This window comes from Anabrus simplex, chromosome 6 (assembly GCF_040414725.1).
Source record: "Anabrus simplex isolate iqAnaSimp1 chromosome 6, ASM4041472v1, whole genome shotgun sequence".
NCBI classification, from domain to species: domain Eukaryota; kingdom Metazoa; phylum Arthropoda; class Insecta; order Orthoptera; family Tettigoniidae; genus Anabrus; species Anabrus simplex.
Genome location: NC_090270.1, coordinates 346,577,501 through 346,865,858, shown reverse-complemented (window position 1 = coordinate 346,865,858; position 288,358 = coordinate 346,577,501). Strand labels below are relative to the sequence as shown.

The 288,358-nt window shown below is 40.5% G+C and overlaps 1 protein-coding gene across 2 annotated transcripts; it reads right to left on the bottom strand.

Annotated features, from left to right (window-relative positions):
• Positions 1-101,865: 101,865 nt before the first annotated feature.
• Positions 101,866-255,783, bottom strand: LOC136875372 (adenosine deaminase). Of its 2 annotated transcripts, none has more exons than XM_068228471.1 (9): positions 255,503-255,764; positions 222,571-222,632; positions 214,309-214,434; positions 212,133-212,269; positions 184,790-184,993; positions 173,615-173,727; positions 147,939-148,108; positions 137,123-137,249; positions 101,866-102,083 (listed from the first exon to the last, which is right to left on the bottom strand). In XM_068228471.1, exons 1-9 carry the CDS (start codon positions 255,545-255,547, stop codon positions 101,991-101,993), a joined length of 1,077 nt encoding a protein of 358 aa, XP_068084572.1. In that variant the 5' UTR covers positions 255,548-255,764; the 3' UTR covers positions 101,866-101,990. The 2 variants fall into 2 exon arrangements, with proteins under 2 accessions (XP_068084572.1, XP_067005028.1); XM_067148927.2 differs by lacking the exon at positions 101,866-102,083 and adding an exon at positions 147,663-147,701 and having other exon boundaries at positions 255,503-255,783.
• Positions 255,784-288,358: the final 32,575 nt, after the last annotated feature.

Genomic DNA, 288,358 nt, shown 5'->3' with positions numbered 1-288,358 from the left:
TCTTGCCTCCAGAGCACCGCGCAAACGGTGAATAGGACGTTTTCAAAGAAGATAAGGTCAGGGTTGCAGTGACAAGATCGTGTTAAGTTGCGAGTCATGCGCAGTACAATGGAGCCTGAGGTGTGGGACAAATGCTACAAAGAAGGGGGATGTTAAACACATCATCATCATCATATTGAGCCCAATTGGCTCATAGCATTCTCTTAAAATATTATAAATTACAGAAAATTAGAAGGGAATGGACTACAGTTTCATTAGAGGCCGGATGTGTGGCGAAATTTCGCTTGTCCAAGATTGGAGCTAAGTTCCACGTGTCAGGGTCATTTGATGACGCAATAGGAAGTACTGGAATATTCCGTGAGGTGTGTGATCAAGGTACTCAGTTTAAGTTGGCAGCATTTTCGAGTAGCGAATAGCAGCATAGCAGGTTTGAAGTGATCGGGGAAAATTAAATATGGATGCCGTACGAATGACCTCCAAAATTAATTAAATCCACCAAGGGACAATGTGAAATCAATGTTAAACTCTCCCGTGGACGAGAATTAAAGACGGCATATTTCTAATGATTTATTCTAATACATAAATGCAGGCATACATGACGGGATATTACACCACTGTTGATGGGGTTCCCTGAGCTCCGTACCCGGAAGCTCGTGTGCAGGAAGAAGACGCGTGCCGCTCTAAAGGCTCACTCTGCTACGTGAATTTGAACGGCTCGGAGGGGAAGCGCATGGTGATCAACGCGGACTAACAATCTTGAGCATTTCTCAGTCCATTAACTATAATTGTCGATAGGTTACAACGGGATCCGATAGACTATATTTTTCAACTGAATAATGACGGAAAATCTGGTAGAATTTGGAAAGGCGATTTTACAATATTAACTGTGACAAAGTAGAAAGACTGGAACGAGATCGATGCAAGGACGCTTTGCAGTGCCGCGTGTTAAACTCGTGAAAAGAGCAGAGACAAAGTATTCATTATTGGTGTAAATAAGTGTTTAATGTGCTATTATAAGTTACTTATATATGTGTTTGTGTGTATTCTAGTGTGTTAATGCGTGAAGCCGTGTGAATTCATTAAAGTCTGCAAGAATGAAGAACATGGTCATGGAGAAAGGCATTGGTTCACGTGTTAAGGCCGCCTATATGATGGCTTAAGTTCATCATGGGGCCGACCTGAAACCATGAGGCCGTGGAGCTGAGTATGGAGCGTCGCCGAATCGATAAGTACCCTGATTCATTATATCTGGCCTCTGCATGATTAGCTGTTAACTTGTAAATAATTTAATGCATGACAATTCATTTTATATTTCTTTTATTTTACTGTAGCAAGGATTGTTAGAGTTTTAGGGCGTAAATTTGTATACTGATGCCTGGGGGGAGTGATTATGTAAATAAGAGGCGTGTGTTGAATATAGTCTTCATAAATGATGAAATAATATGTGTGTATAAATAATGATCTTCTATAGTGATAATACGTGTGTGAAATATGATTTTCCTTAGTGCGCGATCATCTGATAAATAGCAGCTTGTGTGTGAATATTTAAAGTGATATAGGAGGCAATCAGTGTAAGTTTTAGTCAAGGGAATAGATAGATTTGCCTAGCATGTTGCATGACAGCAAGATCGTCGAGAGGAATTTCATTGACCGAAAGATTCGAACCTTGGTTATTCCGGCACATTACAGTAAAATTTGAGAGTGTATGTCATCAGTAAGTAATATGTGTTGTTAACCAATGGACGAAAAATGTGCTGTAGGGAATAGGTTTCATCATATAATTTATCTGAGCTGTAGCTAGTCCAGTTTCGAAGTAGAGCCTCTAAGACACAAAATGCCAGCAACAGGGGTCGAACTAATGAGATTGTGTAGCGCAATATATGAATAAATACCGGCATAGTGATATACGTGTTTCTTAATAATGTTGAGCGAGGAATGTAGAATTAAACACGTGAGATATGGAACAAATAATGTGCATTGAGAGTGTTATATATAATGGTTACTGTTCGCCCAGAAAGCAAGGATACGAAAGATGATTTTGAGGAAACATATGAGTTCATTAGAGCGGAGAGAGAGAAATATTAATTGGGTGCGGACGAGTTCAAATGCCGTGTTAGTGAAATGAGCGAGGCGCTTGAGATAATGCAGTCGCCCGTGTCGGCATGCTGTGCACTAGAGGAAGTCAGACAGCTTTGGCAGGGTCTTACAAGTAAAAGAATTAAAGTCATTCATAATATAGTTCTATTTGAGGAATTTAGGACAGCACATTCAAATCAAAAGTAATAGATATACTTCGTGACAGTTCATTGTGGCGAGTGGAATGATAGGTCACTGTAATGATGCTATGCTGAGGGTCGGAGTTCGATGCCCGGCCAAGGTCAATGAATGATGATTTTCCCTGTGATTATTTGGTTGATTGATGTTGTGTTTGTCTCAATGTTATATGTTCTACTGTGTGTTGAGCAATGCAAATTCTGGTTTGCAGTTGTATTATTTCTTGTTAATGTGTGAATTCAGTTCACGTATGGTTGATTTTATTTGCGACAATCAGGTTCTGTCCCATTGTTTTTTAGAATCAGTGTAGATTAAGTTGTGTATTACCATAGTAGTGCAGGTTTCTTGCTACAGAGTAGGCATATGTTATACGTATTATGAAAACAATTAATTATGTATGTGCGGGATATTTATAATTTAAATGAATCAGTGTAGTAAATTAATTTATTTATGTCAGGGTTACTTTCGATTCGCGTGCGCGTTCCATATTATCAGCATTTATAGGAGTGAAGGATGTTATGAGAAAGAATAAGTCAGATAAATTTCGGACTCAAGTAATATTAGGAATTATTTTACAAATTATTGAGACAAATAATTTAATAATTTAACAAGTTTTGGACTTAAGGATTATCGGATTTTACAAAATGTAATTGAATAATTTAATGATTTGAGAGGTAACGATTATAATGACATGATAACCTCGGAGTTAGTGAATAATAATAATTTAATGATTTCAGAGGTAACGATTATAATAACATGATAACCTCGAATTTAGTGGATGACAATAATTTAATGAATTTCATTAATTGAAATGTGGAGTTCACGAATTATACGGCGAATGTTGGATTTAATGACTTCATATAGCTTCATAAATTCCAGAATGGAAGATTATAATAAAGGAAATAATTTAATAATTATAATTACAAGGTTCATAACATAGTGATGGAATAATTTGGAAGTATGGAAAGTAAATACGGATTAATTGATTCAAAGAATAAATGGATGAAGTTTTGGTTTTATATTAACGAGTTCAAAGGTCACTCTGACGAGCTAATGAATGTGATGATGGTAAATTATAACAACATTTTTTATTATTAATAATTTTGAAATATGGTGTTAACCAGATATGATTGAAATTGATTTGAATTAAAATTGGAGTTATCGGAGTAGAGTAACGGTGGAAAATAAAATGAGACGTAATCGGAATCAAATTAAGTAATGTGTTTGGAGGAAATTTGAATTTATGAGTCATGTTGTTGATACCTCATAGCCGCAGTTGACAAAGAAAATCAGAAACATAATTTTGGTAATTTACATTGATGAATTCGTAACAAGTGATGGCGTGAGGAGTGTCTCATAACAAATATAATGAAATTTGAACAGAATTCAGATGAATCGAATGATGTAGAGTGTGATGTACAAATATTTGGTCCGAAATTTTGTTGATTTGTATAGGGATATTGCTTTGCCAAAGTTTAGAATTTCTTTTCAATAAATCTGTATTTGTAAAAGGTTCTCATTCAGATCTCTTTATTTTAATTATTTTTCTTCTCTTTTATCCTTCCTGCCTAATAATTTTTAAGGTTAGTTTATAACATTCGATTATGTCTCTGTGGGTAGTACCCAGTCAGCGACCCTGTGATAGTCTTATGCCGGTGCCACATTTCAAAGGCTGGAAGGGTGAAGGTTTGTATATTATACATATATTATTTCAGTAGTATAGATCCTTTTTGCGGCGCTCACAATTGCACTCTTCTTTCATAAATATCGACAATTTCTTTAAGAAATGAGTTCAAAGAAATTGTACGATGTGTGCGATTTGCAAATACTTTTGCTGTAGGAAAATACGCGCCATCGTTGCTGTCCACTTGACATTTTGGCCGCTGTGACGCCTGTTTTATGTCATTATAAGATGCTGTAATTATCAACAAAAGAATAATAGTAAAACCAGAAATTACCCCCGGAACTTTCATCAGTGTAATAATGCACTTACATTAGCTTCCCTTCAAGTGGAGAGTGTCCGTCGTTTCACCATATTCCACACATTTCCGATCGGCGACAAGTGCTGTGATCAGGAAGATCAGGGCAGAAGTCTGACATCCTGTGGCAACAAGAACGCATGTGTTCGTCGGGCAACATGTGGTCGAGCATTGTCCTGCTGAAATATGGCGTCGGGGGTGTTGTGCAGAAAGGGTATGGCTACGGGTCGCAGGATGTCACTCACGTAGGTCAAACTGGTCACAGTACCTTGGACACACACCAAGTGGGATTTGTGGTTGTACCCAATAGCACCCCACACCATTAGGCCTTGAGTTGGCGCTGTATGTCTTGTGCGAACGCAGTCAACGTGATGACTCTCCCCCTGTCTGCGGCGAACATCAATGCGGCCATCATTTTCAAACAAATAAAACCTGGCTTCGTCCGAAAACATAATCTGCTGCCATTCTTGTCCCCAGTGACGTCGTTCCATACACCATTGCAGTCTAGCATACTCATGCACATTAGTCAATGGTAGGCGGACAAGTGGACGACGCGCCGGTAACCCAGACCACAATAAACGGCGACGGACTGTCACTCCTGATAGTGTACGATGTGTTACACTGTTCTACTGTTGCGCCAGAGCCGAGGAGGACGTAGATCTGTCCTGCAATGCCATTTGGATGAGGTGTCGATCTTCTCGCGGGGGGGGTCTGGGTGGTGCGACTAGACCCATCTTGTCGTGTTCTACGGCCTTCTGTGAACCATTCTGTACTGCCGACACACTTCGTCCCACATGAGCAGCAGTTTCCCGGATGGATGCATCGCGTTCTCTCATGCCAATATTGTGCCCTCTTTAAAACTCAGTCATTTGATGGTACGGTTCTGGCATACGTCTGCGTGGCCTCCTGCACGTCTGCTCAAGTCACACTCATCCATTACCTTCGCTTTATAGCGACAACGAGAACCGCAGTAAATTTAACCAGTCGGTGGAGGTGCGCCGAGATATCGATCTGGACCTTGAACTTGAGAGTCGACATGGTTCAAACGCTAAACATATCTTCATAACATACTAACGCACATCTCCTGTGAGTATGAACTACCTATCTCTAGTCTTTCAAGGTGTCCTGGTTTTTATGAATATGAGTGTAGATTTATGATTTCACATTTGTTTACAGCGTTCCAGGGATGCCCATGGCACAGATTGTGAATGGAAAATATACTTTTTTTGTGTATGTTATTTACATGATAACATATTTTAAGCCATTCTGCTATGGTGATCTTTATTTTCAGAGACAAACTAATGAAATGTCAGGCCCTAATTAAAACAACTGAAGGCAGAGGAGGACTAGTTCCGACCTAAAGATATCGGACAAACAAAATGAAGGACCAAGCAGGTGATAGAGAAAATTAAAATAATGAACCACGGGAGGAAGAATGTCACGTGCTACTGGAGGTAAAGACGTTTTGATCAATCAATCAATCAATCAATCAATCAATCAATCAATCAATCAATCAATCAATCAATCAATCAATCAATCAATCAATCAATCAATCAATCAATCAACCAACCAATCAATCAATCAATCACTACTGATCTGCACTTAGGACAGTCGCCCAGGTGGCAGATTCGCTATCTGTTTTTTTTCCTGGTCTTATCTTACATGATTGCAAAGAAATTGGAATTTTATTGAACATCTCCCTTGGTAAGTTATTGCAATCCCTAACTCCACTTCCTATAAACAAATATCTGCCCCAATTTGTCTTCTTGATTTCCATCTCTATCTTCATATTGTGACCTTTCCTACTTTTAAAGGTACTGCTCAAATGTATTCGTCTACTGATGTCCTCCCACGCCATTTCTCCACTGAGAGCTCGGAACACACCACTTAATCGAGCAGCTCGTCTCCTTTTTCCCAAGTATTCCCAGCCCAAACTTTGCAACATTTTTGTAACGCTACTCTTTTGTCGGAAATCACCCAGAACAAATCGAGCTGCTTTTCTTTGGATTTTTTTCAGTTCTTGAATCAGATAATCCTGGTGAGGGCCCCATACACTGGAACCATACTCTAGTTGGGGTCTTACCAGAGACATATGCCCTCTCCTTTACATCCTTACTAAACCCCGTAAATACCCTCATAACCATGTGCAGAGATCTGTACCCTTTATTAACAATCATATTTATGTGATCACCCCAACACCTAGGTACTTACAATGAACACTTACAAGAAATTTCCACGCCATCAACGCAGTACTTAAAAGTGAGAGGACTTTAAACTGTGGAGAGGCTTTTGGCACGCAGCCAACATTCTGATGGTCAAAACTTCTGCCACCACCGGGACTTGAACCAGCTATGCACGGTGTCAGACTCCATAGCGATAATGGCCACCAGGCGGATAGATGTCACCTCCTCAGGTCTAGAGACACCACAACAGTTCTGTCACTACAGCCTCTGGCGAAGACTTGAGTTTCGGTGGTAATGAGAGACAAGTTCTCACCAGAACGTGACAAGTTCCATGAACTATGACAAACGACAGATCAACGTCCTTCAAGTTCAACTTGCAATAGAGGTCAATTAGCAAAGACGAGAGCTGCTGTAACCTAGAATCATGCATCACGCTAAGGACATGGAGGAATTGGCGTGTCTTTCTCTGCACAGTCGTCGATGAAATGTAGTTCCCTGGCTTGAAATTAACCTATAAGGGTACTGTGGTCACAGTGCTCCCAATACAAGTTTCCCAGTGTTACGCAACTCATCCAATCGTGATTCTTCCTAAAATGGTTTATATTCAGAGACGACATGAAACCAGTCGAGAATTTTAGAACTTCGCAATGCCGTGCCTAAGCGGCGAAGTTATTCATATTACAAAAAGTTTATCATAACTTTATCAGTTAATTTGCGGACTTTCTTAGATTGGCAATACTTACACTAGTAAACCTGCTCTGTCTATAGGACCACACTGTGCTAACAGGTTGGTACGAGTGGGGTGGCTTCGAACACGCGGTACAGCTATGAAACCAAGCTCTGCATTCCGGAGTTGAGTGGGTTCGAGCCCCACCGTCGGCGGTCCTCGGAATGATTTTCTGTGGTTTCCCATTTGTCACTTCCAGGTAAATACCGGGACTTTCCCTATTCATAGGCTACAGTCCATTTCATTCACTGTCGTCCATTAATCTCCATTAGCTCCTCAGCTAAGGCTGGCGTCAAAAATGGCAATTCCTCCGTAAACAAGCCATAAAATGCCAACTCCCCGCATCAGGAAATAGGGCATGGCTCTGGCCTTGGCTTAGCCGATATCTTAAACTGTTTACAAGGATTATTATATATGTAAGTATTTTATTGTTAATGAAATGTCTAAAACGAACGCACTAATGTACGAGGGCAAGTCAGTAAGTATCTGCAACCAATTTTTAAATGTATTACAAAAAGAGTACACACTTTTTATTGATATCATCTTCAACATAGTCACCCTCTGCAGAAAAGGTGTTTGGTTGCGCAGCAAGCCACGCATGCGCTGCTAATGTGCACATGGTCTGCCACGTCATCAACTGTCGCTCGTCTGTTATCACGCACTTGTTCAGTTACGGCTGCAGATGATCGCCCGGATCTTTCCTCATCCTCCACGCTCGTGCGATCTCTTTTGAACTGTTCAATCCACTGGTAAACACTTAGCTGTGGCAAAACATTGTCCCCGTATTGTGCTGAAAGTCTTGTATGAATTTCCGCTCCTGGTGCACCCTCAGAGCACAACAAACGGATCACGGAACGCTGTTCTATCTTGGTGCAAACAGAGAGTGTCACGGCCACATTTACGTCACTGTACTCATCTGATAACGCTGAAACCTACCACAGACGTAGATAACGGTGCCATCTAGCTGCTGGTGAGCACACATCGCCATAGAGCCAACCTAAAGACAATTAGAGCAAAATTACAGGTACTTATGGACTTGCCTACGTATACGTAAAATAGGTATAATGATGTAAATGTTATATCTAGCCTACAAAACTCTTCGAATGTTTATTGATCTCAGATGTAAAATATATTGCACAGTTCGAGCACGCTGATGAGATATTTGTACTACTCCACAGCACGGACATCAACCAGTCGCTGACTAACACTGACGATGGTAAAAACCACAGGCCAGGGAAATAGAGCGAAAATGCTGTATGTACCATGTCACGGTGGGTGACAGGCAACATAACGCTCACCCAAAATAGAAGACAACGTACTGGCGAGCAAAAGTCCCAAAGGTCTACGTGAGGAAAGTGGTGGTGGTGATTATTATTTTAAGAGGAAGTACAACTAGGTATGCTTGGGAAGAAACACGAAGGCGTGAGTTGACGAGTTCTAAGAGTGATCCTTGTTTGGTGTGGACAGGTTGCCAAACCGAGTGCAGTAGACAAGCCGCTAATAGACCCGGGCAGCTACTGGAGACTAGAGCCCGTCATGTTTTTATAACAATCCTCTATATAATATCAATCGCAGAGAAAAGATGGAAGGCGTATGACACTTCAAAAAAATTAAGATATCGGCCAAAGAAAGACAAGGGCCACGAAGGGCGTGAAAATGAAAGACTTCCTAGGTTTCGAGTACTCTAATACCGCCGGAGTCGGAAAATAACAAGAATGGACTAAGTGAGGTCGGATAGGATAGATGAAAGTGAGGAGCCTGGCACAAATAAGTGGAAGCAATGGCAGGACTCAGATAAGGACCCCGTGGTAGCCAACCCACTCTGCCTAGTTCAGAGCCCCTGCGGCCAGTTTTAATTGCCTCTTCCGACAGACAGGGGATCTCCCCCACCCTCACCCACAGGGGGATACGTGGGGAAAGCCGGCACTGTTGCTATACCTGTTTCCACCGAGCTACAGTACTGATAAGAAAAGGCACTTTAAGCTTTCTCGTTAAAGAAAATACACCTGTTCATAAAAAAACACAATGCCTTGTAAGACTAGATATAGGAAGTTCATATTCACAGGACATGTTCATTAGTATGTTCTGCAGAAACGATTACCATTTCAGTCACCTAGGTTCAGCATGTGTCCTGTTGCCTAGTAGACACTGGGTCCTCCATGGGCATCGATAACTTGCTCCATGCGTGATGGCATCGACGCGTATAAGGCGCGAATGGCATCCTGGGGTATAGCCATCCATGCTGCATTCACCTGGTCTCATTCATCTTTGGTCGTTAGCATCGGGTCACAGGGCCGCACCTGTCGTTTCACCATATCCCACACATTTTCGATTGGCGACATGTCCGGGGATCAGGCGGGCAGGGTAACAGTCTGACATCCTACAACAACACGCGGTCGTGCATTGTCGTGCTGAAATATGGCGTCTGGGGTGTCTTACGGGTCACAGGGTGTCATTCACAGTGTCCTGGACACGCACCAACCGTAATTTGTGGTTGTACCCAATAGCACTCCGCACCATAAGACCCTGAGTTGGCGCTGTATGTCTTGTGCGAATGCAGTCCATCTGATGCCTCTCCCCTGTCCGCGGCGAAACAAAATGTGGCCAACATTTTCAAACAAACAGAACCTGGATTCGTCCGAAAACACTACCTGCTGCCATTTCTGTCCCCAGCGACGTCGTTACATACACCATTGCAGTCTAACATGTTTATGCTCATCAGTCAAAGGTAGGCGGAGAAGTGGACGGTAACCCAGAACCATAATAATCGGCGACGGACTGTTACTCCTGATAGCCTACGATGTGTTACACTGTTCCACTGTTGCGCCAGAGCCGAGGAGGACGCAGATCTGCCCTGCAATGCCATTCGGATGAGGTGTCGATCTTCTCGGGGAGTGGTCTGGGTAGTGGGACCGGATCCATCTCGCCGTGTTCTACGGCCTTCTGTGAACACCCGTTGCACTGACGACACATTTCGTCCCACACGAGCAGCAATTTCCTGGATGGATAGATCCCTTCTCTGGTGCCAATAATGCACCCTCTTTCAAACTCATTCGACGGTACGGTTCTCGCAGACGTCTGCGAGGCCTCCTGCACGTCTGTTCAAGTCACACTGATCCATTACCTTCGGTTTATAGCGACAATGAGAGCCGCATGCACATTTTACCAGTCGGTGGTGTTGCGCAGGTATATCGATGTGGAACTTGAACCTGAGGGCCGACATGGTTCAAATGCTAACCACTTCTTCAGAACATACTAATGCACATGTCCTGTGAATATGAACTTCCTATCTCTAGTCCTTCAAGGTGTTCTGGTTTTTATAAACTTAAGTGTAAATACTCAGGAGAGATTATCGAATAGCTGGATGACGGTTTACCAGCTGTTCTTGTATAAGCATCCGAATGTAAAATGCAGTTACGAGTCCTTTGTTGGTTTCTTCAAGAATAACTTCAGTGACAGATATGGTCGGTCGCAGATAGATTGATGTAGTACTTGTGACGAGCTGATGATCCATAGACGAGCGCAAACATTTTACACCAAACTAAAAGCAGAAATCGATCCAGACAGTTGACAGTAATTTGTTTGTGGATACACGGCTTGAACATGTGCATACACCCAGCATGGGGAAAATGCCATCAAAGAATAGTTCCCAGCGTTATTTAGAGCTTTAGAAAGCTTTGCCCCAGGTACAGTACCTATATGCGTGACGATATTTTGTCGCCGGGTTTGAACATTTCTGGGACAACTAACTTTACGCCATTTAGAAACTCCATTTCGATCAGGAAAAAATCACTGTCATTTCCCCTGCTTCTTCACCACTGTCTGCGTCTTGTTCAGTGTATGACTTTCGCTTCTGGTTTCTAGGACACCTTCCTCCTCAACACTTCATCATCGTCATCATCTTCCTCAAGCAAACTCTGCACAATCCCTCTGTCGTCAAGGCGATCAACGTCAGGTTGTGAGTTTCACAAATAAGAAAAGTCCTCTCAGTTTTAATTACTGCGTGGATGGGGTGAAAGTTCTCTTTGGAGAACATTGTAAATACCTAGGTATAAATATAAGGAAAGATCTTCATTGGGGTAATCACATAAATGGGATTGTAAATAAAGGGTACAGATCTCTGCACATGGTTATGAGGATGTTTAGGGGTTGTAGTAAGGATGTAAAGGAGAGTGCATATAAGTCTCTGGTAAGACCCCAACTAGAGTATGGTTCCAGTGTATGGGACCCTCACCAGGATTACCTGATTCAAGAACTGGAAAAAATCCAAAGAAAAGCAGCTCGGTTTGTTCTGGGTGATTTCCGACAAAAGAGTAGTGTTACAAAAATGTTGCAAAGTTTGGGCTGGGAAGAATTGGGAGAAAGAAGACGAGTTGCTCGACTAAGTGGTATGTTGCGAGCTGTCACCGGATAGATGGTGTGGAATGACAATAGTAGACGAATAAATTTGAGTGGCGTCTTTAAAAGTAGGAAAAATCACAATATGAAGGTAAAGTTGGAAAACAAGAGGACAAATTGGGGCAAATATTCATTTATAGGAAGGATAGTTAGTGATTGGAATAACTTACCAAGGGAGATGATCAATAAATTTACAATGTCCTTGAAATCATTTAAGAAAAGGCTAGGAAAATAACAGATAGGGAATCTGCCACCTGGGCGACTGCCCTAAATGATTGATTGTTCTATCTCCTCTCCTTTCCACTCATTTGCAGCCCGAAAACTATGAGAAATTTACGTTTCTTATTAGCAATACTGGACACTTCCTATTCTCCCATACTAAACTAAGAGACATGTTGACAGTGGCGCACCTGGCAGCCCGACCTTAAACATCTGGCGGCAAGATTGAAACTACGAAAGTTGCAGGTTTAAATAATGAAACTCAATAATGATTTCGTTTTGTCTGAATTTTGCCTGAAAGGTCGGCGTTGAGGCCTTCAATTCAGAAGGTCCCGGATTCGATTTCCGACTGGATCGAGGATTCTAATCGCATCTAATTCTTCTGGATCGGAGACTGGGTGTTTGTGTTTGTTCCAACACATTTCTCTTCACATTCAGATAACTCACTACACTTCCAAAAACCACATACCTCGGATTTTTAGCTGACTGAAATACATTCTCAAATAGGTTCTAGAATACATTTAGGCAGCTTCAATGTTACCTGTTTTAACATGTATGAATTAAACAGCATGTTTGTTTTACTAAATTAATAGTAACTCGTTAGGGGGAAATACAAAACAAGTTCCATTCACCTCTTTGCTGCAAACGTCTCAGAATATAATTTTACCATCCGATGTGAAATGGGGAAACTCCTGTTACCACGTCTTCGAAGCTGACACTTGCGGCGTAATTCATATTATACAGTGCACTACTACATTCAGTGTGAAGGCCGTTCCGCTAGGTGCACTGGCAATGTGTGCCTATCACTTATTCTCTATAGTGTTAGCAAGACTCTCGATCGTTCAAAGATGGCGAATCGAGAAGCTGGATATGTTGAAAATGTGGGCTTGTTTTGGTTTGTTGTTATCGTATATAGTCGGTGTCATTTCATGATAGTTGACGATAAATGTTAGCTTCTTTGTAGAATATAAGTGTGCGAGTGTATTTCTATGAGTCAGTCGACACTTAGGATCTGTAATCACACGCAGTAATGTGAGAATGTGTCTGTTTCGATCGTGTTGTGAACCAGGTTTAACTATGGCAATGCCTCCTAAGTTTTCTACGAAATAAAACATTAAGAGAGAAATGGGTCCGCCTCTGTGGTGTAGTGGTTAGCGTGATTAGCTGCCACCCCCCCCCCCCTCCGGAGATCCGGGTTCGATTCCCGGCTCTGCCAAGAAATTTGAAAAGTGGTACGAGGGCTGGAACGGGGTCCACTCAGCCTCGGGAGGTCAACTGAGTACAAGTGGGTTCGATTCCCACCTCAGCCATCCTGGAAATGGTTTTCCGTGGTTTCCCACTTCTCCTCCAGGCAAATGCCGGGATGGTACCTAACTTAAGGCCACGGCCGCTTCCTTCCCTCTTCCTTGCCTGTCCCATCCAATCTTCCCATCCCTCCACGCGAAATCGGGGGGTTGTGGGTTCGAATCCCACTGGTGTCTGATTGGCCATTTTTGTTCTGTACTTAACATTTCTTCAGCACGTGGTAAATGTACTTAACACGACCTAATAGGTTGAAAGTCGGTTTCGATTACAACGCGGTCGTGAAAATTCAATATTCATTAAATTACGAGCATTGTAAGTGATATTTTCGCGTTAGCCAATCCCAGCAATCCGGCTACTTCGGCCGCCATGCTTTTTTTATATTTCGGTCTGCGGATTGGGGTCGGTCTTGGTGTTAGTCTAACTCGTGTGGTGGTGAGTAATTGTTGCACGAGTGTGGAGGACAGAACGAGAAAGGAAGTGCCGTTTTGAAGTATTATCGTCTATATTATTCCAACAATTACTCTTCAGATTTTGTCAGATTGCATGGTTTCTACTATAGCAAACGGGAAGATTAAAGAGGTTTAAACGAACTACAGCTCGATCTAACGACATATGTGAAGGTTCAGTATCGTCAAGGAATTCCCGCTGTGCTGTGGGTCAGTATTTCTGTATTCCTTGACGATACCTGTCTATGTCGGTGTGACGTAAAAACAGATCGTAAAAGAAAAGAAAAAAGAAGACATGTAAAATAAAGGCCCTAATTGGCATACTGCACTTAATACGTGCTGTGAGGAAAGATAACGACACAAATAGCAAGGACATTTGGGGTAGCGATAAGACGAGAGCCTAACTAGCTGATGTACCCGTGCTTCGCTACGGAATTCTACAATGTATACAGAATTCTAGGTTAGGTAGTGAACACGTTGTGAGCAACATTGTATGAACTTGCATAGCTCTTAACGTTACCCTAGAAACGCGACGGGGAAGTCACCAAACGTCTTTTCTCATATGAAGACTGAATATGGGAATTTTCACTGTAATGGTAGACCCGCTTGCATACCATCAGTCACAATCAGGTTGGGGAGCTTTCATTATAATGGTAGACACTCACTCTCCACCTACCTTTTTACATCCTCAGAAAGACTGCCTTAGTGGTTTTCCCACCTGAAATGAACGTACATTACAATGACGTCAGTAGTAATGGCGCGATTAAAAGGAATGCTTTCATATGAAATATTCGATCAAATGAAAAACCAGACATTTTCTCACTTTTAACGAACAGGACTAAGCTGCCGATCTAACAGTCCACAGTTCCAGAGCTGGAGTGACCAAGCCGCAGACTGCGGTGAGCCGTGAACACTCTTCGTCCATTTTCGGCGGGGAGGGGTTCGAATAGTGGCGACTCCCAGGCTAAAAACTATGCCCTTTTACTGATCTGTTTCCTAGGAGTACGCGATGAGTCGGAAAGTATCAATTCACTACACTGGCGGCGGAAAAGTCTATCTGACTTGGAGGCAAATTTTTCCTCCAAGCCAGAGGAGAAACCTCTTCACTGCTAATTTGGAATGAAATGAATGTAGAATTCAATAAACGTGAAGAGGAAGAAGCTTTTCTTAAGAAACGGCTTTTTTTCAGGGTTGAATTTTTAGTTATTTAGTGAATTGTGTTGCTATAATTTGGAATAGCCCTAATTGTTATTCTAGACCAGCCCATACTACAGCTACTACTCTACTAAGTGAGCCTCTGCCTTAAGTAAGCCGACTGCTCATTCAAAACAGCGCGTCAGAGTAGGGATCGAATATCTGGAATAGTATGATGAACCGGTGTGTTACGTACCAGCTGTATCAGAAAATGTATGAACCAGAGGAATGGCATGCTAAAGAAGAAAGTTTTCTAACTGCCCGTCTATTTCCCGCCAGTATTCAGTCAGGCTATTATACTCGGTACGCAGCAGTAATCCCATCTATCGGAGTTGAGTGGCAGCATAAGAGACAAAGAACATCACAATAAACAACGGTCAATGTAATGTTATTGTTGATCAATGTTATGCACTTTCGATATTGTAGGCCTTCACATTTAGTTTTCTTCCGACTCTGAAATACCACTCTTATCATAGTCGGTACAGTAAAACTGAATAAAACATGAATGATGGGAAATTGTATTCCCTATAACTTTTGTTATGTAGTATTTTTCGGTAGGACCAATAACATAGGTATTTAAAAATTACATTTTAGGCGCCTTCCCGTAGACTACAATTTCATCCAGGGTGAACAAAATTGTTTATAGCTTAAACTGTAGTTTCTTATTCCCCGACTCTATGTACCGATTTTCATTAATCCATTTTCTCGTGGCTCGGCGTTGATATGGACTTAACAACAAAAATACAACTTCATGAACATCTCGGTACGTGAAAAATGTATAACACATAAATGGTCCGAAATTTAATTCTATATATCTTTGGTGATGTAGTAGCTATCGATACGACCACTTATAATATCAATATTTGAGATTTACATTTTAGGCCTTCCACTGAACTACCATTTCACTCAGCGTGAATTAAATGATTGATAGCCTAGACTGTATTGGCTCATTCTCCGACTTTGCGTACCAATTTTCATTAAATTCTCTTTAGCCGTTTTCTAGTGATGCGTGTACATACATACATACAGACAGACAGACAGACAGACAGACAGACAGACAGACAGACAGACAGACAGACAGACAGACAGACAGACAGACAGAAATTACCGAAAAGTAAAAATTGCACTTCCTTGTTACTGTGGACATGGCCGATACAGAAATACCATTCTTTTCGAATTCTGAGCAATGTACAGACAAAACTCTTATTATATATATATATTGTAACCTTTCCAAGGCATCAGTACATGAACCAGTTACCATTGTTCACAAATATGACGTTAGAATAGAGCACCATCGGTGAGCTTCGAACTCAGCCCGGTTTGTCGAAGCCTCACCCTCCCCTACTAGAATAATTCGCTAGCCGAGTCGGTATCGCATTTTCGGGTCTGTGGACTGTCCGATGGGGCGGTAAGTCCTTTAGTAATAATCTCTATAGTAGGGGGAAAAGTTAATTATGAGAGGAATACCATTTCATTACTAATGAGAAGAGAGACAATATCTTGTATAATAAATTTTTACTTATACTAGTGAAACACATTATTTACATGGGTATGCCGTAGAAACACTTTACATATATTAACTTGGGTGATCTTAACGTTTAAATGTTCGGTAGTCTTTTCTACACTTCATTATACGTTTAAATATTCAAAATTAAGAAGGCGCTCCCTCTCGAACTATTACACTACCGGTACCTCAGACTTAGAGAGGCGTTTTCTCTCTAATTATTTCACTTTACACTTACACTAATCACTTTACACACACATCTATTCAACATAGGCATACCCAGCTGTAATTCTGTTTGTTTGTCGAAAATTAATATATTCAACTTGCATCAAATTATGATATAAGTTTGCTAGTATCGTATGAACTGAAATAGGCAATTTACACTCCCAATCCCTTGAAAGTCGCGTTACAACAGTACTTTAAGTTATACGTTGCCAAATATGCAGTATGACAAACACGCCCATTTCATTAGGATTTTTATCAACACATATATCAGGACATTATTTACACAACGATGTTACCTATGGACAAGCATTTAGCGACTTCAATACCAGACATCATAAACAAAGTATTATAGCACTACCTGCAACCAATGGACAAGAATATATACATTTCACATACACACGATGGGCCGCAGGTGGTCTTATTTCACCTGCCGCTTGTGACAGGAGGCCTTACTGTCTCCTGCGATGAACTCAGGACCTTCTGAGACGGGGTATATCTGACCTGGAATTCCCTATACGCTGTGGATAATTAAAGAGATAAATTGGAGGGGTCCTTCATTTAATGCTCATTTGGAATCTCTGCGACGTTGGCTCTTTTTAAATTAACACGCGTAATCTTTGTACCGAAAAGGAAAGAAACTCACTACTTGTCTCTGTTCTATTTCACTGAAGAAAAACGCCTTCACTCCCCCGTTTAAAGGGGCTCATAAAACTCCAGCTGGGAGCTATCCGTGACACCCTTCCAACGAGCGGTCTACTAGCCTTCTCGGGCAATGGCTCCACGGCAAATAATCTATTCACTTCTTTCAATACTAGCCACAAATGGCATCACATAAATCACGGCCCTATATCAGGCCTAATCAACATGTTCACATCACGAGATCCACTTCGTGTACATTACTAAAGAGTTCCGAGGGAACTTAACATTCTCATTTCACACTATATCTTATGGCTACCGCCTGTTCACCCATTTCATTTCTCCTCTCGGTACATTGACTACGATGCAGATTTATTGATGATCTCCTGCCATCAGAGTTCAAGTTAACTTGCGTATTCGCGAACTAATTAGCGATGTAAGATATATACCCCAATCTCATGCTCCATTCGTTGTTCCAGCAGTTTTAATTTCTAGTAAGGAGGATTTCCTAAGAGCTTGTGAAGTACAAAAAAAAATCAGTTACTGAGATATCTTTGAGGACTCCTATTGGCTGTAGAAAGATGATAACTGGAGTCGTTTACGTAGAATTATTTAAGCCCCTTTACTTGACAGTACTTCACACATAATTAATCTGAGGTCCTTAAACTTACGTCATGCATTATCAAACCCTTGTAAAAAAAAATGGTAGTGAAATATGGTCGTTCCCGAACCATGAAGAAAGTATTCTATAAAAACCCAGATAAAAATGAAATTATAATTATTATCCCTCTGAAATGGCGTGCTTGCAATCTACGTTACATCTAAGTGAAAAATTTACATATTTACAATGGGACACGACCTTCAAAGATATAAATAATTGGAAATGTACTCAGCCTTCAGGATACCACGTTCACAGCTTTACAGCGAGGCACTCCATGGATTTTAGACTGCTTGCATCACGTCATCGGTGATGTGAAGACCCATGATGACTTCCTGGCAGGTCACGAACATGACGGCTTGATCTGGTATGACGTTCTCGACGTTCTCTGCTACACCAGGCGAAGACAGCTAGGCGTCTGGTTCTCTCTAATATGCAGGCAAAATTCTGGCATTCAGATGGGCGTCGGCGTTCACTCCGGCGTTCACGTAGACATGTAAATGAGGGGAAATTATCTCAAGTGAATACGTTAGTTTATCACACACCACAATTTGAACATATGGTTGGATTTGCTCAATAGCACGAGCATTCCAACCTAATGTCGGTAATGTCCCAGAAGCCCGACATTAATCCCTTCTCATTTATCTATTATTCTTGTAGGCAGCGATTATAGGCCCAGAAATTTCACTAGTTTCCCTAGAAACGACAGTGGTTAGGCCACTAATGTATTAGCATTCTCGTATTCATGACACTTGTTCAGGCCTGTTCTAATGCACTTAGCCGTAAGTCGAGCTCTCACTGTACTGCGGGTTATTTTAACGTGGCGCTGCCCTCAATTAGGTCTAACTGAGCTGTTCACTGACTTTCTTGGTAATTCATATTGATATCAAGCACGTACGCTCCACCCACTTCGCTAACTACGTCACTATATATGTTGGCTGAGCCGTATTAAATTAGACACATAGGAGGCTTGATGTACGACCTTTTTTTACACATGGGCATCAGTTATTACGGTTTCGTACCGTTCCTATTTATTAATTTGCGGCACACTGTACACGCTAACATCTCACTCAGAGGGTGATTATTTCCACATACTCACAGAATTTAATGAATCACTGTATTACACTACTCAAATTACAAGATTATTTCTTCACAAACGACTCACTCACAAGCCACGACGGAATACTACCGTACTGGCCTTACAATAAGAACGCACTGGTTGGTGTCTCCTTCTCAGCTCATGAATATATAGGCGCGCTACGCTAGAGACCCGAATGCTGAGGGTGGGGGGAAAAATGCAATCCTTTCTCACACATTGGTCCGTTAGTACGCAACGTACAGTAACGAACAGGATATCAAAATGTAGCTCTTGTATTCCCATCTCCACTGAGTGACTGTTATTAAAATAACTTCGTAGGTTCTGAAGCAATCTTAAAAGCGTCCTTTAGCTTTTGGCGGTGAATGATGACGAGCACAGGGGATTCCTTGTGTTCCCTGGCACGGCTAGAGTCCAACATCTGTTAGTCATTAAGACGCGCCCTTGTTTACAGCGCAGTTATCTCTCTGTCAGTTAAGTAGAGCACTTCTCGGTCTCATAATTATGCGTAAAATTCCCTGATTCAAATGAATGTTTGCGCTTAATTATCCAGTGGGTATTTTGTGATTTATAAAAATTAACAGAAATAAAACAGCTGAACGCGATAAGTTGGTAGTGGTGGATGAGCGAGGAAAACATGGTATAATGTTAGTTTTCACGTTGGACCTACTCTCTGGGCTCAGTTAGTGACCTAGATTCTTCGTCACGTGATAACGCGTATGGTTTCATCTCGCTCGCGGTGGGAGCGAGAGAGTTTCGAGTACAAGCGCTTTTGCACCGCCTTGCTGCTAATTACCAGCAACTAGAGCTGGGTCGCGCGACTCTGGATATTGCAACTCGAGTCCTGGAGCGGGCAGAAAAATTCTGACTTGGGCAGTTTTTATCGTAGAATGACGCGGAAAACGGCATATTTCATCTCCTGGATATCATGACATACTATAGGTGACGTTGTGAACGGTCACAATATATATATATATATATATATATATATATATATAGATATCTAATGTCAGCAGGGGCGGTGCGTCATTAAGGGCTAAAGGGGCTTAGCCCCACCAGAGTTTTGGACATAAAGACTTTAGAAATGTTATATTATTTATATTTTAGTTAATGAATTTAATGAGACCAAATTAATATCTGAGTACTGTATCGCGATTGACCTGTCTAAAGCATTTGATAGGGTGGATCGAGGGAGACTACTGGCAAAAATGAGCGCAATTGGACTACACAAAAGATTGACTGAATGGGTTGCTATATTTCTAGAAAATAGATCTCAGAGAATTAGAGTAGGTGAAGCTTTATCTGACCCTGTAATAATTAAGAGGGGAATTCCTCAAGGCAGTGTTATCGGACCTTTATGTTTTCTTATATATATAAATGATATGAGTAAAGGAGTGGAATCGAAGGTAAGGCTTTTTGCGGATGATGTTATTCTCTATAGAGTGATTTTTAAGTTACAAGATTGTGAGCAACTGCAACGTGACCTCGAAAATGTTGTGAGATGGACAGCAGGCAAAGGTATGTTTATAAACGGGGTTAAAAGTCAGGTTGTGAGTTTCACAAATAGGAAAAGTCCTCTCAGTTTTAATTACTGCGTTGATGGGGTGAAAGTTCCTTTTGGGGATCATTGTAAGTAGCTAGGTGTTAATATAAGGAAAGATCTTCACTGGGGTAATCACATAAATGGGATTGTAAATAAAGGGTAAAGATCTCTGCACATGGTTATGAGGGTGTTTAAGGGTTGTAGTAAGGATGTAAAGGAGAGTGCATATAAGTCTCTGGTAAGACCCCAACTAGAGTATAGTTCCAGTGTATGGGACCCTCACCAGGATTACCTGATTCAAGAACTGGAAAAAATCCAAAGAAAAGCAGCTCGATTTGTTCTGGGTGATTTCCGACAAAAGAGTAGCGTTACAAAAATGTTGCAATGTTTGGGTTGAGAAGACTTGGGAGAAAAAATACAAGCTGCTCGACTAAGTGGTATGTTTCGAGCTGTCAGCAGAGAGATGGCGTGGAATGACATTAGTAGACGAATAAGTTTGAATGGCGTTTATAAAAGTAGGAAGGATCACAATATGAAGATAAAGTTGGAATTCAAGAGGACAAACTGGGGCAAATATTAATTTATAGGAAGGGGAGTTAGGGACTGGAAAAACTTACTAAGGGAGACGTTCAATAAATTTCCAATTTCTTTGAAATCATTTAGGAAAAGGCTAGGAAAACAACAGATAGGGAATCTGCCACCTGGGCGACTGGCCTAAATGCAGATCAGTATTGATTGATTGATTGATTGATTGATTGATTGATTGATTGATTGATTGATTGATTGATTGATTGATTGATTGATTGATTGATTGATTGATTGATTGATTGATTGATTGATTGATTGATTGATTGATTGATTGATTGATTGATTGATTGATTGATTGATTGATTGATACCGTACGAATGTTCTGAAGTAATTAATGATATGAGAAAATGAAAGTACTGTATGGTTGTATTACGTGTTTTCTACGTTTATCCTCACAGTGACTATTGAGGGCCAGTGAACCTTTGAGCGAGTGGAAGTTACAAGCTAGGGGCTACCTTTAACATGCTCGCAATAAGAAATGACAGCATGTGTTATGGCGATGTTACTGCAAACCTCTAACCTCATGTAACGTGTTCACAGAGTGAAGCTTTCGAAACGTTTCGAATTTTAGTTTACAGTTCGCTTTTAGCACTTGCGGAGTGGAGAGCATAAGCTTTTGTTCAACAACGAGTGTTATGTAGCGCTTAAAATAGTGAATTATTTGCACCGCGGAAGAATCGACGAGCGCGGTTCCTTTCTGAATGAGGCACGCTTAACGGTACTGATAATGACAAGCTTTAATATGGGCGTATATACAACATCAGGAGAAACAAAAACTACATTAATAATAATAAAAAATGACATGTAACAGTGTAATAATAATAATTTCGTTTAGCTATTTCTAGCTGGGTGAACGGCGTCTGCAATGTGTAGATGAGTGCTTGTGTTGTGGTGGAGGATAGTGTTATGTGTGGATAGCCCGACCTGCAATTTGAGCTACTACTGATTGTCAGTTGCTTTTATATCAACAAAATAAGATTCATTATATTTGTCGTTTAAAAATGTCCTGAAATGAATATAAATCCTTATTCAAAACTTGGAATAGCCTAACTGCCTCAGACACCACATAGCAGCGCTGTGCGTGCAAGCGGCTGCGGTCTGTGAAACTGGAAACCTGTAAAGTCTGACAATGAAGTTATGTTTTAAATACCACTGCTGTCTTCCCGTCTAGAGCTGTGTGCTTCACGTAAGGACAGTAGAGGACAAAACAGTGACGTGAAACAACTCGCATTCACTTTCCAGAATGCCGAGATAGAGGCTGGGTGGCGCTCTTCTCGCCTGCAGCTCAGTCGGGCCGCGCACCATGACGTGTTACTCTTGCCTCATCAAGAATGTGGACACCACTTTTTCCTCTTCCGACATTCGACATGAACTTCGCCGATCTGGAGTCCAGGTTCAAGCGGTTCTCCGCCTCCAAGACGATTCATCTGGTCAACCCTCCCCAGACGTTGTGGCCTTCTTTCGTTTTCCGGAGCCGCCGGCATCGTTCATCAAATACGGGGTCTTACTCTATGGTGCTGTCCGTGAAGCGGTCCCTACTCCTGAGCATCTTTTACAGCAAATGGTTTCCTTTCCTGACTCAATGTTCAGCCCAGACCACCTTGCACACCACAGCTGTCCCCACCTCCTCCTGCCCACCCTTGTTACTCTTACTACCACGACCATCCACTCCTTCCCCATCATGTCAACGACCGCCACCTCCCTCCCCTGTTCACAACCTTCCCCAGCACCACAGCTCACCCGGCCTCTGAAGGCCAAGCAACCGTAGCTACCACAGTCTGTCATCAATTTCCTATGCCGAGTTGTGTTGACCCTGCTATTACGGAAGAGGACATCCTGAACGAACTCCACACGGCAGGCATCTTTCATGGTCGGTCTCCAACTTCCCTGCGATGAAGACGTCCATCAACTGGTTACCTGCGTCGTCGGCACCACCGTGAAGAACACTCTCGATTCCCGCCCCATACTGTCCGCTCCTCTCCTCTCACTTCGCCTACTCGCAATATCACAACCACTCTCTACTATTTTATATTGCAACACTTCCCTTGCCCTCAACTTCCCACCGAACCCGCAACCTGCCCCGGCGCAATGTCTGTAAAACTCTAACTCGTAATCCTATGTAACTCTTGTACCACTCAATATCTATGCATTATTCTGTCACTCTCTGTAATACTTTTCTTTTCCGAGATGCGCGTCCGGGATGCCTTGCTATGTAAATACATTTTTCGTCCCTCTTTCCCATGGCATTTGCGGGAGCTTTGCGGCTCCTCCCTGGGTCCCGGCTTGTTGTCACGATCTCCCTGCGCCAATTCAATTACTATCCTCCCTATCTGGTACGACACATACCTCCCACATATTTAACTTTTTCTATGATTCTTCTCTTAACATACGGCCGAAGAGCTCCTTAGTTGAGCTGATGGCCCGCCCCTCCTCATGTGAGGGGAATCAAATAACTTACTTTGCTTTGCTTTTACGATTCGACGGTCGACGGATGCAGAGTGGGCGCGGCTGGTCGTTGGTTTGATGGCTCTGCATTCAGGAGACGGAGATGGTTAGTCCCCACCGTCGCCTGTCGTGAGAAGGGTTTTCGATTCTCCTGCACTAAGGCGAATGCCGCGGTCAAGGCTCCACACCGCCAGCTGCGCCGTAGCGTGTGACTGGGGAAGAGATGTCCATGCACGTACCGCCATGTTGAAGGCACTCCTGAGCTCGCCGAGGAGATCGTAGCACGGACTATATGCCTTAACGTACATTAACACACGCAAGAAAACACCTGTCGATGTTATTATTATTTCTATGGCACGAGATAGCACGGTAACAACGAGTGTTAATGAGGTACTGTACATAGAAAATATTTTGAAAGGGGCAATAATAGGAAACTGAAGATCGTCAGTTCGCAAACCAAAAACACGTATTGCTAATTTTAAATCGCATGCCAGGGAAAAGTTGTATACAGGTAAGTAAGCAAGGCCTGAAGTGGTAAAAGTGGGACGTGAAGTGTGAAATTCTGTGTGTTCTTTCACATTGATTCTCGACAAATGTCCGATATTTAACCCGGTGGTGTAGGGGCAGCGTGCCTGCCTCTTGCCCGGAGACCCAGGGTTCGGTTTCCGGCCAGGTCAGGGATTTTTACCTGTATCTGAGGGCTGGTTCGAGGTCCACTCAGCCTACGTGATTACAATTGAGGAGCCATCTGACGGTGAGATGGCGGTCCCCGTCTAAAAAGCCAAGAATAACGGCCGAGAGGACTCGTCGTACTGACCACACGACACCTCATAACCTGAGCTGAGCAGCGGTCGCTTGATAGGCCATGGCCCTTCGGTCCTGTTGCGCCATGGGGTTTGGTTTGGTTTGGTTTTACTATAAAACAGGCGTAAAACAGGAGTAAGACTTACGGTGCTTATGAAGATGTTTTTACACCAGACGAATGCTGGGAGTGCGCGCCCATATGACAGTTTCTAGAGGGGGGCCCAGACCTGGGGGTACGTAGTAATTTTAATATTTTGGAAGATAAATGGCGACTAGTGGTAGAATAACCCACGGTATCTCCTGCCTGTTGGTGGGGGATGGTACTACCGCTTCTACGTAATACTGACTTTTAAATCATTTTGTTGGAAGGAAAATACGTGACTACACTAGATTTTTGCCTTTCTCTGAGAGCTAGAGGGGGGCCGCGGCCCCACCTTGCCCCCGAGTATGGGCGCCCTTGATTAAAGCCACGGCCGCTTCCTTCCCACTCCTAGGCCTTTCCTATCTCATCGTCGCCGCAAGACCTATCTGTGTCCGTGCGTCGTAAAAACATGGTAAAAATTATTTTTCAGATAATGTTTAATAATTTACAATCACAAACTGTGGGTATCGTCCAGACCTTCACAGAGGTCATCCTCAGCTGGTCATAAGATCTAAAGTTAACTTAACATATAATTTTAAAACGTTACTAAATCTAATGAAGAATGTCACATGATGTGAGTGATAATATTAAAATATACAATGATATGATGTCTCTTCTGGTTTAAGAACAAGCGTCATTATTCTATGACATGTATATGTTACATAGCACACGACGTGCTCCCGAACTGTACACATTCGACCAGCCAACACGATTATATTACTGAATGTCCAACAACAAAACTACAAAGAGGGATCATCTGCACCTACTCAATATCTTTTAACAGGATTAGTACCAAGAAAACTAATGACACACCATAATATTCTGATATTTATCATCCAACATTCTTAATCATATGAACTTAAAAGAAAAACAATATACTGTACATAGTTGAATATTCTAGATGCTTGGTACAAACATACCTGTGAACGTACACAATTAATATAATTCCAAAGCGTACCGCAAGAATACTGTGAACATTTTATCCTATTTTAATGTATTATTTGATAAATTCTATTACATCCATATCATAGAATGTTCCAGAATGTTTAGTATAAACATACCAATGAATGTATCCAACGATTCACCAATATGAACTGAACTTCAAAATGTACCTCAAGAATGCCATAAACATTTTACATGTTGAAATTGTATTTCACCAAATTATCAACTACTCACGAACAGTACACTAGAATTTTATGTAACATATACATGTCATAGAATATTGACGCTTGTTCTTAAACCAGAAGAGACATTATATCATTGCCTATTTTAATATTATCACTCACATCATGTGACATTTTTCATTAGATTTAGTAATGTTTTAAAATTATATGTTAAGTTAACTTTAGATCTTATGAAGGTCGAAACCGGTACTGCTTAGTAACAAGATATAATAAAGTATTGATTAGGTGGACAGTACCTATACTTTGTGATTGTAAATACCAAGTATCAATACGGACATGAAACTGATAGATTACAATAATGTTCAATAATTTGAAGCAATACATTGCTCTAAAACTAGATGTTTTTATCAACCTTTACCAACCACATTTCCCGGATTCTGGGCCCATGTTTTACCGATTATTATTACCCATACAGAGTATGTACGAACAATATACATGTTGCTGTTTATTTCTTAAAAATTATTCTTCGACAAATTGAATAAAGGCCAAGAATAAGAAGCTACACATTCAAAATTCCATGTCCACACGTTCTCTTAATTCACCGTCCTATAGTCCGCTTAATTCACGATTATGGCAACTGAAAATAATTTCATAACAGTTCAATTTCCACTCACCGTCCTCGGACACTCCCGGCACTAAAAGCAATTTCATTTAATTTTTCCACTCACTTATGTGAAGACATACCAGATCCCTTCTGACAGCGATCTGGACAGTTATTATAAGCTGCATAAGGGTTCACCATCCTTGAATAGTTCCACTCCACACGTAAGACCTAACTTAATTCTCCTTCAGTATTTCCTATCAATGTAACTACTGCAAGAGCTCTTATTCACTGAAAACATTTGGCTATATATTATCAGTCCTTCACATATAACACTACAATACACCCATTAACAGACACGATTCAGTTTGAAAGGCATCATCATCGCATCTCTGAAGCGGACCTCACTGATCTCCATTGAAGAAACTTCTGTTATTTTTGATCGGCCGTGTGGTTATCCATCTTTACTGCAAGCTCCCGCCGACCCGAACAAAGCACACTGACCGACTCCTCGTTGGATTTTAGCCTTCCCACTACCTTTATACACCATGACTACCACCACCTCCATCATAACCACCACGAACTCTGCCCTCACCCTTTCCTACTATCCTATGACGACTCTAACGTCTCCCATTCCGTCACCGCATTATGTCCGCCTTTCTTTCTATATCATTACCTCTTCGTTCAATCAGTATTCCATCTCCCCCCCCCCGTCCCCCAGCAATCTACGCCGACCACCAACTGATGCTACACCAGCACCACCGTCGACTTCGTTACCACCATCTCCAACTGCACCAGCAGCAGCCTCCAGCCAACTGTCATCACCGCCGTCAACCTCATCCACCACTGCTGTCTACAGCTGTGTCGTTCGCGGCGTCGACCCCCTCCTTCCAGCAACAGAAGTTCAACATCACCTCCGTCTTCACGCCATTCCAGTCCGGAAGGCTTTCCGAATTTTCAACAGTACTTAGTGGGTCTTCAACTATCTACTGCAGCAGCCGTCGCCAACGGTGCAACCCTCTATTGCCGTCTTCTTGTTCTCCTCCCCGCTCTAGACATCCCTTCTCTACACCACGTCGTCACACCCGGCTAGATCATCCGTCCTTTCAACCAACACACTACGTCCGCACCGCCGACACTTGAACATGTACGATACTTCATAACCGTCCTCTAGCACATCGTTTCAACACTTCACCCCCTCACCCTTCTCGCCACTCTTGTGTAAGACTTCACTTTCCCCAACCCCTTAAAAACTTCAGGCCTAATACACATTAACAGCACCGTAGCCATTTCTCCTTCAGTCTGTCAAATCGCTTACCCACCTTCTTCATTTATCGCATCTCTCAGTTATCTTCACCTCTCTTGGCCCGAGAGATCGCGTTACGATCTAGGGCACCCGCCCCGCCCTTTGGGTGGGGAATGGAAACTTAAAAATAAATTCAAAGCATGCAAGGAATTGTAAACATTATTACATGCTAACCATGCATTCAAAGCCGAAGTTCCCACAATATAGCGATGCGCGAATGTGTTCAATGCTCCTCATAGCATCGGCGCGCTCTGGCCGCGACAGTTCCTAGTACAGGCCACGGCCGCCAATCCCTTCACCTTCTCCGAACATCTCCCTGGCCTGATAGACGGCGTTACCGTCTAAGAGACCCGCCGACCTCTTCAGGGACAGGATTAAAACGTTTTAGTAGTAATTATGATTCAGGGAGGGCGAGAGAGAATTTCAGAAGAGACATCAAAATTGATGTATAACCACCTACGCCAACCCAAAAAAAGTCTCGTCCATCGACGTGTCCTTTTTTTCTAGCGAAAAATAGACATTTCTGTGGATGCCATCTTGAAGATAATTCAGCTTATTATGCGCATATGTTTCTAGAACCAAAGCAATTAGCAAATTGCAGGGCCTACAGATAGAAGTTGAAGAATAACCTATGCTAAAATAACGCAAAAAAAGATAAGACTTGAATGTTGCTGGCCAGACTGATCTGTCATTTGAGAGAAGCATATCAAAATAATGAAAAGAAGAGAATGGGGACAGGAAAGCTGCAATTCTCTTTTCTTTCACTCGTGAAATTTCCTAAACTGTGTCTATGTGCATCATTTGTGTACGTCGTGTTTCAAAGGCCAGGTGTTAGTCTTTGCGGTATGACACGAGGTTAGCTTGTTTGAGTCCCGTTTGTGGAAAAATATTCACCATCAGTATTTTGGCCGATAAGAAAGGAGAGACGGTGATTTATTTTACGGACAAGTATCTTGAAATTACAGACACATTAAGTGCTAAATGCCTGGGTGTACATTCAAACTTCTTCGCGGTGTTCATATCGAGTGATGGAGAAGTTAAACACTGAGCAAACCCCTTCGTATTATTCGACAGGTGTAGACTACAGGCCCCATAGCCGCAGGTCGTAGGCCAGGCCTCTCCAGGGGCCACGTAGCACCACCAATGAAGGAAAAATAAATACTTATCCTTGAGAAGAATAATGCATGGGGTATTATTTTTACATGTCGTCTAATCTCGGGCGCGCACTTTGCTAGTTCTGTTCTGAAGCTTTCAGTCAATTCACATTGACACTCATATGATACTATACAATATAAGACAAAGGTGTCTGTTTTTTTACATGATTCTCATAGTGGTGGTGATTATTGTTTTACGAGGAAGTACAACTAGACAACCATCCTCTATATAACACTAACCAGAGAGAAGGGATAGGACACTTCGAAATATGAAAGACTCCTTACGCCTCGAGTGCTCTAATAACGTCGGAGTCGAAAAAGAACAAGAGTTGACCAAGGGGGGTCGGATAGGGTGGACGAAAGGGAGTAACCAGGCACAAGTTAGTGCCAGGACTCAGCCAAGGACCCCGTCGCCGCCAACCCACGCTCCCAAGTTGAGAGCCGCAGGGGCCGATTCCCATGGTCGAAGTAGAATATTCTGACTCCCTAATCTAAGCGCTACCAGGCGAATTGGCCGTGCGGTTAGAGGCACGCGGCTGTGAGCTTGTATCCGGGAGATAGTGGGTCCGAACCCCATTGTCGGCAGCCCTGAAGATGGTTTTCCGTGGTTTCCCATTTTCACACCAGGCAAATGCTGGGGCTGTACTTTAATTAAGGCCACGGTCGGTTCCTTCCAACTTCTACGCCTTTCCTATCTCATCGTCGCCATAAGATGTATCTGTGTCGGTGCGACGTACAGCCACTAGGAAAAAATCTAAGCGCTAGAGCGCATTAATGGACAGATGTGAACAGCAAAGATACCGATTATAATCCCGCGTAATTAAAGAAAGCGTCCAACAAATATGGCTGTTAGCTGGGAGAAATCAACATGTTTACAGGGTCGCTCACACTATAACTATGTGATCGTGGTATTTCAGAGGTGAGGGAATGCAATAACTAACAATGGAGATGTTCAATAAATTTCCAGTTTCTCTGTAATCATTTAAGAGAAGTTAGGAAAACAACAGATGGGGAATCTGCCGCCAGGGCCACTGCCCTAAATGCAGATCAGTAGAGACACGCCGTCATATTACCATCCTCATCCGCCTCCGATTCGCTCACGCACTCACGCCTGATTGTATATTCCGATTTCACTTAACGGCTACTCCAATGTGTACTTACCACCAGTCGTTAGGGGACGCTAATCATCTGTTCTTTAAATGCAAAACTTCTGAGAAACAAAGCAAGCATTTTTACAGCAGTTGATGATGCATCGTATAGCATTTTCATCAAGTCTCTTGCCTCAAGTCCAACCCTAAAAAATAATGATCAAAATAAGAATGGGCTTCCTCGATTCTTGTGACCTACAGTTATAATATACAAGTGAATAACCTCAATCAATCAATCAATCAATCAATCAATCAATCAATCAATCAATCAATCAATCAATCAATCAATCAATCAATCAATCAATCAATCAATCAATCAATCAATCTATCAATCAATCAATCAATCAATCAATCCAATCAATCAGTCAGTCACTACTGATCTACATTTAGGGCACTCGCCCAGGTGGCAGATTCCCAGTCTGTTGTTTTCCTAGCCTTTTCTTAAATGATTGCAAAGAAATTGGAAATTTATTGAACATCTCCCTTGATAAGTTATTCCAATTCCTAACTCCACTTCCTATAAACAAATATCTGCCCCAATTTGTCTTCTTGAATTCCAACTTTATCTTCATATTGTGATCTTTCCTACTTTTAAAGACACCACTCAAACTTATTCGTCTACTGATGTCCTCCCACGCCATCTCTCTACTGACAGCTCGGAACATACTACTTAGTCGAGCAGCTCGTCTCCTTTCTCCCAAGTCTTCCCAGCCCAAAGTTTGCAACATTTTTGAACGTGTGAATCTTGAAAGTTTGCGGGATGATATGCAACACTTCGATCAGCTCGTTTATTACATTTTATTCTTGTAATTTCGATCAATGAACACATCAAGGTATAAGCGGTCAATTCAAAACCGAGAGCATGAAGAAAAGTTGACGCGAGATAACACGGTTTGGTGAAATGCTATGGAAAGCGCAATAAATCATACTGAAGATTAATAGGAAGAAGGAGAAGAAGGGCTTCCATTCAGAACATAAAAGTAATTTTCCGCACCAACTTTTAATGCAATGTTATCATTCTACGACTTAAGACATATAACAATCTTCCTCGACAAATATCTTGAAATTACGGGCATATTCATGTTGAAAAAAGATAGCTGAAGGAAGAGCTAGGCCTGAGCTGAGAGCAGTTTCCGGTGAAGTAGCTACTTAGTGATACTGTCGGGGAGACGAGTTAGTTTTGAAATTGCTCTGTAACACGATATCCGAAACTGAGTAGTATTGCGGTGTGTTTTAATGCTCAAAAGAATCAAATTTTTCCCTAGAAACACCACAAAAGAAAAAAGGAGGTGAAATCTTTCCTTAGAAGTACCATAAAGAAGTAATAGTGAGGGTCTTAGGGCGCTATCATCAATGGCGTATACTGAGGGTTACCGAGGCTATCGGTGAAGCCCAAACCTCAATTGAAAACGATGGAAATCTAAAATACATTAAAATGTGAGCATCTGACACGTTGTTCTATTTACAAAACTTAAAAGCAATGAGAAAAAATGTCGCTCGCATTTCTGAGTACAAGGCACCGGAGCGCAAGCACTGCGTCCGTCTCCCCTCGATTCACCCCGCGCGGCTTGCTGCTGAATGTCCGGTAGGTGAGGGGACCGGGGGGTTAGGTGTGCAAGTCTTCGCTCCGTCAGTTCGCCATGAGAGAGACAGTTCAAAGACTCGGAACTTCTCCGGAAGCGTTCGAACGGACACGATTGACAGCGACGTGTTTCTTATCATTTAGACTTCCTGACCCCATACCTCTGACTTAATTACAGAGATAACAGAGTGCTGGTATTTATTTATTTATTTATTTATTTATTTATTTATTTATTTATTTATTTATTTATTTATTTATTTATTTATTTATTTATTATAGAATGTTCCAGTGAGCTAGTGGCTCAAGGAGGGATTGCCCTTTACTATCACAGCTTGGCAGCTTTCAGTTTCTGTTAACACATAAGATATATACCAAGGAATGTTTTACAAATATTCATTTACATCATAATATCATTATTTTACATGGAAAAAAGAAGATATTCAAAATAAACTAAACTTAGGTGGAAACATAGGTACACAGTGGTTATCGATTGATTCTCCAACACACTGTTTAAGGAAGTACCTGCGTACTGTACAACTTATTGATTTGTTTCAATTTGGGAGGTAGATTGTTAAAGGCTGTGCTTGCTGAATAAGGAATGCTTTTAACACCATATTTGGTGGTGTTAGTGGAATCTTTGTAAAACTGGTTTGCTGATCTTGCGTTATGGGTGTGAATGTCTTTGCTGAATCGTAGTTCTGTATTAACAGAAATCACATTATTTTTATACCTGAACATAAATAAAACTTGAGAGTATTTAATCTGGCATCGTACTAGTAATATGTTTGTTTCCTGAAAAACTTCCACAGGTGGTTTTAGAAAATCATATTCATACATAATTTTTAAAGCTCTCTTTTGGAGTATTTCTAGTTCCTTCATAGCTTACATAAGGTGTGAATGAATGAGGGAGGTATATATGTTTCTTAAGTGTTCGTTGTTTATTCCATAGTCGTTCAATCCTTTAAGTACTCCAATTACAATAATAATTATTTCCTTTACACTTGATATATGCTCATATAGTCTAAAGCCAGGCCTAAATATGAAAAAGGCTTTACTCTTTCAATGGGCTTATTGCCAATTTTTACTACATTACAGGTATTCATAATTTGTGTTGGTTTATGGAATATCATATATTTTGCTTCTGAGGTGCTTATTAGTAGATTATTTTTGTTCAGCCATTATGTTAGTCCGTCCATAAAGTTTTGCATATAATCCATAATAATTTGTTCACAGCTGCTGTCATAAAATATAAAGATATCATCTGCAAACAGAAATATATTTCCAGTAAACTCAAGATAACCTATATCATTAATAAATATAAGAAACAGTTCCGTCTACTTCTGCAACCTTGTAGGAAGAATCTCCAGGGCTGCTGTTATAGGAGAAATATAATCTTCTTTTCATAGGTAGATCTGCTAAAATGAAATGCGATCTTTCGTTTGTTGTTTGGAATCGAACCTGTGATCATCGGTCGGACACCACCACCGATCTTCCGAGAACGACGGGTACGCCAGCTGGTAATGCTGTGGAATTCTACATTTTAATTTAATAATAATGATAATTGTACCGGGAGGTACAACTCAACGCCGCGCATTCAAAATAAGCGCCTTAATGAACTCCTCTATCGGTCAAAACGTGAAATTGATACTGTACCGGGCGGTACACCTCCACGCCGCTAATTCAAACTTTGCGCCAGTTGAAAACCCTCTGCTGAAGGAAGTCCGAACTTTATCTAATGTATTAATTTATAAGTTACCCAGAAGATGTCACTACTTGCAAATTTTGAAGTTTCTGAACCGGGTCGTTTTCGACGTATTTTTGTTTTGCTTGTAGTAAGAAGTGTGAACTTTCTCTTCTAGAGGACACTACTGAAGAACTACAATAGTGCACCCTAGTGCAAGGTGAAAGAACTGTTTTTGGAGAAATTTTTATTTCAAAAGTTTGTTTCTTGTTAAATTTCTTTCTGGTATTGTTTAAGTTGGCTGTATTCCCCTTTCTTTCCCCTTGTTTTGAATTTAGCCAATCCCGAATTCCTTTAATTAATTTACGACCAATAAGGTGTTTCTTCTTCAAATTGGATATGCTGCTTAACCCTAACCAATAAATGATTGTGGGCGGGTGTTTTCTTTCCTGAAACGCATCGAACTTTCCGCGAGAGTATATAAACTGCTGATTTTAGGGTCTCTGCGCCACTTCTCTACCATCTTTCAGTGTGTAAAGTACATAGAAGGGGGCGGGAAGCGCCTCCTTTTTCGGACAGCAGTTCAACAACCAGGTAATGGCCGTATAATAACTTCTTTTCTTGCTAGCTCAGCAGTTTAACTCTCGGGGCGGGTCCGAAGCTTTTTCACCATGTAACCTTTCCCTAAAATGTAAAGACTCTTAGTATCTATTCTCTTTTAAGCTACGTATTGGGATAGAGAGTGCTTAACCCTCTCGAGCTCCCACTCATATTGTTTTGAGGTGAACTTATTTCTCACAACGATTCTTCCTTAATGTAATGTAAATTGTTCTTTTCTAAAGTCACCTCCGTAGTATGGGATTAGCCCTTGCATTAGCGGCCTAGAGCCAGATTGGGTTTTAAACAAAATGTATTAGGAGTGCAGATCGCCTCCTCTCAAATTGTTATTTTAGAGGTCATGTAATTAACCTTTTTCTCACTTAATAGACCTCAGTAGGTTGGGTATTTTACCCCTGTGTATATGTCCTTAGAGGACAGCTTGAAGGTGGAATTAGGTGTGGCCTTTTGATAGACTTAAAACTTTGAGAGCGGATCGCTCTTTTGAAATTTGTTTCTGCGTGCCTCTAGGAGGTCTTTCTGTGTAATTTGGAGCAAGTGCTTCTGGGCATGATTGGGATTTTCTGCCCCTTTGTTTAAACCTTATGTACATGTAAGCTTGGGCTAACTGCTCAAGAATTGTGAGTTCGGGGCTCGAAGCTCAAAGCCTGTAAATACTGTTGTTGCTCTTTTGTTGCCTTGCTACTCTGTACCTGCCATTCATATTATTTCTGAATTTTGGAAAGAAAATATAACCTTGTTAAATTTTAAATTAACTTTAATTTCGTAGTTTGAGACCCGTTCACCCCCGCACCTTCTTTCACCTCTACCTACCACAAAAATACGGTAACAAGTGGTAGCAGAGCGTGGTTGAATGGGTCTCAATTTAGCCCCTTTTGACGGCTAAACATTGCTTTGATCCAAACTCTAACAATTTTCTCAGTTGCTGGAATTTTTGATTTGTCCTGTTTCAAAATTTTTCTGTCATCATGCCCGGCCCTCGCGATGTTCTCCATTTTAACTATTTGCGCAAGGAGGAGTTGATCTATGAGTTAACTATCAGAAATGTGCAATCTGGAGGCACGGTTGCAGTAGACACAAACAAGCTTAGAGAGTCCCTTGATTTGCCCATTTCCATCCCCACTTTGGGAGAGAAAGAAATTGACGACTCTCTTTCCGCGATCATCGAGAATATTACTGGGCTAGCATCTGTAGTTAGTTTTTTGACGAAAATGATCCTTCTCCTAATCAAATTAAGCGTGTGCAAGTCAGGCTATTTCATTTTTCAAATAGAGTTAACGATCTGTTGTCTCTAAAGTTGAATGACGTTCAGAGGAAGGAAGCTAGTACGGTGCTTGAAAATATTTCTGAATTATCTAGTAAGGTCACCCAATTGTTAACTGGGGAAGTTCCTCCCAAAACTGATCAACCCGCTACGGTGAATGTAGGTAGCGAGGAAGAGCCTCCTAAGGGAGAAGTCAATAGGAAAACCGTTGGAGCTCAAACTATCTCTGCCCCATTGGACAACGAGTCTGAACGCCGTATGTCGTTGAATAATGTACGTTCGGAACTAACTTCTTTGCCACTGAAACCTTTACCTATTATGTCACCTGGGTTCAGCAGCTTGCCTCATCCATTAGCAATGTTGCTCAGAGGTATCTCTAAGTTTTCTGTTAATACCACCAGTGAAGTTATTTCATTCTTAAGGTTTTTAGTTGAATTTCAAGATCATGCCCTTGTTTTTTCTCTTTCTCCGTGTCAAATTTTACAGATAATTTATCCTTATCCAGTTGGTATTCTCTCAGATAAAATAGTAAGAGCCATTGCCGAACAGTCATCTATTGAAGATTTTCATGCACATCTGCTTGCAAATTTTATTCCTGCTCACGCGAGGTCATCTCTGATTCAGAAGTACTATTATCGAGTACAGAGATTGGATGAAAATCTGGCTGATTTCATACAAGACATTAAGTTCTATACTAGGGTGTTTGCTCTTCACTTCCCTGAGGATCAGATTGTACAAGCTATTGTGGAAGGCATTTCACCATCTTATAGGTCATATTTGTGTTTCGCGGCGTGCCCGCAAACCTTCTCTGAACTTGAAGCATTGGCCGTCTCAGCGCAAGGAGTTAGATACGCAGATTCCTTGCGTGTCGCGAAAGAACCCCCCCCCCCTTCGTTTAGTAATACTCGGCCTCCACCTCGCCGACCAGTCACACCCCGTAAATGTTATGCTTGTGGGTCGCCTGACCATCTTCGCAATAAATGTCCATTGGTCAAAACTAGTAGGGCAAATAATGGAGCTGGTTCATCACAAGGCTGTTTTAAATGTGGGGATTTCTCACATATCGCCAAGAATTGCCCAAATTCAAATAGCACCCACTCCTGCTCAACCTCTGGTGCAAATTCCACCAATGCCAATAATAAAAAGTGACTAGTGGCTTCGGCTGAGTCGACTAATCCATCTTTCCGAGGCTCAGCCCCTGGTAAACAGATCGAAAATTCAGGGAACGTTCAATCTGCAAATCCATCTTTTGAATGCTCCAAAGAGTGTCTTAGGATTACGGCGGATACCCCCACACCGGTCCCCTTTCTCAAAATTGAGTTAAATAATGAGCCTATTACAGCTCTATTAGATTCAGGCAGTGTTTGTTCTATTATTTCGGCTGAATGGTATGCAAAATTGAAATCTGTTTGTAAACTTCCTGACTATTGTTCCTCTTCGATCCAATATGTTTCGGCTAATTCATCTCCATTAGAAATTCTAGGTTCCTTACAGGTCAAAATTCGTATTTTTAAATTTACATGGAAAATCAAACTGTTTGTGGCTAAGCACTTGTCTTGCCCCATCATATTGGGAGCGGACTTCATTTCTCACACTGGTCTTGTGCTCGATCTTCAGAGTAAGTCGTGCACATTCAAATTTGCTTCCAATTGTAAAATCCCCTTGTTAAAATGTAATTCTGCATCATGTTCATCTATTTCGCCTACCCAGGATGAGATGTTGTTAGACCTTAGACATCTACCTGAGGAGCAGGCTGATAGTATTCGTAAGTTGTGTCAGTCGTTTCCAGAGGTGTTTTCTGATACTCTTGGTGTTACTGACCTTATTGAATACAAAATTGAGGTCACGCATTCGATTCCTGTCCGTTTTCCGCCATATAGGCTATCTCCACCTAAAATGAAGGCTCTGAAAGAAATCATCGATCAGATGTTGAAGGATGGTATTATTAGGCCCTCTAAGTCGGCGTATTCTTCACCTATTTTTCTAGTCCCGAAACCCCAAGGGGGCTTCAGGCCTGTCAATGATTATAGGGCTCTCAATCGGAAGGTGGTGTTACAATCTGTGCCCCTTCCTGACCTTCATTCTTGTTTTTCATGGTTTCGTAAGGCCAAGTTCTTTACTATCTTGGACTTGAATCAGGCCTATAATCAAATTCCCCTTGCCGAAGAGTCTAAACATCTTACAGCGTTTGCCACGGATTGGAATTTGTATGAATACAACCGCGTGCCTTTCGGGCTCCCCACGGGAGCAGCGGTACTCACTAGGCTGCTAGATAGGGTCTTCTCCGACATCAAATTTGAGTACTTGTATCACTACTTGGATGATGTCGTCGTATTTTCGGAGACTTTCGAAGAACATCTAGATCATCTGCGAGAAGTTCTCAATCGCCTTCGTAAGGCTGGGTTAACTGTGAAGTTATCCAAGGTTGCCTTTGCTAAGCCCTCTATGTCATTCCTAGGGCATATTGTGTCACCTGATGGTGTTGCCGTCGATCATTCTAGAACACAGGCCATCCGTGATTTTAAACCTCCCAAGGACATTAAAGGTATCGCCAGGTTCATTGGTATGGTGAATTTCTTCAGGAAGTTTATTCCTAACTTCGCTAATAGAGCGGCGCCCTTGAACCTTCTTCGTAGGAAAGGCATCAAATTCGAGTGGGGACCTTCTCAACAGGCCGCTTTTGAAGATCTTAAATTAGCTCTCTGTAATGCCCCTGTCCTTGCTATGCCTGATTTCTCAAAGAAATTCATCGTCCAAACGGACGCGTCGTCGTCAGCAGTAGCTGCAGTCCTTCTTCAAGAGACTGAATTAGGCAGGCGACCCATCGCCTATGCATCTAGGACTCTATCGGCTCAAGAAGCCAAGTATTCCATCTATGAGCTCGAAAGTTTGGCAGTCTTATTTGCCTTAGAAAAGTTCCGTCTCTATCTGGAACATGTCAAATTCGACCTGGAGACAGATAATCAAGCCTTAATTGGGTCTTAGGTAGGCCGCGTCGTATTGGTCGTATAGCCCGTTGGGCCATCCGTATTTCTGCCTTCCAATTCGATGTCAGGCATATCAGAGGGACCGAAAATGCTGTTGCCGATGGACTCAGCCGCATGTTTTCCAACGACGTCGAGACCCATGAACCGGTCGACAGTTCATCAATTCCCGAGGCCATACTATCTGATGTTAATGCCATCTTAACAGATGCTCCCATGCTCTTTAGGGACATCGAGAAATACCAACGTGAAGATCCGACGCTGGCTCCAATAATGGAAACCCTTTCTTCTGGGGAACATGTTGTCCCTTATGTACTGAGGAATTGTGTTCTATGTTGCCCTTCGAGGCATGATAAGATGATGAAGGTTGTCGTTCCAGCTGTTCTTGTGCCTATGATCTTCAAGTACTATCATGAGACCCCATTAGGGGGGCATCTTGGAATCTTTAAAACTCGTGAAAAGATTCATGAAAGGTTCATCTGGAAGGGTATGGACGGTGAAATCCGTAAACTAGTAAAAGCTTGTAAATCTTGTTTGCTTAGTAAACCCACCATGTCCACCAAGGTAGGCCTTTTGTCTTCGCATCAGGCTTCGCGCCCCATGGAACGCCTGTATATTGATTATGTAGGACCCTTCCCTCAGTCAAAGGGAAATGCCAACAAGTTCATCTTTGTATGTGTAGATGGTTTTACAAGATTTTCCTGGTTATTTCCGACTAAGCTGGCTACCGCTCAGTCCACCATTACTTGCTTAAATTCTATTTTTGCTTCTTTTGGTCCGTGCCAATATATTGTGTCTGATAATGCTAAGGCGTTCACATCAAATCATTTTCGTAAATTCTGTTTTGACTTGTCCATCTCTCATGTAACTACTTCTGCTTATTACCCTCAACCATCTCTGGCTGAACGGGTTAATCGTAATCTCAGGTCCGCGCTTATTGCCTATCATCATGAAGTTCATTCCAGGTGGGACACGTCCCTGCATTGGTTAGCTTTTGCTTTGAATTCGGCGGTTCATGAATCATATAAATTTACTCCAGCGTCTTTGATGTTCAAGTTTGTTCCCAACACGCCGCTCTCTAACCTCTGGTCTCTGAGTGACATTCTACCGGAGACAATAGCCCCGGACAACATTAAAGATATTTGGAAGAAGGCTAAAGCCAATCTTAAGGTGTCTCATGAAAAGGTTAGGGAAAGATATGATCGTGGACGGAGACCCACCAATTTGAAGGTAGGCGACCAAGTGATGGTCAAGAATTTTGTTCCCGCGGGCAAGCTTGCCCCCAGATTTCATGGGCCGTGTGTCATTCTCGATTTCCTTACGCCGGTTACGTTGTTATTAAGTAATCCAGCCACCGAGAAGATATTTAGGGTTCACCTGTCGCAGGTGAAACCTGTATAATTTCTGTGCTAACTTGCTTCATATAATCTTGAAAGGAATATGAAGGTTATATTTTTTTTTTGAGGTTTTCACTTTTAAGGCCTTCTGCCCCTTCTATAATATTTTGTTTTATATGTAAGCATTTTTTTAAAACCTTCCCCGAACCGTTAAACTGCCGTCCTGTCGTTGCCACGGCCATTACCACGCGCCCGTCTCCTGCTCCACTACACACAGTGGGTTGTACATGAAATGAATTTCTCCACGCCGCTGGCCCCTCAACCTCACCACAATGAATGTACCCTACTATCATTCTGGTCCAACAAAAATTCTGCCGTCGAGCTTTAATGTTTCAGTGCCCCCGCAGCCGCGCGGCGCCGTGCCGTGACTGGGATAGAAGAAGGGCCCCCTCTACTCCAGCGAGGTCGACATGTGCACGGCGAGCCGGAGCCCTCCTCCCGGCCAAGGCTGATGTGCGGCGCACAACCTGCTACTTGCCCGCAGCCTGTATATGTTCACCGCGTGCGCGGCGTGCTTCAACACCACTACTCCTCTCATAGTGCGGGCGAGCGGTATCTCAGTGTACTTGAGGGGTCCGAGCGGCCTCATCTGGACACAAGCTGCAGCGGCCGGTCTGGCCATCCAACTTAATCAACCTTGAAAATATTTAATCAGCTACATGGACATTCCAGTTCAACATTACTACCTTTTTTTGGATTTCCTGCAATATCTGGTGGACTTAGTAAATTTTTCATCAACCTTAAAAAACTAAAATGTTCCTTCTGAATTCAACTCCTACAAACATAAAGACATTACTTCAACAGTTACTACAAGAATTTTGAAACTGGATCAAACCAAATATAGTAAATTTTATAAATGCTTCTGCAATTAATGTCTATATCAAGATCATAACGTGGAACTTATTTTGAAACAAAGTTTATGTTCCTCTGTGTTACCCCTTGGAGGAACTTTTGGGTGGGGAGGTCTGTACCGGGTGGTACACCTCCACGCCGCTAATTCAAACTTTGCGCCAGTTGAAAACTCTCTGCTGAAGGAAGTCCGAACTTTATATAATGTATTAATTTTCAAGTTACCCAGAAGATGTCACTACTTGCAAATTTTGAAGTTTCTGAACCGGGTCGTTTTCGACGTATTTTTGTTTTGCTTGTAGTAAGAAGTGTGAACTTTCTCTTCTAGAGGACACTACTGAAGAACTGCAATAGTGCACGCTAGTGCAAGGTGAAAGAACTGTTTTTTGGAGAAATTTTTATTTCAAAAGTTTGTTTCTTGTTAAATTTCTTTCTGGTATTGTTTAAGTTGGCTGTATTCCCCTTTCTTTCCCCTTGTTTTGAATTTAGCCAATCCCGAATTCCTTTAATTAATTTACGACCAATAAGGTGTTTCTTCTTCAAATTGGATATGCTGCTTAACCCTAACCAATAAATGATTGTGGGCGGGTGTTTTCTTTCCTGAAACGCCTCGAACTTTCCGCGAGAGTATATAAACTGCTGATTTTAGGGTCTCTGCGCCACTTCTCTACCATCTTTCAGTGTGTAAAGTACATAGCAGGGGGCGGGAAGCACCTCTTTTTTCGGACAGCAGTTCAACAACCAGGTAATGGCCGTATAATAACTTCTTTTCTTGCTAGCTCAGCAGTTTAACTCTCGGGGCGGGTCCGAAGCTTTTTCACCATGTAACCTTTCCCTAAAATGTAAAGACTCTTAGTATCTATTCTCTTTTAAGCTACGTATTGGGAAAAAGAGTGCTTAACCCTCTCGAGCTCCCGCTCATATTGTTTTGAGGTGAACTTATTTCTCACAACCGATTCTTCCTTAATGTAATGTAAATTGTTCTTTTCTAAAGTCACCTCCGTAGTATGGGATTAGCCCTTGCATTAGCGGCCTAGAGCCAGATTGGGTTTTAAACAAAATGTATTAGGAGTGCAGATCGCCTCCTCTCAAATTGTTATTTTAGAGGTCATGTAATTAACCTTTTTCTCACTTCATAGACCTCAGTAGGTTGGGTATTTTACCCCTGTGTATATGTCCTTAGAGGACAGCTTGAAGGTGGAATTAGGTGTGGCCTTTTGATAGACTTAAAACTTTGAGAGCGGATCGCTCTTTTGAAATTTGTTTCTGCGTGCCTCTAGGAGGTCTTTCTGTGTAATTTGGAGCAAGTGCTCCTGGGCGTGATTGGGGTTTTCTGCCCCTTTGTTAAACCTTATGTACATGTAAGCTTGGGCTAACTGCTCAAGAATTGTGAGTTCGGGGCTCGAAGCCCAAAGCCTGTAAATACTGTTGTTGCTCTTTGTTGCCTTGCTACTCTGTACCTTCCATGCTTGTTATTTCTTGATTTTGAAAAGAGAATATAACCTTGTTAAATTTTAAATTAACTTTAATTTCGTAGTTTGAGACCCGTTCACCCCCGCACCTTCTTTCACCTCTACCTACCACAAAAATACGGTAACAGATACCACATGAAGTTGGAACTTTAATCAGAAGATGTCACTACTAAAATATTGAGTAATTTTGTTATTGTGAAATTTCCTAAACTGACTGAACTTCTCCTTGTTTTGTTTTGCTATACATCAAGAAGTTTGAACATTTTTCTACAGATGACACTTCCAAAAACTATGATCATGCACTCTGGTTCAAGGTGGAAGATCATTTAACTTAAAGAAGTTTCATATTCCTAGGTTTTCCATAACTGATCCATGTTCGTTTATTTTTGGGTTGGCAATACTTCCTCTTCTTTCCGTCAGTTTTGAATCTAGCCAATCACGAATTTTTGTAATTAATTTTTAACCAACCCCGCATTTCTTGTTCACTTTGAATCTGCCAATAACAATTAAGAGGGTGTGTCCTGATTAGTCTTGAATGCTCTCGAACCTTCCCTGAGGGTATACAAACTGTGGCTTTTCATGTTTCCTGGTCAACTGATCATCGTCTTTCTGTGTGTGTGTGTTAAGGCAGGAGGCGGGGGCGCCTCTTTCTTCGGTCAGCAGATCATCTATAAGGTAATGGCCACATGAATTCATTCTTTCTTGCTACCTCCGCGGCTTTATTCGAGGGGAAGGCCTGAATCTTTAATTATGTAACAATACTTTTCTAAAATGTAACATTCTTACGGCTAATGTAAAAACTTCATTAAATCTTTAACTGTAAATCGGGGCTCCCGTTCATTTTGCTTTGAGGTGACTACGTTTTGCAACCTTTCTGTAATATGTTAAAGATATTTCCATGCGAGCCACCTCAGTAGTTTGGGAATAGCCCCTGTTTCATCGGCCGAGAGCCCTATAGGTTTTAATATTTCATTATCTGGAGCGCAGTGTTCACCTCCATTCATTTTGTGTTCGGGCCGTTTTATTTAACCTGTTCTGTTTTCGCAAAGGCCATGTAGGTCGGGTAGTAGATACCCCTGCATTAAGCAATTTCCATTTGTAATTCGTGCCTTGGGAGCCAGAGATTGTAATAGTTTGATGTAATATTGCCTTGAGCGGGCTGTAAGAAACTGTGAGCCTGTTAGCTCTTTTCAAGTTTTTGTAATAGTAACGAGTGCCTCTGGAAGGGTAGATATTGTATTTTGGGAGCAAGTGCTCTTGAATGAGGGGATTTCTGCCCTTGAGTAAATGATTCCTTGTTTGAATTAAAGTTCTAAACTGGATCCGGTATCTCTGGAATTGTAACCTAGGGGCTTGTAGCCCAGAATTATCAAGGTCTGAATCTTGAATTTTCCAATTTCTGAAATTGTCATTGTACCTGATGTTTCATTGTTATGATTATTGTTAAGTTTGAAATTCTAAGACAAATATAACCTTCAGTTCAAGTATTAATTTTGATATGGTAGATAGAGCCATTCATCCCGGCACCTTCGTTAACCTCTTTCTGCTCCACGGGCACTCCGTAACAATAATAATAGTGCATAGCCTCCGGAAAGATTTGGTGGTGATCTAAAGAGTATGAAAGGAATGGCTACGACGTCATAAACACCCAGTCCCCAAGCCAGGGGAATTAAGAGTAGGTCTACAAGGTGGTTGATTCCAAGAAATGAACCGGGGCCATCGGACCAAATGCAAGCATTCTATCCATTCAGCCACAAAAATGGGCAATAATTTGCTAAGCTCTAGGCCACAATTTCCACTGATCAAGCGTTGAATATAAGCAGTGGCAGAGGCTAGGGCAGTAGCTTGTGAAACAGCAGGCTACTCCGGTGACTCAAAACGCTTAAGCCTTACCGTACACCAATTATTGAAAAGGGGACCTAAGTCAACTGATAGCCCACGCCTTGATCCCAGCATACGCCACTGGCTATCATGTTGAAAGTTATTCGTGTGCGAAATCAACAATTACATTGAATTTGCTTGACGTAGCAGCAACAGAGATAGGTCGTATCGCGACGATGGGATAAGAAAGGACTAGGAGTGGGAAGGAAGCGGCCGCGGCCTTAATAGGGACCGTGCTAGTGGAGCTGTTTCGACTGCAGGTGCGGGAGGGTTTACTGCATGCTATTCCGCATCGAATTCACAATTAGTAACACGTACATGCACAATGTTGAGATATGGCTTCGCAAACTAATTTACGATTAGTTAATTGTTAATGTACAGTGTATAGACGCAATTCAGTGGTTAAGCTGTCTAATTTGACATTTCGCGTATCACCGACCATTTTCGTAATTATGCAGTCTGAGGTTGAGCAGCAATTTTATATTGCCAATGTAAAAGTGACAGCAAGCCAGAAACGTGATACAAGAGAGACAAGGGAGTTACCGAGCTCGATAGTGCGGCCAGTATCCAGTATTCGGCAGATAGTGGGTTCGAGCTCCATTGTCGGCAGCCCGGAATATGGTTTTCCGTGGTTTCCCATTTTCACACCAGGCAAATGCTGTGGCTGTACGGCCGCTTCTTTCCTACTCCTACATTGTCGCCGTAAGACCTGTCTGTGTCGGTGCGACGTAAAGCAAGTTGTAAAAAGAGACAAGGAAACAGCCAGGGCGCCCAGGAAGAAACGAATATCTGTCAGTCAGTAACATTGGGAGATGGTGATCAGGACTCTATAGTAATAAACACATCAGTTCTGCTATTAAGTATGGCGGTACTAACGAGCACGATACGGTCAGTATAGCTTACCGGGGCCGCAGCCCAGATGGGATACTTTTATCTGCTAATGACTGTGTTCTGCTAGAAGTAAAATGTTCCCTTATGGAGATAAGCCAGTAACATAAGAAAACAATATCAACGGCCTTCATCGTTATTTAACTTGTGATGGTGATTGTTACGATGTTTTGTGGATGTGCAGAGGTGAAAGAAGGTGCTGGGGTGAATAGGTCTCAACTACGAAATTAAAGTTAATTTAAAACTTTAACAAAGGTTATATTTTCTTTTCAAGATCTAGAGTAACAAGAATAACAGGAACACAGTTGAATATCAACAAGTTAAGAATACACAATTACAGGTTATTAATGGATTTTGGGCTTCGGGCCCCAGATTTACAATCCCCGAGCAATGAGCCCCACATTACTTATGTATAAGGTTCAACAAAGGGGCAGAAAACCCCAATCATAACAAGGAGCACTACCTCCCAATTACCCAGTAAAGCCTCCTCGAGGCACACAGAACCCAAATTTAAGAAAGAGCAACCCGCTCTCAAAGTTCAAGCCCATCAACGCCCACACCAAACTCCACCTTCAAGCTGTCCTCCGGGCACATAAAAACAGGGGTAAAAATACCCAACCTACTGAGGCCTATTCAGTAAAGAAATAGGACACTGACATGGCCCCAAAATACCAACTTGAGTGGAGGCGTACTCAGCACTCCTAATACACTTTATTAAAACCTAATTTGGCCCTAGGCCGCTTATGCAAGGGCTAATCCCATACTACAGAGGTGACACGAAATAAAACTTTATTACATTACGAAGAGATGGGAAACTGTTGTAAAAATGTAGTCACCTCAAAACAATATGAGTGGGAGCTCGAGAGGGTTAGGCACTCTCTATCCCAATTTTGTAGTTAAAGTTACAGAATTTATACCAAGTGTCGTTTACATTAGAAAGGAAAGTTACATGATAAAAGTTTCGAACCTGCCCCGAGGGTTAAACTGCTGAGCTAGCAAACAAAGAAGTTATTAAAAGGCCATTACCTGATGGATGAACTGCCGCCTGAAGAAAGGGGCGCTTCCCGCCCCCTGCTATATAATCACACTAGGAAAGATGTTACTGAAGTGGCACCGAGACCAGAAAAACAGCAGTTTATATACCCTCGCGGAAAAATTCGAGACGTTTCATGATTGAGAACCCACACCCCCTCAACTTCATTGGCTAGGATCACGCAACATATCCATATCGGAGAAGACACACATTATTGGTTAAAAATTAATTAAAGAAATTCGGGATTGGCTAAATTCAAAACAAGCGGAAAGAGAAGGGTTATACTGCCAACCCAAAAAATGACTGAAAGAAATTTAACAAAGAACAAACTTATGAACACAAAATTTCTCAAAAAGAAAAACAGTTCCTTCACTTCGCACCTGGGTGCACAATTGTAGTTGTTCAGTAGTGCCATCTAGAAGAGAATGTTCACACTTCTCACTACAGAGATAACAAATATAAATCGAGAAAGACACAGTTCAGAACTCTTCAAAATTTACAATAGCGACATCTTCTGAGAAACTTTAGAATTAACATGGTTGTTAAAGTTCAGGCTTCCTCCAGTAGAGGAGTTTCAACTGGCGCAACGTTCGAATTAGCGGCGCGGAGGTGTACCGCCCGGTACAGCCCTCCCCCCCCCCAAAAGTCCTTCCAAGGGGTAACACAGAAGAACACAAATTTTGTTTTAAAATTAGGACCAAGTTATGATGTTGAAATAGAAATTAATTGCAGAAGGATTTACAAACAAGTTTGTTAAATTGATGGGATCCAGTTTCAGAATTCTTTGTAGTAACTTTTGATGTAATGTCTTTATGCTGGTAGTAGTTGAATTCAGAAGGAAAAACTTTTAATTCTTGAAAGGGAAGCAAAATTTTCTAAGTCCACCAAATATTGCAGTAGAATAAAAAAATGTAGTAATTGTTGATATGAAATGTCCATGTAGCTGATAAAGTACATTCAATGTTGATTAAGTTTGACGGCCAGACCGGCCGCCGCTGCTTGTGTTCAGAGGAGGCCGCTCGGACCCCTCAAGTACCCTGAGATACAGCTCGCCCGCACCATGAGAGGGGTAGTGGTGCTGAAGCACGCCGCACCCGCGGCGAATGTTTTCAGACCGCGGGCCAGTTGCAGGAGGTGCGCCGCACATCTGCCTTGGCCGGGAGGAGGGCTCCGTCTCGCCGTACACTGGTTGACCTCACTGAAGTAGATCGGGCCCGTGCTCTACTCCAGTAGCGGCACGGCGCCGCGCGGCTGCGGGGGCACTGAAACATTAAGATCTCGGCGGCAGAATTTGTTGGAGCATAATGATTTTCAGGTAGAGTACTTGTGGTGGAGCCGAGGGGCCAGCGGCGTGAAAATGTTTATTTCATTTAAATAGCCACTGTGTGTAGTTGAGCAGGAGACGGGAGTGTGGTAATGGCCATGGCAAGGACAGGATAGCAGTTTAGCTGGTCGGGGCAAGTTGTACAATGAACATTAGGAAACAAAGAACATAATTCCAAGGGCAGAAGGCCTCAAACTGAAACCCAAATATAACCTTCGGATTTCTTTCCAAATGCAACAAAAATAAAAACCAGCTAAGTTAGTGCGACAATTACACAGGTTTCACCTGGGACAGGTGAACCCTAAATATCCTCTCGGTGACTGGATTGCTTAATAACAACGTAACCGGCGTAAGAAAATCTAGGATTATGCACGGCCCATGAAATCTGGGGGCAAGCTTGCCCGCGGGAACAAAATTTTTGACCATCACCTGGTCACCTACCTTCACATTGGTGGGTCTCCGTCCACGATCATATCTTTCCCTAACCTTTTCGTGAGACACTTTAAGGTTGGATTTTGCCTTCTTCCAAAGATCTTTAATATTATCCGGATCTATTATCTCAGGTAGAATGTCACTCAGAGACCAAAGGTTAGAGAGCGGCGTGTTAGGAACAAACTTGAATATCAACGAAGCTGGAGTAAACTTATGAGATTCATGAACCGCCGAATTCAACGCAAAAGCTAACCAATGCAGGGATGTGTCCCACCTAGAATGATCGTCGTGATGATAGGCAATAAGGGCCGATCTTAGATTACGATTGACCCGTTCCGCTAGAGATGGTTGAGGATAGTAAGCAGATGTTGTTACATGAGATATGGACAGATCAAAACAGAATTTACGAAATAGATTAGATGTGAACGCCTTAGCATTGTCAGACACAATATATTACACGGACCAAAAGAAGCAAAAATGGAATTTAAGCAAATAATGGTGGACTGAGCGGTAGCCAGCTTAGTCGGGAATAACCAAGAAAATCTAGTAAAACCATCTACACATACAAGGATGAACTTGTTGGCATTCCCCTTTGACTGGGGGAAGGGTCCTACGTAATCGATGTAGAGACGTTCCATGGGGCGCGACGCTTGATGAGAAGACAAAAGCCCTTGCTTAGTTGACATGGTGGGTTTACTAAGCCAACATGATTTACAAGATTTTACCAATGCACGGATTTCTCCGTCCATACCGTTCCAGATGAACATTTCACGAATCTTTTCTCGGGTTTTGAAGATGCCTAAATGCCCCCCCCCAATGGGGTCTCATGGTAGTACTTGAAGATCATTGGTACAAGAACAGCTGGAACTACCACTTCATTTTTTGATCATGCCTCGACGGGCAACATAAAACGCCATTCCTCAATACATAAGGGACGACATGTTCCCCAGAAGAAAGGGTTTCCATAATGGGAGCCAGCACTGGATCTTCACGCTGATATTTTTCAATATCCCTGAACAACATGGGAGCATCAGTCAGAATGACATTAAGCTCAGATAGTATGGACTCGGGAGGTGAAGAACCATCATCCAGATCCGGGGTCTCTACATCATTAGAAAACATACGACTTAGTCCGTCAGCAACCACGTTTTCAGTACCTCTGATATGCCTAACGCCAAATTGGAAGGCAGAAATTCGGATGGCCCACCGGGCTATACGACCAGTACGACGCGGCCTAACTAAGACCCAACTTAAGCCTTGGTTATCGGTCTCCAAGTCAAATTTGACATGTTCCAGATAGAGACGGAACTTTTCTAAAGCAAATAAGACTGCCAAACCTTCGAGCTCATAGATGGAATATTTGGCTTCTTGAGCCGATAGAGTCCTATATGCATAGGCGATGGGTCGCCTCCCTAGTTCAGTCTCTTGAAGAAGGACTGCAGCCGACGACGACGCGTCGGTTTGGACGATGAATTTCTTGGAGAAATCGGGCATAGCCAGAACAGAGGCATTACACAGAGCTAATTTGAGATCTTCAAAAGCGGCTTGTTGAGAAGGTCCCCACTCAAATTTGACGCCTTTCCTACGAAGTAAGTTCAAGGGCGCCGCTCTATTGGCGAAATTTGGAATAAATTTCCTGAAGAAGTTCACCATACCAATGAACCTAGCAATACCTTTGATGTCCTTGGGAGGCTTGAAGTCACGGATGGCCTGAGTTCTAGAGTGATCGACTGCAACACCCTCAGGCGACATAATATGCCCTAGGAATGACATGGAGAGCTTAGCGTAGGCAACCTTGGACAACTTCACAGTTAACCCAGCCTTACGAAGGCGATTGAGAACTTCTCGCAGATGATCTAGGTGTTCTTCGAAGGTCTCCGAAAATACGACGACATCATCAAGATAGTGGTACAAGTACTCAAACTTAATGTCGGAGAAGACCCTATCTAGCAGTCTCGTAAGTACAGCTGCTCCCGTGGGGAGCCGGAAAGCCACGCGGTTGTATACATACAAATTGCAATCCGTGGCAAACGCTGTCAGATGTTTAGATTCTTCAGCCAGAGGAATTTGATTATAGGTCTGGTTAAGATCTAAGATGGTGAAGAACTTAGCTTTACGAAACCAAGGAAAACAAGAGTGAAGGTCTGGAAGGGGCACAGATTGTAACACCACCTTCCGACTGAGAGCCCTATAGTCAATCACAGGCCTGACGCCACCTTGGGCTTTCGGGACTAGAAAAATAGGCGAAGAATACGCCGACTTAGAGGGCCGAATAATACCGTCCTTCAGCATCTGATCACTGATTTCTTTCAATGCCTTCATTTTAGGTGGAGATAGCCTATAAGGTGGAAAACGGACAGGAATCGAATCCGTAACCTCGATCTTGTATTCAATAAGGTCAGTAACACCAAGAGTATCCGAGAACACCTCTGGAAACGACTGACACAACTTACGAATACTATCAGCCTACTCCTCAGGTAGATGTCTAAGATCTAACAACATCTCATCCTGGGTAGGCGAAACAGATGAACATGTTGCAGAGCTACATTTTAACAAAGGGATTTTGGAATTACTATCAAATTTGAAAGAGCACGACTTGCTCTGAAGGTCGGGCACTAGACCGGTGTGGGACATGAAATCTGCTCCCAATATAATGGGGCAGGGCAAGTGCTTTTCCACCAACAATTTGAATTTCCAAGTAAATTTAGAAATCCGAATTTTGGCATATAAAAAAACCTAAAATTTCTAATGGAGAAGAATTAGCCGAAACATATTGAACTGAAGATGAGCAATAGTCAGGAATTTTACAAACAGTTTTCAATTTGGAGTACCATTCAGCCGAAATAATAGAACACACACTACCTGAATCTAATAAAGCTGTTACCGGTTCATTATTTAATTCAATTTTGAGAAAAGGAACAGGTGCGGGGGTATCCGCCGCAATCGTAAGACATTCTTTGGGACCTTCAAAAGGTAAATTTGAAGACAGAGTTTTCCCTGAAATTTCGGTATGATTACTTGGGGCTGAGCCTCGAGGAGAAGGGTTCGCCGACTCAGCCGAAGCCCCTAGTCACTTATTATTATTGGCTTTGGTGGAAGTTGCACCAGAAGTTGAGCAAGAGGGAGTGCTGTTAGCATTAGGGCAATTCTTGGCAATATGTGAAAACGCGCCGCATTTGAAACAAACTTGGGATGAACTTGCTCCATTATTAGTCCTACTAGATTTGAACAATGGACATTTATTGCGAAGATGGTCGGGCGACCCGCAAGGGTAACATTTACGGGGTGTGATGGGTCGGCGAGGTGGAGGCCGAAAGCTACTAGAGGATGGAGGGGGTTCTTTCGCGACACGCAAGGTATCGGCGTATCTGACTCCTTCGGCTGACACAGCCAATGCTTCTAGCTCGGCAAAAGTTTGAGGACGCGACGCAAAACACAAGTATGACCTGTAGGATGGTGAAATCCCTTCCACAATCGCCTGAACAATCTGCTCTTCAGGGAAGTGAAGAGCAAACACCCTGGTATAGAATTTGATGTCTTGTATGAAGTCTGCCAGGTTTTCATCAAGTCGCTGCACTCTATAGTAGTGCTTCTGAATTAGAGATGACCTAGCTCGAGCGGGAATGAAATTAGCTAACAGATGGGCGTGGAAGTCTTCTATGGGTGACTGTTCAGCAATTGCCCTATCTATCTTGTCTGAGAGGACCCCTATGGCATATGGATATATAATCTGAAGGATTTGCGAAGCAGAGAGGGAAAACACTAGAGCATGATCCTGGAATTCGAAGAATCTCAAAAAAGAAATTACATCACTGGTAGAGTTGACCGAAAACTTAGAAATACCCCTAAGTAACATGGCTAATGGATGAGGCAAACTACTGTACCCAGGTGACATAGTAAGTACTTGCCTAGGGGGTGACGGAGGCTCAGAGGGAGCATTATTCAGAAAGAAAGGCGGAACAGAGGGCCGACGATCAGGGCTGGATTCTAACTGGGCAGGAGTCTTTTGAGCAACTGCAGATGTGCCATTTTCTTCCCCTTTGGAAGAAGTTTCCTCACTGACAGTGTTTACCGCCATGGGCGGGTCGGCCTTGGGAGTCGTTACCCCCGATAACAATTGACCGACAGTACTGGACAATTTAGAAATATTTTCAATGAGGGCACTAGCCTCCTTTCCCTGAATGTCATTCAACTTTAAAGACAATAAATCATTGAGCCTATTGTAAAAATAGAATAGTCGAGCTTGTACCCGTTTAAGTTGGTTAGGGGATGGATTCCCTTCTTCAAAAAAACTAACTACAGATGCTAGCTCAGTAGTATTGTCATTGATCGTGGAGAGAGCATCGTCAATTTCTTTCTCTCCCAACGTTGGGGTGGTAATAGGCAAATCAAGGGAATCTTTAAGTTTATTGGCATCCACCGCAACCGTGCCTCCAGATTGAACGTTTCTACGAGATAGTTCATAAACTAATTCCTCTATACGCAAATAGAAAGGATGAAGAACCTCGCGAGGGCCGGACATGATGACAGAAAAATTTTGAAAAAAGAACACACGCTTAATTTGATTAGGAGACGGATCATTTTCATCAAAAAAAACTAACTACAGAAGCTAGCCCAGTAATATTCTCGACGATCGTGGAAAGAGAGTCATCAATTTCTTTCTCTCCCAAATTGGGGATGGAAATGGGCAAATCAAGGGACTCTCTAAGCTTGTTAGTGTCTACTGCAACCGTGCCTCCAGATTGCACATTTCTGATAGTTAATTCATAGATCAACTCCTCCTTGCGCAAATAGTTAAGACGGAGAACATCGCGAGGGCCAGGCATGGTGACAGAACAATTTTGAAAAACTCAAAAAATTCCAGCAACTGGGAAAATAGTTAGAGTTCGGAACAAAACAATGTTTAGCCGTCAAAAGGGGCTAAAATGAGAACCATTCAACCACGCTCTGCTACCACTTGTTACCGTGTTTTAGCGGTAGGTAGAGGTGAAAGAAGGTGCGGGTGTGAATGGATCTCAAGCTACGAAATTATAGTGCCCGTAAAGTAAATTTAAAATTTAATACGGTTATATTTTCTTTTCAAAATAAATAAGTAACAAGTATGGCAGGTACAGAATAGCAAGTCAAAATAAGGTAGTTACAATATTTACAGAATTTGGGCTTCGCGCCCCGAGTTCACAATGCTTGGACAATCAGCTCAGTTTTACCCCAAACACAAGTTTTAACAGAGGGGCAGAAAACCCCATTCATACCTAGGAGCTCTTGCTCCAAATTACACTGAAAAGCCTCCTCGAGGCATACAACATACAATTTTCAAAAGAGCCACTCGCTCTCAAATTTAACCCTCTCCCAGGCCACACCAAACTCCACCTTCAAGCTGTCCTCAACGGACATAAACACAGGGGTAAAATACCCAATCTACTGAGGTCTTTTAAACGAAAAGAATGTTAATTAAATGACCTCTAAAATAACAATTTGATAGGAGGCGAACTTGCACTCCTAATACACTAGATTAAGACCTACTTGGCGCTAGGCCGTTAATACAAGGGCTAATCCCATACTAAAGAGGTGACTTAAGAAGAGAACAATTTGTTTTACATTAACGAAGAATAGGTTGAGAAAAATAAGTTCACCTCAAAACAATATGAGTGGGAGCTCGAGAGGGTTAGCACTCTCTATCCCAGAATGTAGCTTTCCAAGAGAATAGATGAAAAGAGTAGTTACATTTACATTTTAGGAAAAGGTTACATGGTGGAACGCTTCGCACCCGCCCCGAGAGTTAAACTGCTGAGCAAGCAAAGAAAGAATATATTAATCGGCCATTACCTTATAGTTGACCGCTGCCGGAGAAAGAGGCGCTTCCCGCCTCCTGCTATGTACTTAATACACTGAAAGATGGAACAGAAGTGGCCCGGAGACCCAAAAATCAGCAGTTTATATCCTCTCGCGGAAGGTTCTAGGTGTTAGGGGAAAGAAAACACCCTCCCACAAACTTTTTATTGGCTAGGGTATAGAAACATATTCAAGTTGGGGGAAGATACCAATGATTGGTCAGAAATTAATAACAGAAATTCGGGATTGGTCAAATGCAAAACAAGGGGAAAGAGAGGGGTATACAGCCAACTTAAACAATAACAGAAAGAAATTTAACAAAGAACATTCTTTTGAAATAAAATTTTCTCCGAAGAACAGTTATTTTTCTTCCCACTAGGGTGCACTATTGTAGTTTTTCAGTGGTGTCCTCTAGAAGAGAAAGTTCACACTTCTTACTTCAAGCAAAACAAAAGTACGTCGAAAATGACACAGTTCACAAACTCAAAAATTTCCAGGTGGTGACATCTTCTGAGAAACTAGAAAATTAATAGGGTAAATAAAGTTCAGACTTCCTCCAGCAGAGGAGTTTCCACAGGCGCACATTTTAAATTAGCGGAGTGGAGGTGTACCGCCCGGTACATTTTGTATCGATTTATACCCATCATATGAATTAGAATCTGTCAACTTAAACTGAACATCGCAATCACTATTTAAACAGTAGTCTATCATACTCTTTGTGCCCTCTCGGTGTAATTGCAGATTCGTCCAATGGCGGCTCATGGATATCAGCGCGCCTTAGTTTCATAATTCCACAAATATCTCAAGTTCTTCAAACCATTGTATCAAGATACACACTTCGAACACTATACGGTGCGATGTATATACAATTATTTTGATTATGATGATGATGGTAATTAGTATTAATAAAACTTATACAAGATAGTACATACCTTCATCCTCTGATCACGTTTTGGTCCATCGGTTACCGTTCTTTGTTGCTCTACAGGAGGTCCCGGGTTTGATGCCCAACTCAGCCAGAGAAATATGAAGCATTGATAACGTTTGGTTCGTGCTACCCCGTCCTCGACATAAGAAGTGCTGTGGGTGGAAGAGCGTACACCCTGCCGCAAGTGAAGTCCTGCACAGGATGCCTGTTTTCTGCACGTCTCGTGTTCCGATTCCTGGCGCGCAGTATGAAGATACTTGCTGAGAAATTTCCAACGTCTCGCGAAGAGGTTATTTCTATTTCACAATAAAATTACGACACTTTTCCCTAACATAATTAACGCGAACAGATGGTTTGATACTTAATTCAATTATTTACACAGACCTAATTCACCAACCCTAATTTCTATAGGCTAAATCCATTTGCCGCTCTTTCAATTTCACAAATTTGTCCAACACTTTCTTGTCAAAGTCTGGAGTTGATTGTAGCATATCTTTGCTTATAGACATCATTGGCAAAGCGTTCAACCTCTCGTTCCCAAGAAACGATTCTATGCGTTTCAAAGTGGTGAAACATCTTTCTGATTCAGCCGTTGTCATGGCTCTGGTAATGATAATTTTGAGAAGTTTATGAACTTCACTAAAAACAATTGACAATCAGAAATTCAAACAAATTAATTGCTCTTCTAACACTCCGGAAATCTTCTCATCGATACATAACTTGAAGTTCTGCTTTGAGATTTTCTCTTTCAAGCATGGGATAAAATGAACAGACATGGTTAAAAGATTCCTGTGGGGACTTGGTAGAATGTGCCTCAAAGTGAACATCATTCAATAAAACAGAAACTTCCAAATGGCCAGTAAACGAAAATCTCTCTCTTACTTGCATTGAAACCACGTCGCATATTTCTTTGGCCGACACTATTCGTCTACTACAGTATGTGGAGAAATATCATCCTTTTTCCTCTTTCGATCCGGTTCTGGAAAGTTTTGTTCAATTTCCCTGTGAATTACATCAACTTGTGCTCTTTCTCTCGTTACGTGTTTACCGAAAAATCAATGTAATTTCTTATTTGAACACTGTCTTTGTTTCGGGACTGAATTTGATTATATAGAAGAACAACGTGAGGAAATAGACTATGGAACACATATAGCCAGAAAACAAATCCAGGATCGCAAGGAATGCGCCTTAAGCCACTTGCTTCATTTAATGTGATCTTGTTTGTACATTTCTCTTCAATTTCTTCAAGGCGATCTATTAGATTTTCTCTGTTTCCGTACACCACGTTCACAGTTCTTACAGCGCGTGGGTACAACTTTCGGCATTTTCTTCTTAACGATGTTTTTGAGGAAATCCGACCTCTGAGATGAATTCGAAAAGATAAATTTGAAAAGAAAATCCTCACTTTAGGAATGTGATCTGTTGATTGTTCCATGATGAGATTAAGCTTATGGGCATAGCAATGTATGTAATATGCGTACGGATAGTGCTCACGAACCTTTGCCTGAACTCCACCATGAGAGCCGCTAAAAACATGGGCTCTGTGCATTCAACTCATCGCGAGAATGGCCTAACAGGGAATTAATCTGTTCCAGTAAGGTTTCTGTTATTCCACTCACCGATTTGTCAGATGGATAAAAGAATCCCCAGAAACTTCCATGAACCGAGTCGTCGTGAAGGTATCTTAAAACAATGACCAACTGACAATAGTTCGAGATGTCGGTTGTTTCATCACACTGTATACCAAGAAATTCAGCCTCCTTAAATCTTTTGAGATATTTCCTCCCTACACACTGCCAGCATGCAACTTAACATGCAATTTTGAGTCATCTTTGACGTTTCTTTATATACACTAGCTGCTTTTAAGTGTTGCTTCATTACGCTATCCAGATCAGCCATGAACTTAACTAATCCCTTAAACACGTCTGGATTTAAAGAATTATCTTCTTCGTTGTGGTATTGGAGCGGCAATTCTAATTCCGCACAAGTGATGAGTCTCTTTAATATTTGCCTGTTCTTGTCCACCATCGAATTATGTTTACGAATAGTTTCACTGTAGTGATCACTTACAAGACACGACACTGACTTTACCAAGCATTTCAAAGTCCATGGTACTAGTGATATGTTCTTGGGATATTTCATGTTTTTTATTTTTTTCATTAATATGCTTGATATCACTTACCCCTGTGGTGATCCGTTTATCTCCTTTCATACAACAGGAGAATAGCAGGCAAGGAAAAGTAAAAGGTTTCTAGATATCACTTCCACATATCCACGGGTTCTTGTTATGTACGTCAGGAAAATTAATTTGTCTTTGGGAAGCCCTATTTTCATTTTTCTTGGTCTCCGATTTTTCAACGAGAAGTCTCGTGTCGGCCTACTATACTCCTTCGGTTCCACTTTCTTCTCGATAGAAAGAAAAGAAAACATTCGTTCTTTAATATGTTCGACGGTAATCATACTGTACGAAGTGCAAACATAACACTACGCTTACATATGGGTAAATCACAACCTTTCTCCTAATTTCACATTGTCACAGTCACACAACGCAAAGCTCAACATCGCGCTCTCCAGTGAGTATGGCCAACATGAGCCAAGTGCGAGGAGACAGTAGTTACAGTCGTTACTCGTTTCGTTACTTAATAATCCTAAAAATTACAAGACTATTTTAAATATACACCGGCACATTTAACTCAGGTAAGTGCCTCAGTAAAATAGTTCCTAGTTAGGAGAGAAATTGCACAAACTGACCCCTGTTAAATAGAAATCAAATCACCAATGTTTCAGGTAGGTTGGCTGCAATGATAGGCCGCGGCAGAAACGCGCCAGAATCTCCGTTAGAACAGCCGTTGCCTACGAGATATACAAGGCCGGGACATAGCTACTAATTTGTCGCTGAAAAAGCGGACCGACCGTGTTGACGGTTTGGCCGCTAGATGTCAGGTTTCCGTTCTGTTCTTGGCGGGCTTTAACATTGTGATATGCGGAGTAATTGTGATGCTGTGTTGATTTTGTGCAATTTATTGTGAATATTGTTTCTGTCGGTGAGTGTCTGTGAGGTTGAGAAGAAGGTGCACTGTTGTGTACCTCTCTGTATTTCGGATAACACTAAAAAAGCATGAAAATTGATGTTCCATAGTTCCCCTTCCGAGTGCGGTTTAAGGGAGAAATGGAGGCAAACTATTTCTAGGCAAGGTGATATAGTAGGATCTCTTTAGGTACCTAGCAATTCTTCTCACAAAACAGATTTCAGTGTAAGCACATCAATCAAAATTCCTTCTGTTTTCATTGTGTATCCTGTTCACAAACAGGAAAATATCAAACGCAGGAAGCGTCCAGCTCCCAAAAATGATGTATTGCCACCAATTTTCTTTTTGCTAGTGGCTTTACGTCGCACCGACACAGATAGGTCTTATGGCGACGTTGGGATCGGAAAAGCCTAGGAGTGGGAAGGAAGCGGCCGTGACCTTAATTAAGGTACAGCCCCAGCATTTGCCTGGTGTGAAAATGGGAAACCACGGAAAACCACTTCCAGGATGGCTGAGCTGGGAATCGAACTCACCTCTACTCAGTTGACCTCCCGAGGCTGAGTGGACCCCGTTCCAGCCCTCATGCCACTTTTCAAATTTTGTGGCAGGGCCGGGAATCGAACCCGGACCTCCAGGAGTGACAGGTAATCACACTAACCAATACACCACAGAGGCGGACACAAATTTAATTTTACGGGAAGACAAAAGAGAAATACGGTGAATCGTCGCTAAATATTTGCGTAACGGGCACAACATCGCTCACCAAACAGCGGCTTTAATACGAGTGTCAAAATATCAGATGTGCGGAGGAAAAGATTGGATCGCTGATAATTGGTGAAAGGGCGATTAAACCCAAAGTTATTTATGACCGCAATCTCGATCCGCTTATCGGATACTCTGAGGCACAATTAAAGGAATCGGTAAGAAGTGACAAACTCGCTATCAGATTTCTCTGCTTCTTTCGTGAATTACGTATTTCGTTTAAGCACATTGTAAGAAATACGTTGTAGAAAATAAGTCAAACAATTGCTCTTGATCTATCTTTGATCTCATACCTGTTTGCTGCCTTCAGGAATTACTAGTGTTAATGAATTTTTATAGTTTTTCATATTCGAACGTGTTGCAATGAGCGGGCGAGACAGAACAGTAAAGAGAACTCTAGCGGCACTTGCGGGAAGTCTCTCAAGGACGAGTCTAGTGTGCTGTATTTCCCGGCCTTGTGTATCTCGTAGGCAACGGAACAGCACATCTCTACTGTGCCTCTGATTGGCTCTCTCAAGGCCAGTGAGGCAAAACTCGGTGTTTTTGGTCCACTATGAGAGCGTCCTCCTGCGCAGTACAGTACAACTCGCGCCCTTGATAATAATCTTATAGTAAAATATTTCCCCTGTTAACATTTAAGATTAAAGTTCCCGAATTTAATGGAACACCGTGGGGGGCGCGCGCCTTAGCACCTCCCACAAGAACCGCCACTGGATTTGTCTGAACTTCTGCGTTACAGTTAATTTTCAAAATACAAAACAATATGTTCATTTTACCCCAACAATTGAAACACGTAAATTCAGCCTGTGTATTTGCATCTTGTGATCGAGCAAGAAGAAAATTCCACACTGTTGACGTTATCTTGTGTCTGACCATTCTTCTCTTGTATGACCTACCTCATTATGTATTGCATCCTGCAACTTGTGTGATTCTGGTATATACCACAGAATTTCGTTCTAGGAGAACATACTTTGTACGCTACTTTTCGTTCGGAAACGAAAAGAATTTCACCACTGATGCTTTCACGGCACGTACTTATAGACATGATATAGGCTTTTTGGGCTTAGGCCATGTCAAGAAAGTAAGGCTAAGTTCTTTACGTTTCACAGAGAACTTTGCTCTGCGTCTTCAGAAGAAAATCTCGGCTGTTCACGAGGAAGAGTGAAAGTTTGAATTTAGACATTACTAATAGAAGTGTAAGTCACCAGATGGCTCACCGTACGCGGTACAGCACTAGCATTCGAAGCGAAAGCTGACGGTACCATCAGAATCAGTCTGAGCGGGGGTCATATAGAAGGTGTACACACATTCGCACGTTCTTGTGTTAGCGTCATATTTTCATATGTTACTCTTACTAGAATCATTGAATACCAGTATGTGTTGTAAGAGATTTAATACTAATAACTAAAAGGGTGTGGGGTAATAAGCTTACTTTTGACAACATACCATATAAGTTCTGGGAAAAGGAGATTGGCGTTCGGGTTCCCCATTAATTTTGAGGTTAAGATATTTTACTGTCAATGAAATAAAACTATGAATTCGTTTGATAGAACAAAATATATTCTTTAAATAATATATAAAAATAGTGAATCTTGTTGCGATAAAACAGATGAGAACATGAAATTATGACATTGCAACTGAAAGAAACTAGGCATGAATTTGAATTCTTCCTGACCGGACATTTAACAATGTATACGAAATATTTCCCTCACTGATTCACTTGACTGTACCTTCAACACTTTGAGTGTAATTACGACGTAATCCTTTGATCTGGTGTTTACTGTAGATGTGTCACGCCTAACTTGATGATACATCCTTGTGACTGCTTCTTCTCCATATCATCTGACTTCTTTGTAAGTCAATATGGTATTACCTCATACCAGGTGGTATCCCTCTCTGACTCCATGGTAAGCCCTTGCGTCCGTGTCTTCAACTAAGTGGCCGACCAACCTTTGGCCTCATTCTCTCAATGACCAATAATTAATGGCTCACTAAGTCTCCTCCATCTCTCGTTCACACTCGTTGACTGACCGACTGAGACCTCTTCATCTAGTACACTTCTTCACTGTTCAGCTTCCGTTTAAATAATGACTGTTCACTTATCCATTTTGACTTCTTCACTGTACTGCTTCCGTTTAACTAAAGACTGACGCTACAATATACATCCAACTTTTATAGACGTTGGTTGACACAGCTACGTAATCTCCAGAAATAACAATGGCATACTCCCACAACGCCTCAAACTGTTGCATGTAATGGTGAAATCCCCCGGGCTTCCTAAGAAACTCAAAGGAACAGAGCTCAGTGCTAAGTGAGCACGATGACGTAGCCATGACGTGGCGATGACTTGGCAGAATCGCCAGTAGTGCAAAATATAACGTCACATCCACCATATCTGAAGTACTTATTTGATTATTGTTTGATCGGAGGAGCTATACCAGATGAATGGAGAGTTGCTATTGTAGCCCCTGTGTATAAAGGAAAGGGTGATAGACATAAAGTTGAAAATTACAGGCCAGTAAGTTTGACATGCATTGTATGTAAGCTTTGGGAAGGCATTCTTTCTGATTATATTAGACATGTTTGTGAAATTAATAACTGGTTCGATAGAAGGCAATTCGGTTTTAGGAAGGGTTATTCCACTGAAGCTCAACTTGTAGGATTCCAGCAAGATATAGCAGATATCTTGGATTCTGGAGGTCAAATTGGACTGTATCGCGATTGACCTGTCTAAAGCATTTGATAGGGTGGATCATGGGAGACTACTGGCAAAAATGAGTGCAATTGGACTAGACAAAATAGTGACTGAATGGATTGCTATATTTCTGGAAAATAGATCTCAGAGAATTAGAGTAGGTGAAGCTTTATCTGACCCTGTAATAATTAAGAGGGGAATTCCTCAAGGCAGTATTATTGGACCTTTATGTTTTCTTATATATATAAATGATGTGAGTAAAGGAATGAAATCGGAGGTAGGCTTTTTGCGGATGATGTTATTCTCTATAGAGTGATAAATAAGTTACAAGATTGTGAGCAACTGCAACGTGACCTCGAAAATGTTGTGAGATGGACAGCAGGCAATGGTATGATGATAAACGGGGTTAAAAGTCAGGTTGTGAGTTTCACAAATAAGAAAAGTCCTCTCAGTTTTAATTACTGCGTTGATGGGGTGAAAGTTCCTTTTGGGGATCATTGTAAGTATCTAGGTGTTAATATAAGGAAAGATCTTCATTGGGATAATCACATAAATGAGATTGTAAATAAAGGGTACAGATCTCTGCACATGGTTATGAGGGTGTTTAGGGGTTGTAGTAAGGATGTAAAGGAGAGTGCATATAAGTCTCTGGTAAGACCCCAACTAGAGTATGGTTCCAGTGTATGGGACCCTCACCAGGATTACCTGATTCAAGAACTGGAAAAAATCCAAAGAAAAGCAGTTCGATTTTTTCTGGGTGATTTCCGACAAAATAGTAGCGTTACAAAAATGTTGCAATGTTTGGGTTGGGAAGAATTGAGAGAAAGAAGAAGAGCTGCTGGACTAAGTGGTATGTTCCGAGCTGTCAGCGGAGAGATGGCGTGGAATGACATTAGTAGACGAATAAGTTTGAATGGCGTTTATAAAAGTAGGAAAGATCACAATATGAAGATAAAGTTGGAATTCAAGAGGACAAACTGGGGCAAGTATTCATTTATAGGAAGGGGAGTTAGGGATTGGAATAACTTACCAAGGGAGATGTTCAATAAATTTCCAATTTCTTTGAAATCCTTTAGGAAAAGGCTAGGAAAGCAACAGATAGGGAATCTGCCACCTGGGCGACTGCCCTAAATGCAGATCAGTATTGATTGATTGATTGATTGATTGTAAGCGAGAGTCAACTACGGGCTTATCCAGGTATATTGGAAGACTTCCTGTCATCAACAGCGGAAGAACGACAGTGGATTCTAAAGCTGAACATAACGAGCTAGATAGCTGCAGTCACTTAAGTGCGGCCATTATCCGGTATTCGGGAGACAGTGGGTTCAAACCCTACTGTCGGTAGCCCTGAGGATGGTTTTCCATGGTTTCCCATTTTCACACCAGGCAAATGCTGGGGCTCTACCTTAATTGAGGCCACGGCAACTTCCTTTCCATTCCTATCCTTTCCCTGTCCCATCGTCGCCATAAGACCTATCCGTGTCGGTGCGACGTAAAGCAAGATAACGCTAATGCCTCAAGTGAATCCTTGCCATATGCTAATAATAATAACCAACAGAAACAAACACTAGGTATTTTGTGTAGGTCCATACGAAAAACAGAATGACTCTCCGCTCACAATGCCATTTGAATACTAATACGAATTGTACACAACAGTTTATAGGTAATGTAGCGGAGTCCAGTTAGTAGAGAGGGCAGTGCATGATCCAGGAAGACAAGCAACAAGAGAGTAGCAGTCATACAAATACTGACCAGTTGGAGAACATCGAGTGGAATAATAGGTCAATCTAGTGAAGACAGAATTAAAGGAAGAAAGCCCCACCAAAATTTATTTTAAATCCATTTTATAACACCAGAGTGGCGGTTACAGCTGTTGGGCCGAACTGAGGTCACGATGGGTCAATGACGAGTCAATGTTAGGCGGGACTTCCCTGGCCTTATTCTCCAAGTCCGACCAATGTGCAAATCAATAAATCTATATCATAGAATTCTATGATAGGATCTTGGGCATATGGATATTAAAAAAATATGATTGAGCGCAAGGAATAATCTGAGCCATACCAATGAATTTTACAAATGCTCTAATTAGAAGGTAAAAGATGATCTGCACAAACTTTTAATTACCAGTTTTAGAAGACTTTCCCACTCCTGAACTGCAAAGGCTCAAGTCACGTCACCCACTCTTACGTGATGGTGCCATAAGGGTTGCTACGAGCTTTGACCCTTTGGAGGGGGCCGATGACCTAGATGTTAGGCCCCTTTAAACTACAAACATTATCACCATCCTTTGAAGGAACGGAGAATGCTGGACAGCCACCACAAACGTTTTACCGCACAACAGCTTTTATGGTCAGCACCTTCCATCATCTACCCTGTAAGATATGGACCTCGCTGAATAGAGTGAGAACAAAACATGGAATTAGACTTCAATGGCAGAATGTGACGGTGGCACTCCACGGCAAACAGTTCTCCATATTGTGAGTGCAAGTTGCAGTGCTGTCCAGGTAGTCTGAGTGTCTCTCCGGACCAACATCTAAAGCTCTACAGTACAGTGGATCAAGGAATTGGACATTCAAATTTGATATGATGCAATAAAATTCATGTTTCTTGTTTACACATGTGTATATATTTGCAGATATGTGTTACTTATTGCATTATAATAATAATAATAATTGTTACGGAGATATCCGTGGTAGTTAGAGGTGAAAGAAGGTGTGGGCTGGAATAGGTCTCAACTACAAAATTAAAGTTAATTTAAAACTTTAACAAAGGTTATATTTTCTTTTCAAAATCAATCAATAACAAAGTATAACAGGTACCAAGTAGCAGATCAACAAATAAAGAAATTACAAATTACAAATTACAGTTCGTTACAAGATTTGCGCTTCGAGCCCCACACTCACAATCCTTGAGCTATGAGCCCAACTTTACCAATGTACCAAGTTCAAACAAAGGAGCAGAAAACCCCAATCATGCCAAGGAGCACTTGCTCCCAATTACCATGTTAATCCTCCTAGAGGCACACAGAAATCAAATTTAGGAAAGAGCAGACCCGCTCTCAAAGTTCAAGCCTATCAAAGGCCACAACGAATTTCACTTCTAATAGCCCTCAAGGCACACATATAATGGTACAGGGGTACCTCGTACCCAATTGCATTGCATTGTTGGATGCGCTTGAGAACTGTTGGCTGTTGAGAGAGCTCTTGCATTATTGTAGTGATAAAGTAGTGAAAACCTATTGAAATAGCTAAATTTTGTGTATATCTGATTCATTTAGTGCTGTTTATATAGTGGTGTTTAGTGCTTGTTGGTAGAAATTGGGAGTAGTGACATTTATTTAAATTTTGTAACAAGTAATTCAGTTGGTCTTCAGTAAATTACGTCTTTCTAGGTTAAGTAGGCTAGCTAGGTGTACCTTGTTTCGATTTTAGGTTTAGGAAATACTTTAGGTAATAATATTAACTTTAAAAATATTTGTAAATATCTGTAGGTTCGTTGGTTATACTTACAAAGGTAGGTTATCATAAGGAATAGTACCGTAACTTCTGCAGCAACTTATCCGGTATTTCGTATAGATATCCGTTCGAACTATCGCGAAGGTAATAATTTACTATATAAAAAAACCACGATACGCCTGTAAACCTCCATTTAAAAAGAAGTTAAAGAGATTACACGGTAATAGTTAACAGTCGTTGTATTGTTATTGATTATTGTCGGTCCTCATATTCAAATATTGCATTGTTGGCTAAGTTGTGAACAAAGGGTGTAGTGTAGTCAAGTAAATATAAATAAAAATCAGCTGATCTTGTATTCCATTCATTGGTACTTCTAAGTAGGTAGTTAAAGTATCCGTAATTTATTTTTCGCTCCCTCGATCTTTCAGTATTTATGAGCGGTTAGGTAATAATAATAAAGTTCATATATCCCAGTAATTGCAGTTCAAGTCCCTGGAGTAGTAGTAGTTTTGACAGAAATATTTGAGAAATTATTGTAGACAACCTCGTATTTTTCAGTAGGCCTAATTAAGGACACTTTTATTCTCCGCCCCGTGGAGTAGGGAAAATAATAGTAATCCACCAGCTGTAATAATCACATAACCACATTTCAGTAGAATTGTAGTGAAGATAAGGTATAATATATTAGATAGTATCTTGCCAGTTATATTCGTGTTTTTCTTCGTGTACGGCAATCTTTTCAATACTTTAGCATTTAACCAAACGCATGGTAGTGTAGTGTAGATACATTGTAGTATAGATACAGTACATTTAGATAGTGCCGTATCTTGCCTGCTATATTCGTGTGTTATTTTTCGTGGGTATCTATTAGACCGTAATACTAATAATAATTTGTCTAAGCATTTAGCTTCGTTGGTAATCTTTGAGTACATTAGTTCTTGCTCATTTCATTTGTGTTGTGCTTAGTTTAGTGACATACGGTACGGTTCCGTAATTAGGATACGTCTGAAAGTAGTTTAACATTACTGTAGTGTACTGTACAGTAGTATACGAGTAATATCCTATTAGAATTTAGTGTGATTATTTTATTATTGTAAAATATTTGTGTAGTACTGGTGTAGTAGAGGTATCCGTAGAAACTCGTACTAAAATACTGTTGTTGTAATTAGAATAGGCTTAATTGCAGTTTGGGATTGTGTAGTTCTTGTGTAGGCTATTACTTTCGATATTCAGTAATTAACAGCAGTTTTTATCCTGTCAGGGGTTGTAGGATAAAAAAATAGAGCACGACTAAATAGTATTGTAGTGTAGTCGTATATTAATTACCTTATTGTTGTGTACTATCCCAGACAATATATCCCCCCGTTCATTTATTTTTTGCAAATAAGTTATTTTATTTTTAATTTCATTTTCCCCCCCGTAAAGAATGGCTAAGGAGCGCGAGTGTAGTTTCTGTAGGTGTGGCGAGGCATTGAGGGGTATGAGGGAGGAGTTGGAAAGTTTGAGGGAGATAATTAGGATTCTCACAGAAGACAGGAAGGAAGATAGGACTCCCTCAAACAACGTACAGGTTACAGTAGGTGTACAAGAGGGAGGGGAAGGAAAGGGAGGAGTTGTAGAAGACAGGTGGTCTAATGTTCTAAGGGGAAGGAGGTTGCAGGCTAAGAGCTCTATTCAGGATCAGAATTCAGGACAGGTGTCTGTGCAAAATCGGTACGAGTCACTCCAGGTAGAACAACAGAGGGAAGATGAGGGACAGGGAACTGTTGCTGAGATGTGTGGGAGTAGGAGGAAGGGAAAAGGTAGGAAAGGAAAATGTAGAGTAGATGATAGGAAAAGACAGGTGGAACAGGGTCATGGGAAGGAGAAAAGGGAGGAGGAAGTAGCTTCTGCAGTTATCAGGAAAGATAGGGCTGACCAGGAGGGGAGGGGATCAAACGAGGTGGGTAGGGTTGAGGCTCTGGTCATGGGAGATTCCATCGTTAGACACGTGGGGAAAGTGTGTGGAGGAAAGGGTACCAGGGTAGAGTGTTATCCAGGAATTAGGTTGAGGCAGATGTTGAGGAAAGTAGAAAAGAGGGAGGAGGGGAAGGAGAAGGTGGTAGTGTTTCACGTTGGTACCAACAAAGTAAGGCAAGCTGATATAAGTACCAACATAGTTGGAGATGTGTGGGATCTGGTAAATGCAGCACGGGTGAAGTTTAAAAAAGCGGAGATTGTTATTAGTGGAATACTGTATAGAAGGGATACTGACTGGAGGGTGATTGGGGATTTAAATGAGACTATGGAGTGGGTATGTGGGAAACTGGGAGTGAAATTTCTAGATCCAAATGGGTGGGTAGGAGATAGGGATCTGCGCTCAGATGGCCTTCATTTAAACCGCAGTGGTACGTATAAGTTAGGAAATTTGTTTGGAACGGTAATAGGGAGGTACATTCAGGGAAACGGGATGGCCTAGGGAGCGGTGATAAGGGAACAGGGAACTGGAAATCAAGTAGGGATGACATAAAATTGTTAGTGTTGAATTGTAGACGTATTGTAAGGAAAGGAATAGAATTAAGTAATTTAATAGATATATATTCACCAGATATTGTAATAGGAGTTGAATCATGGCTGAGAAATGATATAATGGATGCAGAAATTTTCTCACGGCACTGGAGTGTGTATCGTAGAGATAGGATAGGAAGGGTGGGAGGCGGAGTGTTCATTCTGGTGAAAGAAGAATTTGTAAGCTACGAAAAACTTAAAGATGAGACACATGAAATTCTAGGTGTAAGGCTCATTTCTAAAGATAATAGGCAACTTGATATATTTGGAGTGTACAGATCGGGAAAGGGTAGCACTGACGCGGATTCAGAATTATTTGATAGGATAGTCAGCTATGTGGGAAACGACATGGAAAGAAATGTGATTGTAACGGGAGATCTGAATTTGCCAGATGTCAATTGGGAAGGAAATGCGAACGACAGAAAGCATGACCAACAAATGCCAAATAAGTTAATATGGGAAGGACAGCTGATTCAGAAAGTGATGGAACCAACCAGAGGGAAAAATATCCTGGATGTCGTGCTGATAAAACCAGATGAGCTCTATAGGGAAACTGAAGTAATAGATGGTATTAGTGATCATGAAGCTGTTTTCGTGGTAGTTAAAAATAAATGTGATAGAAAGGAAGGTCTTAAAAGTAGGACTGTTAGGCAGTACCACATGGCTGATAAAGCAGGCATGAGGCAGTTTCTAAAAAGTAGCTATGATCGGTGGAAAACGGTAAATATAAATGTAAACAGACTCTGGGATGGGTTTAAAGAAATTGTTGAGGAATGCGAAAACAGGTTTGTACCATTAAGGGTGGTAAGGAATCGTAAAGACCCACCTTATTATAATAGAGAAATAAAGAGGTGCAGACTGGAAAGAAATAGAGTTAGAAATGGCTGTGGAAGTAAGGAGAAATTGAAGGAACTTACTAGAAAATTGAATCTAGCAAAGAAGGCAGCTAAGGATAATATGATGGCAAGCATAATTGGCAGTCATACGAATTTTAGTGAAAAATGGAAGGGTATGTATAGGTATTTTAAGGCAGAAACAGGTTCCAAGAAGGACATTCCAGGAATAATTAATGAACAAGGGGAGTATGTATGTGAGGATCTTCAAAAGGCAGAAGTATTCAGTCAGCAGTATGTAAAGATTGTTGGTTACAAGGATAATGTCCAGATAGAGGAGGAGACTAAGGCCAAAGAAGTAATAACATTTACATATGATAACAATGACATTTACAATAAGATACAAAAGTTAAAAACTAGAAAAGCGACTGTAATTGATCAGATTTCTGGGGATATACTAAAGACAATGGGTTGGGATATAGTACCATATCTGAAGTACTTATTTGATTATTGTTTGGTCGGAGGAGCTATACCAGATGAATGGAGAGTTGCTATAGTTGCCCCTGTTTATAAAGGAAAGGGTGATAGACATAAAGCTGAAAATTACAGGCCAGTAAGTTTGACATGCATTGTATGTAAGCTTTGGGAAGGCATTCTTTCTGATTATATTAGACATGTTTGTGAAATTAATAACTGGTTCGATAGAAGGCAATTCGGTTTTAGGAAAGGTTATTCCACTGAAGCTCAACTTGTAGGATTCCAGCAAGATATAACAGATATCATGGATTCTGGAGGTCAAATGGACTGTATCGCGATTGACCTGTCTAAAGCATTTGATAGGGTGGATCATGGGAGACTACTGGTAAAAATGAGTGCAATTGGACTAGACAAAAGAGTGACTGAATGGGTTGCTATATTTCTAGAAAATAGATCTCAGAGAATTAGAGTAGGTGAAGCTTTATCTGACCCTGTAATAATTAAGAGGGGAATTCCTCAAGGCAGTATTATCGGACCTTTATGTTTTCTTATATATATAAATGATATGAGTAAAGGAGTGGAATCGGAGGTAAGGCTTTTTGCGGATGATGTTATTCTCTATAGAGTGATAAATAAGTTACAAGATTGTGAGCAACTGCAACGTGACCTCGAAAATGTTGTGAGATGGACAGCAGGCAATGGTATGTTGATAAACGGGGTTAAAAGTCAGGTTGTGAGTTTTACAAGTAGGAAAAGTCCTCTCAGTTTTAATTACTGCGTTGATGGGGTGTAAGTTCCTTTTGGGGATCATTGTAAGTATCTAGGTGTTAATATAAGGAAAGAGCTTCATTGGGGTAATCACATAAATGGGATTGTAAATAAAGGGTAACAGATCTCTGTACATGGTTATGAGGGTGTTTAGGGGTTGTAGTAAGGATGGAAAGGAGAGGGCATATAAGTCTCTGGTAAGACCCCAACTAGAGTATGGTTCCAGTGTATGGGACCCTCACCAGGATTACCTGATTCAAGAAAAATCCAAAGAAAAGCAGCTCGATTTGTTCTGGGTGATTTCCGACAAAAGAGTAGCGTTAAAAAAATGTTGCAATGTTTGAGTTGGGAGGAATTGAGAGAAAGAAGAAGAGCTGCTCGACTAAGTGGTATGTTCCGAGCTGTCAGCGGAGAGATGGCGTGGAATGACATCAGTAGACGAATAAGTTTCAGTGGCGTTTATAAAAGTAGGAAAGATCACAATATGAAGATAAAGTTGGAATTCAAGAAGACAAACTGGGGCAAATATTCATTTATAGGAAGGGGAGTTAGGGATTGGAATAACTTACCAAGGGAGACGTTCTATAAATTTCCAATTTCTTTGAAATCATTTAGGAAAAGGCTAGGAAAACAACAGATAGAGAATCTGCCACCTGGGCGACTTCCCTAAATGCAGATCAGTATTGATTGATTGATTGATTGATTGATTGATTGATACTGGGCCTTCGCAGGAAGGAAAACAAAACGGGTTAAGTAAATGGCCCAAAATAAAAAGTTGAATGGAGGCGATAACTTGCACTCCTACACAAAGTTCTTGTCTTAAAACCTATGTGGCGCTAGGCCGATAATACAGGGGCTAATCCCAAGCTAGGGAGGTGACCCGTATGAGAAAACTTTACTACATTAAAGAAGAGAAGAACGGTTATGAAAACGTAGTCACCTCTATTTCAAAATGAAGGGGAGTTCGAGAGGGTAAAGCACTCTCTATCCCCGCTTTACAGTAAAAGATATTTGTAGATTTTACATAGACAGAAAAGGAATTTACATTTTAAAAAGATGGGTTACATATTATAGGATTCGAAACTTCTCCGAGAGTTAAACTGCTGAGCTAGCAAGAAATAAAGATTTTAACAGGCCGTTACCTTGTTGACGAACTGCTGCTTGAAGAAAGAGGCGCTTCCCGCCCCCTGCTACATATTCACACACTGAGTTAGATGTTATACTAGTGGCACGGAGACAAGAAATTCAGCAGTTTTTATACCGTCGTGGAAAATTCGAGACCTTTCAGGAATGAGTAGACACACCCCCTCAATTTTATTGGATAGCTAAAAGTTACACATCAACATCGAAAAAGAAAGACACTATTGTCAGAAATTAATTACAAACATTAGTGATTGGTTAAATTCAAAACAGGCGGAATGAAAGGATAACTGTTGCCAACCCACAAACCACAGAACAAAATTTAGTAAAAACAAAACTTAGGAATACAATATTTCTTCAGGAGAGTACATTCCGTTACACCAGGGTGCGTTATCATACTTTTTGGTAGAGACATCTGTTAGAGATTGTCCACACTCCTTAATCGTTCAAAAACACTCAGTGACATCTTCTGAATAACCGTGGAATTAGTTCAGTAGTTAAAGTTACAAGTTTCTCCAGTAGAGAAGTTTCAATTGGCGCAAGATTTGAACTTGCGTCGTGGAGGTGTACCGCCCGGTACAATAATAATAATAATAATAATAATAATAATAATAATAATAATAATAATAATAATAATAATAATAATAATAATAATAATTGTACCGGGCGGTACACCTCCACTCCGCTAATTTAAAATGTGCGCCTGTGGAAACTCCTCTGCTGGAGGAAGTCTGAACTTTATTTACCCTATTAATTTTCTGGTTTCTCAGAAGATGTCACCACCTGGAAATTTTTGAGTTTGTGAACTGTGTCATTTTCGACGTACTTTTGTTTTGCTTGAAGTAAGAAGTGTGAACTTTCTCTTCTAGAGGACACCACTGAAAAACTACAATAGTGCACCCTAGTGGGAAGAAAAATAACTGTTCTTTGGAGAAAATTTTATTTCAAAAGATTGTTCTTTGTTAAATTTCTTTCTGTTATTGTTTAAGTTGGCTGTATACCCCTCTCTTTCCCCTTGTTTTGTATTTGACCAATCCCGAATTTCTGTTATTAATTTCTGACCAATCATTGGTATCTTCCCCCAACTTGAATATGTTTCTATACCCTAGCCAATAAAAAGTTTGTGGGAGGGTGTTTTCTTTCCCCTAACACCTAGAACCTTCCGCGAGAGGATATAAACTGCTGATTTTTGGGTCTCCGGGCCACTTCTGTTCCATCTTTCTGTGTATAAAGTACATTGCAGGAGGCGGGAAGCGCCTCTTCCCTCGGCAGCGGTCAACTATAAGGTAATGGCCGATTAATATATTCTTTCTTTGCTTGCTCAGCAGTTTAACTCTCGGGGCGGGTGCGAAGCGTTCCACCATGTAACCTTTTCCTAAAATGTAAATGTAACTACTCTTTTCATCTATTCTCTTGGAAAGCTACATTCTGGGATAGAGAGTGCTAACCCTCTCGAACTCCCACTCATATTGTTTTGAGGTGAACTTATTTTTCTCAACCTATTCCTCGTTAATGTAAAACAAATTGTTCTCTTCTTAAGTCACCTCTTTAGTATGGGATTAGCCCTTGTATTAACGGCCTAGCGCCAAGTAGGTCTTAATCTAGTGTATTAGGAGTGCAAGTTCGCCTCCTCTCAAATTGTTATTTTAGAGGTCATTTAATTAACATTCTTTTCGTTTAATAGACCTCAGTAGATTGGGTATTTTACCCCTGTGTTTATGTCCGTTGAGGACAGCTTGAAGGTGGAGTTTGGTGTGGCCTGGGAGAGGCTTAAATTTGAGAGCGAGTGGCTCTTTTGAAAATTGTATGTTGTATGCCTCGAGGAGGCTTTTCAGTGTAATTTGGAGCAAGGGCTCCTAGGTATGAATGGGGTTTTCTGCCCCTCTGTTAAAACTTGTGTTTGGGGTAAAATTGAGCTGATTGTCCAAGCATTGTGCACTCGGGGCGCGAAGCCCAAATTCTGTAAATATTGTAACTACCTTATTTTGACTTGCTATTCTGTACCTGCCATGCTTGTTACTTATTTATTTTGAAAAGAAAATATAACCGTATTAAATTTTAAATTTACTTTACAGGCACTATAATTTCGTAGCTTGAGATCCATTCACACCCGCACCTTCTTTCACCTCTACCTACCGCTAAAACACGGTAACAAGTGGTAGCAGAGCGTGGTTGAATGGGTCTCATTTTAGCCCCTTTTGACGGCTAAACATTGTTTTGTTCCGAACTCTAACTATTTTCCCAGTTGCTGGAATTGTTTGAGTTTTTCAAAATTGTTCTGTCACCATGCCCGGCCCTCGCGATGTTCTCCATCTTAACTATTTGCGCAAGGAGGAGTTGATCTATGAATTAACTATCAGAAATGTGCAATCTGGAGGCACGGTTGCAGTAGACACTAACAAGCTTAGAGAGTCCCTTGATTTGCCCATTTCCATCCCCAATTTGGGAGAGAAAGAAATTGATGACTCTCTTTCCACGATCGTCGAGAATATTACTGGGCTAGCTTCTGTAGTTAGTTTTTTTGATGAAAATGATCCTTCTCCTAATCAAATTAAGCGTGTGCAAGCTAGGCTATATCATTTTTCGAATAGGGTTAACGATCTGTTGTCTCTAAAGTTGAATGACGTTCAGAAGAAGGAAGCTAGTACGCTGCTTGAAAATATGTCTGAATTATCTAGCAAGGTCACTCAATTGTTAACAGGGGAGGTTCCTCCCAAAAGCGATCTACCCACCACAGTGAATGCAAGTAGTGAGGAAGCGCCTCCCAAGGGAGAAGTTAATAGGATAACCGTTGCTGCTCAAACTATCCCTGCCCCATTGGACAACGAATCTGAACGTCGTGCATCTTTGAGTAACATCCGTTCTGAATTAACTTCCTTGCCATTGAAACCTTTACCTACTATGTCACCCGGGTTTAGCAGCTTGCCTCATCCATTGGCAATGTTGCTCAGAGGTATGTCTAAGTTTTCCGTTAATACCACTAGTGATGTAATTTCTTTTTGAAGATTTCTAGTTGAATTTCAGGATCATGCCCTTGTGTTTTCTCTTTCTCCATGTCAAATTTTGCAAATTATCTATCCGTATGCGATTGGTATTCTCTCAGATAAAATCGTAAGAGCCATTGCCGAGCAATCATCTATTGAGAATTTCCATGCCCATTTGCTAGCTAAATTCATCCCGGCTAGGGCCAGGTCCTCCCTTATTCAGAAGTACTATTACCGTGTACAACGCTTGGATGAAAACTTGGCTGATTTCATACAGGACATTAAGTTTTATACTAGGGTGTTTGCTCTTCATTTCCCTGAGGATCAGATTGTACAAGCTATTGTGGAAGGGATTTCACCACCCTACAGGTCATATTTGTGTTTCGCGGCGTGCCCACAAACTTTCTCTGAACTTGAAGCATTGGCCGTCTCAGCGGAAGGAGTTAGATACGCCGATTCTTTGCGTGTCGCGAAAGAACCCCCGCCTTCCTTTAGTAATACTCGGCCTCCACCTCGCCGACCAGTCAATCCCCGTAAATGTTATGCTTGCGGGTCGCCTGACCATCTGCGCAACAAGTGTCCACTGATCAAGTCAAGTGGGACAAGGAATGGAGCCGGGTCATCACAAGGCTGTTTTAAGTGTGGGGCCTTCTCACATATCGCCAAGAATTGCCCAAAATCAAATAGCACCCCCTCCTGCTCAACTTCTGGTGCAAATTCCACCTATGCCAATACTAAAAAGTGACTAGTGGCCTCGGCTGAGTCGACTAATCCATCTTCCCGAGACTCAGCCCCTAGTAAACAGGTTGTAAATGCAGAGAACGATCAGCCTTCAAATTCATCTTTTGAATGCCCTAAAGAATGTCTTAGGATTGCGGCGGATACCCCCGCACCTGTTCCTTTTCTTAAGATTGAGTTAAATAACGAGCCTATAACAGCTCTCTTAGATTCAGGCAGTGTTTGTTCGATTATTTCGGCTGAATGGTATTCTAAATTGAAAACGGTTTGTAAACTTCCTGACTATGTCTCTTCTCCTGTTCAATACGTATCGGCTAATTCATCTCCATTAGAAATTCTAGGTTCCTTACTGGTCAAAATTCGTATTTTTAAGTTTACATGGAAAGTTAAATTGTTTGTGGCCAAGCAATTGTCTTGCCCCATTATATTGGGAGCTGACTTTATTTCTCACACTGGTCTTGTGCTCGATCTCCAGTCTAGGTCGTGCACATTCAAATTTGCTTCTAATTGTAAAATCCCACTATTAAAGTGTAATTCTGTGTCATGTTCTTCTATTTCGCCTACCCAGGATGAGACGTTGTTAGACCTTAGACATCTACCTGAGGAGCAGGCTGATAGTATTCGCAAACTGTGTCTGTCGTTTCCCGAGGTGTTCTCTGATACTCTTGGTGTTACTGACCTTATTGAATACAAAATTGAGGTCACGGATTCGATTCCTGTCCGTTTTCCACCTTATAGGCTATCTCCACCTAAAATGAAGGCTCTGAAAGAAATTATCGATCAGATGTTGAAGGATGGTATTATTAGGCCCTCTAAGTCGGCGTATTCATCGCCTATTTTTCTAGTCCCGAAACCCCAAGGAGGCTTCAGGCCTGTCATTGATTACAGGGCTCTCAATCGGAAGGTGGTGTTGCAATCTGTGCCCCTTCCTGACCTACATTCTTGTTTTTCATGGTTTCGTAAGGCCAAGTTCTTCACCATCTTGGACTTGAATCAGGCCTATAATCAAATTCCCCTTGCCGAAGAGTCTAAACATCTTACAGCGTTCGCCACGGACTGGAATTTATATGAATACAACCGCGTGCCTTTCGGGCTCCCCACGGGAGCAGCTGTGCTCACTAGGCTACTAGATAGGGTCTTCTCCGACATCAAATTCGAGTACTTATATCACTACTTAGATGATGTCGTCGTATTTTCAGAGACTTTTGAAGAACATCCAGATCATCTGCGAGAAGTTCTCGATCGCCTTCGTAAGGCTGGGTTAACTGTTAAGTTGTCCAAGGTTGCCTTTGCTAAGCCCTCTATGTCATTCCTAGGGCATATTGTGTCACCCGATGGTGTAGCAGTCGATCATTCTAGAACACAGCTCATCCGTTATTTTAAACCTCCCAAGGACATTAAAGGTATCGCCAGGTTCATTGGTATGGTGAATTTCTTCAGGAAGTTTATTCCTAACTTCGCTAATAGAGCGGCGCCCTTAAACCTTCTTCGTAGGAAAGGCATCAAATTCGAGTGGGGACCTTCTCAACAAGCCGCTTTTGAAGACCTTAAATTAGCACTTTGTAATGCCCCTGTACTTGCTATGCCTGATTTCTCGAAGAAATTCATTGTTCAAACCGACGCATCGTCGTCGGCGGTAGCTGCAGTCCTTCTCCAAGAGACTGAACTAGGGAGGCGCCCCATCGCCTATGCATCTAGGACTCTGTCGGCTCAAGAAGCAAAGTACTCCATATATGAGCTTGAAGGTTTGGCAGTCTTATTCGCCTTAGAAAAGTTCCGTCTCTATCTGGAACACGTCAAATTCGACCTGGAGACAGATAATCAAGCCTTAAGCTGGGTCTTAGGTAGACCGCGTCGTACTGGTCGTATAGCCCGTTGGGCCATCCGTATTTCTGCCTTCCAATTTGATGTTAGACATATCAGAGGTATCGAAAATGTTGTTGCTGATGGACTCAGCCGTATGTTTTCTAACGACGTCGAGACCCACGAACCGATCGCCAGTTCATCACCTTCCGAGTCCATACTATCTGAGGTTAATGCCATCCTAACAGATGCTCCCATGCTTTTTAGGGATATCGAGAAATATCAACGTGAAGATCCGACGCTGGCTCCGATAATGGAAACCCTTTCTTCTGGGGAACATGTTGTCCCTTATGTTCTGAGGAATGGGGTTCTATGTTGCCCTTCGAGGCATGATAAGATGATGAAAGTTGTTGTTCCAGCTGTTCTTGTACCTATGATCTTCAAGTATTATCATGAGACCCCATTAGGAGGGCATCTTGGTATCTTTAAAACTCGTGAAAAAATTCGTGATATGTTCATCTGGAAAGGTATGGACGGTGAAATCCGTGAACTAGTAAAGGCTTGTAAATCCTGTTTGCTTAGTAAACCGACCATGTCCACCAAGGTAGGCCTCTTGTCTTCTCAGTAAGCGTCGCGCCCCATGGAACGCCTGTATATTGATTATGTTGGACCATTCCCCCAGTCAAAGGGTAATGCCAACAAGTTCATCTTTGTGTGTGTAGATGGTTTTACCAGATTTTCTTGGTTATTTCCGACTAAGCTGGCTACCGCTCAGTCCACCATTACTTGCTTAAATTCTATTTTTGCTTCTTTTGGTCCGTGCCAATATGTTGTATCTGATAATGCTAAGGCTTTTACATCTAATTTATTTCGTAAATTCTGTTTTGACTTGTCCATCTCTCATGTAACTACTTCGGCTTATTACCCTCAACCATCTCTGGCTGAACGGGTTAACCGTAATCTCAGGTCCGCACTTATTGCCTATCATCATGAAGATCCTTCCAGGTGGGACACGTCCCTGCATTGGATAGCTTTTGCTTTGAATTCGGCGGTTCATGAATTTCACAAGTTTACTCCAGCTTCTTTGATGTTCAAGTTTGTTCCCAACACGCCGCTCTCTAACCTCTGGTCTCTGAGTGACATTCTAACCGAGACAATAGATCCGGACGACATTAAAGATCTTTGGAAGAAGGCTAAAGCCAATCTGAAAGTGTCTCATGAAAAGGTTAGGGAAAAGTATGATCGTGGACGGAGACCCACCACTTTGAAGGTAGGTGACCAGGTGATGGTCAAGAATTTTGTTCCCGCGGGCAAGCTTGCCCCCAGATTTCATGGGCCATGCATCATTCTCGATTTTCTTACGCCGGTTACATTGTTAGTAAGCAATCCAGCCACCGAGAGGATATTTAGGGTTCACCTGTCCCAGGTGAAACCGGTGTAAATTTGTTTCAACTTGCTTCATATAATTTGATAGGAATATGATGGTTATATATTTTTTTTTTTTTTTTGAGTTCCACTCTTAAGGCATTCTGCTCCTTCTACTGTATTTTATTTTATATGTAAGCATTTCTTGTAAACCTCCCCCGATTGTTAAACTGCCATCCTGTCCTTGTCACGGCCATTACCACGCTCCCGTCTCCTGCTCCACTACACGCAGTGGCTGTCTTAGATGAAATGCCATGGATATCTGCACGCCGCTGGCCCCTCAATCTCTCTACATGCCTGTGCCCTCAAAAGAAAAATGATGGTCCAACACAATTCTGCCGCCTAGCTTTAATGTTTCAGTGCCCCCGCAGCCGCGCGGCGCTGTGCCGCGGCTGTGTTCGAGGACGGGCCCCCTCGGCCCCAGCGAGGACGACATGTGCACGGCGAGCCGGAGCTCTCCTCCCGGCCAAGGCTGATGTGCGGCGCACGACCTGCTCCTTGCCCGCAGCCTGTATATGTTCACCGCGGGTGCGGCGTGCTTCAACACCTCTGCTCCCCTCATAGTGCGGGCGAGCGGTATCTCAGGGTACTTGAGGGGTTCGAGCGGCCTCCTTTGGACGCAAGCTGCAATGGCCGGTCTGGCCATCCAACTTCATCAACCTCAACTACATGGACAGTTACGAAAAGCAATGACTACACTTGGGAATTCAACAGCAATATTTGGTGGACATTACAACATTTTTCATCACTTTTAAGTATTAAAGTCTATCTTCAGAATTCTACTTCTACAAACTTAAAAACTATTCTTCATCTGCAACAACAAAATTTTGAAACTGAAACAAACCAAATTAAGAAAATCTCATAAATGCTTCTGCAATCTATCTTCATATTTACATCATAACTTGGAACTTGTTTCAAACTGACTTCATGTGTCATCCCTCGTGGAACTTTTGGGGGGGGGGGGGAGGTCTGTACCGGGCGGTACACCTCCACTCCGCTAATTTAAAATGTGCGCCTGTGGAAACTCCTCTGCTGGAGGAAGTCTGAACTTTATTTACCCTATTAATTTTCTGGTTTCTCAGAAGATGTCACCACCTGGAAATTTTTGAGTTTGTGAACTGTGTCATTTTCGACGTACTTTTGTTTTGCTTGAAGTAAGAAGTGTGAACTTTCTCTTCTAGAGGACACCACTGAAAAACTACAATAGTGCACCCTAGTGGGAAGAAAAATAACTGTTCTTTGGAGAAAATTTTATTTCAAAAGTTTGTTCTTTGTTAAATTTCTTTCTGTTATTGTTTAAGTTGGCTGTATAACCCTCTCTTTCCCCTTGTTTTGTATTTGACCAATCCCGAATTTCTGTTATTAATTTCTGACCAATCATTGGTATCTTCCCCCAACTTGAATATGTTTCTATACCCTAGCCAATAAAAAGTTTGTGGGAGGGTGTTTTCTTTCCCCTAACACCTAGAACCTTCCGCGAGAGGATATAAACTGCTGATTTTTGGGTCTCCGGGCCACTTCTGTTCCATCTTTCTGTGTATAAAGTACATTGCAGGAGGCGGGAAGCGCCTCTTTCCTCGGCAGCGGTCAACTATAAGGTAATGGCCGATTAATATATTCTTTCTTTGCTAGCCCAGCAGTTTAACTCTCGGGGCGGGTGCGAAGCGTTCCACCATGTAACCTTTTCCTAAAATGTAAATGTAACTACTCTTTTCATCTATTCTCTTGGAAAGCTACATTCTGGGATAGAGAGTGCTAACCCTCTCGAGCTCCCACTCATATTGTTTTGAGGTGAACTTATTTTTCTCAACCTATTCCTCGTTAATGTAAAACAAATTGTTCTCTTCTTAAGTCACCTCTTTAGTATGGGATTAGCCCTTGTATTAACGGCCTAGCGCCAAGTAGGTCTTAATCTAGCGTATTAGGAGTGCAAGTTCGCCTCCTCTCAAATTGTTATTTTAGAGGTCATTTAATTAACATTCTTTTCGTTTAATAGACCTCAGTAGATTGGGTATTTTACCCCTGTGTTTATGTCCGTTGAGGACAGCTTGAAGGTGGAGTTTGGTGTGGCCTGGGAGAGGCTTAAATTTGAGAGCGAGTGGCTCTTTTGAAAATTGTATGTTGTATGCCTCGAGGAGGCTTTTCAGTGTAATTTGGAGCAAGGGCTCCTAGGTATGAATGGGGTTTTCTGCCCCTCTGTTAAAACTTGTGTTTGGGGTAAAACTGAGCTGATTGTCCAAGCATTGTGAACTCGGGGCGCGAAGCCCAAATTCTGTAAATATTGTAACTACCTTATTTTGACTTGCTATTCTGTACCTGCCATGCTTGTTACTTATTTATTTTGAAAAGAAAATATAACCGTATTAAATTTTAAATTTACTTTACAGGCACTATAATTTCGTAGCTTGAGATCCATTCACACCCGCACCTTCTTTCACCTCTACCTACCGCTAAAACACGGTAACAATAATAATAATAATAACAGACCTGCAAACTTTCAAAAGTAAAAATTCAGGAGAAATTTGGCAGCGAATCGCGACGTATTACGACACATCACTGATGGCAGAACCTGTACTAATTCATTATAATTCAATACATTAACAATTCTATTTGGCCTATATATATTTCATCATTTATATGTGAATACTAAATACTGGACATACCTGAACTGTAGGAACATGTGACTTCTGATCCTTCAACATGGTGATCACATTACGACTAATTGTTGTTCAACACACCTGTAGCTGACTTAGCCCTCTTCAGAAACTCGGAACTAAATTTTTGCTCAAAGCACTTGCCTTACTGAACTGATTTCAAGGTTAAAAGTTTCTCCAAAGTTTGTTCAGACAGAAAGGATCTGAACTGTGTTTTTTGTCTTTGTGACTCTGCTAAAAATCCTTTCACATTCTGCATTGCTATGTGGAATTGATAAATTAGCAAGCATCACTTTAGAGTATCTGCCATATTTAAGTACACCATCAGCTGATATCATCTGACCTACCAATGCCCATTGAACAGCAATTCTTTCTTTTGCCACGTCTGTTTCGAGCTGAAAGTTATAGAACTGGGAGTGCAGAATATCAGTTTCTTTATCTAAATGTTCCGTTTCACTAGTCAGAATGTTCGGAAACTTGTTAATGAATAATCTAAGGCTAAAAATTATGCCTTACTTATAGCAGAAATATTTGCAACTTCTGCATTAATTAAAACATCTTTGAACACAAATTTGTGTACCATGTAGTCACATGATGAAGAGAAACACTTTATAACAGACTTAAAGAATATGCACTTTTCATCAGACTTCAAAATGTTTACTAAAACAAACGCAGAGTTCCCTATCATCAGATCACAGTCATCCTTTTGATTTGCTGGAGTATGATAATCTACATCAAGGAGAGAGGAGGAGCTTTTAATAATGAGTGGTTTCACAAACCTTGCCATCACATTCTTCAATAGTTCCTCTAAAACTGACTTCAATAAGTGGATGTGCGGCATACTTGACTGAAGAGCTACGTTTGGATTCTTAAAGATATCCATAAAACTTGAGAGGAAAAAGGCAAAAAAATCTATGTAAATCTGATTAAAGGAACATGAACAGTCGTTCTTCGCGTGACAATGCATGGCCCTTACTGTCATCAGTAGTTTCATATCTTTTTTGTGAAACTGATGACTGGGTTTTCCTTTTACCAGAGGAGTGTGGTGAAATGTTATGACAATCCTTCACCTTTTCAAACAAGACACATCTGCACTTAAACTGTGCTTAGGAATTTTGTAAGTCTTCAACATCTGAGAATCCTTACTTACAATTTCGCTCCTGGATAAAGTAACCAAAGGGTCCCACTGCAGCAAAATCCTACCTAAACACCTTCTTAGTGATAACCATCGAGTAGGCACATGCTTCAGAACTTTCCTGATGTCTGTGTTGAGTAAAGTCTGAAATTCTCTGAACTTTTCTTTCCTCTTTGCACTCCTTTCCAGACTGAGCCATGTGTTTGATTCCCCCCGCCCCCTTATACTACTTTTTTCTACTCATTTTTATGCACTACTGTGTTATTTCTCCCCTTTGAGTTATGCACTCGGGCAAATTGTAATAAGTATTCCTAAATTATGGCCTCAGGGTAAAGGAGGTTTTCCGCCCTGTCCTGTACTTGTCTCCCTTTGCTTTTCCCTCCCTTGCTCCTGCGGATGCGTTACGTGCCCTTGCGTCATCGCTACTCTTGGCGAGGCCGTGCGGGCTCGCTGGGAGTAGGCATTCTTCTCTTGCTCTGTCACCTGAGCACTTCACGGACCTGTATTAGAACCAAGGACCGCTAGGGGTATGGGAGGTAAGCATCTAAGACTTGATTAAACTCACGGATGATGGGAGGACATTTCTTCGCTTGTAAGCCACTGGATGGGCGCTAAATGTTTTAAGGCATTATACATGCCAAGCTGATTGAAACCTAACATGTTTAAATATGAATTTATAAAGTTATGAGTGAACCATTGGGTCTGTTTACTGCAGCTTAAAGGAAGTTATTGGGAGTTTCTGCCCTTGGTAGATGTAAATATAGATGTTGAGCAATGTATTCAACTTCCCTAGAAGTCTTAGGTGCCTAGAGGAGTATTTTAATGAAAGTTAAACGGTACCATTGTATGTTATGTTAGGGGCATGAGCGCTCCCCTTGAGTCATTTGAAGTGGCGTACGTCACACTGAGCAGCTTATAGCGAGTATTAGGTTCACTGCGGTCACAATATCAATTTTGTGTTCTGCCGACGTGTCAGGTTCTTGTGATCTAGAAGGCACACACGTGTCTTCCAGTATTTAATACGAGTATAACGTTACGGCGTCCTATCATGTGAGGCGGTAAATGCCAAGATATCCGGTTGTGTTGTCTGAGCATACCGGCAGGGCAGACGTTTTCAGGATAGGATGAATATTGTGGGTTGCATAAAACTACTTTGGAAGGGGCGGCTGAATCACGCTGTATAACTGGTACTAGGTTTAATCCCACATACTGTGACCGTAATGTTATACTCATATTAAACACTGGAAGACATGCGTGTGTCTTCTAGATCACAAGAACCTGACACGCCGGCAAAACACAACATTGATACTGTGACCGCGGTAAACCTAATACTTGCTATAAGCTGTTCAGTGTGCCGTACGGAACCGTAGTGTGGTTAGTAAAGATTTGAAATTGAGACATACCAGATTGTTTTCTTTGTTACTGGTTCTATGTGAGCATATGTTTTCCAATTGGATCGTGGCTGAAGATAACCCAAAGTATCTGGGGTCGAAACTACTACCAGTTATATAGGACACTGTACAAGCTAATGGTATTGAATAGGTGGACACTTCTCTACCCTTTGATAGTGATCAATTGTTAATATGCACCATAATGAAATTCATAACTTATAACAACCGGGTATTTTAAGTCGTAAAAATCTGTTTGACAGCTGGGTGCTTTTCTTGACGCAACAACTAAGATTTTAAATCGCAGTATCTAGCGTCTTACATCATACACCATTGTTTTACGGCCGGTTACCCTTCCTAAAGTCAAAGAACTGGGATTTTAAGTCGTAAAAATCTGTTTTACAACCAGATGCACTTTTTAACACGAGAATCGGGGTTTTACAGCTGGATGCTTTTTTGACGCAAGAACTAAGATTTTAAATCGCAGTATCTAGTGTTTTATATCGTAAACTATTGTTTTACAGCCTGTTACCTTTCCTGACGTTAAAGGACCGGGATTTTAAGTCTCAAGAATCTGTTTTACAACCAGATGCCCTTCTTAACGCGAGAATCGGGGTTTTACAGCTGGATGCTCTTTTTGACGCAAGAATTAAGATTTTAAATCGCAGGAATTTGTTTTACAGCCGGGTGCTCTTTTTGATGCGAGAAATAAGATTTTAAATTGCAGTATCTTGTATCTCACATCACGAACAACTGTTTTACGGCTTAATGCCCTTCTTGACGTATAAATTATGATTTTAAGTCGCAAAAATCTGTTTTACAGCTAGATGCTTTTCTTGACGCAAGAACTAAGATTTTAAATCGCAGTATCTAGCGTCTTACATCATACACCATTGTTTTACGGCCGGTTACCCTTCCTAAAGTCAAAGAACTGGGATTTTAAGTCGTAAAAATCTGTTTTACAACCAGATGCACTTTTTAACACGAGAATCGGGGTTTTACAGCTGGATGCTTTTTTGACGCAAGAACTAAGATTTTAAATCGCAGTATCTAGTGTTTTATATCGTAAACTATTGTTTTACAGCCTGTTACCTTTCCTGACGTTAAAGGACCGGGATTTTAAGTCTCAAGAATCTGTTTTACAACCAGATGCCCTTCTTAACGCGAGAATCGGGGTTTTACAGCTGGATGCTCTTTTTGACGCAAGAATTAAGATTTTAAATCGCAGGAATTTGTTTTACAGCCGGGTGCTCTTTTTGATGCGAGAAATAAGATTTTAAATTGCAGTATCTTGTATCTCACATCACGAACAACTGTTTTACGGCTTAATGCCCTTCTTGACGTATAAATTATGATTTTAAGTCGCAAAAATCTGTTTTACAGCTAGATGCTTTTCTTGACGCAAGAACTAAGATTTTAAATCGCTGTATCTAGCGTCTTACATCATAAAGCATAGTTTTACGGCCGGTTGCCCTTCTTAACGTTAAACGACTAGGATTTTAAATCGCAGTATACGCGACATGAAGTAAGACAAATCTGATGTAGCGGGTTTTATAACTAGATGTCCTAGTAAAACCCGGTGCCGGCACATAGCCTACTCCTGTCGAAGAAGCCTGCACAAGGCTTAACACCCCCATCCGACAGATGAATCACCATCAACATCTTGTATCCGCAATCATTCTCACTACTTCTGTTACTTTACAGGAGATAGCGGGCTCGAAACCCTACTGTCGGCAGCTCTGAAGATAGAAATTCTAGGGGGTGGCTAGCTGCTGCTAGCCCTTTCCTGCGCGATCGTCAGTCTTCCTGGCAACGTGTAATTACATGAAACATAAGGATCTGGCCGGATGCCCTTCCTGACGGCATAAGTTGCCAGGATTTGAATCGCGGTATCCATCATTGTGTCTGACTTGCGTGTATGCAGGGACAAGGTCATGCGTATTTTTTTTGCTGAGATAGCATGCTACTTCCGTTCACGTTCTAAGCAAGTAGAAACAGTACTGCTTCCATTTGCTCTTACAGCTTGGAGGAGACAACATGCGTACAAATAATTTATGATTTTTTGCCCACCCATTTTTTTAAACATGTAAGTATGTAGTATCTCGCAACATTCTTGTCCGTGTGTGTTTTGAAAAAAGAGTAACGTATATTCGAATATCAGTGTTCTAGTCGTGTTGTGATGTATTTGCAGCGTGACCGAGCGAGTTGGCTACGCAGTATGGTTTTTAGTTTTACATAACGTATATTAGTGTTCTAGTGTATTTGCAATTACTAAGCGTCTTAGCAATGCGGTGAGCGAGTTAGCTACGCAGTATAGTTTTTTATTTTCGCACAAGACAAGGCAAATCATTTGAAGTGTTGCGTTATCGTTTACTAAGCGAGTTAGCTACGCAGTATGGTTATTTGATTTTCGCACAAGACAAGGTAAATCATTTGAAGTGTTGCTATATCGTTTACTGAGCAAGTGAGCTACGCAGTAATTTTTTTCTTTTTTTGATTTTCGCACAAGACAATTCAAATCATTTGAAGTGTTGCTATATCGTTTACTAAGCTAGTTAGCTTCCCGATATGTGCACACTGTATTTTTTTATTTTCGTACTAGGTAAATCATTTGAAGTGTTGCTATATCGTTTACTGAACGAGTTAGCTACGCAGTATGGTTTTCTTGATTTTCGCACAAGACAACGCAAATCATTTGAAGTGTTGCTATATCGTTTACTAAGCGAGTTAGCTACGCGATATGCGCATAGTGTGTTTTTGATTTTCGTACTAGCCAAATCATTGAAGTGTTGCTATATCGTTTACTGAACGAGTTAGCTACGCAGTATGTGCACAGTGTGTTTTTGATTTTCGCACTAGGCAAATCATTGAAGTTATATATCGTTTACTGAGCGAGTTAGCTACGTGATATGCATAAGATCGCGTTGCATGTTCGATAAAGCTATGCCTTGACAGAGCAGGAAGAGGAAAAGGAGGTTATAACTGTTACGGTTTTTTTGTGGTAGTTAGAGGTGAAAGAAGGTGCGGGAGTGAACAGGTCTCAGGCTACGAAATTAAAGTTAATTTAAAATTTAACAAGGTTATATTTTCTTTGTAAAATCAAGAAATAACAAGCATGGAAGGTACAGAGTAGCAAAGCCGCTATTCGAGAATGTACAATTACAGAGTTACAGGATGGGCTCCGAGAGCCAAACCCCCAAATACTTGAACAATTAGCCCAATTTTACAATATACAGAAATTCCACAAAGGGGCAGAAGACCCCAATCATGCCCAGGAGCACTTGCTCCCAATTACACAGTAAAGCCTCCTCGAGGCACGCAGAAAACACAATTTTGTTTTGGAAAGAGCAATTAGCTCTCAAAGTTCCGGCCTATAAAAGACCACACCCAACTCGACTTTCAAGCTGTCCTCTAAGGACATAAACACAGGGGTAAGATACCCAACCTACTGAGGCCTATTAAGTGAGCAAAGGTAAATTACATGGCCTCTAAAATACCAATTTGAGAGGAGGCGATCTGCACTCCTAATACATTTTGTTTAAAACCTACTTGGCACTAGGCCGCTAAGCAAGGGCTAATCCCATACTAAAGAGGTGACTTATATAAGAAGACAATTTACATTACATTAAGGAAGAATCGGTTATGAAAAATAAGTTCACCTCAAAACAATGAGTGGGAGCTCGAGAGGGTTAAGCACTCTCTATCCCAATACGTAGCTTTAAAAGAGAATAGATGCTAAGAGTCTTTACACTTTAGGGAAAGTTACATGGTGGAAACGCTTCGGACCCGCCCCGAGAGTTAAACTACTGAGCTAGCAAGAAAAGAAGTTATTAAACGGCCATTACCTTGTTGTTGAGCTGCTGCCCGAAGAAAGAGGCGCTTCCCGCCCCCTGCTACGTACTTTACACTTTGAAGGTTGGTACTGAAGTGGCCCAGAGACCCGAAAATCAGCAGTTTATATACTCTCGTGGAAAGTTCGAGGCGTTTCGGAAATGAGAACACCCGCCCACAAAAACTTTATTGGCTAGGGTTAAGCAGGATATTCAAGTTGGAGAAGATACATCTGATTGGTTATAAATTAATTAAAGAAATTCGGGATTGGCTAAATTCAAAACAAGGGGAAAGAAAGGGTTATACAGCCAACTTAAACAATAACAGAAATAAATTTAACAAGAAACAAACTTATGAATTCAAAATTTCTCCAAGAACATAGTTCTTTCACTTCGCACTAGGGTGCACCATTGTTGATCTTCAGTAGTGTCCTCTAGAAGAGAAGGTTCACACTTCTTACTACAGGAAAAAACAAAAATACGTCGAAAACGACCCAGTTCAGAAACTTCAAAATTTCCAAGTAGTGACATCTTCTGAGAAACGTGAAAATTAATACATTAGATAAAGTTCAGACTTCCTCCAGCAGAGGAGTTTCAACAAGCGCAAAGTTTGAATTAGCGGCGTGGAGGTGTACCGCCCGGTACAGACCTCCCCCCCCAAAAGTCCCTCCAGGGGTGACACATTAAATTTGTTTGAAAACAAGGTAAAAGTTATGATGTTGATATGGAGATTAATTGCAGAAGCATTTATCAAAATTGTTGAAATTTTATTTGATCCAGTTTCAAAAATTCTTGTAGTAACTGCTGAAGTAATGTCTTTACGTTTGTAGAAATTGAATTCAGAAGGAAAACTTTAGAGGAAAAATTTTCTAAGTCCACCAGGTATTGCAGTAAAATCCAAGAAAAGGTAGTAATGTTGAACTGGAATGTCCATATAGCTGGATATGTACTTCAAACGTTGATAATTTTAACGGCCGGACCAGCCGCCACTGCTTGAGTTCAGAGGAGGCCGCCCGGACCCCTCAAGTAACCTGAGATACCGCTCGCCCGCACTATGAGAGGAGTAGTGGAGCTGAAGCACGCCGCGCCCGCGGCGAACATGCAGGTCGCGGGCCAGTTACAGTTGTGCGCCGCCCATCAGCCTTAGCCGGGAGGAGGGCTCCGGCTCGCCGTGCACAGGTCGACCTCGCTGGAGTAGAGGGGGCCCTTCCTCTATCCCAGTCGCGGCACGGCGCCGCGCGGCTGCGGGGGCACTGAAACATAGAAGCTCGACGGCAGAATTTTTGTTGGACCTGAATGATAATAGGGTACATTCATTGTGGTGAGGTTGAGGGGCCAGCGGCGTGGAGAAATTCATTTCACGTACAAGCCACTGTGTGTAGTGGAGCAGGAGACGGGAGCGTGGTAATGGCCGTGGCAACAACAGGATGGCAGATTAACGGTTCGGGGAAGGTCTTACAAAAATGCTTACATATAAAACAAAATATTATAGAAGGGGCAGAAGGCCTTAAAAGTGAAAACCTTAAAAAAAATATAACCTTCATATTCCTTTCAAATTATAGGAAGCAAGTTAACACAAAATCACACCGGTTTCACCTGGGACAGGTGAACCCTAAATATCCTCTCGGTGGCTGGATTACTTAATAACAATGTAACCGGCGTAAGGAAATCGAGAATTATGCACGGCCCATGAAATCTGGGGGCAAGCTTGCCCGCGGGAACAAAATTTTTGACCATTACCTGGTCACCTATCTTCAAATTGGTGGGTCTCCGTCCACGATCATATCTTTCCCTAACCTTTTCATGAGACACCTTAAGATTGGCTTTAGCCTTCTTCCAAAGATCTTTAATGTTATCTGGGTCTATTGTCTCAGGTAGAATGTCACTCAGAGAACAGAGGTTAGAGAGCGGCGTGTTGGGAACGAACTTGAACATCAAAGAAGCTGGAGTAAACTTGTGAGATTCATGAACCGCCGAATTCAAAGCAAAAGCTAACCAATGCAGGGACGTGTCCCACCTGGAATGATCTTCATGATGATAGGCAATAAGCGCGGACCCGAGATTACGATTTACCCGTTCAGCCAAAGATGGTTGAGGGTAATAAGCAGACGTCGTCACATGATGGACAGGTCAAAACAGAATTTACGAAAAAGATTTGATGTGAACGCCTTAGCATTATCAGACACAATATATTGACACGGACCAAAAGAAGCAAAGATAGAATTTAGACAAGTAATGGTGGACTGAGCAGTAGCCAGCTTAGTCGGAAATAACCAGGAAAATCTTGTAAAGCGTCTACGCATACAAAGATGAACTTGTTGGCGTTTCCCTTTGACTGGGGGAAGGGTCCTACATAATCAATATACAGGCGTTCCATAGGGCGCGACGCTTGGTGAGAAGACAGCAGGCCTACCTTGGTGGACATGGTGGGTTTACTAAGCAAGCAGGATTTACAAGCTTTTACTAGTTCACGGATTTCACCGTCCATACCCTTCCAGATGAACCTTTCACGAATCTTTTCACGAGTTTTAAAGATTCCAAGATGCCCCCCTAATGGGGTCTCATGATAGTACTTGAAGATCATAGGTACAAGAACAGCTGGAACGACAACCTTCATCATCTTATCATGCCTCGAAGCGCAACATAGAACACCATTCCTCAAGACATAAGGGACAACATGTTCCCCAGAAGAAAGGGTTTCCATTATCGGAGCCAGCGTCGGATCTTCACGTTGGTATTTCTCGATATCCCTAAAGAGCATGGGAGTATCTGTTAAGATGGCATTAACATCAGATAGCATGGACTCGGGAGGAGATGAACTGTCGACTGGTTCCTGGGTCTCAACGTCGTTGGAAAACATACGGCTGAGTCCATCAGCCACAACATGTTCGGTACCTCTAATATGCCTGACATCGAATTGGAAGGCAGAAATACGGATGGCCCAACGGGCTATACGACCAGTACGACGCGGCCTACCTAAGACCCAGCTTAAGGCTTGATTATCTGTCTCCAGGTCGAATTTGTCATGTTCAAGATAGAGACGAAACTTTTCTAAGGCAAATAAGACTGCCAAACCTTCGAGCTCATAGATAGAACACTTGGCTTCTTGAGCCGACAAAGTCCTAGATAAATAGGCGATGGGTCGCCTCCCTAGTTCAGTCTCTTGAAGAAGGACTGCAGCTACCGCCGACAACGACGCGTCGGTTTGGACGATAAATTTCTTTGAGAAATCAGGCATAGCAAGGACAGGGGCATTACAGAGAGCTAATTTAAGATCTTCAAAAGCGGCTTGTTGAGAAGGCCCCACTCGAATTTGATGCCTTTCCTACGAAGAAGGTTTAAGGGCGCCGCTCTATTAGCGAAGTTAGGAATAAACTTCCTGAAGAAATTCACCATACCAATGAACCTGGCGATACCTTTGATGTCCTTGGGAGGTTTAAAATCACGGATGGCCTGTGTTCTAGAATGATCGACGGCAACACCATCAGGTGACACAATATGCCCTAGGAATGACATAGAGGGCTTAGCAAAGGCAACCTTGGAAAACTTGACAGTTAACCCAGCCTTGCGAAGGCGATTGAGAACTTCTCGCAGATGATCTAGATGTTCTTCGAAAGTCTCCGAAAATACGACATCATCCAAGTAGTGATACAAGTACTCAAATTTGATGTCGGAGAAGACCCTATCTAGCAGTCTAGTGAGTACTGCTGCTCCCGTGGGGAGCCCGAAAGGCACGCGGTTGTATTAATACAAATTCCAATCCGTGGCAAACGCTGTAAGATGTTTAGACTCTTCGGCAAGGGGAATTTGATTGTAGGCCTGATTCAGATCCAAGATGGTGAAGAACTTGTCCTTACGGAACCATGAAAAACAAGAATGAAGGTCGAGAAGGGGTACAGATTGTAACACCACCTTCTGATTGAGAGCCCTATAATCAATGACAGGCCTGAAGCCCCCTTGGGGTTTCGGGACTAGAAAAATAGGTGAAGAATACGCCGACTTAGAGGGCCTAATAATACCATCCTTCAACATCTGATCGATGATTTCTTTCAAAGCCTTCATTTTAGGTGGAGATAGCCTATATGGTGGAAAACGGACAGGAATCGAATCCGTGACCTCAATTTTGTATTCGATAAGGTTAGTAACACCAAGAGTATCAGAGAACACCTCCAGAAACGACTGACACAACTTACGAATACTATCAGCCTGCTCCTCAGGGAGATGTCTAAGGTCTAACAACATCTCATCCTGGGTAGGCAAAATAGAGGAACATGATACAGAATTACACTTTAACAAGGGGATTTTACAATTGGAAGCAAATTTGAATGTGCACGACTTACTCTGAAGATCGAGCACAAGACCGGAGTGAGAAATGAAGTCCGCTCCCAATATAATGGGGCAAGACAAGTGCTTAGCCACAAACAATTTAATTTTCCATGTAAATTTAAAAATGCGGATTTTGACATTTAAAGAACCTAGAATTTCTAATGGAGATGAATTAGCCGAAATATATTGAACAGGAGATGAGCCATAGTCAGGTAGTTTACAAACAGATTTCAATTTTGAATACCATTGATCCGAAATAATTGAACAAACACTGCCTGAATCTAATAGAGCTGTTATAGGCTCATTATTTAACTCAATTTTGAGAAAGGGGACCGGTGCGGGGGTATCCGCCGCAATCCTAAGACATTCTTTGGGGCATTCAAAAGATGAATTTGAAGATTGAACGTTCCCTGAATTTTCGACCTGTTTACCAGGGGCTGAGCCTCGGGAAGAGGGATTAGTCGACTCAGCCGAATCCACTAGTCATTTTTTATTATTGGCATTGGTGGAATTTGCACCAGAAGTTGAGCAGGAGGGGGTGCTATTTGAATTTGGGCAATTCTTGGCGACATGTGAGAAAGCCCCACATTTAAACAGCCTTGTGATGAACCAGCTCCATTCCTTGTCCCACTAGACTTGATCAGTGGACACTTATTACGAAGATGGTCAGGCGACCCGCAAGCATAACATTTACGGGGTATGACTGGTCGGCGAGGTGGAGGCCGAGGATTACTAAAAGAAGGAGGGGGTTCTTTCGCGACACGCAAAGAATCGGCGTATCTAACTCCTTCCGCTGAGACGGCCAATGCTTCAAGTTGAGAGAAAGTTTGCGGGCACGCCGCGAAACACAGATATGACCTATAGGATGGTGAAATGCCTTCCACAATAGCCTGATCTTCAGGGAAGTGAAGAGCAAACACCCTAGTATAGAACTTAATGTCTTGGATGAAATCTGCCAAGTTTTCATCCAAGCGTTGTAACCGATAATAGTACTTCTGAATAAGTGAGGATCTTGCCCTAGCCGGGATGAAGTTAGCTAGCAAGTGAGCGTAGAAGTCCTCAATAGATGATTGCTCGGCAATGGCTTTTACTATTTTGTCTGAGAGAATACCTATTGCATAGAGATAGATGATTTGCAAAATCTGACATGGAGAAAGAGAAAAAACAAGGGCATGATCCTGGAACTCAACTAAAAACCTTAAAAAAGAAATAACTTCACTGGTGGTATTAACAGAAAACTTAGAGATACCTCTGAACAACATTGCTAATAGATGAGGCAAACTGCTGAACCCAGGTGACATAGTCGGTAAAGGTTTAAGTGGCAAGGACGTTAATTCAGAACGTACATTATTCAATAAGTTACGGCGTTCAGACTCGTTGTCCAATGGGGCAGAGGTTGTTTGAGCTGCAACGGTTTTCCTATTGACGTCTCCCTTAGGAGGCTCTTCCTCGCTACCTACATTCACCGTGACGGTTGACCAGTTTTGGGAGGAGCTTCCCCAGTTAACAATTGGGTGACCTTACTACATAATTCAGAAAGATTATCGAGAACCATACTAGCTTCCTTCCTCTGAACGTCATTCAACTTTAGAGACAACAGATCGTTAACTCTATTCGAAAAATGAAATAGCCTGGCTTGCACACGTTTAATTTGATTAGGCGAAGGATCATTTTCTTCAAAAAAACTAACTACAGATGCTAGCTCAGTAGTATTATCAGTGATCGTGGAAAGAGAGTCGTCAATTTCTTTCTCTCCCAAGGTGGGGATGGAAATGGGCAAATCAAGGGACTCTCTAAGCTTGTTTGTGTCTACTGCAACCGTGCCTCCAGATTGCACATTTCTGATAGTTAACTCATAGATCAACTCCTCCTTGCGCAAATAGTTAAGATGGAGAACATCGCGAGGGCCGGGCATGATGACAGAACAATTTTGAAAAAGAAAAATCAAAAATTTCCAGCAACTGAGAAAATTGTTAGAGTTCGGATCAAAGCAATGTTTAGCCGTCAAAAGGGGCTAAATTGAGACCCATTCAACCACGCTCTCCTACCACTTGTTACGGTATATTTTTGTGGTAGTTAGAGGTGAAAGAAGGTGCGGGGGTGAACAGGTCTCAGGCTACGAAATTAAAGTTAATTTAAAATTTAACAAGGTTATATTTTCTTTGTAAAATCAAGAAATAACAAGCATGGAAGGTACAGAGTAGCAAAGCCGCTATTCGAGAATGTACAATTACAGAGTTACAGGATGGGCTCCGAGAGCCAAACCCCCAAATACTTGAACAATTAGCCCAATTTTACAATATACAGAAATTCCACAAAGGGGCAGAAGACCCCAATCATGCCCAGGAGCACTTGCTCCCAATTACACAGTAAAGCCTCCTCGAGGCACACAGAAAACACAATTTTGTTTTGGAAAGAGCAATTAGCTCTCAAAGTTCCGGCCTATAAAAGACCACACCCAACTCGACTTTCAAGCTGTCCTCTAAGGACATAAACACAGGGGTAAGATACCCAACCTACTGAGGCCTATTAAGTGAGCAAAGGTAAATTACATGGCCTCTAAAATAACAATTTGAGAGGAGGCGATCTGCACTCCTAATACATTTTGTTTAAAACCTACTTGGCACTAGGCCGCTAAGCAAGGGCTAATCCCATACTAAAGAGGTGACTTATATAAGAAGACAATTTACATTACATTAAGGAAGAATCGGTTATGAAAAATAAGTTCACCTCAAAACAATATGAGCTGGAGCTCGAGAGGGTTAAGCACTCTCTATCCCAATACGTAGCTTTAAAAGAGAATAGATGCTAAGAGTCTTTACACTTTAGGGAAAGTTACATGGTGGAAACGCTTCGGACCCGCCCCGAGAGTTAAACTGCTGAGCTAGCAAGAAAAGAAGTTATTAAACGGCCATTACCTTGTTGTTGAGCTGCTGCCCGAAGAAAGAGGCGCTTCCCGCCCCCTGCTACGTACTTTACACTTTGAAGGTTGGTACTGAAGTGGCCCAGAGACCCGAAAATCAGCAGTTTATATACTCTCGTGGAAAGTTCGAGGCGTTTCGGAAATGAGAACACCCGCCCACAAAAACTTTATTGGCTAGGGTTAAGCAGGATATTCAAGTTGGAGAAGATACATCTGATTGGTTATAAATTAATTAAAGAAATTCGGGATTGGCTAAATTCAAAACAAGGGGAAAGAAGGGGTTATACAGCCAACTTAAACAATAACAGAAATAAATTTAACAAGAAACAAACTTATGAATTCAAAATTTCTCCAAGAACATAGTTCTTTCACTTCGCACTAGGGTGCACCATTGTTGATCTTCAGTAGTGTCCTCTAGAAGAAAAGGTTCACACTTCTTACTACAGGAAAAAACAAAAATACGTCGAAAACGACCCAGTTCAGAAACTTCAAAATTTCCAAGTAGTGACATCTTCTGAGAAACGTGAAAATTAATACATTAGATAAGTTCAGACTTCCTCCAGCAGAGGAGTTTCAACAAGCGCAAAGTTTGAATTAGCGGCGTGGAGGTGTACCGCCCGGTACAATAACAATCGCTGTTCAGAATTCTAGTCTTATTATTATTATTTTTCCTCTTAGAACAAAGGTATATACCCCAGACATGTTGTATCATGTGCTAAACACATAAACCGATGTTCTGATCATATGTTCTAATCACGTGTTGAAGTTAACGGCATCGATTCTAGTCTTGTTATGTTTTAATCTGATTTTCTTAGAAAAAAGGTATCCCTGACATGTTCTAAACACATGTTGTATCGAGTACAGTGTTCGATTCTATACTGAGAGTCAACTTAAGACCTTAGCGGTCCCTTTGATGTTAGACTTCTGGTCGGTGAAAAGGCTTCCGCAGCGCCAAATAGTTCCCTAGGTTTGTTGCTTGTTCCTGAAGTAAGGAGCTTTCTCCAGCTTTTTTTTAGATATTCTGTTGAACTGACTTGTTGAATTAAAATTTTTGCCCTGTATAAATATGGGAAATATATCACAGCTTGTATGTGATTCGGGTTCGTTACCAACTCTTATATTTCATACGTAGATGGCTGTGGGTAGTTATTGTTTTCAGTGGTGTATGTAGCAAAATAATAATTATTTAATATGATATTGATATCTTATTGCACTCTGTACTTAGTAAGTTTGTTCGAGTTCATTCCACTGCTGATATGTTCGCATAATATGTGCGACGTTGAAGATGGATCCAAGAAAGCTGTTGGCAATACTGGCTGCAACAGCGTGTTCAGTATTCATAATGGCTGCCAGCTGTAAGCAAGACGTGTGTGATGCTGTGACGCTTGAGACCCTGTGAAATACTTTAAAGCTAACAAAAGTGGAGAAAAATTTAATTGGAAATCTAAACCAAATTGTTTTAAACGTTTTAGCTTACGAGATCAGAATCCACTGTGGACTGTGGAAGACGTGAAAAAGTCCGCGCAGCTGATTGGCGTTTCTGTGTACAGTGTTTACGCCGCTCGCTTGGAATTTAAACTCCACGGAAAATACAAGTCTCCAGCGAAAGATCAATGTGTCACCTCAGCACTCGCCGTAAATAAAACAGGAAGGGCCTTAACACGGTATGGGAATAGGATCCTTGCCGTATTCGATGACGACGATAATAATAATGTGTACTTACTTTATATTCGTAACTGCCCTCTACCTGCAGAAATGTTGTCATGAGAGGATCATGAGTTCGTTTTTACCTTCCGAATGACGAGACTACAATATTTATAACATTCCTGGAAGCATTGTATTTTGCAACCCCACTCACGGGTGGGTTTATCAGCTTTTTTAACTGTGAGAAACTGCCACTGACAGTCGTTGCACGAGAGCGGAATCGTATACTTACGTTGTAAGTCTCCATGTGCTTCACACAAATTGCATTATGCAATAAAAATAAACCTTGCTTCTCTTGCCTCGGTATTCGTCAGTAACCTGTAGGTTTTACATGGTCAATAAAGGAATAAATGGGCATGGTATGTAATCAAAGTACAGCTATGAAAGGAAGTGATTTCGTTTGATGCTTCACTATTTCAGAATGAAGTATTGTACTTGTCAGATGGACGTGCACGGGAGATATGAATTTGCCAGATGTCAATTGGGAAGGAAATGCGAACGACAGAAAGCATGACCAACAAATGCCAAATAAGTTAATATGGGAAGGACAGCTGATTCAGAAAGTGATGGAACCAACCAGAGGGAAAAATATCCTGGATGTCATGCTGATAAAACCAGATGAGCTCTATAGGGAAACTGAAGTAATAGATGGTATTAGTGATCATGAAGCTGTTTTCGTGGTAGTTAAAAATAAATGTGATAGAAAGGAAGGTCTTAAAAGTAGGACTGTTAGGCAGTACCACATGGCTGATAAAGCAGGCATGAGGCAGTTTCTAAAAAGTAGCTATGATCGGTGGAAAACGGTAAATATAAATGTAAACAGACTCTGGGATGGGTTTAAAGAAATTGTTGAGGAATGCGAAAACAGGTTTGTACCATTAAGGGTGGTAAGGAATCGTAAAGACCCACCTTATTATAATAGAGAAATAAAGAGGTGCAGACTGGAAAGAAATAGAGTTAGAAATGGCTGTGGAAGTAAGGAGAAATTGAAGGAACTTACTAGAAAATTGAATCTAGCAAAGAAGGCAGCTAAGGATAATATGATGGCAAGCATAATTGGCAGTCATACGAATTTTAGTGAAAAATGGAAGGGTATGTATAGGTATTTTAAGGCAGAAACAGGTTCCAAGAAGGACATTCCAGGAATAATTAATGAACAAGGGGAGTGTGTATGTAAGGATCTTCAAAAGGCAGAAGTATTCAGTCAGCAGTATGTAAAGATTGTTGATTACAAGGATAATGTCGAGATAGAGGAGGAGGCTAAGGCCAAAGAAGTAATAAAATTTACATATGATAACAATGACATTTACAATAAGATACAAAAGTTGAAAACTAGAAAAGCGGCTGTAATTGATCAGATTTCTGGGGATATACTAAAGACAATGGGTTGGGATATATTACCATATCTGAAGTACTTATTTGATTATTGTTTGGTCAGAGGAGCTATACCAGATGAATGGAGAGTTGCTATAGTAGCCCCTGTGTATAAAGGAAAGGATGATAGACATAAAGCTGAAAATTACAGGCCAGTAAGTTTGACATGCATTGTATGTAAGCTTTGGGAAGGCATTCTTTCTGATTATATTAGACATGTTTGTGAAATTAATAACTGGTTCGATAGTAGGCAATTCTGTTTTAGGAAAGGTTATTCCACTGAAGCTCAACTTGTAGGATTCCAGCAAGGTATAGCAGATATCTTGGATTCTGGAGGTCAAATGGACTGTATCGCGATTGACCTGCCTAAAGCATTTGATAGGGTGGATCATGGGAGACTACTGGCAAAAATGAGTACAATTGGACTAGACAAAAGAGTGACTAAATGGGTTGCTATATTTCTAGAAAATAGATCTCAGAGAATTAGAGTAAGTGAAGCTTTATCTGACCCTGTAAAAATTAAGAGGGGAATTCCTCAAGGCAGTATTAGTGGACCTTTATGTTTTCTTATATATATAAATGATATGAGTAAAGGAGTGGAATCGGAGGTAAGGCTTTTTGCGGATGATGTTATTCTCTATAGAGTGATAAATAAGTTACAAGATTGTGAGCAACTGCAACGTGACCTCGAAAATGTTGCGAGATGGACAGCAGGCAATGGTATGTTGATAAACGGGGTTAAAAGTCAGGTTGTGAGTTTCACAAATAGGAAAAGTCCTCTCAGTTTTAATTACTGCGTTGATGGGGTGAAAGTTCCTTTTGGGGATCGTTGTAGGTATCTGGGTGTTAATATACGGAAAGATCTTCATTGGGGTAATCACATAAATGGGATTGTAAATAAAGGGTACAGATCTCTGCACATGGTTATGAGGTGTTTAGGGGTTGTAGTAGGGATGTAAAGGAGAGTGCATATAAGTCTCTGGTAAGACCCCAACTAGAGTATGGTTCCAGTGTATGGGACCCTCACCAGGATTACCTGATTCAAGAACTGGAAAAAATCCAAAGAAAGGCAGCTCGATTTGTTCTGGGGGATTTCCGACGAAAGAGTAGCATTACAAAAATGTTGCAATGTTTGGGTTGGGAAGAATTGAGAGAAAGAAGAAGAGCTGCTCGACTAAGTGGTATGTTACAAGTGACTATTCTCATTTTGGTTCCGTATTGAAGTTGACGTATGTCTCAAGTATTATTACAATATTATAAGTCCACCTGTTCAATACAATACATTGTACAGTGGACTTATAATATTGTAATACTACTTGAGACATAAGTGGTATGTTCCGAGCTGTCAGCGGAGAAATGGCGTGGAATGACATTAGTAGACGAATAAATTTGAATGGTGTTTATAAAATTAGGAAAGATCACAATATGAAGATAAAGTTGGAATTCAAGAGGACAAACTGGGGCAAATATTCATTTATAGGAAGGGGAGTTAGGGATTGGAATAACTTAGCAAGGGAGATGTTCAATAAATTTCCAATTTCTTTGAAATCATTTAGGAAAAGGCTAGGAAAGCAACAGATAGGGAATCTGCCACCTGGGCGACTGCCCTAAATGCAGATCAGTATTGATTGATTGATTGAAGCGTATTAAGTTAATAACTATTGTTTCGGGCATTTCAGCGGAACTTGACCTTTTGTTGATCAACAAAGATTTTAGTAATATGGGAATTTCTGAGAAAGTTAACTCCATCACGCCTACGTCTGAAACTTCTCCAACTACTATGGTATCCTCTCTTCATAACCAATGTAACTTTGGTATCACACCTTCTGTTCTAGAAAACTTTAAAGCCCGAGTTAATTCTGTGCCGTCTCCTAATTGTTTTAAGGAGATTTTTAAAGGAGTAAACAATTTTTCAGTTAACTCTATTGAAGAAAGCATCAGTATTTTAAGTTTTCTTGTGGAGTTGACGGAGTCAGCTATGTTTATTCTATGGACGATTTAGGTATTTTTCGTGCTGTTTTTCCTCACTGTGAAGGGATTTTAAAAAGAGAGATCTCGGAAGCTATATCAGGGATCCTATCCATCAATGCTTTCCATGAGCTGGTACTAGGGAAGTTCATTCCATCTCTTGCTCTCTAGAGTTTAATTCCTCAACACTGTTTCAGAACTCAGTTTATGTTTGGGACTTAAGATTTTACTGCAAAGTATTTATGATCTCTGGTCAGGAAAGTGAGATGGTAGCTAGGATTTTAAAAGGCATATCACCCTCGTAACCTTCCTACCTCTCATTGACCCGATGTCCCACCGATTTTCAAGAACTGGAAGAGGCATGCTCATTCGCTGAGGATGTCAAACATGGTGACTCTACCAGACCTGTCAACCTTCCTCCTCCTGTTAGACCAGGGAATCCTACTGTCTCTTCAGTTTCTAAGGATGGAAATGTTCACAAATGTTTCAACTTTGGATCTAGGGGTCATTTGAGGAGCACTTGTCCAGTTGTTAAATGCTATTCTGGTGGTTGCTATTCCTGTGGATCCAAACAACATGTCAAGAAAGCTGTCCGTTGTCAGTTCAGAATAGTAATCAATGACTAGAGGGCAACAAGTTGGAATGTAACAGGCCTAGGGTTGAAAATCCTTGGACATCTGAAAAAATTATTTGCCCAGACCTATGTAACAAGATTTATGTTCATGTTCCCTCCCAGAGTACTTGTACTCCCGTAGAAATCAATAATGAACCGGTAAATGCCTTACTTGATACCGGAAGTGTGGTGTGCCTAATTAATTCGACATGGTACTATAGAATGAAATCTTCATGTAAATTGCCGGAACTGGATACTACTAATGTCAAATGCATCACTGCTAATTCTCAGTTTTTTAAAATCTTAGGTTCAGTGAAGGTTAAGTTGAGGATTGGTGGATTTACCTGGAAGATCAAATGTTTGGTAACACCTAACTTGTCTTGCAATGTAATTCTTGGTTCGGATTTTCTGTCTAGTGTTAGACTTACAGAGTAGGAATTTCTTTTTTAAATTTTCACCTGACATTAAGTTTGCTTTGGTTGATGCTCCATTGAAGATATCTATTGCTTCGTGTGTAGGTTACCCGTCTCCTGACGAGGATAGTGATCTGAATTGCATTGATCTGGGACATCTAGGGGAAATTGAAGCTGAACAAGTGCGTAACCTCTGTAAAGAATTTCCGGAAGTCTTAACAAGTAAATTAGGGTTGACTGATGTCCTAGAATATGACATTGAGTTGTTAGACCATCAACCGGTTAGATCTCCTCCGTATCGTCTATCTCCACCACGTATGCTGGAATTGAAGAAGATTGTGGAACAGATGGAAAAAGATGGAGTTATCAGACCTTCCACCTCTCCATATGCTTCTCCAGTGTTCTTAGTGCCTAAGCCCTCTGGTGGTTTTCGTGCTGTGATAGACTATCGAGCCCTGAAAGGTAAGATAGTACTCCAATCTATCTCTTTGCCGGATCTCCACACTTGTTTTGGATGGTTTTCGGGGGCGAAGTTTTTCACCGTTCTTGATTTGAACCAAGCATACTATCAAGTGCCTTTATCCAAGAGATCCATTCCCCTTACTGCTTTTATAACCGACTGGAACCTGTATGAGTTCCTGAGGCTCCCGTTCGGTTTAGGTTCACGAGTTCAGCCACGAGAGATACGAAGGTCTTTAAACTTCAGGTGCCGTTCTGCCGATGTTTTTCTTTTTTCTTTATCCAAGTGCGTTATTGCCACCTACTGTTCTCTGAATAGGAGCAATTTCTGTTTTGTTTTGCCGTTGCATAATTGTTGCCTTATTTTAAGATGTCATGTAACTTTGAGTTTACAATTATTTAAAAACCTTGTTTTGTTATGTTATGTTAGTTTGGTGACGTATTACCATGGCGATCAGATCTTCAATAGGGGTTGGCCAGGGGCCATTTTGCCGTGGTGACGATTATTTATTCCAGCTTATCTTATTTTGTTTGTTCGCTTATTTAACTTAATTTAAACTTATTTCATTTCTTGTTAGTCTTACTAATATATAGCTTAGGTTGGAGTTTTAATGTGTTCCTTGGTAGGGTCAATTGGATTAATTACTGTAAGATCCGAGGAAATAAATAAATAAATAAATAAATAAATAAATAAATAAATAAATAAATAAATAAATAAATAAATAAATAAATAAATAAATAAATATTGAATGGATAATAACAGGCTCACAAAGAAAAATTTAAACGTAGCATTATCAATGAAAAACCACAATAATTGGCTAAAAGAAATCAGCGAAGACCTAAATTAAATTGGCGTTAATGAAGAAACCATTTAAGATAGAATAACATTCAGAATCTTAATTCACAAACACAAATTTTCGGTAGAGCTCGGCCGACTAAATACAGGATGGACTGAACAATGTAAAAAAAGGAACACATGCAATGTTTACAACGATTTAGTAGCTGGGTGCACCTGCCGGCTAACTGATGAGAGAAACTCCCTGTGTAACACGTGCTGAGCTAACAGGAGGCAGATAAGCTGGGTGCACCTGCTGGCTATCCGATGAGAGAAACTCACTGTGTAACAAGTGCTGAGTTAACAAGAGGCAGATAAGCTGGGTGCACCTGCTGGCTACCCGATGAGAGAAACTCACTGTGTAACAAGTGCTGAGTTAACAAGAAGCAGATAAGCTGGGTGCACCTGCTGGCTACCCGATGAGAGAAACTCACTGTGTAACAAGTGCTGAGCTAACAGGAGGCAGATAAGCTGGGTGCACCTGCTGGCTAACTGATGAGAGAAACTTTCTGTGTAACAACGAGTGATGAGTTAACAACAGGAGGCAGATAAGCTGGGTGCACCTGCCGGCTAACTGATGAGAGAAACTCCCTGTGTAACAAGTGCTGAGCTAACAGGAGGCAGATAAGCTGGGTGCACCTGCTGGCTAACTGATGAGAGAAACTCCCTGTGTAACAAGTGCTCAGTTAACAAGCGGCAGATAAGCTGGGTGCACCTGCTGGCTACCCAATGAGAGAAACTCACTGTGTAACAAGTGCTGAGTTAACAAGAGGCAGATAAGCTGGGTGCACCTGCTGGCTACCCGATGAGAGAAACTCACTGTGTAACAAGTGCTGAGCTAACAGGAGGCAGATAAGCTGGGTGCACCTGCTGGCTAACTGATGAGAGAAACTTTCTGTGTAACAACGAGTGATGAGTTAACAGGAGGCAGATAAGCTGGGTGCACCTGCCGGCTAACTGATGAGAGAAACTCCCTGTGTAACAAGTGCTGAGAAAACAGGAGGCAGATAAGCTGGGTGCACCTGCCGGCTAACTGATGAGAGAAACTCCCTGTGTAACAAGTGCTCAGTTAACAAGCGGCAGATAAGCTGGGTGCACCTGCTGGCTACCCGATGAGAGAAACTCACTGTGTAACAACGAGTGATGAGTTAACAGGAGGCAGATAAGCTGGGTGCACCTGCTGGCTAACTGATGAGAGAAACTTTCTGTGTAACAACGAGTGATGAGTTAACAGGAGGCAGATAAGCTGGGTGCACCTGCCGGCTAACTGATGAGAGAGACTCCCTGTGTAACAAATAGTGATGAGTTAACGGAGATAAGCTGGGTGCACCTGCTGGCTACCCAATGAGAGAAACTCACTGTCTAATTACCTAATAAGATTATTTTCTACGTAAAATAGTTTCCAAAACTTCACACACTGGCTTTTTATTTCAGGATACAAGTAACTGTTAAGAACCAAAGGTTTGAGTGTAAACATATTAACCACAAGTTCTTTTACAAGATATTAGAATCATTCCGGCTTGACGGTTTTCACTTTACAAAGGAAAATTTAACGTGTCCTCTAATTCAATACATAACATTTCTTCGTAAAGCACAAGTTCTTTAACATTGATTTCAATTAAATGATTGCATTATGGAGATTATCAGACAATTTTTTTACTATTTAAACACTCAGCACAAATCCAGTGAGGAGGAGGGGAAAATAATTGAAAGTAGATCAGAAATAAAATGTTTATTTCATATCCATTTTGTTAAAATGTATCCTCTTACCAGACAAAGATCTGACTTAAATACCATCAATACACCAAAATCTCAGCCTTAGATTGGTGTATTTTGGTAAAAACATCATCAACTGTCAAACCCGATGAAAGTCTTCAACTTTTTTAACAACTCAGATTTCTCATCAGCAGGCAAGAATGATGAATGAGCAGCATTGATGTTCTGAAAAATAATTTGAATTAAAGTAGTATCTTTAAGATAACAGGAAAAATGAATGAAAGAAAGAAAGAATAACAATTTTAATTCTAGAATTTACTGATAAAAGTTATCTTTATGTATACTTCTTATTAAATTTATCAGGACTTTAAGAACTAGTTGCAGGTCCTGGATCGAATCGGACAAATTTTTATCTATGTATCTCTGCCAGCCTGCCTCGTTAAGGCATTGAAATGTGAATGGTCTGACACTGTGGTTAGCTGGTTCGAATCCCGTCGGTTGTAAAAATTTCACCATCAGAATATTGGCTGGAAGGGTATGGGAGTGCGTGGTATACAATTTCTTATCGCTAGATTGCGTGCGAAAAGCCTGGATTTAATACCAAACCTCTCCGCAGTGCTCATATTGATTCACAATTAAGTATTTAATTTATTTTCCACCTAGTCGATACAATGATTGCTTAAGGCAATTTTTAATGGTCAAAAGTGGTACATGTTTCGTATATTATCAACATCTTCAGCCACATAACACTGTTTAGATGAAAAATATATAAAATTGACAAAGTAATGCTTTAGAGGAAGTGTCCTTAAAATTAACATAAGATTGACAAGATTAAAACAAACAAATAACTCAAGAGAAAATATATAAATTATTTCTACAATAGAAAGCAGTCGTCAAGGAAACACTTGTACAATATTCCATAGAGAAATTGTCCTAATAAATATTCTTTTCTTAATAATTCATGAAAAAAATCAATTTATAAATTAAAAATTATACAATTTATAAGTAATTATCGAAACGAAGAAATCCTGATATCACAGTGCGGCTCTTATTATTAATGTAGATGAAAATATAACTAATTCCTAGTTGTCAAATCTTATTAAGCCTGCTTTCCTTTGGAACAGTAACTCCTGTCATTCTTTCACAGTTTTGCGCCGGGTGTAATATTGATGATGCAATCTTCCTTGCTCTTGCACCTGAGGAGGTGGAGGAGCGGGGGATATAGGTGTGTCAAGAACTTCCTTGCTGTCACCTATAGCTTCAACTGAGGAGGAACAAGTTGTAGGGCTATCTGTAGGTGGAGAAATTCCAATTCTTTTTTCGTGATCCTTCTCAAGCATTTTCAAATATACTAGAATTTGATAATAGTGCTCATATTGAGCGAGGGCATATAACGCTGTTGATGTTCTTCCGTCGAATGGGGATGTTAAGCCTTGAGCAGACCCCTTGGTGCTATTCAACAGGAGCAGGATATGGGCTGGCACCGGGTTTCACCCTCTCCCTTCGTACTATCATATATCACGTCATTCATTTCATCTCATTAACTCCCCTGATGAGGTTGACGTCAGGAAGGGCATCCGGTCATAAACATCCACCACAACAGATTCATCTCAACTCATATCCGACGCCGTCGAGAAACGGGACAAACAAAGAAACATATCTCTGCCTCGCCCCCCGGTGGATAAGCTGATAAGTGATAAAATGAACTTATCTGGTTAAACACATAATCAGATATCTCAAAATGTACCTTCTCTGTATGTTTACCTGTTTACACATGAATGTGGAGGATGTATAGGGGAATAAATGGTGTAGATATCTCATTTTTGCTACTGACTTATCAGCTTATTCACCGGGGTCAGAGTTATTAAAAATGCTGACTAAACACAGCTTTGTCCAGTCTATCCAGCTGTTCTACTGGACTGATCTGCTTCATTTTTGTGTTATTCTCTCCGAAATTACCTGCCCGTGGATCATGAGGTGTTATAGGTCTCCAAGTTCAGTTAACTTTGAACAATCCTGAAATCAATTCACTAAATGACCACTCCAGTAATAGCAGGTGGAGGCTCACCCTAATCTGTATTTAGCTAGATGCTCACAGTTAAGGAACAATATGGAAATTATGGAAGGTAAAATACCAGGAAAATGCCTTTGTGGACGACTGAGAAAGACATTCATGATGCCATTTCTTGTGAACTCAGGATGCGGGAGCTATGCAGAGGCAAAAACATACTGCACAGGATCGACCCAATTGAAGAGACTCATTGCAGGGGCAAACCAGTCATTAGACTGAATTACTCGAAGAGGAAGAAGAAGAAGATAGATATCGGCAAAGCTAAACAATTAAAAATAACAGCGCGGCTATGGGCTGGCAATGGTCGTGCCCGCAGCGCTTCTTGCTGCTGACTGAAAAGCTTTCCTTTGTATAGTTGTATGATTGTCACAAAAATATACTTCTAGCATATGCGTGTGCAGTTTCGACTAAACTACATTGCAATAATAGGTACAATTCGATGCTTTGAACTTCTGCTTACTAACTGTCTTCGTTCAATTTCTCACCTGAGTATGTACGTAGTTGTTCATGTATAAAGGACCATCTATTGAATCAGGATGAAGTTTTTCTCATCCCAGTAGTACTGAAACATCATTCGGACGATGCACAGGCAGCGGGGATACATAAAATGGTCCAGGCCACGAGACAGGTTTGGAAGTATGCTTTCTTAATTTTTAAAGTCGACAAACTTGACCATTTTACATGTTATGAATCTCATTATGATAACCGTATTGGAGTACAGAATGTAAAAAGTTTCAAACAAATTTATTAAAAAACCACCATTCCAATAATTTACAGTCTTTAAGTTTAAGATACAAATTTTACATAGTTGAAACGAAAATGAAATGGCGTATGGCTTTTAGTGCTGGGGGTGTCCGAGGAGAAGTTCGGCTCGCCAGATGCAGGTCTTTTGATTTGACATCCGTAGGTGACCTGCGCGTCGTGATGAGGATAAAATGATGATGAAGAAGACACGTACATTCAGCCCCCGTGCCAGCGAAATTAACCAATTAAGGTTAAAATTCCCAACCCTGCCGGAAATCGAACCCGGGACCTCTGCGATCAAAGGTCCCATTTAGTCATGGAACCGGTCGTTACATAGATGTTAAAATAGGACATGTTTCGCTTAAGCTTTGTAAGCATCTTCAGGCACACTTAATCTAAAGCTAAGTGAGGGCCCTGAACTGGGTTCCTCATTAAAGTATATGAAAAATGAAAACCTACAACCTGTTTTCCAGTCAGTGACCAGGTCAGGGATGTAATGAATGAATCATATATACATGGTGTTAGGGGTATACGTGCAGATATTAAGCTAGACAGCAAAGAAAAATACATCTCACAATATATGCTATGTACTTTTTACCTTGTCCTATTAGTTTGCCCAAAACTGAGCCAAATATTTCAGGACCTAATGTGTTTTGAATGGCCGTAGCAAGATATGCCTGTTACGTCATTCTGTCCACGCGTAGTGGAAGTACAGTAGCAGAGTATAGGGCTTGTTGAAACTGTTTCTTATCGCAGGCCAACGCATGTTGTTGTGCACTTCCCCTAAAGCCTTGGCAAGTAGGAGAGGATGACTCACGTGCCAAGCCACTTGCTGTACTCGAAAAGCGGTCTAGAGTACTCTGTGTGAAATGTACACAGAATTCTTACAGTGACCTCGAAGATACGTACCAGCACATACATGCGAATCAAGTATTGTGTAGCTGTGTGTGATTTTTAAGACGTCAATGGCATTACTCAGTGATCCAAGCTGACAAAATGAAAGGAAATAGTTAATAAGTAAATGAAAAATGAGCGCAACATTTCTGTGCTCTTATTGCGACAGTCTACGATGAATTTCTGACAATAGACAATGCGAGTTTTCTATGCTTATTCATAAACTTTTCAGGTCAATGAAAGGACGGTGGACACTGAAAGAAAAGGCTGTAAGTATTCAGTCATACTGTTATTAATGAGACAGATTTCAAAAACCGTAGCTGGAACTATGCGTGAACATTGCTCGAAGGAAAAATAGCTACTGTAGATTTGTTTTGCTAGTTACTTTACGTCGCACCGAGACAGATAGATCTTATGGTGACGATGGGACAGGAAAGGGCTAGGAGTGGGAAGGAAGCGGCCGTGGCCTTAATTAAGTTACAGCCCCAGCATTTGCCTGGTGTGAAAGTGGAAAACTTGGAAAACCATCTTCAGGGCCGCCAACAGTGGGGTTCGAACCTGCTATCTACCGAATACTGGATACTGGCCGCACTTAAGCGACTGCAGCTATCGAGCTCGGTCTACTTTGGAATTGCCGCCGGGCATTTCTAATAGAAGGCTTATTCTTCTTTTTCCTAATCTGATTACCCTCCAGGGTTGGTTTCCGGACTCAGCGAGGGATCCCACCTCCACCGCCTCAAGAGCAGTGTCCTGGAGCGTGAGACATTGGGTCGGGGGATACAACTGGGGAGAATGACCAGTACCTCGTCCAGGCGGCCTCACCTTCTATGCTGATCAGGGGCCTTGCGGGGGAATGGGGAGATTGGAAGGGATAGACAAGGAAGAGGGAAGGAAGCGGCCGTGGCCGTAAGTTAGGTACCATCCCGGCATTTGCCTGGAGAAGTGGGAAACTACGGGAAACCACTTTCAGGATGGCTGAGGTGGGAATCGAACCACCTCTACTCATTTGACCTCCCGAGGCTTAATGGACCCCGTTCCAGCCCTCGTACCACTTTTCAAATTTCGTGGCGGAGCTGGGAATGGAACACGGGCATCCGGGGGGGGTGGCAGCTAATCACACTAACCACTATACCACAGAGGTGGACAGAAGGCTAATTACTGGACAGTAAGTGCCGATAGGTAATGTAACGGAACCGTTTAATTAAAACTTCCGTAATAATAATGTTACTACTACTACTACTACTACTACTACTACTACTACTAATATCTTAACGTTTCACTAACTAATTTTCACGGTTTACGGAGACGCTGAAGCCTAGAATTTTGTACCGCAGTTCTTTTTTAAATGCAAGTAAATCCACAGGCGTATTTCAGCACCTTCAAATACCACCGAACTGAGCCGCCATCGAACCTGCCAAGGTGGGATCAGACCAGCGCTCTATCGTCCGAGCTACTCAGACCACAATTGGAGCTTCGAGTAAGTTGATTGTTCGGTTAGGGGCGCGCAGCTGTGAGCTTGTATTCTAGTGATAGTGGGTTCGAACTCCACTGTCGGCAGCCAGGAAGATGGTTTTTCGTAGTTTCCCACTTTCACATCAGGGAAATGCTGGGACTGTACCTGTATTAGACTTCGAACGCTTCCTTCCCACTAGTATCCCTTTTCTCTCTCATCGTTGCCGTAAGACCTACTTGTGTCGGTGCGACGTAAAACAATTTGCAAGTACATGATTCGGTAATTTCGGAGACATGTCTGCAATTATAATATTAATAATAATTCAGGCCTGTTAAAAGTTCACTATTTTCTTTAGTGTTTTCTGATAGATTACGAGCTACGAAGTTTGAGTGGGGCGATTAACTTTTATTTTCATAATAGTTAGTAATAATAGACTAACACACTTTTTATAATAATATTGTTAGTGGCTTTTCGACGGATGCAAGCTGACAGCTGCGCGCTCCTAATCGCACGGCCAACTCGCCCAGTAATAATAATTGTACCGGGCGTTACACCTCCGCGCCGCTAATTCAAACTTTGCGCCAGTTGAAACTCCTCTACTGGAGGAAGCCTGAACTTTAACTACCGTGTTAAGTCTCAAGTTTCTCAGAAGATGTCCCTACTTGTAAATTTTGAAGTGTTCTGAACTGTGTCGTTTTCGATGTATTTTTGTTTTCCCTGTAGCAACAAGTGTGAACATTCTCTTCTAGATGGCACCTCTTATGAACTACAATTGTGCACTCTAGTGCGAAGTGTAGGAAACTTTTTTTTTTTTTTTTCTGAAGAAATTTAGTATTTATAAGTTTGTTCTTTATTAAATTTCTTTCTGCCATTTATTAAGTTGGCAACGTTAAGCCTTTCTTTCCGCCTGTTTTGAAATTGGCCAATCATTAATTTTTGTAATTAATTTTCCACCAATCCTAGATGTCATTTCAGTTTTGACTTGTAATCTTTTGGCCGTCCAATAAAATGCTTGTGGGCGGGTGTTATCATTCATGAAAGATCTCGAATGTTCCGCGAGGGTATATAAACTGCTGATTTTCGGGTCTCTGCGCCACTTCAGTAACATCTATCATTGTGTAAATTATGTAGCAGGGGGCGGGAAGCGCCTCTTTCGTCGGGCAGCAGTTCTTCAATAAGGTAATGGCCTTCTAATAACTTCTTTTCTTGCTAGCTCAGCAGTTGAACTCTCGGGGCAGGTTCGATACCTCTTACCATGTAACTTTCCTCTAAAATGTAAAAGACTCTTGGTATAAATTCTATCTCTTTAAACTACAAATTGGGATAGAGAGTGCCTAACCCTCTCGAGCTCCCTTTCATATTGTTTTTGAGGTGACTACGTTTTCTCAACCATTTCTCTTCGTTTCGTAATGTAATAAGTTTTCCTATTGTGTCACCTCTTTAGTATGGGATTAGCCCTTGCATATGCGGCCTAGTGCCAAATAGGTTTTAAATAAAGTGTATTAGGAGTGCAAGGACACCTCCTCTCAAGTTGGTATTTTGGAGGCCATGTAATTGTCCTGTTTCTTTATTGAGTAGGCCTCAGTAGGTTGGGTATTTTTACCCCTGTTTTCATGTGCTTGGAGGTCAACTTGAAGGTGGAGTTTGGTGTGGCCTTTGATAGGCTGGAACTTTGAGAGAGGGTTGCTCTTCCCAAAAAAAAAATTGTTTCTGCATGCCTCGAGGAGGCTTTACTGTGTAATTGGGAGCAAGAGCTCCTGGGCATGATTGGGGTTTTATGCCCCTTTTTCAAACCTGGTATCTGGCTAAAGTTGGGCTAATTGCTCAAGAATTAGGTGTCTGGCTCTCGGAGTCCAAATCCTGTAACATTGTAATTGTACATGCTCGATTTGTTGCTAGGCTACTGAGTACCTGTTATATTTGTTATTTCTTGATCTTAAAAAGAAAATATAACCTTGTTAAATTTTAAATTAACTTTAATTTTGTAGATTGAGACCTATTCATCCCAGCACCTTCTTTCACCTCTAACTACCACGGATAACTCCGTAACAAGTGGTAGCAGAGCGTGTATGAATGGGTCTCAAATTAGCCTCTTTTGACGGCTAAACATTGCTTTGTTTTCGAACTCTAACAATTTTCTCAGTTGCTGAAATTTTTTTATTTTTCCTTTTTTTTTTTTCAAAATTGTTTTTGTCATCATGCCCGGCCCTCGCGATGTCCTCCATCTCAACTATTTGCGCAAGGAGGAGTTGATCTATGAATTAACAATTAGAAATGTGCAATCTGGAGGCACGGTTGCGGTAGACACACATAAGCTTAGAGAGTCCCTTGATTTGCCCATTTCCATCACCACATTGGGAGAGAAAGAAATTGACGACTCTCTTTCCACGATCACTGATAATACTACTGAGCTGGCATCTGTGATTACCTTTTTTGAAGAAAATGACCCTTCTCCTAATCAAATTAAACATGTGCAAGCCAGGTTATTTCATTTTTCTAATAGAGTTAACGATCTGTTGTCTCTGAAGTTGAATGACGTTCAGAGGAAGGAAGCTAGCGTTGTTCTTGAAAATCTTTCTGAATTGTCCAGTAAGGTTATCCAATTGTTAACCACTTAACTGGGTATTATTGATGTGCTTGTTGTAACCTGCCCTGTGTATTTTTTCAGCAGATTGTTGTTACACGGCAGGATAGGCAGAAAAAATTAGTAATATCATTAATATCATTCATTTGTGATACAAAAAAGTAAAATATAGGAGTTTTAATTAATTAATTTTAATGTTAGAGATATTTTAACCATTTTTACATAACTTCAAGGTCATTTACCTGGTTGAAATTTGAGAGTTTGGCCCATATTTTACAGCCGAAAGTTGATACAAATAAAAGCAAGGAGTATTTATAAATATCATATCATGCATGTGACATTCTGAACCATTTTTCATTAACTGCAAGGTCATTTACCTGGTTGAAATTTGAGTGTTTTGTTCATATTTTAGCACCTACAATTAAAATAAATAAAAGAGAGGAATATTTATGAATTACACATAATGCTAGTGACATTGTGAAAGATTTTACGTTTACTTCACGGTCAGTTACGTCATTTACCCCACTAGAACTGCAGTGACTTGTCTGTATGAAACTGCCTGAAGCATGGTGCAGCACAAAGTGCCTTCTCGCAATCAGGGCACCAGATCATCGACTCTTTCCTCTTTCCATTCTTCCAACACACTACACATCTTCTAGTGGGTCTCTTCTTCGATGTACCCGGAACAAAATCGGGCAAGCAGCGTCCCAGTAGTCGGGAAGGTGTTGGTGATTTTGAAGGACGTCCTTTTGGCTGCTGTTCGACCACTCCTCCGGTTGAAGATAAGTCCTCTGCTAAGGTCAGTTGAAAGTCAAGTCTACGTAGACGTCCTCCTTGCTTCTGATAAATTATAAACGCATTCAAACACGCCAGATCCATCAGGTAACGGAACATCTTCTGGTAATATTTCTTTAGGCGTTCTTTGGCAAGTCTGTAGCTGGGAACTTGGCCATCATTTTTATCCACTCCTCCCATATTTTTGTTGTAATCTAGAACAAGGGATGGTTTATGGATTACACCTTTCCTTGTCTGAACATCGCTCATGCTGTCATCATGGATTGTGCTGACTAAGGTAACATCCCTTTTGTCTTTCCATTTCATGATCATTTGCTTTTTACGAAAGGCTGCAATTGTTTCCCCCTTCTGCAGTCTGGCCCTCTTCACTGTGTCTGGGAATTCCTTTCTGTTGATTCTCATAGTCCCCACAACATCAGTATTTCTGCTACACAATGTGTCAACGAGTCTTGGACTAGTATACCAGTTGTCAAGATAGAGGCAATACCCTTTATCTAGAAGGTTGTGAGTAAGTTCTAGTACAATTCTGGAGGAAATATTCTCACCAGGATATCTTTGACCATACACCGTGTCCTTACCAGTATAAACTACAAAATTCCACAGATAACCAGACCCACTTTCACAAAGTTTATAGAATTTCATGCCAAATCTGCTTCTTTTAGATGGAATAAATTGCACCCAGCCCAATCGTCCTTTCCATAGAAGGAGGGACTCATCGACACATATGTTTTGCTCAGGAATGTATACGGAAGAAAATCTTGATTGTAGGTGATCAAGTACCGGCTGAATTTTATAGAGTTTCTTGTTGTGCAGGTTAGGATCAAATTTAGAATTGTCGGAGAAATGAAGGAACTTCAGGAGAAGATGAAATCTTTTCTCAGAGATAATTTTTGAAAAGTAAGGGGTTGCGATACTTTCCCGTTTTGAAAAGTACATACTGTTTTCTGGCTTATGAACTATCCCCTGCAGCATTAGAAGTCCAATTAGAGTTTTTATCTCAGTTGGATTTGTATCCACCCAATCTTTCGCTCGTGACCGTGGTTTCAAGTTCGGATGGGCTTCTAAAAACTGTTTAGCATACACATTGGTCTGTTCGGCAATAAGTTGAAACATTTCATCGCCTATGAACTGTTCAAAATATTCCAACACATTGGATTCATCGTCGAAGTCCACATTTACACCACTAGCACCAGAAAATACGAATTTCTGACGTGAAACACCACGCGGCGGGAAAGGTTGAAATATGTCTAGCACCTCGCCTTCATCCGACTCGTCATGTTGTTCATCTTGTTCTTCATTCTCATTCTCTGAACCACTTTCACTATCAGACTCACCTTCATCTGTATCAAACCAATCATCTTCGGATTTCTGAGAAGATAAATCGTCACAATCATTCTCTAAGTGTTGAATAATCTCGTCTTCTTCGAGCGTTTCGAACTTGCGCTTTGAACTAGATGCTGCCATGTTTGGCCTACTGCGGACAAGTAGCACCGCACAGTTGTAAAATGAAAACAAATAAGCTTCAAGAAGCGTGGCATGTGGTATTTGCTGCCATCGTGCGGGGAAAGCATCAATTAAGACGACAATACATAACTCGGCAAAGTAGCTCGTCATTCCCAGGAGATATTCGGGGTAAAAGACGAGTACGTATATATTCGTCATGCCCATTACCGTGTAACATACAGCGTACGAATATATACGTCATGCCCAGTTAAGAGGTTAACTGGGGAGGTTCCTCCCAAAACCGACCAACCCGCTACGGTAAACGTAGTCAGTGAAGACCGTTCTCCCACCGGGGAAGAAAGTACTAAATCGATAGGAGTTCAACAAACCTCTGCCCCATTAGACCATGAATCTGAACGACGTACCTCATTGAATAATGTACGTTCTGAATTAGCTTCCTTGCCACTTAAACCTTTACCTACTATGTCACCCGGGTTCAGCAGCTTACCTCATCCATTAGCAATGTTGCTCAGAGGTATTTCTAAGTTTTCGGTTAACTCTACCAGTGAAGTTATTTCAAAGGTTTTTAGTAGAATTTCAGGACCATGCTCTTGTTTTTTCTCTTTCTCCATGTCAAATTTTGCAGATAATTTATCCCTATGCAATTGGTGTTCTCTCGGACAAAATTGTTAGGGCAATAGCGGAACAGTCATCTATTGAAGATTTTCATGCACACATCCTTGCAAAATTCATCCCTGCTCGTGCGAGGTCATCTCTGATTCAGAAGTACTATTATCGAGTACACAGACTGGATGAAAATCTTGCTGATTTCATACAAGACATTAAATTCTATACCAGGGTGTTTGCTCTTCACTTCCCTGAAGATCAGATTGTACAGGCCATTGTGGAAGGCATTTCTCCATCTTACAGATCATACTTGTGTTTTGCGTCGCGTCCGCAAACTTTTGCCGAGTTAGAGGCTATGGCCGTCTCCGCCGAAGGAGTTAGATACGCCGATACCTTGCGTGTCGCGGAAGAACCCCCTCCTTCTTTTAGTAATCCCCGACCTCCACCTCGCCGACCAGTCACACCCCGTAAATGTTATGCTTGCGGGTCGCCTGACCATCTTCGCAATAAATGTCCATTGGTCAAATTTAGTAGGACAAATAATGGAGCAGGTTCATCACAAGGCTGTTTTAAATGTGGGGCTTTCTCACATATCGCCAAGAATTGCCCAAATTCTAATAGCACCCCGTCCTGCTCAACTTCTGGTGCAATTTCCACCAATGCCAATAATAATAAGTGACTAGTGCCTTCGGATGAGTCGGCGAACCCACCTTCCCGAGGCTCAGCCCTAAGTAAACACACCAAAATTGCAGGGAAAACTCCCGCTTCAAATTTATCTTTTGAAGGCCCTAAGGAATGTCTTAGGATTGCGGCGGATTCCCCCGCACCCGTACCTTTTCTTAAAATTGAGGTGAATAATGAGCCTATAACTGCTCATTTAGATTCAGGCAGTGTTTGTTCTATTATTTCGGCTGAATGGTATTCGAAATTGAAATCTATCTGTTAACTTCCCGACTATTGCTCATCTTCAGTTCAATATGTTTCGGCTAATTCTTCTCCATTCGAAATTTTAGGTTTTTTTATATGACAAAATTCGGATTTCTAAATTTACTTTGAAAGTCAAATTGTTGGTGGCAAAGCACTTGTCCTGCCCCATTATATTGGGAGCAGATTTCATGTCCCGACATTCAGAGCAAGTCGTGCTCTTTCAAATTTGATAGTAATTCCAAAATCCCTTTGTTAAAATGTAGCTCTGTAACATGTTCATCTGTTTCGTCTACCCAGGATGAGATGTTGTTAGATCTTAGACATCTACCTGAGGAGCAGGCTGACAGTATTTGTAAGTTGTGTCAGTCGTTTCCAGAGGTGTTCTCGGATACTCTTGGTGTTACTGAACTGATCGAATACAAAATTGAGGTCACGGATTCGAATCCTGTCCGTTTTCCACCTTATAGGCTATCTCCACCTAAAATGAAGGCATTGAAAGAAATCATCGATCAAATGTTAAAGGATGGTATTATTAGGCCCTCTAAGTCGGCGTATTCTTCGCCTATTTTTCTAGTCCCGAAAACCCAAGGTGGCTTCAGGCCAGTCATTGATTATAGGGCTCTCAATCGGAAGGTGGTGTTACAATCTGTGCCCCTTCCTGACCTTCATTCTTGTTTTTCATGGTTTCGCAAAGCTAAGTTCTTCACCATCTTGGATCTAAATAAGGCCTATAATTAAATTCCTCTGGCTGAAGAATCCAAACATCATACAGCGTTTGCCACGGATTGGAATTTGTATGAATACAACCGTGTACCTTTCGGGCTCCCCACCGGAGCAGCTGTGCTTACGAGGCTACTAGATAGGGTCTTCTCCAACATCAAATTTGAGTACTTGTACCACTATCTGGATGACGTCGTCGTATTTTCGGAAACATTCGAAGAACACCTAGATCATCTGCGAGAAGTTCTCAATCGCCTTCGTAAAGCTGGGTTAACTGTGAAATTGTCCAAGGTCGCCTTCGCTAAACCCTCTATGTCATTCCTAGGGCATATTGTCTCACCCGATGGTGTCGCAGTTGATCACTCTAGAACACAGGCCATCCGTTATTTCAAGCCTCCCAAGGACATCAAAGGTATTGCTAGGTTCATTGGTATGGTGAATTTCTTCAGAAAATTTATTCCAAATTTCGCCAATAGAGCGGCGCCCTTGAACCTTCTTCGTAGGAAAGACATAAAATTCGAGTGGGAGCCTTCGCAACAAGCCGCTTTTGAAGACCTGAAATTATCTCTTTGTAATGCCCCTGTCCTTGCTATGCCCGATTTCTCGAAGAAATTCATCGTCCAAACCGACGCGTCGGCGGCGGCGGTAGCTGCAGTCCTTCTTCAAGAGACTGAACTAGGGAGGCGACCCATCGCCTATGCATCTAGGACTCTATCGGCTCAAGAAGCCAAGTATTCCATCTATGAGCTCGAAGGTTTGGCAGTCTTATTTGCCTTAGAAAAGTTCCGTCTCTATCTGGAACATGTCAAATTCGACTTGGGGACTGATAATCAAGTCCTAAGCTGGGTCTTAGGTAGGCCGCGTCGTACTGGTTGTATAGCCCGGTGGGCCATCCGAATTTCTGCCTTCCAATTTGACGTTAGGCATATCAGAGGTGCTGAAAATGTTGTCGCAGACGGACTCAGCCGTATGTTTTCCAATGACGGCGCGACCCATGAATCGGTCGAGAGTTCATCACCTCCCGAGTCCATGCTATCTGAGGTTAATGCCATCTTAACAGATGCTCTCATGCTCTTTAGGGATATTGAGAAATATCAACGAGAAGATCCAACGCTGGCTCCGATCATGGAAACCCTTTCTTCTGGGGAACATGTTGTCCCTTATGTACTGAGGAATGGTGTTTTATGTTGCCCTTCGAGGCATGATCAGATGATGAAAGTTGTAGTTCCAGCTGTTCTTGTACCAATGATCTTCAAGTACTATCATGAGACCCCATTAGGGGGGCATTTAGGCATCTTTAAAACCCGTGAAAAAATCCGTGAAATGTTTATCTGGAAGGGTATGGACGGTGAAATTCTTGATCTAGTAAAGGCTTGTAAATCTTGCTTGCTTAGTAAACCCACCATGTCTACCAAGGTAGGCCTTTTGTCTTCTCATCAAGCGTCGCGCCCCATGGAACGTCTCTACATTGATTACGTAGGACCCTTCCCCCAGTCAAAGGGGAATGCCAACAAGTTCATCTTTGTATGTGTAGATGGTTTTACTAGATTTTCTTGGTTATTCCCGACTAAGATGGCTACCGCTCAGTCCACCATTACTTGTTTAAATTCAATCTTTGCTTCTTTTGGTCCGTGTCAATATATTGTGTCTGACAACGCTAAGGCTTTCACATCCAAACTATTTCGCAAATTCTGTTTTGATCTGTCCATATCTCATGTGACTACTTCTGCTTATTATCCCCAACCATCTTTTGCCGAAAGAGTCAATCGTAACCTCAGGTCAGCTCTTATTGCTTATCATCATGAAGACCATTCCAGGTGGGACACGTCCCTGCATTGGTTAGCTTTCGCTCTGAATTCGGCGGTTCATGAATCACATAAATTGGCTCCAGCTTCTCTGATGTTCAAGTTTGTTCCCAACACGCCGCTCTCTAACCTCTGGTCTCTGAGTGACATTCTACCCGAGACAATAGATCCAGATAATATTAAAGATCTCTGGAAGAAGGCTAAAGCCATTCTTAAAGTGTCTCATGAAAAGGTTAGGGAAAGATATGATCGTGGACGGAGACCCACCAATTTGAAGGTAGGCGAACAGGTGATGGTCAAGAATTTTGTTCCCGCGGTTAAGCTTGCCCCCAGATTTCATGGGCCGTGCATAATCCTTGATTTTCTTTCGCCGGTTACGTTGTTATTAAGCAATCCAGCCACCGAGAGGATATTTAGGGTTCACCTGTCGCAGGTGAAACCTGTGTAGCTTCCGCGCAAACGTAGCTGATTTTATATTTGCTTTAAGATTTTTGAAAGAATTCGGAAGGTTATATATTTTTATTGGTTGCATTTTGAGGCCTTCTGCCCTTGGAGTCAGGTTCTTTGTATTTAAGCTTTTATTGTACACCTTCCCAGACCAGTTAAACTGACATCCTGTCCTTGTCATGGCCATTACCATGCTCCCGTCTTCTGCTGACATAAAACAGTGGCTATTTAAATGAAACAAATATTTCCACGCCGCTGGCCCCTCAGTTCCACCACAATGAATGTACCCTAAAATCATTCTGGTCCAACAAAATGCTGCCGCCGAGATCTTAATGGTTCAGTGCCCCCGCAGCAGCGCGGCGCTGTACTGTCACTGAGGTGGGGTATGGGCCCGCCCCTCTCCAGTGAGGCCACCAGTTTACCTCGAGCCGGAGTCCTCCTCCCAGCCAAGGCTGATGTGCGGCGCACAACCTGCAACTTGCCCGCGACCTGTATGTTCGCCGCGGGCGCGGCGTGCTTCAACTCCACTACTCCTTTCATAGTGCGGGCGAGCGGTATCTCAGGGTACTTGAGGGGTCCGAGCGGTCTCCTCTGGACACAAGCAGCGGCGGCTGGTCTGGCCGCCGAACTTAATCAACATTGAATGTACTTAATCAGCTACATGGACATTTAATATCAACAATTACTACATTTTTGAATTCAACAGCAATATTTGGTGGACTTAGAAAATGTTTCTTCACTTTCAAGTATTAAAAGTTTTTCTTTCTGAATTCAACTTCTACAAGCATAAAGACATTCCTTCAAAAGTTACTACAAAGAAATTTTGAAACTGGATCCAATCATTTTAAGAAAACTTGTTTGTAAATCCTTCTGCAATTAATTTCTATTTCAACAGCATAACTTGGACCTTGTTTTAAAACAAAAGTTTATGTTCTTCTGTGTTACCCCTTGGAGGGACTTTTGGGGGGGGGGGAGGTCTGTACCGGGCGGTACACCTCCGCGCCGCTAATTCAAACTTTGCGCCAGTTGAAACTCCTCTACTGGAAGAAGCCTGAACTTTAACTACCGTGTTAAGTCTCAAGTTTCTCAGAAGATGTCCCTACATGTAAATTTTGAAGTGTTCTGAACTGTGTCGTTTTCGATGTATTTTTGTTTTCCCTGTAGCAAGAAGTGTGAACATTCTCTTCTAGATGGCACCTCTTATGAACTACAATTGTGCACTCTAGTGCGAAGTGTAGGAACCTTTTTTTTTTTTTTTTGAAGAAATTTAGTATTTATTTGTTCTTTATTAAATTTCTTTCTGCCATTTTTTAAGTTGGCAACGTTAAGCCTTTCTTTCCGCCTGTTTTGAAATTGGCCAATCATTAATTTTTGTAATTAATTTTCCACCAATCCTAGATGTCATTTCAGTTTTGACTTGTAATCTTTTGGCCGTCCAATAAAATGCTTGTGGGCGGGTGTTATCATTCATGAAAGGTCTCGAATGTTCCGCGAGGGTATATAAACTGCTGATTTTCGGGTCTCTGCGCCACTTCAGTAACATCTATCATTGTGTAAATTATGTAGCAGGGGGCGGGAAGCGCCTCTTTCGTCGGGCAGCAGTTCTTCAATAAGGTAATGGCCTTCTAATAACTTCTTTTCTTGCTAGCTCAGCAGTTGAACTCTCGGGGCAGGTTCGATACCTCTTACCATGTAACTTTCCTCTAAAATGTAAAAGACTCTTGGTATAAATTCTATCTCTTTAAACTACAAATTGGGATAGAGAGTGCCTAACCCTCTCGAGCTCCCTTTCATATTGTTTTTGAGGTGACTACGTTTTCTCAACCATTTCTCTTCGTTTCGTAATGTAATAAGTTTTCCTATCGTGTCACCTCTTTAGTATGGGATTAGCCCTTGCATATGCGGCCTAGTGCCAAATAGGTTTTAAATAAAGTGTATTAGGAGTGCAAGGACGCCTCCTCTCAAGTTGGTATTTTGGAGGCCATGTAATTGTCCTGTTTCTTTATTGAGTAGGCCTCAGTAGGTTGGGTATTTTTACCCCTGTTTTCATGTGCTTGGAGGTCAACTTGAAGGTGGAGTTTGGTGTGGCCTTTGATAGGCTGGAACTTTGAGAGCGGGTTGCTCTTCCCAAAAAAAAATTGTTTCTGCATGCCTCGAGGAGGCTTTACTGTGTAATTGGGAGCAAGAGCTCCTGGACATGATTGGGGTTTTCTGCCCGTTTGTCAAACCTGGTATCTGGCTAAAGTTGGGCTAATTGCTCAAGAATTAGGTGTCTGGCTCTCGGAGTCCAAATCCTGTAACATTGTAATTGTACATGCTCAATTTGTTGCTAGGCTACTGAGTACCTGTTATATTTGTTATTTCTTGATCTTAAAAAGAAAATATAACCTTGTTAAATTTTAAATTAACTTTAATTTTGTAGATTGAGACCTATTCATCCCAGCACCTTCTTTCACCTCTAACTACCACGGATAACTCTGTAATAATAATAATAATAATAATAATAATAATAATAATAATAATAATAATAATAATAATAATACATCTTTACGTGCCAATGGAGACGCGCGGTGTCGAAATTTTGCCCACAGGTATTCTTTAACATGCCTGTAATCTACCGATCAGAAGCGGTCGTATTTGAGCACCTTTAAATACCAGCGGACTGAGCCAGGATCGAGCCTGCTAAGTTCATGAAACCAGTGCTTGAACCGTCTGAGCCACTCAGCCTGGCAACATTTATTTTGATACGTTTAATAGGCACTGCAAAATAAGCAGTAAGATAGAAGGCTTTCATTTACATTTAAACATGTTCTCTTCAGTTGGAAGCACGAAAGGAAGGTACGTTTAATTAATTTATGTTCATAACATGTCCCTTACTGGTATGAAGTAAAACGTTCGATGTGTTTTGACATTTCAGTTCCGATACTACTCACTTGGAAATCATATCCTATGCATTCTTTCGTTGACGTAATAAACTTTATTTACATAGACATCAACGCGGGATGTTTCTGCATACAGCGAGTTGCACTCCCAAAAGACCATGATATTGAAATCGCACTGTGGGAGAATATTCCACGTAAGCAGTTCGACAAAAGCACTAAACGTGTCTCGTGCCGATTCGGTTGTCTGCTGTTCCTAGCGAAGGGGATGTGGCTGGACGTGTTCCCCGCCCCTACATGAAACCGGTCTGTCTGACCTTGACCTGAATAACAGCTGTCAGAGATGCGAATTATCGTCCGTACTAGTACGTGAGTTACTTCGTAGTAGTAGCATCAGTAGTATTATTTGAATAATGCCAGTGTATGAATATCACGAATACCATGATATGCTGCTAGTGTATCGTGTGGCAGAACAGAACACGGGTCGCCCTTCATGAATCTATCGGGAAAGGCTTCGAGCAATTTATATTTTGTTTTTTATTCACTACGAGTTAAAACAGAGGACACTTTGCGTTTTAAGGGCCGATGACATTAAGACAGCAATCATCATCATCATCATCGTCGTCGTCATCATCATCATCATGTATAAATATTCAATAAAATAATTGTTTTATATTCATCATTACTGAAATAGGAAGTATAAGTTAACATTTAACTTAAGAAGGTTGCCTAGAGTGTTTTGTTAATTTACAAAAGAAAAATTAAAATTTCTTTTAGTGTAAGGCAATCTGTATGTTTTTGTTTTCTAAACTGTTGTACTGTAATGTTTAACATAGGTACACTTTTTTTGTTCACAGGCGTTTTCGTGTACGTTCGTAAATCCGTACTTTTCTATTCGAGATAGTCTTGTTACCGTCCACTGGAATTACGGAGCCCGTACTGTATGTTAGTTCATTATTTTTCTACAAAAGAGTGTTACTCATGCGACTGTAGTTCCTACGACCACGCCACTCTTATGTCTGTGTCACTAATGTGCACTTTGTTCGGTTCTGTACTGCTTGACCATGTGGTTCTCGTTACCTTCTTCTGCCTCTTCTTCTACTGCAGCCTTATGTCTTATTCTACCGACATCATCTTAACACGCAGTAACGTAATCTGTTGCGATTTACCGAGCTCGATAGCTGCAATCGCTTAAGTCCGACTCCATGGCTAAATGGTTAGCGTGCTGGCCTTTGGTCACAGGTCTCCCGGGTTCGATTCCCGGCAGGGTCGGGAATTTAACCTTAATTGGTTAATTTTACTGGCACAGGAACTGGGTGTATGTGCCATTTTCATCATCATTTCATTCTCATCACGACGCGCAGGTCGTGGATACAGATGCTTATGTACCACAACATCACCGGCTTTCAGGCCGGCTCCTTGGCTAAATGGTTAGCGTGCTGGTCCTTGAGCACAGGGGTCCCGGGTTCGATACGCAGCGGGGTCGCGAATTTTAACCATCATAGGTATATTTGGCCGGCACGGGGGCTGGGTGTGTGTTGTCTCATCATCAATTCATTCTCATTACGAACGCAGGCCGCCTACGAGTGTCAAATCGAAAGACCTGCTTCTGGCGAGCCGAACTTGTCCTCGGACACTCCCGGCACTAAAAGCCATACGACATTTCATTTCAGTGTGGCCAGTGTCCATTATTCGTGAGATAGTGGGCTCGAACCCCACTCTCGGCAGCCCAGAAGATGGTTTTCCGTGGTTTCCCATTTTTACACCAGGAAAATGCTGGGGCTGTACCTTAATTAAGGCCACGGCCGCTTCCTTCCCTGTCCTAGCCCTTTCCAGTCCCATCGTCGCCATAAGGCCTATCTGTGTAGGTGCGACGTAAAGCCAATAGCTGCTGCGATTTGTTATTAGCACCATCATAGTAAAATGTAATATAGTTGTGGCGGAATCTTCTTAGATACCTTCGATATCTGTGGATTGTGTATAATTTGATAACTCGTCTGTACTCATGAAAGCGACCGTCGGCCTGGCGTTCAGGTTAATAGCTACATGTCTCTAACGTGTAACCTTGATTGTGTTTCTTAGATTTGTTGATGTGTATGTTTGATGTTTATACACAGTACGAGATTACAGCTGACTCATCCCCACGAGCTTGACCTGGTTCTCGTCTTACGCATAGTAATCTGTAGGTAACTACTGCGTCCGATGCTAATTCACGTGACATACATTTCATCTTGTTTCCTCTTAAACCACGCGTATTTTACTATTTTCTTCCACGTATTTCAGCTTTTAATTACTGATAATAATAATAATAATAATAATAATAATAATAATAATAATAATAATAATAATAATAACGTTAATTGCTTTATGTCCCACGAACTACTTCTACCGAGCTCGATAGCTGCAGTCGCTTATGAGTTGCCAGTATCCAGTAATCGGGAGATAGTGGGTTCGAGCCCCACTGTCGGCAGCCCTGAAGATGGTTTTCCGTGGTTCCCCTTTTTCATACCAGGCAAATGCTGGGGCTGTACCTTAATTAAGGCCACGGCCACTTCCTTCCAACTCCTAGGCCTTTCCCATCCCATCGTCGCCATAAGACCTATCTGTGTCGGTGCGACATAAAGCCCCTAGCAAAAAGACCTATCTGTGTCGGTGCGACGTAAAGCAAAATAGCAAAAAACTACTTCTACGGTTTTCTGAGACGCTGAGGTGCCCGAATTTAGTCCCGCACGAGTTCTTTTTATGTACGAGAAAATCTGCCGACACGAGACTGACGTGTATTTGAGCACCTTCAAATACAACCGGACTGGGCCAGAAGTTGGAGTCAAAAGGCCTGCACCTCAACCGTCTGAGCCACTCAGCCCGGAAGGAGGCACGAAATATAGGTATGTTTAATTTATTTAGTTGTATAACATGTCCATTATTCATTTAAAACTAAACGTTCGATGTGTTTCGATAATTCAATTCCGATGCTACTCATTTGGGCATCCCATGACTGCTTTCGTTGGCGTAAGGAACTGCCATCTTTCTTCTACCTTTACGCAATGCACAACGGGGATCGTACCGTATTTCACGTCCTGGCGCGCTTATCCCAACCAATAATTATATCAGTCGTACAGGTCCCGCACCGATACAGGTTTTCAGGTCATTTCCATACTCACGGGGCTGATGACCACAGATATCCCAATCCCCTAAATGACAAAACAGCAAATGAACCAGTATTAACGCTGAGAATTCGGTACATCTTCAGGGTCCAAAACCGATGACCAGGGTTGTCTGAAGCCCCTAAGACGGAAACTAAATACTGACAACAAAAGTCTGGCGAGAATGTAACGTAATATGGCATACACTACTGTAGTAGCCACCTTCAGCTGTTATCGTAGCTCAGTGGCTCTTAAACATAAAACCAGTTTGACAAGTATGTTACGTAACATCTCGTGCATTGCATTGGTAGCGTTCAGCTGTTACAGTAGCACACTTGCTTGTAAACATAAACAGAAACCAGTTTAGCACGAATGGTGCGTGACTCGCCTGTTCTCAAAGGGAAGCTATTCATTCACAAGAACAAGGCATACTACCTATTCTAAAAACATCATATCTTTTTGTTCTCGAAAATAACTTCCGAGGATTACTAAAAGTTTGATATATGGTGGTTTGTCACATCGTTCTCTATTGCTAGAAGAAATATCTGCAGGTATACACCTAACACCCTGTATAGGCTATTATTACGATGGGGTCGCCACGCCCAAAGTGATATATTAATGAATGATAGATGCAACGAAATGAAAATGGAGAGTGTTGCTGGAATGAAAGACGACAGGGAAAACCAGAGTACCCAGAGAAAAACCTGTCCCGCCTCCACTTTGTCCAGCCCAAATCTCACATGGAATGAGCGGGATTTGAACCACGGTATCCAGCGGTGAGAGGCCAACGCGCTGCCGTTCATTAAAGTATAATACATGTATTAATACTAGATAAAACAGTCATCAAAATCTACTCTGTGGAGAAAGCGATGCTTAAATGTAGCTAAAATTCAATAATAAGCTTGTCGTAGTATTACATGAACACGGAATGGATATTAGTATTTGTCTAAAAACAGTACAAGTTGATTATTTGTACAATGAGACATGGTCATAATGATCTAATATACAATTGGATTGTACAAATTTGTTGACATTCATGAAGCATGGCTTAATTAAAATATCGAAAAATAAATCTTCGAACGTTGTTGAATGTGAATCAGGCGCGTAGAATTACAGTAGAGTTGTTAACTCCAAGTAGTTGCGTAATGAGGTCAAAAAGCGCTTGAAGCATCAGTGTGTAGAAGTGTTGTGTCTTCTGCATGGAACAATCTTTGTAGTAGATTGTAGTCGTGAGCTGTCTTGCGTAGATTCAACAAATACAGTGTTCAATAAAGCCTTAGATGTGGGAGAATTCGCAATGTGATGCGTTTCGAAGACTGAAAAGTACATTGGGCACATTTGAGTCTATAGAATGTCCAAGGTAGACAGACTAGGTTAGGTTCTCATCAGTTCACTGAAATCAATGAATCTCTAGAAACAATCATGATCAACATAGTTATTTTTCACATTAACACAGTCAATTGTAAGTAAACTGGATGAATTAGATGTAATACTCAATGAATGGGCTACTGATATTTTGTGTGTAAATGAGCACTGGCTGACTACAGATGAGACCAATCTATATATACCTCCTGATTTTGAATTAGGAAGTATATTTACTAGAGACTTCCCACTAACACATGGTGGAGCTGCAATATAAGAAATCGCTTAAATTTGAAGTAATAGAAATTTCTTCCTTTTGCATTAATAACCTATGTGAATCAGTAGCTATTAGATTGTGTGAATATGATTTTGTTGTAGTATCTGTGTATCGTGCTCCTAACACTAACATAAAATTATTTATAGACTATCACAGTTAGAGAAGTTGTGTGCCGCACCAAGAATGTCTTGGTGACGCACTTCTTAAAGCATACCACATTCTTTGACCGCTATCGACATTTTTGTCGATCTATTCCCTGGACGTGACATATGACTTGTTTTCTCCTCGACAGAGAGCTCTTCCGGCCATCAGCCGAAGTGTCTCCCAGGAGTCTTGTGCTCGCCTTCTTTGGAATAAGATCGTTAGACGGTGAAGCCAACATGGCAGTCTATAAAACGATGAGCATCTCGAGATGTGAAATATTTTATTTGTGTCGTTTACTTTTCCTGCCGTGTATTTATCCACTCAATTGCCCGACTCTTCCTTTGAGTTGCTATTTTGTGACTACCTAAAGGCACTGTACTCTGCCCGATTATTCAGGTAATTTCCATTTCTTGGCTTGCTATGGTTGCGTGGGCATATTAGTTAATTTCACGTTTCATTTCACTGTAGGTTTCCATTGATTTTTTTGTGTGCTCTATTTTTTGTGTCATATAAACCTGTGAGGATGGAGGATGATATTGGTCTGTTGTGTGATTGTTTTGCGTGCATGTGATATTATGCTTGAGACCTACTACTTTTTATCATTCGTTGATTTCTTTCATGGCCGAGCTCTGGATGTGTGATGCTGTGTTTTGTCGCTATGACTGGTATTCATGTTCGTCCATGGCGAGGCGATATGGATACGTTGTGGGCGTGCTGGTTATGATGATGTTGCGATGATTTAAGTTGGGATATGCCTTGCCTCGATGCGGTGATCCTTTATCATTCTTACGCATCTTGTATTGAGCTCATGAGTCCATGAAAACACATGTCTTGCTATGCGGATTACTGTATATTCGTTATGTGTTTGGACATACTGATTATTCCGATTTACGTACACTTTTCTTGGGTCTCCGTGGTGCGTGTGTATGTGTGGTTGTTCTGTCTGTCTGCCTGATTAATAGTATTCTCCGTTTCTCACAGTGTTATTTTTATTTACATTTTCTTTATTTTCATTCTTTGGGCTATTTGCTGGCCTATTCCTTTGAATGTGTCTTCTTTCGTTGTTAGATTTGTTTACTCGCCTCGTAACTATGGCAACCATCTTTTATCCTTCTTTTGTTCTTTGAGATGCTGCGTATTCGAGATGGGGGATTGTTGTGATGAATCGCGTCTCTGGTGATGCTCGTTCTAATACGCGAAGCATATTTGATTTGTGATCAGGATGTATCTAATGTTTTTGATGTGTGTGAAGTTTCTTTAGAGTACGTGTGTTTTATTATTTCTCTGTGGGGAGCGACGCGTCATATGTAACGCATACGAAATAAGGTGGGGCAATCCAACCGTACGTTGGGAGATGTTTGGCATTGTAAGAGGCGAATGTGGCCATGTTTGATTTGTGTTTGATGAGCCTCTTGGTATCAATTGGATGTATGAGATAGACACCTGACGTAAACCTCAGTGAATAACATTTGTTCCTATTCATTTTCTTTTCATCTATCTTGTTTTGCCTTATGTTTATCAATAAACCACCATATTTTTGATCCCGTTCTTTCTTTTGCTGGGATGGGGTTCTGGGTTCTTTCCATTCCCCTTCCTCCCCTTACTCTAATTAGGCTCTAGTTCAGCTCCAGGCTCTTTTAGTCAGTTCCAGCCCATCCACGGCCTATTATACGAGATAAGTAGGTAAGTATCCACGGACCTGTCGGTGTATGTACGTGAGTGTGTGTACGTATGTATGCGTGTGCGTATGTGCGTGTGTGTCCTCGGTAGCTGAGAGACTGTGTGTATCCCCTGTAAATGTGGGTGTGTGCTGAGTTGATTTATTATTTAACTTGTAAATATGATCAAAAGATTGCTATAGCTGGTGACTTCAATGTAAATATCTTAGAGGTACCACAAAATACTCAAAACTTCCTTAATATGTTAAGATCGCACGACTTACATTGTACACATGGTGAACCCACAAGAAATAATGCATGCCTAGATAATGTTGTAACCAATGTACACAAATCATTTTACAAATGTCTGTAGGTTTGAACTTCCTCCGTATGTTCCAAGAGGTGATCTCATCTGACTGAAATTAGAAATTTTTCACCTTTGTGCATCTAAGCAGTTCTCACCTGGAAATCCCCTTGTTATCTGGTACCGGTACATAGCTGTGTAGTACAAGAACATCCTATGTGGCACTTGGCTGGTGCGAGAAGCTCAATCAGTGTGCTGCATGGAGCGTAGTATTGCTTGTCTTGGTGTAAATGTTTTCAGCTCTAAAAAGTTGTTTTGTTGGTATATTATTATCTCTTTATGTTTTATTGTTTTAATTCTAAATGTAACATTTTCTATTTGTTGTGAACATGTCCAAAAGAGTGGTAGATCTTCCGAGTGATGATATACGGAATATTTCAAGCTCAGTGAGCAAGATAGTTGCAGTGATTATAGTTTAGATAGTAATGGTGAAACTATCCCGCTATTAGATGATCCACTTCCATCGGAGCAGGCCTACTGGACAGTGCCGAGTTTGAGCTCTGAGGAGAGCAGCGAGACAGAAAGTGAGAGTGATTTGCTTAATACTCCACCTAGTGACTGGGATGTAGGAGAGCCCCATTTCCAGTTACATACCAAAGTGGAATTCAGGGTGAACTTTTAAATAAAAGAGAACCAAACAAAACATTTGAGCATTTCATTCACGATGAACTGTGCCAACTTACTGCAGAACCAACTAATCTGAACGCTCAGCAGTCAATACAAATTAGTATAGGAATGGCTAAAATGAAAGGAAGTAGAGAGACGGATTCGGTTCCTACTAACAAGGAAGAAAAAAAACTTTGGGGGGGGGGGGGGGGTATAATTCAAAAGCTGAAGTTGTCCCATTATATTTCACATAATAGATTGTTCGCCATGCCTATATTTCATGAGACCATGTCCGAGAAACGTTTTCTCCTACGCCTGAAATTTTGACATTTCTCCAATAATGAAGCTTACAATCGCAAGTGTCTCCAAAACTCTACAATGTGAAACCAGTTTTAGACATTCTTGTAACAAAATTTAAAACTTCCTATTTTTCAGATGATCACCTAACTATTGACGAAAGTTGACTCCTTTGGAAGGGTCGCTTGAGATGGAAAATGTACATTCTGTAGAAAAACAGCTTGTTTTGGGATGGAATCTTTTAAATTATGTGAGGCCAAAAGAGGATATGTGTGGAATATCCTGTGGTACACAGGCAAGGACACTGAGCTAGTAAATGAGGTTTGTGGGGTAAATATTTCGCGGTATACCAAGCCCTTGAAAGTTGTGTTTGCTATACCCAAACCTCTTCTATACAAGGGATACCTCATAGCTCTAGATAATTACTACTGCAACCCGGAACTCTTTGATCAGCTCAATGAGTTTCAGACAAGCTGCTTCCGGTATTGTAAAATCCAACAGAAAAATCTTCTGAGGGATGTCATGGGGAAAAAGTTGAAAAAAGTAGGGTGGTTTTAGCCTATAAAAACAAGCTCATAGCCTTGAAGTGGATAGACAAGGGAGATGTCTGCATGCTGAGCAGCATTCATGATGCAGAAATGCGCACTGTACCAAACAAGAAAGGAGAAACCAGAGAGAAGCCGGTTGTATGTATTGAGTACAATGACTCAATGGAAGGGGTGGACTTACCGGACCAATGTATCGTGCCATACAGTACGGCAAGGAAAAGAATGAATAAGTATTACCACAAGATTTTCAGACACCTACTGCACATAACAATGTTTAATGCTTTCGTGATATACAACATAAACGGCAGCAAATTAACTCAGCTGGAGTTTCGTACTCAAATTGTGCAGAAATGATTTCAGAGGTATGCGAACGCTACCCCTATCGCAGCCTTGCCAATCGGATCAGTGAGAACCGCACCTGTTGATTTGTCAACTCGATTCTTGAGAAGGCATTTCCGAGATTTCAATTAACCCTCAAAATCAAGACTGCATGCAAGTAACTGATGTGTTGTTTGCGTGGCGAGTGAGCAACAGTGGGACATACAGTATTGTTGTGTAATGTGCAACATCGCTTTGTGCCCATTGCTTCAGGCTTTATCATACAGCTGAGGTATTGCAAATATGCCAGTGTGTCTCAGGTTCTATGCTCGGGGAATTTGAGAAGGTCGTAGTGTACACTCTGTGATTGCTGTTCAATCTGGGTGCCGGTAACTATCAGTGACCATCGTGAAAGAGTTTATTCAATTTCTTTCTCCAGTCATTTCTGATAGCTACTGAGAGTAAATAGTGTTGAACAACGTAGTATCACTTTGTATAACGTGGTGACAAAATTGTGATGAATTAACACATGGATTACTCGCTGCCCTCTACAATAACAAGTTATAGGCCTACGATGTGAGTTCATTTTTCTATTTTATTTCTGGAAAATGTGACATTTGAAAGAATGCGTCCCTATTATTTGGACTATTTGAAAATTTTTCACTTATGTGTTATGCATTTTAATGATTAATTAATATAAGCTACACAAATAATGCTCCGAATCGGAGGAAATATGAAATGGCACATATGCAATCAGTCTAGCTTAAGCAAGCAATGGAAATGGACGTGCCATGTTGAGTGTGCCGAGTGAGTGGATGGGAGAAAGTGGAGGGAACTGGGGGGGAGTTGACGGGGGGGTGGAGTGTGACGAAGAAGATGATTGGTGTAGAGCAATATCGGGAACAACCAAAAGAAAGAAAGGCAAATTGGAGATGGGACTGAGGCATGAGATGCTGTTGGTGGCAGCGGTGGTCACTGTGCTGCTGATTTACTGGGGTCGTGGAAGTAAATCCAGGTCCTCAGTGCAGTGGAAACATGAGCTGGGAGGACATAGAAGACATAAGGAAGGAGGTAAAGGAGGTAGTGAAGGAGCTCTGCCCGTTTGAACAGTTAAAACAGATAATAAGGGAGCAAGTGAAGGAGCACGAAAAGACAAGGCAATGGATTCAGGAAAACACGAAACAAGCTAAAGCGAAAATGGGAAACAGTGAGAGAGAAATTGTGTCACTAAGGGGAAAGTACAAAATATGGAAGAGGAGGTGTTTAATTTGAAGACAGAATCAGCAGCCAACAGTCACGTACGTAGGAAGAAATCCATATTTATTTACGGTGTGCAGAAAGATAAGGCTGAAGCTAAAGTGGACATTATTTATAAAGTGGTAGATGTCATTCAAAATAAAATGAAAGTTAACTTTATTGAGGTCGATATAGATGATGTCGAGAGAGTAGGTAAGGTGACAGAGCGCAGACCTATAAAAGTGATGCTGCTATCCACACTGATGAGAGACATAGTGAGAAGAAACGCCGGCAATCTGCAGAGTGAGAAAATGTGGATTAAGAGAGATATGGGAAGAGAGGGGAGTAAGATTTACAAAATTTTAAAGAAATATTTAGTTAGAACAAGACTACAAGGGTTGAGGGCCAGATACTGGTGGTGACCAACGGGAAGTGTACTCAAAGTTGGAGAGTGACAACACTTTAGACATTGGAAGTGTGTCTTAAGCAGGAAGAAATGATTAGGGCTGAAGAGGATGTGCATAATAGAAATGGTGGAGCACTGAGTAACAGGGATATAAGGGAAGTGTACCTGTATATAGATGCGGTGGCAGAAGGAATCAGGAAAGTGCTGGATTGGAGTAAAATGCAAGAAAAGGCAAGTGGACACAAGCATAGTGGAAAAGAACTGAGGCTGGAGGCCAGTGCGGGAACAGGAATGAGGACACAGGAAGTGCTGGTGGAGGAAAAAACACAGGAAATGGCAAGTGGGCATACGCATAGGGAAAATAATGGTTTGAGGGAGGAAGCAGAAGAAAGAGGAGCTATGATTAAAGGGAGAAGCATAAGTTTAAAGGAGCTACAGGGTAAAAAAGGTAAAAGTGACGAAGACATAGTGACGAGAAATAAGAAATCAAGTAGCATTGGTAAGTAAGCTAAGTAATGCTGTTAATGTATAATTAGATTGGAAGGTATAATGTGATTTGGGTGGCGTGATATCACAAGATGGAAATTTGGATGGAGAAATTGATTTAAGAATTCAGCAGTCTGCAAGTTTCTACCAGTGTGTGAGATACACTGTATGGAACAAAGATGTGCCAATGAAGTGCAAGAAGGTTTTATACTCGTCCTATTATAAACCAATACTGACCTATGCTTCAGCAGCCTGGACGCTAAGTAAGTGGAACCAAAGTAAGATACAAGCAGCTGAAATGAGGTTCTTGAGGAGCATACAGGGAAAGACAAGACGAGATAGAAACGAAATGAGGAAATAAGGAGAAGGGTGGGAGTGTGTAAACTTCAAGAAGAGATTGATATAGCGAAGCTAAAATGGTTCGGACTCATGATGAGAATACCAGGAGAGAGAATACCAAAGAGAACACTCACAGATACAGTGACTGGAAAGAGTGCTGGGGGACGTCCTAGAATTGCAAATAGAGGAGTCCATAACAATAAGGTACTAGAGGAGGAATGGGGGAAAGATCGAGTAAGGTGGAGGGCTTTGGTACTTTACCCTATCCAGAGAGAATTTGGAAAGGGAATGTATGAAGAAGATGAAGAAGAATGTGATTAAAGCTAAGAATCTTTAATGCTACGGGATTATTATAGTTAAGTATTTTGAATTATAAGTGGTTATAAATTTGAAATGAATAGTGAATTTATTATGAAGTTAAATTTGGTAGAGACCGGGCGAGTTGGCCGTGCGCATGTAGAACTACAAGAGGATTGAAGAATGAATGCAATGCAACATGAACTCAAATTTTAATAGACGTTTTTTAAAATATACCATGTTTTAATGTGTTTAATGTGCTATATTTTTTAGTGTCTTATGATATGGCATATATATTTTAATGTGTTTATGTACTCATGTCCATGCTCAATCAATAGGTTTTAGTTTATTCTAACCATCACCACTTTTAATCAGAGATATTTTAACGCAACATACTGCAATATATTTTACTTCCATTTTTCATTAGACATCCGGATGCTCTTATGTAACATCTTTGTAATTTTGTCTAATGACTGTAAATTTGTGTGCTAGCTGATGATGGCCAAGATAGGCCAAAACTGGTACTAGTGCAATAATTCATTCACAATAAATGTATTGATCGGTGGAACATTTTTCTTGTCTATTACATTGAATCGAATCAATACGGAATATGAAACTTATAAATAATAAAGCCATAAGACCTATCTGTGTCGGTGCGACGTAAAACCCTTAGCAAAAAAAATAAAAAATTAAAAAAAATAAATTGGTAGATGGTCGAGTATATTCAGAGTAGAGGATGTTAAGCAAGTTAATGGTGGAATTGTATTGTTATTTGGATTGTGGAATTGTATTGTTATTTGGAAGTGATAAGAAAGGATGGTTGAGATTTCGGATGGGAGGTGTAAGAGGTTGATTTGGTAGTATGGGAGACTGTGTGTCTTAAGTTTAAACAAGATTGGAGTGGTGGTGGCTAAGAGTAAAGTCAAGAATATTTGAATGGTAAGTTAAAGTGAAGTGGAGTGGAGTGTAATCACGTTAATAAGAGAGTGGTCATAATGAAAGGTGGGTCGGTTTGTAAATATTCAGAGTGGAGGATGTTAAGATGTTAAATTTGATAGATGGTAGAGAGTGTGTCTTAAGTTTAAATGAGATTCGAGTGTTGGTGGCAAAGCATTGTTATTTGGAAGTGATTATAATAAGAAAGGATGGTTGAGATTTAGGATGGGAGGTGTACGAGAATCTGAATTATTGAACTTCAAGTGGTGGTAAATTTGAAATGAATAGTGAATTTATTAAGGTAAAGTAAACTCGTGTCCTCATCCTGAGGTTGTGCAGCTCCTTTCAGGCAAACCCCCAATGGAGGTGACCTACATGTACCATTTTAACCACATACCAGCCCTCAAGCCATTATTAAATTTCTGACAGTACCAGGAATTGAAGCCAGGCCTCTGTGGACGGCAGCTAATAGCACTAACCGTTATACTATGGAGTCGGACATTTATTAAGGTAATTTTGAGTGATGGTTGCTTTGAGTGATTATGTTTAAGAGATGGGTAATGAGATTAATGATGAATGATAACAAGGAAGTAGTTCATATAGCAATAGCAAGGTGAGGAGAATGTAGCACACTAATGCGGCAGGTGTTGTAATGTTATGGCTGGGTCAGCAAACCTGAGCAAATCAAGAGAGAGGATGGCACAAGAAGCGGAATACGCAAGGTTCACGAGTTCAGCCACGAGAGATACGAAGGTCTTTAAACTTCAGGTGCCGTTCTGCTGATGTTTTTCTTTTTTCTTTATCCAAGTGCCGTATTGCCACCTACTGTTCTCCGAACAGGAGCTTGATTTCTGTTTTGTTTTGCCGTTGCATAATTGTTACCTTATTTTATGATGTCATGTAACTTTGAGTTTACAATTATTTAAAATCTTGTTTTGTTATGTTATGTTAGTTTGGTGACGTATTGCCATGGTGATCAGATCTTCAATAGGAGTTGGCCCGGGGCCATTTTGCCGTGGTGACGATTATTTATTCCAGCTTATCTCATTTTGTTTGTTCGCTTATTTATTTTAACTTAATGTTATTTAATTTCTTATTAGACTTACTAATATATAGCTTAGGTTGGAGTTTTAATGTGTTCCTTGGTAGGGTCAATTGGATTAATTACTGTAAGATCCGAGGAAATAAATATATAAATATTGAATGGATAATAACAGGCTCACAAAGAAAAATTTAAACTTAGCATTATCAATGAAAAACCACAATAATTGGCTACAACAAATCAGCGAAGACCTAAATGAAATTGGCATTAATGAAGAAACCGTTCAAGATAGAATAACATTCAGAATCTTAATTCACAAACACAAATTTTCTGTAGAGCTCGGCTGACTAAATACAGGATGGACTGAACAACGTAAAAAAAGGAACACATGCAATGTTTACAACGATACTGGATGAACTGAAAAATCATATTATTTGTAAATAATAAAGCAATTTACATTACAACGTATAATTTTATGCAAAGTTTAACATAACATAATATAAGCGGGTGTAGGTTGGCAAAACTCTTCATTTTTTTAAAGAAAAATTTTACTGAATACGATTCCCCACTGTGCAGAAATTTCTCGTTTATCATCTCACCACGTAACGGGTTAATATCGTGATCACAGCGATGGGAGCTCCAGTTTCTGAACCATTGGAACATGACGTTTCATTTCAAAAATCTCATGTGGACAGAATTATCATCGTAGCCACCTTGTTGAGAAGCTAGTGAAAATGTCACTCAGCTATCATAGCATCCCCATGTTCTTTTTTTTTAAATTTTACAATCTGCTTTACATCGCACAAAGATAGGTCTTTTGGCGATAACGGGATAGGAAAGGGCTAGGACTGGGAAGGAAATGGCCATGGCCTTAATTAAGGTACAGTCCCAGGATTTGTCTGGTTGTGAAAATGGGAAACCATTGAAAACAATCTTCAGGGCTGCCGACAGTGAGATTCGAACCCACTATCTCCCGAATACTGGATACTGGCTGCACTTAAGCGACTGCAGCTATCGAGCTGAGTCACTGGTTTCTCTTACACATGCAATAGTATCATAACTTATCTTCATTCCTGCGAAACATACAACAGTGTACCCATAAGAAAACATTACCAAATCAAGCCACATCTCAAAATGCAGTAGAAGTCCGCTATAGCGAGTATGGCATATAATGAGACAATTTTTGTCAAATCCCTATACTAAACTGTGTAATTATCCTTCAGTTACAGCCAGACCTCTATCACTGACGCATCCATTATTACGACTGATTAAGTGTGCGCGATTTCTCCGTTACCGATATTTATCCACCCCAGCGATTATGTTGCATGTGATCGATCATCTTCGGTCTAGTTTCCTAGCTATGTCCACTAGTGAGCTCTCTCTTCAACATTTGAAGCCAATGTCGGAGTCTATCAGTAATACTCGTCGACTGCTGTTGCATAAAGAGAATACTAAATGAAAGAGGAAAACATGTTTTCGTAATAAACGCGCAAATAACTTGTCCAATAGCAGTTGTTAACTCGTTAAAAATAAAGGCTGAATAAACGGTCGCTTAATTTTAATGCTAATTACTGCAATTAAGTAACAATGGCATACACCTCAAGATACGGCAGAATGCAGCATTGATTTCAGGGCTTAGTTTACATTTTCTCGCATCTGGTTAAATATTGCAAAGGCTATTATCATGTAAAGTTATCATTTCTCTACTGGCGTTTGAAATACAATTTCATCAAACATATAGTACGGTTAAGTTAAGTTAGGTGATGCTGTTTGAAAAAAAAACTGAAACGCTTGCCACAAAATTTAATCGATCACCTTCAGTACGGTACTGTTTTCTCGCTATGTGCACTTGTGAGTTCTCTAGTCAGGTGATGTTGGAGTCGATTAGTAATACACGTCGACTACTGTTCCGTACAGCAAAATTAAAATGAAAGAGAAGAACATGTTTTCGTAAAAAAATGCATAAATTACGTGGTCGATAGAGTTCTTATATCGTTACAAATAAAGGCTAAAGTAAACGATGGCATAATTTGAATAGTGAAATTAAGTAAGAATGTGATACACTTGAAGATATTGGAGAATGTATCATTGATTTCAGAGGTTCAAATATATTTTCTAGTAAATTTCAGTAAGGCTATTCTCATGTAAATTTGTAGCGAGAAGGTTATCACTTTTCTACCGGCGCATGATATACATTTTCATGGTACATACGCAGTTAAGTTAGGTTAGGTGACGCTGTTTGAATAGAAAGCTGAAGCGTTTGCCACTAAAAGTGACCTTCGGTATCGTTTTCTCGCTATGTACACTGGCGAGCTCTCTCGTCGACATTCGAAAGGGATGTCAGAGACGATTAGTAATACCCATCGACTGCTGTTCTCTATAGAAAATTTGAAATGAAAGAGGATGACAGATTTTTGTAATAAATGCATAAATAACTTGACCGATACCAGTTGTTCACTCATTAGAAATAAAAGCTGAAGTAAACGATTGCTAAATTTCCATGTCATATACTTAAATTAAGTAAGAATGTGATACACTTCAAGATATGGCAGACTATGTCACTGATTTCAGAGGATAGTTTGTATTTTTTCGTGTTTAGTTAAATTTCGGAAAGGCTATTCCCATGGAAACTTTTAGCGAGGAAGTTATCATTTCTCTACATGCACTTGAAATATGTTTTCATGATACATACATGGTTAGGTTAGGTGATGCTGTTTGAGGAAGAAAACTGAAACTCTGCAACAGAGACCTCTTTTCAGAATGAAATCAAACACACTTTCATATAGTATCGGATTTCAAAAAATAACAAAAAATAAGCTGTGAAACATCATCCACGAAAACGCAAGTTCTGAACAAACTGATGGCCGTTTTATACCGATTTTAATGTGCATGAGGTTTTTCCCGAATTTTACAAAAAATATAATAGGATATAACAAGAATCTGCTAAAGCGAGTAAATTTTTTGCTGTTATGAGTTCATGCTAAAAAGGACTTCTACTGTAGTTGTTTTTGCATTTACAATAGTTTATCTCTAACATCCAGTTATCAGTAAGAACAAGAGTGTGCAAATATTTCTGAGATGTAACTAAGAAATGGTAATTATTTCCACAATTTTGAGAAGTTTGCAAAATCAGTGCCACAGGATATGCAGCACTCAAAATTAAAGGCAACCTACAATGATTTCTGTATGGAATAAGACTGTTAATAGGGGAAACCTTATTTACAGACAATTAGCGTACTCTTTATCACATGTACCAACAACCTTCTTTTTTTTTTTTTTTTTTTTTTTTTTTGCTATGGGCTTTACGTCGCACCGACACAGATAGGTCTTATGGCGACGAAACAACCTTCTTAGTCCAGATCACATTTTAGTAATGACTCGTGTGAATCACATTTAAAGAATGTTTCAATGAGACATCCTCATGGTGATAGATTTACTTAAGGTTTAAGAACTTCTACAGGAAGAAACTGCAGTACTCCAAGCAGGTATTGACAATACAACAATATCACAATTGAGGAAGCATATACATACCTGCCAACTTTACAAAACCAAAAATCAAAGATTTAGATATATCAGGAAAAATCAGGAGATACAATTGGTCAAACCTGCTTATTCTATACGTCCTGCGCAAAACTCAAAACTCGACTGTTGCTGTACAAGGCTAAAAATTACACACATCTCTATTCCCTCATAGGAAGTATGTGAATGAGATGATCGGTCTCTGATAAGCCTTTTGAAAATAGTATGAACTCGTGCTCCACACGTGTGAATCAGTCATAAACTAAGTTGGCATTACTTAGCAAATGCGTAGATTAATATATTGCATCATGCGCCCGCTATATGATATTTTTATCAAGTAATAAATTAAAACTCGCCAGAATTGTCTCCAAAAATCTCTAGACAAGTCACTAGTAACTATCTTTGAAATTCTGTCACTAAATTACTAAGAAGGACTCCAAATCTAGCGACTAGTCTATAGAATTGACTAGACAGATGTGAATGAACACGAACATAGCACGCGAGAACGAGAGATTGACAATCTATATACGCGTCGCGATACACAGGTTTCAATAAACATCGCACATTCCCGCGCATTTCTCGTATTAATAAATGCCGATATTTTACTTGAAAGCGACAAATGAGCGAAGGACTCCCGCCATTTGCATACAAAGCTGAAATGACAGGATTTGAAAACAAATGTTTGACTTTCACCAAAAAATAAGCTAAAATTGTGAGAAATAATAGAATAATTGGGAGGCCGGAAAAACTGTTGAAAATCGGGAGCCTCCCGCCTAAATTGGGAAAGTTGGCAGGTATGCATACAGTTGATGTATATAAGTGTCATAAAATGAGGTTTTCAACATCTATTCTCTCACAATGGGCAATCAGTGAATTTTCTGTAGATCGAGTACTTACCGCCCGCATAAGAAGGGATTCTGTGAAGCCCCATGTCTGAACCAGGTCATAATCATCTTGCAGATCTACACCAGTCACAGTGGGATCATCAGTGTTGACAGAAAAGTTAGCATTGTCTTCTGCAAACCTAATCAAAGTAAGGGTGTACATGTAAAAACTGACAAAAACTTAGAAATACAAAAATTATTATCAGTATCAGTATGTTCACAATTTCAAGGGATGAATCACATCTGATTTTCATAAGGAAGAATGACAGATTCGTTTCCTCTTTGTGTCATCATATGGCCACTTTGTATTTTTATTCTTGGTTGGGTATATTGTCTGTTAATTTTTATTATTTTAACTAGGTAAAAGAGGCCTAGAACTTGCCCTCTGTGTGTGGGATCCTACTTTGGTCATGGTATCCAAAGTAAATATAACTCTTTTACGATGGAATGGATGAAAGGATTGAAATGCTTACTGTTCCTTGCAGTAGTGTACAGACATTCCTGATTTCCAAATAATGCAAAATGACCGCGTTCTAAAATCTACCTGCACTAAGAGAAAACATTTTACTATATAAAGAGATATTTACCTCTTTACAGATCATGTATGTTATGAAGGACTACGTAACCGAAACAATAAGTTGTGAGATACCAAGTGATAGTGTGTTTGAGATCAAGTATTTCAAACCATGTATTCTGTTAACAGCGAGTAAATGTCATTCTCTACAAGTGACCTGCTCTTCAGCTTGCTAGTTTGCCTTCCTACAGAGTTTAGTGTTGCCTAAGGCAAAATTGAATATAAATTAGCACTTACAGGACATGTTTCGACCACTTAGTGGTCCTCTTCAGCTGTATAAAGAAAGAATGGAGAAGAAAAAACATTAGGACAATAAGCACAAATAATAAAAGTTCTTTGGAGACTCCTTTGTTAAAAAAATGGAGGTCATCAGAACAGGGCATCTTGCCTCTCGTTCTTGTTTGGAAAAGATGTTTATTCTGCGCTGTCTAGAGGGTCTGTCTTTGAGCGCGACCTGGTGAAGTAACGATGTGACGCAGTCTGACAGTTCATGCAAAGCTCTGGAGAGAAGGGAAGTAGGGTTTTGTCATCATCTAAAATATCATGTGAGGGAGGAGGGAGATTGGGCTGTGCTTCTGCGATGTCGTGTTTGATTATATCTCTTGTTCGTCTTGTCTGTTTCATGTCTACCCATTCCAAGTATTTACTAATGTTCTCGTATAAGATGTTTTTTTGCTCGTAGTTTTCGTTAAGATTCTCTTCACCATTTTCTAATTGATCAAGAACGATGTGGATGTTTTCAAGGTTGTTCATTAGATTTCCTTTATATATTATACAGATAATTTGAAGGTCCTGTCTGATATTGGTGAATTTGTGGTTGGACTCTTTCATATGAGATCCCATGGCAGAGAATCTTTTGTATTTTTCAGCATTGACGTGTTCTTGATATCTAATTAAGAAGTTCCTTCCAGATTGTCCCACATAAGTTTTTTTACACTGAGTACAAGTTACCTTATAAATACCGATTCCTGGAATTCGTCATCTTTAAGTTTATTAGCTTTATTATGACTAAAGAACCTATGTTTCGTGTTGTTATTTGTTGAGAAGGCTACTTTGGTGTTGTGTTTCTTGAATAAGTTGGTGATTTTGTAAATCTTCGGGTTATTAAAGGTGAATTTGACATATCCTTTTTCTTTTTCTGAATGCTGTTTCAGTTTAATTTATTGTTGCTATTTGCATTTACTAATGATTTTATTGATGAATTTCAAACTGAAACCGTTATGTAGAGCTTGTTGACGAATGAAAGATAGTTCCACTTTTACACCGACCACAATCAAAAGTGATTCTTTACGTCCCATCTCACAAAAGAAATCTGCTTATTATAGTTTCGTCAACAGAGCCTTTGAAATTCCGCTAACAGAAACAGACAGAAAGAAGGAAATATCTTTCATTTGTCAACAAGCTCTACATAACGGTTTCAGTTTGAAATTCATCAATAAAATCATTACTAAATGCAAATAGCAACAACAAATTAAACTTAAACAGCATCCAGAAAAAGAAAAAGGATATGTCAAATTCAACTTTAATAACCCGAAGATTTATGAAATCACCAACTTATTCAAGAAACACAACACCAAAGTAGCCTTCTCAACAAACAACAACATGAAACATAGGTCTTTAGTCACAATAAAGCTAATAAACTTAAAGATGAAGAATTCCAGGAATCTGGTATTTATAAGCTAACTTGTACTCAGTGTAAAAAGACTTACGTGGGACAATCTGGAAGGAACTTCTTAATTAGACATCAAGAACACGTCAATGCTGAAAAATACAAAATATTCTCTGCCATGGGATCTCTCATGAAAGAGTCTAACCACAAATTCACCAATATCAGACAGGACCTTCAAATTATCTGTATGATAAATAAAGGAAATCTAATGAACAACCTTGAAAACTTCTACATCGTTCTTGATAAATTAGAAAACGGTGAAGAGAATCTTAACAAAAACTACGAGCAAAAAAACATCTTATATGAGAATATTGTAACCGTCCAGGCTTCTCCAGCCCTACAAATTTAATATAATATCATTTTACGCGATATCATTTGATATCAAGTATATCCGCCATCGGCAATTATTCGTAATAACGTATTTATTCTACGTCAAGCATTTATAAATAAGGTTTTTGCAATCATATTATATATATATACATTGACTGACAGAGCAAATGCAACACCAAGAAGGAGTGGTCAGAACTTTATGCCAATTGCAGGGTAGACTGACGTCACTGAGGTATGCTCATGATGTGAAATGCGCCGCTGTGCTGCGCACGTAGCGAACGATAAATGGGACACGGCGTTGGCGAATGGCCCACTTCGTACCGTGATTTCTCAGCCGACAGTCATTGTAGAACGTGTTGTCATGTGCCACAGGACACGTGTATAGCTAAGAATGCCAGGCCGCCGTCAACGGAGGCATTTCCAGCAGACAGACGACTTTACGAGGGGTATGGTGATCGGGCTAAGTAGGGCAGGTTGGTCGCTTCCTAAAATCGCAGCCGATACCCATAGCGATGTGTCTACGGTGCAGCGCCTGTGGCGAAGATGGTTGGCACAGGGACATGTGGCATGTGCGAGGGGTCCAGGCGCAGCCCGAGTGACGTCAGCACGCGAGGATCGGCGCATCCGCCGCCAAGCGGCGGCAACCCCGCACGCCACGTCAACCGCCATTCTTCAGCATGTGCAAGACACCCTGGCTGTTCCAATATCGACCAGAACAATTTCCCGTCGATTGGCTGAAGGAAGCCTGCACTCCCGGTGTCCGCTCAGAAGACTACCATTGACTCCACAGCATAGACGTGCACGCCTGGCATGGTGCCGGGCTAGAGCGACTTGTATGAGGGAATGGCGGAACGTCGTGTTCTCCGATGAGTCACGCTTCTGTTCTGTCAGTGATAGTCACCGCAGACGAGTGTGGCGTCGGCGTGGAGAAAGGTCAAATCCAGCAGTAACTGTGGAGCGCTCTACTGCTAGACAACGCGGCATCATGGTTTGGGGCGCTATTGCGTATGATTCCACGTCACCTCTAGTGCGTATTCAAGGCACGTTAAATGCCCACCGCTACGTGCAGCATGTGCTGCGGCCGGTGGCACTCCCGTACCTTCAGGGGCTGCCCAATGCTCTGTTTCAGCAGGATAATGCCCGCCCACACACTGCTCGCATCTCCCAACAGGCTCTACGAGGTGTACAGATGCTTCCGTGGCCAGCGTACTCTCCGGATCTCTCACCAATCGAACACGTGTGGGATCTCATTGGACGCCGTTTGCAAACTCTGCCCCAGCCTCGTACAGACGACCAACTGTGGCAAATGGTTGACACAGAATGGAGAACCATCCCTCAGGACACCATCCGCACTCTTATTGACTCTGTACCTCGACGTGTTTCTGCGTGCATCGCCGCTCGCGGTGGTCCTACATCCTACTGAGTCGATGCCGTGCGCATTGTGTAACCTGCATATCGGTTTGAAATAAACATCAATTATTTGTCCGTGCCGTCTGTTTTTTCCCCAACTTTCATCCCTTTCGAACCACTCCTTTTTGGTGTTGCATTTGCTCTGTCAGTCAGTGTATTATAACATCATTTATTATTATATTATGAAAGATACGAATTTATTATGTATTGGATTTGGTTAATATGTTGAAATATAGTTGTTGTCATTTCATCTCATATTTGTGTATACGGAAAAGGTTATTCTTGAGCGTGGAAAATTACATGACTCACTGGGTTTAACTCATGAGCCAAGGCTAGTAAACAGCGACCCGCGCGTGAGGCTTGCAAGCTGTTCAGCTACATCATGGACTTATCAAGAAAGAAGAGAAGGGGAGTTGATAATGCGATCTACGAATCCGATGCTTCGTTATAAAGAGATCTGAGATTGAGCTGCTACCAAGAGTGCGGGTGAGCCTGGATATATAGAGATTCTCACCACGAGAACGGGATCCTAACTACCTAACTACTATTAAAACATCTACTTTGAACGTCGTTATTGATTTTGAGACAATGAGTGGTCGCTCCGCGACATAGTTATTTTTGTACAGTGTGTTGTCGCTTCGATACAGTACTTAGTTGCAGTTATGTTATCGGATCTGCGTGAGGCGAAACAAGCTTACGGCTTGTGTTATATTCAGTAAATCTTCTGGACGAAGAACTATGTTTAGTTCAAGTCTACGGAATTTGGTACAAGTCTGTACCGTATAAATAGTATACCTCAGCTGGATTGAGATTTCTACTAATATGGAAAAATTCATATCTCTGAATTTTCTCCTCTTACGATCAACACTGATCAGTTTTTACAAGTATAGGGCCAATGTCTAATTTAAAGACTGGGCAATTAGGGAGTGCTAGTCCAGATAGCCCGTACCAGATGAGAGAAGGAAGGAAGGATGCCCATGGAGCAAATTCTACTTCGAGAAGAAGAGAACGAGTAACCACGGAAACCCGATGATTTCAATGAAAGCTGCAATTGGTGAGCTTCAATTAGATAAAGCAAGCAATTAGTAAATTCAGTAAAGTAAATTCTAAATCCCTCCACGCTTTAAGGAACTTTTCTGATTCATCTCATTTTTTTGTATAATAAATTCATTTGTATTTTATATTGCATTAATTTTCTTTCTTACGCGATACTTAATGGTTAATTATTTAAAATCCTACCCCTGTGATTTAAGTATAAGTCTCTATGCTAGTAAATATAAATTTTGCCCTAGCGCCCAAACATCACATAGAGAAATGGGAAACCATGGAATGTTAATTGTTTCTATTTGCGTGGCAATTTGCGGGCAAGCCACAAATAGTTTATTTGATATTCATGTGTCCCAAGGTAATAACTTTCATCTCCCCAAGTGTCTTGATGAGGAGAGCGAACAGTTACAATATTAGTAAATACTTGGAATGGGTAGACATGAAACAGACAAGACGAACAAGAGATATAATCAAACACGACATCGCAGAAGCACAGCCCAATCTCCCTCTTCCTTCACATGATATTTTAGATGATGACAAAACCCTACTTCACTTCTCTCCAGAGCTTTGCATGAACTGTCAGACTGCGTCACATCGTTCTTTCACCAGGTCGTACTCAAAGACAGACCCTCTAGACAGCGCAGAATAAACATCTTTTCCAAACAAGAACGAGAGGCAAGATGTCCTGTTCTGATGACCTCAATTTTATAACAAAGGAGTCTCCAAAGAACTTTTATCATTTGTGCTTATTGTCCTAATGTTTTTTTCTTCTCAATTCTTTCTTTATACAGCTGAAGAGGACCACTAAGTGGTTGAAAAATGTCCTGTAAGTGCTAATTTATATTCAATTTTGCCATAGGGAATAATAAGTATCGATTAGGTGGTTATTTATACTAACTTCTGATTTTACCCAGAATAACACTTCATTTCCTAATCCTGACCCCTAAACCATATGATGAATGTTCTGTTTTCTTCACAAAACAAATTCTCTATTTTTAAAAAATCACACTTTAGATAGACCATAGTACTGCTGCTAAAAAGTATGCAGAGTAAGTCGAAAATCCCTCTGGGGTTTTACAGTTCACGAGAACAAAAACGAGTGAGTGGCAAGGAGTGAAACTATGTCACAAGACAGAGGAAGTGAACAAGTTTCTACCATTGGTGGTCTGACAGACAAGAATCCTACATGGCCAAAACTGGTTAGGACATTTTTGTGGGAACTGAAAACAAACATCCTAAAGAGGGACCGTGCTAAAAATTGAAAAACAATTACGCTGTTAAATTTAAGGTTAGGTTTTAACATAAAAATAATTATGATGAAAACAAAGAAACAAATGTTTACAATTTTTGTAATTAATGAAATAAATAATAAAAGAATACATTTTAAGAACACTTACATAGCAAACATCAAGGAAAAATGTTCTTAGACATGCAAACTATATGCGTCGCTTACAATTATGTACAGTACTTTCATAGGAATGTCCAACATCTGGGTGATTTGCACACGTTTCATGTGTGGATTAGCATCTGCTTTCTCAATAACCTTTAATTTGTCATCATTTGTAAACTGTCTTCTTCTCCATAACTGGATGTCCAGCAAACCACTACGCACAAGTAGGCCTAATTTACGTACGTTATTACACAATTCACCTTTTTATTGATTTTCTGACATTGCCGAGGGTACACCCGATTGCTTCCTTGTACAATAGTTTCCTGAATGGGAATCTTCAGGAAGGCTCCTTTCCTTTTGTATAGCTTCTGACTCTCAGTCTAATGCGTATACGGAGAGAATATTATCAACAGAATGTAGGAATAAAAGAAACAGTATTTGAGTATACACTGTTGTTGTTTGGGCCATCAGTCCAGACTGGTTTGATTCAGGCCTCCTTGGGCAAATCTTCTCATTTCTATGTAACTGTCTCTTCTTCTAGTCAAATCGTTCTCCTCTCACCAATTCGATTCTGTATCTCTTCATTCGTGATTTGATCCATCCATCTCATCTTCAGTATTCTCATTTGAATCTCACAACAGTTAGTCTGAAGCACACACAACAATAGGCTACACACCTCAAGCCGTATTGAGAGGTAAGTCTCGTATAACCCATGCCATGTAACTAACACGCTCTCTCATTCAATTCATTAATTTAATTTTATCTAATTTATTCAGGTTAACTTCATGGGCAAATTTTATACCAGACACAATGTATGTGTGTTAACCACATCTTCATGTGCCGTCCTGACAATGTCCAACAACATTTCAGCATGATTTAACAAGCACCACGAGAGCATCTCATTTTATTACCTTGATTGATGTTGAAACAACATCTAGCAGTTCTCCGTCAGCTGGTGGTTATTTACAGCGGCGCCCAATGACCTGCATACGGCTAACACCACTCAAATAGATTTGGTGATGAACTACGGGATCAACATTTACCAGTTCCCATTTTCAGTTGAATTCGTAATGATTCAAAACATATCAGATGTAAGGCTTTTCAGGCGTTTGCTCTATTAGCCAGCGTTTCGTCTTAGGTCTGACACTAGACTCGTCAGAGTGGGATGTGTCAGACCCTACCCACTGACGCTGGGTGCATGCAGGTGAGCTTATCAGAAGCCTATTTATGAGGCACAGTCTGATAACTGCATACGGGAGATAAATCTCCACAACGGAATTATTGCCCTCCATGGGAATTTAGAATTTTCTATTTAGTAATGACTAGCAGTGTTAGAACTAATAGTTCTGTGAATACAGGAAAGTTCTGTACATGAAAGAGTCTCGATGATGAACATACTCAAGATGTAAGAATTTAGAACCAAGTCATTTTCAAAATTACTCTTAATTTCATCCCAGTTTTTAATGTCAATTTGTATATATTTGTTTCATTTGTTATATGTCAATTGTGAGCACGTACATTTGTTTAGTTATTAGATGATTTACATTAAACCTGAAGACGGCAAGCCCCGGCCGAAATTAGTCCCTAAATAATGTAATTTAGAATATTGCACATAATAGTATAGAAAGATGGACCATTACGACATTTATTTAATAATTATATTGTAATTACAATTCAATACGGAACCATGAAGTTTATATCCTTTGATTCAGTATTCTCCTCTAACACCGCATTTCAAAAGCTTCTATTCTCGTTACTTCTGAGCTAGTTATCGTCCATATTTCACTTACATATAATGCTACGCTCCAGACAAAAGCCTTCAAAAACATCTTTGTAATTCCTGTATCAATGTTCAAAGTGAGCAAATTTCTTTTTCTAAGAAATTTGTGCTAGTCTGCATTTTATGTCCTCCTTACTTCTGCCATCGTTAGTTATTTTATTACCCAAGTAACAATATTCATCCACTTCCCTTAAGACTTCATTTCCTACTCTAATATTTCCTGCATCATCATTCGACTGCACTCCATTACTTTCATTTTGGATTTATTTATTTTCATCTTGTACTGCTTCTCCAGGACTCTGTCCGTACCATTCAGCAATTTCTCCAGGATAACAATATAATTGGCAAATCTCTAGAGTTTTGATTTCCTCTTCTTGGCTTGTAATTCATTTTCCACATTCCTCTTTGATTTCCTTTACTGCCTGTTCTATGTAAACAATGAAAATGAGAGGGGACAAACTGTAACTTTGTCGCACTCCTTTCTGGATTGCTGGTTCTTTTTCATAGCCTTCAATTCTTATTACTGCAAACTGATTTTTGTACAGATTGTAGATAATTCTTCTTTCATGGTATCTTCAACTACATAAGGAATTTCATAAAAAAAGGTTTGGGGAACAAGAATGTTAAACATGGCATGTTCAAATGAGAAGTACAGTACCTACTTGTGAAATGTAAGTCTATACTAATTAACTAATTTATTAGTTTGTGAAAATATTTTACATTGATGTATTATGATGGCCATGATCGTTTAGGCATCAAATCTGTATGGTCTACCACCATGGTTAGCTGGTTCGAATGCCATTGGCCGACAGGGTAGGAGAGGTGCTGCATGTCAAAAGCCTGGATTCAATTCCGAACCTCTTCTCAGCGTTCGCATAGAGTGAGGGCATACGACGCTGTTAATGGTGATTAACCCGTCGGATGGATTGCTAAGCTTTGAGCAGACCCTTTGGCACCAGGATTTACCCTCTAACTTCCAACTAGCATATAATCACATCATTCATTCCATCTCATTAACTTCCCTGATGAAATTGACGTCAGAAGGGGCATGGGGTCATAAAATCTCACTAAGAAGATTCATCTCACTGCATACCCGACCCCATAGAGAAACGGGACAAGGGCTGGACATACATACATATTAATTATTAGTTAATATACAGGGTAAAGCGAAATTCGCGCACTCGCGCGTTGCAGCGCGACTCTTCACATGCCAGCAATAAACATATAAGTTATTTCTCAGAAAAGTTTGTCCTGCGAGTATATCCAGCAGAGAAAGGACATTGAAGAGTGGCAATCTGGCAACACTGTAACCACATGTAGAGTCAACCACCTCTGTCAGCACATATTAGTCGTGCTGTACAGTTGGTGCAGTGGGTAGAGTTTTGGGTTAGCATGCAGGAGGTTGAGGGGTTGATCCTGGATTGAGGCGTATGTTTTTTATTTCGTAAATGTAGTCGAGGTGGTATGGTATCTAGCATCTTAAATCGTCAACAGCAATTGCAGTGGGTCCTCTAGAAACCATTTGCTCTTACATACTACGATCCTAGAAATGGACGAATCGTTTTTATTGGTCTGCTTTGAAAGACGTTGTGGGCGTGAATTTATTCACTGTTGATGATTAAGATACCAGGTAACATACCACCTGGACTACATTTACAAAATAAAAAACATACACCTCAACCCAGCATCGAACCCTCGACCTCCTGCATGCTAACCCAAAACTCTATCCACTGCAGCAACTGTACAGCACAACTAATATGTGCTGACAGAGGTAGTTACCCTACATGTGGTTACAGTGTTAGCAGATTGCCACACTTCAACAACCTTTTTATGCCGGATATACTCACAGGGGAACTTTTGTGAGAAATATAATTTTATTGCTGGCATCTGAGGAGTCGCACTGCGACGCCCGAGTGTGCGAATTTCATTTCAGCCTGTATACTTGAACTCTTCTTTCATTCAGCACTGTCAATTTTCCTTTCCTGTCTCATCACATCCATATTCATAATAACTGAACAAATGTGTCTGATGTTGGTGGACATATACTCAACTCACCGACTTTCAAAATCATTCGAGCCTATGAAAATTAATAACATCACTTCCGTGCTTGTTGTTTCTTATGTATACCAACATAATGCTATGAATGTTTACAAGTACTGAAACAGGAAATGGACCACTGCATGTATTTCCTCTCATAACCACTCATTCAGTACTTAGCCGTTTGAGAAGTGTCACTACACTACGGTTCTATTTTATCAACTTACATACTAGTGTGCTATCCATTGGAAGGACTACAAAGTAAACTATTAAGCTTTGTTTCTATGTTTGTGAACAATAAAATAGAGAAACTTACTTTCTGACATGCCCTTGTAGTTTGCATCAGATGGTGGTACTGTTAACATAAAAACAATGAGGAATGTAAATTTCTCCACAAAGTTAGTAGAACTAACACACGACATCAACCTACAAGTTTCTTCATTTTTCAAGCAGAGTTGCAACCGATTCATCTGAAAGTCTTAATAGAAGGAACTCTTCATATAGCTCTAGGATGAAGCTAGCTCAAGATTATGACAATACCAAAACTACGATCTTCATTACAGCGTACAGTTACCAGGAAATGACAACTTACTGGACAATAGGATGCTTCACTGTTGATAACGGGACAGCCCCAGTGAGTAAGCTGGAGTAAGGGCACGTCTCTAGATGGATTTGCTTTTCAAGAATGCTGCTATAAATTTCCCTACTCTCTAACACATGATAACCATGACCAATACGCTCAGCATGGTAATTTTCCACAGCCTGAAACACATTTAAAGAAATTATAGGTATAGAACTTATTTCAGTAAAACTGAAACACAGTAACAGTAATGAGTACATAATTATACTGTATCAAGAATTCAAGAGAGTAAAATCAGGTAGGCTACATACCAAGAATGTGAAACTGTGTTCTATTACAAGCAAAGTTTCTTGAGCATAGTTCGTTATACTGTTCTCCACAATCGAACTGGCTGTTCACATGGTATGCAGTGTGCAGCTGGTATAGATCACCATGTTTTATAAAGGCCAGTCTACACTCTTTAACATTTACAACATGTTAAATGTTAAAACTGTTAAATGTTAACTGGTGTCACCATCAACATTATTAACTGTTAAATACTGTTTCATTTAACATTGGGTCCACGCTTATAAACATGTTGAACTTGACTTCCTGACAGGTAGTTCATCACATCAGTTTGTGGTAAACCATTCAGGTGGTGTCTTGTATTTTCAAACAAGCACAATGGACTCAGATGAAGAGGATTTGGCCTTTGTTATTGTCACTGTTGCTTCTTACAACATCTTGAGAAGGAAGGAAAGGAGAATGTGGGTACGACAATACAGTATCTCAATAAAAGGCACAATGTGGATGACATTCTGAATGAGCTAAAAGTAGAAGGCAGGTTTGGATTTTAAAACTTCCTGATTTTCATGTAGTTTTGGAAAAAATACATTCTACCATAAGAAAGGAGAACACACAGCTACACCTATCCTTCACTCATTTTCTGCAACATATGTAATTTCAGTACAATAGACATCATAAAACCAACAACAAAATTAATGAAATTACAGCTATACTTTTTATATTTTGTACAGTATATGTATATCCATATAATTTTTTTTTTTTTCAGGTAAAATTCTCAGAAGAATACTGGTTGGAAAAGAAAAAGGAATTTCATGAAAAATGGAATTTTCCTCATTGTATTGGTGTGATGGATGGAAAACATGTGGTTCGCCAAGCACCGATCAACAGTGGAAGTCTGTACTACTGTTGCAACTCACCTGCTGCATTTCATTTTGTCATTTTTACAGTTGGCAACGTCCTGCCGTGTCCATTATTATCGTCAGACTAAAAATGGCAACTGGCAGCAGTGCACACATCTTGATGTATCTCTACATTTTTTTGTACATACATGTAAATATGTGGTATTTATTAATTTATACATGTGTAATAAGTACGTTAAATCACCTTCTGAGTGATGTGTTGTGTCTGCTCGTTTAGGGCATTCTGGTCCTCCATGTGACTTGTTCCACAATTGTATTTGTACGCCTATGGAAATGAACTTTGTTATATGCGTCCGATATGTTGATGCATCAGTCGCAACATAAAATTTTGGTCCTTCCGGGCCGCGATGAGAATCATTGTGAACTTTGAAGTTAAGCAACGTACAGCTTTGAATATTGTGCTAGACACCATCAAATTGTTACCGTGATGAATTGCTGCCTGCAACTGCCATTTGAACATAGCAACAAGCTTGGCACGAAGAGCATTGCGAACAGTTATTTTATTGAAGGACCAGAATGTAGTGCTTAAGACTAATTACCATGAATGTTTGATCTCGTTATATTGAGATTTCAATGAGGTCTACATTGCTTTGGAACTGTTTTGATATCGCATGAAAGCAATCTGTGGAATGTTACCACCTCCTAATGCATCTGTTCTTGTGAGTACGCTAGTTTGTATCAGATACCCTGATGTTCGAGATGTTAAATGCTACTTGGAATTCGGACTCCAGCGAACATTACATTGCAGACGTCATCCTTTGGACTTTGCAGTCACCTTGGCCATGTGGTTCCAGTCAAGGAGTGGTTCCAATTGTAGTGACACTTAATGATACAGCACCGCTATGAATACTGTAAGTCTGTTCCATTTGTCTCTCAACAATATTACGAGCCCTTGAAAGTCTGTAATTAAAAGCTCTTTCTCAAGATCCCTCCTTAAATGACCCTGGAAATGGCTTCGTAATAATCCTCGTCAGTGAAAACTGGAAACTGTCGGCCTACCTCGCTTTATCTTGGTATTAGTTCGATGAGACATCCCACAAAGAAAGCCTTTCTATTATATCATTAATGAAGTCCAGTATGATCTTGCTCCACTCCATTTCTAGCTATAAATTTTAGTATAGTGCAGAGAGAATGACACATGAGCGCGTACTATATTTGTACAGGGTGCGGCAGAAATACCTGACGAATTTCAGATGTAAATAACTCAGCAACACAACAAGCCATTCACAATTTTGTTGCGCAGTTTAAAAGAGCAGGGTTTGTCATTTATGTCACATACAGTAAATTGGAGCACATTAACGGTCATATTGGCCACAGCTTTCAAACAGGTGTTATTGTCGTGGTGCGCGCGGTCTTGGCCTTGTCCTTGGAGAACACGTGCATCGTCTCGTCCAGGCTAGTCAGTCAGCCAGCCAGCCAGCCAGTCGCTAGCATAGCGTGGAAAGGTGAACACCGAGGCTTCGTGGTTGAGACTTATTTCAAAAATGCCGATTCTGTTAGCACAACACAGCGTTTGTTTTGGAGACACTTTGGCTTAGGTCAACATGAGAAAGTTCCGAGCTGGAACACCGTTCTGTTGTGGGTGAACAGTTTGAGAAAAAGTGGTTCGAGTGTGAAAACTAAACCGCCTGGTAGGCCTCGTAGCGTCCGAACACCAGAGATCATCCGCGCAGTGAAACGCCGTTACGCAATCTCCGTAACTTTCGGTGCATAGGCATTCACATGCTCTGGGACTCTCAGATCGCACAGTAAGGAGGATTTTACATGCAGATATGAAGCTATCCGTACAAAATGGTGGGTATTCAGAAACTCAGTGAACGTGATTAGGCCAACCGCAGAGCGTGTTATAAGACTATCCTGGAAGCTGTAGCAGCTGACACCAGTGTCCTGGCAAGTGATGAAGCACACTTTCATTTGTCAGGCTACGTTAATGAACAAAATTTTCGGTACTGGTCTGCATCCAATCCTCAACAGATCCATGAACGACCTCTCCACAGCGAGCGTGTTACTGTTTGGTGTGCTGTCGGTGATTTTGGAATTGTAGCCCTTACTTTTTTGAAGGGGAGGACAGAACTGCAAAAGTAACATCGAATCATTACTCACAGCTGTTATGCAACTTCCTGCAGCCTACACTCACCAACGTAGGGAATCCTGCTGTATGGTTCCAACAAGATGGTGCCACTGCACACACAGCCAGGGCGTCGATGGGTCTCCTCAGAGAAATGTTTCCAGGACGCCTCATATCCTCACGGGGTGACGTTCCATGGCCAGCCCATTTCCCTGACCTCGCCCCGTGCGATTTCTTTCTCTGGGGATATTTGAAGGATCACGTCTTTCGACATAAGCCCCGAACATTACCTGACCTGAAAGCTGCCATCCGTGAAGAAATTGAGGCAATACCACAAGACATGCTCAAGCGAGTCATGCGGAACTTCAGGGAGAGGCTTTAGAGGTGCATCGATCCGGACGGTCAGCATTTCGATGACATTATTTTCAAAACTTAGTGTGTATGTGATGCAAATGGCAAACACTACTCATTCCAACTGTGCAATAAATCTTTAAATAGCTTGTTGCATTGCAGAGTTATTTACGTTTGAAATTCGTCAGGTATTTCTGCCGCACCCTGTAGCTTGTAACAATAATCCTACTTTTTTTTCATGAGAAGCACATCGTTTAAGCTATCTGTTGGCATGAAAACAGCAGGGAAGTTGCCGAAGCTGTGCTTGGAGCAGAAAACACGACAACATGTTAAAAGTAGTTAGTGGGACGCAAAACAAATAACATTATTATTTATTAACATGTTAAAAGGGTTAACCTCAACATTCTGAGTTAACATGCAAAGTCAATTGGAAGATGCAATGACAACATACATGTCAATTTTAACATGTTCAATTTAACATGTTGGTGTTAAATGTTAATCAGTGGAGACTGGCCTTAATGTAAACATGCAAGCATGATGGACTTTATCTTGAGCGAATTCTATAGCAACTCAAAATGACTACCGAGCTCTACCAATTTGAATAATTAGAAATGCTATGGGTTAACAAAAGTAAACATAGAAATCTCAACATAGCAACCGTAGTTTACAATTTCTAAGCTATACCTAATACTAATACGGAATACTATAAAATGATGGACTGGTATGTACACAGCAGTTGCACACTGCAGAAGGCACACCCCTGTACCCTTGTACTGTACACTATGCGACAGCATACAGACTTCAGTTATTGGCCTCACGTGGAAGTAAGGACCCTCTGTTATTGAAGTTGAGAATTACGACAAATAAGTGATCCAGTTAAATTAATAAACTTTATTGTTTGTCCATATTGAACCAAGATTACAACTTTTATTATAATTTGGGTCCACCTTATTCAATACATAAAAACTGTTGCATAGATTTAATTACAACATATATTTCAATCACTACTAGTTTCGACGCCCCTCTGCGTCATCATCAACTGATAGAAGTTTGTAGAAAAATTGACAATCATATAAGTTTATCAACATCAAATTGTCCAACTCGTTGGCTGAATGGTCAGCGTACTGGCCTTCGGTTCAGAGGGTCCTGGGTTCGATTCCCGGCCGGGTCGGGGATTTTAACCTTCATTGGTTAATTCCAATGAACCGGGGGCTGGGTGTTTGTGCTGTCCCCAACATTCCTGCATCTCACACACCACACATAACACTATCCTCCACCACAATAACACGCAGTTACCTACACATGGCCGATGCCGCCCACCCTCATCGGAGGGTCTGCCTTACAAGGGCTGCACCCGACTAGAAACAGCCACACAAAATTATTATAACATCAAATTGATCACAATTTAAAACCAACACTGCTTGCTGTGCTTCATTGCACTTCGCATGGACAGTGACCTTTTGAGGTCCGCATTTAACTGGGAATGTTGTTCTTGATAACATCTCAAAGGACTTATTGCTCGTTTCCACCTCATTAGGATTGCTCCATTAAAGGGACACTGTAGTTTTTATTGAATTATTTCTACTACAATACTACGTCAAGTTTTAAGAAGAGAGATAAATTAAGCACATGGTGCTTCAAGACTATTCTATTTTATTTTGTTGTTCTTTTAAATCCACTTTATATCATAAGTGAGCAAACCGGTTTGCATATGTTTCTATCAGTTTATGGCATAAGACTCGCAAGTCTTGGACTTGTAGAAAATATGAAATTAGAGACAGTATATTTTTAACAGTTTCATGTTGTTAATATGGTTTTATACTCCGCACGGCTCTACTTCTAAATTGACGTTTAGGCCGATTTTGGCTCTGTCTGGTGGTTGTGCACTGAAGCATAGACATCCAACCAATCCCAACCTGCCATTTATATCAATTTATATCGGCAGAGCACGATCTCGAAACCTAGTTGCCAAGTCTGATATTTACATTCACCACGTGGTTAACCTAACTCGTTCAATGTGTATGGTATTCGGTACGGTTCGCGATCATTTGCATTTTCCTCCAGTAATTAGTGTTTTATCATATAAGTTTTATCTCTCTAGTATAGTACAGTATAGCGTAGTTTACAGTTTAGCATAGCATAAGTACAGTATAGGTTTAATTATTAAATAGCTATAGTTTTATTTACGTCCGTGTATCAGTGTACTTAGTTCGTCGTGTTTACCATGTCTCAGTGTAGTTCGGGAAACACAAGTGGCAAGAAATCAAGACGCGTGGGACAAGGCACGCTCTTGAGAAGCCAGGCTCGTGAAATTGTGTCCAATGTGCGCAAGTACTTTGAGAAAGAAAAGGAGAACGGTGCTACATTGCTTCCTTTAGCACAAGCTGTACAGAGAACTGCCGATGCTACCAAAGTGAGTAAATACACAGTAGTGGCAATTGGAAAGGAGAAATACCACGCTGAGGAACAATCTCCTGGATCCTCTAAGTTTGAAACACCGGGTAAGAAAAGGAATCGGGCCAAACTAGTGACGAACTTGGACAGTTTCGAGAAAGATGCCATTCGTCGTCATACTTATGACTACTACCGCAGAAAAGAACACCCTACTCTTGCAAAGCTACGTGAGTCTCTGAAGGAAAGCGAACTATTTAAAGGAAGCAAGACTTCGCTGAATGTTGTGGTAAAGGAACTGGGATTCCGTTACAATAAATTAAACGGTCGCCGAGTGTTAATGGAGAGAAGTGATATTGTGATGTGGCGCTGCCGGTTTTTAAGGGACGTTATGAAGGAAAATTTTGATTCGATTGTGTGGTTAGATGAAACATGGATTAATGCAAACCATACCGTAGGAAAAGGCTGGACAGATGATTTTGTGAAAGGTACAATGGCAGTGCCCATTGGAAAGGGGGGAAGAATTATTGTGCTAGATGCCGGTACCGCAAACGGATTTGTACCTAACTGTTTATATGTTTATATGTCTGAAAATTGTACAATAATAAAGGACAATGCCCCCTACCATTCCGTAATTCAAGACAAAGCTCCGACAACGGCAGCAAAGAAGTCGATTCTTGCTGAGTGGTTAAGGAGGCACAACATTCCTGTGCGGGACGACATGAAGAAAGGTGAACTGTTGCAGCTTGTGAAAGAAAACAAGCCACAATTTCCTGTGTATGTGGTGGACGAAATTGCAAGACGTCATGGACATAAAGTTATTCGACTTCCACTTTATCATTGCCACTTCAATGCAATAGAGAAGATTTGGGCTCAGGTTAAGGGTTATGTTGCAACAAAAAATAAGCGTTTTACTGTACGCGAGGCGGAAAACCTGTTAACCGAAGCTGTGGCGAACGTCAGTGCCGATGACTGGAGGAAAGTTGTGCGCAGTACACAAAGATTAATATGTGAGGCGTGGGAAAATGAAGATGTACTGGAGAACTCCGTCGAAAGTTTAATAATATCTTTGGGACCTGGTGATAGTGACAATGATTCATTGTTAGAGGGTTCCAGTGACTCCGAGATCAGTGGAGTGTTCCCTTAGTAGGCCATAACCTCCTTCCTATGCCAGCCATTGGCGGTGAGTGATGTGTTATTTCCTAATTCTCTTTTATTCTGAATAATATATTCTCTTATTAGTGTCAGATGTTGTTAGTAAGTGTAGATTTTATGAATTTGTTTTCATTCCATATGTATTCGTTTTTCTCAGTACGGTATTACATTTTACTATATATGGCTGTTTACCGCGGTCGTATTGCATCAGCTGTTCTCGCGGGCGTAGCGCGCTGGCAACAGAGGATTGGCGATGCTCATTTGTTTTGCGAAACTTCAATTTAGAAGCAAGGCCATGCGGAGTATAAATTGTGATCAATTTGACGTTGACAAACTTATATGATTGTCAATTTTTCTACAAACTTCTATCAGCTGATGATGACAAAGAGGGGCGTTGAAACTAGTACTGATTGAAATATATGTTGTAATTAAATCTACGGAACAATTTTTATGTATTGAATAAGGTGGACCCAATTATAATAAAAGTTGTAATAAGTAATCCACGCATTGCATCACTGTGAAGGTAAAGCCAAACCATTAAGCAGGGCATCACTATGCCTCAAATAAAAAGAAGGTGATGCAAAAAAGTAAATCACCACAACAGAAAGAGTAAGAATTACAAAGAAAATGCATCCTGAGTGTAGGCTCCTTTCTTAATACGACAAACAGTTCACTGGTTATTTTGGTTTACATGGGGTAAAACCTGTGCCAAAACACAGATACATATGATACAGGAAAAAATAGGGTTCTCCAAGTGCTACATATACTTTCACGAAATCACCAAACTCAGAAAACCTGAGAACATATACCCAGGAGAGAATGACATTCACTATTGATACTCCACAATAAGAAAAATATATTTGCACACAGGATGGAACAGCGATTAATTTTAGAAAAAGAAAATAAACCTAACAGAATACTTAATATCAAGAACACCACAATGGCAGCTCACATCCCTATGGAAAACTGGGAAGCTCATTATTCTGAAATGCTAAGAAAAATGAAACTCGCCCAACATGACTCAACAAGGAATCAACCTGATACTGTGACATACTCTGACATAACAAAGCAAAAGTATGGTCAGTTGTTCTCAAAGTACAACATTGTCAAAATAATATGGGTACCAGGGCATGCAGTTATAGAAGGAAATGAAAAAGGCAAAAAAACTGGCCAGGAAAGGGGCAGAAATACATTTTGTAGGCCCAGAACCTGTATGCGGGATTTCCTATAGACAAGCCCGACACTACATAGAAAAATGGATACAAAAGAAACAAATGGAAAACTGGAAAATTACTCCAGGATGCAGGCTTGCAAAGGAACTGATAAAAGGACCAAACAAGAAGCATACTAAAAAACTATTGAAAGAGCAGAGAAAATATAAGATGGGTAGTAGGACTGTTGACAGGACACTGCCATCTGAAAAAAACACCATAGAATTGGAGTAATAAGGGACAACATAGGTAGGAAATGCAATGAAGCAGAGGAATCAGCAGAACACATACTTTTTGAATGTGAGGCGCTGGGTAGAATCAGACTCTCCACTCTACGACTACCAGGTGAAGAGAGAGAAAACAATCCAAGAAGACCCAATAAGAACAACCTGCAGCTTTGTGAAGGGAGCAGGTATATCTAGGTAGGAATGAAGGAAAAACATGGCAGCAAAAGATCTTAGAGGTCGACGCTATTTAGCAACTAATATTTAGCAGCCCCATGAAGGAAAGAAGAAGAAGGAGGAGGTCAGTTGTACAGAAAATCAAATCCTGTAAAGCTTCTGGTCTATATAATATCACAAATGAACTAATTAAGGAGGGCCTCTCATACACCATCAGCATATGGACAGCACTATATAACAAATGTACAGAACTCAGAACGATCCCTAACGCCTGGAGAAGATCACTGTATTCATCGACTTGCACCACACCCCTCCCTTACCAAGAACACACACACATCGGGAGATTACGAGGCGTAGATCGCGACTAGGAAAGGCCAAGTAAAACAGCCTTGAACTGGACATGACCCTCATTACAATGCAAATAAATATGGGACTAATGCTACTAGCAATGAAATTCAAATAAAGATTAATGAGAGTTTGATATGAAATTAAAATCAGAAGCAAAGAAATGAAACAAACACTTTAAAAATATAAATAATCAAAGGATATATACATTACCAGAGGCTGATGAGTTGATGTGGTAACATCATTTCGTGTGCAAGGCATTTTTCAACTCCAAGATAAAATTACATTTACGATGAGCTCACCGCTTTAAAAGTAATCTCATTTCATTTTCGGGCAATACAAATAAAATCCACACGGATCAATTAGATCGTTCCTTCCGCGAGATTACAGTCATTCTTCACATACGTGTCTTTAAACTCCACCATCATCACAACAATCAACAATGAACGTTAAAACTCCCACACGTCACGGAGAAGAGACCCCCGACCACGAAAGATAAAATATGAAAGATATCAGCACGGCACCAAGAGAAACATCTCTGGACCAAAGAAAAAAATTTCAATAACCCCAAGGAGAAACACAGGCATGCGCATAGCCTAAATATAAGAAAAAGAACATGGCGGCCCCCTGGGTAAGAGAGTCGCCAGGATAGGTGCGAGAGCAAAATAAACAGCACCGTACGAAAGGACAAAAAAATAAGACACTAAAACAAGAATTAAGACTTAAATTTAACCAACCGATACGTCATCCCTTCACTCCGCTCTCATGCCAACATACACCCGCACCATTCAGACAAAGCCGGTATCGGCAAACAACGCGAGCACCAGCTCCAGTTAAATAATTTCATGTAGTATGACTGCCTGGTCGATAAACAGGGTCTCATTAACACCAGACATAGCGTGCACAGCGCAAATGAATCAGCTGTGCGATCAGAGAAATTCCATTGTCATGCACAAGCCCATCAGGTTTCGCACTCCGTACAAAACGAGTGGAAGCTTGCATCGACACGAAGGGCAAACAGCCATTTGATGGCGAAATACTTGAGGATGCAGTGCACATAAACGAAGTAATATGAGACCCAATAATAACAACACAATTCCAACAACCACAACAAAACATGCAGCGCATTCATGCTGTAGAGCGAAAGGACGCGTATGAACCAGCTATGAATAGTAGCGGAAATATCACAAAAGAACCGTAGAACACACAATAATACGAAAGAATTACCATACCTGTAATATTAACCATCAAAGTAAGAAGAAGGATGGTAGTATAGGCTAAGTTTGAATCTAATAAATACCCATCTATAGCTCAGAAAGGCCACTCCGATCTGTGTGGAGACCATTTTTATATTCCTCTCTCTAAACCACCACACACATCTGAGTCAAAGAGATAAAATTACAGTCTCGCCAGAAAGAATGATCTTCCGTGTTCACAACCGAGGGTGCTGCCCTCTCTACTACAACTTTGGAAATAGTTAAGTCAATCAAAAAGAAGCCCGGAAAAGACCATTAGCAATGACACAAAGGTAACTTTTATGAAGCAACCATTCATGCAAGGCTCAGACTATACGAAGGTGTTTGATGGGGTAAACCGTAAACTGCTCATCCAGAAGCTCGAAGTAGCTTTAGGACCAGAAGATAATTCCTTCCAGTTAATAATCAACATCATGGAAGGGAATGTAATAAACATCAGTGATAGTCTTCTTCAGTCAAGAGACATCATACGAACGAATGGCGTACTACAAGGTGACCCCCTGACCCCCATGATGTTTAATATCACACATTGCGAAGTACAAGATGTAGTAACTGGAGATGTGAATATGTACTTATATGCAGATGATATGGTTACACTAAGCAACAGCAAGAGCTTATTACAGAAAGCTCTTAATAGACAAAACTAGTGGAATTGTCTTAAACCAGAGTACGATGAAGGCCATGAAGTTCTGGAAAGGAGGGAAAATGTCATCAGTGGATACATTTACCTAAGGAAACCAAACAATTGAAAAAATCAAACATTTAGTCATGACTCTACAAGTCACTAGATTCGTTTTCACAAGGCACATTGAAGATAGAACAGTAGCTGTGATAAAAGGCTACAATGGAGATTCACAATCTTAAATCCCTTTCATTAAGAACAGCATTGTCATTATTCATGCTGAAAGTTGCGCCGGTAGCACTGTATGCAATTGAGATAACATGGCCGTACCTTTCATACAGAAATCTGAAAACTTTAAACAGAACTAAAGTCAGATACATAAACAGAGCACTACCGGGCGAGTTGGCCATGCGGTTAGGGGCACACAGCTGTGAGCTTGCATCTGGGAGATAGTGGGTTCAAATCTTACTGTCGGCAGCCCTGAAGATGGTTTTCCGTGGTTTCCCATTTTCACACCAGGCAAATGCTGGGGTTGTACCTTAATTAAGGCCACGGCCACTTCCTTGCCATTCCTAGGCTTTTCCTATCCCGTCGTCGCCATAAGACCTATCTGTGTTGGTGTGACGTAAAGCAAAAAAAAAAAAAAAAAGAGCACTCTGCATTTTCAAGTCTTCACCAAATCGACTTCTATACCAGCTGACAGGAACATCTCTCTTCACAGAAGACCTGATGACAACTTATAATTTGAAAGCCACCCAAGCTACCAAAAGGTTCCTGGACGAACAACTCCAGAAAAGTACAGAAACAGACCCAAAATTCTTCAATACTCCCACCATGAACAATGATGAATGGAAAGGAGCCAATTCTGAGCTACGTCACCTCCACACGAGAGGAGCAATTCACAGCTTTCTTCACCGTATTTGTATTAAGAAAGGTTTTCACCAGGTATCCAGCAACTGTATTTGTGAAATCTGCGGCTGACATTGTTCACTATACCACCTGTTCGACTGCACACAAAGAATACTTCCTGTTTCTCATCATGCAAAAACTGAAATCTTGTGCTTTTTAGAATCATATGTGCACATTATGTTTAATATTAAATTATTATTAAAACACATAAGTTTATAAATGTTAATTTTTTCCGTCTGGTAAAACTAATTTATGAATAACTAAATTCAAAAACTACCTGAAAAAGAAATAATTAAAATAGAATGACATGTCTCATTCTTGAAAGATCATCAAATATACTGCATTTAGAAATGTATAAACATTTATGTTTAAATTCAGTTTAAATCCTTAAAAACTTGAAATTTGGAATAATAATTATTACCGGGATTACCATGGGCTGCACGTGGGGTGAATGGCTGGACAGGGTACAGAGTATAAGTTGCTCCAACAAAAACTTGGAAATTTTATTCCTTTCCTCTCTTAAAACCCAAATAGAATTAGCTAACAATTCAACAAGAACCAGAAGAGGATCAAAAAATAATTTACAAGAATGGTTTAAACTACAACAACTGAGCTTGTCAGCTCTGAAAGCTCATCAGACTTGCTTAATCAGGTACAAAATTAATGGCAGGAAGCTCCTAATTATTAACCTACATGTAAAAAAACATGATTGCTCCTAAAGGTACAACATAATAGTCTGAGCTCTTATTAAATAGAGGCAGCCTCAATTAAAAAACTAGGTCTCTTGTTAGCTCTCAATTTCACTAGTAACCAACTTGTTGACACCATTACATAGTACATACATGGTGGGCTTATCATTTACGAGAATTACCACAAACAGTTGAAGTACTGTTCCACAAGGGAACCAAATTGTAGGTCCAGTTACCCACAAAACCACAATGCATATACAGGGATATATTACCCATACTACTTGGCCATTAGGAAGGAGAAAGAGGTTACAACAATACAGGTCATTAATCAAAAGTAAGGAGGCAAAACACCAGCACTCCTGAAAAGAATATTACAGAGAAAGACTTGAACTTAAAAGAGCTTAAGGTCCAAAGAAACAGAGGCTAATCCCATCGTAAAAGGGTGACTAAAAGGGAACATATTAAAGGCCGAGAACAAATTTCAAAATTTAGAGTTTAAGAAATTTTAGTTACGCGATTCAAATAGCAGGCGAGGATTCAGAGGGCAAACACACGTGCTCCCTTACATTAAATTAATTTCCCTGTAGGAAATATAACCATGAGTCCGAAGACAGCGCAGTAGGGTTGGGCACTATGTCCCTGTTTCGGCAGACTGTGGTGGTGCACAGTTCTGTTCCACTGTTTCGGAACACTAAGGGTCAGTTGTTCCGAAACATTCTCAAATGATACCGAGGCAGTGACTCGCTATCCTGTCCAGAGCGCCACTATGAACTTCGCCTACTATCTGACTGTCGAGATCAGCAGTGTGCCGCCTTGTGCTGGAGTGTTTAATGTTCTGCCATATCCTCTTTGTTCTGCAAGTTCCAATGCACCGGCAACTGGCCTTTGGTACATACGATTAACCTAATGTGTTTCCATTGAAGCCCAGTAATGTATATCATACGATACACTATAAACTTTACATAATGTTGCACCGGAGTCCTGTTTAGGACTTTTTTTTTTTACTAGAATATAAACCGGACAGAGTAAAATGCAATTTATGTTCTTCTATTTTGTCTGCAAAGGGATCTTCAACCAGCACAATGACAATACATTTCAAACTTAAACATCCCACGATTTTTATTTTCGTGTTCTGCTTGTGTATTGTGTTTAAGTTTTACTTTCATGTTCTGCTCTTAGAGTTTTATTTTTAATCTCCTCTTCCGCTTGTATATATTGTGACCGTATCGTCATAATTAACAATTATTTTAAGTTTTATGCTTGGGAAGGAAGCAGGCAGCAAGCTTTCTTTGTGTGGATGTTAGGACTTGCATCAGATTGTGCAATAGGATGCCCGCCAGAGCGGTGCCTGATACACCCAGTGGGTGGCTTAAAGAACCCCCGAACTAGGCACACGTCATAGAAGAAGCAGCAGAAGAACACTATTTTAGTGACTCCATCTTTAAAACAAATGCCAGCATACAGCGATGCCAAAGCGATCGGGCCCATTTTAATGTATTTTCAGCTTAAATAAGGCTTGGTTAACAAAAATGCATCTGTCAGAGCAGTAGAAAGAATACTGGTTGAATTTTGAAATCAGGAGTTATGGTAGAAGAGATTCTCCAAGGTAAAGGCGCTGAAAAACAGATTACATAAGCAGCTTGGCGTACTGACGCTACTCGTGAAGCCAGATGCCTTTGGGGATGCCCCATTTTCCCTCTGATCTTATTAATTAATTACTGCAAATTCGCCGATCATCTTCATGTCCGCACAGCATAGCGCACTTGTGAATAACGAGCTACACAGTCAGACGTATTGCTGATTTCTACGGGTTGGTTTATCCAGGAGATGTCAAAATAAGGGTGGGGACGAGGTCCGCTGGCCACCCCTACCGCTAGCTTCCCTATAAGTTTTTGCACTTCCCAAGAAGTATCACCAGTCGGGAAGGAGCTTTCGACGTGAAAAGACGGCCGGTTCGCGATCGGTTTTGCCGCTCCTTTGTATATGATGTGAACAAAGCGGGTGTGAATTTTTCAGTGTGTTTCTCTTGTACTTTGGTGATAGACAACGTAAGATTATGATAATGAGAGGTACTTAAGGTATCGACCGCGAAGTAGACTGTAACTTCATGAAATATGAAATAGGTTTTGACGAGAAAAGTGACGACACGATAGTATGCTGAAATTCTGTCAAAGAACTGTGTAAATCTACGCTAATTTATGAACAAAGCTTAGGGTGAGACTATTGCACTGATTAACAGGCGGTGAGAAGTGTTCCTGAACCAAGAAACTAGATAGAAGATAGGGATAGAAAAATCCATGCGAATGCTGAGAATGTCCATCTTAGCTGTGTAATTGAGGTAGACTAGCTGAAATTAGCCGGTATATTCATCACCACGTAACTGTCAATGGTTAAGGAAAGAAGTAGGGGAAGTGAATGGTGACGTGTGAACAAGAACTCTGTAAATTGTGTCATCTACAATATATTTTCAGTGATTCCTGTGCTATTCAAATGGATTACACGAGAGAAGATATGGAACTACTAGATCCCAGGACTCAAAGACCCAGTGCCATTGGAATAAGTCAGCATGGGTAGGCCCCCGGATCTCCGGGTGGGGCCGAAGACATCAACTGTTGAGTACTAAGTTATGTTTCTATTCCAATGCTAGTATTTCCCTTTGTAAATAACAGTAATGAAGGATAGGGTTAGTAATAATATGATTTGATAGGCTAGACCCGCTTAGAATGGTCGGGGATCCTTTTATTCATTTTGTTTGAGTTAATTAGATATGGGAAAGGAGTGATCCAATGTCAGTGTATAGAATTTGGGACCCCTTTTAGTGGCTATATTTGCATGCAATCATAGTTTGTTTATTTAGTGCTGAGAAGGAATTGGGGGGGGGAAAAGGAGTAGAATGTTATGTAGATTAATGATGTAGATCTCACCTGATGAATTGCCTAAGTTACGCAGGGATTAGCAGGTGACAGAGTCATTGACAAGTGCCCGTATAAAGGTAAGACTTGGGCTAGAATCAGCACTATGTTCGTAAAGGTAGAATCAGTAGTTTGTTGCATGGTAATATAAGTTTTGGCTATAAGAGAAGATGTTCGAGGAATGCTGAGCCGAGGTTTGAACCCCTGTCCTCCAATACACTAGTGAGGTTACACGTAGAAGGTCTGTTAATGTTTTGGCAGGATGTAATAATTTAAATTAATTTTCTTATTATTATCATCATTATTATTATTATTATTATTATTATTATTATTATCTTTTCTTTCATCTACATTCGGATCGATGATTTCATGCCGATCTATTTAAATGGCAGGTTAATGTTATGCCAGCTACACAATCTATGCCCAAACGGGTGCGATTAGGAGACGTTGTCCTTCGGTGAAAGGCGGACGTAAGTGTGAATAAGGGTACATGTAGAAATGAGTGGTTGATTTCCAACTGCTAGTATAATAAGGGAGTTTGATATAATCTGGCTGTTTATGTGAAAAATAATTATTGGTCATAATGATTGTAATGAGTTGATTTGAGCAGGTGACCCTGCATTAGCTCAATTGAATGATGTAATTGACCGAGTGACCAGCGCTATGGAGCGTGTTGAATTAGTCTGCTGCCCTGGTGTGAGAGGGGCGTGGACTTGGGTCGTGATTTATTGCCGGAGAAGGAGGGTGTCCGTAAGGGGACAAAGCCAGGAGAACTCGCCTTGCTAAGAAAGTGCTCTGTTAGAATGTTGCATTCTACTGTATGAAAATAGACAAAAATTTTATGTAACCACCACACACTGTCCGTTAGCCTTGATCCGAAAAAACAATGTAGAAATTAACTACTGTATGAGACACGATTAGCTTAGTTAGGGTTTTGTATTACAGCGCCCTGGATGGAGACGACCAGAGTCTCAGCAGGGATCAACAGCTCGCTCATACAGCGGGTTACAAAGGATTGATTACAGCCATTGTATTTTTTTGTACATGTGTTTGATATGTTTCTTTTCCAGGATGTGTTCTTGTTCATTTTTAATCGATGTCGATTTGAATCTAGACTTCGTGAGAGTCCATTGATAGTGATTGCAAGTGATAGTTCGTTGTTCAAGTCAGTGCTTAATTTTATATGGAAGACTTGAGTCCATTTATTTTTCTTTTCCGTGATTTAGTGATAGTTTCTGATATGGTTGGAGTATGCGGTTTAATTATTTCAAATGTTTAATTTAATTGATTCCTTATATTTTCTGCGGTAGAATTAAGTTAGCCGACCATTCTAAAGCGGACATTTTTCTTTTTTTTGTGTAAATAGATTTTAATGTGTAATACGGGATTCAGTCCCATGGAATACTCGCATTGGGGGAACATGGCTTGTTTTTGTAAATATTGTAGGGTCATTTTATTGTGTATGTTGTACTCAACGGTTTATGGTAAACTGCGTGATAGCACACAAAACAATCAGGATAGCACATAAAACAATCAGTATAGCATATATCCAAACCAATATAGCATTTATGTAAGCAATGTATGACACAGGTAATCCAATGGGATAAGATGCAAAAACGTGAAGTAGTATCAACCTCTCGGATATTCTTTGCTTCATAGAGAGGAATATGAATATTAATGACTGTGTCATAGAGGGCAAGTTTGTTGTATAAGAGACATTACCAGCGACGTTGCCATCCACATAAATTTTGTCTGTGGAATGTGGAGGTAACAGCTGATGTCAATGGCAGCACAAATTCGTCCGTTGCTTAAATATGTAATTTATAATATCAGATGTGTCAGAATTATCAAGAATGTATGTAAAGTTTTTGTATATTTCACCGAGTGAATAGTAAATTGTTTCAATCTTTTTCATGCCTATCTATACCGAAAAACAAGCATCCACAAACCTCTTCCGTTCATTGTAGGCCTTTAAGATAGTTTAAGTTTGATAGCCTCTACATGCCGCAAACGATCTTCGACCCTGAGGAGTCCGTGTTCAGACCTCAGGAACGGGAGAGTAGCATTGACCTTGCTGAGCCGTATGGCCGATAACTTCTCATGTGAGCGGATTAATGATACAATCCCAATGAGGGGAAATCGGCACAGGCCGAAAAGGTCCCTTGACTATCGACTTCCGTGGAGCATGGTCCCATGCATTCGTGACCCGAAAGGGTTGGTTTGTTGTCACATGGTCCCATGAGTCATGGGGGACGGTGGGAAAGGTTCCAATATAGTGTTTAATTTTTATCCTAGTGTATTGCTTGTATGGGTTAATTTTTTATTTTCGTGTTCCGCTTGTTTACTGTGTAAGTAAATAGAGTGCTGACGAATCTTTCTTCAACTGTGCGAGTATATTTTTAATTGGTGAAAATAACATTGTGACATTTGTAAACACATCTCCTGTTAGTGTAATTGTGACAGGTGTGTTTCACAATGAACGAAAATATTCTTATCCTAAAAACAACATTTAGACATGATATTTTGGGTGCGTATTTCAGAGTTCCGACTGCTTTTTCACTTGCCATGAAGTTTTAACCTGGCCCTAATTACTGACAATACAGGCCGGTACATTCAACTGGTGAAAATATCCTTGGATTCGTTACTTTTAAACACCTGTACTGTCACTGTAACCGTGTTATGTGTATTTCATATTGACCAAAAATAATCTTAACCTAAAAGCAGCCTTCAAACGGGATTATTGGGCGTGAATTTCAGTGTTTTGACTGTTCCTTCACGTTCCGTGCAATTCTGGCCGTACCTACACACAGCACGTCCGGTACAGGCTCATTCCCGCTGACACGGAGCATGTCATGTTGTTTCACGAAGTTCTCTCTACCGCACAGTTACTGTTCCATGTGCTGGCACACTGCACCGAAACACTCCACCTCAAGCTCCTAATGTTTCGAAACTATTGACTGTCCCAACCCTACAGGGCAGAGAACCTACATTGCAAAGAAGAATGAAAAGCCTACCTTTTACATTCTAAATGAAATCGCTGAAGTCTTCCCCGCACTTTGCACGCCAACCCAATCACTTATTTAGATTTATTCTCCCATACCTGAATCTTCAAGCTGCATACCCCTGCCTCCTTCCTGTCTGTCACACAATAACCAGAATGCTCACCTTAAATAGGTCTCATGGGGAAAGTTCTAGGCTATTTTAGAATCCAGAGTGCCGATAGGTTAAATTCCATTAAATAATCAGAGTCATGATTAGTTAGAAAATTTCCTTATTGGCATGTTTTTTTTTTATGTTGCACCGACACAGATAGGTCTCATGGTGACGATGGGACAGGAAAGGCCTAGGAATGGGAAGGAAGAAGAGGCCATGGCCTTAATTAACGTACAGCCCCAGCATTTGCCTGGTGTGAAAATGGGGAAACCACGGAAAACCATCTTCAGGGCTGCCGACAGTGGGGTTCGAACTCACTATCTCCTGATTACTGGATACTGGCCGCACTTAAGCAACTGCAGCTATCAAGCTCGGTTTACTGGCATGTGATAGGCAGTCAGCATTAGAGGAGGATCCAGGGGTAGAGTTAACAACTTCGGCACATTAAAAAAATATTAACAAGTAGATAGGATTACCAACTACAACAAATTAAATGCCTCAGTGGATTGACTGGGGGCTTTGCCCTCCAGAGATCACTACAAAATAGACGCCAGAGCCATCTAACCATTGGAATAACGAGTTTTACAAAGTCTTAAGGGTTCTTAATCACTGTCAGAGATGACCCTAGTGGAGAAGGCGCACAGCTCAAATAGCCGGGGAATGTGTACACCTGGTACAATAAATAATAATAATATAAGCACTAAGAATAACAGTAATAAAACCTAAAAGTACAGTTCAGCGAGTCACTGACTAGTCACCTGGACTCACACTAACATCAGAGCATTACACCACCTTGCATTCTATGCTAGAGAGAATAGTCAAGACTCGTTAAGAAACAGTCCAAATTTCAAGTATTTAAGGATTTAAACAGAATTTAAACATAAATGTTAGTCCATTTCTAAATATTTTTGAGTGCGATTTGATAGAATCTGATGATGTTCTTTCAAGAATGAACATGTCGTTCTATTTTAATTCTGTTGTTTCTGTTTCAGGTATAATTCTGCTACTCTGTGTTTTAATTTTCAGGTAGTTTTTAACTTTTCAATCTTCACCTCAAATTACAGTATAACTATGCAAGTGAAAAGGCAAGAAAAAATGGAACCAACTTGCAAGCTACTGCAAAAGTTGTAAACATTTGCAGACATGAGCATATATTAGCCCTTTTTGTTACCAACATTTTTATGAACATAATATGAAGTTCAAAACTATTTATCTAATGGATAAATTTTCAGGCAGAATAGTACGAGTCTCGGTAAAGAAAGATACAAGGTAACATAAAACATTTTGCCACCAAAATCTGTTCACAATAAACAATAAAATTAGGGAAAAATCATCACATACCTGCCAACTTTTCAAAAGTGCTAACAGTAAAACTCACGCACGACAAAAAATATTATTTCTGACATACCCCGGCCGACATAAAATCAACTTCATGGTCCGTATCGCACTTTAACAGATTCACAACTAAGTAATTTTTTTTTTTTTTTTTAATCGACAAGGTGGAAAACGATATTACTTAGTTGTGATACCCCGGCTTGACGAAAATAACAATACTTAAGGGCTACAAACAAAATAAAATTATTCATGCTTTAAATAGGGTACTTCAATGAAATTGTATCTACTTACATCATTTGTAGATGAACATAAGAATCAAGAAGAAATCCATGTTAAACAGCAGCAGGCATGGTGAATATCGGTTTGGAGCATACATAAGAGGACTTGCTTGATAAATTAAGCAGATACGCGATAACTGAAAAAGGCTTTACACAATAAAACTTGTTTAACTCAACACAGGCAAGAAATAATATACCATATATAATTGGGGTGCAGGTTTTATTTGCGTCGAGGTTGGCAACACGCTCCTGGCTCATCTGCTTTTTGATTTTGGGTGTACAATTATGTTTTGTGTAACTGCACATGGAATAAAACTGTCCCCACATGTCATATTTAAACGGAAAACTATTCAGACTTTTAATTATAAACTGCCTTTACATTTTAAAAAATAGTATTTCACAGAGTAATTTCAATTCAAAATTTCTCCGCATCACGATAGAACGCGTCTTCCAGAAGGTACACGGGTGGCTTTCCGCACTTTGACTCACTTCGGTGTGTCTGTAGTGTGTTTCATAGTTGCTAAGTTCGAGTGAAATTGTATATTCTTTTGTATTCGGTGTTTTAAAGAACACCACAATATCACGTAGCAGGCAGTGTGCGGAGAAGTAGAATCCGCGATGACTGGCGATGCCGACAGTAGGCAAAAAGCGAGGCTCATAATTATAATCAATTCGTACGTACCGAACAATACTGTCAATGCCAATGAAACTGCATTTATTTTCTTTATTGCCGAGCCCAGACAGACTTATGGTCTTAAAAGACATGGGGTCACTGTACTGTATTACAATGCAGATGGAAGCGAAAGACTTCCTCTCTTCATCATAGGAAAGCTCGATACGCCACGATGTTTTAAAGGCGTCCGGCACTTTCTGTTAAAGTACAAGGCATCTAAAAATGCAAACAGTACAGCAAATAAAAAAATAAAACACTTGCACACGGGAGACAGCATAATTTGTCGTCTTTGAACCGTGCTTTTTTTTTTCTTTCACTGCGTGAGGCTATGTTTGCCATTGGATACATTTCGGAAATATAATTTTTTCCATGGCATTTGAAAGGTTTAAACTGTGAATCAATGTTAACTGCATGCAGTAGTGGGTAACAGAATATTCTGTGACACAGCAAGAGTTTCATGATAAAAGTAAGAAATTTATTTCTCTTTTACCTATTCGATACAACTCAATAGCTGCGTCTGTGGATCAGTGGTAGAGTGTTGGCCTCCGGATCCCAAGATAGTGGGTTTAAACCCGACAGAGGTAGTCGGATTTTTGACGGGCGGAAAAAAAGTCCATTCGACACTCCATGTCGTATGATGTCGGCATGTAAAAGATCTCTGGCGACACATTTGGTGTTCACCCGACAAAATTCATTAAATCTCAGCCATAGACGCCCAAGTGAGTTTTGGTTTACTCGGTCTGCCATCCAGTGGGCCTAGAGTAAAACGGAACGTCGAAATTGACGAGCAGACAGCCAGATGGCGTCAAAATGAAATGTCTGCACACGGTAGCATGGCTCAAGGCCATCAATATTGTTAATTTTTCACTTGTACCTAATCAAATTACTCATATAACGACGGCTTTTTAAGCGAAGTTTTTTAATGTATTCAATTTTGAATTAGATTTAAGATCATTTTTAACCAGGCACCTACCACGATACAGAAGGTTTTTAATGTATTCAATTTTGCAGTAGATTTTAGATCAATTTTAACCATGCACCTACCACGATACGGAAGGTTTTTAATGTATTCAATTTTGCAGTAGATTTTAGATCAATTTTAACCATGCACCTACCACGATACGGAAGGTTTTTAATGTATTCAATTTTGTAGTAGATTTTAGATCAATTTTAACGAGGTACCTGATATGGTTTGAGGCAATGATATGACTGATGATGCCTCACAGGAATGGGCGAAACATGTCCCAATTCTTATTTTAATGAGGATTTAACTGTAACATACTGAGTTGTACTGAATAGGTGGAAGGGAAATAAATTTCTTACTTTTATCATAAGATTACTTTCAATACGGATTCACAATGATTTTCATTACTTGTAACAGCAAGAGTTGGCTGTTAATACGAAATCATATAATAACGTGGTTTTGCTACATCACAAAACTAACATCCGACTTTGACAGTGTGTCTGTTTCAAGCGTTTACATTGCATGAAAAGAATTATCCACCGCCGGTTGTGTTACTGTCCGAGTAAAAAGAGACCGCATGTGAGAAGTGTTTTAGACATGGAGTGTGACGAATTTGTAATTTAGGAGAGGACTCTAGTGCTGCAAGAGAATCAAGACTATTGCAAGTTCAGATTAATGAAATACCCAATTACTTCATTGCCTTTTAAAGTCTATCCCCCACCTATTTCGGCTTCTATTAACCTGTTAATTCCTTTCTTTTTCCGCATTGAACTGGGAATTAAAATATCATTTTTGGTTCAGATCAATTTGACCTTCAAATTTATTCTCTTCGCCACCTCAAGAACTGCCTGAGCACTCATCTTGAAACCTTTGTTTGTCAATTGTGGTTCTCAATTGTTCTAATACTGCACTTTTTTACTTATTTCTCTTCACATTTGTTTTTTAATGTCAACTGTTCTGCATCTTCAGACATCAAACATACAATTACAATACTGATCCTCGAGCTATTTATTCTTCTTCACTTCAAGATTAAAAACTTTTAAAAAATAGTGCTACATTCACATCTGTTATACTGCTCCACACGAACTTACAAGATTGATCCTTGAGCTAGTTCGAGGTCCACTCAATGGTGGTGGTGATTATTGTTTTAAGAGGAAATACAACTGGGCAACCATCCTCTATATAACACTAATAAGAGAGTAAAAATGGAAGGTGTCTGACACTTCGAAAAATGAAGGTATCGGCCAAAGGAAGGCAAGGGCCACGAAGAGCGTGAAAATGAAAGACTCCCTAGGCCTCCATACGCAATATGTCGGGGTCAGAAAAGAACAAGAGTTGACCAAGAGAGGTCATATAGGATAGATGAAAGTGAGGAGCCTGGCACAAGTAAGTGGAAGCAATACCAGGACTCAGCTAAGGGCCCCGTGGTTGCCAACCCATGCTTCAAAGTTCAGAGCCCCTGGGGCCCTTTCAGTCGCCTCTTTTGACAGGCAGGGGATACCATGGGTGTTATTCTACCACCCCCACCCACAGGGTGAAAAAGTCTGAAGGGCAACATTGAATTTGTCAAATACAGGAATAGTCACATGAAGAAAAGTGCAAAAGGCCTTGTTCAAGTTTGAGGACAGGAACATAAACAATTTTTCCTCACATGTTGTAGCAGAAGTCGTCTTACCTTTTAGGATAGGTTTGTCACATTTGGAAGAATATGCCATTCTTTTAGGGGCACGTGTAGTAGCAGAATCAAGAATTCTCTTCTTCTGATACTCTTTGGATCCACTTTGTTCAACTCTAGGTATTCTGAAAGATGTGAAGCTTGTGGAAATGTTTTGGGTACATAATAATACTTCCTCCTTGAAGAAAGAAAGAAGCAGATCCCACTGGTCCAGTAGTCTATCCAAACATCTGCCTAAAGATAATCACCTAGTACATATATGCTTCAGAATTTTCTTTGCCTCTTTATTGTCAAGTTCTGAAATTTCTGAAGGCGCTCTTTTCTTTTGACCCTCTTCTCTAAGAAATAAAATATATCAACAAGGATCTCATCCACTTTAAGGGTAATCTTCCAGCACCTTTTGCAGCTGCTAGATTAATCAGGTGGCAAATGCAACCTATGATGGCAATACCTGGTTGAACTTCCTTCAGAACGGCTGAAACCCCATTTTTGTGTCCTATCATAACAGGAGCACTGTTGGAGCAGAAAGCCACAAAGTTTTCAATTAGTATGTTACAAGAATTCAGCTGTGATAACATCAGGTTACTAATGTTTCACCCTGTTGAATTCCCGTCTAATGCTGGTATGGATGGGAGAGTGCTCACTACCTCTTCCCACGGAATATCACAGAATGTAACAACAATAGGATACAACTTGGCATTCGCATCATTGCTTCCATCCGTTGCCAAAGAAAATGGTCCGTTCTGAAGGCACTTAACAACTTCAGATGATGCATTTTTTGCCATTTTATTTACAATGCATGTCATTTTTGTGTACAACAGCTATATTTCTTTGCAACTTCTGATGTAGAAAACATCTTAAATAAAGCAGCAGCATGATCAGCCACACTTAAGGGCACTAATTACGTCACTGTCAATGTTTCAAGACTTGGCAAAAAAAGTGTTGAATATCTTGTTTTCTTCCTTTGATTTAACATAACGTACGTGTTTAATGCACTTAACATGATTACTTAAAGCGTTTCTTCCACTATGTGCAATATTAATATCACACCCACATACCGTGCAAAAGGCAAAATTTTTTTCCCTTTCTTGATTTTAGTATGCACTGAAAATCAACAGATTATGATTCTTTAAATGTCTGGAAGTACTGTTTCTTGTTGGATTTATTCACAAATCCTACAATAGGAATTTAGGATATGAAAATGTCTGAGAACAAATGTCTCGATATCTACTGAAACATCGAAAGGAACCTGGATCACTGAATGTCACATAAAATTATAACACAAACACTCAAGGCAGTCAAACACTTCATTAAAACATGTCAAAGCACTCAAAGTCTTAAACCATTAAATGAACACGATGCCAACCTCGTGAACAAAGAATATACACATGGTAAAAAACACACACACATGTGGGACGAATGTAATTAGTCGAAAAATACAGGAAACTGTGAAGCACGAAGTTATAACACAAAAGCTCGAACACTTCATTAAAATATGACATAACCTTAAAATGCCAAAACATTCAAGGAACACCAACTTCGCGAACAAACAACAACACTCATGTGATCAAAGAATATGGGTTAAATCACAACAAGCGAACGGAGCGGAACAAAGAATTTGCAGAGCAGAGCCTATCGACACCTAAGGTTAACATGGAAGACCTGTTATCCTGGCTTTGAATTCAATTTCAATGACGACACAAAACATCACACGGTTAAAAGTACCTATCATATCAAAGAATGAGTTATCGACTATCGTGGACTTGCCTTCGACCCACAAAAACAATCGAATGTACGGAAGTGGGGTGATTATCGAATGTTAACATTTCAAATTTTTGTTCGCAAAGCCGTAAAATGACACTGTCCATCCGTAAAACCGTAAAATGCTGCAATTTTAAATTTTACGGATAGACCGTAAAAGTTGGCAGGTATGTCATCACCTTAGAAATTACACCAGTAATCTTTATCAAATAGCAAAAGAAAACGGAAATACCAAACAAACAGATGTCAAAAAAAAAAATTCATCCAGTTAATAAATTACAAGTAACACATGCATCTCAACAATCCACAAATGACCAATTAAATCACCACTAACCCGATGAACCATTTCTGGGCCACCCGACTCCCCGGCATGCAATGTACGATGAATGCCGCTCTTACGAGCCTCTTCAAAGGCGTGCAGTTCTTCCGGATTCAAAGGAACTTCCACTACAATAGGCCAACAAATAAAATACACATTTCATGATATGTCTACAAAACTTACACATTCATTCAAGAGCAGCTACACAGTACAGCAAAGAGGAAGAATGCACCATTATCCAGCAAATATATATCCAGTGATTCTGATTAAATTTTCACATAGGCTACTTTCAGAAATGTACAAAAAGACATTACCAAGAATACCAGGTATTCTGTTTTTAACCCCACATACTTCCAGCAAAGAAGGGTCTATACTAGAAAGAAATTTCAACACCACACCCAGACATGTTTAAACAACAGAGTACAGTAGAACCTCCATAATTCGAAACGCCACCTAATTCGAAGAAGCTCTCGTTCCCGGAAACATGAGATACGGTTTTGCACATTACTTAAATTGTTTAATTCGAAATATGGATAATTCATAATTCGAAGTACAATGTTGGTCCCATTACTGTAATTCAGACTTTTAATATGAAACTGCCTTTACATTTTAAAACAATAGTATGTTACAGAGTAATTTAAATTCAAAATTTACCCGCGTCATGACAGAACGCGTCTTCCAGAACGTGCAGAGTTAGTTTTCTGCACTTTCACACACTTTGGTGTGTCTACAGTGTGCTTCGTAATTGCTAAGTTTGAGTGAAATCTGAATTCTTTTGTAATTCAACGTTTTAAGGAACGCCGTAATATCACGCAGCAGGCATTGCGTGGAGAAACAGAATCCACAAACTCTGGTGATGCCGACAGTTAACGAAAAATGCGGCTCATATACCGGTAATAAACTCGTGGGCACTGAACTATATTGTCATTGCCGATGAAACTGCATTGCTTTCTTTTAATGCCGAACCCAAATGGTCTTATGGCTTTAAAGGAGAAAGTGCCAGCCGGAAAATCGTACAAGGATGGGGGTAGGGGTCATTATACCGTGTTGCAATGCACACGGAAGCAAAGAGAATTCCTCCCCACGTCATAGGAAAGTTTGATAAGCCACAATGTTTTAAGGGCGTCGGACACTTGCCGTGAAAGTACAACACAACGCATCTAAAAATGCAAACTGTAGAGTAATCCAAAAAAACAATGCATTTGCACAGGGGAACCAGCATAGTTTATCCTCGTCTTTGAAACCTGCGATATTTTTATTTTGTTGCGTGAGGTTATGTTTGTCAGTGATTTACCCAAGTGCATTATTTGAACATTGTAAATGCACCTTGTTGGATACATTTCGGAAATAGTTTTGTCCATGACATCTGAAAAGTTTAAACTGTGAATCGAGGTGATTGCATGATTAATGGGTCTTAGAGAATACTTTGTGACGCGGCAAGTGTTTACATTTCTGAAGTACGAGAGAAGTGCCATGGCGGGAAATCGTACAAAGATAGAGTGACTGTATTCTGTTGTCATGCAGAAGGAAGCGAGAGACTTTCTCCCCTCGTCATAGGAAAATTCGATTAGCCACAATGTTTTAAGGGCATCGGGTATTTTGTATGCAAGTACAGGGCATCTAAAATGCATACAGTACAGTAATCTAATGAATAAGCACTTGCACATGGGAGCCAGCATAGATTTCTCCTCGTCTCTGAATCGTGCTTTTCTTTTCTTTGTTTGTTTGTTTCTTTCTTTCGTTGCGAGAGGTTATGTTTGTCAGTGAGTTATCCAAGTGAATTATTTGAATACTCTAAATGCACTTTCTTGGATGCATTTTGGAAATAGTTTTTTTTTCCCCTTGGCATTTGAAAGGTTTAAACTGTGAAACAAGGTTAACTGCATGCAACGGGCCTTAGAATATTTTGTAACGTGGCAAGGGTTGGCACTTCTGAATTACGAATTGGCAGTTAATTCGAAATCACGTAATTCGAAGTCCTATTTTTTAGTCCCAATGACTTCGAATTAACGAGGTTTTACTGTATTGCATTAGACACTTTGTTCATTCCTAAGATCACTAGATTTCTATCACCATCAAGATTATCTTGTACAAAGGACTTGGGAGAGGAAATCTGTAATCTTCTTTAATGGTACATTCTGAGCATTTACTTGGATAGAAAAAGCAGGAAAGTTAACATGCCACTAGATTGTACTAACTCACAAGAACAAATTAAAACCTATGTAGAGTTGCTGCCACAAGCTCAAATGAAAGGACACATTTTAGGGGCATAAATATTGTACAAATAAAAGTGGTATATTATAGAAGAAAAGAAGTTAAAAATATTATTGTTGCTACATATTATTGTGAAAAATTGGTTCAGTCCACAATAAGTAGACAAAGAGTTATAAATTGAATAAGGATAACTTGGAGCCTCCTAGTACAGGGGAAGACACTATTTAAAGTCTGAAAACTCCCATTTTGTATTTGCCAGCAGCTGAAAGCAAATAGGCCTTAGCATATTTCTCAGGAGCCCTAATGGCAAGTTTCTGTCAAATATTGACCAAACTACTCTTTGCCCAAAGCATACGGAGTTGCAGGGAAGTCTTTCTCTCTTACAGCTGAAATGTCTTTACGTCTTTATACGCTACAAACTTTCTCATATCAATAACTTGATTCCATCCCATAAATATTGTTGTAATTAACCATTACCCATAATTACACCACTGATATTAACATATGCTGGTAATAAGTAACATGAATTATTGTTTCCTACATCTGTCTCTAAATCCATTTTACATCTTGCTTTAGCTTGTTTCCTTAGTTTTACTGATTCCTTATGTTATTCATTGAACCAAACACTCTTCTGTTTCAAAGACTTTTACTTTGTCGTATTCCTTCTCTGACAGTACGTCATCAATCTTTGTCCACATCTAGTCTTCTCTTCTCCTCCTCTACCATTTAATTTGCAACACTTCAAAGCATTTGTTCAAGAATATCAGCAGTTTCATCTCCTTTTTCATGTGTAACATCAGGTCATTCTAGTTTCATTTACGATTCTTTTCCCACAAGGTTTTAATAGTACCTGCATTTGACCCCTAACTAAAAGAGAATCATAACTGCATTCTTTTTTAAGTGCTTATCTATGTGATGACATCCTTATAAATGCCTCTATCATCCTGTACCACTGAACCAAGATACCTGAAGGTTCAATCAATGGATATAAATTATGTTTGAAGAGTCTGCTAACCATAATACATAAATGAGTTATTAAATTCAATTCATCATTTATTATCCTTAGGCCTCTGTTAAAGGTAATAATACAGTATTTCAGCCTAAATCTTGAAGGGGTTAATTATAGGAGGAAGAGGAACAGGAAGAGGAAGAGGAGGAAAAGGAAGAGGAAGATGAAGAGGAGGCGGAGGCCTGCTACCTGATGTATGGACAATGTTGCAGTCAGACTGCACTACTGAGGATTTTCTTCAGGTAGATGATTCTCTGATCACTGCAGAGGAAAGAAGTGTGGAGGAGTTTGCTGCTGAGCAAACAGCAGCCAAGTCTCCCACCAGTGACAGTAATGAAGCAGAGGAAGACAGTGAAGTGATGCCTACCAGTACTGATGCAAGTGCAGCAGTGGATGTTTTACGCAGGTATCTGTCATCTGTAGAGAGGGGTTAAAATAATTTTCATAACCTTTATGAGCTTGAAAAACAAACAGAGGTCATAAGAAATAAGAAGTGTAAACAGAGGTCAATTCTGGACTATTTTGGTAGGAAGCAGTGATTGTGTAGTTTTCCATCTGGAATAAATTTGTGTTAATGATGTAAATACAGGTACAATAGTAGCAATTAAAATGTTTCATTCAGAGAAAATATTGCATCTTAGATAATTCTATAGCCATTCTAAGAAAGTAACTACTGTAATATTAAAAGAATATATTACATAAATTATTAACCACCTACCGGTAACCTTCTCCTGGGCCAAGGATGAGCAGAATTACCAAGGCAGTGTAGTCAACAGTTAATACAGTACAGTAATTAACTTACATGGACCTTTATTTGACATAAGTACAGTAAATCGATTGAGTCTGAAATACTCTATAAATTAATAATATGCATTTGTGTAACATTTACCTCCTTTTCCAGAGCATTTTTATACATACCTGTACAAGTTGTTTCCCAGGATTTACACTTTCCCCCTTTTTACACCAGTATTCCTTGGTTGCTTGAAAAGTGTAAAAGAGGGGTAATACTGTATTTCAATAGCCCCCCTGACATTGGCTTCTCTACCCCGACCCCCTCTGACGCTAGCACTGAAATGCACATTGCCTTGTCCTTCCAATGCACATCATGGATTTCCGTCTTCCTCGACAGTTACAGTGACAAAAGTGAGTTCAGCAGTGGAGGAGAGGGAAGACGAGGCGATCGAGAAAAAATTGGACGATTATTTCCCGAAAGAGAACTGAAAGCAAGTTGCACAAAATATACGTAATTTTGTAAATAAGTTGGTCAGTTTCTGGCGAGCTACACGTAAGTAATCCAGTGGGCTTTCAAATGTCAAGCAGCATGTTCTGTAAATACAGTAAATGCCCAGTTTCCAGTGGAACAGGTGTATTTTGAATATATGTGTTTTTCATTTGTAACCAGTAACTGGTTACATGACACATAGTAAAGAAAGAAGGAAAACTTAAATTATACGGAATTTTAACACCTTTAACACAAACCCAAAACACCCATTAGGCAGCATCAAAAATAAACAAATAAAAATCAGGTTGGGCAACGTGACGACCTTAAGAAAGGATGTGGAGCAGGCGTGGGAATCCTACCAGGTCCATGGGAATATGTAGGTTGTGGATTTTAAAAAAAATGACCGGTAATCCCTTGATCTGTTAATATTTTTCCAAAATAAACATTGAAAAGAAAATTCATCACATCAAAATTCAGGTTATCATAGGCTGAAAAAATACAAGTTTAGGTGTAATTTACCAAGGGTTTTTCCCTTTATTCGAAGAGGCTAAAGGAAAGAGGTACATCAACGTCATGCAATTTCCAGAATACAACAATTAAAGGTAATAGAAACCACTTTATAAAATATTTTACAATATTAAGTGAAATTGAACGGCGCTTTCAGATAATCACGCTACATAATGGAACAAGAGGGAAACCAGACTAGCTAAACTCACTCCCAAACAAAAACACTTCTGGTGTGGGGTAGAGGAACAACTAGCCTACATCACGTGACACAAAGGTACGGGAGGCAGCCCCGAGGGAAATGAAATTTATCCATTAATTATACAGTTACCAAAGCAAGAAAATGGGAACTGCCTCCAAAATCAACAGTGAAATAGCTGAAATAGCTAAGGCATCTTAATAACTGAGTGGCGAGTCCGGCCGGCTACGGGTAAACTCCTATGCGAAACGAAAAGCAAACATTAAATATAAATTAAGATGGGAAAGAAACCAACAGTGCTTACCCTAAGGCAGGCCATCCTGGGTGGGAGGATCGCCAAAGTGCGTCTGCTCGCTAGACTGACAAGAATTGAAACGACCACGAAATCTTGCCTCACTCTCTTAAGGAGGCCGAGGCTGGCCCCAGTCTGATATCCAGGTAACCAATCAGGCCACAGAAGCTTACCTCTCACCACCCAGATCCACCAATCAAAACCCCTGTTATTTTCTCCAACCGAAATATTTACCGAGAACTTTCCATCTTATAATAAATCAGAAAATGTAAAAGACAAAGAGACACACTGGTGGAATGATAGGGTAAAGATTAAAGTGAAGGAAAAGAAAATAACATGGAAAGCATGGAAAACATGTAAGACTGAAGAAAGTAGAAGAAAATATGTGGAGGCAAGGAATTTGGCCAAGAAAGTAGTGGAGGAGGGAAAGAGGAAAAGCTGGGCCTTATTCACTGAAATTGAGAGATGATATGCAGGGCAACAAGAAATTACTGTATGATATCTTAAGAAACAAAAAGAGAGATCAAGTAAACACCAGATTTGTGAAGGATGAAGGTGGCATAATATTATCAAAGCTAGAAGAAATAAGAAATAGATGGAGTGAGTGTTGTATAGTGGGAACAGAAGCTGTATTCAAGTAGGATGTGGTTTGTCGGACTGGTTTGAAACAAAGAGAGGAGTGCAGCAGGGCAGCTCATTGTCACCACTTCTATTTATTATTGTAATGGATGTAGTAATGAAATCTATTAAAAGGAAAGAACATGGAGATATCAAAGCCTTCACATTTGCAGATGATGTTGCGATCTGGAGTGACTCAGAAGATGAATTGGGAGAGAGAATACAAAGCTGGAATGAGGAGTTTAAGAAATATGGTTTAAACATCAGCAAGACCAAGACGGTGGTGATGAAAGTGTATGGGGAAGGAGCAGAACCAATAGTCATGTTAAATGAAGCTCAACTGGACAGCGTTCCAGTTTTCAAATACTTGGGTAGCGTTATATCAAATGACAACCTAGCAAAACATGAGGTGAACAATCAAATCAATAAGGCAACACAATTCTACCACCAGGTAAGACACCTGCTGTGGGATGAGCAAATACCCATGAAAACAAAAATGACATTGTACAAGTCCTATTATACACCAATTCTTACATACAGTCTCGAAACCACAACACTGACCAATAGAGATAATTCCAAACTTCAGGCAGCTGAAATGAAATTCCTACGCACTATGATCCAGAAAACCAGGAAAGACAAGATTGGGAATGAGAAAATTAGAGAAGAAGTAGGAATAGACAATTCTCTCCTAAATAAGATTCAGGTATCAAGACTGAAGTGGTTTGGTCACATGAAGAGGATGCCAGTAAACAGAACTGCAAGAATTTGACAGAAAGGTAGAAGGAAGACGACCCGTGGGAAGGCCACGAAGGAAATGGATAGATTTAGTTAAGAGCGATGTAATGCTGAGAGGTCATGATTGGGACAAGTTGGTGGAGGAAGAATGGTACAAGGACAGGATGAGATGGAGGAGGCTCATATACCACACCCGGGAAACTGGAGATGGTTTAGGATGATGATGATGATGATGATGAGTATTTTCAGAAGTTGCTGAACATAAGAACTGATGACAGTCATTCAATAGACGACCAGGAAAGGCAATTAGTTGATAAAGAAATGGATAAAGAAATTACAATGAATGAAATTGAAATGGCAGTAAGAAAGATAAAGAATGGAAAAACTACTCGAATAGATGAAATTTCAGTGGAGATGATAAAGACAGCTGTAGGCCCGCAGTGGACATATCCGGTTCTTAGGAATGTCTGGGAGAATAAGGAGGTCCCTGAGGATTGGCAAAAAGGAATACATACATACATTATCATTATAGACTGTTATGCCTTTCAGCATTCAGTCTGCAAGCCTCTGTGAATTTACTAAATGTCGCCACAATCCTCGATTTGCAACTAGTGTTGTGGCCTCATTTAGTTCTATACCTCTTGTCTTTAAATCATTAGAAACTGAGTCTAACCATCGTCGTCTTGGTCTACCTCTATTTCTCTTACCCTCCATAACAGAGTCAATTATTCCCCTAGGTAACCTATCCTCCTCCAATTTTAAAGAAAGGGGATAAGAAAGTTTTGAAGAACTACAGGGGAATTACTCTAATATCCCATGTTACTAAGATAATGGAAAGGATACTGGAAAGTAGAATAAGGTTGAGGGTTGAGAATCAGATACAGGAAAATCAGTTTGGTTTCAGAAGTGGAAGGTCAACAATAGAGCCCATTTTCATTATGAGACAACTAATGGGAAAACAATGGGAGTATGGGAATGATATGGTGATGACATTCATTGACATTGAAAAGGCATATGTCAGTGTCCCCAGGACTAAAGTTTGGGACAGTCTGGTGAAAACAGGAATTGGACAGGGATTAATAAAAATGATCACGGCAATGTACAAGGAATGTTGTAGTTGCGTGCAAACACAAGTTGGGAGGACCAGTTGGTTCAAAATAACTAATGGGCTGAGAGGAGGAAGTATTCTATCACCAATCCTCTTTACAATAGTAATGGATGACATCATGAGAACAGCAAAAGCAGCATATGGAAGAAGAGAAATGAACATGTTGTTATTTGCTGATGATATTGAGATTTGGGGAGAAGACATCGGGAAGGTTCAAGAACAGTTTAATGTGGTGAATGTGGATTGGAAATAAGTGTAGAAAAGAGTAAAACTCTTGTTATAACTAGAGGGGAGAAAGAGGGAACGGTCAGATTAGACTTGCAGACAAGCCCCTGGAAGTAGTGGAAACGTTCAAATACCTGAAGAGGGAATTAATGGAGAATGCTCGACTGGATGCTGATATTAGTAAGAGGATTCAAGCTGGAAGTTGTTTCTATCACAGTGTAAGAAACATGTTATGGGACAAAGATGTGCCAATGGAAGCAAAGGATACTATGTACAAGATGTATTACGTACCCATAACAACTTACGGAACAAAAACTTGGACAATGACAAAGAAGGATGAGAGTTGAATACAGGCAGCCGAAATTAAGTTCTTGAGGAGTATGATACAGAAGAGTAGAAGAGACAAAATAAGGAATTAGAAAATCCAGGAAGAAATTGGAGTGGAAAAAAATAAATGATAGAATATAGAAGAGCCAACCAAGATGGTTTGGGCACATAAAGCAAATGAGTGACAAAAGAATGCCAATAAAGGTGATGGAAATGCAAATGCAAGGAAGGAAGCCCGGGACGATCACGAGGAGATGGAAGGACACAATCCAACACAGTATTATAGAAAGAAACCAGGACGGGGACACAGTGTTGGAGGAGGAGTGGTGGAAAGATCGAAGATAGTGGAGAGCAACCATATTTCCCCTACCCAGCTACAGCTGGATAAAGGGAAATGATGATGATGAATAAATGTAAGAAATTTATTTCACTTCCACCTATTCAATACAATTCAAAATGTTGACGTTTAAGTTATAACATTATTAAAATTAGAGTTGAGACATGTTTCGCCCTTTCCTATGGAACGTCATCAGTCGTATCAAATACCTCAAATCCTACGAGGCACCTGGTTGAAAATTGTTCTAAAATTGCTGTGAAATTGAATACATTAAAAAACTTACAATCACATTGTTAGCTATGTATCAAATTGATTAAAATCTACCACACCGATGAATACACTGAACAACTTCACTTAAAAAGTCCGTCATATAAGAAAAAATGATAATATTGTTGGCCTGGAGCCATGGTCGATGCTAATTTAAAATTATTATTACAAAATGATGGAAATGAATACAGAACAACTACTACAACTACAAAAGTTTATGTGCGAAATGATGAGGAAAAGCATTCCAATACTGTGCCCTTGGCACGTCAAGATTAGCAAACAAGTTATTCGTTCATAGTTTGTGACTAGCCCAGACAAACGTTGCATACACGTCGCAGTTCAACCTGAGCACTTATGCTGTGCAAATCTATTCTACTGCAGACCAACCAAATAAGTTCGCCAAAATGTCATTACCCCATCCACCTCCGTTGAGCTCTCTCTGTATTAATGGTGTGCCTAGCGCAGAAAGACGTTGGTTTCAAATCGTACCTACTGTATGTTGAATGATTAAATTAATAACTTGATGAGGACTGCTGTAATGTCGTTAATATCTTCTTCATTCGACTAATATTTTAATGTTGATAGTGTACTTCTGTTGTTTGCGTATTTGGATGTTGGATTATTAGTTGAAAGGAGCTGTCGAATTGTGGTATGATACACTACCAGCAAATTTTAGAACAATTTTCAACCAGGTGCCTGGTAGGATTTGAGGTATTTGATACAACTGATGATGCCCCATAGGAAAGGGGGAAACATGTCTCAACTCTAATTTTAATAATGTTGTAACTTAAACATCGATATTTTGAAATGTATTGAATAGGTGGAAGTGAAATCAATTTCTTACATTCGTTATAAGATACTTTCAATACGGACTTGCAATGATTTTCATTACTTGTAAACTTTCCATCTTACGAACATAGTACACTACTAGAATCGACAGGGGCAGACATCCCCTGTTCCAAAAGTCCAAATCACGTCGTTTTCACAATGTTCCAGAATATCACCTAATGATAATGATAATAGTTACATGTCCAAATTCAACACATTTTTCTCTTCACTTTCTTTACAAAACCTGTCACATAGTTTATTCGTGCAGTCTCGGGATAATCAAGAGTTTGCTGTAATTCATATCTAATGTCTTATTGGAATATGTTATATTTAATGCAGACCAGTTCTTATGGTATCCAGCAGCCATTGTACCTTTACAGTTTTTGACAATGTACAGGAAGAGTCGCATTGTTGGACAGTAATGGAATTAATTGCTCAAGATAATTAGGAATTCCTTTGTGATTTGTTTGTCGACCTAACTGTCCGCCCACACTTTGTTGTCTTAAGTATGAATAAATGCGATTACAGTCGCATGCTTTAGTACACTCACTGTTTAATTATTAATAATATTGTAGTCGTAACCACTCCTTTACTTAATATTTACATTCCATTGCACAAGACACCCTTTATGTGTCAGGCCTTCTGCCTTTATTCAGGTTTCATACCAGGATCCCGGATGACCCTGAGGAAGAGCAAAGAGGAATCTTGAAGAAGAGACTGATGATGAAGAATTCCGCTAAGTAGCTGAGGCAAAAAAAAAAAAAAAAAAAAAAAAAAAAAAAAAAAAAAAAAAAAAAAAAAATCTTGCTCTTAACCCTCCTACATAATGAACATTCATTGTAGAGTAGCACGGAGAACTGCATCAAACAAGTATATGGACTGATGACCCAAGCAACAATACCCAGCACTAGCAATCAGTAACACATGTACACACTATTAAAATGAAAATAATGCCCATATTATGATGGTCAACAATGTTTTAACTTTTTTATACAATTTGCTTTACGTCGCACCGACACAGATGGGTCTTATGGCGACGATGGGATAGGAAAGGGCTAGGAGTGGGAAGGAAGCGGCCGTGGCCTTAAGGTACAGCCCCAGCATTTGCCTGGTGCGAAAATGGGAAACCACAGAAAATCATCTTCAGGGCTGCCAACAGTGGGGTTCGAAAGCCACTATCTCCTGGATGCAAGCTCACAGCTGCATGGCCAACTCGCCCAGTGTTTTAACTTTCAATAAATGTTGTTTTAACTTGTGCATTCTCTGAAAACTAATATGTTCTATTCATTAAAGAGGTGACATTACCGTATGGTTTAAGATCGCTCATACAATTGCCAGCAAGGTCCATTCCAACGACACCTTCACCACGGAACTTTTGGCATAGCTGCAATACATCATTCGCAGTACCCATTCCATTAATAGAACATAAAATGGTTCGAACTTTAATTCCAAACAATTCTTCGCCCTTATGAAAACCTCTCGTCACTGCCTGAATCACTTCTCCCAGTCCTGAAAAGAAAAAATGTTGTCTAGCTTAGAAAAGAGAAAAGTTCCATTCACACTAGCTGTAAACCAACAACAGCAAGCTAAGGACTGTAGTTTATAACTGTTAGCCTCTTCAGTGCGCCAAAACTACCTGCAAGAGAAAGTCTATGGTAACAGTATTACATCTGCAAAAGAAACCATGATCATAGCTACAGGAGCCACAGACTGTCTGGGCATCACAACAGTTAGGACAGCAAATACCAAGAATTATAAAGGAGCACATATCAAGTTTTGACCAAGTAGAGTCTCCCTATTGCTAAAAAGACACTTAAGATCATTCATACATTACATACATTATCATTATAAACTGTTATGCCTTTCAGCGTTCAGTCTGCAAGCCTCTGAGAATTTACTAAACGTCGCCACAATCCTCGATTTGCAACTAGTGTTGTGGCCTCATTTAGTTCTATACCTCTTATCTTTAAATCGTTAGAAACCGAGTCTAACCATCGTCTCTTGGTCTCCCTCTACTTCTCTTACCCTCCATAACAGAGTCCATTATTCTCCTAGGTAACCTATCCTCCTCCATTCGCCTCACATGACCCCACCACCGAAGCCGGTTTATGCATACAGCTTCATCCATCGAGTTCATTCCTAAATTAGCCTTTATCTCCTCATTCCGAGTACCATCCTGCCATTGTTCCCATCTGTTTGTACCAGCAATCATTCTTGCTACTTTCATGTCTGTTACTTCTAACTTATGAATAAGATATCCTGAGTCCACCCAGCTTTCGCTCCCATAAAGCAAGGTTGGTCTGAAAACAGACCGATGTAAAGATAGTTTCGTCTGGGAGCTGACTTCCTTCCTACAGAATACTGCTGATCGCAACTGCGAGCTCACTGCATTACCTTTACTACACCTTGATTCAATCTCACTTACTATATTACCATCCTGGGAGAACACACAACCTAAATACTTGAAATTATCGACCTGTTCTAGCTTTGTATCACCCATCTGACATTCAATTCTGTTGAATTTCTTACCTACTGACATCAATTTAGTCTTCGAGAGGCTAATTTTCATACCATACTCATTGCACCTATTTTCAAATTCCAAGATATTAGACTGCAGGCTTTCGGCACAGTCTGCCATTAAGACCAAGTCGTCAGCATAGGCCAAACTGCTTACTACATTTCCACCTAACTGAATCCCTCCCTGCCATTTTATACCTTTCAGCATATGATCCATGTAAACTTCGAACAGCAAAGGTGAAAGATTGCAGCCTTGTCTAACCCCTGTAAGTACCCTGAACCAAGAACTCATTCTACCATCAATTCTCACTGAAGCCCAATTGTCAACATAAATGCCTTTGATTGGTTTTAATAATCTACCTTTAATTCCATAGTCCCCCAGTATAGGGAACATCTTTTCCCTCGGTACCCTGTCATATGCTTTCTCTAGATCTACGAAACATAAACACAACTGCCTATTCCTCTCGTAGCATTTTTCAATTACCTGGCACATACAGAAAATCTGATCCTGACAGCCTCTCTGTGGTCTGAAACCACACTGGTTTTCATCCAACTTCCTCTCAACCACTGATTGCACCCTTCCTTCCAAGATACCAGTGAATACTTTGCCTGGTATACTAATCAATGAGATACCTCGATAGTTGTTGCAATCCTTCCTGCTCCTTTGCTTATAGATAGGTGCAATTACTGCTTTTGTCCAATCTGAAGGTACCTTACCAACACTCCACGCTAATTTTACTACTCTATGAAGCCATTTCATCCCTGCCTTCCCACTATACTTCACCATTTCAGGTCTAATTTCATCTATTCCTGCTGCCTAATGACAATGGAGTTTATTTACCATCCTTTCCACTTCCTCAAGCATAATTTCACCAACATCATTTTCCTCCTCCCCATGAGCTTGGCTGTTTGCAACACCACCAGGAAGATTACATGTTGAGAAGATGTTCAAAATATATCCTCCACCTCTCCAGTGATTCCCTGGGATCTATTATGAGTTCACCTGAATTCCTCAAAACACTGTTCATTTCCTTTTTCCCTCCCTTCCTAAGATTCTTTATTACTGTCCAGAAAGGTTTCCCTGTTGCTTGACCTAACCTTTCCAGGTTATTACCAAAATCTTCCCATGACTTCTTTCTGGATTCAACAACTATTTGTTTTGCTCTGTTTCTTTCATCTACGTACAAATCCCTGTCTGCCTCGGCCCTTGTTTGGAGCCATTTTTGATAAGCCTTCTTTTTAAGTTTACAGGCTGCTCTCACTTTATCATTCCACCAAGATGTTCGCCTTTTCCCATCTTTACACACAGTTGTTCCTAGGCATTCCCTTGCTGTTTCTACTACAGCATCCCTGTATGCCACCCATTCACTTTCTATATCCTGAACCTGCTTACTGTCTACTGTTCGAAACTTCTTACTAATCATATCCATGTACTTCTGTCTAATTTCCTCGTCCTGGAGATTTTCTACCCTTATTCGTTTGCAGACAGATTTCACTTTCTCTACCCTAGGCCAAGAGATACTTAGTTCACTACAGATCAGATAGTGGTCTGTATCATCGAAAAATCCCCGGAAAACTCGTACATTCCTAACAGATTTCCTGAATTCAAAGTCTGTTAAGATATTATAGTCTATTATGGATCTGGTACCCCTAGTCTCCCATGTGTAGCGGTGAATAGCCTTATGCTTGAAGAATGTATTCGTAACTGCTAAATAAATACTAGCACAGAAGTCCAGCAAACGCTTCTCATTCCCATTAGCTTCCATATCTTCCCCACATTTACCAATCACCCTTTCGTATCCTTCAGTTATATTCCCAACTCTCGCATTGAATCACCCATTAGCACTATTTTATCCTTGCTGTTGACCCTGACCACGATGTCACTAAATGCTTCATAAAACTTGTCAACTTCATCCTCATCTGCACCCTCACATGGTGAATACCCGGACACAATTCTTGTCCTAATTCCTCCAACTGACAAATCTATCCACATCATTCGCTCATTTACGTGCCTAACAGAAACTATGTTGCGTGCAATGGTATTCCTGATAAAGAGCCCTACGATCATTCACAATGCAACAAAACTTGCGTGCCACTTTTGTGTTGCACGTGGAAAAATGGCACACACAGCACGCAAGTTTGCCTTCTTTTTTTTTTTTTTCATGTAGAGCAACTTGAAAACTTGCATACCCAAAGAAATGTTGCACCAATGCTACTTACATGGTGCAAGTCTTTGCACATGCAACTTTCCTAGTCAGCTGTTTTAATGGATGTGAATGTTGATGAGGTGTTATCGGCAGCTAGTTTATCACAGCAAAATGGAAATGTTAGGTGAGGGAATGGATTTTAGGTCGTGAACACTGCGGAGTCGTAATAACTTGCTGCAGGAGTTGGACATGGGAGACCAAGTCCTTCATAAGCATTTCCTATGAATGTCAGCAGTTGAATTTCGAGTATGTGCAGCGCCTCTCTGCTATTTAGATCAATAAGGTATGTGCTTGTGCAAGACCAGTCTACGTTATTCTTCATAGCATACTCACGGTAGGGTTGGGCACAATGAGCACCGAGGAATAAACAACCGGCAAACACAACACATACACGGGCAGAAAGAAATCTAAAAATAAAAATCAGTGGAAGCTCCAATCAACCAGAGGTAACGGGGCAATAAATAAGTACTTACCTATCGTAGTTTGCATAGACCAGGTCGAAAATGACCAAAAAAAAAAGTCATGAACTGAACTCGAGCCTATCAAATCTAAAGGGTAAGATTTAAAAGGCTGCCCCTCCTACACTTTCAATAATAATGCCGAGTAAGAAACTAAGAGTACATACACATACATACATATATTATCATTATAGACTGTTATGCCTTTCAGCTTTCAGTCTGCAAGCCTCTGAGAATTTACTAAACATCGCCACAATCCTCGATTTGCAACTAGTGTTGTGGCCTCATTTAGTTCTATACCTCTTATCTTTAAATCATTACAAACCGAGTCCAACCATCGTCTCTTGGTCTCCCTCTACTTCTCTTACCCTCCATAACAGAGTCCATTATTCTCCTAGGTAACCTATCCTCCTCCATTCGCCTCACATGACCCCACCACCGAAGCCGGTTTATGCGTACAGTTTCATCCATCAAGTTCATTCCTAAATTAGCCTTTATCTCCTCATTCCGAGTTCCCTCCTGCCATTGTTCCCATCTGTTTGTACCAACAATCATTCTTGCTACTTTCATGTCTGTTACTTCTAACTTATGAATAAGATATCCTGAGTCCACCCAGCTTTCGCTCCCATAAAGCAAAGTTGGTCTGAAAACAGACCGATGTAAAGATAGTTTCGTCTGGGAGCTGACTTCCTTCTTACAGAATACTGCTGATCGCAACTGCGAGCTCACTGCATTACCTTTACTACACCTTGATTCAATCTCACTTACTATATTACCATCCTGGGAAAACACACAACCTAAATACTTGAAATTATCGACCTGTTCTAGCTTTGTATCACCAATCTGGCATTCAATTCTGTTGGATTTCTTACCTACTGACATAAATTTAGTCTTCGAGAGGCTAATTTTCATACCATACTCATTGCACCTATTTTCAAGTTCCAAGATATTAAACTGCAGGCTTTCGGCACAGTCTGCCATTAAGACCAAGTCGTCAGCATAGGCCAGACTGCTTACTACATTTCCACCTAACTACATTTCCACCTAACTGAATCCCTCCCTGCCATTTTATACCTTTCAGCATATGATCCATGTAAACTACAAACAGCAAAGGTGAAAGATTACAGCCTTGTCTAACTCCTGTAAGTACCCTGAACCAAGAACTCATTCTACCATCAATTCTCACTGAAGCCCAATTGTCAACATAAATGCCTTTGAGTGATTTTAATAATCTACCTTTAATTCCATAGTCCCCCAGTATAGCGAACATCTTTTCCCTCGGTACCCTGTCATATGCTTTCTCTAGATCTACGAAACATAAACACAACTGCCTATTCCTCTCGTGGCATTTTTCAATTACCTGGCGCATACTGAAAATCTGATCCTGACAGCCTCTCTGTGGTCTGAAACCACACTGGTTTTCATCCAACTTCCTCTCAACCACTGATCGCACCCTCCCTTCCAAGAAGCCTGTGAATACTTTGCTGGTATACTAATCGATGAGATACCTCGATAGTTGATGCAATCCTTCCTGTTCCCTTGCTTATAGATAGGTGCAATTACTGCTTTTGTCCAATCTGAAGGTACCTTACCAACACTCCACGCTAATTTGACTACTCTATGAAGCCATTTCATCCCTGCCTTCCCACTATACTTCACCATTTCAGGTCTAATTTCATCTATTCCTGCTGCCTTATGACAATGGAGTTTATTTACCATCCTTTCCACTTCCTCAAGCATAATTTCACCAACATCATTTTCCTCCTCCCCATGAGCTTGGCTGTTTGCAACACCACCAGGAAGATTACAGGTTGAGAAGATGTTCACAATATATCCTCCACCTCTCCAGTGATTCCCTGGGATCTATTATGAGTTCACCTGAATTCCTCAAAACACTGTTCATTTCCTTTTTCCCTCCCTTCCTAAGATTCTTTATTACTGTCCAGAAAGGTTTCCCTGTTGCTTGACCTAACCTTTCCAGGTTATTACCAAAATCTTCCCATGACTTCTTTCTGGATTCAACAACTATTTGTTTCACTCTGTTTCTTTCATCTACGTACAAATCCCTGTCTGCCTTGGCCCTTGTTTGGAGCCATTTCTGATAAGCCTTCTTTTTACGTTTACAGGCTGCTCTCACTTCATCATTCCACCAAGATGTTCGCCTTTTCCCATCTTTACACACAGTTGTTCCTAGGCATTCCCTTGCTGTTTCTACTACAGCATCCCTGTATGCCACCCATTCACTTTCTATATCCTGAACCTGCTTACTGTCTACTGTTCGAAACTTCTCACTAATCATATCCATGTACTTCTGTCTAATTTCCTCGTCCTGGAGATTTTCTACCCTTATTCGTTTGCAGACAGATTTCACTTTCTCTACCCTAGGCCTAGAGATACTTAGTTCACTACAGATCAGATAATGGTCTGTATCATCGAAAAATCCCCGAAAAACTCGTACATTCCTAAAAGATTTCCTGAATTCAAAGTCTGTTAAGATATAGTCTATTATGGATCTGGTACCCCTAGCCCCCATGTGTAGCGGTGAATAGCCTTATGCTTGAAGAATGTATTCGTAACAGCTAAACCCATACTAGCACAGAAGTCCAGTAAACGCTTCCCATTCCCATTAGCTTCCATATCTTCCCCACATTTACCAATCACCCTTTCGTATCCTTCAGTTCTATTCCCAACTCTCGCTTTGAAATCGCCCATTAGCACTATTCTATCCTTGCTGTTGACCCTGACCACGATGTCACTCAATGCTTCATAAAACTTGTCAACTTCATCCTCATCTGCACCCTCACATGGTGAATACACGGACACAATTCTTGTCCTAATTCCTCCAACTGACAAATCTACCCACATCATTCGCTCACTTACGTGCCTAACCGAAACTATGTTGCGTGCAATGGTATTCCTGATAAAGAGCCCTACCCCAGACTCTGCCATTCCCTTTCTAACACCCGTCAAGTACACTTTATAATCTCCTATCTCTTCCTCCTTATCTCCCCTTACCCGAATATCACTTACTCCTAGCACATCCAGATGCATCCTCTTTGCTGACTCAGCAAGTTCTACCTTCTTTCTTCAATAAGCCCCATTAATATTGATAGCTCCCCATCGAATTCCATTTCGTTCGCCAAGTTGTTTCCAAGGAGTCCCTCGCCTGTCAAATGGGAGTGGGACTCCATTACTCCCATAGGTCCGAGGCTTGCTTAAAGTGTTCTGAGCTCGGTAAATTCATGAAGCAGGATGTTGCCCTACTTGCACATAGTCCAAGTGAGGATCTCTCCTCTAACGGGTTGTGGACCACCGGTGAATTGTGTAGTCCTAGCCGCCTGAGCACAAGGAGGGCCACGACTCAGAATATGTCCGATATGCCCACTCCCATTCCATAGCAACTGGTATCCCGACTCTCAGGACCACTTACTAGGCCACTCAGCCGTTGCCCATGGTTCACGAACTAGGACGTGACTACAGTAACCCACAAACATGAACCATGAAACTAAGAGTTCATTAAATAAAATTTAGGAGACTGAAATAATATCAATGCCCACAAGAAAATCAGAAACAAATAAAATAATGAACACACAGGCCTCGCGAGATCAATACACAAACATTTCCACTATCATCATATCATTGTGTCTACCCATAATAGGATCCAGTCAACAGGTTCATGAATAAAAATATACAGAACTAGCAAGATACCCGTGCTTCGCTATGGTATTATACTGAAATTGATAATTGAATGCTTAACATTTTATATATAATCCTCCAAAATTCACAATCTGACTCGTTTTCTTAGAGATTATGGCAAAGTTCCTCCCATTTTTCAATCCTTCTTTCCAGCAATCGGTTTCGTACTTCCTGGGCTAGCTCCAGGTATTCCACCCGGTCAGTTGGGTCCCTAAATCTTTGCCATCTTTTCCTATAAGCATTTTTAATACGAATGAAATCCTTGAGGAGATCCGGCGTGGTGTCGTCTTGGGTGCCTTGGTGGTACTGATCCTGCGGCTGGACTGCATTCGTAGTCATTAGCCGGCCAGGACCCGCTTCCAGTGCAGTCCACAAATTTTGACGACGGTCCAGAACATTATTATTATTATTATTATTATTATTATTATTATTATTATTATTATTATACATATATATATAATTCGCTGGGGCCATCAAGGACCACGTCAAGTCTTGTTGCATTTGACACTGAACTTGGCCTTCTTTAGAGCCCAAATTTCCCTCATTCTTTGTGAGTGGGCCTGCTTACGCTCCTCTGTCCAAGGGGCACCATATCTTCTCTTCGGTTGCTCGTCTCGGTTTAGCCCGTTCGTCAATATTTTCTTGCGGAAGAGATCTCTGTTAAGGGCGTCTTCAGCTGAGATATGTAGCATTTGCAGGTCTTCTTTGGTATTTCTAAACCAGGGAATTGTGGTTTTGGGGTTTGAATCAAAAAAGTGAAAGATTTCTCTAGTTAACTTTCTTCCGTCCATTCTTTTCAGATGACCGTAAAGTCGTGCCAGTCTTTTTCTGATTGTGTCGGTAATTTTCTCTATTTTGCTGTAGACTTCCTTGTTGGATCTCTTTTGATGGATTCCATTTCTGTACTTTGATCCCAAGATTCCTCTCACAATTTTGCGTTCTCTTTTCTCCAGTTCTTCAAGGAGTCCTTTGTTGGCATTTAGGGACAGGGTTTCAGCTGCATATAGAACTACTGGCTTCAGAACTGTTTCATAGTGACGTATCTTGGTGTTTTGGGAAAGGCATTTTTTGTTGTAGATTGTGCGGGATGTTTGGTAGGCTATTTCCAGTTTGCGTACTCGCTCCTGAAGTGCTTCTTTGTCCAGTCCATTTTTCATGATGATCTCACCCAGGTATTTGAATTTGTCTACTCGGGTGATGTCCCCGTATTTTGTATAGAGTTTTGGTGGAGCCTCTTTGATGTTAGTCATTACTTCTGTTTTCTCGAACGATATCTGCAAACCAGTTTGTTCGGCAATTTCCTTTAAAATTTCAACTTGAGCTCTAGCGGTCTCTATGTCGTTTGAGAGAACAGCAATATCATCGGCAATGCCAAGCAGTCTGTTGCGATCCCCTTGAATTTGGTTCCTATTCTCAATGGACTGTAGTTGGTTTCCTGTAATCTCACCCGCCAGGTTCTGATGATCTTTTCAAGAACACAGTTGAAGAGTATCCGGGATAGCCCATCACCTTGTCGGAATCCTGTTTTGATGTCAAAGGAATGCGAGAGACATCCGTGGAACTTCACCATGGATTTTGTATCAGTCAGGGTGGCTCTAATTAATGCCAGCAGTTTCAAATCAACTCCAAATTCATTTAAGATGTTTAGCAGGACTTCACTTTACAAAAGAAAATATTTATAAAATCCTCCTATCAATACAATTCAAGTCATCTGTTAGATGAAGCAAAGTCTATACATGTTTCAGCCTAATCTCAAGGCCATCTTCAGTAGTAAAACAATGATTTCATAATATACAAACAAATTAAAAAACGTAATGATGTGAAGTGACAGTGATCATGATTAGTGAGTTAAAAACACATTGAGGTGCAAAGTCCTCTCGTCTAATAGATCTTGCTGACTGTTAAATAAAACACTATGCTGAGGAGTGTAGTGAGACCGTCAATACTACGAATAAAACGTGTAACATCTGTAATGAGAAAAAAGGAATGTATGAGTGGATGAAGAACAAGTTAAAAATGATGTTTTAAAAGAAAACTCATATGACTTACTTGTAACAAAAAGTTGTCGTCTCGAATGGAGATGACCTTGTCGGTCTCAAGTCACATTGACAACTAAGCCTGTGTGTGGCTTACTGTGTATCTGTGTCGATGTGGTTGGGAGGGGTAATGGAGTAAGCCACACACAGGCTTAGTTGTCAATGTGACTTGAGACCGACAAGGTCATCTCCATTCGAGACGACAACTTTTTGTTACAAGTAAGTCATATGAGTTTTCTTTTGGTACATCATTTTTAACTTGTTCTTCATCCACTCATACATTCCTTTTTTCTCATTACAGATGTTACACGTTTTATTCGTAGTATTGACGGTCTCACTACACTCCTCAGCATAGTGTTTTATTTAACAGTCAGCAAGATCTATTAGACGAGAGGACTTTGCACCTCAATGTGTTTTTAACTCACTAATCATGATCACTGTCACTTCACATCATTACGTTTTTTAATTTGTATATTATGTAATCATTGTTTTACTACTGAAGATGGCCTTGAGATTAGGCTGAAACATGTATAGACTTTGCTTCATCTAACAGATGACTTGAATTGTATTGATAGGAGGATTTTATAAATATTTTCTTTTGTAAAGTGATAACCGTCAATACGGAATGAGATTCATAACTTGCAATTTAGCAGGACTTCCCGGTCAATGGAGTCGTACGCTTTTTTAAAGTCCACAAAGACAGACACATACTGCTTGGACCTTAGTGTACAATATCTGATGATCGTTTTGAGATTTTGGGTCTGTTCAGCTGTTGAGCGACCTTTTCTGAACCCTCCTTGGTATTCACCTATTTGATGTTCGACTTGTGCTTCCAAACGCTCCAGGATGGCAAGTGATAGAATTTTGTAAGTCACGGGTAGCAAAGATATTCCTCTGTAGTTGTTGATGTTCTTCATGCTGCCTTTTTTGTTTAATGGATGGATCAAAGCTATTTTCCAATCTTCGGGTAGGGTCTCCTTGTTCCAAATTTCTTCTATTTGCTTTTGCAAGATATCAAGTGATTCCCCTGGGGCATATTTCCATAGTTCTGCTACTACTGAGTCTTCCCCCGGCGCTTTGTTATTTTTCAGAAGGACAATGTGGCGCTTGATTTCATCTCTGTCGGGTGGTCTGGAATCTGGGTACCTGAATAAGGGTTCCTTGGTCTCAATGGCGCTTTGCGGTTTAGAGCAATTAAGTAAATTCTTGAAGTAATCTGCCAGAATGCTGCAATTTTCTTCATTTGACGTCGCCAGTGTGCCGTCCTTTTGCTCAAAGCATAGAGATGGTGGTTTATAGCCAGTGAGTTTGCGTTTGAAGGCTCTGTAGTACTCTCTGCTTTCATTCTTCCTAAAGTTTTATTCTATCTTTTCAATGAGAGGTTTTTCGTATTTACGTTTCTCAGTTCTGAACACCCTAGCTGCTTGGGCACGTTGGGTTTTGTAGGTTTTCCAATCATTTTCTGATTTCGTAGAGTAGTACTGTTTCCACGCATTGAGTCTTTCTTGGAGGACTGATTCGCAGGTACCATTCCACCAGGCATGCTTTTTGCTTCTCTTGATTTCTGCAACGTCTTTGGCGGCCTCAACAAGGAGACTTTTGGTGTTGTTAAAGTCACAGTCATTTGGTCTAGCCTTCTCCTGGAACTCCTCGACCCTTTGCCGAAGTTTATCATTGTCGAAGCATGTTATCTGTTTGGTTGTCTTCCTTATGTTTGTGGGAATTGGTTTGAATTTGATAAGAGACATATAATGACCTGAGGCCACATTGATGCCTTTCTTTACCTTGACATTCATAATCTCAGGGCTGTTTCTCCTGGAGATTGCAACATGATCAATTTGGAACTCTCCGAGAGCTTGGATGGGACAACGCCAAGTCATTTGCTTTCTGGGTAGATGGCGAAAGTGGGTCGACATGACCTGCAGGTTGTGAATTTCGTAAATGGACACCAGTCTTTTGCCGTTGGGATTGGTTCTTTTGTGAGCAGGGTAATTTCCTATAACTTTCTTGTACTTCTGTTCACGACTTAGTTGGGCATTGAAGTCACCCAAAAGAAGCTTGACAGGGTGTTTGGGGATTTTGTTTAATTTTTCATCCAGAAGGTCCCAGAAATTATCAACTTCGTCTGGATCAGACTTGTTCTTATCGTTTGTAGGAGCATGTGCATTAACTAGGGCGTAGGTTTTGTTCGCGCATTTAATTGTGAGTATAGACAATCTGTCATTCACAGGTTCGAAATTTGCAACTGATTTAAGGATCTTGGTTCTAACAGCAAACGCGGTTCCAAGCATCACAGCTCCATTGAGGATTCCCCTTTGCGCTTTGCTCTTGAAAAATCGTTAGCCTTAGGATTCAAAAATCTCTTCATCTGGGTACCTTGTTTTCTCTAGGGCCATTATGGATATCTGATTTTCGTGAAGAGCTTTGGTGAGGGTTTTCAGCTTGCCAGTTTGTGTAAGTGAATTTATGTTGAAAGTTGCTAGAAAGGTTTTAGATTTTGGCCTGAGTTTTTGACTTTTCGGGGTACACCGAAACACTCCAACTCGTCTCTTGCATGATGTCGAGTCTCCCCAGAATCCGAACGAGACTCTGCACCGTGGCGTTCACGACGAGGGATTTATCCGAAGATTTACCCCCTGGGGTATGTTTCTTGAAATGTTGTGCCATCATGCTTTTTGACTTGACTTTGCTGTGGACGGGTACCCATCCTTTTACAGCTACGGTTGTTAGCCCTAGAGGTTGCCTCAAGATGCTTTCTGGCTTCTGGTCATTTACCAGTCTTCGCCGTAACCCTGGCAAGGGACCAGTTTTTTCACGGTGGTATTTTATTTCCCTACTACCCTTTGACTCTGCTGGCGGCAGAGCCAGCGAGCTTCCCCAATTCCAATGAGACGCGCCCGATGGAGGTAACTGGTAAATCCCCACACGGGTATTATTATTATTATTATTATTATTATTATTATTATTATTATTATTATTATTATTATTATTATTGGAGTGGGTGATATTAGTTGAATTTAGGTTTCTATTATTATTATTATTATTATTATTATTGTTCCAGGGTTTCCGTGGAACGCAGAGGTGAAAGAAGGTGCTGGGGTGAATGGGTCTAACTACAATGTCAAGAATTGAATTAACCTTTAACAAAGGTTATATTTTTTCATTATAAAAAAAACAAACTTCACAAATTTCCAAAAGGGAAACAGAACAATCAGGTACAATGCCAAACTAGAAACCAGATTAGGAAAATCCAAGATTCGGAACCTTAACACTTTGGGCTTTAAGCCCCTAGCTTTACAGTATTACAAATGGAAGAAGAATTATTTGGTTAAGGGCAGAAATCCCCTAATTCATGGAGCACTTGCTCCCAAAATCGAATATCCAGCCTTCTAGAGGCACTCTTTACAATTAAAAAAATTTGGAAAAGAGCTAACAGGCTCTCAGTTTCTCAAGCCTACGCAAGGCAACATCAGCTCACAATCTCTGGCCTTTCAAAGCACAACTTACAATTTCAAACAGGGGTATCTCGTACCCAACCTATAGGGCCTTTGCGGAAGAGAAAAGGTTAAGTAACTGGCCCGAAAAACAAAATGAATGGAGGCGTAACTTGCACTCCTAGATATGAACACCAAAAAACCTAAGGGGCTCTAGGCCGAAGAAACAGGGGCTATTCCCAAACCACTGAGATGACTCGTATAGAAATTACATTAACCAATTACAGTAGGAAAACAGTTAGAAAACGTAGTCACCTCAAACCAAGATGAACGGGAGCTCGAGAGGGTACTTCACTCGCTATCCCCGGTTTACAGTTAAAGATTTTATGTTTTTACATGAGCCGGAAGAAAGTTACATTTTAGAAAAGTTGTTGCATACTAAAGAATCGGACCTTTCCCTCGGTTTTAAACTGCGGAGCTAGCAAGAAAGATATAAGTTATGTGGCCATTACCTTGTAGATGTTCTAGCTGCAGACGAAAGAGTCCGCCCGCCTCCTGCTTACCACATACCATAAGACCGACGACGATCAATTGGCCAAGAAACGTGAAAAGCCGCAGTTTATAAACCCTCAGGGAAGGTACGAGATCATTCAAGACGAAACCAGCCACACCCTCTCATTTTAATTGGTCAGTTTTAAAGTTACACTAAGAGTCGAACAAGAAACCTGTGATAGGTTGAAAATTAATTACAGAAATTTGGGACTGGCTAGATTCAAAACTGGCAGAAATAAAAAGGAAATATTACCAACCCAAAAATTAATGAACATCATTCAGTTACAAAAACCTAGAAATACAAAACTTCTTTAAATTATAACTTCTTACACCTCGCACCAGGGTGCGTGATCATAGTTTTTAGTAGTGCCATCTGTGGAAGAATGTCCAAACTTCTTGATGAATGGCAAACAAAACAAGGAGAATTTCACTCAGTTTAGGCAACTGCACAATAACTAAATTACATCATATTTCTGCGCTGACATCTTCTGAGTAAAGTTCTAAGTTCGTGTAGTTTCAGTTTCACTGTTTTGCCAATAGAGGAGTTTGTTTAGGCGCTGAATTTAAATGTGCGGCGTTGGGGTGTACCTCCTGGTACAATTATTATTAGTAATGATGTTCTGGACCCGACAGCAAGATGTAAGACCGCTACTTGGTGGTAAATTACATCTGCTGCCATTGTCACTGCTGACAATGTAACCAGCACCATTGTCGCGCATAGGCAAGTATGCGGGATTTCTGGTGATACGAATGATATATTTCCGGACATTACTGACCTTATTATAGAGGTGAACAACTGCATGGTCATTATCATTCCTATCGTTTATTTCAAACGTTTTTAAATTTTTATTTATATGCCAGGAGAATCAATCTGCTGTAATCTAACTTTAAGTTCTCCAAAGGAAAAGATGGCTCTTGGAAACGAACCCAGGAAAGATTAAAAATGATCGGTTTATAATCAGAATAAGTACATTGTAAACAGTAAAATCAATTGGTCTCAACTCCTTTTTCACCCCATCGCCGTTAAGTTGATGCCCCCCCAAAAGGCTTGTTTCTTTATGTCTAGAGGAGATTCCAAATACCAACGTTCACGTCTATTACCTTCAGTTCTGAAATATAAGGATCCCCATAAAATGAATGAACTTTTTTTCACTTTGTTTCATACCACCCCCTCCCCCCCAAGTGAAGTTTCCGGCAAAAAAATTTGTTTCTTTAATAGTAAAGGATCTTCTAAATACCAATTATCACGACTTTAATAACTTCAGTTTCTGAGATATGTGTTCTCATAAAAGGAATTCAACTCTTTTTCACCCCAAGATGATTTCCCCCCAAAAACACGTTCTTCTTTGTTTTTAAGGAGATCCAAATACCATTTTTCACGTCTGTAACAACATTAGTTTTTATTAGATATAAGTATCCTCATACAATTAAAACAATTTTTCAATTCTTTCACCCCCACCCCATTGGCTTTTACTTTTAAAGCAGATTCGAAATACCAATTTTCACGTCTGCAAAATCTTTCAATTTTGAGATAATAGTATCTTCATACAAATAATTCAAATATTTTTTCAATTCCCCCCCCCCCCTTTAAGTGGATTTCCGAAATAAAAAATACACATTTCTTTATTTTTAAAGAAGATTCCAATTGCCTAATTTTACGTCTGTAACATCTTCAATTTTTGAGATATCAGTATCCTAATTAAAAGAATTCAACTCCATTTTCAGTCACTTTTACCCCCACCCAAGTGTTTCTTTTTCGAAAACAAAAAAAAAAATATGTGTTTCTTTATTTTTAATAGAGATAAAAAAATTACCATTTTTCACTTCTGTAACATGTTAAGTATTTGAGATATATTGTATAAATGCTCATTTTAAAATTTAACCACTTTTCAGTTCCCCTTTAGTGGAGTTTCCAGAAACAAATCACCTGTGTTTCTTTACTTTTACAGGAGATTCCAAATACCAATTTTTACGGTTGTAACATTTTACATTTCCGAGATATACTGTAGATATAGTCGTTCTAAATATTCACCCCAATTTGCACTCTGGTTTCACCCCCATTCATTGGATTTTCCAAAAACAAAAAAAGACATGTTTCTTCATTTTTAAAGGACATCCAAAATACCCACTTTCAGGTCTGTAATATCTTCATTTTCTGAGATATAAGTATCCTCATTAAAGGTATTCAACCCTTTTTCATCCCTCCTATTGGGATTATCCAAAAACAAAAAAACAAAAATACGTGTTTCTTTATTTTTAAAGGAGATTCCAAATACCAATTTTTACACCTGTAAACTTTTAAAGTTTTGAGATATAGATACAATCATTTTAAAAATTCACCCCCTTAGTGATGGAATATTAAAAAATCCTCCCTTAGTGAGCACCTACATTGTAATATAAATGTATCCTCAAAATTTCATTTCTTTATGTCCAGTAGTTTTGGCTCAGCGATGATGAATCAGTCAGTCAGTCAGTCAGTCAGGACATGTTCTTTTATAGATATAGGGAAAGAAATTGTTACCTTAAGAACAAAATATCCTTGTTGCACTATGCAGCTCTTGGCCCAAAGCAATATATCATATTCGTTTCAACAGGACAAGTATTTACCGAACGCGACACATATTCATAAAATAAAATGCAACTCACAGTAATGGTTTCCAACGAACTTCAAAAAAGATGAAGGCGGAAAGGTGAAAATGGCCGGATCCAACACCAAAAGAAAAGGAGGGTCACGTGCAAGCATGTTGCCCTGAATAAACAAGGAGTTGCTAAGGAAACACACACACAAAAGAAAAATACAAATGGCCAAGAAAATGCAAAGATAAGGACAAAAAAATGACACAACTAGGCAATATTATGATATGCATCCTACATCTCACATTCGAACACTCACACAACAGGTTATACGGATCCAATGAACAGGGAACATATAACAGAGTACAACAGTGAGAAGAAACGCAAAAATGTAGAAGTACGATTCATAAATAATGTCTCACGCGGATATGCAAAGCCAAACCCACACAAGATCGGAGGCCCAATTCACATCGTCAATACATGCACTTGCTTTTCCGATACACAACCACATAGTGGGAACATCAGATAGCAAACTGGTACATGAATAATCAGATAGAGACCTCCACAACATGAACCGGAAAATGAAGTCGAAGTAACACACTTCTGCGGTGCAGTAGAACTTGTTCACTCAATACAGACACTCAATGATAGTAAGACGCAGATCAATGTACTGAGTTGTGACACCAAGAAAAAAATAGCTAATATAAATAATGTCACATGGATAACAACAGAATGAACCAAGACAGGCCACAAAATAAAAAAATAGAGTCAAGCAGAATGCCACATGGTGATATAAAACAAACCATGATAGCCATGTCAAAGAATACACATACGTATCAGAACGCAAGAAGTTTGTCAGAAAAGCGAACCAGATAGTTAGAGCTGAGAAGAGTAGCACCATATATACAAAAGGAAGACATATTAATGAGAAAATGAATATCACTACCAGAACACCTTGTGCTGACATTCAGATACAGAAAAACCTCGATATTTTGAAATCTTTTCTTTAAAAAAATTCCACCTTCATTTCGGTTCTTCTCATTCATACTCAACTCCTGCCTTGCGCCAATTTCGACTACTTCAATCAAGACCTGAATTTTTTACGTTTTAAAAGATTGCGCACTGTGCATATATGTTTTCATTTGTTTCCGGTATTGCGCTTTTTACTATATTTTTTTCTCTTCACAATTGTTTCTTCACGTCAACTGTTCTAAGTATTCTATAGGAGCACAATTACTTACTTATTCAATTATATTGAATTGTATTATATTTATCTATATAATTACTTTCCCGCGACAGAGGAAAATTACTGGATCTTCAAGCTATTCTCCATTTTACTTCGGCGTTTGAAACCACAGTGCCTAATGTTGAATGTGTCGCGCTGATCACCGGGAGCTGGCAAGTTGCTTCAATGGATCTACTCGTCTTCAACTCCTGCACGATTATGGATCTGCGTATGTGTTCGATTGTGATGTGACTTTGTGCCTGACAGTGTTTAAAAACTGGCTCATTTAACCGTTCTCCGCTATTCGTAAACATTGTGGAACTTTGCCTAGCGCTGCGTGTGCCATGCTGCCGCTCAGAGAATTGCGCACTGTTTCTTTCGAGTGAAGTTGCATTTTATTTCTTCTGAGTTTTACAGTGTCTACCCCCGTTCATTTTTATATCGCCTCTTCTACTAATCCGGACTGTACTTGATCTTTCATTTCCTTTTCCTATGCATTGTTTTTCATGCTTTAATCGGCTGATGATGACCTGGACTAGGGTCGAAACCGGTACCATTTCTACTTATTATTAAATGGGAATGTAATTCACTACATTTCTTATTCTTTTGTATTGAATAGGTTGAATCTCTTTATCAATTATTTCAATTTTAACTGTAATATTCTTCAATATGGAACAATGAAATTTTTAACTTTAAATACAGTAGAGTCTCGATTATCCGACCTAAACGGGACCTGGAGTATGTCAGATCACAAAAAATGTCAGGTAACACAGAATAACTTTGAAAATAAACTAAAACAGGAAGGCTATACTGTATTCCTATGTTTTACGGTACTCTATTTATTGACTTATCAATTCAATTGTACAGTAGATGCAGTATTGAACGAAAACATTCCAAATGTCTTACAAAAAGCAGAGGTACCAACCTTTGAAGTGGGTTATCAGTAATCCCATTTTTAACTCACGCAACCCCCCCCAGAAAAAACTTCTACGGGTCAAATCCAAAGCACCCCGTTTGCCCTTTCCTACAGCAATCTATTCTAAAGTATATCATATTACACAATAAAATTTGCTCATTACCTGTTAGTTCTGCGATAAAAAATTCTTTGTAGCTTGTTTCGCACCCAGCAGCTGCTTTTCGGTGTAGGTTTCCTTGTAACATACTACCCCCTGAGATGACATTTTCGCTTTCAGAACCATATGAAAGAGTCCAACCACAAATTCACCAATATAAAACAGGACCTTCAAATTATCTGTATGATTAATAAAGGTAATCTTATGAACAACCTGGAAAACATCCACATCGTTCTTGATAAATTGGAAAACGGTGAAGAGAATCTCAACGAAAACAACGAGCATAAAAACATCTTATATGAGAATATTAGCAAATACTTAGAATGGGTAGACATGAAACAGACTAGACGAACAAGAGATATAATCAAACACGACATCGCAGAAGCACAGCCCAATCTCCCTCCTCCCTCACATGTTATTTTAGATGACGATGAAACTCTACTTCCCTTCTTTCCAGAGCTTTCCATGAACTGTCAAACTGTATCACATCGTTACTTCACCAGGTCGCGCTCAAAGACAGACCCTCTAGACAGCGCAGAATAAACATCTTTTCCAAACAAGAACGAAAGGCAAGATGACCTATTCTGACGACCACCATTTTTATCAAAGGAGTCTCCAAAGAACTTTTATTTGTGCTTATTGTCAATGTTTTTCTTTTCAGTTCTTTATTTATACAGCTGAAGAGGACCACTAAGTGGTCGAAACATGTCCTGTAAGTTTTAATTTTATTCAATTTTGCCTGAGGCATTAATAAAGTATCGATTAGGTGGTTATTTATACTTACTTCTTCAGAACCATAAGCGATTCCAGTGTAGATGTACTTACTGTAGGCCTGAATTCTGTCTGATTTTTCCTAACAACACTGAAAACTCTTTCTGTGGGAGAGTTACTATGAGGTACACTTAGTACTGCAAATACAACATTACTTAAGGTTTTATACTTAATTTGTCCACTTTCATTTTTAAGCTCTGCAATGTTGCCCCAATTCACATCAATGTTAGGTCCATGAACAATATATTCCGGGAAAGTATCACACTGGTAAACTGCAAATTCCTCTTCAAGTATGTCATGTTCACTTCACCAAAGTTGGGAATTAATATTTAGAAATTTCATGATCCGTATTGAAGTGGGATTACAATATTTGAAATTAAGAGGGTTCTCCTATTCAATACAAAGATGCTTATTAACGTGAAAGAATCGCATATCGTTCACACGAGGTACTAGTTTCGGCACCAAATATGTGCCATCATCAGCTACAATAAAACACAATAAAACCTTAATACAATTTTAAACACACTATAACACCTGCATGGATGAACATGAAATATGACTTTAAAACAACTTTAAAAATATACTATAACACTTGCACATATGAATATAAAATAAAATATGGTACATGATGAAGTTGCATTTCATTTTAAAATCAGTTAAAATGACGACTCCGTTGTTGTATACCCATGGCGGTTTGTCCAGCTGGTATATATATTTAGTTTTCTAATAGTAACTCTCCCACAGAAAGAGTTTTCAGTGTTGTTAGGAAAAATCAGACAGAATTCAGGCCTACTAAAGTAAAGATATATACAAGCTGGACAAACCGCCAGATTGCAATGGGTCTAGGAGAGAATGGTTGTTTAAGTATTACAACACCTGCTCATGAACCAGACACTCGAGTGCTTTGGAAATCGCTGGTAAGATAGAAATTAGTCTGTAGTCGGATGGTAGGGAGGCGTCAGGTTTCTTAGGCACAGGGATAACATTAGCTAGTTTCCATAGTGAAGGAAATGTTCCGTTCTTAAGGCAGTAGTCAAAAATGTGGGTAATAATTGGTAAAACAGCACCAATAATGTTGTGTAAGAAAGTTATAGGGATATCATCCACTCCTCTGGCTTTTGATTTGATAGAATATAATACTTTTTTAACTTTATTAGCAGTAACAGGGTGGAATGTAAAATGTTGTTGGTCAGGTAAAGGGTTCATAACGGAGTTGGGTACTGAGTTTAGGGAATTTAGTATATTAGGGGGTGTTCTTTCTTCAGTAAAAAACTCATTTAACTTATCAAGTGGTATGTCTGGTACATGGGGTTGTTGCCGAGGTTTCCTATGCCTAAGGAATGAAGCATGTTCCAAGCACTGCTAGAATTCATGTTTGCAGTCATGTTTTGCAAGTAAGTAAATTTACGGTTTCTAATGAACTGTTTAACTCTATTTCTAAGGACCCGATAATTTTCGAAGTCACTTTGGTCACGAGTTCGTTTAAAGCGTAGGTAAAGTGCATCGCGGTGGGCCATCATGTTTTTAATTTCATTATTTAGGCAGAGACAAGATGGGCGAGTAACTTTTATCTGTCACTTAGGGGCGTGTTTATCGTACAGAGTGATTACAAGGGTGTTGAACTTGTCTACTTTCGCGTCTATATCGTCCAATAGGAGTATGTCATTCCAGGGTAGATTGTAAGCGTCATGTCTTAACTCGTCCATATCCATGTCTCTTGTGTTTCTGGAAATAACATACTTCGATTTATATTTTGGCATTCGGAGGGAGTAGGATAGGTAGATAAGGTCATGAGTGGAGATGGCTGGGACTGGAATCTGGCTGTGAGTTATAACTTTGTTTGGGTTATTTGTCACAATGTGGTCAATGAGCGTGTGTGTTCCGTAGTTTTCTGTGTGTGATTAGTAGGCTCTAAACGAAGGATGGTCATATCACAGGGAGAAAACATGTCAATAAATTGTTTAGTTTCGTGTGTTTTAGTTAGTAGGTTAATGTTGAAGTCACCTACGGCAATAATATGCTCGTAACTAGGCAGTAGATCAAGTAAGCGAAATTTGAATTCAGTCATATTCGTTATTTTGGACGGCTTGTATACAACAACTATAAGGAGTATCTGTTGGTTAATAATGACTTCAACAAACATGAATTCTGGCCCTAGCTGTACATTGTTAGATGATACACATATCACCTGGCTTTTTAAGTCATTTCTGCAGTACAAGGCCACCCCACCTCCTCTTCTGCCATCGGATCTATCATGACGTAAGAGGGAATACCGGTCAAGTTGTACCATTCCAGAAGGTATGCTCGGTGTAAGCCAGCTTTCGCTAATAGCAAAAATATGGATATTATTTTCCCTCATTATGGCTTGAATTTCGTCGAAGTGCGCTACCAAGGAGAGTGCGTTGACATGGCAGCACTGTAAACAGTTGGTAGAGGGAGATAATGCCTGTTTGAGGAGCAAGCCGGTGATGAGAGGTGACGGGGTGAGAGGGGGAATGTTGCCAAGGTCAGTGTCAGGTACAGAGCTCTGGATCAGCTGAATAACGGAATGTTAACAAAATAGTATAACAGAAATAGCATGCAACTTACCTCGACATCCTGATAAATGCTTACACTGACTACCACTAACACACACACACAGACACACACATAATACACTTATGAATAACAAGCAGATGCACTATCGAGCTGTGCTGTTTCATTTTAATAGTCACAGTTATCTCGCAGATTTTTTTATGCTGTCCAGTTCCACAACAGTGGTGATGGATCTTTTCGTCCCATTAGGAAGGTGAATCACGATACGTCCGTCTTGGGGCCAGACGTGGGATGGCCCAAAGTGATTCCTAGCAAGGTTTAATATGCACTTTCGGGTTTTGCTGAGGGACTCTGTGACGAGTACCTTTGTGCCCTTCAGGAGCCGCTTCGCCTTCCACACTCGGTCACATTCGTGGTAACGGGTAAATTTAACTATTATAGGGCACCTGCCTGTAGATACCACGTCAGCTGCTGAGCGCTGAGGCCGCCCAATCCTGTGGCACCAGTCGAAGCTCTCCATCGTGTGAAGTCCACGTTCAACTTCGTTCGGAGGGTTTCCCTCACTTGTTCATAAATATCCTCCCGCGGTTCCTCGGAGACTCCATGGAGTAGAAGGCAGTTTCTACGGCTGTACTGCTCTCCTTCATCAGTAAGTGCTTCTTGATGGTCCAGCTGCCGTGCTAACTTGCACAGCTCTTCTTTCAGCACAGCAAGTTCGGAGGTGATGGCGCCTCGGAAGTCTCAAAAATCCTGACTCAGCGAGTCTAGGGACTCTTCCCTGGGGTTGGCAGAGCTGGTTAACAACTGAAGGCGCGCCTCAAAGTTCTTCATCGTAGCTTCAAAAGCATTAATTCGCTTATTAACTTTCTGGACGGACATATCTGTTATTATTTATGTCCAACTCGAACCACACTTGTACAAGATCACTTAGTACACACTTGCAGGACAAATATGCTACCAGTTATGCGGCTTCTGCGAGATATAGACAGAGCACACCTACACGTACATTACCGTAGACGCCATGTTGAATTCACGTTTTCTTGGTGCAAGATCTCGCCATCGACGATAATCCTTCACTGTGAGTAATTGTTTTGTCCTTTTGTTCTGCAATGCCTCGTTCTTCTTCTTCATCATCCTCATTTTCGTAAGCATTCACAAAACCAATCATATCAGGGTCAGTTAGTTCAAACAGCTGATCTTGTGCACACCACTTACTCACATCTTGAGTCGTAGCATCCTCACAGCCAGGAATGAAATTCAGTAAGGGAACAATGTTTTCCATGTCTTCTTGTACCACTTCCTCTCGATGGTCAACCTCACTCAACAATATGTTCCAAGATTTTCCAGTGTTGTCGTTTCAACTTCTTCCCAAGACTGCGCTATCCAGTATGCCACGTCTTTCATGTTGTTTTGTTTTAACTTTTCTATCATGTCGTTTCCATTGTCCATTTTTTCTATCAGGGATGAAAGGAGTTTCCGCCGATATTTCCTCTACAGTGTTTTCAGCACACCTTGGTAAATTGGCGGCACAATGACGTCAAGTTAGGAGGGAGGAACATTAACATGAACATTAACAGAAATGTTTTTAAATGCCCTGGCTTCTTCGCTTTACCAAACATAAGCAATTTTGCTTTTAATTTCCAAGTAACGTTACTACAGGCAAGAACAGTAACTCTTTCCTTACTACGCTTGTAGCCAGGTGCAGACATCTTGGCTTGGGCTGCGAGAGTTTTGATGGTAGCATCTTGAAATTCAGCCCAGTCTCATCACAATTAAAAATCTGATCACCGGTTAATCCTTTAGCAAGAATTATTTCTTGAAATTCTCTTTTAAATTTCACAACCTCATCGGGTTTAGCTGACAGTTTTTCTCCACAGATATTAACACTCCAGTGGTCGTGCGATGAAAAGTCACGTAAGTTGTCGCACGGATCACATTTGTGATCCATACTTTCTTTGTAATATAAGGCTATTCTATGCTATTTATTCAATAAATATGATTATGCATTGTGAAAAGAACTTCATTTTCTGTACAACATAATATAATTTGCATGCATTTACAAACAATCCCTGAAAAATTACTGGACATTGTGATCTGTCTCACTTACTCCCTCCATAAGGTACTGGACATTGTGATTTGTCTCACTTACTCCCTCCATAAGGTACCTCACTGTCTGGTTCATTCAGCCATCGATTTATTTTCTCATAGTCATCCATTTTGTACCTATATACCAACAATTCATATAAACTCATAAAAAAGAGTAGATATATGCACATGAACTGAGATTAGACACCGTAATAAGACAACAAATGAAGTCAAAAGAAGTCACGCTAGTGGTCGCACGGATCACAGTTGTGATCCACAAGAATAAATTGCTCTATAACGCAACAACAATTAGTCAAGGTTAGCATACTACTGCGTTATCAGAGAGAGGATGGGGCGCGAGGAAGGAACACAGATGCTCAAGGTCAACAGTCATACCAAAAAACAGGAGCGAAAAATACTAAATGCCTGGATCACTATAGTGATCCGTGCAACAACTGGAGTGTTAAGTTGCCTAATGCCATACCGTTTTTTCCACCGATCAAGCCAACCAGCACTGGCAGTAAAATTAGGGTCCCCTTCATTAAACTCCTTCCGGAAATACACCGCCATTTATTGCAGAATGGGGCCGATATTGACAGGCCTTTTTCCCAGTTTTGAGCGAACCAAAAAAATAGTGCTTCACTTACTTTTTCGTACTCACATTTTCAGTGCATCACTTGTTGCTCTGGTAGAGCACCACTTTTCAATTTCTTCTCTCTTGTGTTTCCAGTCTCCCACTGTAACATATCCAACACCATAATCTGGAGCCACTTTTTGAAGAGTTTTCCCTCTGTCCAGTCTCTTTAACTCACTCAACTTGTCTTCCACAGAAACAATCACTTTCTTCCGTTTACTCGCCATACTCACAGAAGATATGAAAACTATAACATCTGCACCCAACCAATACTACACTGAACAATGACTGAAAACTCACTGCACCTGTCCTTGAGAAAAACCCGGTCCTACCACGACTGCCAGTGCTGGTCTTATGGTCGCACCCTCCACACCGGGTGTCCCAGAATTGCCTCCACCTAAAGTTCAAATTAAATCTACCAGTGTCGGATAACACAGGATGTCAGATAAGCGGAAGGTCGGTTGAGCGAGACTCTACTGAATTACTAAATACAGTAGAAGTCCGTTATAGCGAGTAAATTTTTCGCTGTTATGAATTGTCGTTATATCCGATTTGTGTATAAAAGTCGGAAAACCCTTCATGCACTTTAAAATCGGTATAAAACGGCAATCAGTTTGTTCAAAACATGCATTTCCGCAGATGATATCCACACTACGGCTTTCTTGTTTGTTATTTTTCATAATCCGATACTACATAAAAGTGTATGTTTAATTTCATTCTGAAAAAAATATAGTTCCGTATTTCTCCGAATCCAAGATGAACCCCACTTTTTCCTTCAAAAAATTTAAATCAGGCTCAAAAAGAAGTTTGTAAAATCGTACAGGCCTACGCATTTTAGACTATTTTTAGACGCGAACATTGACTTTCGTCACGCCGTATTTCATTTTTTTGTGGCTGCACAATTATTCTTTATTTCCGCGGGTTTAAGGACCATTAACTTAACATTGGCATCATAATACCGAAGAGAACTTGTTGAAAATTTTCAGGCAATAACTATTCCATGCGCCTCTAAAATACAACGATCCATCTTGCTGTCTATAAAACTGTTACTTTTACGCAGCGTCAGATATAACCGGCTACCGCTACACGCACGTCTCGCTTGTCGGGTGCGGCCAAATTCAACGGCCAGCGATGCATAGGCCTAATTGCGAACGTTGAAAGTCAACAAACGAGTATATTGCGCCACGGTATGGCAAACCGCCCCTGCGTTTTTCGTGCACATACCTCACAATTTCATCATCAACTTCTTTAAAGCGTCCTTGTTGTGGACCACTGAATGAATTTTTTTTTACAGTACACATTTTTTTAGCTCTTTGTCTTCACGCTAACGCCAAATATTGGCTTTAGTTAGGCCTATGCCGTATTTTCTTGCGGCTGCACAATTATTCTACATTTCCGAGTGTTTAATAAACATTAACTTAAAATTGGCATCATAATATCGACTAGAACCCGTTGAAAATTTGCCGGCAATACCTTTTCCACGTATCTTTACAATACAACTATCCATCACGAAAATATTCCTGCTGTCTATAAACCTTAATTTTACTAAGCGTCAAGTACAATAGACGCGTTATGACTCTGCCACTGAGTAGCCATGGCTTTTCTAAGAATTCGAAGGGTCGCACGCTTTGATGCCATTCTACAGATTTGGCAAACACACAGGCTCTGTACGCTGTACAACCGGTAGCGATCTGTAGTAAAGAAGCGGTCGTCAATGAGTTCCGTGCGTGTGTGAAAAGAAGCAGCGTGGTTATCGCGGTAGCTGCCAGAGGTATCAATTAACTTACTGTTAGGCCGTGAATGCAACAACCCTTGGGTTTTCGCATGAGATTCTGAGAAAAAAAAGTCTTAGATTCAGAGAAATACGGTATCACTGCAGAGATTTCTGTGGCAAACACCTCAGCATTCTTCTTCAAACAGCGTCACCTAACCTAACCGTATATGTAGCCTATCATGAAAACATATTTGAAACGCATGTAGAGAAATAACCTCCTTGCGAAAAATTTACATGTAAATAGCCGTAACTAGACGCGAGAAGATATGAAATATCCTCCGAAATCAATGATGCACTCTGCCATGTCTTGAGGTGTATGACATTCTTACGTAATTTCCGTATATAACATTAAAATTAAGATATCGTTTATTCAGTGTTTATTTTTACGAGTTAACAAGTGCTATCGGCCACATTATTTACGTATTTATTACGAAAACGTGTTATCCTCTTTCATTTCGAATTTTCTTTAGTGAACAGCAGTCGATGGGTATTACTAATCAATTCCAACATCTCCTTTGAAAGTTAACGAGAGAGCTCGCAAATGCACAAAGTGAGAAAACTATACCGTACCAAAGGTGATCGATCGCATTTAGTTGCAAACGTTTCAGTTTTCTTATTCAAACAGCGTCACGTATCCTAACTTAACCGTACTATACGTATGTTGAAAACACACTTCAAGCGCCGGTAGAGAAATTATACCTTTCTCGCTATAAATGTTCATAATAGCCTTTCCGTAATTTAACCAGACGCGACAAAATACTAACAAACATATGAAATCAATTAAGCACTCTGCCATATCTCGAGGTGTATCCCATTCTTACTTAATTGCAGTATTTAGCCTCAAAATTATGCGGTCGTTTAGTCAGCCTTAATTTTTAACGAGTTAACAACTGTTATCGGACACGTTATTTACGCATTTATTACGAAAATATGTTCTCTTTCATTTCGAATTTTCTTTACGGAACAGCTGTCGACGGATATTACTAATCGACTCCGATGCAGGCCTGTAAAGTAAGATGACATGCCAAAAGAAATTAATTCAAAGAATAAATATCTTACAATCAAAAGAAAACTTACCTGCCAAATCCCCTCGGCAATCACCAGCTGACAGCCAGAGGTGAGGACTGAAGCGAGCCTCAGCGTACAGCACACCATTCCTTGCCTTATCTTCGCAGAATTCTGTTGCAATTCTCTCCATTGCTTTCAAATCACTCCTGAAACAAGGCAGAATTCTCATTAATACCTATAATTATCATAGAGAAAAAAGTAAAGCCACCTCCATACAGCCACGAAGCTCCTAGGACTTGGAAGTTAACCTCGGCTCTAAGAAGGCTCTATGCCTGGCTGCCTCTGCCCCGGTACTCATCTTTAATGTAGGCTGAGTAAACCTCAGGACTATGTGCACCTCCAAAAGTAGAAATCTTGTTTCTTACATTTTTTTAATTCCTGACGGGGATCGAACCCATGTTCTCCTACGCGAACTGAGCCCCCACTAACCATCTCAGTTTGGCAGTCCCTCAATATTTATCATAAAGAGGAAACTAAAATTCAATACAACACCATAAAAGAAGCAAATTACAATATTTGCTGCTACTACATTACAATACCATCCTATGTCTTAAAACATACTGGAGTTCCCATTTTGTTGAACCAATATACAGTGAAACCTCATTAGCACGCTCCGCATTAAAATGTTTACCTGCTTAACATGTGGCAAATTCAAAGTCCCGATTCTCATCACATTAAAATAAAAATACCTCACGTATCGCATCACAAATTTTCACTATTACCGCTTAGTACAATCACATTTTTCCTGCCCGTGAAAATGTTATTTGTCATCCCTTATGAAAGGAAGGTGATTTCCAGCTCAGGTAAAAGCCCTCGCCACAGTTGTGTGATCATGGGAAACGGCCCTGAATTGCTGAACTTCACAGGAAGAGTTGCACCTTTGTTTGGGGAGCAAGCCGTTAGCCTCAGGAATGTTCAGTTTTGCTTGCCGTTTAGCAGTGAGATCACTAAATAACACAGTAAGACTGTTTGTGCTTGTATTTTGCATTCCATTCAGAATTTAGAAATTTATTGTGTGTTGAGTGGTACAGTGAAGGGTAATGAATATTCGTCGCGTGATAGCCTAGTTATGGATAATGGATAGTTTTTATTTGTGTGTTCAGTAGTACAGTTTTTTGCGGTAACACGTTCTTTCTCCTTGTCATCTGCAGATACATTTTAATGAAGTTTTACTGTAACTCTTAGGTTCTTCTGTCTGTCGAAACTAATTTAAGAATAAATAATTATAGAAATTACCTGAACTTATTATACCTAAAAAAAATCATTAAAAAATAGAATGCCATATTTCCATTTTGAAAGAACATCGTCAGATTCTATATCCATTAGATATATTTTTGTCACCCTTCTTAAATACTGGAATTATCTCTCCTCCTCGCCTTTCCCCAGGTACATTTTTCTCTCCAAGCTTCTCTGATTACTCTTCATTTCCAACGGAGTCCAAGACTGCTGGCAGCTTTGATCATGTCACTGGTTACTCCAGCACATCCAGATGATCTCCCAGAACACATTTTCTTGATTGCCTTTTTATCTCCTCCCTAGGATAAGTCACTTAAATCATAGTAACTTAAATCATGTGTGTGTGTTAATTGCATCCTCTGTCTCTTTCATCCCTATCTTCCACTTGACTTTCAGAAGTACAGTGGATCCTCAATTTTCCGTTTTTGTAGGGACCACGGAAAAAAAACATGAAAAATATGAGGAAACTGAAAATCCAGGAACAAATTAAAACCATCTTCAATTTGGCAATAATGAATATGTATATTTTAGATCTTACAAAAACTTCTAAACCAAACCAAACCCCATGATGCTACAGTCCTGATGGACCTGGGCCCAAAGGCCTGCACAATACGAGGTAACATGTGGCCAGTGCAATGAATCCTCTTCGCCATTATTCCTGCCTTTCTACACTGGGGCCGCTATCCCACCATTAGATAACTCTTCAATTCTTCTCACACAAGTGAGCAACCAGAAAAAATCCCTACCTGACCGGAAATTAAACCTGGGGCCTCCAGAAAAGAGGCATGCTTGTTATTTCTAGACTGTGGGGCCAGCTTTTAGGAACATCAATTTTTAGAAACTGACAACAGAGATTATCTATGTTTTAACTTTAAACTAAAGCTATAACCATTTAAATCCAAATTATGTTAGCAATGAATTTCTTTGAGGAATAAATTATACTACCTACACAACACATGGTGTGATGATCTGGAATGGCTGCAAAAAATGTCGAAGATCAATAGGATCCCGAATTACCAAGGCCTTCTTTAGGTCACCAAGAGTTCCATTTCCAGGCAACTTGAAATGCTTCTCACTGCAAAAATAAGACAATGTTGTTAAAACTAATAGGATATTTTGATATATTTTTGGTACAGTATTATTAGTATCAGAAGACTTACAGAAAACTAGCTTTATTCAAACAATGGAATCAACACTGACTGAACATATATTATAATTAATATAATAATAGCAGTTTCCCGCTGGCTCCGCCCGCAATGTACAAAGTATGGTTTTGTTCGTTACTATCCTCACGGATGTATTTGCAAAGTTTTGAGTTAATGAAATAAAGCACATGATCTGCTGTGGTAACAGAATGTAATATTATGTCAACAAAACACATGAAAATACATCACACAAAGAAATTGAATTATACGTTCCTTGGAACAACACTACGCACCAAACTGTTAAAAAGTCCTTCAAAGATCTTCGTCATGGAGACAAATGTACTCATAACTTTTCTCAGAATCTACCAATTTAAGTAGTTATTATCTCAAAAGAAAGCGCTTGATCCACTGAGTGTTTTTAGACCAAAACGAACTGCGTACCACAATTAGAACCAAGGATTTGATTGCTTCAATGAGAAAAAAAGTTGAAGAAATGAGACATCACATTGAATGTGCACTCATAACTTTCCTCAGAATCAACCAATTTGAATAGATAAGAGCTGAAATGAAAGAGCTTGATCCACTGAGTGTTCTTAGGCCAAAACGAACTTCATATCTCAATTAGAACCGAAGACATGATTGCTTCAAAGAGACAAAAAAATTGAAAAAATCAAATAATTTGAGGAAGGCGGAAGTTAAGTGATTTATAGTACCTGATGACAGATCTCTGCATGAATACCTTTCAGTTAAAAAAAAAAAATGAAGGAAAGCAACTGGATAGAATGGCCAGACTGACTGACTTAAGTTTTCATACTTTTTTATATATAGATGCAGAACTCTATAAAATAAATGTATGTGTGTTAAACATCATAATTTGAGACATGGTATAACTTTCACAAGGTATTTCATCATACTGCTGCGTCTCAACAGAAGTAGCCGTAAGGACTTGTTACGTCTCTTAGGACATCAACCTGGAGAATGGTTGATCAGTTGTAGGAAAACTCTATAAACCAATGGTGATGCTATAATGAGGTGTTCTGGATGGGATAAGCCACAAAGTGCAACTGCAGTACAACTGGCCCTATGAGACCATCCAGATGAGTTGTAAATATCATTATTTAGCACCACTTATACCATATTTCTCCGAATCCAGGACAACCCTAAATGCAAGATGAAACCCACTTTTTCCTTCAGAAAAATGTAATTAGGTTTAAAAAGTGATTTGTGAAATCATAATTATATTTATAACAAATTTCAAATTTAATTTGAGAAATAAAATAAACACACACAAGTATCATATACATCCTACCTACTTTCCTAATCATTTTCATTAGTAGGAGCCGATGACCTAGATGATAGGCCCCTTTAAAGAACAAGCATCATCATCACAGTGTTGCCAACTCAGCAGATTTTCCGCTAAATTTGGCGGATTTCTTAATGGAACAGCAGATAATATTTTGCATTTAGCGGACAGCGTATGTTTTGACGGATTTTCAAACTTCCGTTAACGATTTTTAGCGTTAACAGTATCACCTTTCATCACCAGGAGAAAAAAATAATACAGAACTTACGGTATAATATTCTACTTAATCCCATTGAACTTATGCTGCACACTACCATTCGTTTTCTAGACCAGCTCTGGCCCACAGCCTCAGTCAGAATTTGTTGCAATCGTTACTGTACTCTTGATGAGCCGGGTAGTGTCGTGTTTGACATCACGTTCCTTTTGGTATATCAATATGTCTAAAGAAGAGGTTAAAAAGTACAGTCAGATATTTTGTAAAGAGTGGACAAATAATTAAACTTTAAAAGACTAGTTGGTTGAGCTTCCCAGTGATCCCAAACATGGACGGTGCATCTATTGGCGAAATTGTTAGACGTTATTCCTTTCCGCACTAATCAAAAACAATGAAAACAGTAATAAAAGTGAAAATAACTTTTGAAATAGATTTGAAAAATTCTGTATGTGTTTTGCTGCTGTGAACTGTTAGTATATATTTTGAAAAAGAATAGTATCATGTGGCTTCATATGAAACCACAGGACCTCAACCTAGCACATCCGCTTCAGAGAATACAGTGTGGGCAGGAGAATATGATGACCTGCTGTTATGAAACAGTTAATTTCCTCTATTAAACCAGCTGATATATGCCGTTTTGCTTCAGTTCGAAATTTAGCAGAATGTAGTGGATTTTCAAATAAAATTTAGCGGAGAAAAGATGTATGGGTTGGCAACACTGCATCATCATCATCATCATCATTAGAGGTATCTGTTACGCCGAACATTGGCTTTAATTATGCCGTATTTTCTTACAGCTGCACAATTATTCTTTATTTCTGCATGTTTAAAATTGGCATCATAATATCGAAAAGAACCCATTGAGAATTTGCCAGCAATACTTATTCCAACTAGAGTATGGTTCCAGCATATGGGACCCTCATCAGGATTACTTGATTCAAGAACTGAAAAAAATCCAAAGAAAAGCAGCTCGATTTGTTCTGGGCGACTTCTGACAGAGTAATGTTACAAAAATTTTGCAAAGTTTGGGCTGGGAAGACTTGGGAGAAAGGAGACGAGCTGCTCGACTAAGTGGTATGTAATAGTTACAATTTCTTGTTTTTATATCCACCTTATTCACCTTATTAGTAAGTTCAATACGGACAAAAAGCAGTGGTATGTTCCGAGCTGTCAGTGAAGAGAAGGCATGGAATGACATCAGTAGACAAATAAGTTTGAGTGGTGTCTTTAAAAATAGGAAAGATCACAATATGAAGATAAAGCTGGAATTCAAGAGGACAAATTGGGGCAAATATTCATTTATAGGAAGGGGAGTTAGGGATTGGAATGACTTAGCAAGGGAGGTGTTCAATAAATTTCCAATTTCTTTGCACTCATTTAAGAAAAGGCTAGGAAAACAGATAGGGAATCTGCCACCTGGGCGATTGCCCTAAATGCAGATCAGTAGTGATTGATTGATGTGTGTCTACAATATGATGATCCATCACGAAAGTATTTCCGTTGTCTATAAAACTGTTACTTTTACTGAACGTCACGTACAGTAGATGCATTATAACTCTGTCACTGAGTAACCACAGCTTTTCTAAGAATCTGAAGGATAGCATCCTTGCTCTTCCAATTCGAATGACATTTCTTGCGCAGCTGAGGCTCAGAAGTACATTATGGCTGAACTTGCATTTAGCTCAAAAGAGTAATGTTTTGATGCCATTCTGCGAATTTGAGAAACGTTTTAGTAGAGGCTAGTAGAATGTCATTCTGTCTTCACTATTTTCTGAGAACCAGTGACGTTACACACAAGCACTGTACAACTGGCTGCTATGGCTAGTGATACATAATAAAAACGCAGATGTTGAAGGTCAACTTTTGTGCGCGGGAGGGTGGGGAGGGGGGAGGGTGAAGGGAAGTAGCTACTGCAGTAGCTGCCAGTGGTGTTCATTACTGGTAGGTTGCGAATGCAAGACAACCCTTGATTTTTCACGTTAAATTTTGAGGAAAAAAAGTCATCCCAGATTCAGAGATATACGGGATTTCAGCAGCTTCCAGATTAGCACAGCCATGAATGAGACAAACTTCAATGGAAGCTACATTTTGCTCCACCCTATGTTACCCCTCAAGATACAGCAACAGCCACTGGAGTTAATATTCTCTCCCACAGTCTGGAGTTAATATTCTTTCCCACAATCTGAACACTGCATGAATTTGAGGCTATTAATATTTCACATGGCCAGTCCCTGCCTCTTACCCGAAGACCTCAGGTTCAATGCTCACGGATTTCTGGGATTTTAACTCTGGTAATCTGCAGAAAGTCAACAGTGAGAACACCAGTAGATGAGTGTGGCTGGGAGTCTATCTGTGAGAATCAGAGTTCAACAGGGAAGCACACTGTCACTTGTTATGGATACCCTTGTGTGGCCTACACGAGTTGTGTCTTTCTGATGTTGTATGCTGATAACATCCTACTAAAGTAGAACGAAGCCGGGAAGGCGGTTTGAAGAGGGCTGCGCAGTAACATTTGCGCGCTTTGTAGTGTGACGTGTTTCCGCTGAGCCAATAGAATCACTTCAGTAAGAGGTGCCTGTTTGTGCGGGTCACGAGTGAATGTTTTGAGTTTTAATTGTAAATATTATAATCAACGAATTTAGGGAACTATTTGCGTGTGTACGATAGATGCAGGAAGAGCAAAAAGACAAGTATTCCATCGACAGGCGAGGGAAATAGTATTTAGAGTGTATCTGTATTTTGTAAGCATGCAGCAGCAGGCGTTCAGGGGCGGGGTAGGTGAGGAACGCCATGTTGCCACGCTTCAGAAAAAGACAGCACTCGTGTTTGGTATCGGCCTGCGAACAGTACAGAGGATAAAGCAAGCTACGGAAATGAAAATAATGCAGTGTTCAGGTCGCCAGGGAAGAGCTCTAAGGGGAAGAAGCCAGTGATGGACCTCGATGATTTCAATAAAAATGTTCTGCGCGCAACAATGTTTGATATGTATAAAAACGGCGAATATCCTATGGCATTGAAACTGGCCCATCCATTTACCTTCCTTAATATCTCGAAAATTTTCCTCAACATTTTTTCGGGGTTTGATGTAAAAATTTAATTTGGACTTTTAGGAAACTTTTAAGCCCACTAAAAATATAGGTCATCACTTTGGAATTAAAGATATAACTGCATGAAAAATTGTTTACACTTTCGTGCTGTTATGAGTAGCCAAATTGGCATCACCGCACCTCATACTTCTGTCTCTCTCTGCGCAATGAAACCGCCTTCTGGGCTGTGTTCTACTCTAGCAGCCACCACCAGAGAAATCACAAGGCTGTGTTCAAAGATGTAGTGACCTGCCTAAGCCAATTCGGTCTGTGCCTAAATATCAGGAAGACTGAATATTTGGAAACTAACCCAAGCATATTTACTGCCGAGTTCAACGGACAAGAGCTACTGAAAACTAGTTATTTCCAGTTTTCATGATCCTGCCTGCAGTGCAATGGTGATGTGTGCAAGAGCAGGATGGCTTAGATGGAATAGGGGTACAGGAATACTGTGTGACAAGTGTATGCTGGCCACATTAAATCAAAGGTGCATCGCAATATGGTCCATTTGGTGGCACTGTATGGGGCCGAGACTTGGCCAGTCACCAAAAGAGCCATGTGCACACATCGCTGATCTCTTTCAATTTCCATCCTTGAACATATAACCAACAAAAAGATCCACCAGATGATGGGAGTTGATCCCATTCGCGACAAAATGCAGGCGAAGCATCTGAACTGGTACAGTCAATTCTTGGAAACAGCAGCTAGTACTGTCATTTATGATGCCTACAACTTCACTGTCATAGGCAAGTAACCCTGCAGAAAGCCAAATCCACCACCTTGAACCAAACATTGCGGTTAACTGCATAAAGTGACCTTCATCGATTTGAAAGGCGGACCCTGCAATTGCAGAACACTAAAGCAAAGAAGAGAAGAACCTTTATTCTCTCTCATCAAAAACTTTCTCGTTTCAATATTTCAAATGTTTCTTTGTGCAGATGCTACCACAATACTGGAAGGTAATAATCAGATATCCTCCCGATGGTATCACCACCTTGACGAAGGCAAAATACATTTTGCCGGGTGTTTTGGAGGCTTGCGTGTTCAAATGATCCTTAGAGCTATGCCGGCGGGAGCATATGCTCCTGGTAGGGCCACCCAAGCCGGACAGGTCTAAGGTGATGATCCAGACTAAGAGTGATACCCTGGTCCTCCAGGTTGGGGGTTGGTACGTGGGGCTAACAACTCCACTACCACAAAACTACATATTGTTCAGAAACCAAATCAAGATAACCGGACGGTCCCAAACTTACGACGACTAAAGCGCGCTAAATGGCAACGATACGGATATATTGGAACATGGAATGTGAGAAGTATCTTTCAGGCCGGGGCTAGTAGAAAATTGGAGGAGGAATTACTTAAATATCAGATAGATGTGGCAGCATTACAGGAGATAAGATGGAAGACAATCAAGGTGGCAGATCTACAGCACTACATTTTGTTCAATAGTGGGGAGGAAGAAAATAGAATAGGAACAGGCTTTATGGTCAAGAAATCGGTCAGTCATAATGTGATTGAATATGAAGCAATAAGCCCCAGACTATGCCGGTTAAGATTGAGAGGGAGATTTGCCAACATATCACTAATTAGTGTCCATGTACCAACAGAGGAAGAAAAAGAACATTTCTATGAAAAAATGGAGCAAGTATATGGCAAGTTGCCCAAGTATGATGTTAAAGTTGTCCTAGGGGATTATAATGCCAAAGTAGGCAAAGAGAAAGAAAACCACCCAGTGGTAGGATATCATAGTAAACACCAAGAATCAAATGAAAACTGGTGGAAATTGATTGACTTTGCCTTTAACAAGGAGCTGGTGATTAAGAGCACATGTTTTCCCCATAAGGAGATCCATAAAGAGACATGGATATCACCAGATGGTCTGACAAAGAACCAGATAGACCCTGTGCTGATAGATGTGTGACATGCCTCCAATATAATGGATGTGAGAAGCATGCGTGGTGCAGACAGTGATTCAGATCACATACTGGTGAGGATCAAGTTCCGAGAAAGACTGGCAATTAAACCCAGGGACAGAGCTGAGCAGAGCAAGATCTATAATGTAGAACTGTTAAGGGATGAGAAGAAGGAGGAAGAGTATAGAGACCGGCTGCAAAGAAAGCTACAGATGGGCAGAAACGGAGATGTGGACATCAACACAATGTGGGAGGAAACCAAGCTAGCAATAAATACAACGGCGCAGGAAGTACTTAGAGAGAGATGGAAACAGAGTAGAAATAAATGGTATGACGAATAAGTAGATAAGGTTCTGAAGAGAGAAATCTTGCCCGACAAAGAATGCTACAGAGACCCACTCGAAATAATATTGCAGTTTTTAAAGAGAAACAGAGAATAGCAAAGACATTGATAAGGAACAAGAAAAGAACAGAAGAAAAGGAGAGAGTGGATGAAATGCAGAAGAATTTTGAAAACAAACAAGGCAGAAAATTGTTCCATGGGGTTGGACAAGTTAAGGGATATCAACCCAGAGTGAATATGCTTAAGGATGAGACTGATAGACTCATTGTTGGGAAAGAACGAATTCTGGAAAAATGGGCAAAACATTTTGAAACACTACTTTCTGTCAGACCAATAAATGAAGAAAAAGAAGGATCAGACCGTATGGAAACTTCAGAGAGAGATGAGGAGGGTGAATATGGAGATGAGTGTGAGGAGGAAGAGATGGATGAGAATGGAGATGAGAGCAACTCGTGGATTAAATTCCAAAAGGGGTTTTAAGTGTCAACCTACATCAGCAGTGCAGATTGGTACTTATGGTGAAATACCTCAGTATATCAGTCACTGTGTGGATTTGTGTGATAAGGTCTTCTTTTGATGAATCAGGAGTCTCATACACCTAACATGAGTGCCAATCTCTGCATCACCAGTGTAGACTCTAATCAAATTGCAGCTCTACAATTCAAACCCATTTTGTAATTTAATGTAAGATGTGATGCTCATGTTGGATTGGTGGAGGTTTCTTCATGGAACACACACCCACCATCATATCTGAAATGTCAAATTTTAACACCCCACAACATCCAAACCAGACACTGATCCCCTCCTGAAATAGGATCAGTTTTGAATCACCCCTGTACAACCAGGTACAATCACAATCCAGTTTTGTTATCCTTCAGACATCTTGGGCCATCAATCCCAAGACTGGACTTAATATTAGGGTTGCTGAGGAAGTTGGCACGCTAATCACGTGTCATTCCATTATCTGCAGATCATATGGCTAGGTAACAGGAGTCTTGGCAGGCTACTGGTTTTTAACATTGGGCTCTGTATGTGCTTGAATTGGGTTTGGGGGAAACTTGCAGATAAACAACATTCATATTAGTCACTGTCAACACAGGATGTGAATTCTGGAGCTTCGAAGACTGCAACTTCCCCCATGAACTGTGGAGTGTGACAGAATAAGTTGAGTTAAAACTTTATTTCAAAAGTGAAAAGAGTAATGTACTTAGCCAGATCCCAAAGAGTTTCAGGACGAACACAGCCATCCAAGTGTACATGAAGCTCCACCTGAAACAAAACCAGAGTGTCAAAATTTGTAATTGCTACTCATTTATAGATTCCGAGTTTTGAATTACTTTATAATAATCAAGTGTTGGAAAGGAACAGACAAACGCCACATCAAGTCATACAAGAAGAGATAGGAACATGAAAAGGGACACAATAACAGGTTAGTGTGAGAAGAGACAAAGACTATCTCCACACCTATATAAACTGTCATCTTCAAACAGACAGGCTCTCTCCTCATCAAACCCATCTCCTAAGCCGCCGATGAGTTGTTTGTTTCCCAGCCTCTTCATGAGGGTGAGCATCAACACTATTGACGGACCATCTTAACGGACCTTCAGTCTGGATGAGGGAAGTGTAGAGTAAGAAGGAAGCCAGATGAACAAAGGAAACGGGAAGAAACATAAGACACATACAAAAGGAGAAAAGGATCCCAACAGGATAATACAAGTGTTAAGTAGAGTCGTATATAGAGAGATGGAAACGTGAAAAGCAACACATAATAGGGTGAACACGGTGAGAGAGCAACAGGAAGAGGAAACAAGGAGAAATATAAAAATACAAAAGGACAAGGACTACATACAGTACACGACCGTCTTCAATAAACAACATAACCAAGACATCTTAATAAATCAATTACTCTGAAGAGAGACAATAAACCAAACTATATCGAGAAGTAAAAATCATCCAAAATAAACAACCTACAAATGTAAAGAGCAAACACACAACTCACTAAGGCAAGACTTTTCACAAAGAACAGAACTGTTACACCACAAAACTTGAAATGCTCATGGTTATACACTGAATGATCTTTAATATTTAGTTTGTTTGTGTGTTTATGTCTGAGTCATCAGTTACATGGAGCAGACACTCTCCAATAATGTTGGGTTATGTGGTACTACTTGTGTAATGACAAAGAATTCCAACTCATATTAGGTTACACCACAGTAACACTGTTCAGAGAAAACCATTCCCTACGCTATATACAAGGCTGGGAAATGCAAGCAGTCTGCGCTAAAAATTATGCCAAATGAAGTTCCGCCAGTCACCGCTAAGAGCGCGTGTGTTTTAGCTCAGCAAATGCTGGTTGTTTACTGCTACATCTCGTGAGGGAAAGTGTAAATCCATTTCATTTTGTTTCCTGTCAATCTAGAATTAATACATAAGAGAAGTTCAGCTGTTTCTCAACAGAGTGATAAACCAGGTGCTGTATGCGGGTATTGTGTGGAGATCTTCGGAAAGGTTGACTATTTGTAGTAGGCATTTTAGAGAAGACAATTATAGTGAGAACACAACTAGTAAGTTTCTTCTGCCTAATTCTGTTCCTTTAGTATTCACAGACTTTCCTCAGCACAAACAAGCGATAGCCATGGCTAGGAAGCCTCAAACACGCCCCTGCTGTAATTGAAAACCCCGTTGAAGGTAAATTATTAACATACATGTCTGTTTACAGTGCAGTGTGTATTTATCTAAACAAGTACTTTTTAGCAGGTTGGTTTTGTTTTAGAATCTGTAGCAACTACATCCAACATAATAGAAGCAGGCTATCTGGTGCATGAAGCAAAAGAAAATACTAGCTGTGAAGGTTGATTACAATCTATTTCTCTTCCTGTGAGTGCAAGCCCGGTCCTCAGCCTCATGTGTTTTCAAGAACGCGGAGTGCTGAGGTGCCGTTAAACATCATTTGTGGCGTTGCTAGAGCAAGTTTTGTCCCGTGTCATCTGGTATCTGCCTCGGAAGAACTTGCTCACAAACCGTAAAATATTATTAAGAGACAAGTCCTTTGAAACAATTAAGTGTGAAAAATGCAACAACTCTGAACTCCTGATTATTCTTCTGCAAATATTCACAAAACTGCTCCTGGATAACCTAGCCTTTAACTGCACGAGTAGGAATGAAAGAGTTTTGCAACTTCACGTAAAGCCTCTTGACAGAAAAATACCTGGTGTGGGTTACTGTAGTCACGTCCCAGTTTGTGAACCAAGGGCGAAGGTTGAGTGGCCTAGTAAGTGGTCCTGAGAGTCGGGATACCAGTTGCTATGGAATGGGAGTGGGCATCTCGGACATATTCTGAGTCATGGTCCTCCTTGTGCTCAGGCGGCTAGGACTATACAATCAACCGGTGGTCCATAACCCGTTAGAGGAGAGATCCTCACTTGGACTATGTGCAAGTAGGGTAGCATCCTGCTTCATGAATTTACCGAGCTCAGAACATTTTAAGCAAGCCTGGGTCCTATGGGAGTAACGGAGTCCCACTCCCAATTGACCGGCGAGGCACTCCTTGGAAACAACTTGGCGAATGAAATGGAATTTGATGGGGAGCTATCAATATTAAAGGGGCTTATGGAAGAAAGAAAGTAGAACTCGCTGAGTCAGCAAAGAGGATGAATCTAGATGTGCTAGGAGTAAGTGATATTTGGATAAGCGGAGATAACGAGAAAGAGATAGGAGATTATAAGGTGTACTTGACGGGTGTTAGAAAGGGAAGGGCAGAGTATGGGGTAGGGCTGTTTATCACGAATACCAATGCACGCAACACAGTTTCTGTTAGGCACGTAAATGAGCGAATGATGTGGGTAGATTTGACAGTTGGAGGAATTAGGATGAGAATTGTCTCAGTCTATTCACCGTGTGAGGGTGCAGATGAGGATGAAGTTGACAAGTCTTATGAAGCATTGAGCGACATCGTGGTCAGGGTCAACAGCAAGGATAGAATAGTGCTCATGGGCGATTTCAATGCGAGAGTTGGGAATAGAACTGAAGGATATGAAAGGGTGATTGGTAAATGTGGGGAAGATATGGAAGCTAATGGGAATGGGAAGTGTTTGCTGGACTTCTGTGCTAGTATGGGTTTAGCAGTTACGAATACATTCTTCAAACATAAGGCTATTCACCGCTACACATGGGAGGCTAGGGGTACCAGATCCATAATAGACTATATCTGAACAGACTTCGAATTCAGGAAATCTGTTAGGAATGTACGAGTTTTCTGGGGATTTTTCAATGATACAGACCACTATCTGATCTGTAGTGAACTAAGTATCTCTAGAAAAAGTGAAATCTGTCTGCAAACTAATAAGAGTAGAAAATCTCCAGGACGAGGAAATTGGACAGAAGTACATGGATATGATTAGTGAGAAGTTTCAAACAGTAGACAGTAAGCAGGTTCAGGATATAGAAAGAGAATGGATGGCATACAGAGATGCTGTAGTAGAAACAACAAGGGAATATCTATGAACAACTGTGAGTAAAGATGGATAAAGGCGAACATCTTGGTGGAATGATAAAGTGAGAGCAGCTTGTAAACGTGAAAAGAAGGCTTATCAGAAATGGCTCCAAACAAGTTCCAAGGCAGACAGGGATTTGTACGTAGATGAAAGAAACAGAGCGAAAGAAAATAGTTGTTGAATTCAAAAAGAATTCGTTGGAAGATTTTGGTAATAACCTGGAAAGGCTAGGTCAGTCAGCGGGGAAACCTTTCTGGACAGTAATAAAGAATCTTAGGAAGGGAGGAAAAAAAGGAAATGAACAGTGTTTTGAGTAATTCAGGTGAACTCATAATAGATCCCAGGGAATCACTGGAGAGGTGGAGGATATATTTTGAACATCTTCTCAACATGTAATCTTCCTGGTGGTGTTGCAAACAACCAAGCTCATGGGGAGAAGGAAAATGATGGTGAAATTATGGTTGAGGAAGTGGAAACGATGTTAAATAAACTCCATTGTCATAAAGCAGCAGGAATAGATGAAATTAGACCTGAAATGGTGAAGTATAGTGGGAAGACAGGGATGAAATGGCTTCATAGAGTAGTAAGATTAGCATGGAGTGTTGGTAAGGTACCTTCATATTGGACAAAAGCAGTAATTGCACCTATCTATAAGCAAGGGAACAGGAAGGATTGCAACAACTATCGAGGCATCTCATTGATTAGTATACCAGGCAAAGTATTCACTGGCATCTTGGAAGGGAGGGTGCGATCAGTGGTTGAGAGGAAGTTGGATGAAAACCAGTGTGGTTTCAGACCACAAAGGAGCTGTCAGGATCAGATTTTAAGTATGCAGCAGCTAACTGAAAAATGCTACGAGACGAATAGGCAGTTGTGTTTATGTTTCATTGATCTAGAGAAAGCTCATGACAGGGTACCGAGGGAAAAGATGTTCGCCATATTGGGGGACTATGGAATTAAAGGTAGATTATTAAAATGAATCAAAGGTATTTATGTTGACAATTGGGCTTCAGTGAGAATTGATGGTAGAATGAGTTCTTGGTTCAGAGTACTTACAGGGGTTAGACAAGGCTGTAATCGTTCACCTTTGGTGCTCGTAGTTTACATGGATCATCTGCTGAAAGGTATAAAATGGCAGGGAGGGATTCAGTTAGGTGGAAATGTAGTAAGCAGTCTGGCCTATGCTGACGACTTTGTCTTAATGGCAGATTGTGCCGAAAGCCCGCAGTCTAATATCTCGGAATTTGAAAATAGGTGCAATGAGTATGGTATGAAAATTAGCCTCTCGAAGACTAAAGTGATGTCAATAGGTAAGGAATTCAACAGAATTGAATGTTAGATTGGTGATACAAAGCTAGAACAGGTCAATAATTTCAAGTACTTAGGTTGTGTGTTCTCCCAGGATGGTAATATAGTGAGATTGAATCAAGATGTAGTAAAGCAAATGCAGTGAGCTCGCAGTTGCGATCAACAGTATTCTGTAAGAAGGAAGTCAGCTCCCAGACTAAACTATCTTTACATCGGTCTGTTTTCAGACCAACGAAACTTCACGAGAGCGAAAGCTGGGTGGACTCAGGTATCTTATTCATAAGTTAGAAGTAACAGACATGAAAGTAGCAAGAATGATTGCTGGTACAAAGAGGTGGAAACAATAGCAGGAAGATACTCGGAATGAGGAGATAAAGGCTAATTTAGAAATGAACTCGATGGATGAAGCTGTTCGCATAAACTGGCTTCGGTGGTGGGGTCATGTGAGGCGAATGGAGGAGTATAGATTACCTAGGAGAATAATGGACTGTGTTATAGAGGGGAAGAGAAATAGAGGTAGACCAAGACTATGATGGTTAGACTCAGTTTCTAACGATTTAAAGATAAGAGGTATAGAACTAAATGAGGCCACAGCACTAGTTGCAAATAGAGGATTGTGGCGACGTTTTTAAATTCACAGAGGCTTGCAGACTGAATGCTGAAAGACATAACAGTCTATAATGATAATGTATGTATGTATTTATAAACCTGGGAAATTGTACAAGTGTATGCTCCACAAGCAAGATGCACGCAACAAGATAAAGATGACTTTGAGGAAGAATTGGAGAGACAATTGAATGGACAAAATAACATGTTAATGGGGAACTTGAATGCCCATGCAGGCATGGAAAGGAAGGGTTATGAGAACATGCTTGGAGTGGAAGGCTGGGGAAATAGGAAAAAGGAAGGAAAAAGATTACTGGATTGGTGCAAGAGAAATGGTACGATGGTCGGGAACTCATGGTTCAAAAAGAGAGAAAGTCATACAATAACGTGGTATACCAGTGACTGGTCTAGGAAATCCATTGTAGATTATATGATCTATGACTGGGAAATTAAGAGGAATGTTATAGGTGTAAGGGTAATACCATCAGAGGCCCTAGGTAGTGACCACAGATTACTGGTAATGAAACTGAGAACAGAGAAGTAAGAAAGACGTATCAAAATATGGAAACTGAAGGAAAAGGAAACCAAGGAAGAATACCAGGAAAAAATAAGATTGAACGTAGCAACAGATGATACAAAAACAGGAGAGCAGGAATGGGAAAGTTTCAAGAGGACACTAGTAAAAAATGCAGAGCAAGTTTGTGGGAGAATTAGTGCCAGGAAAAGATGCAAGGAGACCCCTTGGTGGAACAACAGTCAAAGCATCAGTTAGGAAGAAGAATAAAGCTTTCAGAGTGTGGTTTCAACAGAGGACAACGGAGACAAGACAAGAATATAAGATGAAAAAGAAAGAAGCTAAGGTTGTAACAGAGGAGAAGAAAAAATGGATGGAAAATTGGACAAACATGATGGAAGAGGATAGCAAAGGAAATAAAAAAGTACTGTATGGAATGGTCAAGATTAGGAGGAAAGGCAGGAGAGAAGATGTTATAATGATAGACAAAAATGGAAATGAAGTGCAGGAAATGGAGAAGCTCAAAGGAATGTGGAAGGAGTATTTTGAAGATTTACTAAACCCAGAAGGATGCACTGAGGAGGAAAGCAGAAGCAGGGAGGAAGTAAGAAATATGGAAGAAGAAAAAGACTTAACATGGGCAGAAGTAAAAGTAGTACTGGACAAGATGAAAGGAGGGAAAGCCCCAGGATTAGATGAAGAGAGTATTGAGATGGTGAAGGCAGCAGGAGAGGTAGGGAAACAGTGGCTTTATAGTGTGTTGAAAGTAGTATAGAAGGAAAGGAAGACCCCTGAAAATTGGAAGAAGGGGGTAATCATACCCATTTTCATGAAGGGGAATAGAAAAGAGTTTAGGAACTATAGGGAAGTCACACTGATATGCCACTGTGCAAAGGTGTTTGAGAAGATTCTGGAGAATAGAATCAGAAAGAGGGTAGAAGAAAAGTTAAGAGAAGAGCAGTATGGTTTCAGATCAGGAAAGTCCACAGTAGACCTTATATTCACAGTACATCAACTACAAGAGCGTCGCTGTAAATGGGGTAAGGATCTTGTGATGGTCTTCATGGACTTTGAGAAAGCTTGTGGTCATGTGTGTAGAAACAAGGTAGGGGAAGCCTTACAGAGAAAAGGTGTCGAGAAACAGACTGTAGAAAGAGTGAAGGAGATGTACAATGGGAGTGTCAGTTGTGTGAAAATAGGAGGAGAGAGAACAGGCTGGTTTGAGCAAAAAGGTGGATTAAAACAAGGAACTGCTCTGTCACCTTTGCTCTTCGTAGTAATAATGGACGAGATAAGGACAAAAGTGGCAAGGTAAACTGGAAAAGGAAAAATAAAAGTGATGTTGTTTGCAGATGACCTGTTAGTCTGGGGGGAAAAGGAAGAGGATATCCAGGAACAGTTAGATGCTTGGGTAGAGGAGGTGGAATAGTATGGAATGAAATTTAATGTCCAAAAGAGCGAGATGGTGATCACAACTAGAAAGAAGGAGAGGGATAATGCTTGGAGGGGAACAGCTTAGGAAGGTAGAGAGTTTCAAGTACTCAGGAAGTATCATACAGGAAAGTGGAAGAAATGATGAGGAAATAACCAAGCGTGGAAGACAAGCAGGAGCATTCCTGGAAAGTGTCAGAAGCCTGGTTTGGAGCAAGGATGTCCCTCAGAGAAGCAAAAGGGTGATATACAGGGTGTACTATATACCTATTCTGACGTATGCCGCTGAGACTTGGGTAATGAGGCAGAGAGCCATGAACAGAATACAGGCAAGTGAAATGAAATTTCTGAGAAGCAGGATAGGAGAGACAAGATGGGATAAGGTGAGAAATGAGAAAATTCGAGATATAGTAACAGAAGAGCCACTGCGGAATAAGATACAGGCATCTAGACTTAGATGGTATGGACACATGAAGAGAATGACAGAGGAAAGGATACCGAGGAGGACGCACGAAATGGAGATAACAGGTAAACGGCCAAGAGGAAGACCAAGAGACAGGTGGATAAAAGGAGTGGAAGAGTGTGTACAGAGAAGAGAGAGGACTGGGCGAGAGTGACTAGGGAGAAGTGGTGGGAAGACAAGAAGAGGTGGAGAGGCTTATGTTCCAAGTAGACCCGGCCAACAGCTGGAAACTGCAGATGATGAGGATGATGATGACGAGTTGTAGATATGAATGAAAAACCTCAAAGTTTTAAATACCCATAAAAGAAGTCGGTATATATTCTCACCTCCAGAATAAATTCATATAGTCCACTGTTATGTAGGGTGTTCCAAAGCGATCCTCGTGGCAGAGTGCTGAACTCCAGTATCACCCTATTGCTACGCAGCATCTTCTAGCCTTGTATAATAATGTAAGCAAAAGAGAAAACACTACTAAAGCTACAGCTATTTTCAGGTGGATTACTGTGGATCTGGAAAGATCTTGAATCAAACGGACCTCGAGCACCAAGTTCACGAGCGAAGAGTTAACTCTTTAACTCTCATTTTCAATGAAATCTCGTCTATCATTCACGGCCTCAAGTTTACCACATAGTGTTGGATGTAATATTAAAATATAGGACCAAAACTAATGACACACTATTAAGCTAAGCTGATTCAGTCAATCCATACAAGATATATGTCATTAAAACTTTTAATCTAATAAGCAGAAAATCTGAGCAATATAGATGGTTCACTGATTACATTCTATGAGGAACTGTTTTCTATAAAAGTTGGTCACTGAAAATGGTCTTCTACCTACTTATATTTTACAACAATACTCTAGAATGAAACTAGCTGTTAGTGTAGTATTGTAAAGATCGCTCATGACAAAATGTTTTAAAATGCTTTTATACCTCTTCGAGGCTAGTTGTACGTCTGTAACACTTAAAAAGAAATCGTATCTGAAACTTGGTGTTATAATTAATTTTATGTATAGTTACAAACAGTTGACAATGCAAGCAGATGTACATTTAAAAGATTGTATATAGAAATTCTTTTATAACTTTTCTAGAAACTCATAAGGAGTGATTTAGTCTCTGTTTTTCAACTACATAAGTTTTACAGTATATACGCAATTGTAAATAACATAACTTATTTTAGAAGGTTCTGTTTATGTACATACATATGTTATAAATATTTTAATGTAACTATTAAAATGTCCTGCAACAATCTCCTGGGCTGATGATGGCAAATAAAATTGCCGAAACCGGTACCAAAAATGACAACAAAAATGTGATGTTTTGTTAATTTCACTATTTTGTAGTATTGAACAGGTGGAAAACCCTACCTTTATCTTTGATTGTAAATTTAGTTTCAGTACGAACCAAAAATGAAATTTTTGACATTAAATGAGGGTTTAAAGATAAAAATTTCATGATGTTCCGTATTGAACTGTATCACAATTAAATTGAAATAACAAATAACATAGTCCAACCTATACGCTTCACGCTCTTGATTCATGCGTATTTCTCTACCTAATTCTCTGGCCCACATTTTCCATTTCTCACTGTCAGACCAAAACTCGTCGAAACTTTGTTGCCTTCTCTTTCTTTCCTCCGGACTCAATTCCACATTAAGATCATTCAACTCACTGTTTCCCTTGTTCGCACTGGTTCCTGGACTTGCCTCTTCAAAATGTCTGTCTTCTCCGGCACTTGTTTCAACCTGTTTTAAACACTGTTCCAAAGACTGAAGTTTCGGTACCGTCCAACTGCGGGTCCACTTACCATTGGACACCACCAGTAACTGACCCTTAATATGTGCCCGCAGACCTTGAATTCTTGCCTTAACACTATGTTTCTCCAGGAGTTTAAAATTTTTACTCCCCTCTCTTCCCAAGTCCGCCTTAATCCATATTTTTTCCTCCTGCAAGTTTCCGGCGTTTCTGATTACTATGTCCACCATTAGTGATGATAGCAGCGTCACCTTTATAGGTGTGCGCCCCCTCATCTTGCCTACCCTCTCAACGTCGTCTATATCTACCTCATTAAAGTTAATTTTCATTATTTCTTGTATGACGTCTACCACCTTATAGATAATGTCTACTTTTGCTTCTCCCTTATCTTCTTGTAGACCGTACATAAATATGGTTTTCTTCCTCCGTTCTAGATTGTGGGCTGCTATTTCTTTCAAATACATTACTTCCTCTTCCATATTTTTTAATTTCTCCCTTAGCAATACTATTTCTCCCTCACTTTTTTCCACTCTTCCTTTAACTTCATTCACATTTTCCTGGATCCACAGCCTTGTCTTCTCGTGTTCGTTGACTTGCTCTTGAATCATCTGCTTTAACTGTTCAAATGGGCAGAGTTCCTCAACTACCTCCTTTACCACTTTCTTTATCACCTCTATGTCCTCCCAACTCATATTTGCACTGCTCTGAGGGCCTGGATTCACTTCCACCCCCCCCCCAATCACCAAGAGCACCAAGACCATCGTTGCAACCAATAACATCTCACCCTTCAATCCCAGTTCCACACTCCCTTCCTTGCTTCTGGTTGTATTCTTCTTCATTCTTCCCTGCCATCTACCTATGACAGCCCTATGTTGTTCTATGCCGATCATCTTCCTTGTCAGACTCTACTCGCCCCTTCGGCTCCCCACTCTTGTTCCGCTCACCCAGCACACTCCACACAGCACGACCGTTCGTTCCGCTTACATAGGCTTGACTCAGATAAGAAAGTTTATCCGATTTTAATCTCCTGGATCTTTTTCTCCTATTTAAACGCAGGGCATTCCTTGGACTGAGGGGCGCGCTCCCCAGTGCAGTTAACGCACACTGGTAGTGGTGTGACTCCGCACTAACATGCGTAGCTTTTCCACATGCCCCGCATACTGCTGATCCCTGGCAGCGTGGTGGTGTGTGGCCAAACCACTGGAGAAGGAAAATATGGCCGAACAGTAAGTGTGTGCATGGATACCTTAATACGTTCGGGCAGTTTCTCAAGATCGAAAGTTAGGATGAAAGCCTGTGTTGTAGAGGTGGTCACCGACATGCCGCTTAAGACGTTTAATGTTGGACACACCTCCACAAGCAAGGCTCCGGATAAGGTCATCATCGGAGGCCTTAATCAAGTCCCTATGAAACATAACTCCTTTGCAGGAGTTAAGGGACTTGTGGCTCTCAATCTTAACTGGCACTGGCCCGAACATTGTGACTTCCAATAACTTTTTACTCTGCATGAGCGTACTAGTCTTAATGAGTACGCTACTATCCCGCAATTTCCTCATTTCATCCACTTCATGGATGTGGTGCTGGTAAAACCAGATGAGCTCTATAGAGAAACCAAAGTAATAGATGGTATTAGTGATCACGAAGCGGTTTTTGTCGTAGTTAAAAATAAATGTGAAAGAAAGGAAAAGATTAAAATTAGGACTGTTATGGCTGATAAAACAGGCATGAGGGAGTTTTTAATAAGTTAACTATGATTGGTGGAAAACAGTAAATAAAAATGTAAACTGACTCTGGGATGGGTTTAAAGCAATTGTTGAGGAATGTGAAAATAGGTTTGTACCTTTAAAGGTGTTAAGGAATGGTAAAGACCCACTATGTTATAACAGGGAAGTAAAGAGACTAAGAAGGAGGTGCAGGTTGGAAAGAAATAGTTAGAAATGGCTGTGGAAGTAAGGAGAAATTGAAGGAACTTACTAGGAAATTGAATCTAGCAAAGAAGACAGCTAAGGATAAGATGATGGCAAGCATAATTGGTGGCCTAATTTTAGTGAAAAATGGAAGAGTATGTCTTCTTCTTCTTGAGGCGCCTTCTCCTAGCGGAGGTTGGCGGTCCACATAGCCAGCTCTGGACGTGATGTTGCAGCATGGAAAGCATCTTCTGAAGTGCAGTTGTGCCATCTTCGGATGTCCTTCAGCCATGAATTCTTCCTCCTGCCAACAGACCTTTTCCCCTGTATTTTACCTTCAATGATGAGTTGTAATAGCTGGTACTTCTCGCCTCTCATAATGTGCCCTAGATATTGGGTTTTTCTTTTTTTAACAGTAAGTAATAGTTCTTTTTGTTTCTTCATGCGATGAAGGACTTCGTCATTTGAAATTTTCAGCACCCATGGTATTCGGAGTAGGTGGCGATATAGATATATTTCAAAAGCATCAATTCTTTTTTCTAGATTTTGGTCAAGGGTCCAGCTTTTACATCCAAAGAGAAAAATTACATAGCACCGAATCATTCGCATTCTTAATTGCACACTTAGGTCCGATTTTGTAAAGAGCTGTTTCATGCTAAAAAATTGCCTCCTGGCCTGTTCTATTCTAGATTTTATCTCTCTCTTGGAATCACATTCCTCATCTAGCACAGTACCCAAGTGTTTGAAGGAGGATACTTGTTCAATCTTACTGCCGTTTATTGACAGGGTTGCTGGAATTTTTCTTTTAGAGAAGACTACAACTTTGGTCTTGGAAGCGTTGACAAACAGGCCAAACTCTTCACTGCGCTGGACTAATTTGTCTATCATGTGTTGGAGCACAGGTAATTCATTTGCTATGACAACAGTATCATCTGCGTACCTGATATTGTTAATTGCCTGTCCATTTATAACTATCCCGCTGTTTTCCTCCAACAACACCTCCTTAAATATTGCCTCACAATAAATGTTGAATAAGAGAGGTGACAGCACACAACCCTGACGAACACCTTTTCTGATTGTAGTCCCTTCTGATGTTCTTTGGTCGATTTTGACATTTGCGGTTTGATTCCAGTAGAGTACGCTGATAATGCGTAAATCGCATTGGTCAATACCAGTCGATCTTAATATCTCTATCATCTTTTCATGTTTCACAGAGTTGAAGGCTTTTATGTAGTCAATAAAACAAGTATATACATCGACATTCATGTCCCTGCACCTCTGTACTAGTACATTTATGGAGAAGAGTGCTTCACATGTGCCGACCCCATTTCGGAAGCCAAACTGGGTCTGATCCATATAAGATTCACATTTCTATTAGCTCACGGCACTAGATGGCAGTCCTATGAATTTTGGTCTGGCATTCAACGTGTTAAATATCTAACAATCCATACTTAAAGTTATTTTCCTTTTGGTTCCAATGCTGTAAATTGTATATATTCTTTTATTCTTACTGTCTTGTATGCATCATATGCTAATAATAAGAAGAAGAAGAAGAATAAGTATAAGAATAATAATAATAAATTTATATGCTGTTTGAAAAACATTGTCAGTTACTTCCTTTTCTTTTTCTCTGGGCGAGTTGGCCGTGCGGTTAGGGGCCCGCAGCTGTGAGCTTGCATCCAGGAGATAGTGGTCACCTCAACCCAATTCACAAGGACCAACTAGATCTTCGTATTTTCTCTGGCCAACCTTTGCATTAAAGTTGCCCATATTATTCCCATGAGTAATTCTGTCATTAGTTTATCTCTGTTGCATTCAGGACACAAAGTGTTTGCTGAGATTTATTTTTAGTTTGACCTGTCAGCAGCCCTGAAGTTTGTTTTCCGTGGTTCCCAATTTTCACGCCAGGCAAATGCTGGGGCTGTACTTTAATTAAGGCCACGGCCATTTCCTCCCCACTCCTAGCCCTTTCCTATTCCATCGTCGCTGTAAGACCTGTCTGTGTTGGTGCAACGTAAAGCCAATTGTAACTTATCTTTTTCGAAAGCCTTACTGCATGCGGTTTCCAAAATTTTCACTTTTGCTGTTTGTAATATTTTAACTGCAGTCTGATGGGCTACTCCTTATGTTTAAATATTTTTTTGAGGACACAAAGTGTTTGCTGAGATTTATTTTTAGTTTGACCTGTTGCACAAATAGAAACTGAAACCCACTGCTGTGAGATGTTCTTTCCTCGTTATGCACTTTCACTTCCCAAATCACCAACTTCTTTACAAGTTTTTCAGATAAGTTTTGTTTTTTATCTTTTACTTTACCACCATCCACTCATGCTTATTGAAAAATTCCTGTTTCTTCTCCTAATCCCAGCATTCCGGAATGTCTTAAGTTCCACCATTACAGGCATTTGTTAGTCCATTGTTGTGATTTTGTACTTTATGACTACACAACACTGTTGGCGTTTCCTCGTCATTGTTTATGCTTGTATCGTTCACTTTTTCACCACCTGGGGAGATGTAAAATAGTTCATTATTTCCTTCATTTGAAAACTAATGACATACACCAACACACAATAATATCACTCGCTACCAAACACCATGTGTATATAAAAGTAATTAAAGCATATAGGACTTCATTTTCAATGATGCTTCGACCATCACATTGCTTCTATTCTGGTATTCAGCTTCCTAACACTACAACACCATCGTTAAAGCTATATCGTTAACAGATTTACAATCTGCTGACGAGAGACAAAGTGTCTTTCAATGCTAATGCCAACCACCAAACAACAAACTGTACACCTGTTGCCCAATTAATGATGCTGGCCTAATATCAGAAAACAGTCATCAATTGTAATTATATTGACTGTACAGCCAACATACACTACTAATCTCACATTTTTATATCAGCTAAAACTACTTCCATTATTAATAATTTGGCAGCTACTGCAAAAGTAGAGAAATGTACCTATGTGTTCTCTTATCCAGTCTCCAAATGTTTAAAAGGCATGCGTACCCCTGCATTCTCCCTTTTAAAAAAAAAAAGCTCTGGTTATATGTCCTGGAAAGCACGACATTCATAGTACATGGATACAGCACAAGACGGTGGTGCGTTGGACATGTACCACGCATGGGGCGATGGGACTGCAGTAGCGAGTCAGGCTCTGTGCAGAATGGATGTGAGGAGGCAGGAACAGTGTGTGTACAACAAACTGGATGTTCACCAGGGTCTCAGTGCCAAAGAATGTCATAGAGGGCTTGTGAAGCAGCCCTTCTGTACAGTATTTTTGCAAGAAAGGTAGCGGCATTTCAGTATGGATGTGAAACAAGCAGGGATGTGCAATGGTCTGGAAGACCTGTTATTGTCCGTACTGATGTGTCACGTGCAATAATTACCCTGTACGTGGACTTGTGTTACAAGCCGTCAATCAATCAATCAATCAATCAATCAATCAATCAATCAATCAATCAATCAATCAATCAATCAATCAATCAATCAATCAATCAATCAATCAATCACTACTGATCTGCATTTAGGGCAGTCGCCCAGGTGGCAGATTCCCTACTGTTGTTTTCCTAGCCTTTTCTTAAATGATTGCAAAGAAATTGGAAATTTATTGGTAAGTTATTCCAATCCCTAACTCCCCTTCCTATAAACGAATATTTGCTCTAATTTGTCCTCTTGAATTCAAATTTTATCTTCATATTGTGATCTTTCCTACTTTTAAAGACACCATCCACCACACTCCCACGCCATCCCTCCACTGACAGCTCGAAACATACCACTTATGATACTAATTCTTATAATTCAATACGGACAAAGAAAATGAAATTTATAACCTACATACCACTTAGTCGAGCAGCTCATCTCCTTTCTCCCAAGTCTTCCCAGCCCAAACTTTGCAACATTTTTGTAACGCTACTCTTTTGTCGGAAATCGCCCAGAACAAATCGAGCTGCTTTTCTTTGGATTTTTTCCAGTTCCTGAATCAAGTAATCCTGGTAAGGGTCCCATACACTGGAACCATACTCTAGTTGGGGTCTCACTAGAGACAAATAAGCTCTCTCCTTTACATCCTTACTACAACCCCTAAATACTCTCATAACCAGGTGCAGAGATCTGTACCCTTTATTTACAATCATATTTATGTGATTACCCCACTGAAGAATGAAGATCTTTCCTTATATTAATACCTAGGTATTTACAATGATCCCCAAAGGGAACTTTCACCCCATCAACGCAGTAATCTTAACTGAGAGGACTTTTCCTATTTGTGAAACTCACAGCCTAACATTTATGCCCGTTTATCATCATACCATTGCCTACCGTCCATCTCACATTATCGAGGTCATTTTGCAGTTGCTCACAATCTTGTAACTTATTTATTACTCTGTACAGAATAACATCATCTGCGAAAAGCCTTATCTCTGATTCCACTTCTTTACACGTATCATTGATATATATAAGAAAACATAAAGGACCAATAACACTGCCTTGAGGAATTCCCCTCTTAATTATTACAGGGTCAGATAAAGCTTCACCTACTCTAATTCTCTGAGTTCTGTTTTCTAGAAACAGAGCCACCCATTCAGTCACTCTTTTGTAAAGTCCAATTGCACTCATTTTTGCCAGTAGTCTCCCATGATATACCCTATCAAATGCCTTAGATAGATCAATTGCGATACAGTCCAATTGACCTCCTGAATGCACGATATCTGCTATATTTTGCTGGAATCCTACAAGTTGGGCTTCAGTGGAATAACCTTTCCTAAACCCAAACTGCCTTCTATCAAACCAGTTCTTAATTTTGCAAACATGTCTTATATAATCAGAAAGAATGCTTTCCCAAAGCTTATATACAATGCATGTCAAACTGACTGGCCTGTAATTTTCAGCTTTATGTCTATCACCCTTTCCTTTATATACAGGGGCTACTATAGCAACTCTCCATTCATTTGGTAAAGTTCTTTCATGCAAACAATAATCAAACATGTACTTCAGATATGGTACTATATCCCAACCCATTGTCTTTAGTATATCCCCTGAAACCTTATCAATTCCAGCTGCTTTTCTAGTTTTCAACTTTTGTACGATCTTACTGTAAATGTCATTGCTGTCATAGTTAAATTTTAATACTTCTTTAGTATTAGTAACCTCCTCTATCTGGACATTATCCTTGTAACCAACAATCTTTATATACTGCTGACTGAATAATTCTGCCTTTTGAATATCCTCGCATACACACTCCCCTTGTTCATTAATGATTCCTGGAATGTCCTTCTTGGAACCTGTTTCTGCCTTAAAGTTATTATTATTATTATTATTATTATTATTATTATTATTATTATTATTATTATTATTATTACTATTATTACGACTACTACTACTATTATTCCTCCTCTGTGAACCATGTGACCTTGCCGCGGTGGGGACGCTTGCGTGTCCCAATGATGCAGATAGCCGAACCGCAGGTGCAACCATATCGGATGGGTATCTGTTGAGAGACCAGACTAATGAATGGTTCATCAAAAGGGGGGTAGCAGCCTTTCGGTAGTTGCAAGGGCGGCAGTCTAGATGACTGACTGATACGGCCTTGTAATAATACTCAACATGGCTTAGCTGTGTTGATACTGCTACACGGCTGAAAGCAACGGGAAACTAGAGCCGTAACTAACTCCCGAGGACATGCAGCTCTCTCTGTATGAATGATGTCCTGATGATGGCTTCCACCCAGGTAAAATATTCCGGAGGTAAACTAGTCCCCCATTCGGATCTCCGGGTGGGGACTACACGAGAGGGGGCGATCATCAGGAAGATGGATACTGACATTCTGCGAGTCGGAGCGTGGAATGTTAAAAGTTTGAATCGTTGTGGTAGGTTAGAGAATCTGAAAAGGGAGATGGATAGGCTAAAGTTAGATGTAGTTGGTATAAGTGAAGTACGTTGGCAGGAAGAACAAGATTTTTGGTCAGGTGACTACCGAATTATCAACACAAAATCAAACAGGGGAAATGCAGGAGTTGGTTTAATAATGAATAAGAAAATAGGGCAGCGGGTAAGCTACTACGACCAGCATAGTGAAAGAATTATTGTCGTCAAGATAGACACCAAACCAATGCCCACCACAATAGTGCAGGTCTATATGCCTACTAGTTCAGCGGATGATGAAGAAATTGAAAGAATATATGAGGAGATAGAAGATTTAATACAATATGTAAAAGGTGACGAGAATCTAATTGTGATGGGAGACTGGAATGCAGTGGTAGGCCAAGGAAGAGAAGGTAGTACAGTAGGAGAATTTGGATTGGGACAAAGGAACGAAAGAGGAAGTCGGCTGGTTGAATTCTGCACTGATCATAATTTAGTCCTTGCCAATACTTGGTTCAAACACCACAAACGAGGCTGTATACGTGGACGAGACCTGGAGACACTGGAAGGTATCAAATAGACTTCATTATGATTAGGCAGAGATTCAGAAACCAGGTGTTGGATTGCAAAACTTTCCCAGGAGCAGACGTGGACTCTGACCACAACTTGTTGGTCATGAAGTGCCATCTGAAGTTGAAGAAATTGAAGAAAGGAAAGAATGCAAAAAGATGGGATCTAGACAAGTTGAAAAAAAAGAGTGTGAGGGATTGTTTCAAGGAACATGTTGCACAAGGACTAAATGAAAAGGCTGAAGGGAACACTATAGAGGAAGAGTGGAGAGTCATGAAAAATGAAGTCAGTAGGGCTGCTGCAGAAATGTTAGGAAGGAAGAAAAGATCAACTAAGAATCAGTGGATAACTCAGGAGATACTAGACCTGATTGATGAACGACGAAAATACAAGAATGCTAGAAATGAAGAGGGCAGTAAGGAATACAGGCGATTAAAGAATCAAGTGGATAGAAAGTGCAAGGTAGCTAAGGAAGAATGGCTGAAGGAGAAGTGCAAGGATGTCGAAGGCTGTATGATCCTGGGAAAGGTAGATGCTGCATACAGGAAAATCAAGGAAACCTTTGGAGAAAGGAAATCTAGGTGTATGAATATTAAGAGCTCAGATGGAAAGCCACTTCTAGGGAAAGAAGACAAAGCAGAAAGATGGCAGGAGCATATCCAACAGTTGTATCAAGGTAAAGATGTAGATAATTTGGTTCTGGAACATGAAGAGGCTGTTGATGCTGATGAAATGGGAGACCCAATTTTGAGGTCAGAGTTTGACAGAGCTGTGAGTGACCTAAATAGGAACAAGGCACCTGGAATTGATGACATTCCCTCTGAATTACTGACTGCCTTAGGAGAAACCAGCATGGCAAGGTTATTTCATTTAGTGTGCAAGATGTATGAGACAGGAGAAGTCCCATCCGATTCTCGGCAGAATGTTGTTATACCTATTCCCATGAAAGCCGGTGCTGACAAGTGTGACAACTACCGCACCATTAGTTTAGTATCTCATGCCTGCAAAATTTTAACACGTATTATTTACAGAAGAATGGAAAAACCAGTCGAAGCTGAGTTGGGAGATCAATTTGGCTTCAGAAGAAATGTAGGAACATGTGAAGCAATCCTGACTTTACGTCTGATCTTAGAGGATCGAATCAAGAAGGACAAGCCCAGGTACATGGCATACCTAGATCTAGAAAAGGCATTCGATTATGTTGATTGGACCAAGCTATTTATGATTCAGAAGATGATAGGGATCAGATACCGAGAAAAGAATTATCTACAATCTGTATAAAAATCAGTCTGCAGTGATAAGAATCGAGGGCTTTGAAAAAGAAGCAGCAATCCAGAAAGGAGTGAGGCAAAGCTGCAGTTTGGCCCCTCTCCTTTTCAATGTTTACATAGAACAGGCAGCAAAGGAAATCAAAGAGAAATTTGGAAAGGGAATCACAGTCCAAGGAGAGGAAATCAAAACCTTGAGATTTGCCGATGATATTGTTATTTTATCTGAGACTGCAGAAGATCTCGAGTTGCTGAATGGTATGGATGAAGTCTTGGGTAAGGAGTACAGGATGAAAATAAATAAGTCCAAAACAAAAGTAATGGAGTGCAGTCGAACGAAGGCAGGTGATGCAGGAAATATTAGATTAGGAAATGAAGTCTTAAAGGAAGTAGATGAATATTGTTACTTGGGTAGTAAAATAACTAACGATGGCAGAAGTAAGGAGGACATAAAATGCAGACTAGCACAAGCAAGGAAGAGCTTTCTTAAGAAAAGAAATTTGCTCACTTCAAACATTGATATCGGAATTAGAAAGATGTATTTGAAGACTTTCATCTGGAGCATGGCATTGTATGGGAGTGAAACATGGACGATAACTGGCTCAGAAAGAAAGAGAATAGAAGCTTTTGAAATGTGGTGTTACAGAAGAATGCTGAATGTGAGATGGATAGATCGAATCACGAATGAAGAGATACTGGATCGAATTGGTGAGAGGAGATCAATTTGGCTAAATTTGACGAGAAGAAGAGATAGAATGATAGGACACATCTTAAGACACCCAGGACTTGTTCAGTTGGTTTTTGAAGGAAGTGTAGGTGGTAAGAACGGTATGCGTAGACCAAGGTATGAATATGACAAGCAGATTAGAGTAGATGTAGGATGCAATAGTTACGTAGAAATGAAAAGTACAGGATAGGGTGGCATGGAGAGCTGCATCAAACCAGTCTATGGGCTGATGACTCAAACATCAACAATTATTATTATTATTATTATTATTATTATTATTATTATTATTATTATTATTATTATGATTATTATTATTATTATTATTATTATTATTTTATTTTTATTATTAGCATATGATGCATACAAGACAGTAAGAATAAAAGAATATATACAATTTACAGCATTGGAACCAAAAGGAAAATAACTTCAAGTATGGATTGTTAGATATTTAACACACTGAATGCCAGACCAAAATTCATAGGACTGCCATCTAGTGCTGTGAGCTGATAGCATCGAGTTAATCCCTGGTGCCAAAACGTTCACAGGCTTAACCAAGCAAGTGATCGCTGAAATGAGGATATATTAGGCTAATTCATTAAGTATAATAGGTAAAATATTGTGACCCCATATGGGGTCGTATTGGGGTCGCACTTATACAGTAGTTACTGTCCCGATGCTCGGCCATATTTACCCTTTTCTTTTCAGGGACACATTATATGATGTTGATTATGAGAAGCGTGTTAGCTTGTTCTTACTGGAGCCGTTCAAAAGTACGATCTCCGATTTACGTCAGGAAATGTTTGTAAATGACGATCTTCCAATTTTAGGTTATATATAAAATAGTGAAAATCATGTGAATTTGGTAAATTAGGATGTAATAGAATAATATTATAAGAAGAATTTGTAGTTAGGGAATACTGATTATGTATATAATTATGTTTCTATAACTTTTAATTTGGGTAAGAGAACCTAGCAGTGATGATTGTGCAACATGGGAAACCAGTGACTATATCGTTGAAGACAGTTGAAGTCAGTCAAAAGTGTTGCAACAGGTGGCTTCGAAACCCAGAGTATAGTGGGGAAGTGATTGTAATTCATCAATGTGGATGAACGTGCGAGGTCACTATTTACTCTGTGCTGGGTTCAAAGTCACTGTAACTATACACTTCGTCTACATCATCATTGTCCCGACTATCTGCTGTAAGTCTTTTACTGCTCGATTTACTGAATCTCACAGCACTTACATAAAGAATCCGTGCGTGAGATAGACAATGACTTTGTCATCCTACAAAGCACTCTTTACGTACCCATATGGGGTCGCACCAAAAACAGGAACTGACGAATGAAAGGTGGACTACGCACGTACTTACGTACACAGCCAACAGATGGCAGGAAGAAACTTTATACAGCTTCAAAACACGCACTTACTGCGCACCTAAATGGGTTCGCACAGTTCACGATTTCAAACTAACGTACGACCCCATATGGGGACGTGAAGTTCAAAAATTGACTACTCTTACGTACCCAAATGGGGTCGCTTGGCACTCAACGCGTTTATGCATTCAATTGCTGCCGGATTTGCTGCCTGAAGATCTTCAAAGGACCCGGCATACATATTCACAGGGCACTTCTGTATGATATGCCTGCTTGATGATTTGCACTACATATCCACAGTCACAACAAGGCGAGTCCATCCTGCACCGGTTCAGGCAATGCCACATCGAATTCTGTTCAGTTGTGACCAGACAGCCTGAGAGACATGAAATCCAGTTAGTTTTATGGTGGGGTCATGAATTTCAATCAGACCACGAGGTGGACCACTCATCTTTCCATATATTTTAGGGGTCAAACCGAGTTGAAGTAAGTTTTATAAAGTAGTTAAAAAGAATGAAGCCTACCACGATTTTGAAACTGAAATTGACTTTGAGGAGTTAAATGGCATAACAAGGCCTGCATTCTTCTTTCAACTAATGCATGTATAAAATACTGTTTCTCTTATTGCAATAGAAATGAGAATAAAGGTAGTAAATATGATAGTGGTGGGGATAGTAAAATCACCTTCTTTATAGATGAAAGTACCACAGAGTCAGCTGTCGTCGGTGACAGTATACCTGAGAAAAATGCTTACAGATATGAATAAGCCAGCCAACATTTTATTTTTTTTTGGGGGGGGGGCATTCTTGAATTACAAGATGTCACTGCTGAAGGCATATCTAATTAATTGATGATATATTTGAGAACACTGGGTGGTTGCTGAAAAGTTCAGAGGTCGAGAGCAAGAATTAGAAGGAGCTACAGTGACTCAGCAGTGGAAAGCATTGCATGATACTTTGAAGAGTGCAGCCACAGAAACAGTGGGATTTCAGGAACTAGTTAGGAGAACAGAATGGTATGATGAAGAGTGTCAGGTAGTAGTCTTTTTTTTTTTTTGCTTTACTTAGGATCCAGAATGGGTAAAAAAAAAAAAAATAGTAAATAAATAAATGCAATGTAAATATTAATGTTATACCAGTTGTATAGTATCATTTGAAGTAATTCCACATACTGTATATCAGTTGACTATATTTGTAAGTAGTACAGGAGATATTATAAGTAGAATTTTGTAAACAATATAAATTTATTAAGGATGAGCTGTGTGTTTAATAGAAAACATTGTTAGCGTAAATTGTATAATATTGTATTATAGGAAAAATTTTCTTCTCTTGGTAATTTAATATTTAGTGCTTGACAATAATGTATTTTAGTGTACCATTTGCCACCGAGGTAGACACCTCATTTGCAAATAAAGAGATTTTGATTTTGATTTGACGTCCTACCGACACAGATTGGTCTTACGGCGACGATGGGACAGAAAAGGGCTAGGAGTGGGAATGAAGCGGCCATGGCCTTAATTAAGGTACAGCCACAGCATTTGCCTGGTGTGAAAATGGGAAACCACGGAAAACCATTTTCAGGGCTGCCAACAGTGGGGTTCGAACCTACTATCTCCCAAATACTGGATACTGGCCGCACTTAAGTGATTGCAGCTATCGAGCTCGGTAAGCAGTAGTCTTAAGGCGTAATGAAGCAGGAGAAAAAACACTGCAGCGAAGAACAAGAACAAGCACTGAGAGATAACATGATGGCAAGCATAATTGGCAGTCATACAAATTTTAGTGAAAAATGGAAGCGTATGTATAGGTATTTTAAGGCAGAAACAGGTTCCAAGAAGGACATTCCAGGAATAATTAATGAACAAGGGGAGTGTGTATGTGAGGATCTTCAAAAGGCAGAAGTATTCAGTCAGCAGTATGTAAAGATTGTTGGTAACAAGGATAATGTCGAGATAGAGGATGAGGCTAAGGCCAAAGAAGTATTAAAATTCACATATAATAACAATGACATTTACAATAAGATACAAAAGTTGAAAACTAGAAAAGCAGCTGGAATTGATCAGATTTCTGGGAATATACTTAAGACAATGGGTTGGGATACAGTACCACATCTGAGGTACTTATTTGATTATTGTTTGGTCGGAGGAGCTATACCAGATGAATGGAGAGTTGCTATTGTAGCCCCTGTGTATAAAGGAAAAGGTGATAGACATAAAGATGAAAATTACAGGCCAGTAAGTTTGACATGCATTGTATGTAAGCTTTGGGAAGGCATTCTTTCTGATTATATAGGCAAGTTTGTGAAATTAATAACTGATTCTATAGAAGGCAGTTCGGTTTTAGGAAAGGTTATTCCACTGAAGCTCAGCTTGTAGGATTCCAGAAAGATATAGCAGATATCTTGGATTCTGGAGGTCAAATGGACTGTATCACGATTTACCTGATAAAGCATTTGATAGGGTGGATCATGGGAGACTACTGGCAAAAATGAGTGCAATTGGACTAGACAAAAGAGTGACTGAATGGGTTGCTATATTTCTAGAAAATAGATCTCAAAGAATTAGCGTAGGTGAAGCTTTATCTGACCCTGTAATAATTAAGAGGGGAATTCCTCAAGGCAGTACTATCGGACCTTTATGTTTTCTTATATATATAAATGATATGAGTAAAGGAGTGGAATCGGAGGTAAGGCCTTTTGCAGATGATGTAATAAATAAGTTACAAGATTCTGAGCAACTGCAATGTGACCTCGATAATGTTGTGAGATGGACAGCAGGACAGTGTGTTGATAAACGGGGTTAAAAGTCAGGTTGTGAGTTTCACAAATAGGAAAAGTCCTCTCAGTTTTAATTACTGCGTTGATGGGGTGAAAATTCCTGTTGGGGATCATTGTAAGTATCTAGGTGTTAATATAAGGAAAGATCTTCATTGGGGTAATCACATAAATGGGATTGTAAATAAAGGGTAACAGATCTCTGTACATGGTTATGAGGGTGTTTAGGGGTTGTAGTAAGGATGGAAAGGAGAGGGCATGTAAGTCTCTGGTAAGACCCCAACTAGAGTATGATTCCAGTGTATGGGACCCTCACCAGGATTACCTGATTCAAGAATTGGAAAAAATCCAAAGGAAAGCAGCTTGATTTGTTCTGGGTGATATCCGACAAAAAAGTAGCGTTACAAAAATGTTGCAAAGTTTGGGTTGGGAAGAATTGATAGAAAGAAGAAGATCTGCTCAACTAAGTGGTATGTTGATATGGTGTTGATTCCCATAGGGAACATGAAATATTTGTCCTGAATAATTTATAATACCAATATAATGGTCCGTTATTGGACATTATAAATTTTCCAGCTAACTCATTCTTGGTTGCCTGCGTTTCGCCCTCATGTGCTAAGTTGGACTCATCAGTTGGTCCTTAGTACACCTGGCAAGCCTTTGCAGTGGCCTGCACGGTATGCACTACCCTTGCATCTTGGTAGGTGTGCTAAGGACCAACTGATGAGCTCAACTTAGCACATGAGGGTGAAATGCAGGCAACCAAGAATGAGTTAGCTGGAAAATTTATAATGTCCAGTAATGGACCATTATATTGGTACTATAAATTTACTCATTCAGGACAAATATTTCATGTTCCCTATGGGAATCAACACCATATCATCTGCTGGCCAGGCAGGCATCAATTTTTGGAAGTGAGACATAGTCTCTCACAGTGCATTGGCACTGTTGGTGGCTTGAAGTAGCCTATGCAGTGGCCTGCACGGTATGCACTAGCCTTGCATCTTGGTAGGTGTGCTAAGGACCAACTGATGAGCCCAACTTAGCACATGAGGGCGAAACGCAGGCAACCAAGAATGAGTTAGCTGGAAAATTTATAATGTCCAATAATGGACCATTATATTGGTATTATAAGTGGTATGTTCCGAGCTGTCAGTGGAGAGATGGCGTGGAATGACATTAGTAGACGAATGAGTTTGAGTGGCGTTTATAAGAGTAGGAAACATCAGAATATGAAGATGAAGTTGGAATTCAAGAGAACAAACTGGGGCAAATATTCATTTATAGGAAGGGGAGTTAGGGATTGGAATAACTTACCAAGGGAGACGTTCAATAAATTTCCAATTTCTTTGAAATCATTTAGGAAAAGGCTAGGAAAACAACAGATAGGGAATCTGCCACCTGGGCAACTGCCCTAAATGCAGATCAGTGTTGATTGATTCCAACAAGCTATTAAAAGATAAAAATTTAATTGTTCCGTATTGAAAAGTATCACAGTTAAATTGAAATAATAAATATGGTAGTTCAACCTATTCTATACAAGTAAATAAGAGATGTAGAGATTACATTCTTATATTAAATAATATTATATTAGGGCCTATATTAAATAAGAATCTCTTATTTAATTGTATTGAATAGGTTGAACTACCATATTTATTATTTCAATTTAACTGTCCAACAAGCTAGACGAGAGGCGAAGAGGTACTGAGAAGGAAGAAGAGGGAGTGAGAAAAAGAGAAGTTACAGCAGATCAAGGAAATCCAGAACAGAAAGGAGGTCAGAACCATGTTCCAGGGAGCTAGGGAAATTAAGAAGGGATTCCAGCCAAGGACAATATGTTGGCCACTTGATTGGAAATGAGAATTGGATTATGGAAAGGTGGGCAGAATATTTTGAAGCCCTTCTGAACCCTATAGAGGAAAAAAATTTCCAGGAATCGCAAGAGCAGGTGGGAGATGGTCAGTTGGTTGTAGATAGCGAGGAGGAAAACGTGCCAAGTGGCCTTAGAAGAGGTAAAGGAGGCAATATCCCTCATGCATAATAACCGTGCACCAGGAGAAGATGCCATTCCACTGAGTTCTTCAAGTATGGTGGGGAAAAAGTTTGTAGAAAGCTGCATAACCTCATTTGTACAGTGTGGGAAAGCGAAGACATACCAGAGGATTGGAACACAGCGGTCATCTGCCCCAGCCATAAAAAGAACGACAAGACGGTATGTAGCAACTACGATGGGATCTCGCTTCTCAATGTGGCATTTAAGATCTTCTCAAAAAGCAAGGAGATTAGAGGCATATGCAGAGAAAGAACTGGGTGAATACCAGTGTGGATTTCGATGGAACAGGTCAACAATTGATCACATCCTGTCATTACGACTAATTCCGGAGAAGTGCCACGAATATAACGCCAACTTATACCAACTGTACGTTGATTATAAAGAGGCCTATGACAGTGTCCACAGATCCATGCCTCGAATGGTGTTGGAGGCAATGCAGATGCCAAGAAACATCATCAATCTTGTGGAAATGACATTGAGAAATACCAGAGCTAAAGTGAAAATCCAGGGGAAGCTGACCAGGGAGTTCCCAGTGCGAGGAGGGCTTAGGCAGGGAGATGCTATTTTGATGACCCTCTTCAATCTTTGCCTGGGGAATCTCAAAAGGAAAATACCACTGAACCCTCGGGGTGCCATCTACACCAGGTCACTTCAGTATATGGCATTTGTAGATGACGTAGTCCTTCTTGGTAGGAACACAAGTGAGTTGTTGGAGGCACTGCAGTGTATGTGCGAATGTTCAAGACACCTGGGGCTGGGAATTAACAATGAAAAGACAAAGTATATGATTAGCACGAGGGAAAAGGGAAGGATCCAAGGTGTGAGAGACATGGAAGAAGGAAAACACGAGAGAGTTGGAGAAGGCTTAAGCTCACTGTGTACCGCACCTTTATGGATGTGAAGCCTGGACGCTTATGGAAAGTGATAAGAACAGGCTCCGGGTGTGGAAAAGAAAGGTGTTGGGGCAGTATGTGAAGAAGGCGAATGGCACGTCGGAACAAATCAAGAGGTGTACCAGCTCTATGCTGCAATAGACCTGGTTGAGACGCCTGAGCAACTTGGGGCACGTGGTGAGAATGGAGGAGGAGAGGGTTCCCAAGAAGGGCCTCTAGCAACACCCTGAAGGCAGAAGGAGGCAAGGAAGACCTAGGAAGAGATGGTGGGATGACGTCAGAGAGGATGTGCAGACGTTGGGAATCCGTAACTGGAGAAGGTGTGCAGCAGACAGAGACGGTTGGGCGACAGCTGTAGGAGAGGCCAGGGTCCTGCATGGACTGTAGCACCAGGAGAGTGAGTGAGTGAGTGAGTGAGTGAGTGAGCAAGTGAGTGAGTGGGATTCAATAATGAGTTTCTGAAACAGAATCTTGTTGCAATGGCAACTGATGGGGCTGCAGTAATGCTAGGGAAAAAATGGTGAAATTCTCACATCAAGCAACAGTTCCCCTGTTTTGTTCTAGCATCGTGTCAATCACAGGCTAGAGTTTTCCATAGCTGATGTGAACAAGATTTCCCCTCACATGTAAACCACTTCAAATCGTGACAACCTGTACACAGTTTCCCACCACTCACCCAAAAATACCAGGAAATTAAAAGCTCATGCGGAAGAGCTTGAAACCATAGTGTTAAAAATAGGGAGTATTTTAGATACAAGGTGGGTTGCTTCCAGCTTCAGAACTGCCTCAGCTGTCTGGAAAACTTTTGAGGTTTTAGTAGCCCATATGATTCCAAAAGAGACAAAAGTGAACAAATCATGTAAGGACGACTTCTTAAATAAATTACCAATGTTAACTTTGTATTAGACCTTCCATTTATATGCGATGCACTTCAGAAGTTAGTGTTGAGTTGAAAGTTCATGACATTACAATTATTCAGCCCATAAGAAGATATGTTTTCGGAAAGAAAGACAAAGCATGGACCATACTACACCGATGCCTTGGAAGCAGAAGCACAGTTGTTGTTTCAAGGAATGACTCTCAAAAAAGGAGTAACAAATAAAGGGACTCGTACTGATGCTGTTAAGTTCTACGAATATCTGGGTAAACATATGGAGAGCCACCTTTTAACTTCAGAAGACAGTGAAATACCAGAATGGGCAAGGGTTTTGGATACTACAACTTGGAAATTCTAAGTTCCCAGGGAGGGAATTAGATTCTTTTCCACCAATAGAGCATATCAAAAATCAGATAAAAAATTAGATGGATGGCTTTTCCGGCGTTTGCTCTATTAACCAGCGTTTCGTCTTAGGTCTGACACTAGACTCTTCAGAGTGGGAAAGCCATCCATCTAATTTTTTATCTGATTTTTGATATGCTCTATTGGTGGAAAAGAATCTAATTCCCTCCCTGGGAACTTAGAATTTCCATTTGGAATTGCTAGGCGGGCATTAATTCCATTGTGGAGTTTTATCTCCCGTATGCAGTTATCAGACTGTGCTTCATAAATAAGCTTCTGATAAGTTCACCTGCATACACCCCAGCGTCAGTGGGTAGGGTCTGACACATCCCACTCTGAAGAGTCTAGTGTCAGACCTAAGACGAAACGCTGGTTAATAGAGCAAACGCCGGAAAAGCCATCCATCTAATTTTTTATCTGATACTACAACTTGGCCAGAAAACCCTGATTTTTTTTTTTTTTTTTTTTTTTTTTTTTTTTTTTTTTTTTTTTTTTTTTTTACAACTTGCTTTACATCGCACGACACAGATAGGTCTTATGGTGATGATGGGACAGGAAATGGTGGCCAGGAGTGGGAAGAAAGTGGCCATGGCCTTAATTAAAGTAGAGCCCCAGCTTTTGCTTGGTGTGAACACCTGATCTAATTTACAGGGAAAACAGAAATAAGAAACTTCTGTTAACGTTTTAAGCTCCACAACAGACAAATCCTAAGAGGTTTCCGAGAGTATCTTACGGAGAAAAAATTTCCATTGTCTCTACTTCCCCTATAGGCAGCATTCCAATTTCGACAAGCGAACGTGAACGAGCTTCTCACAAATGAATCTGATCATGACTCCAATAAGAGCATCATTGCATTTAGGCACAGATGAAAATTTTATGTTCATCAAGTTCATTGGCCCTCCATTAAAAATCTTTAAACCTATGGAATATGTAAATTCATGGCGACATCTGGTGACTGGCACAAAAAGTAAGGAGAGAAGGCGTGAAGAAGGCAGTGATCGTCCTGCAGTGTGGAATTTACTGTAAATAGGTCAGAGTCATTACCATTAATGTTTATATTTATCTGTTCATTGAATTTTAAAATGTAAATTGTAATGTTATGATATTTTGTCGATTACACACTGAGAGTACTCCTTAAAAATTATTTTAGGAAACAGAGCAAACAACCCTCCCATAACACAACAAGTAATGATTCACTTCGAATCACAAGTTTACAGAATCCTAAAAGGAAAAGTGGGTCAGCAGGTAATGAAGAGCGTACCTCACTTAGATACAGGATTTATAATTAGCCACGAGATACTGGATTCAGTCGTTTTTCCCTCCCCAAGCAATCATGTATCCATCCTCGCTCTCAAATGTGCCTACAGTCAATGTACACACCCCAATCAACCAGGACAACAAGCGCAACCCAGGCAGAACTGACAAAGTCTGGGAAGACCTAGAAGATATTCTCTCTAAAATTCCAGAGAGACATACCATTGTACTGCTTGGCAATTTCAATGCAAAATTGAGAAGAGAGAAAAAATACAGAAACATACTGTAGTGGGCTACTTTCAGCACATAAACTTTCTTTTTTACAATTGGCTTAATGTTGCACCGACACAAATATACTGCAGGTCTTATGGCGATGGAATAGGAAAGGGCTAGTAGTGGGTAAGAAGGTACCAAACCAAACCCCATGGCGCAACAGCCTCAAAAGACCCTGGCCTACCAAGCGACTGCTGCTCACCCCGAAGGCTTACAGATTACGAAGTGTCGTGTGATCAGCACGACGGATCCTTTCAGCCGTTACTCTTGCTTTCTTGACTGGGGCCGCTATCTCACCGTGAGATAGCTCCTCAACTGTAATCATGTCGGTTGAGTGGACCTGGAACCAGCCCTGAGATGCAGGTAAAATTCCCTGACCTGACCAGGAATCGAACCCGGGGCCTCCGGGTAAGAGGCAGGCATGCTACCCCTACACCGCGGGGCTGGCTTTATTAAGGTACAGCCCCAGCATTTGCCTGGTATGAAAATGGGAAACTATGGAAAACCATCTTCAGGGCTGCCAACAGTGCGGTTCGAACCCACTAGGCCTATCTCCCGAATAAAAACATACACGAACTAATCACACCAAGGAATGATTGGTAGAACTGTGCAGGACTTCCAGATTGGTCATTGAATTTTAAAATGTAAATTGTAAGGTTGTGATGTTTTGTCAGTTACAAAGTGAGAGTACACCCTAATAATTTTTTTAGAAAAAAGCGTTGCATATGACCATTCAACTGTACAGTGCAACAGACCCTCCATCCAACATCTGCGAAGAAAACAGAAGACTTGGATCTCTCCTAATGCCAATCTGGGTGAATTCCAGATAGATCATGTGGCCATCTGAAGAAAATCTGGAAAACAGAAAAATTATCACCTGGTTGGACATCAGCTTTGATTCATCCCCTTAATAAGAAAGGAGACTTTACTGACCTAAACAACTACTGGGGGATTTCTCTCATCCTGGTAATATAAAAGATTTTTCCAACATGGGCAGAGAGTCAACTGGACAGTCAACTCAGAGTATCGGGGAGGCTTCAGGAAGAGCTGATCCTGTGCTGAACAGATCCCCAACCTTAAAACTGTACTTGCATACTCCAAAATGAGAAACTGTAAGACTGTTGATTTTCAGAAGACCTACGATTCCATTGATAGACACACACTTAGAATTCTCCACGAACTGGGACTATACAACAGCAGCAGACTCATTCTAGAAATCTTGACCAACACCCATTCCAAGGTTACATTTAAAGGCGAGGTCTTGTTCATCATTCCACATGCCTGTATCCACATTAATCATGCCTCCTAAATAATTACCTAAGGAGCTACAAGTGCTACTTTTAAGCGTTTCAAAGCAGCTCAAACAAACTTGTACAGTAGTTTTACAAGACTGTAAATCATTTGGTCTTGGCTACCATGTGCAGGCATTTTGACAGGACACCATTCAGGTTGCCTGCATGCCAATTTTGAAGTTCTCTACCAGCTGGCAGAGGACCTGGTGCTCTGTTGGGAAACCCATCGGGGACTCAAGTATTATTTTTTTCTTTGTAAATACAAAACTAGTCACTAGAGGCCGACATTGTATGCCCTGAAGTACTCAGTGGAAGTTCTTCTTGCCCTTCAAAAATATGACTACCTCTGCCACATTTGAACTTATGATCTTGGAATCCAAATCAACAGGACTACAAAACTTCATACTGTAACCACCTTTCTTTCTTTTTATTTTATGTGGAATCTAAACTACAGAGACGACTGACACCCACCATTCTTGAGTCCAATAGCGGAACTACATCCCAATACTAGACATTCTTCCCTCTCAACCACTTCTACAACGGCTTTGTTTAGCCTCTGGTTTTCTCCAGTCACCAAAAATGTAGTTGTTATAATTACAAACCAAGTAGCCTACTGACAAAGTTGTTGGCTATATTATTGATTATTTACTAAAATATATTAAAAATAAAAAGACAGACTTATACCCCTGATCAATAATAACTACGAACTATCACCAATCAACGTCCAGCATTTTTTAGCTATGTACTGCTTCATCCCTGGCCTCATGGATGACCAACACTGTCTCAAATTTTTGAAGTGGGCAGTCCATGGCGACATGGAAAATGTTCCGAGGCACGTCAGCGCAATCACGGTGAGGATTCTCGGAAACCTTCCAGTTCTAATTCTAGTACTGGCATCGACCATGTTGCGTTCTAATTCGATTTAATGATGTCCACACCATCCTGCGTAGGTTGAAACCAGGCGGACGCTTAACTGGATCCAAGATCAAACCAAAGATTGTCAGGATTACATGTGTACAGTTCACTGTGTCATGCTTTCTTCAAATTAAATTTTCCTTCAATCAGCCTCTCGCCACCTAACCACGTGTTTTTTCTTTACTTACCCTGAGATTCAGGTGTATACAGTCCTGATGTATTCAAAGGACAGGATTCTCACAGCATTTTAGCCATTGTTTTTTCAGTGCAGTCTGTCTTTGGAGTTAAAGAGGTGGTATGTTTGATAAAAGTGATAACCAAGTAAGTAACAACATTGGCTGCTGAAATTTAAAGCTCTGCTTTTGGATATCCCAGCAATTAGACGATACTTACAATCCTATGGGAAAGTTGGTGAATGATATGAAAGGAAAGAATGTATAGATACACAAGAACATCTGATTCTAAACCACACAATGACAACTGAGTCAATACTTATCAGTAAGAAAAGATACTCTTGGGAGTATTTCCTTCATGTTAGGAAAAGTTGTTGAAAAGCAAGTCTAGACAATATTTTCCAATATCACAATATCCAATATCCAACCCAAGCACAATCTCAAAATCAAGGTTCTCTAAATTATCTTGACATTTGAAATGGTATCTGCCTATGCGTACCGTAACCTACAATACAGCTTCAAAGGCTTAACCTAACGTGAAAATCAAAGAACATACCAGTAACAAAAAGCCCAAGCTCAGAAAGTGGGTAGAAAAGCATTGGTAGACCTCTTCTTACAGTGATGTAATTAGGTTCCTGAATAATATAAAATAATCTGACTGTACGGTATGATATGAATATGATACAATAAAGAGGTGCACAACATGCCTACATTAACACCTACAGAACTGTCCAAAACAAAGATTTAAGTTATCTGTTATTTTGCACAAATGAAGTCACAAAATAACTTCAATTTTAAACAGTCTACAGCAAAATCTTTTAATAACACTAACGTTCAGATGACCGCATACAACAAATTTCATATAGCCTATGCCATATGTTGTTGACGTGGTATAAAGTTAGTTAATTCCAATTAAGATACAATAAAGTGATCGTCGTCAACATTTCATTACTTACCCGAGTAAGAGGTACATTTTTGATCGTTTTATGAGATGGAAACATTTTTACTGTTAACTGCCGTCACTGAAACTGTCAAGTCAAGCCTTACGTTATTAAAAAGATAACAGCATCTTACGCTCGCAAAACCGAGCCTACGAAATGGCAAGGTCAAAGTATGTGGAATGCGACTAACATTGCGAACTTGTTTGCTTCGGGCATGTATTATACATAGGGAGCACATGACGAGCACACTGAAGTTCCAGCCAACATTTGTCAAACATAATTGGTAAACCAAAGGGGTAGTAGACTACGCCGAACATTATTAACAACCAGCGTGCCGTACCCATATGTGTCAACAAATCTGTATTATTTTCGCTCTCAATAATAGCTTTCTATACATTTTAAGAACGAAAAGTACCTGTTGTTCGTAACGAAATTTCAAAATTAGCGTCAACCATCATCTTAACCAGTGTAGCCACCGGTAGTCACCATGCGTGAATGAAATTACCTCAACATTATCAAATGTATACCATAAATTACCCTAGATTTGAAAGAATACGACAATACATCTTTTGATAATAACTTCAGATTATTTTCGCATCTGTTGTTAGTCTACTGAAGACACTGACGAATCAAATCAAATCAAGAGGTGCAATTAAGATTTATTTAGTTACGGTGTGACACAAGTCTGTACTGAGTTATCCTTCAATTACAACAGATATTGCTCCTTGACATACGCCGGGAAGAGACCGCAAATGCCGAAAGGAAAAAAAATTGAAGAAAATGAGCTACATCCACTACACAGACACACTCCACCAAAGCCTAGATTGAAATTTAGGAAGAGGTTGCTACAGTCAACACCTCCACTAAATGCATCTCCGAAGAGCGTCAGAGAAAGATTGTGGGCAGCCAGAACCAAGTCATCTTCAAACATGGACAAAAACCAGCTGAATGCTTACCAACCGGACACAGCTTGGACTGGATCACATGAGATCACTGAACAGGTTAAGAACAGGTGTTGGAAAGTCTCAGGGCAACCTAGAGAAATTGGGATATTTGGACGTATCACCACCAGGGCCGGATTAAAGAGGGGGCTAAAGGGGCTGCAGCCCCGGGCCCCACGTGCCAAGGGGCCCCGGCACTTGACCGAACCTAAAATTGTATAAAAAGGCCTGCTGCTCCACCTCCGTGCATGTATATGAAAATTTACACTCGCAAAATATCGAACACGCACTCTTCCTTCCTTCCTTCCTATCAGCTGTCCGCGTTAGTATTTAATCACTGCAAGAATCAATCGTTCGGTAACACGAATTCTCGCTACTTACGCACTGTAATTATTGTAAAGGTTATTGTTGACGAAAATTTAAATCTGGCAGCTTGCGAGTAGGGGCAGAGGGGGAAGGGGGGAGAGGTCTTTGAAATGAGCGGGAGGGTACAAGGGAAGCACGGTGGAATGCGCATGCTATACTATATCTTTGTATCAGGAAGAGAACTTCCAGTTCACCGCTAATTATTGAACCATTCGTAAGTTACAACTATAATGTTCTTATAAAATGGATAGAAAATATCCTAGTGGTGCCAAAAAACGTAAATTCTGTATTGTATGTCGATTTGATAGTGATGATGAGACAAATGTAAATTTTTTTCGCTATATGAAATATAAACGTGAAAAATTTTAGTCTATTTCAACACTTCCCTATTCATCAATTTAAGTGGAAGTAGTTCTATAACGACTTTAGTATGCTAGTTTTACGTGATATTACGAAGAAGGGGCCCCACATTTTTAAATAGCCCAGGGCCCCCAAACACCTTAATCCGGCACTGATCACCACTATGTGAATGCGGAGAGGTGCAGACTACCAAACATCTGTGTCAGTGCTCGTGTTGCCCTGATTCTTGCAGTGATGAGAATTTGCTCAAGGCACAAGGAAATGCAGTCGCAGTTGCTCGCTTTTGGGCAAAGACTATTTTATACCATTTTGGTATATATGTGTATAAATTCTTTCTGTTTTATTTTTACTAAATTGTAATGTAAAAGCCAAAACAAAAAAGTTCTATTGTATGTTTCTGACTCGATTAAATAAATAACAGATATTATGACTGAATGAATAAAAACCTCTTCTCGCCCAGTCACGGATAAAGCCAACTGGGGATAGATCATTCATTATTGAATGTATGAATGAATGAACGAATGAACAATCAGACTTAGGCTGGAACTCGAATCCCGGTCGATCTTGGGTTGAGATTTCCATCTCACGAAACATGTGGCGTCAGGAAGGGCAAGACGACCGGGCGAGTTGGCCGTGCGGTCAGGGGCACGCGGCTGTGAGCTTGCACCCGGGAGATAGTGGGTTCGAATCCCACTGTAGACAGCCCTGAAGATGATTTTCCGTAGTTTCCCATTTTCACAGCAGGCAAATGCTGAGGCTGTACCTTAATTAAGGCCACGGCCGCTTCTTTCCAACTCCTAGGCCTTTCCTATCCCATCGTCGATAAAGTTGGAATTCAAGAGGACACAACCATTTACTAATTATCTTATATACACAAACTATATTTTGATGTGTAAGTGCCCGCCAGTATGTAATGTCCTGTACAATTCCTATGTATGAGCCTGCAGGCTCGTTGGAATTAATTGAAATAAATGAATGAATGAATGAATGAATGAATGTTCAATAAATTTCCAATTTCTTTCCAATCATTTAAGAAAAGGCTAGGAAAACAACAGATAGGTAATCTGCCACCTGGGCGACTGTCCTAAATGCAGATCAGTATTGATTGATTGATTGATTGATTGATTGATTGATTGATTGATTGATTGATTGATTGATTGATTGATTGATTGATTGATTGATTGATTGATTGATTGATTGATTGATTGATTGATTGATTGATTGTAAAATATCATTTGTTGGATGCATTAGTGGGTAGTCGGCTGTTCCAAGAGCTCTGTATTCTTATAGTGATAAAGTATTTAATACTTATTGAAATTTGGTTAATTTTGTATGTGTGTAGGAAAAAAAGAAGTAATATCAACTTTAAAAAATGTAAATATCGGTCGGTTTGTTGACAGAATATTCACAAACACAGCATATTATAAGGAGCTGTTACATCTGCAACTTCTACATTCATGCAGGCAATAGAGACAGTATTTTGTGTATGTAGCAATTCAAGAGCCAATCCACTGGTTCCACAATTTCTTTAATTAAATCACATGATACCCTTGTAAATGGTCATTGCCAGTTGTGTCCCCCGACCCAGAGTCTGAAGCTCCAGGGAACTGCCCTTGAGGCAGTAGAGGTGGGATCCCTCGCTGAGTCCGAGGGAAAAACCAAACCTGGAGGGTAAATAAATTAAGAAGAAGAAGAAGAATTTAAAATAAAGGAAAGAATTAGCAGATAAGACAAAAATGCATGTACAAATAGCTTTTCTTAAATAATTCCTAATTCCAGCTGGCTGAAGTGGAATGAAAACGTATGTGGGGGGTGGGAGCGATTGTCCCTCCTCGCCCCGCCCCCTAATCGCCCCTACTGTTTGTAAACACACCAAAGATGCCGAAAAGAAAATGTAATAACTTATTAATTTATACATGTGTAGACATTCCACTCGATAAAAGAGTTACTTGTATGAAATAAAAACTAATACTTTTCTGCGAAATACGTGTGTAGAAGGCAGACGTCTATTTGGAGCTTCGGCTGCATTGCGACCAGGTTATCCAGTTTAAAATGATGTCTGTGTATTCATCGCTGCTGAACACACTAGACATTGCCGAAATGTAGACAGCAAATATAGTGCGGTTGTACCATACACCAGCCTAGAACTATGCGGTGAAAAAAGAGGTTCACTAATGCAAGGGGTGCATTAGACCTGTACCGCTGAGTAAAAAGCTGCGAGCGACAAGCCGATACTTATCTCTTCATATTCTGACGTAACCTACCCGCTGGCATTAGTGCCCCTGTGAAAATCAATTGGTAGACACCCCACTCATCACTTATGCATGCGGGACATTTATAAGTAGAAAGTACGGTGTTCGTGAGCCACCTAGTATATTTCACATTTTGATATTACGTACAAATTCGGGCGCTAGTGATCTATATACTTAAAAAAAAAATTATGAAAACTGAAGCCAGTCAGTCCGGCTATTCTAACCGATCGATTTCTTTCATTCTTTTTTTTTAAACTGAAAGGTATTCATGCACAGATTTGTCATCAAGTATCTATAAATCACTTAATTTCCGCTTTCCTCAAATTATTTCATTTTTTCAATTTTTTGTTTCTTTGAGGCAATTATATCTTTGGTTTCAATTGAGGTACGCAGTTCGTTTTGACCTAAGAACACTCAGTGGATCAAGCTCTTTCATTTCAGCTCTTATCTGTTCAAATTGGTTGATTCCGAGGAAAGTTATGAGTGCACATTCAATTTGACGTCTCATTTCTTCAACATTTTTCTCATTGAACCAATCATATCTTTCGTTCTAATTGAGGTACGCAGTTCGTTTTGGTCTAAAAACACTCAGTGGATCAAGCACTTTCTTTTAAAGTAATAACTACTTAAATTGGTAGATTCTGAGAAACGTTAGTGTTGTAGTGTTGTTCCAAGGAACGTTTAATTCAATTTCTTTGTGTGATGTACTTGCAAGTGTTTTGTTGACATAATATTACATTCTATTACCACAGCAGATCATGTGCTTTATTTCATTAACTCGAAATCTTGCAAACACATCCCGTGAGGATAGTAACGAACAACACCGTACTTTGTACATTGTGGGCGGAGCCAGCGGGAAACTGCTCGTTATCATCTGAAATATTATATTGAATAAAATAAAAACCAAACCCCACGGCACTTGGACCCTGACCGCTGTCCAGCCCGAAGGCGTCTAGATTACGAGGTGATCAGGGCGCCGCATCCTCTCGGCCTCAGCCGGGGTCACAAACTCACTGTCAGATAGCTCCCCAGTTGTGACCATTTAGGGTGAGTAGACCTCGAACCAACCCTCATGCCCATGTAAAAATCCCTGACCTGGTTGGGAATCGAACGCGGAAAAGCCGGTTTAGAGAATGGCATCCATAGGCTTCCAAGCCAACTAAAATATCAATCAACCAATCTATCTATCATCTGCATTTAGCGCTGTCGCCCAGGTGGCAGATACTCTATCGATTCTTTACCTAGCCTTTTCTTGGGTATTTTCAAAAAACTTGGAAATTCACCGAACAACCCCTTTGGTAAATTATTCCAATCCCTCACTCCTCGTCCTTGAACGAATATTTGACCCAATTTGTCTTCTTGATTTCCTATTTTCATGTAAAAGTACCGTTCAAGGTTATTCGTCTCATAATTTCATTCCACGCCATCTCTCCACTGCCAGCTCGAAACATACAACTTAGTTGAGCTTCTCGTCTCCTTCCCAGCTCAAAATTTGAAACACTTTAGCAACACTACTCCCTTGTCTGAAATAACCCAGAACAAATCGTGCTGCTGTCCTTTGGTTTTGTCCAGTTCTCGTATCAAATAATCCTGGTGTGGTTCCCATACAGTTGAACTATACTCTAATTGGAGTCTTACCAGAGATGTGTGTGTCCTCTCTAACCCCTAAATACCATCATACCGATGTGAAGAAATCTGTAGGCTAACCTTTCTTTACAACCCCGTTAATGTGATTACCGTAATGAAGATCATTCGTTATATTAACACCTAGGTAGTTACAGTGGTACTATTACCCCACCACAACAGTAATGAAAACTGAGAGGATTTTTCCTCCTGGTGAAACTTACTAGCTGACTTTTCATCCCGTTCACCATCATACCAGTGTCCGCTGTCCATCTGACAACACTGCCTGAGTCTTTTACTAGTCCTTCACAGTCCTGTATTTACAATATTTACAATAGGCTATAGCATCATCCGCAATAGCCTTCTTTGAAATCCAGTTCTCTACTTACCGGTATATCATTATTTTATAAATAGTTATAGGCCTATAAAAGAAAACATAAAGGTCCAAAAATACCCCCTCTTGAACATTACAGAATCAGATAACACTCCATCTACTCTAATTCTCTGAGTTCTATTTTCTGGGAATGTAGCCACCCATTCAACCACACTTTTATCTAGTCCAATTACCCTCATTTTCCTCAGTAATCTCCTATGATCTACCCTATCAAAAGCCTTGGATAGGTCAATAGCATTACAGTCCATTTAATTTTCTGCATCTAAAATATCTCTTACACGAAGGGTGTACTATATTGTTTTATACATTATTTTTTTCTACTCAAATGAAACACATTGCCATTAGTCGTTACGTCCACCTTCTCAACATAATCTCCTTGTAACTGTATGCACTTTTGCCATCGATGTGTCAGTCTCTCCAGACCTTCCTGAAACCAATCTTTCGGAGTGCTACGTACCCATGCCTTGACAGCTGTGTCCAGTTCTGCAAAACACGCAAAACAGTGACCACGCAGAGGTTTCTTCATGTTACCGAACAGGTGATAATCACTTGGTGCCATGTCAGGAGAGTATGGTGGGTGTAGCAGCACCGTAAATCCCATTTGATCAATGACAGCGGTGTGGGGCCGGGCATTGCCATGTTGCAGAAGAACACCCTTAGCTAATTTTCCTGGCCGCTTAGTTTGAATGGCACGACGTAAATGCTTTGGCGTTGCCACATATGCTGCACTGTTAATCGTGGCCCCAAATTCCAGCAGTGAATGAGGATGATGCACTGTTTGTCCCAGAATACTGTTGCCAATCGCTTGCCAACTGATGGCATTGTTCGACATTACTTCGGCGGTTGACTGCCCCTATGCTTCCCATTGCACTGATTGTTGTTTCGTTTGTGGCTCATGGTAATGGAGCCATGTCTCATCAGTCATCACCAGTCACTAGGCTAGCCATGAAGTCGGGTGGATCTTGATCATGGCACGATCCGCTGAAGGTGGTTTCGGCTAATTCCCATGGCTGTCTCCATTTCCGTAAATCTGACGCATTTGTTTCCTTGGATGGCCTGTTCGACCCGGGCAATGTTGGCTGGTGTTGACACTGTCACATTCCTTCCAGAACTGGTTCCCTTGTCCATCGATGTGCACCCTGTTTTTCAACCTTCCACCCAGTTGTAAACTTTTTTTCCGTGCATGTTCTCCACAGGCTGCCACCAAGCGCCGACCAAGCGCTGACCCTGACGGTTGATTTCCATGTTCTCTGCTCCTGTGCTGACAGTGTTGTTATGAAATCGCTATGACGAATTCATTCGTTGACCCCTGTGCGTATGCTGCTACCAAACGGTGGAACAAGACAATAGTTACATGTTACCACCTTCAAAAGTGAAATGTGAACCATATCCGGACGTACAAAAAATGAAGTGTAAAACAATATAACACGCCCCACGTATCTTGCTGGAATCCTACAAGTTGAGCCGCACTGAAATAACCTTTCCTAAACCCAAACTGTCAAACTGACAGGCCTGTACTTATCTACCGGTACTTTATGTTCATCACCCTTTACCTTGTACACTGGGGCTACTATTGCAACTCCCCATTCATTGGTATCACTCCATAATGCAAACAGTAATGAAATAAGTATTTCAGATATGGCACTATATCCCAACCCTTCGCTTTTAATATAGGTGTAGGGAGGCAAAGAGAATGCAATAAGTAGAACACCGTAAATGTAATAAAATATTTATTGTGTAATTATTTACAAAATTAAACGACGTACTACCTGTTTTATCTCATTTCTACATGTGATATCACCGTCTACAACGGTAGGTGCAATGAGTTAGTTGTAACTCATGCGCGTCTTCACCTTAACCCTTTATAGGACGGAATTATTTTTTCTGTGCAGAAATGTCGTTTCTGTTTTAGTATGTACAAATGGGTCTAACGTACCAGTAAAAATGCATTGATAAGAGACAGAGTGTCAGGTTTCAAAAATAAATGATGGAAATAGGTGGTCAGCATTGTAACCATCATCCATTTAAGATGACATTGAATTACTTGTGGATAGTGATCATTATCCCGGTCTAGAGAGCCCAGAATTACGGCCGCGGAGATTCGTCGTGCTGACCACACGACACCTCGTAATCTGCAGGCCTTCAGGCTTCGCAGCGGTCGCTTGGTAGGCCAAGGCCCTTCAAGAGCTGTAGTACCATGGGGTTTGGTTTGGTTTAGTGGTCATAATATTAACCACCTCTCATAAGATGGATATCTTTGAAATAAAAGTTTGTATTGAAGAAATTTGCATAAAAATTACAAGTTTGATGTATGCTAAACCTTGTAAAAACATATACACAGAACATCATCACATCATCCAATATACATGAAAATACAATAAACTCAAAGGAACTTAAATGAATATGTATAATGAAACATGTTTTTCAGGAATTCTCTGCATTTTAAGGCCGGTCTCCACTGATTAACATTTAACAACAACATGTTCAATGTTAAAAGTGTTAAATGTTAACTGGTGACACCATCAACAAGGTAAATGTTAAATACTGTTTCATTTAACATTCTGTCCGCACTTAATGAACATGTTAAACTTGACTTCCTTTTTCTATATAGGCCTACAGGTAGTTCATTATATCAGTTTGTGGTAATACATTTAGGTGGTGCCTAGTATTTTCAAACAAGGACAATGGACTCGGATTAAGAGGATCACCGAGCGATTTGGCCGTGCGGTTATGGGCACACTGCTGTGAGCTTGCATCCGGGAGATAGTGGGTTCGAATCCCACTGTCGGCAGCCCGGAGGATGGTTTTCGGTGGTTTCCATTTTCACACCAGGCAAATTCTGGGGCCGTACCTTAATTGAGGCCACGAACGCTTCCTTCCAAAATCATAGGCCTTTCCTATCCCATCGTCGCCATAAGACCTATATGTGTCGGTGCTATGTAAAGCCACCAGCAAAATGAAAAAGATGAACAGGATTTGGCCTTTGTTATCGCCACTGTTGCTTCTTGTTATCATTTAGAAATGCAGTTTTGTTAGGCACATTTCCTCCCATCATCCTGCTCATTGCTTCAAAAGCAAACCACTATGAAGTATAAACTTCGTCCATTACCACCCCCGACTTCGGACATTTCTGAACTTTTTACAATTCTCGACTGTACTGGGAGCGGAGGGACGCTAGTTTTTTCCGGTGCAATAGCGGGAACAATTATAGATAATTCAGAGTTCCTGGAAACCATCGGCTTTCTTCGCTTGATCTCTGTATTTCTTTGATGAGACATCCCACAAACAGATCCTTTATATTACATCATTAATTAAGTCCAGAGTAATCTCCTTGCTCCAGTCCACTTCTGACTACACATTTTAGTACTCGTATAGTGCAGAGAGAACGACATGGGTGCGCGTACTGTATTTGAAGCTTATAACGAAGAGAATGGGGTGTTGCGGAGTGTTGTAACTATAATCCTACTTCACAAGAAGCACGTCGTTTGGCTATCTGTTGACATGGAAACGGCAGAAGCTTCCACTTGGAGCGGAAAACACGCCAACATGTTAAAAGTGTTAACCTCACCATTCTGAACTAACATGCAAAGTCAATTGGAAAACACAATCACAATATACATGTCAATTGTAACGTGTTAAATTTAACATGTTGGTGTTAAATGTTAATCAGTGGAGACCGGCCGTAAGATGGAATGGAGAAAAGCACTCTATACACAATGCCATCTTGCAATCGGTACACATTACCCTACTGCGCTTGGGCTTGTTCTTTGTGCTGCAATAGGCACACCTCCTGGCTGTGGTTTCCACTGGCAAATGTACTCCAACATTGTGCATTTGTATTACCTTTGGATTGTTGTAGGCTTCTGTGACTGCTTCTTTCCTAACGATTTTTTCTTCGATATGACAATTTTGGGAGAAGCTTCCTGCCCATGTTTTCTCTTGGAACAAAATTTGCCTATCAACTGATTGGCTAGTGCATTTCGAAACTGTAAATGTGTCATAGGTTTCTATTTGTAAAACTGAGATAATTTCGCAGTTTCATAATACAGAATGTATGAATTAACAAATGCAGCATCCAAAAAATAATAAAATAGTTTTAGCCACCACCTCCTATATTACCATGAAACACATTATGTGGCTATCAGCTGATCAAATTTGTCTACCCCTCCCATGAACCTGATATAGTCAGAAACTGCTATAGGACACTGAATTATTTCATTTTCTCCCTGTTTGTTTCTTCTGAATACATGATACATTCCTGATGGGTTTTGCATGTTACTAGCAACAACAACTGCCTTTGTACCCCAATCCTTCCATTTTACAATAGATATGTCTCTACTCATAGCAAAATCTGACTCGACTAGTTTCATTTCCTTATCAGCATGCAGCAAGTGTTTTGGAAAGAACTTCCTGGTTTGTAACATTGTCCCACAGCCAAATAGTCCTTTTGTTAACATTCTTTTTAACAATGGTAGACCAGTGAGACAACGATCAAACTATACAATAACCCAGAAACTCGAATGACTTGGCCAATTCAAGAACAACTCGCTCCCCTAATGAACCTGTTCCACTCGTGTCTGCCCTTCTTTCCTATACTTGAAATGACAACATAAAGCCAGTCATAGCACATGCAGCCACCCAAATTTTGAAGCCTCTTTTGACAGGTTTCGAAAGCATGTACTGCTTCAAGGATGACCGTCCTTTGAAACCCACCATGCTCTCATCTATACTAATGAAGCACATTATTCAAGTGAGTGATAAGAGGGCGACCTCCCGATGGTATCACCACCTTGACGAAGGCAAAATACATTTTTCCAGGTGTTTTGGAGGCTTGCGTGTTCAAATGATCCTTAGAGCTATGCCGGCGGGAGCATATGCTCCTGGTAGGGCCACCCAAGCCGGACAGGTCTAAGGTGATGATCCAGACTAAGAGTGATACCCTGGTCCTCCAGGTTGGGGGTTGGTACGTGGGGCTAACAACTCCACTACCACAAAACTACATATTGTTCAGAAACCAAATCAAGATAACCGGACGGTCCCAAACTTACGACGACTAAAGCGCGCTAAATGGCAACGATACGGATATATTGGAACATGGAATGTGAGAAGTATCTTTCAGGCCGGGGCTAGTAGAAAATTGGAGGAGGAATTACTTAAATATCAGATAGATGTGGCAGCATTACAGGAGATAAGATGGAAGACAATCGAGGTGACAGATCTACAGCACTACATTTTGTTCAATAGTGGGGAGGAAGAAAATAGAATAGGAACAGGGTTTATGGTCAAGAAATCGGTCAGTCATAATGTGATTGAATATGAAGCAATAAGCCCCAGACTATGCCGGTTAAGATTGAGAGGGAGATTTGCCAACATATCACTAATTAGTGTCCATGCACCAACAGAGGATGCCGATGAGGAAGAGAAAGAACATTTCTATGAAAAAATGGAGCAAGTATATGAGAAGTTGCCCAAGTATGATGTTAAAGTTGTCCTAGGGGATTATAATGCCAAAGTAGGCAAAGAGAAAGAAAACCACCCAGTGGTAGGATATCATAGTAAACACCAAGAATCAAATGAAAACGGGTGGAAATTGATTGACTTTGCCTTTAACAAGGAGCTGGTGATTAAGAGCACATGTTTTCCCCATAAGGAGATCCATAAAGAGACATGGATATCACCGGATGGTCTGACAAAGAACCAGATAGACCATGTGCTGATAGATGCGCGACATGCCCCCAATATAATGGATGTGAGAAGCATGCGTGGTGCAGACAGTGATTCAGATCACATACTGGTGAGGATCAAGTTCCGAGAAAGACTGGCAATTAAACCCAGGGACAGAGCTGAGCAGAGCAAGATCTATAATGTAGAACTGTTAAGGGATGAGAAGAAGGAGGAAGAGTATAGAGACCGGCTGCAAAGAAAGCTACAGATGGGCAGAAACGGAGATCTGGACATCAACACAATGTGGGAGGAAACCAAGATAGCAATAAATACAACGGCGCAGGAAGTACTTGGAGAGAGATGGAAACAGAGTAGAAATAAATGGTATGACGAGGAAGTGGGTAAGGTTCTGGAAGAGAGAAATCTTGCCCGACAAAGAATGCTACAGAGACCCACTCGAAATAATATTGCAGTTTTTAAAGAGAAACGGAGAATAGCAAAGACATTGATAAGAAACAAGAAAAGAATAGAAGAAAAGGAGAGAGTGGATGAAATGCAGAAGAATTTTGAAAACAAACAAGGCAGAAAATTCTTCCATGGGGTTGGACAAGTAAAGGGATATCAACCCAGAGTGAATATGCTTAAGGATGAGACTGATAGACTCATTGTTGGGAAAGAACGAATTCTGGAAAAATGGGCAAAACATTTCGAAACACTACTTTCTGTCAGACCAATAAATGAAGAAAAAGAAGGATCAGACCGTATGGAAACTTCAGAGAGAGATGAGGAGGGTGAATATGGAGATGAGTGTGAGGAGGAAGAGATGGATGAGGAGAATGGAGATGAGGATGAAGACGATATGGGATCACCATCGATTGAAGAAATAAGAGATATTATAAAACAATTGAAGAGCAGTAAAGCCCCAGGGAATGACCTCATAACAGCAGAAATGGTAAAACATGGAGGAGAAGTTTGGTGAAGAAAATACACGAGATAATTAAAAAGGTATGGGAAACAGGTACAATGCCGGAGGACTGGACACTAGCAAATATATGTCCTATACATAAGAAGGGGTCACGCATGCAATGCAAGAATTATCGAGGTATATCCTTACTGAGTATAGTATACAAAATCCTCTCTACAGCCATAACAAAGAGAGTTAGTAGTAGAGCGGAAAGAATTATAGGGGAGTACCAAGCTGGTTTCAGACCTGGAAGATCGACGATGGACCATATTTTCACCATGAGAATAACTCTGGAAAAGACATATGAATACAACGTTCGACTAGGGCATCTTTTTATAGATTTTAAACAAGCCTATGACAAAGTTAAGAGATCGACATTGTGGGAAACAATGAAGGATTTTAAATTCCCACAGAAGTTAATAAAATTGACTAAGATGACCCTGGAGAACAGCAGAAGTCAGGTAAAAGTGCAGGGAAGTCTGTCAAGATCTTTCAGAACCGAAGAAGGCCTAAGGCAGGGAGACCCCTTATCACCAGTGTTATTTAATCTAGTGTTGGAGAAAGCTGTAAGATCAGTAACTACTAATCCGGGTGGTAATATTTACAATAGACTGATCCAAATTTTGGCTTATGCAGATGATGTGGTGATATCTGCTAGAAGTAACGAGGCACTTACAACTGCCTTGAGGGAGCTGAAAGATGCGGCTGGGTCCTTGGACTTGGAGATAAGTGACTCTAAATCTAAATATATGGTAACAGAGAGAAATGGAAGGAACACTGAAAAACTCCAAGTGGATGGTTACACCTTTGAAGCAGTAGATAGCTTCACATATCTTGGCTCAGTAATAACATCAGAAAATAAAGTTGAGACAGATATTGTAAATCGAATTAAGGCTGCCAACAGATCCTACAGGGCACTGAATCCCCTTCTGAGAAGTAAAAACTTAAGCAGGAAATTAAAACTGACTCTCTACAAAACAATAATTAAACTAGTGCTTATGTATGGGAGTGAGGCATGGGTATTGACTGAGGCCACAGAGAGGAGATTAAATGTGTGGGAAAGGAAAGTACTGAGGAAGATATTCGGACCGGTGAAGGAGGGAGATTTATGGAGAATCAGAACAAATGAAGAAATAAGATTATTGTATAAGGAGCCGGACTTGGTGACATCAATCAAAATGAGACGAATTGGATGGCTGGGGCATGTACAACGGATGGAGGAGGGAAGACTTCCAAGGAAAGCACTGACAAGACACCCTGGGGGCAGGAGAAGGAGAGGTCGGACCCGGATGAGATGGCTGGAGGATGTGGAGACTGATCTGAGGACCGTTGGAGTCAGGAGGTTGCGTAGTCGTGCTGAAGACCGGGATGACTGGAGAGCTGTGGTCAAGGAGGCCAAGGTCCTTAAAGGACCGTAGAGCCATGGAGTAAGTAAGTAAGTAAGTAAGATAAGAGGGCGTACCTTATACAGTATATCATATCAAGGCTTACCTTTTCCATGCATTTTTGACGAATCATTCAAATGTAAAAAGCGTAAAATATGCAGAAATCTTCTAACTGACATGACATTTGCCACACGATTGACATGCATACACTGACTGACAGTGACAATGCAACACCAAGGAGGAGTGGTTCGAAAGGGATGAAAGTTGGGGAAAAACAGAGTCGGCACGGAAGAATAATTGATGTTTATTTCAAACCGATATGCAGGTTACACAATGCGCACGGCATCGACTCAGTAGGATGTAGGACCACCGCGAGCGGCGATGCACGCAGAAACACGTCGAGGTACAGAGTCAATAAGAGTGCGGATGGTGTCCTGAGGGATGGTTCTCCATTCTCTGTCAACCATTTGCCACAGTTGGTCGTCCGTACGAGGCTGGGGCAGAGTTTGCAAACGGCGTCCAATGAGATCCCACACGTGTGCGATTGGTGAGAGATCCGGAGAGTACGCTGGCCACGAAAGCATCTGTACACCTCGTAGAGCCTGTTGGGAGATGCGAGCAGTGTGTGGGCGGGCATTATCCTGCTGAAACAGAGCATTGGGCAGCCCCTGAAGGTACGGGTGTGCCACCGGCCGCAGCACATGCTGCACGTAGCGGTGGGCATTTAACGTGCCTTGAATACGCACTAGAGGTGACGTGGAATCATACGCAATAGCGCCCCAAACCATGATGCCGCGTTGTCTAGCGGTAGGGCGCTCCACAGTTGACCTTTCTCCACGCCGACGCCACACTCGTCTGCGGTGACTATCACTGACAGAACAGAAGCGTGACTCATCGGAGAACACGACGTTCCGCCATTCCCTCATCCAAGTCGCTCTAGCCCGGCACCATGCCAGGCGTGCACGTCTATGCTGTGGAATCAATGGTAGTCTTCTGAGCGGACGCCGGGAGTGCAGGCCTCCTTCAACCAATCGACGGGAAATTGTTCTGGTCGATATTGGAACAGCCAGGGTGTCTTGCACATGCTGAAGAATGGCGGTTGACGTGGCGTGCGGGGCTGCCACCGCTTGGCGGCGGATGCGCCGATCCTCGCGTGCTGACGTCACTCGGGCTGCGCCTGGACCCCTCGCACGTGCCACATGTCCCTGCGCCAACCATCTTCGCCACAGGCGCTGCACCGTGGACACATCCCTATGGGTATCGGCTGCGATTTGACGAAGCGACCAACCTGCCCTTCTCAGCCCGATCACCATACCCCTCGTAAAGTCGTCTGTCTGCTGGAAATGCCTCCGTTGACGGTGGCCTGGCATTCTTAGCTATACACGTGTCCTGTGGCACACGACAACACGTTCTACAATGACTGTCGGCTGAGAAATCACGGTACGAAGTGGGCCATTCGCCAACGCCGTGTCCCATTTATCGTTCGCTACGTGCGCAGCACAGCGGCGCATTTCACATCATGAGCATACCTCAGTGACGTCAGTCTACCCTGCAATTGGCATAAAGTTCTGACCACTCCTTCTTGGTGTTGCATTTGCTCTGTCAGTCAGTGTATTAGGATCAGACAACCAATAGTGCCTAAGACTAGGGAACTGATGAAACCACATAATTATCAACACTCCTAAGAACGCTTTGAGTTCGTCAACTGTAGTCCCCAAATTAGCACCTTCTTGGCTAGCATATAAACTTGATTCATGCATGATGCAATCTAATCAAATTGTAAAGGAAATAGAAAAAGTATCAAGGGGAGAATCTAAATTCACTTGGACTTTAGGTCCGAATGCTTGAGAGTACAGTATATACCAGGACCTGAAGTATAACCAAGAGGATCATTAACTATTTTTGTAAACTTGTAACCTGAAACAACACTAGGTTCACTATGTTCATCATTGGACTCTTCACTGGTCTCTGGAACTATAACACTAGTTCCTTCGCTATGATTTGGAAGATTATCTGAGCTTTAATATGATCCATCTGAATTCTCATAATTCTCTCTCCTTGAAAAATGTAGATCCGAACGATTTTTTTACAGCAATGTGGGCAAAACATCATCAATCCGAGTCTGAATCAGCCACCTGTTCGTCAGTAATGGAGTCGAAGAGAGCAATGAAATCAATTTGTGTCACTGCTTCTAATTTCTCATCGGAAATTTGGTCCGCCTTTCTATAAATATAAACGTAAGAAATTTGAGGTTATGCTACCTCTCGGAACATAACACAACACCCATATAACTTGCACATAATTCGAAAGTCAAATGATCATTTGAGGTTACTGTACAATTAAAATACATAAGAAACCCTCCTAACCCTTGAACTTTCACCTGATGTGCCACCTGCTAATAGTTTGCTCGTAATACGAAAAATGGTAACCATACGTAGCACCAAATTGTCATGTGAATCTCATATATTTCGGTATATTTACTAATAACATCATTCAATTAGGAAGGAAACTACTGTAACATACGCAAAAGTAGCGTACAGTTCATAAGCTTAACCCTTTATAGGTTACTGGTAAGTATACTTACCACTTGCTCTCTATGTCAATATTATACACAAGAACCTACGTACATTAAACATTGTAGTTGATCACTACAGCTCCAAACGGTCTCTGGTGTAAATACTCACCATATTGTGAAATTCTCGCTCCACTGCCACATTGATCGCACAATAACTAAAAGTGGTAAGTATGTATACCAGCGTGCTCTACCGGCCGTGTATTGGGGCATGTTGTGTAAAAACGTGCTCGTATGAAGATATCTGCGACAACTTTTTCTTATAAAGGTAAGAAAATCATTCAATATATATTATAGCATATTCAGTGAAGTAATGTATACATTATTGAACATACAGACAACAATATATTTGAAAGAAGCGCAGTATCCATGGATATCGAAAAATCATGGCGTTTTCTGCCGTTATTCTTACTTTATTTATATTTCCTACCGGTGTATTTTTGGTAATGCATGCTCTAATTTGCATTTTATGAAGGTTCTAGTTCCTTGTTAGCATTGCGAATTTTATTCATAACAGTCCCGCTAAGATGTTATATTGATGTAATGAATAAGGTGTTCCGGAAAACTGAGGTTATGTACGATAATTTTTGAAATGAACCATAGTAATGATTCGCGTATAACCGCCAAAACACTCGGAAAGCATTCCAGTGTGTGTTTATAACTTAATTTGATAGTTCTGAGTATGATTCTATCCCTTCTTGTCTTTTTTACAGGCATGGCACACCCTAGAAGATGGTTGGCAGTAGATGAGTTAGAGGCGAAACTCAACAGGGTTACGGATGAAATGGCTGAAGATTCAGATGTAGGCGGCGATGAAGATGCAGAAGACTGTCTACCTGTAAATTTGAGCAATTCCTTCGGTTCTTAGAGTGCAGAGGCTGTCCCATTTGATGCTAACAACGTGCCAATTATTGATGCAGAAGATGAGGAGGATCAAGAAGAAGCAGAAGATAACGGAGGTGAAAGTGATCTTTCAGATGATAGGACTGATGAATTACAGTGGTCAAAGCATTGTAAAGTACCACAGCAATTTTCTTCTACAGCCTTTTCTCAGCCATTTGGTATATCGCATAAAGCTCAAGTAGATATAAACAGTCCGTTGAAAATTTTCATGTTGCTCATACCTACAACATTCCTGCAGCTCATTGTTCTTCAATCTAATTTGTATGCTTCACAACATCACTATGAGCTAGGCTTATCGGTTGATGAACTAAAGGCTTTTCTTGGGCTACTAATTATAATGGGGTTCAGTACCTTACCTAGCTTCAGACTTTACTGCAGCAATGACAGCAACTTCCACAATAATCGAATTTCAGCAGTAAAGTCAGTGAAGCGGTTCCACAAGATTTTGAGATTCCTGCACCTGAATGATAACTCAAAAATGCTAAAGAAAGGAGAACAAAATTACGACAGAATGTACAAACTGCGACCATTGTTGAACCATTTGAATGTTGTTTTCAAGGATGTATTCCATCCCTCACGATTCCTTTCAATAGACGAATGTATGGTTAGCTTCAAAGGGAGAAGTTCTCTCAAGCAGTTTATGCCAATGAAACCTATAAAGAGGGGATTCAAGATATGGGAAATAGCTTGTGCAGTGACAGGCTATTGTTTAGGTATATCAGTATACATAGGCAAGCATGAAAGGGAAAGCACTTAATTGTCATTAGGTGAACGCGTAATAAGCAAACATTGCCATGCATTTGAGGGTTTAGGGTACTGCTTGTTCTTTGATAATTTACTTTCCAACATCGTTATGATGAAGAGACTCCTAACCAAAAGTTTCTTCGCTTGTGCGACAATCAGACAAACAAGGAAATTTTCCCCCAAAGACAAGCTTCTGCCTGACAGAATGTTGAAAATGGGCGGAAGTGATGCAGTTATGGCTGGTGATGTTGATATTTCAAAATGGAAGGACAGAGGTAAGAAGTGTGTAACTGTTATCAGTACAATGCATTATGCTCAATCCAAAGGGCAGGTGCTGAGGACTAACAAAGAAGGAAAAAGGGATCTTGTTTCTTGTCCGGAATCTGTGAAGGATTATAATGCTTACATGGGTGAAGTTGATCATTTTGATCAACTACATTCCACTTACAACATATCCTGGAAATCTCGCAGATGGTGGATGAAAATCTTCTATTATTGCATTGAAGCGTGCATTGTAAACAGCTTTATATTGTATCAAATCACGTTGAAGCAATGCAGTCCGAACACAAAACCACTCACACACCTAAAATACAGATCATTGCTGGCAACGGAACTCATTGGCTCATACTGAGGACGTGTGGGCAACGGTCGGCAGAGGGAAGAAGAGAAACCATCCAGACGGGCGACAAACATTTCAAATGCTACAAGACTTACAAATGTAGGAAATCATCTTCCAAGAAAGTGTCCCACTTGTCGAAGATGTGCTCAGTGTAGCACTTCAAAGAAACAAAAACGTTCGACAACAGTGTGTGTCCAGTGTGATGTAGCTCTTTGTTTGGAATGTTTTATGACATTCCACAAACCTAGCAAATAAAGTGTGAAGTTCATTCTGTGTTCAGTGTCCAATACCTTGTAAGGCTAATTTTTTGCTATCCACTGTGTCATCTGACCCATTTTTTGTTTTTTGTGCTTTTGCAATTCATATTCTACTCACGAATTGTTCAAATATCTCCACTTACATTAATTTTCAGTTATGATATTAAAATAAATATTTAGAACACTAGATTTCTTACCATTTCATTGTATCGATGAAGTGGTAAGTATACTTACCAGAGACCACTGACTGCAATGCAGTACTATAAGCGGTCACGTAATAACAAAATTAGGCAAAATATCTTTAAAATCATTATTTTACCTCCCTTAGGAGATGATTTTTCCATTTTTCAAATTTTGGTTTTGTTTCCCAGAGTACTGCCCTATAAAGGTTTAATAGCATAACTCTCGCCTTTATATTCAATATATTTCCATAGAAACACTATTAATCAGGAGCTGATATCTCAACAACAATAGAATGGCGCGAATTTCAACGCTGTAATGGATAGTGGTGCTTGTGAGAACCACCTTTCGTACTAAAACAGTGTTGCCAACTGTATCATGCAGATGTGGCTGTATATTCCACCACAATCCATTCCAGAACATCCTAATACGCCTATAAGGACCATCTCACCTTGATATAAGCATATATTTTGGGACTTATGGTACGTGATTTCTATATGAACCATTATCCTATAAAGGGTTAGAGCTATTACACAATAATATCCCTACGGCGTAATTCTTCCTCTATTTCTTGAATCTCTTGTTCATACACTGTGTAACCAGCAACTTGATAAGCTCTTAAGAGTTGTAATCATTCAACGAGTAAGTTAAGGTCTTTACAGTATCTTACATCTCCACAGGGTAACAGAATTTTGCTGTTAACATTGAGAATTTGTGTAGACAGTTGATGCGTAGGAAACGGAAAAACTTGTTTTGATATAGTATGTGCTTCTGCAATGTCATCTGTAGATAAAAACTTAACACGGTTTCATTGTGAAGAAGCCGTAAAATCTTTCTCTTTTTTATCTTCTACTACCACAACTCGCTTCTCTTCTTGAGATGTTTGTACAGCGACAGAACGTGTAGTCGGCTTAGAAAATAAAGTAGAATGAAAAAGCTCCGATGGTAGAGAAACGTTTTGTTCTTATTCCTCTTCCTCCTTATGCATCTCCTCTTCTTGCTTCTCTTTATCTGGTGGTGTGAGGTCAGTAACAGAACGTGTTGATGTCGTATCGTTTGGACCACGCTTCTTTATATTACGCTTTCGACATTTAGTCAAAGTTTCTAGGCGATCTACTGGTAGATTACTTAAACAAATGTGTTTAGAATTCACATCTCGTGTCAGATTATCATGAATGTTGAATGTAGCAGTACATTGTTTGAAAGCAGATATTCCGAAGCTTTATGTCGTTGAAAAGTGTCTTGTCTTGAAAAATCACACTACAAAGATCACACATAGAAATACATGTTTTAATATTAACGCGCACACTTAGGTTGTGAAGTTTTACACCACAACAACAACAACTCTCCATCTGTTATAAGTAGAACTGATTGTTGTAACTAGTGGACCCGTGCACTGCTCCACAGCAGGTCGTGCTCTGCTCCACAGCAGGTCGTGCGCTGCTCCACAGCAGGTCGCGCTCTGCTCCACAGCAGGTCGTGGACCCGTGCGCTGCTCCACAGCAGGTCGTGCGCTGCTCCACAGCAGGTCGTGCTCTGCTCCACAGCAGGTCGTGGACCCGTGCGCTGCTCCACAGCAGGTCGTGCGCTGCTCCACAGCAGGTCGTGCTCTGCTCCACAGCAGGTCGTGGACCCGTGCGCTGCTCCACAGCAGGTCGTGCGCTGCTCCACAGCAGGTCGTGCGCTGCTCCACAGCAGGTCGTGGACCCGTGCGCTGCTCCACAGCAGGTCGTGCGCTGCTCCACAGCAGGTCGTGGACCCGTGCGCTGCTCCACAGCAGGTCGTGCTCTGCTCCACAGCAGGTCGTGGACCCGTGCGCTGCTCCACAGCAGGTCGTGCGCTGCTCCACAGCAGGTCGTGCGCTGCTCCACAGCAGGTCGCGCCTGTCGTAGTCATATTATTTTTCCTGCCTATTTCGATAATTTTATGAACATTTAATACCGATAATATAGTTTATGGATTTTCTAAAAATAAAAAAGTGTTTCTTTCTAACGAAAATTCCAAATACCAATTTTAACGTCTGTAACATCTTCAGTTGTACGATCCCGCCCGTATGTGTGTCTTACCCTATAGTTTTCTTTCCCAAACAGTAAGTCATAATATGTTTACCATACCGACTGGGAACGAACTTTGACTTCTACGGCATTCAAGAGTGTCACAGTTCATCTCAGCTACCCCAAAGACTATGAATTCGTCACTAATATCATCATTTTCGGATTTTTAACTTCCACCCCGTTCCTTTAGGGGTGCTAGGGGTTTCTTTCCCGTACAGTAATTTTTCCAGATAAAAGCAAAAATATGTGTTAAGGAACACATCATAATCTTCGCATACTGTTGGGTAGGCAACCCGCTGATCGCACTTGTCTTGCGGTTTGCTTATCTTTCCCTATTTAATTTTTCTTCCCTTAGTGTCGAACTACCAATCAGATTTCGTTAAAACCACTTCATAATCCCTCTCAGATGTAATAAGAACAAAATGTGAAAATTTCAGCGAAATCGGTCCAGTAGTTTGTGAGTCTATTAGCTTCAAACATACCAACATCCAATTTTATATATACAGATAACACATTTCCTTTTCTTTATAGAACTACACAGTCTATAAGGGTAAGAGTGAACAGCGTTATGGTCTTCGGTTTAGACGGTCCCCGGGTTCGAATTCAAGCCGGGTCGAGAGCCACAACAATCAGAGCGACTCACCTCGTTATTATTATTTACTACGGTTAAATTGTCATCGTTGTGGCTTTAGAGGATCTACGGGTTCAACAAGAGTCACTACCGTTAGAGCGACTCGCCCTGGTTATTATTATTATTATTATTATTATTATTATTATTATTATTATTATTATTATTATTATTTTCCACGGTGGAATGGTCAGTGTTCGAAACCCCTTGTCAGGAGCCGTGACGACAACTTTACGTGCTTTCCCATTTTCACACCAGGTAAATACTGGGGTTGTACCTTAATTAAGACTACAGCCGCTTGCTTTACATTCCTAGGCCTTTCTTGTGGCCTTCGGTTCAGAAGGTCCGCGGGAGCATAGGTGTCCCTTTCAGTCTTCTCTTACGACCTTACGTGTTCAACACCTTCAAGAGGAGACAATAAAGGTCATGTGTATGTCGGCAGCCGTGAAGATAGTTTTACGTAGTTGCGATTTAATTATATCGTGAGAAGAATAACCTGGCTAGGAATCGAGCCCTCGTCTAGCACAAGTAAGTAGAATCATTGTCGGGACTCATGTGAAGGCCCTGTAGTCGCCAACGCACACTCCCCAGTTAAGAGACCCTGAGGGCCCTTTTGGTCGCCCCCGATGTCGAGAGCCACAACCCCACAACCGTCAGAGCGACTCAGCCTGGTTATTATTTTTTTCCATATTTCAATAGTCAGCGTTTGAAACCCCATATCAGCAGCTGTTAAGATAGTTTTACGTGGTTTCCCATTTTCACACGAGGCAAATACTAAGGCTGTATCTTAAGACCACAGCCGCTTTCTTTACATTCCTAGACCTTTCTTGGGGGCTTCGGGTAATACCTGGACTTGCCGGTTATCGAACCCGTAAATAGCATCTTCTGCCACAATTAAGAATTAGTTAAACATTTATTGCACATTTTTAACATAATTGAATGCGATTTAACAATATCACCCCTAACCTGACCGTGAATCGAACTCGTGAATAGCATCTTCTGCTATAGTACTTAGTACAATGTAGTGTGTCTAGACTACGAACTAGCTTTGGATACAGGTAACCTGGCTAAGAATCGAACTCGGGCCGCGAACTTGCCCTCAACATTGCTCAGCTCGAAGGCATGTCCGGGAATCGAACCCGGGCCTCTGCAAGTAGCAGGCACAAAGAAAAGACACACACAGTCTCCGAGCCAGAAGAAGTAATGATTTTAACTTTAGTTTCCTTCATCGTATTGTAAGTCTGATTCAGTCGTTGAGCGCGAGAGCAGACCGCTGCGCTGAAGAAATGCCACAGTGCGAAATTTAATATCTTCCTGCACTAACAGCATGCTGTGTTGGAGGCACGTTCATTTCATATCAACTCAATGCAGATTACGTTCATCATTTCAAAACATGAATACTCCTCCTTGCTATTTTTTACATGTAAATATGTATTATGTTACTATGAGGTAAGTAATTTAATATAAAAAATGCGATCGAAGCGTATGTGTAGAATTAAAACACGTACATGAAAGCTGTGTAATTGTGTCTTTATCCGTTGGTTTCTTCACTACGTTAGGAAATGGTGTTACGTAGTCTAATGCGTGTGCAATGTTGTTATTCATACTGAGTTTATTAGTCGTAAATAGGAGCAAATCCAAATCCTTAGCTCCGCAGAATTATTTTTATTATTATTTTTATTATTGCACACCACTGTGGTTGTTGTGATTAGCTGTAACATCTGGAGGCTCGGGTTTGATTCCCGGTTCTGTCACGTAATTTGATAAAGGTCTGTTGGATGGTGACGTTAAGCCTTATGCTGACCTGTTGTTGCTGAGGTACTAGGCCTCTTCCTCAGCTGTATCCTACCGAGCCATAAAAGTCTTACGTTCATTGAGGTGGTACAGCATGACCCCTCGCTAAGACTGAGGGGATGACCAACACCTGTGGGTAAACGGATTAAGAAAGAATTTTGTTTATTTTTACTATGTGACTAAAAATATAGTAACTACAATGTGATTTAAATTCTATAATGCATGTGTAAAGATCATGTGACACTTATGCAGACTGCGTGTCATTTAAAAAAAGTAAGCTTATGTTTCGTAGCCAGCTCGGTTAGTTTATATACATGTGTTATACCGTTAGCTAACTGCATGTAACAGGTGAGATTAGGTAAAGGGAATGATCAAAGTACAATATTTTTCTGTCTGTTGGATGGAGACGTAAAGCTTTGTGCTGATTTGTTGTTGCTGTCGTCATGAGCTGGCGCCCCACTATCAGCAGTCCTCTGTGGTTTCTAGCCAACGCGCTAAACATTTAGCCGTGGAGCCGGACATAATAATAATAATAATAATAATAATAATAATAATAATAATAATAATAATAATAATAATATTTTGTAATGTAAAAGATCGTAGACGCACTATCTACATGTGACGTTTTCGGAGAAGGTGAGTCGCCCTGCAGTCTATATACTAGACTGTTGTTACATACGACGGGACGGAGCTCGTTATTTGTACGACTCCTTCCTGAATGATCAGCGTTGTCACCAAGCTAATGCTGTAGCTGTATCAATCCACAGCTGTTTAAAAGTTATTCGACTGAAGCCCCCATCCAGCGCCGAGCATAGGAAATGTGCTGACTGTCGAAGCCTGTCACACACCCTTAGGGCAATAAAATGTTGATGACAGGGGAAACCTAGAGAAAAAACTGTCCCCAGCCTCCGCTTTGTCCTACATGGTGTGCGCGGGATTTGAACCGCGGTACTCAGCGATGAGAAGCAGCGTGCTGCCGCCTAAGCTATGGAGGTGGCTCCATGGCTAAAGTGCTAGTGTAATGGCCTTTAGTCGCAGAGGTCCCGAGTCATTCTCATCACGACGCGCAGGTGGCCTACGGGTGTCAGATCAAAAGACCTGCACCAAGCCTCTCCGGATGCTACATGCTATACGTATTATTATTGTTATTATTATTATTATTATTATTATTATTATTATTAATTTCTTTTTTTGCTAGTTGCTTTACGTCGCACCGACACAGATAGGTCTTATGGCGACGATGGGACAGGAAAGGGCTAGGAGTTGGAAGGAAGCGGCCGTGGCCTTAATTAAGGTACAGCCCCAGCATTTGCCTGGTGTGAAAATGGGAAACCACGGAAAACCATTTTCAGGGCCGACAGTGGGGTTCGAACCTACTATCTCCCGAATACTGGATACTGGCCGCATTTAAGCGACTGCAGCTATCGAGCTCGGTATTATTATTATTATTATTATTATTATTATTATTATTATTATTATCATCATCATCATCATCTGTTTACCCTCCAGGTTCGGTTTTTCCCTCGGACTTAGCGAGGGATCCCACCTCTACCGCCTCAAGGGCAGTGTCCTGGAGGTTCAGACTCTTGGTCGGGGGATACAACTGGGGAGTATGACCAGTACCTCGCCCAGGCAGCCTCACCTGCTATGCTGAACAGGGGCCTTGTGGAGGGATGGGAAGATTGGAAGGGATAGACAAGGAAGAGGGAAGGAAGCGGCCGTGGCCTTAAGTTAGGTACCATCCCGGCATTCGCCTGGAGGAGAAGTGGGAAACCACGGAAAACCACTTCCAGGATGGCTGAGGTGGGAATCGAACCCACCTCTACTCAGTTGACCTCCCGAGGCTGAGTGGACCCCGTTCCAGCCCTCGTACCACTTTTCAAATTTCGTGGCAGAGCCGGGAATCGAACCCGGACCTCCGGGAGTGGCAGCTAATCACGCTAACCACTACACCACAGAGGCGGCCCATTATTATTATTATTATTATTATTATTATTATTATTATTATTATTATTATTATTATTATTATTATTATTATTATTATTATTATTATTATTATTATTATTACCGGGAGGTACACCTCAACAACGTAATTTTTAAAAGAAGCGCCTTAAGGAACGCTATATCTCTAACAAAACAGGAAACAGCTACGGCAGGAAGTTGGAACATTGACCAGAAGATGTCTCCAGTGAATTATTGAGTAATGTGTTATTTTGAAGTTGCCTAAACTGACTGGATTTGTTTGTTTTGTTTTGGTTTACGTCAAGAAGTTTGAACTTTTCTTCATAGATGCCATTACAAAAACTGAGGTAATGCACTCTGGTGCAAGTTAAAAGAATTAATGATTTAAAGAAGTTTTTTGTTATTATGTTCTGTCAACTAAATTAACTTTCATTTATTTTGTTATTACAAGGTTTGCAACACTTCTTTCTCATTCCGCCAGTTTTTTAATCTGACCAATCATGAATTTTCTGTACTTATTTTTCAGCCAATAATACGTTTCTTGTACCTTTTGAATTCCGTCAATAGAAATGAGAGCCTGTGTCCGGATTTAGTCCAGACCCCTCTCGAACCGTCCCCTGGGGTATATAAACTGCGGCCTTTTCAGACTACCTTGTGTTTTGATCGCCGTATTTCTGAGAGTGTGTGTGTTAAGACAGGAGGCGGGGCGCCTCATTCTTCGCCAGGCAGCTCAACAGCCAAGGTAATGGCCACCAGTCATATCTCTCTGTAGCTACCTCCGCAGACTTACACGAGGGCAGGTTCTAATTTTTAACTATGTAACCTTCTGTTTTCTAAAATGTAAACCTTCTTTCGGTTAATGTAAAAATTTCATAAAGACCTTAATTGTAAATCGGGGATAGAGAGTGCGTTACCCTCTCGAGTTCCCCTTCAATTTAACTTGAGGTGACTACGATTTTGTAACCGTTTCTCTCGGGTAAACTTCCAAGTAACTTTTTCGTTCTAGTCTCCTCAGTAGTTTGGGATTAGCCTCTGTATCATCGAGCCGCGAGCCCAATTAGGGTTTCACACTTAATTTTCTAGGAGCGCTAGTGTACGCCTCCATTCATTTTGTGTTCGCGCCAGTAATTTAACCTGTTCTTCTTTCCACGAAGGCCAAGTAGTTTATGTAATAGATACCCCTGTGAAACAATTGTAACTTGTAGGTTTGGGCCTAGAGAGGCCGGAAATTGTAAGATTTTGCGTTAGAAATTGGGAGCCAGTCTCCTTTGTGGAATTCGGTTTTGTGTAAAATTGAGTGGGACCTTTGGAAGGCCATATTTTGTAACCTTTGGAGCAATGTGCTCTCCATGACTAACCAAACAATGTAGTGAACTTGTAAATTGGGAGCTGGAAACTCAGCACTTGTAACCTTGTTATTTCACTCAGTGAAAAGTTTGTTAAGTTTGCGATTTGAAAATAGATATAACCTTCATTTTTTAAGTTTTAAGTTATACTTTGATATAGTAGATAGACCCATTCCACTCGGCACCTTCCTTCACCTCTTTCTGCTCTACGAAAACACGGTAACAATTATTATTATTATTATTATTATTATTATTATTATTATTATTATTATTATTATTATTATTATTACTATTATTATTATTATTATTATTATTATTATTATTATTATTATTATTATTATTATTATTATTACGGGGATACAGAGCGCGTTGGAACTTGTTAGCTTGATGATGGTTTTCCTTTCTTCTTCTCCTACCAAAATCTCTTCATGAACTCGCTATGCTGTTTCTTGCGTTCTTCCGTCCATTGCTTCCCTGTGGTTCTTTTAGCCTTTTCCTTGAACGTGTGCTGTGCAACCAGATTCCCAAAAGCCTTGGGATCCCTGATGATATCTTCTGTGATGTTCTTTTCTTTTAAGTCCTGCTTTATTTCCTCAAACCAGCTTATTTTGACCTTCTTTGAATTAATTATACCAAGCAATTTTTTGCATATCTAGTGTCGTCCATTCTACAGATGTGGCCATAGAACTTCAATCTTCTCCTGCGCACGTTATCGGTGAACTTGTCGATTGCTTTGTACAAATCTACAGTTTTCCTTTTCATCCATATACATTTACTTGAACGGGGCCATATATTTACCTCCGAATTTTTCGTTCTTGTTTTTCAATTTCATCAATTTTAGAGTGGCCTCCTAGGGATGTGGTTTCTGAGAAATACAAGGCTTCCGGAAGAACAACAGTCTTGTAGTTTTGCCTTTCATGACATCACTCTTTTATTGTAGTGGTTCCATGTTATTCGGTATGCTTTCAGGAGTTTGGTGGCTCTTTCTAAATTAGCTTTCCTGTCCAATCCGGATGGTACAATGATTTCTCCTAGATATTTGAAGGAAGGGACCTGTGTGATTATTCCATAATTTGTCTGTAGTGGGGATCGTTGGATATTCTGGTGTCCATTAGCCATGATATGAGTCTTCTCATACGATATTTGGAGGCCTGTCTTTGATGCTATCTCATGCAACTTGTCTATGGCAAACCTGGTTTCTTCACTAGTCTTGATAAAGATAGCTAGATCATCAGCAAAAGCTAGGCACTTCACGTTAATTCTTTGTCCCCGAGTACCTTCGATTTCTTTTCCCCATTCTCTGATGACTTTGTCTAACACTAACTTAGAAAGGATTGGGCAGAGGCCATCTCCTTGTCGAACTCCTGCATGCAATTCAAAAGGCCCTGATAGTTCACCTGCCAACAGCCGTAGCCGTGTTGAAACACCGGATCCCGTGAGATCTCCGAAGTTAAGCAACATTGGGCGTGGTCAGGAATTGGATGGGTTGCCACGCGCTGTTGGTGGGGGTAAGGGAATCGAGGAGCGGAAAGGAACTGGCCACCCTACCGCACGTAAACTCCGGCTCAGGAACACCTCTGCGGAGGTTCGGACCTGCCTTCAGGCAGAATAACCCTTACCTACCTACCTAGTTCACCTATAAACTTCACTTGGGATTTTGTGTCTGTGAGAGTCTGGCGGATTAATTCTGTGGTCTTCTTGTCCACACTGAGCTCTCCTAGGATGTCCACAACAGTTTGTCTGTCGATAGAGTCATACGCCTTCTTAAGGTACACAAAGGTGACAAATGTGGTGGTACTGCGGCGTATCCTTATTATCGTCTCAAAACACGATCTACCTTTTCTGAAGCTTGCTTGGTATTCACCAATCAAATGGTCTGTTTGTTGCTCTACTCTGTTTAATAGCGCTTTAGATAGAACCTTGTATATAAGTGGTAAAAGGGATATGCCTCTGTAGTTGTTGCGGTCCGCTCGATCGCCTATCTTATGTAACGGATGGATAATGGCATTATTCCAGTCCTTCGGAATCATCATGGTCTCCCATATTTCCGTTAAGAGTGTATGAATTCTTCTCATGAGGTCATATCCTCCTATTTTCAACATTTCTGCAGTTATGCCATCGTTCCCAGGGGCTTTATTATTTTTGAGTGATTGGATTATCTCTTTTATTTCCGTGAGTCTGGGTTTGGTGGAGGTTTTTCAAACTGTAGTCTTTCAATTGGTGGATCGCAGTTCAGTAGATTTTGGAAATAGTAAGCCAGTATCTTGCTGTTCTCTTTACTGTTTGTCTCTATGATCCGTTAGGTCGACGAAAACTTAGTGTTGGTGGTTTTTACCCTGATAAGTCCTCACGAAATGTCTTGTGGAAACTCCGAGTGTTGTTTTTCTGGAAATCCTGATCTCTGCGAGTCGGTTTTTCTCGTATGTATGTTTTTCGCGGCGGATTGTTTTTGAGGTCAGTTTTTGAGTCTTAAGGAAATTCTGCCATCTGTCGACTGTTCTATGTTCATTCCATTGATTCTGTCATTGATAGCATCACAGGTTGTGTTCCACCATCTGTGGCTGTCCGAATTTCATTGCTGATGAATGTAATGTGTTGCGAATATCTGGCCACACCTTAGGATCTTGATCGTGTATGTCACGTGCGAGAACGTCAGCGTTCTTCCTCTGGCAGTCCGGATCCACTCTTGGAAATCGGCTACCTTTAGGTCTGGATCTGTTTGGTTGGAACCTAACTTTGATTTGCGTAAGGTAGTGATCTGAATCGACAACTCCCTTCCGTACTTTAACATTCTGAATCTCAAGCATATTCTTTACGGGAATAGCAACATGATCAATCTGGAATTCCCCTAGCAATCACCTAATGATCTCGAAGTTTTCTTTTTATGTAAAGGTCTCATAAAGTGCGTGGACATCAGTCTTAGCATGAATGATGTACGTTCTCCGCCGATGTGCAGGATGAAGTCCTACGATTGATCTGTATTTCTTCTCTCTGCCAACCGGTACATTGAAATCCCCCAATAAGATTTTAACGTGATGTTTAGGGATCTTGATAGTAGATTCTTCAAGCAGTTCCCAAAAGTCTTCTACTTTCTCAGGATTTTTCTTATTGTCTATGTTAGTGGGGGCATGGGCATTTATCAAGGCATATGCTTTGTTGCTTGATTTCACTGTGAGCACTGAGATTCTTTCACATGGTGATGTAAAGTCCATGACTGAATCTAAGATGGTTTTCCTTACTGCAAAGGCCGTCCCAAGTATTGATAAATTCCCTTTAAAATATATGGCTGGTTTACCCTTAAATATTCTGAAGTTTTCAGAGTCAAAGTGGTTCTCACCTTGGAATCTGGTTTCTTGGATCGCTAGGATTTGAATATCAAATTTGTCGAGGGCGTCAGTCAGCAGTGTGTTGATGTTAATAGTACCAAGGAAGTTCGTTTTTCTGGGGAGAAGAGATTTTGAGAAGCTTCGATCCTTCTCTGGAGCATAATGTCCCCGATCCCCTAGAATCCGACGATCGGGTGAAACCGGTCGTGTGTCCGGAGCCTGGGGTAGTTGCATTGGTAGCGTGTGTTCCATCTTGCTAGGGTTACAAGTTGAAAATACAACTAGTGGTGATCTTTCGGGAAAGATCACGAAAATACAACTCGATTGTTGAGATCGAGAGGTGCCTCGAGATGTTCGTGGTTGTGGGCAGGCATTTCCTCCTAACCCAAAAGGTTATGGTTTTCCCGCCAATACTCGGGTGGCTGATTGCAGTGGTTTCCACGTTAGGAAACAGTTACATGTTTATGGAAGCCTTCTTCACAGCCCAAAACTTTAGCATCCTTTCTCTGGCAGCCTGTCTTCTTTCTTCCGTCCTCCCACGGTTAAGTTTTGGTTCGTCATGGAATCCCTGGAATTTGTCGATCATTGACCTAAACTTTGTTCGGTTTGAGATGTCTTCTGAATTTAGTCCCACCTGTTTGAGATTCTTTCTCACATCCATGAATCATTTGTTCGACACTTTAGGTCTACTGTCTAGTATTGTGAAAATCCTTTTCGTTAGTCTCCTCTCATCCATTCTAAATAAATGCCCATAGAATTTAAGTCTCCCTTTTCTCATGGACTCAGCCTTTCATTGTCACGGTAACGTTCATCCTTTCCTCCCCACCTATACTGTCCATCCACAATCTTTGGACCCATTATTTTGCAAAGGATCTTCTTCTTCTTCTTCTTCTTCTTCTTCTTCTTAATCTGTTTACCCTCCAGGGTTGGTTTTTCCCGCGGACTCAGCGAGGGATCCCTCCTCTAGCGTCTCAAGAGCAGTGTCCTGGAGCGTGAGACATTGGGTCGGGGGATACAGCTGGGGAGAATAACCAGTACCTTGCCCAGGCAGCCTCACCTGCTATGCTGATCAGGGGCCTTGTGGGGGGATGGGAAGATTGAAACGGATATACAAGGAAGAGGGAAGGAAGCAGCTGTGGCCTCAAGTTAGGTAACATCCCGGCATTTGCCTGGAGGAAAAGTGGGAAACCACGGAAAACCACTTCCAGGATGGCTGAGGTGGGAATTGCACTCATCTCTACTCATTTGACCTCCAGATTCTGAGTGGACCCCGTTCCACCCCTCGTACCTCTTTTCAAATTTCGTGGTAGAGCCGGGAATCGAACCCGGGCCTCCGAGGGTGGGAGCTAATCACAGTAACTACTACACCACTGAGGCGGACGCGAAGGATCTTTCTTTCTAATATCTCATCTTCTCCCAGTCCCCCTTTCGCTCTCATTTGGAAGCACTCACTAGCGTACAGACATTCCGTTTTAATCACTGTATTGTAGTGCATAAGTTTAGCTTACCTGGAGATGGTTTTCTTCTTGTATACTGGATATGTCTTACGAAAAGCCGCAGCCATCTTCTTCGTAGCTTGTTGTTATATAGTCCAATGCGTGTGTATGTAATTTTCCGTGCCATTTCTTTTCTGTGCGCTGTGTTCATATATGTACATGAGTGGTCAGCTCTCAGCATTTGCTTGGCATTGGGGGATTCGAACCCACTTTAAGTGGCTCGAAGAACGTACACATTCAATAAATGCGATGATTTTTTGACATAATAAAATCTCTATTTACTTGTTTTATGCATATTATGTTAATTTGATGGTAAGTACTTTGTCGCTGTGTGTGTGATCATTTTTTAACGATGTGTCATTCAATTCCGTATTTTGTGTCTGGTGTTTTAAGATAACACAGTAGAGAGTGCGTGTTTCGTTTAGAATTTAAAAGTGTACATTAACTAGTCAACACAAAAGAAGTATACAAGGGAAATGAGAAGCGAAGTAGTTTCCCGTTGCTTCATTCGGGGTGCTGGCACAGCACGAAAAACGCTGACACTTGTGATCTAGAAACAGCCTAGCCCTACTACTAACGATCGAGAGTAGCATTAAGGTCTCGGGATTGGAGTTGGTCTTGGCCAGATGTACTTTTACGATGTTGCCATGAGGTCTCCATAGCAACGCTCCATTGTAGTTAACTTTCACAGGTCCACCATTAACATTTCCCTTATTTTTCACTCTATCAACGAAGGCATGCCTATAGAAAAAAGATTGGAGATATTTTTTGGATATATTTTGTCCGTAGAAATCTCCTAATAGAGATACATCTAATTTTGTATTTTATGTTTGCTCTAAATCCCCCTTCGGATGAGTTTTCTTGAATCAAATATAGCTAAGATCCTATTCGCCAGTATTCTAAAGTTAAATAGCAATTTTCATGAAATTCCGTTCAAGTATTTTCAGCTGATGCGTGACTAAACACACAGACGTCAAAGATGATGGTCAGTTTGGCATCGTGATAACACGTGCAATGTTCTGACAAGTACAGACACACCTC

Excerpts from the sequence above, each read along its gene's own strand:
- LOC136875372 (XM_068228471.1), bottom strand. The coding sequence starts at position 255,547 with ATGTTTCCATCTCATAAAACGATCAAAAATGTACCTCTTACTCGG. Across the intron at positions 222,633-255,502 it reads AAAATGTACCTCTTACTCGG|GTGGAGCTTCATGTACACTT; the intron begins GTAAGTAATGAA and ends GTTTTGTTTCAG. Across the intron at positions 184,994-212,132 it reads TTGCCGAGGGGATTTGGCAG|GACTGGGAGAAGTGATTCAG; the intron begins GTAAGTTTTCTT and ends TTTTCTTTTCAG.